The sequence below is a fragment of the Lissotriton helveticus genome, chromosome 1_1 (assembly GCF_964261635.1).
Source record: "Lissotriton helveticus chromosome 1_1, aLisHel1.1, whole genome shotgun sequence".
Taxonomy (NCBI): Eukaryota; Metazoa; Chordata; class Amphibia; order Caudata; family Salamandridae; genus Lissotriton; species Lissotriton helveticus.
In genome coordinates, this window is record NC_136057.1 from 79,676,512 (window position 1) to 79,964,869 (window position 288,358).

Consider the following 288,358-nt stretch of genomic DNA (forward strand, 5'->3'; position numbering starts at 1 on the left):
GAACTTTTCTCCATTTATAAAGAGCTTACGGCCCCCATCAGACTTGAGGCCCAAGACCCCTTCTCCAATGAGCTATGTGATGACATAGCAGATTACTTTGTAAACAAAGGGGATATAATACATACCACTTTTACAGGCGGCATGGACCTGTCGGTTAAACACACGGAAGGGGGAAATGACTCTGCCATCAAACCTCATCTGACCTGCTTTCAAGTACCTGATAGGCAAGATGTGCTTAATATTGCGAACAGCATCCAGTCTGGCTCCCCCTATGATGTGATTCCTCCTAATCGATGTAAGGGAGTCCTAGAATGCATGATCGACCAGATTGGACACATGATCACCCTATCCTTCCAAGAGTGTCATGTGCTTGACGCATGGAAAACAGCCCAAGTCATCCCTCTGAAAAAAAAATCCAACGTTCACATCTCCCAGCTACAGAATCTCTGCCCCATTTCCCTTCTTCCTTTCTGTGGGAAGGTTGTGGAGAAGGTGGTTAACAGCCAACTCATGAAATACCTTGAGGAGGAATCCCTCCTCCATCCCACAAGTCAGGTTTTAGAGCAGGCCACTTGACAGAGTCGGCTGTTCTCTTCTCCACAGAATGTCTCAGACAGTTAGTGGATGAGGGGCAGACAGCAGCGTTGGTTTTATTAGATCTTAGTGCAGCTTTTGACACCGTGCTGCACACAACGCTGCTGTCTCGCCTCTCAGACATGGGAGTGGAGGGATCTGCTTATGAATGGATCAGATCTTTTCTGGAAAACAGGAGTTTTCAGATACATTGCCCTCCTTACAAATCTTTCCCCCGGAAGCTAAGACATGGGGTTCCACAGGGCTCCAGTTTGAGCCCTACGTTGTTCAATCTTTACATGGAACCCCTGGCTCACATCGTGGAAGCCTTCAGAGTGGATATCGTCACGTATGCTGACGATACCCAACTGATGATTAAACTCACGCACAATCAGATGGAAGACGCCACCAACTTTTCCAACTGCATGCTATCTGTGGTAAGGTGGATGAACAGCAACTGCCTGCGCCTGAACGGCGACAAAACAGAACTGCTGGTTGTTGGTAAATCCCCCTTGGCCTGGTCGCATGCCTGGTGGCCCACTGAATTGGGCGTGATTCCCTCCCCGACGGAATCCGTTAGAAATCTTGGAATCATGCTCGACGCGGAGCTTTCTTTTAAACAACAGGTCAGTAAAATCACAAGAAGATGTTTTGGTATACTCAAAACTCTTCGCAAAGTTCTTGACCTTCTCCCCATCAGCGCCAGGAAGACACTTATCCACGCTTTAGTCACACCACACCTGGACTATGGCAATGCCCTGCTCTTAGGCTTAAGTAAAAAAGGTATACACCAACTGCAGTGCGTTCAAAATGCTGCCGCTCGCCTGGTGCTCAACCTACCGCGTAGAGCATCAGGAAAGACGGCACTATTTAAACTTCACTGGCTCCCTATTGAGGAACGCATTAAGTTTAAGGCGCTATGCTTTGCACACCGCATTGCACAGGGACAAGGCCCAGGTTACTTGCGAAAACTTCTTACCATCCTTCGCCCTATCCGGAATTTAAGATCTGCCGGAGCGATGCTGTTCCAACTTCCCCGCATTCACAAGGCTAGGATGGGAGGTCGTTCCTTCAGGTTTTTGGCAAGTAAATACTGGAACGAACTTCCACTTGACCTGCGCATGGAACCCTCTGAAGCTAGATTCAGATTGAGACTTAAAACCCATCTCTTTCCACGTAAATAGCTTTCTTGTTCCTTTGACCTAGGCCACTCGCTTCTGGACTTCTGTCTCTCTTGGAGCAGCAGGAATTTTAGCGCGGGGACACACTGTCTTGAGTGTAACCAGGCACTCTAAAAATGGTTTTATTATTATTATTATTCCTGGCCCACTTACGTAAATATATACTCCGAGACCCAATCACCCACGACCCTTGAGGCTGTGGAGGCCTATCTGGCAGGGGTGGAATTGCCTTGTATAGATGCGGACAGTCAGCAGGCCCTGGGGGCCCCTTTAGTGGGGAGTAAATAAGGGCGGCAATCGCCCACCTAAAGAAGGCGAAGTCCCCGGGAATGGATGTTATAGCAGTGAGTGCTGATCCTCAAACTACGAGAGATCAAGGTGGTGGCCGAGGAATGCGGTATGCTCCCAGACACCATGCGGGAAGCACTGATCGTGATGAACCCCAAACCAGGGAAGGACCCCCTCCTCCCCAGCTCATATAGGTCCATTTCTATGCTGAATGTTGATCTTAAAATTATCAGCCAGGTGTTGGCGTCTAGGCTCCTCCCTTATCTTCGGCGGCTGGTCCATGACGACCAGTCTGGGTTTATACCGGGCAGAAATACGTTGCGGAATATCTGCTGCCTGGCGCACATTATGCAATCTTTGGAAGGACGTGCCCAACAGAGCAACTTGGTGTTCCTCGATATCGAACAGGCGTTCGATTCGATCAGATTGGATTACCTATGGCAGGTACTGCATAAAATGGGCCTAGGGAAGGGGTTTGTAAACTGGATTAAATTACTATATGCTCGTCCGATGGTGAGGATCCGTACGGGATGTTACGTATCAGACACATTTCCTATAGCAAGGGGGACGCGGCAGGGTTGCCCGCTATCCCACTTGCTATTTGCCCTGGCAATGGAGCCGTTGGCGTGTCATCCGCGCAAGATACTTGTAGGACAGGGAATACGTGTGGGGGGTCCGGAGCATGTGGTGTCAATATACGCCGATGACGCGTTAATATACCTGAATCGACCGACGCTGTCATTGCCGACATTGATAACAGCGCTGGCCCAATTCTCTGATGCTTCCGGGCTTTACATTAACAGAACAAAGTCACAGCTCTAGGCGATTGGAACGGAGAGCGACTGGGGGGGACCAACGCCCGGTGCTGGAGCTTTCATGGGCAGAGGACACGGTCCGATACCTAGGGATATGGGTCGGTAGGACCGAGGCAGTGTTTTCTCAGCACAAAATGGTGAGGATAATCCGGGGGCTGCAGGGTAGTATTACCTTTAGGAACACACTTAACCTCTCCATGATGGGAAAGATTGCACTGATAAAGAAGGTAGTCCTGCCTGATGTCTCTATACCATGCAAGACTCCTTCTTTGAAATTCCGCACTGGGTATTCAGGGAACTCGATGCACTGCTGGTCCAACTATTATGGAACGGAGTGCGATGCAAGGTTAGTTTAGAAGTCATGAAACGTAGTTGGGGTAAAGGGGGTTTGGAGATCCCAGACTTGGAACTTTATTATTTTACATCACAATTGCAACATGCCATAGCCTGGTTGGACGCGGATCCCTCTTGGAAGAGGTCCCTGCTGGCAGGTACGTATAGGGACTGACAGCTCGGGGCGTTGTTATCGTGGGCCGGGGGGCTCACGTTGCATGGCCCTCCTTTGGTACGGCTTGTGGCTGCAATTTGGAATCGAGTGGTCCGTAGAATAATTCAGGAAAGACCTTTCACCCCGGAGGCGGACTTCTGGCTGATGCCGCCCTTTGCTCAGATTGACCAGGTGATGTCAATATAGGCCTGGAAGGGGGACTGCCTGATGTTGTCTGACCTCTACCCGGACAGTAAATGTATCACTTATCAGGAGGCAGTGATCACCTTTGAGTTGGGGGCAGAGCAGTTTTTGCAATATGCAAAAATAGCGGCAACGGCACGGCAATTATGGCCCACATTTCTGGAAGCCCCACGGCACACCCAAACCCCTGGTCACTAGGATTTCTATGGCGGGAGGGCTAAAGTGTATTACTCACCTCTATAGGGCATTGAGGGACGATAAAGAGAACGGCCCCCTAAAAATAGAAGAAAAAAGGCAGCAGGTGTGTCCCCAAGAGGTCACAACACGAGATTGGGTAAAGATACACGGGAGTGTGTGGAAGGTGTTGGTGAGCAATCGCTTTAAGCAAATCCAGTACAGCATAATACATATGACGTACCTCTCACCCAGGAGACTGCATGCCATTGATGGCTCCAAAGACCCTCACTGTCCCAGATGTCGCTATGATCCGGCAGATTTTCTGCATATGGTATGGACTTGCCCAACGATCCAGACGTATTGGGGGCATTTCTCGGGGATCTGACCCGGATAACGGGATGGGCTATAGCATTGGATCCACTCGCTTGTCTACTGGGCTTGATTCCTAGGTACCCGAAACGTAAGATAAGCAGACGGTTCCTGGTCCAGGGTCTTGTTATAGCCAAGAGGCGTATTGCAATCCACTGGTTAACTCAGCAAGGACTGCTACTGGCAAAATGGAGGACGTATCTATGGGAATGGGCCCTAGCAGAGAAGGGGCACATACGGAGCACCAGGAGGGATGCCAAACTGCCCGAGGTGTTAATGGCATGGGGATCGATGATGCAGGAGACAGCAGGACATGACTCCCAAGTCACCTTAGACAGCCCAGTTGAGATGTCCCCTGTAAAGGGGGGCCTGGACAGGGGATGGAGACACAGGGTTGCCCCACATGATTACTTCGGTACATGGACCTTGAGTTATATAGACCCGGCAGAGGGGGGAGGGCACTGAGTGGGGGTGTTGGGATGAGGGGAGGGGATGGGATGGGAGGCCGGGGAAGTTTAATACAGTTGGGTTTGATTATGCATATAAAAAGACAAACCAAAGATAATGTTGAAGATAGTGGACTCTCCACGGTTGCGAACTCCGACATTATCGTTGACATGTATTCTTACTGTGATGTTCCTCACCTCGGCTGAGGTGGACAAAATGTATACATGTTGTTTTGGATGTGAGCTGCCGATTTGGAGAAAACCTAAGGCTTTTTTTTTTTTAAAAGCCTTGGGGCTTATTCATGCAATGCTCTAACAGAAAGGCTTTCCCAGATGCCAAATGCAAATGTATATAGAGATATATATTTATATGCAAGCAATAATAAAACACTTGGCAAATGCAAAAGTTAATTGCATGATTAATACTAATAAATAAACAAGCAGCAAATAATATGAAATAAGACTCAAGCATATATACTGGACGTTCTGCAAGAGATAGGAAAGATATATATACACTAGATACATCAAATAATTACTTTGAATATGCACTCTGACACATTTACACATCACAAAGAAAACACCTCAAATGATCAAATCACTGGCCACACATCACAATGGCAATAATCAAAACTCAACACCTCAAATGACCACAGCCACTGGAACCATGCATCACATTTGCACTAGTCAGAAACAAGTCACCTCACCTGATCGTTCACTCAACATCCTTGCCAATTCTAGCTGGGGGGCCCGTTCAAAGCTGGGCTTGGACTCTCGACCAGGACTCAGTTTCCGTTTGTCTTACAGCAGTACGTCTACTCTGTAAGTGAGCTCCTAACTCAGCCGTCAACAAACATCAGCTTTATAGTCTCAAAACACACACTAGAAGGTTCAAGAGTCTTCCTCTCTGCACAAGGAAACTTACTGGAACTGGCCAGCTTCCAGGCAAGCATTCCACGGCAGAAAGGAATTCCCACGTCCCCTCTACATTCTCGCATGTTCCAGCCTTTATCTTGAAGAAGCTCACAAAAGCCTTCCAGGGTACATTAAACAATCTTTCACAAAACAATCCTTGAACGTTATTAATCCAATCAACTTGCAAGCGTGTCTGTGCGCGCAGATAAAGCTGAATCAAGGCAGAGTCAGAATTCAGGATGACATGAGGGCATGTCAAAGCCAATAGTAAGTGCTTAATAATTCTTCCCAGAATACAACACAGTGCACAATTGTGCACCGCTGCTTATAGCATCACATACTTCATCTCTCAATATACAACACAATGCACATTTGTGCACCACTGCTTATAGCTTCACATACTTCATCTCTCAATGTACAACACAGTGCACATTTGTGTACCACTGCTCATAACACTGAACTTTGAGACCAAAAAGTACATACCACACCTCTATCTCTCTCTCATGCTTTCAAATGCACATTCCACACATTCTGTGCTTGGCAAGGCTGACCTACTCCATGACTGCTCCCACTGAAAGCCTGCAAGATTACAAGAAAGAAACCTTTACGAGAAAAAAAGGCATATGCAGCAGGTCGTACATTCAGGCTAGGATAAAATAACACACCAATATCAATTTTAATAAGGGTAGTCAAAGGTCATCACGTGTTGTCAGACCACAAAAGTGCTTCTAGCACTACAACATGGTGCAATAAACTAGCAAGAAGAGAAAGGATCTTTTCGAACTATCTCCTTATATTGAGCCAACTTCCTACATACATGAATGTATAGTAAGTCATAATCACATCGAATTTCCAGATATTAACAAGTGAAGGAGGACTGTTATTGCATCATGAGATGATAATGTATAAAGAGGAGCATTTTCATCTCTTTTCTATCACAATTTGCAGCACTGGCAATTTCACATATGTCTATATTATTATTCCTATTACAGCACCTTCAGCTTTCAGAAGTCCCACACAGGATCAACATGCTGACAAATCGAGAACTAAGGGATGTTGGCATGATCAAGGAAAACTAACAACATATTCTGCATCAAACATCAGATGTTCAATCGATGGAGAGCAAAGCGCAATATAAAGTGATATACTTAGTAATAAGTAACCTGCAAAATTGCTGCAAATTAACTCAATTTAAAAAACGAATAATTACATAACCACCATTGTGTGACTTGGATGCCAATTATTTCTCAATATAGCCCTTGTTTGTGATTCTGTTGCAGTTCTTACATCATCATCCCCATTAAAGAAGATCAAAGCCTGGGTTTTCTGGTCACAGTGGCTCCTTTACATACGGGGGCACATGCCCAATCAAAAAGCACAACGGTAACCATTTCAGCTGGGAAGTTTGCTTCCTGGAATCAGCCTGCTTTGTTCCCATACTGCGGTCAACAAAGGTAAATGTGTCTTGCACTAAAGTGTTCTTGGCTTTCCTATAGTAAAGTGTCTTGAGCAGGGGAAACATCCTTTACAACAAAACTTTTACAACGCAGTGCTTTTACAACGCAGGTTTTACAATGAAAACCTTTACAACGCATTGCGCTGGGGGGCGCTCTAGGATAGGGAATAGATTTAATTTACTATCCAACACCTTCCCTAGTGTCCATGGGGACTAGAGTTGGAATAGTAAATTAAACTATTCACTATCCAGCACCCCAAAGCGCTATGTGGTGTAAAGGTTTGCGTTGTAAAAACTGTGTTGTAACAGCATGCGTGGTAAAAGCATGCGTTGTAACGTCATACATCCCTTGAGCAGTAAGACCATGCTCAAAGGTAAAGCAAAACAGTAGAAGTCACACATTTCAATACAGTGTCTTATATATAGACATGGGGCTTCTCCGTCAAATAAACACATTGGACGAGTGCTCTGGTGTTTGCGCAAGATCCTCCCTTTCACTCTAATAACATCCTAAGTAACCACATCCACTTTAGCTTTACTACAAAAAGTAAACACTTGTCGAGACACCTCGAGGGCTATTCCCAAAGGTATCTTTCACCTGCGAGTACTCTACACATGCAAGGATGTGCTCTGAGACTTACTGTGCTACTTTTAGCTATCCAACATTAAGAGCGTAAACACACTAAAACATGTAGACCTGTACATCTCTACGCCATTAAACTGAGGTGGGGCAACATTTACAAATATAACGTACTACAGCTAAAGTTGAGCAATAGAAAGTGCAGCCCCACACATATCCAGTCAACGGTAATGCAAAACCCTCCCTTAGAAAATACTGGAGACAGAGACTTAAAAAAAGATCCAAATAGTAAATTAATATAAATTAAAATTATTTATTTAGCCTGCATATAAATTCAATTTAGTTTTACAAAATAACAAAAATGATTTCTTCATGATAAAAATGTTAAACTTTTGATTTAAATATAATATAACAATTAAGAAAATAATTAGAAATAATTATATACATAACTCCTTGTAAGGCAATGTCCTCTCTAAACAGATATGTGTAAAGCAATTTAGATATTCTGATTACATAACAAAAAAAACACAATTTCATTTTCCATGTTATTTTTTACAACAAATCTTTAAAGACATTTTTATTTAACACATTTAAAATTAATCAAATATTTAATTAAAATACAAATTACAAATATTGTAGCATTTTTCATTTTGTTCCACATTTGTAGTACATACAATTAATTTACATTGATATTAAACATAAAAATATTTCATTTCTTTCAAGTTTAATAAACTTTTTTAATTTGTCCTATGTTTTTACAGAGAGTTCCACCCAAGTTGAATATATTAAAATGTGTATCTTTTCTTCAGCTTGAATTAAAAGTTTCAGACCTAAAGTAACATTTGCATATGTAATAAGAACCATTAAATGAGTTGTAGAGAGATAATGATAATACATTTAATTATACTTTACGAGGAGCAGAAGGGAATGGGAACATAGCGACAGGTTGACGCTGGTCGCAGGGAGCTCCAGGGATTCATCCTGCTGGTCTCACACATTGCACTATCTACTACTGTTGGAGACCTACCTACATTATCCTCCTCTAGACCCTTCTCCAGATCCTCACGGCTTCCTGACTCGTCAACTCTTAGAGGTTTTTGTTAACTTAATTTTTCTGATTAATTCATCCGCATCCTCTCCCCTCCTTAAGATTGTGCATCTCATTATTCCATATAACCTTCAACTTGGCGAGGAATTTAAACTTAACAGAGGCTCCCAGAGCTCTTAGCTCCTCCATTTTCACGCCCACATTAAGCCTTACTCGATTTTCAGATCCCCTGCTTTGCTTTTCAGTTTTAAAAGTTTAGCACTTTAGCTAGGACCCTCAATCAGTCGCAGCTGGACCATATATATTCTGCTATGTTGACATCCTTGAGTGCTGAGAATCTTTTTATATAATTTGGAGAGCCTAAATTTTTCAAGTAAGTAAGGTAGTAAAGCCCCTTTGTCAGCACTCAAGGGTAGGGTACACTGAATGAAGGCTCCTGGAATCCACTGCTGTACAGACTTAGCTCCCATTTGGGACTCTCCTGGGACTCCTACGTGGTTGAGGGATGAACTCAGTCTCCAACTACAAAGGGTAAACCCTAGAACCTGGGGGGATCTGAGGTTGAGACACACCTTTTTTTCAGGGTAGGACCTCCATTTGTTAACGGCAAGGGAAATCTCAAAGTTGAAATATCTGCAGCTTTGTTCATGGTGGTCAGCTCAGAGACTAACAAAAACAGAGCCCTGGGAACACAAAACGCTCTTAAATGCGAATAAATGGATTAAAAAGGAAGTATCTTTGTGGTACTGGGACTTGATAGCTGCAGAGGACAAGAAGAATATAGACCCACACCGGATATGGGAGAAAGACCTGAGGCAGCTGGCTGTGGAAGACCTCTGGAAGTATCTAGAAATATTCTTGATAAAACAGTAAAGTCTACACCGCTGAAGCAAAACCATCTCTTCACTCTCCACAGAGCCCATTGGATGCTCCAGAGACTGGCTAAGTACTCCCAAGTAGCCCCAGGTTGGAAGAGATGCAATATGACGGAAGCAGACAACAAGCATAAGTTCATGGATTGTCCTATGCTGAAACGTTACTGGAATGACTAGGTGACTATGTAGAGGAACTCACGGGCTGTGAAGTAAAGATAAGACACTCTCTGATATCCCTTGGTGTAGACTTGGCATTGATTTACCTCAATGAGCACCAAATCATTTCTCTGGTTCTGCCGTCTGAACTAGACTGGATTAAGTCAGTAAGGTGTAAGAGTCAACTAGACCTAGCATATAACAATAAAGAAGCTTCAAAGCATAGGTCTCCTTTTGTAACCTAGCAAGCAAATCCTATTAGTTCAATGATTACACCATAACTTTGCTGAGTTGATGCTGGACTGTTCCGTGTATAATACTATTCAGCAAGACATGCAGTCACATCTACAGTAAGGAGTTTCTCAGGCCATCGACTAGGTTAACTAGTGACTGACGGTGGAATGAGTACAAAAAAGATAATTTATACTTTTCTAAAACTGAAAGTTCTATGAGTGAATAATTTAAACAAAATCTCAAAATAATAAAATGCTTTCTTTATAGCTATTTTTTGCCATTCAATTCCATTTATTTAGATTTTTATCTACTTTACAATATTTAATGTAATTTTAGTTCCTATGGGATTTTATTTGACGTCCCTACCTCCATTATTATTTAGGGAGGGTGTTGCAGTTTCAACAGAAACACGTGTCGGCTGCCGGTCCAACACATGTGGAAGGATTACTGTATCAAGCTTTCCATCATTAAAACATATGTCATCTGTTTCCAAACATATGATCTAAATGCGTTTGATTTATATATTTACTCTATTGAACAACAAGCAATGACATTTTGAATTTCTCTATGAAACTCACTGTTTGTAGATACATCAAATAAAAAATCTTTTTGTATGAATCAAATTAAACTGACTTGAGTGCCGAGGTTTATCTATAGTCTTTGACATTGCCACTGGGCTCTTTGAGAACAGTGGATAACACCTTAGGGAGTGGGGTGAAAATCTATAAACTTGAGGGGCACCAATACTGTGACTTAATATCTAATGCACTTAGAGAGTGATGTGCTACCAGCAGGACCACCACTACCATTTGTAAATATTGTGTGTTTTCTTATGTTGAGTGAGATTACTTTTCTGACTGAAGCTTCTCTGGCATTCAGTGCACTGATAAGGTCTTTCACCAGTGTGTGTTCTCTCATGTTGAGCAAGACTTGATTCCCGGTTGAAGCTTTTCTGGCATTCAGAGCACTGATAAGGTTTTTCCCCAGTGTGGATTCTCTGGTGTTGAATGAGACTGACCTTACAAACAAAGCTTTTATGGCACTCTGAGCACGGATAAGGTTTGTCCTCTGTGTGTGTTTTCTTATGTTCAGTGAGATTTCTTTTCTGACTGAACATTTTCTGGCATTCGGTGCACTGATAAGGTCTTTCACCAGTGTGAGCTCTCTCATGTTTAATGAGACTGGCCTTACAACTAAACCGTTTTGGGCACTTTGAGCACTGATAAGGTTTGTACCCAGTGTGTGTTATCTCATGCTGCGTGAGATAACTTTTCCAAATGAAGCTTTTCATGCATTCAGAGCACTGATAAGGTTTTTGCTCAGTGTGGATTCTCTCATGTTTAATGAGACTGGCCTTATAACTGAAACTTTTTGGGCACTTTGAGCACTGATAAGGTTTGTACCCAGTGTGTGTTTTCTTATGTTCAGTGAGATTACCTTTCTGACTGTAGCTTTTATGGCATTCGGTGCACTTATAAGGTCTTTCACCAGTGTGTGTTCTCTCATGTTGAGCAAGACTTGATTCCCGGTTGAAGCTTATGTGGCATTCAGAGCACTGATAAGGTTTTTGCCCAGTGTGGATTCTCTCATGTCGATTGAGATTTTCTTTGCAACGGAAACGTTTTTGGCACTCTGAGCACTGATGAGTTTTGTAGCCAGTGTGTGTTATCGTATGTCGAGTGAGATGACTTCTCGAACTGAAGCTTTTCAGGCATTCAGAGCACTGATAAGGTTTTAGCCCAGTGTGTGTTCTTTCATGTTGAATGAGGCAGTCTTTCCGACTAAAGCTTTTCTGGCACTCTGAGCACTGATATGGATTTAGCCCAGTGTGGATTTTCTCATGAGAAATTAGACTGACCTTATGACTGAAGCTTATTTGGCACTCTGAGCACTGATAAGGTTTGTACCCACTGTGAATCCATTCATGTCGTGTGAGACTACTTTTCTTACTGAAGCTTTTCTGGCAGTCAGTGCACTGATATGGTTTTACCCCAGTGTGGATTGTCACATGTTGAATAAGAGAGGATTTTGTAGTAAAGCATTTCTGGCATTCAGGACACTGATATGGTTTTACCCCAGTGTGGATTGTCACATGTTGAATGAGAGAGGATTTTTGAGTAAAGCATTTCTGGCATTCAGGACACTGATAAGGTTTTTTTCCAGTGTCAGTTCTCTCGTGTTTAGTGGGGTGGGATTGATAACTAAAGCTGTTCTCAAATCCATTACTCCTATTCGAGTTATGGGAATTTTCATGTTGGGTTTGCTCCTGGACACCGGCCATGTTAAGACTGTATCTGATTCCAGAGTTTGTACTCGTTTATGCTACACTCAGCATTAACTTCTAAAATACACTGCAGATGCTCTTCTTAACATTTGTATTTAACTAATTATATCTTTTATCTGGAGACTATTTTCCTACTTTTAAAGGCAGCCTGTCTAACCTGTTTTATAAACTTTCACTGAGGAGCCCCTTGAATTTAGTGAGATGGGTTCATTTTCTCCAAGTTATGCCCGAGTGAGTTCTATCAAGTTGAATTAACTCATTTTGTGACTCCGGTTTATCAGATTCGATTTAGAAGTTTTAAAATAACTGATAAAGTCTTTGGGGTTTAGTTGTTGCCGTTAAAGTATATTTGTTCATACAAGTAATGACAGGTGATTAGGGCATGCCAGGGTGGTTTTATGAATTAGCAATACATAGCACTGGCCTCTTTTAAATTTTGTGCAGGTACATTCTTTGCCACTCTAGTGGCTAGGGCAGGTACATGATCAACTTTTGTAGTCCGAGCCACTTTGAAAATACTCTGATCATCCCAAGAGACAGAGTTGATGGGGGATAATGTTTCAATATTGGAGATGATAATCCAGCGTCTTTGCTGTAATGAGAAAGAGCATTTATAATTTGTTTTTTTCTTAACAATGTCTTCTCTCTAACAATCACTTGAGACGTAGACAAAGGCTCGTTCTTTTAAACTGCAGTTATTTGTCTTTCTGACAATTCTGTCACATCACATGCACAAATACTGTTTTTAGGAGGGGTTTGGGTCTCCAGGGCATTTCTCATAAACCATGAGACAGAATTTACAAGACTGATTATTCTCAAATGCACAGTGTGGGTATCCAATGCAGCAAATGTTTTTTGTCCAACCAATCTTGAAATGTTTCTTTTAAGTGAAAATATTTTTACAATTAGTAGATGCAGACTTTCAATTTACTCTTGAGTTCCATTCATACTTCAGCAGAGTCCTCAATCTCAGTAAATGACTCTTCGTAAACATTTACCGTAATTTTTCTTTAAATATTTGACAAATTTCACATTCAGCAGTTTCTTCCGCTCCAAATTCATCAACATTCCTGGCACATATAATATGTTTCTCCTCTAGAGCTCGAGGATGTTTTAACTTTCCTTGAAATAATCCTTTTTATTGTGTTTCACTAAATTAAAACCTTCTTTTTTCTGTTCATGCTTCAGTCACCTGGAGAAATAGAATTTGATATTGTAAATCAACATAAAGAACAAATATTTATGACTTTGTACTTTGCAGAAAGAAAGCATATATAGAAGCAAGATAGGCAATCAGTTTGAGTTGCAATTCTAAAAGTGGTGAAACAGCTCGGGGACACTGTGTAGAAAGGGAGCTTGGAACCACTGGAACTCAAGGTTGTGAAAGCAAAACAAGTGAATCTTTAGGAAAGAATCACAAGTTAGACATATATTCTAACACTTATTGTCACACGCAACCAATATATTTGTAATACTTTTAATGAATTATCAGATGCTATTTATTCCACTGCACACTGGGAGTGGGTGGAGGGCTGGCTCTAGCAATTGTGCTATCTGCCCTTTGACCTTTGCAGACAGTGAGGAATCTTGCTGTATTAAACCGGCAGGCAATTAAAAAAAAGGAAACCCGGACGGCAACCTCTAATTCAGAGGTCTTCAAACTGTGGGGCCCGCCCCCCTGGGGGGGCGTGAATGGGTTCCCAGGGGGGGCGCGAATGCCTCTGTAATTGCATGTAAATGAAGATGGCCTGGAAGTGCGGCGATGTTTATTTGCTGCATTTCCAGGCTGTCTTCATTTACTTCGAGCCCTTGTGAGAACAGTGATCAGCATGCCATGGGGCGGAGGTCAGGAAGTGTGCTGGAAGGGTCAAAAAGGTTGCTAAAATCAAAAGACATTTATGTATTTTTAACAACTGGCTGTTTTTATTATGATGCATAAACATCAATAATGTTCAAAGCACCTGATGCCACTTTCCTTGCCCCAGCAATTTTCAAAGTATCAATAAACATGCCAGGATAACTCCAGTGATTAATGTTCTTTCTGGGGAGAGACCGTAACTTTGTCTGGAAGTGAAAGTTTCTTTTGACTCATCGTAGCGCAGAAGGTTAATATGCCTGCTGCACAGAACATGTCTGATTCAGATCACAAAGTACATACACTATAAATAGGTCAATGGGTTATTTTTTTTCTCAGAGAGATGTTTTTGTTACTTGCAGTTTAAAAGTTAAAATACTAATATATAGCTGAGTGCTATTAACTGTCACCAAAGAGCTGCATGCAAACTTTTTTTTTTTTAATTATATTTATTATCAACACATAATGAAGAGTCAAACATAAACAGTACAAATATACCAACACTATCTATACATAGAGCTATACAGAAAGGCATAAAAAAAACTAAAAAATAAATAAATTAAAGAGTATACAGGAGAATTCATACAATAGGAAGAAAAAAAAGATAGTGTCCCTGCAAAGAAAAATTTTATATAAAGTTGCTCCACGTTTTCTCAAATTTAAGAGGAGATCTGGTACCCCTTATTCGAGCTAACCCAGCTTCCATATTGTGGATTTCATTAACCAAAAACCACCATTACATAATCTGTGGCGGCTGTGGCGATATCCAAGCCCGAGCTACTATGAGTTTAGCACAGGATAGCAAAATAGTAACTAAAACTTTCTGGGGTAAGGTAGTACTGTGTATATCTTAAAGTATGGCAGAGGCTGACAGTACCGGTGGTCTTGCCAATTTAAATTTCAAAACTTTATCCAAATTGAACCAAAAGTCTTTCAGTTGAGGGAAAGAAAATAGCATATGTTCTATATTTGCGCCCACCATATCGCATTTAGGGCATTTGGTACGATCTGTATATAGTGGATTTGAAGACCATTTAAGAATCACTTCCGGGGTATGATATAGTAAACAAGAAGTTTTGAACTGTTGCAAACGAAGGCTAGCTGAGTGGACCAGCCTGTTTATATTAGAGAGGGAGTGTGAAATCTGATCCGGATAGATCGTAGTACCAAGTTTAGAACTCCATTTCTCCGCTAGTTTGGAGCAATCTTGTTTTACATAAGAATTTAGACAATTATAGCCAGTGCATATTACTGATTTAATTTTAGATGAGTAAAGACAATCCCAAATATCAGATTCTGAGACAGTTAAGATTTTCATCCGACGTATCAGAAAGTCGTGAATCTGAATATATTTAAACCTTGTAGACTCTGTCAGATGGTACAGATGTTTTAATGTCTCAAAATCTAAAAAGCCATTAGTACCATACATATCCCCTATGGTTGATATACCATGTGTTGCCCAAACACTAGCCCTGCTGTCATTAAATATCCCCGGAAATCCTGGGTTGTCCTATAGCCTCAATTTTGAGTGATAGAAGGAAGTTTTACAGAAGGACATCATACCAAACCAGATCATAGCAATGTCTCGGGCTGTCTTAAATTTCACTCTTTTGTAAAAATGTGGGTCGTTCAGTCGGAGCAGAAACATTCTTGCATCTGATTTCAACATTATCGTATGATTTTTTTTTTTATTAAGCTTGGGATTAAGTAAGGAATGAAGACGTCCTATTAAAGTTGCCCAAAAATAAAGTTTAAAGTCTGGGAAGCATAGGCCTCCCATATCAGTAGATCCTTTTAGTGAAGATAAGCTTTTTCGAGCTTTTCTGTAACCCCAGATAAAGCTGCTAAATATTCCGTCTAGCTGTTTAAAAAAAATATTGTTCAGTGCCAAAGGAATAGAACGGAAGAGATAAAGAAATTTCGGCAGGATTTTCATCTTAATTAAGTTAATTCTACTTATAATGTTTAGTGGTAGTTTATGCCATTTTTTAAAAAGCTGCTTAGTTGATTTAACCAGCACATCATAGTTAATGGGAATTATATCACTAATCTTGGATGATATTTTAACCCCCAAATAATTAGCTGCCCTACAGACCCCCTTAGTTCCCCCCGATAACTTATAATTAACCACTATCTGAGTTTTATTCGCATTTAGTTTGTAGCCAGAGACATTGCCAAATTTTTCCGCTTCAACCATTATACCCTCTAGTGCTGTTGTAACATTTGAAGAGTATACCGCGATGTCGTCCGCGTAAGCGGTAATTTTCAAACAGTGGGGTCCGGAACTAAATGGGATTATCTTGGGCTGAGCCAGGAGCGCAGATAGAAATGGCTCCATAGAGATTGAGAAAAGCAGAGGAGATAACGGGCACCCCTGGCGGGTGCCTCGTGCGATGGAAAAAGCAGAGGATAACAGACCTGAGTAACTGATTTTTGCCATGGGTTTGTCATATAAGGCCCGGATCCAGCTGACTATGTTGCCCCTGAGACCAATGAAAGATAGCACAGTCCAAAGATAATCCCACCCCACTCGGTCAAAAGCCTTTTCGGCATCTAATAAGATCATGCCGAGTGGGGAGTCCTCAGTTTCGGCAATGTCAAAGGCTGTGATAGCTGTATTGATATGAGTTGTTGTATCTCTTCCCAATACGAAACCGTGCTGTTGTTCACTAACAATCCCAGGGATAATTAGGGCCAGTCTATTTGCCAGCACTTTGGCGAAAACCTTAGCATCAGAATTAATCAAAGATATTAGCCTGTACGACCCACATTCCTCTGGCGGCGTATCTTTTTTTTTAAAGAAAATAATTTTCGTTATGTTCCAAGAGCTCGGGGCTTTACCAGTTAACCCAATATGCTGTGTTACAAGGAGAAAAAGAGAGCTGCATGCAAACTGCAAGGAATATATTACAGCTAGATATTTTTTTGACCAGTTTTTCCTTATCCTAGTATTGCAAAAAGGTTCTCATTTGGGTAGAAATCAAGTCTTCCTATTAAAGAAAACCACTCACAATGGTACATTTTAAATTCTGAATTTGTGCTTTTCCAGACCAAGGACTCTTAAACTATACTGCCTACCAGTATGCATGACATGTGACTCCTACACCTTGTAGGCCTCTGTCTTATGTAACATTTCCCATACACGGATTAACACTTGTATGATTGTCTCCGTGCAACGTATGTGTGATGTAACATGTTCTGACACCTTAAACTGGTATGAGTGGCGCTATAAAACTAAATTACTCTAAAAGACAGTGGTAATGGAGACTTGGGGGGCATTGTCAAATGGTGGTAGTGAGGGAATCCGTGGCGAGGTGGTCATTGTGGGGTGAGGGGGGCGTCACCAAACATTGTCGCACAGGGTGCCACCAGGACTAAAGCCGGCCCGGAGGCCTTTATTACAGAAATTTCCTTAGTCCCGAATCTTGTGGTAGCAGTTTTTTTTCTGCTTGAATCATGATTATAAGAAATGTGGGAATTACAGAACAACAGTGTTGGTAAATTCAATTGTTATTTCCTATGAGGTTTAAATGCCCACCACACAAGGAGGGACTTGCAGGGCACTGGGTGGATTGGTAGGTACTGCCCTCTTCATCCCGGAAGATTTGGGAGTGGTAACTGCTTCACAGCACTCAATTCACAGCCAAGCAGTTACTCTAGGGAAGCACTGAGCCTACTAGCCAACTCTGGTACAGGGACAATAGGCTTCAGCAGCAGGTTGAGCACTGGGAAAGAGCTGCAGTCAGAGAAAGAGGTATTAGTTATAGAGGTCAAGCTCATCAAAAGGCACCGAGGACGAGTTTAGAGGTAACAGGGAAAAGAGCAACGGAAAGTAAGAGGAGAATGGTGGTATGAAAGGAGGGCAGGCTTGGTTCAGGGGCAGATAGGCTGATTTGGTGCAAAGAAATATTGGAGTCAGGAGAAAAGGCAAAAGGGTTCGTCACTAACGGAAGTTGTCAAGATGAAGTTAAAGAAGAAATTGTTAAAGGAGGTGGGAATTGTTTAGCGGCCAAGGGAATAGTTAATGTTTGTTTGAGTGCTGTGAGGACATATTAATCTGAGCGGCAATAAGCGGATGGTTTTTTTTTGCACCTGAGCTGAAACGGCCTTATGACAACAGCAACAAGGTGTACGTGGTGATCCAATCCCAAAGTATGTTTGGGAGATTAAATGGCTGCTGAATCCACGCTCAACATATTTAAAAAACATGGCAGAAGACCACAAAAGAAGTGAATTGTGCAGCAAAATAAACCGCAACATACATAGAACTAGGTTCACTTAAAAACACAAGTGTGCAACAAAATGTATTTGTCTTCCTGTACTGCACAATAAAGCAGAACTTTCGAAAAGACATAAATCTGTCCTCCAGAATAGAATGTTTGTAAGTACTAGTTTACAGCACTGAAGAATTGGATATGCAGTACCATGCAGCAGATGATGGATAACGTAGCAAATGTGGTAATATAAGTGGCCTTTTTTTTCTTTAAAAAAGGCCATTCATTAGTGAAGCAGGTACTGCTGACGGGTGTGTAAGTGGCCACTGCTGATTATCAATAATTAAGCAGATGTAGAAGGACTGGGGCCTATGGGTTTGAGGGGCCCACTGCATCACAGTTATCACTGTCTACTTTTAAAAAAGAGGCATGGGAGCTTATTTTCCTTTTTAGCATTAGGACCGAGGGCACCTTTGCAGAAAAAAGGGAGACCTGGTGTGGGAGCTTTATGTTTTTTCTGAAAAGGAACGGAGAACCTCATTCAAAATCGGAGAGATGGGCAGGCATGGTGGGAAAGAGGTGAAAGATGTAGAGGAGATAGCCTTCTACTCAGGACTACTGTTATCAATAATACAGCAGGTGTAGTTGCATTGGGGTCCAAGAGTGTGAGGGGCTACAACACCCCAATAATGGGGAGCAGTATTTTTGGGACCACATGTTTTTGTTTGATGCATTTGCTGTTTTATATGTATCGTACTTAGTGTGGTTAATGAGCTATAGAAAAAGTATTCCTGAAATCATCTCATAAGCCTCTCCCTTGCACACAGCCATGTCCCTCCCGCTCCACCAATCATTGCCTTAAAGTTTTGTAGGGGGGCCCGACCTCAAAACATTTTGCTTAGGGGGGGCTCGGAGCAGAAAAGTTTGAAGACCTCTGCTCTAATTGGTGTCACACCAGAAAAGTGGTATAAGCGAAATGAGATCAGGGCGGATTAGGCAGGTGCCCCCGCTACAAAAATCACACAAACTAAAAAGTCACAAAAGAAGTCAACTACAACAAGGGGGACATCAACAAGATCCCAAGGGATAGGAAACCATCCCAGCCCAATACTTCCTCCACTGGAAACCAATTTTGGAAAAGCGAAAAGGTCGGAACAAGAAATAAATACATTTTTCTTTCTGAAAGACCTGGCAGCAGCAATCTTTTCAGAAACAGGAAGCATAAAGGGTTTGCTCACACCTCTTGCCCCACAAAAACCAATGGCTTCCGAAACGCGAGAGGCACAACAACCAGCACCTTATGCAATGGCACCATTTACAGAGCCAGACACAGGGAAAGTGTAGGAAAAATTGAACAAATAATAACAGATTCAATAGATGAGGAAAATCAGCTAAAAACCCACTAAACAAAAAGAAGGAAAAAAATCATTGTAAAATGTAATGTAATGTGTGTATACTTGTAAAGCGCACTATCACCTGAAAGGTATCTTGGCGCTGTATACCGCTGTGGAACCCTTCCTGGCTTTCCCTGTGAGATGCCCCCTTACTGGGCACCTCCAAGGTGAGGCCAGGCATCCAAGCGCTTTCGGGGCCATTGTACAGGCAATTATACACTCAGTGAATAATCACAAGAGCGATTTGGAAGACATTAAGCAAACATGTATAGAACGGACTACTGAACCTAAAAAAAGAAACCATCAACATGATGAAATAGCAATAGCATCCAAGTTCAAAACACTGGATCACTTTCACTCAACTCCTAACAGAGATAAACAGGTTGAGGAGAATCGATGCTACGATTCCCCTTCAACACCCTGTGACATAAAGGCTTCAAAGAAGGACGGTCTGCAAACTTCATGGTTGCACTACACATTAATAATGGACAATGCTGAACTTGTAAAAGCCCTGGAGACACAAAAAAAATCAGTCAAACTTGGCAATTACTCCTGTAACCTCACAAATAGAAACTACAAATCAATTATACAAAACAAAACAAGTTCCTGCAACAAGATCAATTGGCACTGAAACAAAGCAGGACCTTTCCTCAATTATAGAAACATCAAGCCACTCTTCTTCTCAAATCCTAACAGACCTAAAGAATTATGCAATACATGGTTCAGTACCCAACTCAAGGCAGGATCAATTTGATATACAAACATGAAAAAAGTTTAAGTATTTCGTCATATCAGCAGAATAATTCCAAAACAGGAGGATACGAAACCTGTAAACCGAAAAAATATATCAACCAGACGGAGACAGGCAACCTATCCTCTTTACACTCCTCATTATTAAGCATTCTGCAAACGTCGATATCAGCACTAATTATGCAATCTGATAAATTAGATCTTCAGATCGACCCTATGAACATTATGGAAACACACGTCTCTAGTATTAACACCAAAATAGATATACTTACCAAACAGCTGAAGAAGGTCCAATCACCTAAGAGCACAGATCCACAATGTATCTGCAAATGCGACCACATAATAGATAAATTAAGTACTCTGCCAGCTATACTAATTGATATATTGAAAGAAATAAAGCACAAGGCCGATCATAAACTAATTTTAAGGCAAATTCCAGAGGAACACACAAAGAGCAATTGCAGTTATTAGACAACTCACCAAAAAAGGAAACCTATGAACAACAGGGAGGACATCCAAATGTGTCAGGTTGTGTAAATACAAAAGAAACCCAAAACGATATATCGCTGATCCAGTTACCAACTAGTGGCCTACAATCTCTTACTACAATAGCAAAAAACACATTCACCCAAGTATTAACAAAAAGGCAAAAAAAACGTGCTAGAAAGGGAAGACATAACATGAATGGTCCCACGCAAAACGATGCAGAGGCCAAAACATTCTATTCACTGTTTAGTGCTACGCAAAAAAAAAAGAAATCTCTTCCAGAAACAAAGATCGTAGAAGAAAAATGTACGCTACTGGTTCAATCAGCGGATAGAATTTCGCCCCCTCGTTCTAATAAGTTAAAAAATAAAGCTAATGAAAATAGCGCAAACAAGTGGAAGGCAAGTCAGAAGGACAAAGACAAGCATACCCAAACCAGCCTTACCTCTAAAGGAAATAGATGCTAATAGAATTTTTTTTAAAAAGGGCGGCTTTCCAGACACCTTGAAAATGGAGACATTGACTTCAGATTCTGAACATGACATTCCATCAACTTAGTCACCCTGAGGTACCATTGTGTAATTGCTCTGAACAGAACCTCTTGGAAAGGCCCCACCTTACCAATACCGGAGAGGTCGTTTGCACTTCACACGGGAACCCTATCATGGATGTGCCGAGTTGAGTCCGCGCTGTTGGTACACAGACAGAAAAACTTGCGGGGCCTATCATAGCCAGCCTGATTTTCAACAACTGTCTCGGTGGCACACAAAATAGCAGGATAACTATACTGAAGCTAATGAAAGTCAACAGTATTACGGTTCCAACGGGGACACTTTGAAATAATTATTGAGAATACATGAGACATACCTAGTATTTATTCGCATGACACGTCCTTTTGAATTACTTTCTTAGGCGGCTTTTTTGCTCTAATATTTGAAACAAGAAATAGATGGACTTTTCTTATTGACCAGCAACTTCCCTGGTCGACGCCGTCCACAGTGGAAGACTTCGGGAATCAAACTATTGTGCAGCTTCTCACGCCCTTAAAATCGGGAAAAAGCCTTGAGGAAGTCACTTGGTGTGACGAAACACGTGTCGGCTGTCGTGTATTTGGATCAAGATTATGAGGACATAACCATCAATCGGATTCTCTTGAATGTTATATATTTTTGAGGGGAAATGGTCTCTTCTTGGTCCTTTTTGTAAACCATGATGTCTTAAATGATTGTTTGGATTAAATAATCACTGTTTTTTTAACTCAAATCTGCTTGTTGCCAGTGATATTATAAGTATGAACAATGTAGTGTGTTATGACTAACTACGAACAGGAGATGTCACTTTTGAGTGCCGAGATATTTGTATAATTATATTGCACTTCACTTGTGTTTGCATAAACTTGCTGCACCATACCAGCATCATCAACAATCAAGTTTCCTTGGTCTCCATCTCCTTGAAAAAAAAGAAGAGCCCAAAGGTCAAAATTGGGAAAAACATAAATAGGAGACTGAGTATATCCAGTGTCGGGTCTGCCAATAAGAAGGAACAAATTAAGGGATTGTCTGCTAACAGCCCCATGCGGAGATGGGTTCAATCAAAAGGAGGGATAAAAACTGTTATGTCAAGGTTATCTGATGTAGGGTTGACGGACAAGGCTACAAATGTCACCAGTGTACGTGGTGAAAGCTGCTCAGAAACTGACCTTGATTCAGAATCCTGCATAACGCCTAAGAGAAATGGTGACTCAGGCCAAAATGGACCACTTACGGTATCTGGTTCACGTGGTTCATTTCAATTATCTCACTCGTTGAGCCCGGGCGAGGATTCGCAAAGAAGGCGCTCCAAGGAAAACGATGTTCCAATACTCTTCTTGATATTACAAGCCTTAAAAGATCAGAGGGAGGAGACGAGAGAGCTCTTTGCTCAGATTAGGGCAGACAATCTTAGTATTCAACTATCCTTGAAGGAAGTAACAGGGAAAGTTGGGGAAATGACCGGCGAGATAACAGAGATACAGCAGAGAGTGGTCACTACTGAGGAGGTTACTGCTAAAGTAGTAAATTTAACACAGTAGCATGACGACCAGTTAGCAAGCCTCGAACTTAAACTTGAAGAGTTGGCAAATAGGCAAAGGAGGCAACATTTTAAATTATTTGGGATCCCTGAAGGGCAAGAGGGTTCAGACACCAGATCAGTCATTGTCCAAGTGATGAAGAAGGCTTTCCCGGATCTGGTGGACTGGGACTGGGACTGCCAGATCCAGAGGGCTCACAGACTCCCTCTAGTTCAGCGTCGAAAGAATGACCGCTATTCAAGGCCGTTTTTAATATATTTTGGGAACTATTTGCTGAGACAAGCAGTTTCTTTAAAAGCGAGCGAGAGGGTATTACTCGATTTTTTTCTGCTCTGACTTTTGAAAGGCAACTATGGACAGGCGATGGCGGTTGAGACAGTTAATTGAACCCCTAAAAGCTACAGGGGCACATGCTTTTTTTTACAGGAGCCAGCTCGCCTGAAGATCATCAGGAGTGGCCAAATGTTATCTTTTACGTCTGAACTTGAGGCAAAGGAGGTGTTATTAAAATGACAGAAAGAGGGGACTGCTAAAGATTGAGAAGGAATTAGTAGCTGTAATGTTAAGGCCTAAAACTAGTTAAAGAGGATAAGCTGGCTCCTCTTTGTTCGTGGCTAGCTATCCTAATCATCCTCGTTGCATTAAACTGGTTTTCTTATTCCCCTTTTTTTTTCCTCTTTCTTTTTTTCTTTTTTACTGTTGCTTAGATTGCAGAAGACTCAGCCACCTCGTATGTTTTTTTTCTCTCCGGCTAATTGAATTAGGGGATTGTGACTACTTGGCGGCCATCATGGCTGCAGGTTTCCAGAGCACTGGCAGCAACAGGAAGGGGTTGATTCCTCCATTAGTTTGCGGGGGCGGGACGTGGAGGGTTGTGTGTTAAAGGGGAAAATGTCAACACAATTGTAGGGATAAAGGTGGAAAAAAGCAAGTGCATATCTAAGATGGAAAGTAAGCAACAAAGTAATCAAAAAAATATTCAAAAGCTAATGGAGGTAAATAATAGAAAAAGCAGGGAGGAATTAATGCTAGGATGGCAGTGATAAAGTACTTAGCATGGAATGTGGTAGGTCTCAACAGCAAGATTAAGAGACAGTTAGTAGCAGAAGAACTTAAAATGTATAACCCCCAGATTGTTATGCTGTGAGAAACACACCTTTCTTACAAAGGTAGAGGTTTTCTGAGACATTTAGGTTATGAAGTGATAGTTATGTCTATTCGGGAGGTAGCTATTTTGAAGAGTAACCGATTTGGAGAAGAAATTTGTAGGACATAGTCCGAAAAGTATGTGTTTTGTTCACTCTACAACCCAAACATAGACGATCCTACTATAATAGAGGCAGTGACTTTGGAGTTATTAAAATGGCAAGGGGAGCGGTTGGTGATGGGGGATATTAATTGTATAATGGATTATGGAGTAGACACTACAAGGAGAGGGGCATTTCAAAGGATGAGGAAAACACGGGCAGCTATATGGGAGCTGGGGCGTTTGCTGGCAATCAAGGATGTTTGGAGGACCCTCTATCCCAATATAGCAGGTTATACGTACTACTCTGCCCCTCATAAGCTATATTCAAAAATTAATATGGCTTGGGCATCAGATAATATCTTATGGTTGAGCAATATGGAAATATGTCTGAGGGTCAAGTCAGACCATAACCCTGTTCTTTTCACACTTAAAATCTCCCCCGAGCATAAAAGCTCTCGATCTTTCTCCATTCCCAGATATTTGCGGACAGATGAAGGGTTTACGACGCAGATTAAGAAAAAACTTAAGGAGTTCTTTGAAATTAACATAGGGTCAGCCTCTCCCATAGTAGTATGGGACAGATTTAAGGCAACAACTAGAGGATTTGTCCAGCAATTTATTTTGAGACAAAACAAAGAGCAGAAAACGAAATTGGAAGCAACTAAATAGGACATACGGAAGATAGAAAATGATCATACATAGGCAGTTACCAGAGGCCATCAAAACCAAGACGAGCTGGGGTGCAAACTAGTGGATCTTAGATCAGCACTGAAAAAGACATTCAGGGAGAGGGGTATAGTGAAACTGAATAAGTATCGTCTTTCGCAGTATGAGTCTGGGGAAAAGATAGGTAAGATTTTAGCTTTAGCTTTTAGAGTAGCTGATGACAGGGCCAAGACAACTATAAAGAAGATTAAGGGGATCGATAATAAATGATATGAACACCCAAATCAAATATTGGAACAATGTGTGGCTTATTAACAAGAGCTATATACTCCGGATAATTAGCCAAAGGAAGAGGAAATATATAATTATATACAAGATAATCCCGTGTTAAGTATGGAGGCGGAAATAACCAATTCTCTAGCTAGGGACATAATGGAAGAGATAAGGTTAGCAATTACTTCCCTACCATCAGGCAAAGCAGCAGGAGACGATACCATTCCTTTGGAATTTTATAAGCAATTTATGGAGAAACTATTGATACCACTTAGTCCGGTTATAGGATTTATTGGTGAAGAACGCAGGGCTCCTGACTCATGTAAAGTAACGCAAATAATTTTTTTCTCTAGAAAGAATAAAACGGCAGATGAGTACGGGTTGTATCAGCCGACTTCACTCATTAACGCCGACGCAAAGATTTTTGCAAAAATACTAGCGAATCGATTATCTCTAGTGTTACCTAGAATGGGGTTGCTTTACCAGCATTGCTTTATTCAAGGGAGAGACACGACTGCACATGTGAATATGGCTGTCTCTGCTTTCGATGCAGCAAAAATACAGTCAACCTCACTCGGTATGATATTGTTAGATGCTGAGAAAGCATTTGACCGAGTGGGGTGGGACTTCTTGTGGGCCATACTTGACGCTTTCGGCATTAAGGGGCAATATCTCCCTTGGATAAAAGCTCTATATGATAAACCCAGGGCTAAATTAATGTATCCAGGTTAACAATCAATTGCTTTTTCGATTCTCCGGGGCACCTGGCAAGGGTGCCCCCTATCACCACTTTTATTTGCTCTTTATATAGAGCCTTTTGTTTCAATCCTCCAAAATCAGCAGCTAATCTGTCCCTTCTCGCTTGGGGATAACTCCCTTAAAGTCATCGAATATGCCAATGACATAGCAGTGTTCTCAATGGACCTGCAGGGGGCTATCCAAGTGATTACAGATGAAGCGCAAAAGTTCGGTTTGATATCTGGGTACAAACTGAATATCAACAAGACTCAGATCCTACTGAACTATAAATTAGCGCTTCCGATACAGGGGGTGTGTTCAACTGCTATATATTTGGGAGTTAAGATGGCGGCACAGATTGAAGGAATAATTCCTTTAAATTACGAGACTCTGCTGAAGGAGACGGCTAAATCATTAAGAATTGGCATATGCTGCCTATTGGTATTATAACAACATAAATATGAAGATTCTGCCCAAATTTCTGTACCTGTTTAGATCTGTTCCGTTGTGATTGTCTAGGTCTTTCTTTAAGCGATTAGACGGGATTCTCAGCAGTTTTATTTGGGGCTATAAAAAAGCGAGAAAAGCTCTGGATCTGTTAAAAACTCCCCTTTAGCCATGGGGTCTAAATTTCCCGGATTTTAGAATTTATTTTTGGGCTGCTTTTTTTGGTCGCCTCCGTAGCTTTATTCATTCTGAGAAGAGAACCTACTATCACAAATGTATGTTATCAGCAGAGAGCAATTTATTTTTGTTTAGAATTAGTGACCCAAACTATTATAAAAGTTTTCAATTTAAGACTATTCGCGAGGGCATAACAATATGGTGTGCAATCGCTGTTAAGTATGGCTTGACATTTGTGAATAGAAAATTACCCCTTTGGGGTAATCCAGGGTTGGCAAGCACCCGGCAAGTAATCGCTGGATCAATTATGGGGTAACATGCCTAGGAGACTGTTATAAGTGACGCATGCCTTTCATTACTCTGGTGGTGTCTTCCCTGTTGCTCAGCTAGTATGTGTGCTAGAATGCCTGATGACCTCATGGAATGTTTCGGTACATGGCTTGAGGGTAGAGTGGCAGTTGAGGGCAGGCAGGCTGAGCGACAGGGAGGTCGCCCCTGGTGGGGTTTACATTACCATCTACTCATCTTCTTATCCTGAACGTAACCTGGAACTTAAAGCTGAATAATAAAGCTATCCTGTTTTGTATACCTGACTACTGGACTTTCTGTGTACAACATGTTGGCGATGTTTTAAAGAACCTACAACGTGCACTAAAGATTCTATGCCTAAAGGTACCAAGCAACTTTCTGAGAAAAAAGCATTTGAAATATTGGAAACAAAGAACCTACTGAGAGAAAAGTATTTGAAATATTGGAAACAAAGAAACTACAGCAAAGAGGAGAATCTGCTTATAAGAGCCTACTGAAACAAAGGACATTACTTAAAAGTACATGGAAACGCCTTGCCTAACCCCACCAGTGTCCTTTGCCATTTGGACAGCCTGCTGCCCAAGGCGTTTGACCCCTACTCTCAGTATCCGTGTAACTACTGTGACGATTGCGCTTCTGGATTGAATTGGCAGCAGCTAATTATTCTGACAAAACCAACAGACACCCAGTGAGACATTTCTAAGTGCTGATTCTTGTAATGCATGTGAACTTATGCCAGAGGGCTTGAGCACCCTTTGACACCCCCAGAGGAGTTTACATGGACGAGTGTCTTGTTTGAGGAAAGGGACGCCTCTTTCATCAGTTATCAGCAGTTAAACACACAACTTTTATTTTGCCTCTGGGGAGATTGGTGCCTGCTGCGCTGTTTGGCACCACGGGGGAGAGCAGCGCACAGTGCAGGCCATTAACTCTGTGTTTGTTTGTTTTAGCAGCAAGCAGCAGAAGCAAAACACGTAATTAAATGACTGCCATGTATTGAGGTAACCCGGTTTTCATAGCACTTTGAGGAAGAAACTTGCGGTTTTGCTTTGATACTAAGCGTTGGTCAGTTTCCTTTTTGATTTCATGGAGCAACTGTCATGTGGCTGCATTCTTTACGCAACATTCAAATGTGCTCAGCTTGCACTATCATGAGCTACTCACCTTTTCACGTGCTTCAGCCAGACAGTCTTCTGTGACGTTTCACTTCATTCCAGTTTTCATTGCTGCTGTTACGCGTCTTCCAGCAGCAACATGCGGAAAGCCACCCGGTACAGGGTGTGCTGTGTGCCGCCATCTTGCCTCACTTCTACTCTGCAATTGTCGCTGTGGTGTACAACTTTTGCCAATAAAGTTTTCTAAGCATTGAAGTCCTGAGGTGGCCTGCAGTTCGTCTCGACGTTCCAAGCTGTCTTCATCCCATGCAGACTTTGGGACAGTGGCGCTGTTGCGGGTCAGAATGGTGAGGGAGCATACTATTTTTGTCGGCCTGTATGGTGCGTCTCTCGTGGGCCCCCGGTCATGAAGTCTTCGGCAGTGAACTTGGTGTACCGGCGCATTGAGTGGCAGAAACTTGCAACTCATTAAAAAGGACTCAGAGTGGTGAGGACCTCGGGTGAGAGATCGCTCACCGGAGCGACACATTTGCTATTTGCTCAATCTGACAATTGCGACAAAATTGTTTTGTGAGGATGGTGGTGAGGGTTGAGATTTGTTTTTAAGGAGGGGTGTATTTTTTTATGTTGAGATTTTGCCCTAGTTATGTTTCTTAGTGATGTATTTTGTTGGCATCTTTTACGTGTAGTTTCTGGGAATTAAGTGCCCCAGTTATAGCTTCATAGAGAGGTTCCCTGTTGCGGGGAGGTTGTGGTGTGGTGTAACTAAGTCCCCCAGTTTTTTTCTTAGGGTGGTGAGTACTCTTTGCTGTGAGGTGTGCCAGTCTTGCGTAGAATTGTGTGGTGGTTGTGGGAGCTAAGTGCTAAATATTATAAAAATTTTTGCTAGCGTGGTTTACCCTTTTGCGATATGGTTGTGGGAGCTCAGTGGCCCAGTCTTGTTCTACAGGGCGTTATGTACTCTGTTACATGTTGGTTGTGGAGCGATAAGTGCTCCAATTTTGTTACACAGGGTGGTGTGTACCCTGTTACATGTAGGTTGTGGGGCAGTTTGTGTCCCAGTACTGGTTCACAGGGTTGTATGTACCCTGTTACATGTTGGTTATGGAGCAATAAGTGCTCCAATTTTGTTCCACAGGGTGGTGTGTACCCTGTTACATATAGGTTGTGGGGCAGTCTTTGTCCCAATACTGGGCCACAGGGTAGTGTGTACCCTGTCACATATAGGTTGTGGGGCAGTCTTTGTCCCAATACTGGGCCACATGGTAGTGTGTACCCTGTCACATATAGGTTGTGGGGCAGTCTTTGTCCCAATACTGGTCAACATGGTGGTGGGTACCCGGTTACATGTTGGTCGTGGGTGCGTGCCTGTTCTGTTTCTCCGCTTTTGTGTTGTGTATCTTCCGAAGGGAGCGGGATGGGGCTAATCTTAATGTTTTTATTCTTGAAGATGTAATGCAATATTTTTGAAGATGTAATGCAGTGTTTTTGAAGATGTAATGCAGTGTTTTTGAAGATGTAATGCAGTTTTTGAAGATGTAATGCAGTGTTTTTGAAGATGTAATGCAGTGTTTTTCTTGATGTTCACATCTCTTTCTTTCACTGCTGTATTATTGTTTCCCTAAGGAAGGGGGATGTGTTATAAGTGACTTATGCCTTTCATTACTCCAGTGGTGTCTTCCCTGTTGCTCAGCTAGTATGCGTGCTAGAATGCCTGATGACCTCATGGAATTTTTGGGTGCATGGCTTGAGTGTAGAGTGGCAGTTGAGGGCAGGCAGGCTGAGCGACAGGGAGGTCGCTCCTGGTGGGGTTTACATTTCCATCTACTCATCTTCTTATCATGAACGTAACCTGGAACTTAAGCCTGAATAATAAAGCTATCCTGTTTTGTATACCTGGCTTGTGGAAAAGTAAATTTTGCCATGTTCTGTGTCCCTACGTGTCCCCCATCTTATGTTATGTGTGCATGATTAATATGCATATGTATTCCCCATGTTTGATTAAAGACGCACTTACAGTTGTGTCCATCTCTAGTATGCCAGTTTCCAGTTCTCGTGAAAGCTACGAGTATTAGGCCTATGTAAAGTTACGTTGCCACGTTTCTCAGTATGCACGTTATTTCATTGAAAAGTCCCCGTTTCTAGGCCTCAAAAGGGCCCGGACACCAGATTCAGCTCCTGTCTCCTGAGCCCTCGCTGAGGAGCGATACAGCCCCCACCTGTATTCCTGACCCTTCACTTACTTCCTGCCTCACAGTGCCCGGCTCGGCCTGGCTCTGCCTGCTAGTCTGCCAAGAGTATGTTATGATTCTAGTTATCAGTCCAGCCCTCCTTCCCTGCATTCCTAAGCTACTGAATCGCATCAATAGTTTCAGTCATCGTCTAGCCTTTACGTCTCCATGTAGGAGAAATACTGTATTAATGGTCATTTAATATTCCTCAACACACACTACATGTAGAATAATGCATGCACCAGTCTTAGAGTCTGTTAGCCTTTACCCTGATAACTTTTAGTTTATATCAACATGTTCTCTAAACATCAGATACTAGATAGTGTTTAGGTACATGTCGCCCTGACTCTCCAGACTTCAGTCTCTGCTCCTAGCGCAGAAGTCATAGCCCCCAGCTTCTCCTAGTAACACGTCATTGTCAGTTTGCGCGCACCACTAGGTTAGAGGTCCCGGCTCCTCAGGTAGCCCCCTCCATGTTTCCGCCCCATTTATGACATATTCTGTTACGTTTACATCACATGTCTATGTATACGCCTCCTGTTACACCCACTTTCACCCTTATCTTTCGCGACTGCTATTGACCACACCCACTGCTCCGCCTACTGTATTCATTGTAATGCAATTGTTTTAGTATATATGCTTGTGCATTGTTATTAAAAGTTATCCTTTCCCTTGATCCTGCCCCCGGCAGCGCTGCCATCCTATTCCTGTGCAGGTTGTCCTGTTCCTGTCCTTATGCTGTATTAAACCTGCAAACTCCTACTACCTCGAATCTTGACTCTTATTTATTGAGCTATCTGTTATTGCTATGTCCAGTCAAACCTAGATCCGGTATTATTTATTTATATACCACATAATGGCGCCCGAACAGGGACTTGCCCTTTCCCCACGCGCCGGTGAAGCCACGCCGGCCCCCTGACCCTCTGCAGCCGTGACGGAACCATACCGTGCACGTGCAGATATTTCTGCTTCAAGTATCCCTCAGGCCCACGGAGGAGACGGAGGTTGCGGTCCAGCATCCAGACGAGGCGGTGGAGGAACGCGGCGAGTCCCGACCAGAGCCCAAGCCGAGAGTCCAAGGTCCGAGGTATCCGGAGGCCCACCCGTAACAGAAGTCCGAAGTCTGTGTCCGTCCGGCGTCGAAGCAGTCCAGTCCAGTCCGAGGCCTTCCGTTCTTGCTGCCCGGTGAGTACCGTTGCTGGGGTAGTATCTAGACAGGGTCAATCTAATTGACTCTGGTCCGTGGGTTTGGTGGTACACAGACCCAACACGAAGTGTCCACTCCGGTGGATGCGGGTCCTGACGTGTCTCTTTATGAGACCGGTAAGTTTCGTACTGTTTCAGCAGTGCATCTAGTCTCTGTTCTAGTCAGTTCTGCCCTCGAGAAATTCTGTATTCTGTTTTCAGTATTCCAGGTAGTATTTTGTCAGAACTGTTATTTTAAATGTCATTCATGTATTTCAATGTCGTGGTATGAAAGTGGTGTAATTATCGTGTTCATTGTGTATTGTATTGTGACTAGACTACAGTTCAGTCATGCCTTTGTTTTCAAAACTACGTCAGTTAAAAACTAGAAAAGGTCTGTTAGAAGAAGCAGTTCCTGTCCCGCCTAGGGACAGTCCAGGTCATTTTATGTATCAAAAGCATGGCATAAGTGCCATATTATATCTAGATTTATGGGTAGAGTACACCAAACAGTTAGAAGAAAAGTATAAATGGCCCGTATCAGGTACGTGGGATGCCGAGTGCATCATGCGAGTAGAAGAAGTATTATGGAAAAAGAAAGCCAGACAGTCACAGAAAGATGCCATCGAGTTATGGCGCAAAGAATCTCATAAAAGAACCGAAAAAGAAATCAGAAAGTCAGAATTAAGTAGAGAATCCTTAGAAAGAGCCCAAGAAAGGGAATTAATCGAAATAGGTGAACGAGTTAAAGCCGAACAGTCAGACAGACAGAGGAATGCCCTCATTAAGGGTATGTACCCTCTTCTTGCCGAGGGCTTGCCAAAAGCAACCCCGGAAGCATCCAGTAATTTTCCGCCACCATTAGTTCCGATCAAGTTACGTCACAAACCGACCGCAGCTGATATTTTTATTTCGTCCTATTTGGACGACACAGTCCCGGAATATGCAAATCCTGTTCCGCCAGTTCCTGTAAATAATGTAAATCCTGCTCCTCCAGTCACCGGAGTACCTGTTACGGGACCCCCGGTCCAGTCCACATTACAATTTCCCGCCGCGCCAGCACGAAGAGTATCAGTCGACGATTCCAGTTTAGGGGCCGCAGGAGGAGGTCCTCCTGGTACCCCGCCACCACACCAACGTGTAACGTTAGTCGAGTTACATGAACGTGCGTTACAGCGTACGCCCAAATATAAGTCCGTTGCAGACATCCGACGAGCTCTTACTGAATGCCGCTATGATCCAGTCACAGGCGATGATAGTACGGTCATATACTCCATACGTGTAAGACGGGTGACCGGGTATTTGGACACCCTACCAGATATGAAAGAAGATCTAGACAGAATATATCGTTTCATCCGTACAGGGGATGATCCAGAAAGTATTGGTGAAGCCATGTCTCAAAGGAAAGCTGAGATCCAGCTTATGCTATTAAAGTTTCTGATTAATTGTTTAATAAGGGAACAAGATTATCCGACCAAAGATCCGGCCGAAATGAGAATCCTGACAAGGTGGAGTGATAATATAGCCGAGGGTAAGCACAGAACCGTCAGTAGTATAGAGAGTATGTACAAGAAAATTCGTAAAGAAATAATAAGGTTACACGAACAACGTAAAACAGCACAAGTAAGCGAGAAAGAGAATGACTCTCCTACAGAAGAGGTAGAGGACGAGAATACCGCCAGAATAGCGTATGTAGGAAAATCTAGATTTCCAGACCGCCATTTACGCCTAGAACACAAGAAAATCTTTCATCATCCAGCACCAGAACAAGGTTCTCTAGAACAAGTATTTCAAGCTACCGATCACATTCTGAAATCACGAATCGGTTATAGTGAATTAAGTACTATGCATGAACAAGAACTAGCCCGATCAGCAGTCCGATGGACTACTGATTCTACCACTTTTCCAGACGAAATAGTGGCACAAATGTTTCTGAAATTGCCCCCAGCCGAGCAACGACTGGTGGGTATGTATATGATTCAGCACCTCATCACATTATATGAGGGTCAACATTCTGATCCAGGTCCGTTACATGATGTCCTGAACGAGTTACTCCAGTATAGATGGAAAGGTTTAGGTACCGATTTAGTTAGTGTCATTCTAGAACAGCGCCACAAATATAGTATGTTTTTGAATCCGCATTTTGTTCATGTCTCACCTCCAGAAAGTAAACCCTCTTACATAGACAGACAGAATCCGTTACGAGAAGTGCACCCAGTCAGGACAGCAGATGGTGAAATGCAACGAGTATTTGTTTACACCCCAGTTACAAAGATGGAACTCTTAGAGATGAAGAAATTAATTCCTTGTCATGACAAAGATCCAGCAGGGTTCCACCGAGAATTAAAGGACATGCTCCGTATGGGAGAATACACGTATCCAGATATTATTAAAATATTAAAAGTCCTGTTGCCTGCGGGCATATATGAGAAACTCAAGGAAAAAGAATGGGAGGTGGGAGAGAAAAAGATCGATTGGGCAGTTCTAGAAGCTGAAGATAAGATACGAGTACCAGGTACCGGTCTTGGAGAGAAATGTAAAGAATTACCAGAACTGTTAATACAAGTTTTGCCCAGATTATTAGCCACTAAAAAGGAAGACTGGGATGCAATCTCAGCCTGTAAACAGAAACAAGATGAAGACACTAGTGATTTTTATTCTAGATTTGAAAAATGTTTCATAATAAACAGTGGATTGAAGACGAGTAGCGAGTCATACCCTCATCTTTTTGTTACTAAACTAGTCGAGAATTCAAGTCCACAAATTAAGAATCGAGTTTTGAAAGTCGAAAGTACATGGCAAGCTAGTACCCCGTCCCAGATGTTACAGATGCTCCAGTATCATCAGAATAGAATCAGAGAAGAGCAAGAACACGAGAGAAGACGTATGAAAGACACGAAAATGAAAGTACTAGTTGCACAATCTGTTCCACAAGACAGTCAGAAGAGGGGTCCGAATCAAGCCAGTCATCCTGCAGCTCCCGTTAAAGGGACATGCAATTATTGTAAACAGCCAGGTCATTTCATAAACGAGTGTGCAGTTCTGAAACACAATATAGCCACTGGTAAAACTAAAGAAAGACCACGTCCGCCTAGACAAGAACAAGTTTCACAGACTTCTCAGCCACAGAATGCACAACAGACAGTTCCAGCACCGCAGCCTATTGCTGCAACACAGCATGTTACACAGCAAATGTATCAGTATGCCCAGTCTGAGTATCCAGAGTATCAACAGTATTCATGAAATAGCCTAGAGAGGGAGGTAGGCTTGCCTCTCATCGAGATTCCTGTAGATCAAGAGGGTCCCTATGTTCATAGTCAAGTACTAGGGAAAGACAGAAAGTTTCTGATTGATACAGGGGCAAGTAGGACCACTATAAGTCACGCCGAAGTTCCAGGGGCTCCGCTCTCAGGCTCTAGAAATGTTTCCCTTGGATTTTCAGGAAAGCCTATTGTAAACGAGATATCAAAGCCAGTTACTCTAGAAGTAGGTCCATTGTCCCGAACTACTGATCTATTACTTACGAAATCATGTCCAGAAAATCTGTTAGGCATTAAGACACTGAAAGAATTAGGTGCAGTTATATGTTGTTCCCCCGAGGGAATACGTTTGTTTTTACGTGACTTCAAGGGTCACTATGTTTTACGAGATTTTGATCCAAGATTGTCTAATGTTCCGCAGCATCTATGGGCGCAAGGTCCAACTGATGTTGGTTTTATGCAAATCACACCCCATCGTGTGACTCTCAAGCAAGGTATAGTCCTGCCACGAATCAGACAGTACAGATTGCCACCTGAGGCTGTAGCAGCCTTATCCAAAATTATTGACGAGCTCATTGCTCAAGGAGTGGTTGTAGAAACTGACTCCAATGTATGTAATTCTCCGATCATTCCAGTCATGAAACGTACTGATCCAAATGCACCCCCAGTTTATCGATTAGTGATTGACCTTCGAGAACTCAATAAATGTATCATTCCCCAGTACCCAGTTGTTCCAGATATTTCTTCCCTATTGACAGCCATTGATTCTGAAGCCTCATTTTTCACAGTCATAGACCTCAAGAACGCATTTTTTAGTGTCCCAATTCATCCAGATAGCCAGTTTCTTTTCGGATTTTGTTTAAATGGAAGGAGCTATAAATTCACACGAGCTCCTCAAGGTTTCACAGAAAGTCCTAGTATTTATAGTCAAGCACTTAAGAGACAACTAGACAACATTCACATGCCAGCTGACACTGCCCTGCTCCAGTATGTCGATGATCTACTGATCACAGCCCGTTCTGAACGTGCTTGCGAGCGAGCATCACTTACAGTCTTGTATTTCCTAGCCGAGATGGGGCACAAGGTGTCCCCTTCAAAGCTTCAATTCTGTGTCCAGCAAGTGATCTACTTAGGCCACTTACTGTCCAAGTGGGGTAGGCAGTTGACACCAGATCGTATCCAGTTAATAGTGAGTCTTCCTCAGCCCAAGACCCAGAAGGAGGTACGTGCTTTTATCGGCCTTACTTCTTATTGCAGACAATGGATTCCTCAGTATGCATTTCTAGCCAAACCACTGATACAGTTAACGACACAGGAGGCAGCCGTATCGACTGTCCTCCCTTGGACATCTGAACATACACTTAGTTTCAATGAGTTAAAGAAAGCTTTATGTCAAGCTCCTGTTCTAGCTACACCGAACTACAGTAAGCCTTTTACACTTTTCGTCACAGAACGTGAAGGTACAGCATTATCTGTTCTCACACAAGATCAAGCAGGACAATACAAGCCCTGTGCTTATTTTTCGAGCACATTAGATCCAATAGCCCAGGCTCTGCCTGCGTGCCTCAAGTCAGTTGCAGCCACAGCACTAGCTATCAGACAAAGTGATTCCATAGTATTAGGACATTCCTTGACAGTACAAGTTCCACACTCTGTGGAAGTTCTTTTAAACCGAACACAGACTCAGCACTTGACCATTGCACGTTTAACAGGTTATGAACTGACACTGTTCCAGCCACACATAGAAATCAGACGCTGCAACGTTCTAAATCCTGCTACACTGTTACCGTCAGCTAATTCGAATCCTGCCACACACGACTGTGTGGAAGCAGTTAACACTATGACTAAGCCAAGACAAGATCTAACAGATATTCCATTACCAGATCCCGACCTGACACTTTATGTGGATGGTTCATGTATGAGAACAAGTACAGGAGAACTAGTAGCCGCGTATGCAGTGACTACTGACACTGAAGTTATAGAAACACACCGTATTGACACCCTGTCTGCTCAAGCAGCAGAGCTAGTCGCTCTGACACAAGCCTGCATACACGCCAAGAACCTGAAAGTTAATGTTTACACAGATTCACGCTACGCATTCGGAGTTGTACACAACTTTGGAGTGCTCTGGCAGGAGAGAGGTTTCATGACCTCTCATGGAACCAAGATTCAGCATGGTCTCCTTATTCAAGCTCTGTTAGATGCAATACATTTACCAACATCTATCGCTATCATGAAATGCAAAGCACACACGAAAGTTACAGACATTATTTCCCAAGGTAATGATCTAGCAGATCGCACAGCCAAGCTTACAGCACAGACTCCAGACATGTCAGTTAATCCGACACAGACACATACTCCAGATCCGACTACCTGTATGACAGTTAAGGACCCTACTCAAGATGTCATAGATATCCAGTTACATGCTACTCCCGGTGAAATCAAGAAATGGTCCGAACAAGGAGGGGTCCAGACAGATCAGGGATGGGTGACGAAGGGAAAAGCCACATGGTTTCTCCCCGACTCAATGGTTCAAGTCATTATCAATACCGCACATAGTCCAGCACACTTAGGAGAAAAAGCCATGTTAGACAGTATCCAGAACATTTGGTTTAACAAGCATTTACGAGGTGCAGCCAAGCAGAAAGTCCGTACCTGTATGATATGTTGCCAGTTTAATCCAGGTAAAAGTGTCCCGGTGGAACAAGGTGGATTCCAACCCCCTGACCACCCTTTTGAGGTCCTCCAGATGGATTATATTCAGATGGAGCGATGTCGAGGTTTCAAGTATGTCCTTGTAGTTGTATGCGCTTTGTCCAGGTGGACAGAAGCATATCCAGTCCCAGATTACACAGCCGCGACCACTGCCAAGCAGTTGGTTCGTGAATTCTTCCCCCGTTATGGACTCCCTAGAGTCGTATATTCTGATAACGGCCAGCCATTCTCATCTGAATTGATGAAACACGTTTCCCTGTTGTTAGGATACCAGTGGAAATTCCATTGTGTACGCCATCCTGAAGCAGCCGGTCTAGTAGAGAGACATAACCAGACCCTGAAAATCCGTATTGCTAAAGTCTGTCAAGAAAAAGGTGTAGACTGGTTAGTAGCCCTGCCAGTCGCTCTATTCTATATGCGCATGGTCGCACATTCCAGATCAGGTCTGTCCCCGTACGAGGTCGTTTTTGGCCGCCCCCCTAATATGTGGGGTACACCTAGACCTCGAAGTATTACAGATGTTTCAAGTAATATGCTGACAGATTACCTAGCTTCCTTGATGTCTGCCCTACACTCTTGTCGTTCACAGGTTGCCGCCGCATTTCCAGACAATACCGAGGTGGCACAGCATGAAATCGTTCCCGGAAATCTGGTTCTTGTAAGGAACTTTGATCGTTCAAGTCCGCTGGAGCCCCGCTGGAAGGAGCCCAAGCAAGTCCTCCTGGCCACCCGTACTGCCGTCAAGCTGGAAGGCAGGAAGGGCTGGGTGCATTTGTCGCATGTAAAGAAGTTTTATGGACTAAAGACTGTTTCCAAGAACATTTCCGAGGATTTTAAACACTGCCAAAGTACTATTCTCAAGGACTGTCCCGCAAATGACATTGATACGAAACCCTCCCTGTTAGAGAAAACTCCGCAGCAGGAGTATAAGTTAAAATTAAGGTCTAGTAAAATAAGTCAGCCAGTTTGATTGTCTAAGTCCTCCCCTAGGTGAAACGGTTAGACCGGTTTCTGACATGTATAAAATAGACCCCCATAGAGAGAGAGTTAGTGAGAACTCTAAAAGTTGCATTATTATTTTATGTTTTCTGCTATATCTCAGCCTTATGTTTACCTGCACGAGTTATGCATTGTATTTATATTTTCCAGTTTCTCATGTAAATGAGTCTTCTAATGCTACAGTAGAGCATACGTTTAGTGATCTGCCTCCTCATGAACTATCTTATCGTCTTGCTATGCGAAATAATTCCTTTATCCGCATGTTACATTATTCACACCAGACCAGCAATGCCACTAATTGTTGGGTGTGTGGTCGACTCCCCCCTTTCCAGACACCGAAGGGAGTTCTACCACTCTTTCCTTATCCATTTTCACATAACGGTTCGTGTGGAGCATGGTCCACGTTAACGTCATCCTTGACAGATATGTCCTTTCTAAACAGTACATGTTTTCCAGACAAGCAAGGTCTTCCCCACAGAACAGGGTTAGATCTAGAAAATGAAGTTTATAATTTGGGTAATTATTCTTCGAATTTCATGGTCCTGAATGTTCAGTCTGATACTACTCCAGACTTACCTGCTATGTCAGTACTACCAGTCAAAGGTGAATTATGTGTCAGAAAAAATGGTTCCGTACATGTAGGACATAGTGATTGTGCTACTATTGTCAAGTATAGTGACAGTGGGAAATCTATTTTCAAAGCTTCACGTCATTCCTATTTTGTTTGTGGTCAGACCGCATATGTTCGTCTGCCCCTCGATTGGGAGGGAACCTGTTACATTGCCTTCCTACTGCCACCAGTTTTTCTAGCCCCACCTGACTATCATAGGAACTCCCACCTAGTACATACTAGACACAAGAGAGACCTCCCGATTGTCGATTATACTGAAACTGCTCTAGAACAATACATAGACATTAATAAAGGTGTCTTCCCCTACTTAGGTACTGTCGTGAATAGTAAACTGATACGTAGATTAACCAGAACACTTGAAGCAGTAGTGATTGAGACTACCTCCGCTCTAGGTAACTTAACCGAAGAGCAATCTTTTATGAGAATTGTCGTGCTCCAGAATCGTCTCGTTCTTGACGTCATACTGGCCGATAGAGGCGGGGCATGTAGAGTCATCGGATCTAGTTGCTGCATTTTCATTCCTAATAACGCGCCGTCTGTTTATTCAGCTATAACCAGACTCCATAAAATTGCCCATCTGTTACATCAAAATCCAGGCACCTGGACATGGTCCGGTTGGTTCTGGGATATAATTTCCGCCTGGGGATGGAAAGTGTTGTCCTTTCTAGGTATTGCAGTAGCGATCATATTCAGTTGCTGCCTCTGTATACAATGTGGCCCTGCGATTTGCGGCATTTGTGCTACCTCTTGTATTCCTAGTCCCAAGTCCCGTTCTAAATCCAGTTCCAAGAAAATTCGAGACGAGCAAATGATACTGTATGAAATAATAGATGGCATCATGAATATTGATGTTTCCTGATGGAAACGTAGTGACAAGGAGGGAATGTGGAAAAGTAAATTTTGCCATGTTCTGTGTCCCTACGTGTCCCCCATCTTATGTTATGTGTGCATGATTAATATGCATATGTATTCCCCATGTTTGATTAAAGACGCACTTACAGTTGTGTCCATCTCTAGTATGCCAGTTTCCAGTTCTCGTGAAAGCTACGAGTATTAGGCCTATGTAAAGTTACGTTGCCACGTTTCTCAGTATGCACGTTATTTCATTGAAAAGTCCCCGTTTCTAGGCCTCAAAAGGGCCCGGACACCAGATTCAGCTCCTGTCTCCTGAGCCCTCGCTGAGGAGCGATACAGCCCCCACCTGTATTCCTGACCCTTCACTTACTTCCTGCCTCACAGTGCCCGGCTCGGCCTGGCTCTGCCTGCTAGTCTGCCAAGAGTATGTTATGATTCTAGTTATCAGTCCAGCCCTCCTTCCCTGCATTCCTAAGCTACTGAATCGCATCAATAGTTTCAGTCATCGTCTAGCCTTTACGTCTCCATGTAGGAGAAATACTGTATTAATGGTCATTTAATATTCCTCAACACACACTACATGTAGAATAATGCATGCACCAGTCTTAGAGTCTGTTAGCCTTTACCCTGATAACTTTTAGTTTATATCAACATGTTCTCTAAACATCAGATACTAGATAGTGTTTAGGTACATGTCGCCCTGACTCTCCAGACTTCAGTCTCTGCTCCTAGCGCAGAAGTCATAGCCCCCAGCTTCTCCTAGTAACACGTCATTGTCAGTTTGCGCGCACCACTAGGTTAGAGGTCCCGGCTCCTCAGGTAGCCCCCTCCATGTTTCCGCCCCATTTATGACATATTCTGTTACGTTTACATCACATGTCTATGTATACGCCTCCTGTTACACCCACTTTCACCCTTATCTTTCGCGACTGCTATTGACCACACCCACTGCTCCGCCTACTGTATTCATTGTAATGCAATTGTTTTAGTATATATGCTTGTGCATTGTTATTAAAAGTTATCCTTTCCCTTGATCCTGCCCCCGGCAGCGCTGCCATCCTATTCCTGTGCAGGTTGTCCTGTTCCTGTCCTTATGCTGTATTAAACCTGCAAACTCCTACTACCTCGAATCTTGACTCTTATTTATTGAGCTATCTGTTATTGCTATGTCCAGTCAAACCTAGATCCGGTATTATTTATTTATATACCACAGGCTACTGGACTTTCTGTGTACAACAGGGACCTATACGACTATGGTGGTTTTATGAATTTCGGTAAAATGCAGATTGTCTATTAACTATAAGCAGTTTAAATATATACAGATTCTTGACTATTTTGTTAATCATCTGAAACTGGTGAATCTATCCCATTCAGATATATGGGACTGTTTATATGGTTCTAATGATAAATCTATGATTAGCAGAGCATATGAAAGCTTATGTGGTCACAGATTGGAGGATAGCCCAAGAATAGCTGCCCGTTGGACTAGAATTACGGGGACACCAGTCTCAGCTAAAAATATAACATTCACTCAGTAAAATTGTTAGGGTAGTACATTTTTCCAGTTTGCTAATTCAACAGTTCCGTACAATCTGCTTATTATATTACACTTGGGTCGAATTCCAAAATGGTCATTAAATAATCAGGCAAATGATAGGACAAAATGTCCAAGGTGCGAGTAATATGCGGCAGACATACAACATATGTTCGTTACATGCCCTGAACTTTTGTATTTTTTTTATTTTTTTTCCTCTTTTTCTTTAATGTGATGTGATGTAAAAGGCTTGATTATTATGATCACGTCTGGGATTAAGATTTAGCTTGTATAAATTGGCTATATACTTTGCATTTCTGTTGCCAATAAAAAAAGAATAATTTAAAAAAAAAGGAAAGGCCCAGACTTACCAATAACAGCCCACTAGTGGTTCCACCAAATTAATCACCGTAATAAAAATAACAAGCACAAACGTATAATAACTTCTATAGAGGAAAATGGAGGATTGTGCCCTCACGGTCTGTCAAAATTGGTCCAAAAAGAAATTTCAAGCGTTCAATGGTTTTGCGTGCGTGGTTTTTATTTATTGTTGCATGCGAAAAAAGAACAGCCGACACATGTTCCGCCCTGGTGGCCTAATGGCTGTGGGCTTTTTCAAGGCTGATAGGGTGTTGCTGTAGGAAAATCAAAAGCCATGGAGGAGAAAGTGATGTCAAAACGTGGGACAGAGGGACAAAGACCAAAGATAAGACAGGGAGGGTAGAGAGTGAATGTGAGAAGATGGTGGGGAAGCCGGACAGGGCAGAATGGGGAGACTCAGATAGGGAAAGAAGGAGAGATGAAACATAGAAAAACCACAGTAGAGGAGAGAAGGAGAAATAAGGAGGAAAAGGGACGGAGCGAGGGAAAAGAAAAGAAAGGAGAAATATAAATGGGAGAGAAGGTGACATATTTAAATAAAGTGCAATGATGTAAAACATTTAAACATACTTTTTCAAAATATTGTAGACACGGAAAGTAAAAAAATCAGAATAAAACAATGCAAGGTTAATTAACTGTGCATAGAGGATGATTCAATCAACAGGCGATTCATGATCGGTATAATATTATGCAATTACAAATGTAGCAAAAGCTGTAGAAACTGGTATTAACACATATCCTATTCAAATCAAATCATCTATATTCAACCGGTGAGCCCACCTGTGTTCTCACATAATTCTTGAGAATGTATAAAACGGAAAAAGAGAGTGTTGTATGCAAAAGCAGTAGTGTCACAAATTCAAATAGAGTAATCATGCTTAATGGTTCCATACGTGAAGGTGGTGTATGTATGGGCATGATTTCAGCTATTCAGAGTCAGAGTAAAAACAGCAGGATGGAGGAATTCCTAAAGTAATCAATCCACTAAGTATACTGAAAAATAAGTGGAGCTGTACCATTTTAAAGATTGAGAAACACGCTTACCAAAGTTCAGGTATGTATTCAGGTGAGGTTTGTGATTCTGAGGTAGAGACAAAATATGGAATATATATTAATACATATTCAGCCTGATTCATGTACATGCCGTTTTGCGTGTCCCTAATAGCGAATCATAGCGATTCGCTATTGAGGACACGCAAAACGGCATTCATGTAGGAATTGCTACTTAAATAGCGATTCCTACATGTTCTTCATTTGCGAGTAGCAATTTGCTACTCGCAAATACTCCCCATTCATTCCTATGGGCCAAGAGGCCCATAGGAATGAATGGGGATTTGCGAGTAGCAATTTGCTACTCGCAACTAAGATAGCGATTTTAAGGGTGCCAGGGGTGTCCAAAGGACGCCCTGTAGCACCCCTAAAATGCACTTTTGGACAGGTGTTGCGCACACACATGTCCAAAGGACATGTGTGTGTGCTACATGCAACTTTGAAAAATGCTTTTAAAAGCATTTTTCTGAGTTTTTGCTATTTACCGACAGGTCCGACCTGTCGGTAAATAGCGGCCCCAAAAGTCCAAAATCGCTATTTTGTTTTGTGTCATGAATAGCATTTGAGGAATCTCTATTAGAGATTCCTTAAATGCAATTCCACGCAAATATGCGAATTCTTACATAGCGATTTTTGCATTTGGTATCATGAATACCAAATGCAAAAATCGCACTCGCAAAGGGCCAGATTCTGAGAATCTGGCCCTTTGCGAGTGCAATTCACCTACATGAATCAGGCTGATTGTGTGTGAGGGAGGCACGCTTATAGAGAATTGGGCTAGGAGGCCCTGAGGAAAGCAGCGGTCATTACAGCTGGAAGGGCGTAGGATGCTGGCAGCCCATTCTCCTATGTGTTAGAGAGGTGTGCTAGAAACGCATTTAGCCAGAAGTCAAGGACGTGCTGGAGAGAGGCCCGGTTGGAAGGATTTGCAGTCAGAAGCAGAGGCTGGAATGTACCCTTCAAATCCTCGACCCGCGCTGTGAAAGCTTTGAGGGGGGGGGGCAAAAGACCGTGATCAGTGGATGCTGAGTGAAGTGAAAACACTGCTAATTAAGAAACAAGGAGCTGCGCTGGAAACGGGAGCGCGGACTAAAAATAATTGCAGGTCTGTGTTATAATGCTTAAAGCCTTTTGACCTGTGCTACTGTCAGCGTTCATGTCTTACCTCTAAAAGGCCGGTATTCCGTTTCTGTGGTCCTGGAGCAATAGGAGTTCCGTTCCCCGCCGTCAATTATACTGTGACTCGTGTCCTGACGTCAGAGTCAATTCAGTCATTCTGACGCGTGGCATGTAACAGGGGCCACTGAAGAGTTACTATGCTCAGCAATGAAGTTAAAAGGCCATAGTTAAAGAACTATAGTAAAGGAGAGTCTGGTTAACGATAGGATTATAAACAATGCTGGTTATGGATGCTGGGATTAAATGGAACTTGAAGGCCATAAATATTATAATCAGGAGAGTATTCAAAGGGACTAGCTAGGAAAAGTCAAGGCAGATTGAAATAGATCTCCACTAGTTAAAAATCCTGCTAATCTGAGAAGGGAAACAAGGTTATATTGGAAGAAATAAGAGTCCTTGATGTTGAAAGTGAAACTCGTAGGCAGGTTCAGGTTCCGCACTTCTTCTTTATTTCATAAGTACAGGATAACAGCGACACCGAACACAACAGCAACCTCCACCCTTCTCCTCCAGCCCGCTTCTCCTCTCGCTACATTCCCTACTTCCCACATTCCATACATTCCACGCACGCACACACATACACGCGCTAACACACACACGAGACAAGACACGCGCACAACATTACACATACAACCAATACCACACACCCTCCTCCTCAACAACCAAAGACACCACCACAGAAACTACCCTAATTTGAAATCAGAAAACCGGGCAGGCAACTTCCTCGTTCTATTACCACGGCGTAAGTTGCCACCCTCAACACCAACATCAGAACGAGACGAAACATCATTAACAATGTCTCTAATGCCACTTCCTGTATCACGTCTAGCATTACAACCAATCATGGTACCAGTTGACGTCACAGCCTTCTTTAGTCCAAAATCATCACCTAACATATATCCACTGCACGTCCCCTCATCAACTCCACCAGAATAAGAGCCAGAATATGAACCTACCGCACCACCCCTCTCATTACAAAAACTCAATTGTCGAAAATTCCACCTCTTACCATCTTCTAATTCCACCGCACCACTAAACACCTTCATTACTCTCAAAGGTTTGGACCATACACTTTCACCCTTCAACACAATCCTAGGATTCTTCACCCGAACCATTTGACCAATCCTCACCGAAGGCCAATTACATTTACCTCCATGATACCTCTGGCTACGATCCTGATAATTCTTGACTTCAGATCTAACTTCTTTATCAATGTCCTTGTTACTGCACCGTATTCTCTCATTTCTTTTTCTCAACCACCAAGGAACCAACCCAGTAAATGGTTTCCTACCTCTCAAAACCTCAAAAGGCGTCTTTCCTGTGGCAGAATGCGGAGTCACACGATATGCAGTTAATCTTTCTAGTAGAGCTTTCCTCCAGGGTAAGCCTGCGCTCAATGCCAATTCAATCACTTCCTTAACCACCCTGTTGAAGCGCTCAACTTGACCGTTACTTTCGGGATGATATAGTGATGACTTGATATGCTTAATACCCATTATTACCAAGAACTCTTCCATCTTCTGCGATACAAATTGAGGACCATTATCCGAAACCAAAATTTCTGGAACGCCTTCTCTTGAAAACACATCTTCTAAAAACTCAATGACCACCTCCGTAGTCATTCCACTTACCATTCTCACCTCAGGCCATTTCGAATAATAATCGACCAACACAATAGCGTAACAGTCCTTTGCAGATATAGCTGAAAATGGACCCATGAAATCAATCGCCACCTTTTGCCATGGATACTCGGGTAATTCCACCATAGTTAAAGGTACATTCAATGGTTTTGCTACCTTATCACTAGCTCCACAAACCTTGCAATCCCTTACTAATCTATCCACCATAGGATCAACCCCTGGCCACCAAAACCACTCCTTAACCCTCCTCTTAGTGCTGGACATACCGCCGTGCCCCATGTGACTCTTTACAACAATACTTTCTCTTAACCCAACTGGAGGCACAATTCTGTCACCTCTTAGAACAATATCATTAACAATACACAACTCCTCTCTAATCTTTGAAAATGCAGCACTCTCACCACGTAAGCTGGATTCTCTTGGCCACCCATCAACTATGAACCGTTTAATCTCCTTCAAAACCACGTCCTTGTCCATCTCGCACATCCAAGATGCCTCAGAAACAATATTATCAGCAACCATTTCATTTATCAAAAATACATCCTTGATGGTGAAGGCTATTTCACCATCACTATTTGTTTCACTTCCCGTTGAATCCATATTTGGTAATCTTGAAAGACCATCAGCAACTACGTTGTCTTTACCAGGAATGTACTCAATATCAAAACTAAACATCTGTAGTTTTGAAGCCAAACGAGCTAACCTAGGAGTCAAATTCTTTCCACCTTCAGGTCTCAAGATGTTAACCAATGGTTTGTGATCGGTAAGAATCCTGAATTTCTTTCCCCAAACATACATCCTAAATCTCTCAGCAGCCCATGAAGCCGCCAATAATTCCTTCTCTATTACGGAATAATTGCGTTCTGATTTCGTTAACGTGCGAGAAGCATATGCTACTACCCATTTTTCTGACTTAACACATTGAGAAAAAACAGCGCCAATGCCATGACCAGATGCATCCACAGATAATATACATTTAGCATTTGGCAAAAATGGTTTTAAACATGGTGTAGTAACTATCCCTTTCTTCAATTTTTCAAAACACATTTTTTGATGCTCGCCCCATGTAAACACTGCACTCCTCTTTAGCAAGAGTCTCAATGGTTCAACTTTCGAAGCATCATTTTCAATAAAGCGTGAATAGAATTCTGTTAACCCCAAGAACGACATCAATTGCTCCTTATTTGCAGGTTCAGGAACAGCTAAGATAGCATCAACATGACTAATTTTAGGTCGAATACCATCTTTGGATATAATGTGTCCTAAATACTCCACTTCAGATTTCCCAAACACACATTTCTCATTTTTGATGGTCAGTCCACTGTTCCTCAGAGCATCTAGAACAGCGTATAAACTTTCATCATGACATTCTTTGTCACCTCCATATATTAAAATATCGTCCTGAAATACCTTAGCATTTTTAATACCTTGTAAGATCTTGCACATCTCTCTTTGAAATACTGCAGACGCGCTTGCAAGACCAAATGGCATGCGTTTATATCTAAACATCCCTTCAGTGGTAATGAAAGCAGTACAATGTGTTGAATCATCATCAAGAACAATTTGATGATAAGCACTTGTTAAGTCTATCTTGGAAAACCAAGAAGACCCACCAACAGAAGATGTAAGTTCTTGCCAATTTGGAAGGGGAAATGTGTCAACCCAAATAGCTTCATTTAAACACCTTAAGTCAACACATAAACGCAAATCGCCATTGGATTTAAGAGAAATTACGACTGGCGAAACCCAATCTGAGCTCTCAACCGGTTCAATAATTTCATCCTTGCACAGTTTTTTAAGTATTTCACCCAATTTTTCTCTATAACTGATATGTACATTTCTCAGTTTCTGCATCACAGGACATGTGCCCTCCCTTAAAACAATTTTATGTTTAAATCCAATCATCTTGCCGATACTGTTGGAAAAACATCAGGAAATTTTTCCTTTAAAAATGAATAATCATTCATTTCACGACAATCATCCTGAATAGAATAAACAGGGCACTCTAAACGAGGATCAATTTTCATGCCCAAATCAAACATGTGCGGCCACCCTAAAATGGTTGCACCTTTGCTGGATATATATATTTTGCCATGACATGAATTGTGTCCAAAACTAATTTTGGCTAATATAAATCCTTCTAAGGGTATCTTATGTCCAGTATAACCCCCAGGGTGTACATCCTGAACCAATAACGATCTGTTCGGCCAAAGTGACTTAAATTGATCCATGCCCATAATGGTGTACCACGCACAAGAGTCTACCATTATCTTAACTTCTAAACCATCAATGTTAACAATAGTAGATGGTAGCTCCTTGACTCTACCCTTCACCTTTACTAATTCATCGTGTACACTGCAAATTTCACCTACAACATGAAAGGCATCATCATCTTGGATGTAATTTATATCATCTTGATCATCTTCTTCAATGCAATTAACTTTAGCCTTGAAATTGTGGCACACTCTAGTAAAATGACCTTTCTTTTTACAATTCGTGCAAATTTTGTCAAGTGCAGGACACCACTTGTAGTTTGCTAAATGGTTGGACGATCCACACCTATAACACAAAAACTTCTTTTGCTCATTGCTTTTCTCATAACTTTTCTCATTGCTTTTCTTATTAGTATAGTTCATAAATGACTTATTCTCATTTTTGGATTTAGATTTATCACCCTTATTTATCTCATTAACTGAACCAGATGCAGGATCACTTTTCTCATTTCTAACTTCACGAATGCACTGGTCCGAAATCTCCACACCCCTAGCTACCTCAATAGCGTTTTTTAATGAAGTACTACTTGATGACCATAACTTTTCTTGAATCTTTTTTGACTTTGTTTTCATAAGAATTTGGTCACGTAAAACTTGGTCATAAGTCATACTCTCAAATTCACACGTAACAGCCAAACCCCTTAGCGCTGAAACATACTGATCAATTGACTCATCCGCTTTCTGAGCCCTCGAATAAAATTTAAACCTCTCCATTACCACATTAATCTTCCTCCCAAACCTTTCCTGCATCTGTTTAACAGCACATTGATAAACACCCATGTCCCCAGCATTATCAATTTTAGGCAAATTTTTGAACTCCCTTAACCCCACTGCGCCAAGTCTGTGTTTAAGTAGAGATACCATCCTTTCCTGAGAAGATTCTTCTTCAGCTAAAACCTCAACATATGCTTCAAACATATCGAGCCATAAATCCCATGCTATGGGAGGTTCTCCAGATTCCGCCAAGAAGAATGGTGGCGGAAGAATTGAAGACATTTGGGTCAGTAAAGAAAACTAATAAGCAAAAAAAATGGAAACAACAATCCAAACAGGAACGATGCTTGCGCAAAAAGTTCACCAATGTTCACTCAGTATTGTGGATGTTATTGGATTAATTTGGGCAAAAAGTTCACCAAAGTTCACTGTCAATGTTTAGTTGGCTGGTTATTAAAATTAGAATATAGAAGTAGCCACGAACATCGAGTCACAACAGAGTGCTTACTTAAAGTTCCTTATTGAATAAGCACACGAAGAACACCAACAGTGTCGGATCCAGCACCAGGTGTTATATTGACACGTTGCTAGGATACCATCGTCAAATTAAAATGGCTGCCACGTCGTGTCGTCGGACGTGATGACGATGTAGCTACATGGGTACACAGCTACGGAAGCTCAAGGGAACATAAGCTCAACGTCATACAACAAGCCGCATCTATGGAACGCTCACGGATGATTACTCGCGCATCCACTCGTGCGAGTTGCTTGAAAAATGCTCACCAACGGCATCCTGTAAAAGGTGGGCGCTGCTGGAAAATCATAAATAAATTACCGAACAAGGTTTCCGTTGGTTGGATGCTAGGAAGGGTGGTCCGGTAATCCTCATCAATACGTAGGTTTTCCGTTCACATTTACTCCTTTTCTTCTTTTTTTTTTCAAGTATATTTCCGGAATCGTGCTCAGTGCCGCTGGAAAGTTTCAAATCCCGCTCGTCGCCATATGTTGAAAGTGAAACTCGTAGGCAGGTTCAGGTTCCACACTTCTTCTTTATTTCATAAGTACAGGATAACAGCGACACCGAACACAACAGCAACCTCCACCCTTCTCCTCCAGCCCGCTTCTCCTCTCGCTACATTCCCTACTTCCCACATTCCATACATTCCACGCACGCACACATACACGCGCTAACACACACACGAGACAAGACACGCGCACAACATTACACATACAACCAATACCACACTTGACAATTGGGTTGCAGCGTTAGGTGCAAAGGGAAACTGTATGTCATTTGCCACGGAATCTGTGAGGTAAGTAGCGGCAAAAGAGAGTAATGGGACCCATGGTAGTCCCCAAAGTTACCACATGTAAGTCCATATCTAAATCCATAAATAGGAATTGTCGTGCAACTGGGATATGGATGAGGTATATATACACTAAATTAGCACCCCGCTAATCTGAAAGGGGTAACAAGGTTATATATAGAGAATTAAGAATACTCATCATGTATGTTGCAGCGTTCGGTCCAAGGGAATAATAGAGCCCACAGTAGACCCCATTGAGAGTCACCACACGTGAGTCAATAAATTGGAAATGTCATGCAAATGTGATATAGAGTATACAGAAGCTAAAGAGAGTTAAGGACATAATGAGTGTGGATCTAGGCTTAATGGCTGGAGCCCTGTCAGTATGGTGTATGTTCCTTATGAGGGCAACCGATTTAAATGGGGCCACCTTCTTAGTACAGCCAAAAGTGCATTTCTGCATCTTTGTTGAGTCCAAGAGTGGTGGCGTTTAGACGCATGATAAATTCACTCTCTCTGCGTCTCATGGTCAGCTCCCGATTTCCACCTTTGGAAGCTTGTTTGACAATTTCCAGTCCAAAGAATTTTAAGGTCTTTCTGTGCGGATGAAATTCTTGGAAGTGTTCCGTTAGCGGTGGTCGCACCTCTTCTTTGTTTTTTTTGTTTTTTTGTTTTTTTAAACTTTTTATTAAAGATAAAGTGACAAAATACAGAAACAAAAACAAAAACACAAACAAGGCATTACTTTACAATATAGTGTCGCATCGTGCGGGGGGGCGGGAGGTGCACTACAAAACGAATTTAGAAACACATCATATGAGTGGGGGGGGGCAGAGGGACAAGAAGCAATCAAGATGTTTAATTCGTCGTGGAGGAGACATTGGGCTGGGGAGACAGTAGTTCCGTATCCAAATCCGGGAGGGGAGGAATACATATCTCACCACGATAGACATTCCATTGAGACCATATCTTCCCTCATTTGCGGGGCGTACCTCGAGAAACATATACTGTTTTTTCCCTGAACATGCACCAATCCAAATTCTGTTTCCATAGCAGAACTGTCGGCGGTCTCTGGGCACCCCATAGTTGTGCAATGTCTCTTTTGGCAATCATATTTCCTAAGGTCACCCATCGAAGCTGCGCCACACTATAATCATTCGGCTCCCAAACGTTCAGCAAACATCTCCTCGCCTCAGGCATCGACCGCATACCCGTGACCTCATTCATAACTTCATGCACACGTGACCAATATCGCATCACTACAGGACACTCCCAAATGATATGGAGAAACGTTCCCACGAAACCACAGCCACGCCTGCACAGTCCATCCACAGAAAATCCCATGCGTACAAGACGGGGGCCGGTCACATATATCCTATGGAGAATTTTAAGCTGGACAAACCGGAGGCGCGCCGGGATCGCCACTTCCTTAGGGGAAGAGATCGCAGCCTGCCAATCCTCATCATCAAGTTCCAGCCCATCACTAGTCCATGCCTCACGAAGGTGATACAATAGGTCAGTCCTAGAGTTGATCAACTTTTTATATATGAGCGAGATCGTGCTGTCAGGGACGTACCCATCTAATATCCTATCCTCAAGCGGGGATGCCTCCGGTATATCCGTGCCCAAGGGGAAGACAGACAGTACCGCGTGTCGAATTTGCGCATACCGGAAGAATTCTCTATCATTCAACTAATATTCAGTTTTCAGCTCATCAAACATCTTGATCCTGCCCTTGATCCACACGTCATTCACCTTGCTGATACCGATGACGTCCCACTTATCAAAACCCTTCGACCGTCAAAGGGAGCCAAGTTTGTCCGATGCGTACAACGGGGTCGCACGAGTCAACCTGTCCACCCAGCCCAAAGCCACCGTAGCACGATGCCAAACCTGGACTGCCGTCCTGGTTGGGCCCGTGAGAGTCTTACCAGGAGATTTTGCATATAGAGCTCTATCGTAGCTCCCACCGGGCAGCAGCCACCTATCCATCTCAAAGGCCGGATTCGGCGAAGGCCCATAGGTGCAATGATTAATGGCCCCTAACTGGGACGCCCAGTAGTAGCGGCGGATATCAGGGAGCGCAACGCCACCGTCGTACCACGGGAGCGTCATCTTAGCGATAGCAATACGAGAGCGGCCCCCCCACAACAGTTGTCTCTGCAAACTTTCAATCTCTCGGAAATAACTAGCAGGTACAGCGTCAAGTGTGTTTTGCAACGCATAAAGGAACCGGGGTAGCGACATCATCTTAAACAATGCCGCCCTTCCCAGGGGAGAGACAGGGAGCCTACCCCAAGCAAGGACATCAGCTCGGAGGCGCCGGAGAGGGGGCAACATACGTTCATAACGAAGCCCCGGGTCCAGGGTAACAAAGATTCCCAGGTATTTAAATCCCTCCTGCACTACCGCAATAGGACAGCCACGGGGCAAAAGAGGAGCGTCTCCCGAAAGAACATAAACACAAGACTTCGACCAATTAATGACAAGGCCAGAATTCTTGCGGAAGGAGGTCAACACGTCAAAAAGGACGATTAGCGATTTTCGCGGCGACGTAAGATATAGCAGGATATCATCCGCATATAAGGATACGCGGTCCTCAAACTCCGGAGTCCAGCTAATGCCCTTCAAAGACGGTTCCCACCTTAGCCAAGCCGCAAGCGGCTCCAAGGCGAGAGCAAACAAAAGAGGAGACAAAGGACAGCCCTGGCGCGTACCCCTTCCCAGCGCAAAGGAAGCAGAGACCCGACCATTCACGACCACTTGAGCCAAGGGGTCGGTGTAAAGCAGCTTCACCCAGTTAATGAAAACCGGACCAAAACCAAATTTAGCAAGGACCGCCCACAGGTATGGCCACTCTAACGTATCAAATGCCATAGTGGCGTCCAAGGACGCCAAGACGGCCGGTTCCCGCAGCGTTTCCGCCCGCGCGAGGACGCCATGTAATCGCCGGAGGTTAAGCGCAGTATTGCGGTGTGGTATAAAGCCGGATTAGTCCAGATGAACCAGGTCGCCTATAACAGTGACCAAGCGATTGGCAAGCAATTTGGCCAGGATCTTCGGTTCAGCGTTAATCAGCGATATCGGCCTAAAGGAGGCGCAGCGGTCGCGAGGCTTGCCTTCCTTAGGAATCACTACTAGGGAGGCTAGTCTCTGGTCAGGAGGGAGGGTACCCATCTCTAGCGATTCCAGGAACATCGATCGTAAATACGGGGCTATCGTGTCCGGACGGAGTTTGTAGAGCTCAATAGGAAGCCCATTGGGACCCGCGGCCTTCCCGGAGCGAACCGAGCGAATAGCGATCGAAACCTCCTCCACCGTGGGCAGCGCATCGAGGAGGTCCCTCTCAGGAGCAGACAAACAGGGCAGCGCAATGTCACGCAAAAGCAAGTGGGAGTCCTGCTCAGATCTATCAGACACAGGGGAATACACTCCCCGGAAATAATCAGCGAAACATTCAACTATTGCAACAGGATCAGTAAGATGCACTTCATTCACATCCACAATCACAGGGACCACCCGACTCGCACTCTCCCTCTTATCCAGCCAGGCAAGCAACTTCCCAGCTTTATCACCAACATCATACAGGCGTCCCTGCTGTTCCCTGCTCATCACTTTCGCAGCATCTGTGACCAACGCTCTATATTCAAATTGCTTTAGACCCAACAGGTGTAGCCTGTCCGGGGTGACCTCGGACTCCAGTTCCCCCTCCAGGGCAGTAATTTCACCCTCAATACGGACAATTTCTGCTCGGTTACTCCTCTTAATATTACTAATCAGAGAGAGGGCCTGGCCTCGGATAACAGTTTTATATGCTTCCCACAACGAAACCGAGGAGGAGACGGAACCCACGTTTTCAGCAAAGTAGTGGTCAAGTGTCTTGATCAATTCAACTCTAACTTTGGGATCACGGAGGTACCAGGGATTAATCGGGGCCACATGACCCTCCGTCCCCAGCTGCGCATCCACAACCAACCCCACCGGGGAGTGATCCGATATACCTCTAGCGAGATGTCTTACCTCCCGTATAGCGGAGGCCTGGGAAGAGGGCATCAGCACATAGTCCAGTCTCGAGAGACTGCCGTGTGCCCCAGAGGGAAAGGTATACTGTGATTTCCCCGGGTGAAGCAAGCGCCAACAATCGGTGAGCCCCAGAGTATCAAGGAAGTCGCCCAACCAGGACTGAGCTTTGGTAAGTTCCCGGGGAGGATAACGATCACACATCCCCGAAACTACGGAGTTAAAGTCCCCGCCCACCACAAGCAGACCCTCCGGGACTCCCAGGAGCACCCTTCCCAGATCAGCATAAGTAGTAGTCTGGAGGCCGGGTGGTATGTAGACAGAGACCAGGGTTATGACCTTCCCCTCCCAGCGCCCAACAATGGCGGCGTACCGTCCCCTATCATCAAGGATGATCTCGTCAATAGCGAGAGGGAGGGAGTTACGGACCAGTATGCCCACCCCCCTGGATCCAGAAGTGAAACCCGAGTGCGCCAGGAGACGATAACCACGCCTATTCAACGCGTGGCACGTATTGCCAAGCAAGTGCGTCTCCTGGAGCAGAGCCACATCAGGGAATAGACGTCGAAACAGCTGCAACACCACACCCCGTTTAATCCTATCCCCCAACCCGTTAACGTTCCAACACAACAGTCGAAGTCCCCTACCCCCCATCCCAATAGGTAAACCCGCCCCCACTCCACACCCAGTGCAACATCGTACTACAGAAGCTCGTCATTACTGTGCCTTGCAAAGAACCATGAAACATGAACTCCAACCCCCATCCCCCCAAAAAACCCCATACATCACACCCCCCTCCCCGCACCCCTGCGTGAGACTAAAAAGCCACCCCAACTTGCAGTGTGCCTGTCGCCCTAGTACCCAACTAATCTACGAAAAGAACCCTGGAGGAGGAAGAGGCACCCACCCCCCACCCACCCCCAAAAGTGACCAGGTGTCAGCAGCAATAATATCATGGCATCAAACCACAGTTAAAAGTCAATTCGATGGACAAGGGGCCGGCCACGATCCCTATTCCTGTTCCGCCGGGCCGCCCTCCGCACCTCCGGAAGGTCCAACGTTCTCAGATCGTCCCTGCCCCATAGGCAGCGAGTCCAGCCAGTCACCTACGGCCCCAGGATGATCGAAGAAAAATGTCCGTCCGTTGTAGACCACACGCAGTCTGGCCGTAAAGAGCATAGCGTACTTCATTTCTCTGTCTCTCAGCCTCTTTACCCCTTGGAAACCAAGTCGCTGTTTCTGGACCTGCTGGGTGAAGTCCGGGTAAAAACTGACTGTAGTATTCTCGAAGGCAGTCGGGCCAGACTGGCGTGACGCCTGTAGAATCGCATCCCTGTCCCGAAAGTTGAAAATCCTAGCGATGATGGGACGCGGAGTGGCACCCGGTTTCGGCGTGCCTCCAGGGATCCTGTGCGCACGTTCCACAGCAAAGAACTTGCTAAGGCCCTTGGGTGCGAGATGATTCAATACAAGATCCTCCACCAGTAGGTCCACCCAGGAGGCCCCGGATGTTTCCGGGACACCAATCAGGCGGATGTTATTCCGCCGGGCACGGCTCTCGAAATCCTCCAGGCGTCTCGAGAAATAATCCTGGGCGGTTCGTAGGTTACCGACCTCGGCCTGCAAGTCGGAGACATCGGTCGTGAGGCTAGATGTCTTAAGATCAAGGGACTTAACCCTCTCGTTGGTCTTCGCAAGATCTGCCCTGATCAGATTAACATCTATAGCGACCGTGTCTAGCTTGTGAGACAGGGCCTCATATTGTTGCCTCAACGTGGTCTTCATTGCAGAAATGGCGCCCATGACGTCCCGCAGCGACAGGTCCTCACCAGTCGAGGAGTCATCTGTAGCAGTAGTCGGGGATTTAGTCGGTCCTCCCGGAGAGCCCTTAGCGAGGGTATATCTATCCATGACGTTTGTTTGCACGGAACTCCCTCGGACACCCGGCTTGGTCTTGCGTTTTTCACCCTCAGGCTTGGTGGCCATTTTAGATCTGGAGCCCCGGAGGGAAGCCTGGTACCGGGTAAAAATGGCTACAACCAAGTCTCCAGCATCAATGAGAAGGGTGAGATAAGCACCTCTCGCCAGGCAGTGAACCGAAGTAGGCCAAAGTCACAGTTCCGAGAAGTAGTAGAGTGGAAGGCGATCGGGACAGGCCACTCAGGCTAAATCAAGGAGGTCCTCGGGCAAGAAACGAAACCGAAAGTAGACGACCGAGCCGAGGTGACTCGGGCGGTCCGTTGTTGTTCAATTACTGTCCGGCTGGCAAAGAAACAGAGCCCGGGGCAATGCCATGGAGCAGGCCTGAAAAAGTCAGAGATCTGTATCTTCGGCTCCCAAAGTCCAATCAAATTCTGTAAACGGATAATTGATCAGCAGGGCTGGGCCAGTAACAACCCGTCGTCCAAATCAGGATAGAAGTCAGGATAGACGGTGGTGGTGGCGAGGGTCCGGGGAGCCCTGTGCTCACGCGACCATCTTGGTTACGCGCCCACCTCTTCTTTGTTGATATTCTGGTAGTGTTCCATGATTCTTATTTTGAGTGACCCGATGGTGCTCCCGATATAGATTTTGTTACAGGGGCAAATAATGATGTAGATTACATACGTTGACGTACAGGTAATCCAATCCATGATCCGGATGGTAGTGTGTGAGTCATGTTGGTATTCCTTTTGTTCATTCGCTCCTAGTTTGCACACATTGCAATCATGGCAGATGTAGAATCCACAGGGCTTGGTAAGAAAGTTAGTCTTTGTTTTGGTCCTTTTGTCCTTGAATTCTGATTCACACAGAATTTGTTTGAGATTCTTAGCTCTACTGGAGCCCATTTGGGCATATACCTCCATTTGGTCGGTTAGTGATGAGTTGCTAGTTAGGAGGTACCAGTGTCTCTTCAAAGTTTTTCTGATGTGATGATGTCCGTTGTGATAATCTGTGAGGAACCGGATCTTATTGGGTATCTCGTTTTCTGTGACCTCTCTAGGTTTGAGTAAATCTTCTCTTGACAGTTTTTCGCAATCCTTAGATGTCTTCTCCAGGAGTTTTTCCGGGCATCCCAGATTGAGACATCTCTTGGTTAAGAGTTTTAACTTTCTTTATAGACCTCTAGTTTGATGCAATTTCTTCTCATGCGTTGATATTCCCCTTTAGGAATATTGCCAATGGTTTTATGTGGGTGCCAGCTATCTGCCAGAATGGATTTTGCTGATGTAGGTTTGCGAAAGGTCCTGGTTTGCAATTTGTTGTCTTCCACATATATGGTTAGGTCTAAGAAATCTATTAGGCTAGCTGAGATGTTATTGGTTGTTTGAATATTCCATCTGTTTGTGTTGATCTTGTGTAGTAACTCTTTCAGTATGGATTTTGTTCCCTGCCGATGCATAAAATATCGTCAATGTATCTACCCCAGTAGGTTATGTGGGTGGTATACTCTGTGAACTTATCGTCCCATAGCCAGTATTTTTCAACAAGCCCTATGAGAATGCAGGCATATGGAGGAGCGAATTTAGCTCCCATTGCACTGCCTTGGGTCTGTAGTTAGTGTTTGGAATTAAATGTGAACACATTGTTTGTGAGACAAAAGTGAAGCATCTCAAGGATCATCTCATTAGACTCTAAGAAATGAACTGATTTAGTAGCCAATGATTTATGAACTGCTTCTAGTCCATCATCGTGATGAATTGAGGTGTGCAGGCTAACCACATCAATTGTGGCTAGTAGACAGTCATTGTTCCATGGGATGTTGTTTAATTTGAGGAGAATATCCTTAGTGTCCCGAATAAATGATGGTAGGTCCTTCATGAGTGGTTGTAGCTGATAGTCGATGTATTCACCCAGTTTAGAGCATATAGAATTGATATAATAACTTCTAGGGTGGACAAAACAATTGTGATCACATGTCCCCCATTAGCAAGTAACACAGAGTATGAGCCTCATTGTACAAGAAGCAGTACACTGCTCCCCAATGATGATAAAATTAAGAAAGAATTCTTCTAATTGTACAGGCCAAATAAAATATAAAACTCCAATGCAGGATCATATAAATTAAGTATTGTCTGAAGAGATTTTACCAACAGAAACAAAGGATTCCAGCGACTGATGGCAAATCACATAATCCCCCTATACATGTCAAGAGGCAAGCAAGATATCTTAAATAGGGGAAACATTTTGAAGCTGCTAGGGGAGGTGCGAACATTACGTTTTATCGAAACAACAGACTTAATATCGGTGAAGTTTCTGCCAAACACACATAATCACTGACAGAGATAACTGCAACATCAGGGAAGTCAGAAAAAATAGCAAATCAAATTCTTGATGCCAAAGAGCAATTTGAATCATGGGGCAGAACATTAATTAAAATGTACACCACTGCGTTACCCCTCTCCATTGGCACATTGGGATAATAAGAATAGCACCCATTCTTTTGTATATTGGATTTTGCATAATGCTCGAGGACCCATGGGTACAGAAACAGTAACTCCAATTGAAAGAAGGCATAACTATAGGCATTGGTCACCGCTAATATCAAAAAACGTAAATATGAAATGACCAGTTACGGAACCAACATGTGCCCTGCAATCTGATAACCTAAATATATTTTCCTGGAATATTGCAGGTGCAATAACCAAGCTTACCGATAGGACTCTAATGGAAATCTGGGCTCTATGTGACATCATAGCACTGCAAGAAACCTGGCTGACAGGCTCAATTCAATTGCCGGGATTTACATTACACCAGGTGAATGCCGTAAAAACGAACCGCTTCGGAAGACCAAAGGGCAGTCCATCGGTCTACATATCAAACAACATTAAGGTAGAAACAGAACAAATGTCGACAACTTCAAATAATATACAAATAATAAGACTCAATTTTGGCAGCAATCACTGGATAATCTCTTTAATTTTCTTCAACATATACGCTCATCCAAACGTCCAAGATAAATCAATAATATTCAAAAAGTTAATACATGAAATATCCAAAGTAAGATATAATTCCCCGAATTGGGAAATAGCCATAACAGGAGATTTCAATACCCATCTTATTTTTACACCAGACGAAGACGACCAGCTAACAGTAAAAAATGAAATTTGGTCGGTTAAATCATCAAACGGCCCATCCATGGAGGAAACCTAATAAAGTAGGTAAGGAATTGGTCACCACTCTAGAACATTTAGGTTTGAGAGTAATCAACGGGAGAACACTGGATGATAATCCACCAAGTTTAACACATTATCGACCAACTTTGGGGTCTGTCATTGACTATACTATTCTTTCCTTGCCACTAATCCAACAACTAAGCACGTTTAAATTTAAGTGCACAACGGATAGCGATCATTCAATTCAGCAAATCGCAATAAACATACATCTGGACAGATTCCAGTCCGTTCCAACAATCGATGAGGGAAGTACAGTAACTACCCACAAACTAGTGAATTGGTCATCTAATCGACTTCCGGAATTCGCAGGCAAAGCCAAAACAATACTGGAGGATAGTATATTATCTTCCACCGTATTAAATGCCTGGATCAAATTTGTGATTTAAGTAACGAAACCGAAATCAAATTCAACATTGAGACGGACCAAAATCTATATTCACCCATCATTACAGAAAATCAAAGAGCTAAAAAAGGGCCTGAGAAGAGAAATAAGGAAGGTAAAAAAACAAGGAAACCAACCAGATGCATGGGGCAAGTTAAAACAACTTAAGAAGGAATTTAAGAAAAACGTTTGGTAAGAAAAAAGAAAAACAACAGATTAGTTCTGGGCAAAGTTGGTTTACAATTCCAAACAATCAAATGTCAAAGCATTTTGGAAAACAATAAATGATTTAAACAAGACTCACAAAGTAATAGCATCATCGAATGTTACAGAGGAAGATTGGGTTGCGTATCTAAAAAAACTTTTTATTGACGAAGAACAGCTGAAAGTAAATAAAAACAACAAAATTAAGAAAACTACTGAACGTGGGTTAGAAATCGGGATTAAATATTGCCATATCATGAGCTCGTACCCACTTTAGATGATACATTGTGTACGCTTACTTGAGTCGAAAATGTTATTAAATCAGGAAGAAGTGACAGTGCCCCAGGACCAAATGGCATCCCACAGGCCATATTTAAATTGGACCCAAAATATTGGGCCAATCCAATAATGCCACTATTTAAAGAGGTGGAAAATACAGGTATGATTCCAGATGGTTGGAGGGGATCTATAATAAACCCCATCTTTAAGGGTGCAGATAAAACAAAACCATCTAATTACAGATTAATAGCCCTTATTGACTCTGAAGCAAACTATTATGCATCAATAATATTGGAAGATCTAATAGAGTGGTCAAATGCTAAGAATCTGATTCCACCCCATCAAACAGGCTTCCGGAAAGGGTATGGTACCTCAATTAATATGTTAACAGTAGCAATAATTGCGGAAAAAAGCAAACGCCTAAAGAAAAAATTACAAATCTGCTTTATAGATCTGAAAGATGCTTTTGATCGGGTGGATCGACCCCTCCTATGGGCTAAATTAAGACGTTGGGTATACAAGAATTTTTTTTAAGAGCAATTGAATCATTATATACTGAAACAAGGATTCAAATCAAGGTAGGGGACAGGACCAAACTATCAAGGAAAATACCAAACGCAAGGGGTCTTAAGGAAGGGTGTGTGCTAGCTCCACATCTGTTTAACCTATTTATGGCAGATTTGACTACCCACCTGGATCTAGTTAACTCACATGCTCCAAGGTTACGTCCACTGACGATATCCCATCTAGCATACACTGATGACATTGTGCTGCTGAGTCATCGAGAAATCGGACTTCAAGGATTGATCAAAGAAACAGCGGCGTATACAAAACTTAACAAATTAGAAATAAACATTGCTAAAACAAAATCCATGCTTATTGGGAACAATCTCTGTGTCTCTTTAAAGATCAAGCTGGATAATGTAACCATAGAAGAAGTCAGTACCTATAAGTAATTGGGTTTTAATTTTGATAAAAAATTTTAACTTTCCTGCCCATCAGCAGTATGTGGTTAGGAAGAACAATGCTTTAATACACGCATACAGCTTGCTCCCAAAAAAACTAGAGGTCCCTCCTACCAACCACTTCTCTCTGTAATTAAAGCAAAATTGCTTCCCTCTCTAACCTATGCAAGTATGGTGATGCATGGTAGGGATTCCAAAATGTTAGACAGATTACAAATCAAAACATACAAACAGGTATTTCATTTGCCCTGTAATGCCTCCCCAGCCCAGATTCGTTTGGAATTTGGACTAAAACAGCCAAACATAGCAAGAAGGTACCAGTTCATTAAAACCATGCACAAAATACAAAATAATCAATCTAGCCCTCTAGTCAGTGCGTTATGGGAAGCCGTGTCCAACGATGACAATTCAAGTTACAATAAATATCTGTTCTCATCTTTACAACTAACCAATGCGGGTGATTTGTGGGACTTGAACTTGTCGCATCCTACGTTTTGTCAGGCCATGAATAAAGCGGCAAAAATTAATCCGTTAGTTGATGATAAAAGTATATTTTCACGGCGAGCCCATTGCTACCGGCAACTTACCTTCAGCTAATCTATCTGGTGCATCTTAAGAAAAATCTATTGGCCATGCGCCTAGGTGATCTACCGTCTCTGTCAGACAAACCACTTTGGCGAGGACTTTGTGCATTTGGTCTGTAAATGTCCCAAACTGAACAATGCATGTCGAGTACTTTTAAAGCGCTTATTTAACGAGCGAGGGATTCGTACGTGTAGAACAGCCATTATGAGAAGTCTGGACTCCACAGATCCCCAGCTAAATTGTAAACTGAAGTTTTTACAACCTCATGATAAAGCAGTAAAACAGGATTGTAAGTAGTATTCAACAACACAAGGATCCTGTCCAGATGCAAGATTATAAGACATCGATATGATGATAAAACAATAGCAGGATGACGATATCTAGAACTACCGAATTTCTGTCTCTTCTTACCGATGCATACTCTACACTAATAATCTGGTGAAGTGTCCCAACAATTATGAATTTAATGCATTTTAATAACGTTCTATTTTAACAAATCCATGATATTATTTTGTGTTGCACCAATATTTATCAATGTTTTAATGAAAATGGATTATAATTTTTTTATATGCATCTAACTTGTATTGTGACAGTTTTTATTAACTAATAACAATAAACTGAAATTGAAACACTGCACACTGGAAGTGTTCATTTATTATTTTTTTCCAGTGATCTATGAAAGGGCAATTTAATTGAACAAGGGAATTGGCCTGTTGTAATCACTGCTTCAAATGCCACCATAGACTGAGGCTGTGTCTAGTTAGCTCAGTGGAATTCACCATTTCAAATTGTGGGGATGATAAGGACTTACTTTGTGGCCTGAAACTCATCACACTCCTCCGACAGGGCCCAGGCACTGCAACACCTGACAAAGGAAAAACATCACAACCTTAAAGGAAACCAAAAAGGGCAAGAAAAGAAAAAACACAAAACAAACAGAGGAACAAGAGAAAATATAGACTATCTTCCACTCTCACCACAAGTACCCAGCATGACCCCTAAAGTGGCAAAGAAGACAGAAAAGGTCATGATGGGAGGACGTAAAGAGGTGGAAGTCAGATACAGAGAGAAGAGAGGCAGAAAGAACAGACATAGGGAGGATAGTATCACGTGGTGTAGAGGAGGAGAGAAATGCACCAATTATAAAGGAACAGGAGGCAAGTGCTCACAGTCCAGTGCATCCTGACCTGATAAGGAACCTGACCTGCACTAGGCACCCAACATGTTCCATCAGGTTGTCATCGGAAGTCTGATAGCAACAAGAATAGTGTAAGGAGGGAGTCAAATACTGAAGTTGGAGAGACATAAACCGAGATAGAGAGAGTGAAAAGAGAAAGAAGAAACAGGCAACAAGGCATCAATGTGAGTATATATAGTCTTTATTGCTTGATTAATTACAATCATTTCAATCACAACATGTTAATTCACCAAAATAAAACACAGCATCTTAATTCACCAAAATTAAACACATTTACATTTAAAACAAGAGATCTTCTTTTCACATAATACAAAAACAATGCCATAAATACATTTTAAAGTGACGGAGTGCTTTGCATACTATTTCCATGAATATCACAAAGGAATATTATCAACCAATAAGCATTCATTTGCCATCTTTTCAAAAGTGCTAATGTGCAGAAAGTACATCAGTTGGCTGCGATGGTAAACGGGCTGTTATTACATTTCAAATTAATACCATTGTAGCAAAAATATTTAATTAATGAAATTTAAAAAACGTTAAAATTAATTGCTACAAGGACATAGAATTAGAGGGAATCTGCCCTATATTAAACCTTTTTCAACCTTTTTACCAGTTGACATAGTAGTGGAACCGATTCACCGGATAATGACATGATTAATGCCGGACGTGCAGATCTCACACCACTCATCAGAAAATAAGGTCTAAGATTAATCAACTATGTACAAGAGTTTCCTGAGGCCATCCACAGAATCTACAATTAGAATCCGGCCACTGTTTGATCCAAGAACGGGTGCCCTCCTTTGTTGGATTTATACTCATACGTAGCCTTAGAAAATTTTTTTTAAACAAGGCATCAATGTGTTGCCGCTTTTTATTTATAAATTATCTAAAGGGATAATGTGGAGGGTCGGTGTCTTGAAAGCCCCAAAGGACGGCGACTCAAGAGCTGGAATTTGGACTCAAACCTTCGCAGGAAAAAGCTTAGAACATTGGAATGTAGAGATCTCCTTTGAACACAAGGGGCAGCAGCAGCCTCTAAAGCCTGATATAGGCCCGCTGCTCTCAACATTACAATGTCTTAATACACAGCCTCTCTCTTTCCCATGTCTCTCCAAAATATATGGATTTGGCAGAGAAAAGCAAAAGATAGTGCCTGTGCAGTCGGCCCAGGCAGGTCCAGACGGATACAGACATTCACACAGTTTAGTCACTAACCCATGTATTCAGTAAGATACGTTTAATCACTCACTTATAGAGTCAGTCACGCACCTACTAAATCATCCATTCAGACACTCATACACCCATTCATTCTTCAATACGCCTTTCCCTACATATATATATATTAAACATATTTAAACTTTACGGAAACACACAGTCACTGGATGATGTCATCAGTGATGTCACTGACCATGTCATGATTGATATAATATGTGACGTCCTCAGCAGTGCATTGCGGGGGCGCGAGTTATAGCTAGCTGAAAAACCTATAACGAGGGAATTTCACTGGTTTTGTACGAGTGAAATGTCCAACTAACTATAACGCCCCTGAAACCTTTAAGGTTTTTTAAATTCTAATTTCTAACTATAACGTGCCTGAACCCTATGGTTTTTTCAGTGAATTTCAAAGTTTTTTTTAAATGCTAATTTCTAACTATAACATGCCTGAAACCTATGGTTTTTTTTTAGTAAATATATATATATATATATGAAAAGTCAATCCCTCCACTCTTCAGAAGACTTTACCCCTCCGTGGCGAAGAAGACTAGAGACAACAGCGAAGTTTGGCAGGTAACTATTTGTTTATTAAAAGGACATTGGCACTACCGGTTTCAGCTCATGCCTTCTTCAGATGCCTAGTCCGTTAGCAGCGTTAACCCACCCAGGGATTCCTTTTAAGCTCCTCCTCCAAGTGGTGGCGGGCTCACCTGCTCCGAATTGATTCAGCATAACGTTAGCTTTGGGGACTACCAGTCCCAGAATACACCCTGCTTCACAGTCCAGATGCAGTGGTGGGGCTTCACTAAAAATTAAACTTGTAGCTGCCAAACTTCTAACTCTCTGCCAGATTTCTTAATAATGTGTCAAGCGCTTGCATGTCTAGAAAGGCATAAAGGCACAGAAACAAAAGACTGGAGTGTAGTGTGTTTACTGGCCATCACACTGCTGCGCTGTTAGTTATTCGGTTGTAACATGAACAAAGCAAAGGAATGAAGCAAACCATAATCCCCTTAACTCGACGTATGGCCACCAGAGTTCTACGGCCATGCACGCGCAGGTGCGTCTAAGGTAAATACGTGTGGATCTGTATTTACACTCACATCTTTCTGTGTGCATGTTTGTTTCTGTACAGGTGTGGGTGCTGAGTGTGTTAGTGTATGCGCATGCCCTCTGTATGTTTATACGCATGCACAAGCAGACACCCATAATTGAATACCATAAGAGTGTAAAGTGCTTTGAAGTCTGTCCAGCCTTTTGTACAACTATTGACACCTCTTCGCAGCACAGGAAACGCTGGTTTGTTTGTGCTGGAGCAGGTAACTGCCTCAACCTCCCCCCTCTGCCCCTTAAAAAAATGCTCCTCCACGGCTTAAAGCGATGCAAATAGAAGTTACTCCGGAGGATGTGACAAGAACATGTAAACACAATTAACGAGACAGCCACTAACAGTAGCCTTTGATTCCATGTGTACATGTCTGGCAAGGTGCCGGCCCCGCCACCCCAGGCTAACAGTCATGGTGTAATCCCTGGCAAGTGTCAGAACAATGCCACTGGATGCGCTTAAACACTGTCTTCTGGGGGCTTTGAGGGGAAAAAGTCACACAGAGCACTAGTGGGATCAGAGGAGTAACATTCAACAAAGAGCAAAGAAACTGTTGGATTGCATGTTTAAATCGCATTCTTGAACCACGCATCAACGGACCTCGTCACACTTGTGAGCACCCTCCTCGTGCCTGAAGTTCACAGGAATGTAAAACAGTCACAGTCTAGCTGCCAGAGGCATAATCAAGATATCCTTTCAAAGTGCCAAGAGGCGCCAATTCAAAGATCTGCAGCTAATCGAATGAGAGAAGTGATGTACCACAAACAGAGCAGCAGTGAACAGCAATTTGAGGAATAGTGAACAATTAGAGAAGTCCTGTACAGCAATAAGAGGACTAGTGAAGAGCAATTAGAGGAATAGTGTACAGAAATTAGAGGAATAGTGAACAATTAAAGGAGTCCTGTACAGCAATAAGAGGACTAGTGAAGAGCAATTAGAGGAATAGTGTACAGAAATTAGAGGAATAGTGAACAATTAAAGAAGTCCTGTACAGCAATAAGAGGACTAGTGAAGAGCAATTAGAGGAATAGTGTACAGAAATTAGAGGAATAGTGAACAACAATTAGAGAAGTCCTGTACAGCAATAAGACGACTAGTGAAGAGCAATTAGAGGAATAGTGAACAATTAAAGAAGTCCTGTACAGCAATTAGAGGAATAGTGTACAGAAATTAGAGGAATAGTGAACAGTAATTAGAGGAATAATGAACAGCAATTAGAGGAATAGTGAACAACAATTAAGGAAGTCCTGTACAGCAATATGAGGACTAGTGGCGAGCAATTAGAGGAATAGTGAACAGCAATTAGAGGAATAGTGAACAGCAATTAGAGGAATAGGGAACAGCAATTAGAGGAAAAGTGTACAGAAATTAGAGGAATAGTGAACAGCAATTAGAGGAATAGTGAACAACAATTAGAGAAGTCCTGTACAGCAATAAGAGAACTAGTGAAGAGCAATTAGAGGAATAGTGAACAGCAATTAGAGAGGTCCTGTACAGCAATAAGAGAACTAGTGAAGAGCAATTAGAGGAATAGTGTACAGAAATTAGAGGAATAGTGAACAGCAATTAGAGGAACAGTGGACAACAATTAGATGAATAGTGAACAGCAATTAGAGGAATAGTGAACAGCAATTAGAGGAATAGTGAACAACAATTAGAGGAATAGTGAACAACAATTAGAGGAATAGTGAACAACAATTAGAGGAATAGTGAACAACAATTAGAGGAATAGTGAACAGCAATTAGAGGAATAGTGTACAGAAATTAGAGGAATAGTGAACAGCAATTAGAGGAATAGTGAACAACAATTAGAGAAGTCCTGTACAGCAATAAGAGAACTAGTGAACAGCAATTAGAGGAATAGTGAACAGCAATTAGAGGAATAGTGTACAGAAATTAGAGGAATAGTGAACAGCATTTAGAGAAATAGTGAACAGCAATTAGAGGAATAGTGAACAGCAATTAGAGGAATAATGTACAGTATTTAGAGGAATGGTGAACAAATAAAGAAGTCCTGTACAGCAATAAGAGGACTATTGAAGAGCAATTTGAGGAATAGTGTACAGTAATTAGAGGAATAGTGAACAGCAATTAGAGGAATAGGTGAACAGAATTAGAGGAATAGTGAACAGCAATTAGAGGAATAGTGAACAGCAATTAGAGGAATAATGTACAGTATTTAGAGGAATAGTAAATTAAAGAAGTCCTGTACAGCAATAAGAGGACTAGTTAAGAGCAATTTGAGGAAAAGTGTACAGTAATTAGAGGAATAGTGAACAACAATTAGAGGAAAAATGTACAGTATTTAGAGGAATGGTGAACAAATAAAGAAGTCCTGTACAGCAATAAGAGGACTATTGAAGAGCAATTTGAGGAATAGTGTACAGTAATTAGAGGAATAGTGAACAGCAATTAGAGGAATAGGTGAACAGAATTAGAGGAATAGTGAACAGCAATTAGAGGAATAGTGAACAGCAATTAGAGGAATAATGTACAGTATTTAGAGGAATAGTAAATTAAAGAAGACCTGTACAGCAATAAGAGGACTAGTTAAGAGCAATTTGAGGAAAAGTGTACAGTAATTAGAGGAATAGTGAACAACAATTAGAGGAAAAATGTACAGCCAAGGCAAGTGTCTGTACACTGGATAGGAGCTGTGCACTTTCTGCTAACAGGAAGGCTCACTTGCTGCCAGGCCTCCCCTGGGCTTCAGGGCTGACCAGTGGGGCACTTGGCCTCTATTATTTCGTCAGGCCATCCTTGTGCTGCAAGCTGTAATGTGGTTCCCAGAACTCCCTGTGAACTGACAGGCCTTCTTGCCCTGTTTTCAAAGGTCTGTCCCTATATCACCAGGCCTGCCCGTGTGTTCTGGGCCTACTGCTTTTCTAGCAGTTTCTGTGTTCTCAGATCACATGATATGGTAATAGGTCATTAAGGCACCTAGGACCTGCCACAGTGCTCTCTGAGGTGTGGATTAACTCCCCTCCTAGTCCAGTAGGCGCAGATCTAGTACATGCTTCTTTCCTGCTAGGCCAGCCTCTACACGACCAGGCTTACCCTTTAAGCTACCTGTGCGCTGCCATTTTTGCTTCTCTGCTCCCACGTCTCCCCATTTACTCTCATACTGCCCTAAATGCCCCCACACCCGCCCCTGCTTCCAGGCCGCTGTACGCCATGCTCCGGAGATCAGTTGTCTTCAGCAGAATATTTTGTAGGTTTTATGTAGCGCTATAACCCTAGGTGTGGCATCCAGGCGCAGTCCACCTGGTCGAATATCATGGCTCATCCGATGCATCTGCATATATAGGTTCACAAAAACACTACACAACCAGATGACCCCTTTGCTTCCCAAAATAACCGCGAGGGCCCCCTCAGAAACTGCCCTGTGGGTGCCATTAGAAAAAAAGTATTCATCTAGTTTCTAGCGCCGCTGAATGTGTGGTCCACGCCACAAGTCCTTTCTTTCTGTCTGGAGCGTTCATTATTCATTATTAGTCATTGTTATTGACGCCTGCTGATGTTTTAACAACGCTGTGTTTTTTTAACAACAGTGAAGTGATCCACTGTTAAGGGATGTGCCTAAAATAACTCGTCCTTCATAAATACACCGCAGAGATGTAGAGTGGGGATCGGTGTACGGTGTGTGTCTGCCAGGCAAAGAGCAGCCGGGTGTGAAGTGTCTGCAGAGATTACAGCACAACTAGGGCATACCATCCAGTCACAAACACGTGCAGCAGCCATAAGCACGCATGCACAGAAGCAAATACATGTACCACGATACAAACACATACATGGTACGTACGCAAGCACAGACATGTGCGACACACAGAAGCAAAGATGCAAAAACTGAGACACACTCACAAACAGATCGCAAACATTTAAAATCATACACACGTGTACACACACACACCTCACATGCACACATTCCAAAATACGAATATAGATAGACTCACAAATGCACACGCACTAGCAAATAAACTCGGACACACAAACGGGCAAACACCTGTACAATGAAGAATGCATGCAGAATTTACACACACTCACATGCAAAAAGGAGCACAAAACCCGGTCCAGGTGTGCTCCTACCCACCTCCCTCCCCCCACCCCATCCCCCAGGTGTAAGCCACAGTCAGTGAGCAGAGGACCCTCTATGCACTATCTCAGGAGTTTCATAAAACACTTGAACAGATGTTGTCTCAAGACTGGATACAAACAAGTCTGCTTTTAACTACACGCCCATCTTATCACAGTTCTCAAACTTTCTTCGGTGCATTGCTCCCCTCCCCAGTCCATGCACTCGGTACTGCTATGAACTCTCCCAAAAATGTACCCGGGCAGCCAGTGTTCTGACCGCAGACGTGCCCTCACCCTGCACGAACAATACCCTGCTAGTGTCTGTGCTGCACCAATGCCCTAGCCCTGTACTGACCTCTATGCTCCTAGTGCCTGGCCTTCAGCAACGCACACACCCATTACTACCCCCTACGTGGGCAGTGTGTGAGCTGCAGCAGTGCCTGCGCCCAAGGTTTACCCTATGAATCCAGCACCCGACTGCAGCCGCCAGTGGCCTTACTCAGTACTGACCCTTGGATGTCAGTGTCCTGGCTGCGGTAGGGGCGGCACTGGAAGCGGTCCCTAAGCTATCAGTGCCTGGTAAGAAGAAGCACCCTCACCCAGATGGCAAATACAATATTGCATGCCCCCGGGACTTGGCCCACCCGGGGGCTAAATAATAACAAAGCGTGGGAGCCGGCGCTTCGTTTTTTTTTGGGGGGGGGGGCCAAAATTTGCGCTGGGTGCGCGAATCTCACCGATAAAAAATACTTTTTTTTTGGCCTCGGGGGTCCTTGTGGGACCCCCTGAGCAGGGCTAGGGGGTCAGGGTGTATCTACCCTGCCCCCTCTTCTTGTATTTTGCGTTTGTTTTTCTGTTTTCTTGGCTGCCAACACTTCCTGTATTGGAGTGTTGACAGACAATTAGAATAAAGCTTGTGGTCGGGAGGGTGCGTGGATCCAACACACTTCTATATATCGAAACTTTTATTTTTTGATTTTCTCAGCAACTACTGAAAGGATTTACACCATTTAAGAATAAGTGTTCTTTCTAAAAAAAGGGCTACCTATTTGCCAAATTTCGTGTAATTTCGTTAAGCAGTTCGGGCTGTAGCCGTGTCTAAACTTGCCTATGGAAAAAACACGTTTTGGGACCCCCATTTTTTCTCGGCCCCGCTTAGCAAATCTCACTGAAACTGTTTCGTTAAGCAGTTCGGGCTGTAGCCGTGTCTAAACTTTCCTATGGAAAAAACACGTTTTGGGACCCCCATTTTTTCTCGGCCCCGCTTAGCAAATCTCACTGAAACTTTCAGGATAGGAGCTGACCGTAGCCACAAGTTTTGAAACTTTGAAGAAGATTTGTCATTCGGCGCCAAAGTTATTGGGAAAACGAAAAATGCTTTTCCTATGGAAACTAGGTTCTAGCTGTAACTACTTCTGAAGTTGATCGGGAGCTGCATCGGCCCGGAGGGCGGGGAGTGCCGTAGTGAGCCTTTCCGAAAGCGCAATTGAATTAACTCAAGCATTGCTTATTGAATTAACTCAACGGTCTGCCTGGATCGTGGAAAGCTGCTCCACTTCATTGTAAATCACACCCACTCAGGGTGTCACAATTCAAATAAATGGCGTTTGAATTACGGAGGTGAAACTGGTATGCTGTTTGTGTGGCTGTCCATGAGGAAGGGGCGTTCTGTGGCGCTTCAATTTACCCAATTGCCTTGGAAGAAGTGAGGTTCCGTGACGATTTTACTCGTGTTTGTAACATTGTCGTAAATACATAATTTTGGTATCAGTGAACCGCAAATGATCCATTTAGTATATCCTGGTGTTTTCGCTATGCTACGAGCAAGAGCACTCCTGTTACCAACACATTTGTGATTTACCTATGGCATCCATCTTAGATCACGGAAGCCATTTTGTATTCCTTGCCCTCACATAGTCAATGGACACGCAATGACCTCTTTTTAATTAAGGACACGTAGGCCTTGGCCGGCGATTCACCTTGCAAGTGACACGTGCACCTTAGGCCAGCAACGCTGTGGCAGCATGACTCGGCAAGAACTGCCTCCCCAGCCTGAGGCCAGTCCTGCTATACTGGTTCTTGTGTTCGTTGGCCTGATCATGATTAGGCGGCCGAAGCTGGTAACCGTGCCCATTTACGACCCACAAACATTTCTTATCCTGTCTTTCTATCTTCTACACCTGGCTCTGCTCCTTTCCTTCTGGGCTTTTATTAGGGGGAGGTAACGAAATTTACGATGAGGCGGTCCGGGTCTTGAATGAAGAATTGACATGGGAGTATGATGGACTAGTGGGAACCCCTCGTTCGTAATGTTTTGACATCAGATACTGTTGACGATTCCTGTGCAACGCCAAATATTTATTGTTTAAGACACGAATGTTTAGAACTGTGGTAACATGTAAAGAATTTGCCTGAAGCCCAATATTTAGTATATAAGGAGCAATCCTCTTTGTACAAATCGAACAGGCTCCTAGATACTGCCCATGTGTAGTTTCTGTGACTTCTGTGTCCCTGCAGTAATAAACCTTTGGCCTTTGACGCCACCATCGAGAAGCCTGTGTTTCTGTTTGTTTGGGTACCAAGACAGGTTGAACTCCGGGGTCTTCGGGTGTTGTCCCTGACACCTCTGGACGGAACCAAAAAGTCCAGAACTCCAATTGGCGCCCAACTCGGGGCGACGTCATTCGGTACCGGTCCAGAAGCCTGAAGAATTCGAGGAGCTTCGTGTGAAGATTTCAGAGGGAGGCGCCCCACTTCATCGATCCCGGCATATCGCAAAAGTGGCCCCGACGTCCTCTTCCACGAGGGTTCCCCGTTCAGACGGCTGCAGTGCTCCGTTGCCTTGACCGTCGCCCTGTCTTGGACCCGAGGTACAGTCCTCCGTACGGCGAAACGTGACGGGTTTCTCCTTGGTGACGTCTTCAGTGCCTCAGTTAAGTATTCAGTGGTTGCTAGTTAAATATTTTGTGAGGATTGCTCCCGTTTGGATAATCCTTTTAGTTCTCAGTTCAGTTCAGTTCTGTAAGATTATCACTGGTTATTCTAGTTACGATAATCATTCTGTTCAGTTCAGGTATCGATACAATTGTCAGTTCTGGTAGGCCTAAGTTCTCGGTTCAAGTGCGCACCGTTTTGTGTTTTGTTTGTCTTGTGTTCCGGATTATAAAATGGTAAGTCAGAAAAATTGTATGTTGTCTTGTTTTAGTTGCAACAGTGATTCCCGGTTGGAGGACTCGTGTTTGGTTCCTCCGATTGGAACTCCCCTTTATGATCTATATTGCAAATTTGGTGTGGGCCCTATCTCTTATAATGAGGTATGGATCCGCTACACAGAGAAAGACGGTGTCCTTAGTTGGCCACTACATGGTAGTTTCGAACCTGAAGTTCTCGATAATCTAGAAAGAAGGTTGTTTAAGAAGAAAGCCCGGCCGGCAATGTTTGATTCTTTCCGTTATTGGCGAAAAGAATCTAAACAGAGAGAAATTAAAAAGCTGAAGAAAGAACAGAAAAAGCAAGAGTTGACTTTAGAACAGTCTGCTAGGCAGCTGCAACTCAACGAGTCTGAGAAAGCGATGGAGGTGGCCGATAGAGAGCGTAATTTAGCGATAGACAAGTGCTATCCTGCTTTGCCATCGAGTACGGCTAAGATAGTAGAGGACCCTGAAAAGGATCCCCTGTTGTCTTACTTGTTACGATCACCCCCACCGTATGCACAGGGTGCTACGGCTCCACCTATACCGAATGTTCAATTACCGGTTGCTGGACAACCTGGTGTCCCTGTTCTCGCTCCCCTGAATCAAGTTCCTATACCTCCTGTGGTCAATATTAATGTTCCTTCGACAACCCCTCTTCTAGGGTTGCCGACTTCTTTACCTATGCCTGTGTCGCTCACACCTGCTACTTCACAAGCTAATTCTCAAGCTACTCCTACTGTTCCTGATCTATCTGTTCCAACTGCTACTCTATTCACTGCCTCTGCTAATATTATGACTCCGCTTTCTGTTCGTCGAAGAATCACTGATTCTGTCTCTAATATTCTATCTCCCTTCTATAAAACTCTGATTAAGACTCCTACCTCTGACTCTGTGCAGAGACGTAGTCAGCTTCCCAGTACTAAGGAAAGAGGAATACTAGATTCCACTGCTCTTAGATGGGTTTCGAAAGTTGGAAGATATAATGTACAAAATGTATTAGATACATTTATGCAATGGAACGAACCGACACAACGATATGTGTTCGATGAAATGTGTTTCCTTCTACGTGAGGAATTGGAAGAGGATGACCCTGAATCAAATTTAGGAGAATTAATTAATGTTCAGAAAGAGTTTGCTACGGGTATGATAGTTGGTCAAAATATAAAAGAAGCAATGGAACTAATTTTAAGTTATAGATCCGACTCATCCCTTCTTTCACCGAGAGAGTTAGAGAAACGTAGTACGAAACGAAATCGTCAATATCCAATGAGAGAGGTTCCACCAATTTGGCGCGAAGCTGTGCAAGCTAATGCACCGCTTGGTATTGCGGCCGCTCCGGCCCAATTCCAGAGAGTCTGGATACATATTCCATGGAAACGAGCTGAAGTGTTAGCAGTAAAACAGGCCTTGCCAGATCCGCGTAAAAATCCTGCAGGGTACTACAAAGAGTTGGCTCAAACAGTTGACGCTTGTGTATTGAATCTTGCTGACATAGATCTGCTATTTGGTAACGTAGTACCGCAACCAATTTGGGCTAAAATTCGTAAAGAGAATCATCCAGTTGCCCTAGGTGGTGACTGGGCAGCTATAACTGCAGCGGATGGTCAACAAATAGGTGGTTCCAAACCTGAACCTTTAATTGCTAATTTGCCTGGTAGAATAATCGATTTAATGAAAACCTTGATGCCAGCATTGCGCGTTAACTGGGACAAATTGTCCGCGTGCAAACAAAAGAAAGACGAAAGTGTCTCCGACTTTTTCACAAGATTCGAGGAGACTTTCGTGGATCATAGTGGTCAGGATATGAGCACAGAAGGGGGCCAGAGATTATTTGTCGATAAATTTGTGCACAATCTGTTGCCAGAACTTAGTAGTAAATTAAAGAATTCTGAAAGTGCGTGGGCTGTCTCTACGACTGCGCAAATACTTGCGACTGCTCAGTACTACGAAAATAGGGATAAAGAAGAGAAGGAAAAATCAGATAAAAAGACGAAAGATTTAAAAACTAAAGTACTTTTACAGCAAGCTTATCCGCCTCGCACGAATCAAACTAATATGCAGCAAGGGTCATATCAAAGAACGGATTATAATTTTCAAAGACCACAATATCAATGGAATCAATGTGCTTATTGCAAAAAGGAAGGTCATTACAAAAGTGATTGTCCAGTTCGGGCGCAAAATAATGATGCGGCCGCTCAGAGAGGTCGTGGTAGTTCTATGCAAAACTCTAGAGGTCGAGGACGAGGTGCTATGCCTCCACAGACAAGTGATCGCCCCTCTAATTATTTTGACCAGCGTAATGGACAATCTGCCCAACAGAATAGGTCTCCACAGTATCATGTTGAAGACTATTATGAAGCTAGTGAGGAAGGTCAGCAAAGTGAATACTAGGACAGCCATGGACAAAGAGAGGGAGTAGTATCAGTACCAGTAGATCAGAGTGGGCCTTATGTCGCGGTAGCAACATCAGGTATAGTCGAACCGTTTCTGTTGGATACTGGTGCAGCAAAAAGTTCTATCATACATGCAAAACTCCCTGGCGCACCTTTGTCTGGCTCAACAAACGTTTCAGTAGGTTTTTCGGGCGCCCCTGTTCACAACCCTGTTTCTGGTCCTTTGTCTATTTCTGTTGGACCCCGTCAATTGAAAGCACCCCTGATTTTGACGACAGGTTGTAACGAAAATCTGCTTGGTTTAGACTTGTTAAAACGCCTGTACGCGACATTGTACTGTTCTCCAGCAGGTGTACAGCTTACGTTGGGTAAAAGAATAATCTCCCCGATGTACTTGTCGATGGATGCGCTCCCACCAGAGCTGCGTTCACTCCCTGATACTCTTTGGGCGACTGGTCCTAATGATGTAGGTCTCTTGGAAATTCCACCCTATATAGTAACTTTGAAAGCAAATGTCAAACTTCCACGAATTCCACAATACAGAATCTCTAGTGAAGGTGAGCGTGCGCTCCTACTGATAGTACAAGACCTGATCAAGAAAGATGTTGTAGAAGAGACTAGAAGTAATGTCTGTAATAGTCCTGTACTGCCTATTTTGAAACGAACTGACCCTACAAAGCCTCCAGTATATAGGTTCGTAATTGATCTTAGAGAGGTTAATAAAATTGTGATCCCACAGTTTCCTGTGGTTCCAGACATTACTGCATTGTTAACGTTGATTCCTGCTACAGCAGCATGGTTTTCGGTTGTCGACTTGAAAAATGCCTTTTTCAGCATTCCGATAGCCGAGGAAAGCAGAGATATCTTCGGTTTCTCTCTAGGAGGACGAAGTTTTAGATTTAAACGCGCTCCACAAGGTTATTGTGAAAGCCCATCCATTTACAGTCAAGCATTAAAAAGCCAGTTGGATTCCTTCGTACTTCCTAGTGGTTCTGCTTTAGTACAGTATGTCGATGATCTTCTAGTGGCTGCCGATGACAAGGAAACTTGCAAAACAGCTACGATTTCTTTATTGCATCACTTGTCAGATTTGAATCATAAGGTGTCACCTTCAAAAATGCAATACTGCTGCCAAGAAGTGACCTACCTAGGTCATCTCTTGTCAAAGGAGGGAAGGAAGTTGACCCCAGAAAGAATAAAAGCAATTACACAGATGAACGTTCCTAGCACGCAGAGAGAAGTACGTGCCTTTTTGGGTATTACCTCATATTGTAGGCAATGGATCCCAAATTTTTCTCTTCTAGCAAAACCATTAGTAGCCTTGACTAAGAAAGGTGTTCCGAGTCCGGTACCATGGTCTGTTGAATGTCAGCAGAGTTTCTCTGAGTTACGAAATGCACTGTGTTCAGCACCTGTATTGGGTACACCCGACTACAGTAAGCCGTTCACGCTCTATGTCCACGAGAGAGAAGGTTGTGCATTGAGTGTTTTGACGCAGAAATTTGGTGATAAACAACGCCCTTGTGCGTATTTTTCATCAACATTAGATCCAGTAGCTAGAGCATTGCCTAGTTGCTTGAGAGCTACAGCCGCAGCTGCAGCTTCCATTCGACAATCTGCTGGTTTAGTAATGAACAACATGCTAGCAGTCATGGTTCCTCATGCTGTGGACACACTCATGAACCGAACCAAGACGCAACACCTTACCAGTGCTAGATTATCAGGTTATGAACTAACACTGTTAGCTAGTCATATTCAGATCAAAAGATGCAATGTATTGAATCCAGCAACATTGTTGCCGACTAGTCAAGAGTCGAGTGATTCCGAACCACACGACTGTTGTTTCAGAACTGAGGAAGAAACAAAAGGACGAATCGACTTAAAAGACACTCCGTTGTCAGATCCAGATGGCACGTTGTATGTTGACGGGTCTTGCTTCAAATTGGAGAATGGTGATGTGACTGCTGCTTATGCAGTAACGACTTTGAGTACGATTGTGGAGACTGCAAGAGTGAGTCAGAATTCTGCCCAGGCTGCAGAATTGATCGCGCTAACAAGAGCGTGCGTTTTAGCTAAGGGAAAGAGAGTGAACGTGTTCACAGATAGTCAGTACGCGTTCGGCGTGGCCCATAGTTTTGGCCGTTTGTGGAAAGAAAGAGGTTTCATTACGTCCCATGGGACTAAGATTCAACATGGTCAGCTAGTTAATGACTTATTGGAATCTCTAACCTTACCTACTGAAGTTGCGATTGTGAAATGCAGTGCTCATAAAGCAATCACGGATGATGTTGGTCGTGGGAATGCTTTTGCTGATGAGACTGCAAAACAGACAGCTAGAAATATGATGAGTAGAATGTATGTTGCAACGTCTGCAAGATGGATTTCTGAGTCTGGAATGTGTGAAGACACAGTGGAAAGCGTGAAAGAAATTCAGAAAGAGGCGACTGAGGAGGAAAAATGTGCATGGAGAGAGAGCACGGGTAAATTGGACTCGAGTGGGTGTTGGATTGACTTGTCGGAACAACAGCGTTGGATGTTGCCTGATGCGTATGTGCTTGCAGTAGTGACGATGGCACATGGAACAGCGCACATCAGTTCAAAAGGGATCAGGAAGATGTTGGCTCCGGTCTGGAAGAATGACGGGATTAGTAGGTGTGCAGAGAGAGTGGTGAGGAATTGTATGGTATGCTTGATGCATAATCCTGGCAAGGGAATCCCCACACCTGCAGGTCACTTCGCTCCTCCTTGCTGCCCCTTTGAAGTGATCCAGCTAGACTTCATCCACATGGATCGTTGTAATAACCTGAAATACGTCCTAGTGGTAGTTTGTGCTTTCTCCAGATGGATCGAAGCATACCCACTGAAGGACAATACTGCCTTATCCACTGCCAAAATTCTCCTTAAAGAATACTTCCCCAGATACGGAATGCCACGGATTGTATGGTCAGATAACGGAAGTGAGTTCGTAGGGAAAGTTATGCAGAGTGTGTGTGCCGGCCTAGGGATTAGACAGAAATTTCATAGTGCGAATCATCCCCAGTCCGCGGGTTTAGTCGAGGGTTACAATGGCACCCTTAAACTGAAACTCGCTAAGATACAAGCATCCACGGGTTTGTCCTGGCCAGACGCATTGCCTTTGGCTTTGCTATCAACAAGAGCAACTGTACATTCTAGAGTAGGGCTTAGTCCCTACGAAATAGTTTTCGGTCGTCCTGCAAATGTTTGGGGGGTACCTAGACCGAAAGAATTTAAGCAGCTGGAATACCCAATGTTAATTGATTACCTTTTCGACTTGACTGCTAAATTGAGTCTTATTCACCAACAGGTTATCGACGCATTGCCAAAGCCACCGGAGAGTCCAGGCCATCAGCTGAAACCGGGTGATCAGGTGGTCATCCGAAATTTTGCAAGAACAAAAAACCTTCAGCCCAGATTTATTGGCCCTTTCCAGGTCCTGCTAGCAACGAGAACTGCTATTCGTGTGGCCGGAAGAAGGAATTGGATCCATACGACTCATGCTAAACGTGTGCCTCTGCCACTTCCTTACGACAACTGGGTAAAGAAAGGAATCAGTGCCTCTGAAACGGAACAAGTCCCCAGGTTCATACCTTTCAGCGATGCAGAACTAATCACGGATTCACCAAATTCTGACTCTCCTCCTGAAACGGCTCTTTTGAACCCTGAACATTTGTCATCTGCACCAAAAGAACATTTGTCATCTGCGAACGTGAACATTGCCACGTCAGCCGAAAATACATTGTTTCCAGATCAGACAGCTCCTGCAAGACTGAGATACAACTTACGTTCTCGCAATATGGACAAATAAAGCAGGAAACTGCCTATTTTCAGATTTGAATTTGCTATACATTGCCTCCAGCCAGGAAGTTTGCTAATACTTTGTAGCGTTTCTTTTTGTTTTAAAATTGCCTTGCCGTCTGGGTAGCCGTAGGGTCGTGGCTGTGTGCCTAGTTGAATCTGCAGGGGTCTGACACAAGGTCGATCTTTCTGTTAGTTCTGGGAACTCCCAGGGCTGATAGAGGCATTTTCATCTACGTACACATCATCAGTGGTCGCGAACGGTCGTAGAAGATGGAGCTTCCTGAGCTACAACGAGAAAATGTAATTTATGTTCGCAGAAATAGACTGTACAGAATACTACACAGCAAATGCTTTCTAATGCAATGTGCAGTTACATTTTTAATTGTTTTGATGACGCTGGTGGGTGGAATCGTCTTTGGCGTACATTTGATTTTTGTGCCAATAGCTACAGTACCCCCCCTTGATCCTACTACTTCTACGGTTTCTTCTATGCATTCTTTTCACTCATTTCCTGAACACGAACAAGCTCGACGCTCAGAATTTATTAATAATACATTTGTACAGCTCTTGCATCAACACCAACTGATAGTTAACACTACAAACTGCTGGGTGTGTGGCTTGATACCTCACACTATGGATAAAGGCATTCCCTATCTAGTCTTGCCTTTTAGCTATAATGGATCATTTCAGGCCTTTCAGACCATTTTCTCATATGCCCTTGAGACCTATCCTTCGCGTCCACCACGGTCCACTAAATACAACTCAGCCAACAAAGCTTTAGTCCAGGGAATTATTGATATGATTAAAGACGTCAATAATACTCCATCTTATCCTAGAGATGAATTACTGGTGTATCTGAGTTGGAACTCTACAGAGTATCGCCTTAGTTTGGGAGAAAGCAAGCGTAAAAGCTCCACTTCAGTTTGGGTCGTGCCCCACCGAGGTCAGGTCTGTTTGCAAGGAAATGGGAAAAATCCGAGAGCTCAGCTAGGGAAGAGTGAGTGCGTTGAGACTTACGTATTTCCGTCTAACTCCTCCCCTGCCTTTCTGACTGCTAGGGGTACCTACTTCATTTGTCAGGACAGAGCATATACATGGCTGCCTGCTGACTTTTCAGGTTCATGTTATATTGCTCGATTGTTACCCCCGACATACACTGCTTCTTCAGATTATCATAAACCCAGATTAGCAAGAGGTGTCTTCAGCAAGGAAGATACCGCTGGTCAAGAAGCTGGAGACTTCTTCAAAGGTTTCCTTCCGTTTTGGGGGCCTATGGCCAATAGTAGAAATCTACGCCAACTAACACGGGTAGTTGAATCTACTATTACGGAAACTGCAGGTGCCCTTAGTAACTTAACAGCTGAGCTTCAGGCGGATCGTCTCATGACGTTGCAGAACCGTATGGTTCTAGACGTAATACTTGCAGATCGAGGTGGGGTATGCAGAATGATCCAATCGAGCTGCTGTGTCTTTATTCCAAATAATGCTCCAACAGTCTATGAAGCGATCTCTAAGCTACATAAGATTTCCGACTCTATACACGTAGATCAGGGAAACTGGTCCTTCATGGAGTGGTTTTGGACTCTGGTATCAGCGTGGGGATGGAAGGTTCTGATGGTTATTGGTGTCATCTTAGTATTTCTGTTCTCGTGCTGTCTTATTATCCAGTGTGGTCCCGCTCTGTGTAGTCTCTGCGCTGCAACCTGTTTCAGGAAACCACCTGCATTAGGAGAAAAGGCACGAGGCAGGATGATGATACAACGACATGTCGCTGACCTAATGAGCATAGAAATGGACTCTGACTCTGATATAGACTGAGTAATTGCCTATGTAAGGGCAAAAGGAGGGTCTGAGGTTCCGTGACGATTTTACTCGTGTTTGTAACATTGTCGTAAATACATAATTTTGGTATCAGTGAACCGCAAATGATCCATTTAGTATATCCTGGTGTTTTCGCTATGCTACGAGCAAGAGCACTCCTGTTACCAACACATTTGTGATTTACCTATGGCATCCATCTTAGATCACGGAAGCCATTTTGTATTCCTTGCCCTCACATAGTCAATGGACACGCAATGACCTCTTTTTAATTAAGGACACGTAGGCCTTGGCCGGCGATTCACCTTGCAAGTGACACGTGCACCTTAGGCCAGCAACGCTGTGGCAGCATGACTCGGCAAGAACTGCCTCCCCAGCCTGAGGCCAGTCCTGCTATACTGGTTCTTGTGTTCGTTGGCCTGATCATGATTAGGCGGCCGAAGCTGGTAACCGTGCCCATTTACGACCCACAAACATTTCTTATCCTGTCTTTCTATCTTCTACACCTGGCTCTGCTCCTTTCCTTCTGGGCTTTTATTAGGGGGAGGTAACGAAATTTACGATGAGGCGGTCCGGGTCTTGAATGAAGAATTGACATGGGAGTATGATGGACTAGTGGGAACCCCTCGTTCGTAATGTTTTGACATCAGATACTGTTGACGATTCCTGTGCAACGCCAAATATTTATTGTTTAAGACACGAATGTTTAGAACTGTGGTAACATGTAAAGAATTTGCCTGAAGCCCAATATTTAGTATATAAGGAGCAATCCTCTTTGTACAAATCGAACAGGCTCCTAGATACTGCCCATGTGTAGTTTCTGTGACTTCTGTGTCCCTGCAGTAATAAACCTTTGGCCTTTGACGCCACCATCGAGAAGCCCGTGTTTCTGTTTGTTTGGGTACCAAGACAGGTTGAACTCCGGGGTCTTCGGGTGTTGTCCCTGACACCTCTGGACGGAACCAAAAAGTCCAGAACTCCAGAAGGAGAATGTTTCTCCGAAACGCATCGGCAGTAATAGAGGAGAGTGCAAATTGGACTAAGATGCCCGCTTGAAGTGGAGTAATAAATGGAAAGTAACCAACCTGATTTAGGAGTGCGGACTCATTTTGGGGACAAAACTTTGTGATATATATATATATATATATATATATATATTCACTGAAAACAAAACATAGGTTTCAGGGACGTTATAGTTAGTTGGACATCTCACTCATACAAAATGATAGAAATTCCACTGTTATAGTTAGTTGAGCTAACTATAACTCGCGCCCCTGCAATGCACTGCTGATGACATCACATATTACATCATTCATGACATGGTCAGTGATATCACTGATGACATCTCAAATGACATAATGGATGACATCACTGATGACATCATCCACGTGAAAATCTGATGCACCTCATAAGACCCTAATATAACACTTGATACACCCACTCTAAAATACAGACTATACATTTCGAAACCATGAACACATCAATTCCAATTATTACATATCCACTCACTAATTCCTAGGTCTACACACACATCCATTCATTCACCCATAGTCACTCATACATAGTCAGCCATCAATACAGCATTATCATATCCAGTCACATATCTATACAGACACACACACACAACGCCTCTCATTCATAGAGTTATTCACACACATAGTCAGTAATGGAAATATTCAATCGTACTTTCATTTACTCACCTGTACAATTATACACATACCACCTCACTTATTTAAACATATACTAACACATACTTACACTCCAATACAATAACTAATACAAGCACACACCGATCCATACAGGCACTCTCACAATCACTCACTCTCACATATAGTCATTTATACAGTCCAACACTCACATATACTGTCTTTCACATATGCAGTTACTCACACATGTACCACTGAGGCATCCATTCACTCACCAACACACCCATACACACACTCACCCAGCCATACAGCTCTTCACAGATACAGACTTGAACACATATACCCAGTGAATTATCCACTCACATCTATGCACAGTCACACCTCCCACACACCCACACAGACACTCAGGCACCCAGACAGATACTCAGACAACCAATCAATAGCCCATATAGCTCCTCATTTAGCTGCTAACCAACCCATGCAACCACTTACACACCAACTGACAACCGAAACTGTGTGAATGTCTGTATCAGTCACTAATACCTGCATTAAGTAAGATACAATCACTCACTTATACAGTCAGTCACACACCTACTTAATTATCCATCCTGACTCTTATACACCCATTCATTCTTCAATACACCTTGGCAAATATATATAAAACATTTATATTTTATAGAAACACATGGTCACTGGATGATGTCGTCATTTGAGATGTCATCAGTGATATCATCAGTGATGTCAATGACCAGGTCATGAATGATGTAATATGTGACGTCATCAGCAGTGCATTGCGGGGGCGCGAGTTATAGTTAGCTCGTGAACTGCGCATGCACAGTTCACAGAAGACGTAATTCCTACACGGACACGAGGAGGACGACGCGGGAAGAAGAAAGACACCACGGCTTCTGTTTTCTTTTGTGCTTTTTAAAAGGAAGGCTGTGTGCCCCCCTTCTTTTAGTATTTTTTGGGCCCTGGGGGCCCCATCCCCCCACATCTATGCACAGTCACACCTCCCACACACCCACACAGACACTCAGGCACCCATACAGATGCTCAGACAACCAATCAATAGCCCATCCCCCAGGGCTTGAGCCATTTAGAAAATAAAAAATAAACTGGAAGGGGCCATGCGGCCACCCTCCCAAGGCAGTGGTGTAAATGTAAATGTAAATGTATTTGAGCTTGTAAAGCGCACTGCTACCCGTCCGTAGGTTTCCTGGCGCTGTATAACTCTGGGGAACCCGTCCTGGCTTTCCCTGTGGGATGGTCCCTGCTGGGAGTCCCCAAGGTGGAGCCAGGCATCCCTGGAATTGATGGGGCCGTTATGGAGATTAGGCAAGCTAATGCCCAGAGTTGCCGAGTGGAACCCCTGATTAGAGTAAGCACCGAAGCGAGAATTATCGAGTCCGCTGACCCAAGTCCACGACCCTGCCGCGTCGGGAATTGAACCCTGGTCCCGGGCCGACTTCTGCTCCCGGGTCTGCCGCCTCTAACCAGTGGTGCCCCTGAGTGATGTGGTGGTGTCCCCGAGTGATGTGGTGGTGTCCCCGAGTGATGTAGTGGTGTCCCCGAGTGATGTAGTGGTGTCCCCGAGTGATGTAGTGGTGTCCCCGAGTGGTGCCCCTGAGTGATGTGGCGATGTCCCTGAGTGATGTGGTGGTGTTCCTGAGTGATGTGGTGGTGTTCCCGAGTGATGTGGTGGTGTTCCCGAGTGATGTGGTGGTGTTCCCGAGTGATGTGGTGGTGTTCCAGAGTGATGTGGTGGTGTTCCAGAGTGATGTGGTGGTGTTCCCGAGTGATGTGGTGGTGTTCCCGAGTGATGTGGTAGTGTTCCCGAGTGATGTGGTGGTGTCCCTGAGTGATGTGGTGGTGTCCCTGAGTGATGAGGTGGTGCCCCTGAGTGGTGCCCCTGAGTGATGTGGTGGTGCCCCTGAGTGGTGCCCCTGAGTGATGTGGTGGTGTCCCTGAGTGATGTCCCTGAGTGATGAGGTGGTGCCCCTGAGTGGTGCCCCTGAGTGATGTGGTGGTGCCCCTGAGTGATGTGGTGGTGTCCCTGAGTGATGTGGTGGTGTCCCTGAGTGATGTGGTGGTGTTCCTGAGTTATGTGGTGGTGTCCCTGAGTGATGCGGTGGTGTCCCCGAGTGGTGCCCCTGAGTTATGTGGTGATGTCCCTGAGTGATGTGGTGGTGTTCCCGAGTGATGTGGTGGTGTTCCCGAGTGATGTGGTGGTGTTCCCGAGTGATGTGGTGGTGTTCCCGAGTGATGTGGTAGTGTTCCCGAGTGATGTGGTAGTGTTCCCGAGTGATGTGGTGGTGTCCCTGAGTGATGTGGTGGTGTCCCTGAGTGATGAGGTGGTGCCCCTGAGTGGTGCCCCTGAGTGATGTGGTGGTGCCCCTGAGTGATGTGGTGGTGCCCCTGAGTGATGTGGTGGTGTCCCTGAGTGATGTGGTGGTGTCCCTGAGTGATGTGGTGGTGTTCCTGAGTTATGTGGTGGTGTCCCTGAGTTATGTGGTGGTGTCCCTGAGTTATGTGGTGGTGTCCCTGAGTGATGCGGTGGTGTCCCCGAGTGATGTGGTGGTGTCCCTCAGTGATGTGGTGGTGTCCCTCAGTGATGTGGTGGTGTCCCTGAGTGATGTGGTGGTATCCCTGAGTGATGTGGTGGTGTCCCCGAGTGATGTCGTGTTGCCCCTGAGTGGTGCCCCCGAGTGATGTGGTGGTGTCCCCGAGTGATGTGGTGGTGTTCCCGAGTGATGTGGTGGTGTCCCCGAGTGATGTGGTGGTGTTCCCGAGTGATGTGGTGGTGTCCCCGAGAGATTGTGGTGGTGTCCCTGAGTGATGTGGTGGTGTCCCCGAGTGATGTGGTGGTGTTCCTGAGTTATGTGGTGGTGTCCCTGAGTTATGTGGTGGTGTCCCTGAGTTATGTGGTGGTGTCCCTGAGTGATGCGGTGGTGTCCCCGAGTGGTGCCTCTGAGTGATGTGGTGATGTCCCCGAGTGATGTGGTGGTGTCCCTCAGTGATGTGGTGGTGTCCCTCAGTGATGTGGTGGTGTCCCTGAGTGATGTGGTGGTGTCCCTGAGTGATGTGGTGGTGTCCTCGAGTGATGTCGTGTTGCCCATGAGTGGTGCCCCCGAGTGATGTGGTGGTGTCCCCGAGTGATGTGGTGGTGGTGGTGTTCCTGAGTGATGTGGTGGTGTCCCCGAGTGATGTGGTGGTGTCCCCGAGTGATGTGGTGGTGTCCCCGAGTGATGTGGTGGTGTCCCTGAGTGATGAGGTGGTGCCCCTGAGTGGTGCCCCTGAGTAATGTGGTGGTGCCCCTGAGTGATGTGGTGGTGTCCCTGAGTGATGTGGTGGTGTCCCTGAGTGATGCGGTGGTGTCCCCGAGTGGTGCCCCTGAGTGATGTGGTGATGTCCCTGAGTGATGTGGTGGTGTTCCCGAGTGATGTGGTGGTGTTCCCGAGTGATGTGGTAGTGTTCCCGAGTGATGTGGTGGTGTCCCTGAGTGATGTGGTGGTGTCCCTGAGTGATGCCCCTGAGTGATGTGGTGGTGCCCCTGAGTGATGTGGTGGTGTCCCTGAGTGATGTGGTGGTGTCCCTGAGTGATGTGGTGGTGTCCCTGAGTGATGTGGTGGTGTTCCTGAGTTATGTGGTGGTGTTCCTGAGTGATGTGGTAGTGTTCCCGAGTGATGTGGTAGTGTTCCTGAGTGATGTGGTGGTGTCCCTGAGTTATGAGGTGGTGCCCCTGAGTGGTGCCCCTGAGTGATGTGGTGGTGTCCCTGAGTGATGCGGTGGTGGTGGTGTTCCCGAGTGATGTGGTGGTGTTCCTGAGTTATGTGGTGGTGCCCCTGAGTTATGTGGTGGTGTCCCTGAGTGATGTGGTGGTGTTCCCGAGTGATGTGGTGGTGTTCCTGAGTTATGTGGTGGTGTCCCTGAGTTATGTGGTGGTGTTCCTGAGTTATGTGGTGGTGTCCCTGAGTTATGTGGTGGTGTCCCTGAGTGATGCGGTGGTGTCCCCGAGTGCAGGATGGTGAGGTGAGGGCAGGAGGAGAGGGAGGTAAGGGCAACGGCTGGTCGAGGGATATAGTAGACCAGGGAGTGTGGGAGAGGGGAAAGAGGGACAAGCATTTGCAATGCAATAGGTCTCGCATTTACGAGTGTTTGAGCTATTGGAAATGCAATAGCTTAAACTCTTGCAACTGCGAGACCTATTGCATTGCAAATTACTAGTTCCCATGCGGCGCTTTCACATTAATGGAGGCCGTGCCCCTTCTTTTGCGCAAGAAGTATCTAAAGAAATGGGCGTGGCCGACATTAAAGTGAAACCATGGCATGTGGCGCTTTGACCAAAAAAAGCATCCGTTTGGCAAGTTGACAAACGGATTTTTTTTTGTAAAAACACCCCATGCTGCGGTTTGACTTTAATAGCGCTGTGCCCCTTTCTTTAGATGCCGCTTGTCTAAAGAAAGGGGCGTGACCTCCATGAATGTGAAAGCGCCGCATGGGTGCTAGTAAACAAAAAATAAGTATGCGCGGCCGCTATACTTAAAGCTATAATAAATAAATAAACGCGGCTCGTATAGTTAAAGCGGACCCCCATTAGTAAATAAAATAAAAGTGGGCGGTGTGCTGCGACGTAGTGGGTGGCATAGGGGCAAATCATTAAACAAAATAGTGCTCACAGCCAAGATAAAGCAGACCGCGTAAAAAGACAAGTAAAAGGTCCAGTCGTTATGGGAGGTAACAAATGCAGACAAGGTGGTACAAAGAAGGGACTAACAAGCCTAATAACAAATCGGAAGCCATTGTTTACAATTACAAATATGGCCGAAGAGTGGGCGGGGCTTCAAAGCCATACTCCAATACTGCATGCCTCGCACAGCGCATGCGCCGCCGAGGCTCAACCTAAAAATGAGCGCGGTGAGGCAGTATGGAGCCGAGGTTCTAGTTGCTTTTGTTTATGCAGTTAAGAAGTCTGGATAGGATTCACTATAAGCTGAACTTGCCTGGTGGATTGACTGCTGTGCGGCTGTAATGTGTATGGATGTTTAGGTTGCTAGGGTAACATGGAGTTAATGTTGAGGTATTGGGAATTCAGGAACAAGCATTTGCAATGCAATAGGTCTCGCATTAGGAAAGTGTGAGCTATTGGTATTGTAAATGACATTTTTTTGTGTTGGCTTTGAAAATATATAATTTAATAGCATTGTTATTCGCAAAGCCAATAGCTTACACTTTCCTAATGAGAGTCCTATTGGCTATGGCAATGCTTGTTAGTAGCAAGCAAGGACAGTGCTGTTGTGGTGCTGAGTGATGCTGTTGTGGTGCGGAGTGTTGATGTGGTTGGGCTGAGTGATGATGTGGTGGTGTCCCAGAGGGATGTGGTGGTGTCCCAGAGTGATGTGGTGGTGTCCCAGAGGGATGTGGTGGTGTCCCAGAGGGATGTGGTGGTGTCCCAGAGGGATGTGGTGGTGTCCCAGAGGGATGTGGTGGTGTCCCAGAGGGATGTGGTGGTGTCCCAGAGGGATGTGGTGGTGTCCCAGAGTGATGTGGTGGTGTCCCAGAGGGATGTGGTGGTGTCCCAGAGGGATGTGGTGGTGTCCCAGAGTGATGTGGTGGTGTCCCAGAGTGATGTGGTGGTGTCCCAGAGGGATGTGGTGGTGTCCCAGAGGGATGTGGTGGTGTCCCAGAGGGATGTGGTGGTGTCCCAGAGTGATGTGGTGGTGTCCCAGAGTGATGTGGTGGTGTCCCAGAGTGATGTGGTGGTGTCCCAGAGTGATGTGGTGGTGTCCCAGAGTGATGTGGTGGTATCCCCGAGTGATGTGGTGGTGTCCCTGAGTGATGTGGTGGTGTCCCCGAATGATGTGGTGGTGTCCCCGAGTGATGTGGTGGTGTTTCTGAGTGATGTGGTGGTGTTTCTGAGTGATGTGGTGGTGTTCCTGAGTGATGTGGTGGTGTCCCTGATTGATGTGGTGGTGTCCCTGAGTGATGTGGTGGTGCCCCTGAGTGATGTGGTGGTGTTGAGTGGCGTTCAGCAGTGTGAGGCATGCAGCAGCGTGAGGCGTGCAGCAGCGTGTGGTGTGCAGCAGCGTGTGGCGTGCAGCAGCGTGTGGCGTGCAGCAGCGTGTGGCGTGCAGCAGCGTGTGGCGTGCAGCAGCGTGTGGTGTGCAGCAGTGTGTGGCGTGAAGCAGTGTGTGGAGTAAAGCAGTGTGTGGCATGAAGCAGTGTGTGGCGTGAAGCAGTGTGAGTCGTGCAGCAGTGTGAGTCGGCAGCAGTGTGCAGCATGCAGCAGTGTGCAGCATGCAGCAGTGTGAGTAATGCAGCAGTGTGCAGCAGTGTGTGGCGTGCAGCAGTGTGTGGCATGCAGCAGTGGGAGGCGTGCAGCAGTGTGAGGCGTGCAGCAGTGAGGTGTGCAGCAGTGTGAGGCGTGCAGCAGTGTGTGGCGTGCAGCAGTGTGAGACATGTAGCAGTGTGTCGTGCAGCATGCAGCAGTGTGCGTAATGCAGCAGTGTGAGGCGTAATGCAGTGTTAGGCATGCAGCAGTGTGAGGCGTGCAGCAGTGTGAGGCGTGCAGCAGTGTGAGGTGTGCAGCAGTGTGAGTAATGCAGCAGTGTGCAGCAGTGTGCGACGTGCAGCAGTGTGAGGCGTGCAGCAGTGTGCAGCATGCAGCAGTGTGTAGCATGCAGCAGTGTGAGTAATGTTGCAGCATGCAGCAGTGTGAGGCATGCAGCAGTGTGAGTAATGCAGAAGTGTGAGGCGTGCAGCAGTGTGAGGTGTGCAGCAGTGTGAGGCGTGCAGCAGTGTGAGGCGTGCTTCAGTGTGAGGCGTGCAGCAGTGTGAGGCATGTGGCAGTGTGCAGCATGCAGCAGTGTGAGTAATGCAGCAGTGTGCAGCAGTGTGAGGCGTGCAGCAGTGTGAGTAATGCAGCAGTGCGCAACGTGTAGCAGTGTGCAGCATGCAGCAGTGTGAGGCGTGCAGCAGTGTGAGTAATGCAGCAGTGTGCAGCAGTGTGAGGCGTGCAGCAGTGTGAGGTGTGCAGCAGTGTGAGGCATGCAGCAGTGTGAGGTGTGCAGCAGTGTGAGGCGTGCAGCAGTGTGAGGCGTCCAGCAGTGTTAGTAATGCAGCAGTGTTAGTAGTGCAGCAGTGTGCAGCGTGCAGCAGTGTGAGGCGTGCAGCAGTGTTAGTATTGCAGCAGTGCACAGTGGTGTGAGGTGTGCAGCAGTGTGAGGCGCGCAGCAGTGTGCAGCATGCAGCAGTGTGAGTAATGCAGCAGTGTGCAGCAGTGTGAGGCGTACAGCAGTGTGAGGCATGTAGCAGTGTGAGGCGTGTAGCAGTGTGAGGCGTGCAGCAGTGTGAGGCGTGCAGCAGTGTGTGGCGTGCAGCAGTGTGTGGCGTGCAGCAGTGTGTGGCATGCAGCAGTGTGAGTCGTTGTTGCGTGGCTAAACACTTATAAGTTCCCAATAGAGACCTATTGGCTATGCCAATGCTTGGTGTTGTTGTGTGTGTGTGGGGGGTTGTGTGGGAGGTTGTGTGTGGTTGTGTGTCGTTGTGTGTGTGTGGGGTTGTATGTGTGTGTGGGGTGTGTGTGGGGTGTGTGGGGCTGTGTGTGGTGTATGTGTGGTGTATGTGTTGGCTTTAAAAATATATAATTTAATAGCATTTTTATTCACAAAGCCAATAGCATACACTTTCCTAATGCGAGTCCTTTTGGCTATGGCAATGCTGTGGGCAGCAAGCAAGGACAGTGCTGTTGTGGTGCTGAGTGATGCTGGTGTGGTGCTGAGTGATGATGTGGTTGCACTGAGTGATCATGTGGTGGTGTCCCAGAGTGATGTGGTGGTGTCCCAGAGTGATGTAGTGTTGTTTCTGAGTGATGTGGTGGTGTTCCTGAGTGATGTGGTGGTGTTCCTGGGTGATGTGGTGGTGTCCCTGGGTGATGTGGTGGTGCCCCTGAGTGATGTGGTGGTGCCCCTGAGTGATGTGGTGGTGTCCCTGAGTGATGTGGTGGTGTCCCTGAGTGATATGGTGGTGTCCTAGAGTGATATGGTGGCGTCCTAGAGTGATATGGTGGTGTCCTAGAGTGATATGGTGGTGTCCCTGAGTGATGTGGTGGTGTCCCTGAGTGATGTGGTGGTGTCCCTGAGTGGTGTCCCTGAGTGATGTGGTGGTGTCCCTGAGTGACGTGGTGGTGTCCCTGAGTGATGTGGTGCTGTTGCGTGGCGTTCAGCAGTGTGAAGCGTGCTGCAGCGTGAGGCGTGCAGCAGTGTGAGGCGTGCAGCAGTGTGAGGCATGCAGCAGAGTGTAGCGTGCAGCAGTGTGAGGCGTGCAGCAGTGTGTGGCTTGCAGCAGTGTGTGGCGTGCAGCAGTGTGCGGCGTGCAGCAGTGTGAGTAATGCAGCAGTGTGAGGCGTGCAGCAGTGTGAGGCGTGCAGCAGTGTGAGGCGTGCAGCAGTGTGAGGCGTGCAGCAGTGTGAGGCGTGCAGCAGTGTGAGGCGTGCAGCAGTGTGAGGCGAGCAGCAGTGTGCGGCGTGCAGCAGTGTGAGTAATGCAGCAGTGTGAGGCGTGCAGCAGTGTGAGGCGTGCAGCAGTGTGAGGCGTGCAGCAGTGTGAGGCGTGCAGCAGTGTGAGGCGTGCAGCAGTGTGAGGCGTGCAGCAGTGTGAGGCATGCAGCAGTGTGAGGCGTGCAGCAGTGTGTGGCGTGCAGTAGTGTGAGGCATGCGGCAGTGTGCAGCATGCAGCAGTGTGCAGCAGTGTGAGTAATGCAGCAGTGTGAGGCGTGCAGCAATGTGAGTCGTGCAGCAGTGTGAGTCGGCAGCAATGTGCTGCAGTGTGAGGCGTGCAGCAGTGTGAGGCGTGCAGCAGTGTGCAGCATGCATCAGTGTGAGTAATGCAGCAGTGTTCAACATGCAGCAGTGTGCAGCATGCAGCAGTGAGAGGCGTGCAGCAGTGTGAGTAATGCAGCAGTGTGAGGCGTGCAGCAGTGTAAGTCGTGCAGCAGTGTGAGGCGTGCAGTAGTGTGAGGCATGCAGCAGTGTGAGGCGTGCATCAGTGTGAGGTGTGCAGCAGTGTGAGGCGTGCAGCAGTGTGAGTAATGCAGCAGTGTGCTGCAGTGTGAGGCGTGCAGCAGTGTGAGGCGTGCAGCAGTGTGAGGAGTGCAGCAGTGTGAGGCGTGCAGCAGTGTGAGGCGTGCAGCAGTGTGAGGCGTGCAGCAGTGTGAGGCGTGCAGCAGTGTGTACCATGCAGCAGTGTGCAGCATGCAGCAGTGTGCAGCATGCAGCAGTGAGAGGCGTGCAGCAGTGAGAGGCGTGCAGCAGTGAGAGGCGTGCAGCAGTGAGAGGCGTGCAGCAGTGTGCAGCAGTGTGAGGCGTACAGCAGTGTGAGGCGTGCAGCAGTGTGAGGTGTGCAGCAGTGTGAGGCGTGCAGCAGTGAGGCGTGCAGCAGTGTGAGGTGTGCAGCAGTGTGAGGCATGCAGCAGTGTGAGGCGTGCAGCAGTGTGAGGCGTGCAGCAGTGTGAGTAATGCAGCAGTGTGCTGCAGTGTGAGGCGTGCAGCAGTGTGAGGCGTGCAGCAGTGTGTACCATGCATCAGTGTGAGTAATGCAGCAGTGTGCAGCATGCAGCAGTGTGCAGCATGCAGCAGTGAGAGGCGTGCAGCAGTGTGAGTAATGCAGCAGTGTGCAGCAGTGTGAGGCGTGCATCAGTGTAAGGCGTGCAGCAGTGTGAGGCGTGCAGTAGTGTGAGGTGTGCAGCAGTGTGAGGCGTGCAGCAGTGTTAGTAATGCAGCAGCGTGCAGCAGTGTGAGGCGTGCAGCAGTGTGAGGAGTGCAGCAGTGTGAGGAGTGCAGCAGTGTGAGGAGTGCAGCAGTTTGAGGAGTGCAGCAGTGTGAGGAGTGCAGCAGTTTGAGGAGTGCAGCAGTGTGAGCCGTGCAGCAGTGTGAGGAGTGCAGCAGTGTGAGGCGTGCAGCAGTGTGAGGCGTGCAGCAGTGTGAGGCGTGAAGCAGTGTGAGGCGTGCAGCAGTGTGCAGCTGTGTGAGGCATGCAGCAGTGTGAGTAATGCAGCAGTGTGCAGCTGTGTGAGGCATGCAGCAGTGTGAGTAATGCAGCAGTGTGAGGCGTGCAGCAGTGTCAGGCGTGCAGCAGTGTATGGCGTGCAGCAGTGTATGGCGTGCAGCATTGTGAGGCGTGCAGCAGTGTGCAGCATGCAGCAGTGTGAGTAATGCAGCAGTGTGCAGCAGTGTGAGGCGTGCAGCAGTGCCAGGCGTGCAGCAGTGTGAGGCGTGCATCAGTGTATGGCGTGCAGCAGTGTGAGGCGTGCAGCAGTGTGAGGCGTGCAGCAGTGTGAGGCATGCAGCAGTGTGATGCGTGTAGCAGTGTGAGTCATGCGTGGCTAAACACTAATAATGTCCCAACGGCGAGACCTATTGGGTATGCCAATGCTTGGTGTGGTTGTGGGTGTGGTTGTGTGTGTGGGAGCGGGGGTTGTGAGTGGTAGTGTGTGTGTGGGGGGGTTGTGTGTGTGTGGGGAAGTGTGTGGGGCTGTGTGGGGGGATGTGTGTGGTGTATGTGTGGTGTATGTGTGGTGTGTGTGGGGTTGTGTGTGTGTGGGGAAGTTATTGATTGTTGGTTGTTGAAAGCTTTATTCGATATGCAGAGATATCTTACAAGCATACATACATTATAAAAACAACATTACAAAAAGTGCAAGTATGTCATAGATTTTAAGAAGATAAAATTTATAGGGATCCCCTAGAATAAATTAGCTAAAAAGGAATTAAACCGATATAGACAATCTCTTGCAACGGATCAACCAGCAACGTTTTAAAAATTTAGAGACAGCACAGACTATAAGAGGGGAGGTATCAGTCAGTAAAATTCGGAGAGCCACCGAATGCATGCGTGTTCCCAAACGTTTGAAGAGGGGTTTCAACCAGTATCTTCTTGGATAAATATAATCTGGACACTCAAAAAGTACATGAGCCACCGTCTCAGGCCTGGCTGGGCAGCATGCACAGAAGGGGGATAAATGAGCATGGGACTTCCACTTTGATACAGTTGCTCCTAGCGGGAGAGTGCCAACTCTGAACCTAAAGTAAAGGGCCCTATCCACTGGCATAGTGATAAAGTCCATATAGGGTTCATATAATGCCACATCCTTTATTCTGAGGAACGCTGCGGTCGAATTGCAGTGATTAGGGTTCCCACTTTGTTGGCAAAAGACCCAGTCCCAATATAGTTTTTTGAGGACTGCCTTTGGGGGAGCAGATTTTGTAGACCAACAGTGTCCCAGGCCCAATTCCCCCAAAAGTTTTTTTGTGTCCCTCAGCCACTTGATCTTGTTCCAGCCCCCCATTGTAGGAAGGTGGCTACCTGACTATGGTTACCCCAGATTTTTTGCCTGTGTTTAGCTGGTTTTTTGACTTAGTTGACCTGGTTCCCTGCTAATCAGGGCCCCAGGCCATCTGCTCTCTCTGTAAAATGGATTCCATGTACCCTAGGTACATACCACAATTGGAAATGGACTCCTTGTCAGCCCCTGTCTAATGCACTATAGGTGCCCAGGGCATAGGGGCCACCAAGGCCTACCAGGGCCTGCAGCATATCTTTTGCCACCCCTGGCTGGTTCTTAAATTGACACAACTGGCTGATCACTCAGCTGGGGTAAGGTGGTGTAATCACCCCTTACTTAGATATAGTATACCTATATCTAAACCTATATCTGGACACATATTAACCTGTGAGCCACTCCTATGGAAGGCCTCATCAATCCTGGAGGCAGAGTGCGTGGTTTAATGTGAGATGGAGCTCTAGCATGAGCTGAGCCTGTCTGCAGCTGTCGGGAACAACTCCCTAAGCTGTTTTCAGGATAATGCCATACCATATACTCTAAAGTGCCTTATAATCCTCGCGGTTATATAGCAACTTTGGTTTGGCTTTATCAAAACATGTCGTGTAAGGTGTCATACGATTTGGAATACTATCCCCTCGCCAGTTCTGGCGACGGGGATAGCATTCCACCCCTCTAGAGGGGTAAGACATGTTACTTTACTTAAATGCGGTTAATTTCTAAAAGGACCTTAGATCCACAAAATGGATGCCTCTGCCACAGACAAGAGTCTGACCCCCTGAAGCTGACCGAAACTCAGCCAAATGGGGCCTGGACAAAGGGTTTCCTGTCGCAGGGGGGTGTTACCACCCTCCAGACAGGAGATAGTGGATTGTAGCAGGGAGGTTTGAAAGAAACCAGACACTGCTTGGGGCGCACAAGGCTGCCCCTTGCATAATCCGGCCAAACCGGTTCTGGGGCACTCCAGCCCTCGTGCCAGGGTGGCCTGAATCAAAGGAAGGGGGTGTATCCACCCACTTCCTGGGTCCCACCCATAGGAGGGGACCTAGCAGGTAATCCAGCCCCCAAAATTAGTATAAGACTGGGAGCAGTGCCAATGCGCTTCAGATTATCCTGATGAAACATAAGAAACGAAACTCTGGACCCTTCGACATCCTACTCAACGTGGAAGCCCGAAGAATCTCCCTTGTGGTCAAGGAGTGACCACCCTGTGCAAACAGGCACCATCCATCCATCGATGTCTGCTTTGTCGCAGTTCCCGCCGGAACTCGAGCGACAGAGATCAACGAGATCAAGCTTGCCTGCCTTCCTACAGCCCGATCCACAGTCCCTGCAGAGCTGAGACCCGTGGAGGCGACCGGAAGCGTGGGGCACGCCGTCTTGAAAAGACCACGAGACGCTGACCGTGCAGCCCACGAGTGACCCTCGAAGCTGTACACCGGGGTTTGAGAATCCCCAACCCTGAGCCACTCTTGCATCGAAGCTCACCCCTCTACACTCATCGAGTGCTGCGTGGGGCCCTTCTGCTACTTTTGGCTCAACGCGTTGGCCCGGTCACTTGCCAGCCGGCTAGTGGCCCCTGTGCCGACGAACTTTGAAATTCGACCTGTGAATCTGGTTGCCCCAGATCTGCACCAGCTCCCCTGAAAAGGAGCCCCCACTCTGACCCTCCTGGTTCGAGTGAGAAGCAATCTCCCGGTTCCGCGTGGATTGCTTTTGCCAAGTGTTGTTTGCTCCAATCTTGAAGCCGACAGCGCCGACGGCGAGAGCCTGCGTGGGACAGATCGTGACCCACTCCTGGACGTCGTAGATGCCCCAGAGCCCACGTGACAGCGGAGAGAAGCTCCTCGACGACCACCTGATTGCGCCCGACATTGCCTGGTTCCGTCCTGGTTCCACCCTGGTCACTGCTGAGTGACCCAGACTCTGTCCCCTCTGCTTTCAGGTACTTTTCGACTTGAGTCCACCCTTGGACTCCACCGGACACTTCTCTTTCACCCCGCCTGCAGCCCTTTCAGCTTCAAGCACCAAGAGCCTGCGTGACGAAACCCGACTCAACTTCGACCCTGTGCACCCGCTTCCTGTGGGTGAGGTAACTTTGCTCCGCCGGTGTTCCCACACTGGTACACATCTCTAGGGTCTGTGTCTTAAGTTTTGTTCCTCTAGGTTCAGCAGAAGTGTCCTTAAACTTTAACATTACAACTTTTACGCACCATTGGTTAACATTGGTGCATGCGTGCGCTTTCCGGAGAAGTGGAGAAGTGTGGCTCAATGGTTAGAGCAGGCAGACCTTGATGCAGGGCTCTGGCCAGGGACCAGGGTTCGATTCCCGCCTCGGCGGGTCTCCGGCTCATTAATTCCCCTGACTGGATATTCTCGCCTCAGTGCCTGTTCTGATCATGGGTCCCACGCTGCAACTCTGGGCAATAGCTTGCTTAGTCTCCACAACGGCCCCAAAAGCGCTGGGATGCCTGGCTGCACCTGGGGGGGTGCCCAGGAGTGGACATTTCCCAGGAAAGCCAGGAAGGGTTCCTAAGCGGTATACGGACAGCGCCGGGACACCTCCGGTGGAGGTAGCTGTGCGCTTTACAAATTCCGACATTTACATTTATTTACATTTTCCGCACTGCTCCCGAATCCCGTGGGCCTCTCCCGACTTCAGCATTGCTTGTCCCGACTGCTCCCAGCGATTCCCTAGGCCCTAGGCCTAACCACTGTTCGATTGGTATCTCTTATACCACTTGTTTAGTAGATGGTTTGAGTGGCCCCCGCCCTCATCCATAATTGTGCAACTTTGTATGTTTAAACTGTGCTTTTGATTTAACGCTTGTGCCCCTTTATTCATAAAGAATACTGGGGATTGTTTTTAGTAATAAATACATATATTTTTATAATATATACTTGTGTGGTGTCCTTTCATTTGATATTACAGGATTGTATGTGGTAAAACAGCTCGCTTAACACAACCTCTTAAGTTAAGCCTTTAGGCTGCTTAGTCCATGCTACCCCTAGGATAGCTTGTCTAATAAGGTTGACTTACAACCAGACACCATAAGGGATTGTTTGGTCTGATAACCGGTGGTTCCAGAATTGGAAACATCACCTATCAGGCCAACTTCTCACATTGGTGAGCAGCGGTGCAGATTTGAGCTTGCTGTTGTTTTACCATTGCAATCTTTTATCAAATTGAAAGATCACATCAAGTACCTCTATGTACATATAAATCAAAAGCTTAGCATATTTAAGTTCTACTGAACTTAGTAGTTGTAGATTAAAGGGATTAGCACACCCTGACTACAACTCACTAGCAAGGTAAAGTAGGGAAACACTTAGTGTAGGTAGGTGCATCACTTACACCACACTAGAGTCATGTCTGACACAGGAATAGCCTCAGGGTCTGCTCCTGTGACAGTTGACCTTACCAAGGCAACTTCCAGCTATGACAAATTAACCCGAAAGGACTTGATTGCCTTGTGCATCTCAAGAGGGTTAAAAAGGGGCAGAAGTCCCACCTGTCCTATCCTGATAGCCATTCTAGAACAGGATGACTTAGAGAAGGCGAATGAAGTTCCCTTAGAGTCAGGAGATGGAGTGAACCCCCCTGTAACTGATACCCCACCAGAGGAAGAAGGAGAGGAGGGGGAGGAGGACTCAGATGTAGAGGACCCAGAAGATCAGGATCAGAGGGGTAGCCAGGTCCTAGTTGCCAGGCTTAACCAGGCCAACTTAGACCTACGGGGAAATGGAGAGGGCCAGCACCTCCCCAGATCCTACCATGTCATTCTCCCAGGCAACAGAAGAGTGAGATCTCCCTCAGGGGACTCTCATATTTCTAGTGCCTGAAGAGAATCTCAGAGAGGTATGACTGCCTCTCAGAAGATAGAGCATAGGGCCAGAATGAGGGCTGTCAAACTCCAAATAGAGAGGGAGGAGGTAGCCTTGGCTCAAGCTAGACTTGCCTTGGCAAGAGAGCAGAAATTGTGTGGCTTAGATGCCACTAGTGGCAGCAATATTCCTAAAGAGAAACCCAGGTCCTATGATAGTAGAAACCTGACAAAGATTGTGCCCCCCTACAAGGAAGGGGATGACATCCACAAGTGGATAACTGCTCTTGAGAGAGCCTGCATGGTACAGCAGGTTCCTGAGGAACAGTGGGCAGCAATCTTATGGTACTCCTTTTCAGAGAAAGGGAGAGATAAGCTCCTCACTGTTAGACATGAGGATGCAAACAATTACAAAGTCCTGAAGAGTGTTCTGATAGATGGGTTTGGCTTAACCACTGAACAGTACAGGTTGAAGTTCAGAGACACCCAGAAGACACAGACTCAGGACTGGACTGATTTTGTTGATTGTGCAACTAAGGCTCTGGAGGGTTGGCTACATGGCAGCAAAGTACATGACTTTACAGGATTGTATAATTTGATTATGAGGGAGCAGATCCTAAGTAATTGTCAGAACCAGCTCTTACACCAGCACCTGGTGGACTCTGATCTGACCTCTCCCCAAGAATTGGGAAAGAAGGCAGACAAGTGGGTCAGAACCAGGATTAGGCCTAAGAATCAGGACAGTAACCAGAAGAAGGAGTCTACCAAGCCTCAAGATAAGGGTGGGGATAAAAATAAAGAAAATACTTCCCCAGGGCCCCAAAACTCCAAGAATGGGGGTGGGTCCCAAGACACTTCTTCAACAGAGAAAAAGCCCTATTGCCATGTCTGTAAGCAGGTTGGGCATTACAAAACAGACAACTGTTGTCCCAAGAATGGCAATAAAGAAAACATACCTCCAAAGCCAGCTCCAACACCTCCTGTTACTGTCAGCAGTAATCCCCCAGGAAGTGGGAGCACACCCAGGAATCTGGGTGGGTTTACTTTTGGAGCCCAGGAGGACCCTGGCCTATCCAGGTCCCCATCCCCAAATGATCTTGTTTATGAGACTGGCAGGGGGTTTGCCAACTTCTCTGATTGCCCAAATACTTTGAGCAAATATAGACAAGAACCCATCATCAATGGTTTGAAAGTTGAAGATTTTAGAGACACAGGGGCTAGCATCACCATGGTGGCTGACTGTATAGTCCCCTCTAAGCAACTTTTACCAGGTGCCACGTACCAGGTAACAAACATTGATGGCGTCAAAACCAATCATCCCATGGCAGTAGTAAGTCTCAGCTGGGGAGGTGTCATTGGCCCAAAGAGAGTGGCAGTGTCATCAAACTTGCCTGTAGACTGCCTACTTGGTAATGATTTGGAAATCTCAGCCTGGGCTAAGGTTGAACAGGAAACCCATTCTAGAATGGTAAATTCCAATGGAAAGGTTAGTGGGGCTGTAATGGCTACAGCCCCAATCCAAGATGTCCTTCCTGAAAAGGTCGGTAGGGCTGAGGTACTCTCTGCCCCATCTTTAGCAAAAGCTCTTCCTGAACAGAATAGCAAAGCTGTTATGATAACAGCAGAAACCCAAACTGAGTCTCCTCCTGAAAAGGTTGGTGGGGCTGTGATGGCCACAGCCCAAACTCAAACTGATATGTGTGTTGTGAAGCCTGAAATGATGGATAACTCCACACAAACTGAGAGCATGGAGGAAGGAGAGAAATCTCCCCCTCACCAGACTTTAGGAAAGGATCAGCCTCCTCAGGGAACTGATCTTACCCTTGATGAAGGAACTGCCCCAGAGGTTGTTGGGCCTGGCCTGACAGAGCCTCTGATGGCGGTGGACCCTTCTCAGGTGGGACCCAGTCTGGAGCAGGTAACCTGCCCCTCTCTCCCTTGCCTTAGCCAGCCCAGGGCTGCAGAGGACAAGAAGGACAGTGAGACCCAGAGGGCCCCCTGTCAAATAAAGCACCCCCATCAACAGATTAGGGGCACCAAAACTAGTAGCCCTAGTAAGGTGAAAACTTTAAAAACTCCTGAGGGAGCCCCCTTAAAAGTAGTTAGGGACCTCCCACAGATGGATTCTGTTGGGCTCTGCCAAACCTGGGACCCAAAGGGCCCAAACATGAACTGTCCCTCCAGCAAGCCAAACAGAGGGACCCAGCCTCCAGCTTTAGGTAGCCAGAGGCTGACCCTGAGAGCACAGTGCAACTCAGTTAAAGAAAGAAAGGCACACATGGTGGAAGATAATTGGAGGAAGCTGAGCCCTAACTTAGTGGGGCCTCACTTCACTACTCCATATCCAAACCAGCCTTTAACTTTGCATAAACACACCCAAGGTAGTAATTCCCTATGGTGGAGACCCTCTCATACCCCAAGGGTGAGGGACTGCTTAGTGGACCATGAGACAGGGGGTACCCATGCTAGTGCAGGTACTTCCTTATATGGCCACTCGGGCAATATAGGCTTACCTGGCCAAGGATAGCCTCATCTCCTTTCGTTTGGGGGGGGGTTATGTAGGAAGGTGGCTACCTGACTATGGTTACCCCAGATTTTTTGCCTGTGTTTAGCTGGTTTTTTGACTTAGTTGACCTGGTTCCCTGCTAATCAGGGCCCCAGGCCATCTGCTCTCTCTGTAAAATGGATTCCATGTACCCTAGGTACATACCACAATTGGAAATGGACTCCTTGTCAGCCCCTGTCTAATGCACTATAGGTGCCCAGGGCATAGGGGCCACCAAGGCCTACCAGGGGCTGCAGCATATCTTTTGCCACCCCTGGCTGGTTCTTAAATTGACACAACTGGCTGATCACTCAGCTGGGGTAAGGTGGTGTAATCACCCCTTACTTAGATATAGTATACCTATATCTAAACCTATATCTGGACACATATTAACCTGTGAGCCACTTCTATGTAAGGCCTCATCAATCCTGGAGGCAGAGTGCGTGGTTTAATGTGAGATGGAGCTCTAGCATGAGCTGAGCCTGTCTGCAGCTGTCGGGAACAACTCCCTAAGCTGTTTTCAGGATAATGCCATACCATATACTCTTAAGTGCTTTATAATCCTCGCGGTTATATAGCAACTTTGGTTTGGCTTTATCAAAACATGTCGTGTAAGGTGTCATACGATTTGGAATACTATCCCCTCGCCAGTTCTGGCGACGGGGATAGCATTCCACCCCTCTAGAGGGGTAAGACATGTTACTTTACTTAAATGCGGTTAATTTCTAAAGGACCTTAGATCCACAAAATGGATGCCTCTGCCACAGACAAGAGTCTGACCCCCTGAAGCTGACCGAAACTCAGCCAAATGGGGCCTGGACAAAGGGTTTCCTGTCGCAGGGGGGTGTTACCACCCTCCAGACAGGAGATAGTGGATTGTAGCAGGGAGGTTTGAAAGAAACCAGACACTGCTTGGGGCGCACAAGGCTGCCCCTTGCATAATCCGGCCAAACCTGTTCTGGGGCACTCCAGCCCTCGTGCCAGGGCGGCCTGGATCAAAGGAAGGGGGTGTATCCACCCACTTCCTGGGTCCCACCCATAGGAGGGGACCTAGCAGGTAATCCAGCCCCCAAAATTAGTATAAGACTGGGAGCAGTGCCAATGCGCTTCAGATTATCCTGATGAAACATAAGAAACGAAACTCTGGACCCTTCGACATCCTACTCAACGTGGAAGCCCGAAGACTCTCCCTTGTGGTCAAGGAGTGACCACCCTGTGCAAACAGGCACCATCCATCCATCGATGTCTGCTTTGTCGCAGTTCCCGCCGGAACTCGAGCGACAGAGATCGACGAGATCAAGCTTGCCTGCCTTCCTACAGCCCGATCCACAGTCCCTGCAGAGCTGAGACCCGTGGAGGCGACCGGAAGCGTGGGGCACGCCATCTTGAAAAGACCACGAGACGCTGACCGTGCAGCCCACGAGTGACCCTCGAAGCTGTACACCGGGGTTTGAGAATCCCCAACCCTGAGCCACTCTTGCACCGAAGCTCACCCCTCTACACTCATCGAGTGCTGCGTGGGGCCCTTCTGCTACTTTTGGCTCAACGCGTTGGCCCGGTCACTTGCCAGCCGGCTAGTGGCCCCTGTGCCAACGAACTTTGAAATTCGACCTGTGAATCTGGTTGCCCCAGATCTGCACCAGCTCCCCTGAAAAGGAGCCCCCACTCTGACCCTCCTGGTTCGAGTGAGAAGCAATCTCCCGGTTCCGCGTGGATTGATTTTGCCAAGTGTTGTTTGCTCCAATCTTGAAGCCGACAGCGCCGACGGCGAGAGCCTGCGTGGGACAGATCGTGACCCGCTCCTGGACGTCGTAGATGCCCCAGAGCCCACGTGACAGCGGAGAGAAGCTCCTCGACGACCACCTGATTGCGCCCGACATTGCCTGGTTCCGTCCTGGTTCCACCCTGGTCACTGCTGAGTGACCCAGACTCTGTCCCCTCGGCTTTCAGGTACTTTTCGACTTGAGTCCACCCTTGGACTCCACCGGACACTTCTCTTTCACCCCGCCTGCAGCCCTTTCAGCTTCAAGCACCAAGAGCCTGCGTGACGAAACCCGACTCAACTTCGACCCTGTGCACCCGCTTCCTGTGGGTGAGGTAACTTTGCTCCGCCGGTGTTCCCACACTGGTACACATCTCTAGGGTCTGTGTCTTAAGTTTTGTTCCTCTAGGTTCAGCGGAAGTGTCCTTAAACTTTAACTTTACAACTTTTACGCACCATTGGTTAACATTGGTGCATGCGTGCGCTTTCCGCACTGCTCCCGAATCCTGTGGGCCTCTCCCGACTTCAGCATTTCTTGTCCCGACTGCTCCCAGCGATTCCCTAGGCCCTAGGCCTAACCACTGTTCGATTGGTATCTCTTATACCACTTGTTTAGTATATGGTTTGAGTGGCCCCCGCCCTCATCCATAATTGTGCAACTTTGTATGTTTAAACTGTGCTTTTGATTTAACGCTTGTGCCCCTTTATTCATAAAGAATTCCTGGGATTGTTTTTAGTAATAAATGCATATATTTTTATAATATATACTTGTGTGGTGTCCTTTCATTTGATATTACAGGATTGTATGTGGTAAAACAGCTCGCTTAACACGACCTCTTAAGTTAAGCCTTTAGGCTGCTTAGTCCATGCTACCCCTAGGATAGCTTGTCTAATAAGGTTGACTTACAACCAGACACCATAAGGGATTGTTTGGTCTGATAACCGGTGGTTCCAGAATTGGAAACATCACCTATCAGGCCAACTTCTCACACCCATGTTCATTACTTCTGTTAGGCCCTTGGCATAAGATTTTAGTTCCGGGACCCTCCATATGCGGGACCATAAGAGCAATGGGCGAAGACGGGCCTGGTCTTTGATGCTTCTGCAACCCAAATCCAAAAGCACCGGAACTGTCGGGGTGCCCGATGGGAGAGCTAGGAGGTCCTTTAAGAGCTTATTTTCGGCCTTGGATAGGGAATCCAAATTACAACTGCCCCATAGCTCCGCGCCATACAAGGCAGAAGTGACCCCCCTTGCCTTGTAGATCTCAACTGCGGGCGCCACTGAGGATCTGGAAGATGTATGATATTCCTTTAGTAAGGCACCCCCTACCCTTTTGTGGCAAAGAACCATCTTGTCAATGTGGGAAGACCAGTTCATCTTGTCATTCAGGCGTAAACCCAGATAATCAAATTCAGATACTTTCTCCAGAGGGACCGAGTTCAAGGTGGGAGGACGACCCAGTTTCCTTGGTGGGCGTAGTATCAAATATTTCGTTTTTTCTACGTTTATCACCAACCCTCTAGTTACACAAAAGTCCTGAAAACGGGTCAACAACTTCTGGAGCCCCTGTGGGGTCTTTAAAATAAGGAGAGTGTCGTCCGCGAACAACAATGTTGGAATCCGCTCGCCCCCCAGGCAGGGTGCGTCCGCAGGTTCCTGAAGCAGGTGCTCCACCACACCATTTACATATAGGGAAAAAAGTGTGGGAGCTAACACGCAGCCCTGTCTGACACCCCTACAAACTGGAATTCTGTCTGTTGTCTCGCCATTTCTCCCCCAGCGAACCTGGGCAAAGTGATTCGTGTGGAGTTTGGTGAGGAGGAAAAGGATGTACGGGGGCAAGCCCAGACCATGGAGAACCCTCCAAAGTTCCTCCCTGGGAACTAGGTCAAAGGCAGTCTTCAAGTCGATGAAAGCCAGGTAAAGACTGCCCTTGCCCAGTTCCACGACCTTCCAGTGCAGAAGCGTTAACCGAAAGACCTGCTCAATTGTACCTGTTCCTGAGCGAAAGCCTGCCTGGAAGTCCGATAGGACTTGGTTCTCGTCCACCCAATGTTGGATTCTCCCCAGGATCACTTTTCCAGCTACTTTTTGTGTAGAGTCAATCAGGCTTATTGGCCTATAGTTTCCTGGAATGTCTCTACTACCCTTTTTGTAGATGGGGACTACCACTGCCCCTCTCCACGACTCTGGAATCGGGCCGCCCTCCAAGATGGCATTCAAGAGGGCCGAGATCATAAGGCCCCAGTCAAATGGGTAGGCCCGCAGTAGATCTCCTGGGAGCCCATCCGGGCCAGCAGCTTTCAATGGGACCACGGTCTTGATGGCATTCTCAACCTCCCGTGGTGTAAATAGGGTAAGGGTGCTAGATTCCATCAGAAAGGGGAATACAGCTGGCTCGTTTAGGGGCCCTTCTATTGCTGAGTATAAGGCCCCGAAATGATAGAACCAGCTCTGGGGTGGAATAGTACAGGTCCTCAGAGTGTCATCGGGTCTTCTACGGGAGCCTATCAATTTCCAAAACTCCCTGGCATCTTTACCTTTGCTAGCAGCCAACAGGTCCGCCCAGAATTTCTCCTCCCATTCCTTCTTTGCTATCTGGATAGCCTTGGAGTGGACCTTCCTAGCCTCCCTTGTCCTGACTTGAGATTTTGCTTTTACTGCCTCAACCTAGTTTTTTTTTTCGCCTCCCTACAGTTGTGAGTATACCATCCATCTTTTATTAACCCTTTCTTTCACCCCAGTATGTCTCTGGCGCACAGTGAACAGGTTTGTCAAGGCCCCAGTTAGGTCGCAAAATACTTCGCATACCTCCACCAGGCCTCCTTCAACTATGCCTAGGTTATGTTGGGCTAGGGCCAAGAGTTGGGACACAGCCTCAAGTTTTCCGGCAGACAAGAGAAGTTTTGACCACTTCAGGCGCCTACCTCAAAGAGATACCTCCGACTCGCCAAGGTCAACTGTGGGGCTAAGTATAGAACCCCCACTGCTAACAGACCACCAGGGGGCTAGAGTGAGGGACAACAAATTGTGGTCGCTTTCGACTGTGGGCACTATTACCATATCCCTCACTGAGATCCATAAACACACATCAAGCAAGATGTAATCAATTCTTGATGTGTGGTTGGGCCTATTGTATGTGTGAGCACCCCCCTTGTCCGAGCTAGTCCTTCCATTTAAAGCCCTCAGGCCATATTCTATACTAAGGGCATTTAGCTGTAATGCCACCTCAGACCACTTTTTAATTGGGGGAAGTTCTAGGACTGGTATCCCCCTCCTACCATCCTCCTCATCCTGGTCCTGAGTAACGTCCGAGCCCAAAGGCTCGAACATGCAGTTAACATCACCTGTGTGTGGGGCTGTGTGGGGGGATGTGTGTGGTGTATGTGTGGGGATGTGTGTGGAGCTGTGTGGTGTGTGTGTGGTGTGTGTGGGGATGTGTGTGGGGCTGTGTGTGGGGCTGTGTGTGGGGCTGTGTGGGGGGATGTGTGTGGTGTATGTGTGGTGTACGTGTGGTGTGTGTGTGGTGTGTGTGTGGTGTGTGTGGGGATGTGTGTGGGGATGTGTGTGGTGTATGTGTGGTGTGTGTGTGTGTGGTGTGTGTGGGGATGTGTGTGGGGCTGTGTGGTGTGTGTCTCCCACACCAGAGCACTGCTGACCCCCGGCGGCCGGGTAGGTATGTGCACTCTCAGGACGACCCATTTACTTCTGTCGAGGGACCTTAGGACCCACTTCTCACTGCAAAGCGTAAACATTATTTCCCTTTGACAGATTCGTCAAGGGTGCAGCTAACACGATTTTGCGCCACATAATAGTGAACGACCTGTGATTTAACAAATGTTACTGGCAATCACTGCCCACGAGCCTGACGCTCTGAAAGAGGTGCCTTCTGAATAAACTCTGAGGTGAGTGCAAGGGCAGGAGGCTCTAGAAGCGATGGCCTCTCTGCACTGCTACTCTTGTCTCACATGGGGGTGGGGGCTCTCCAAACCAGTCTTACAAATTCAGCTACATTATTTGCAGCATAATCAATCGGGGTCACATCCCAGAAACTTTGGACTGGTACAAAAAAAAGTGCCAGTCCACTGGCGTGTGAAATACAGAAAATTCACACGAATACAGTATAAGGAGCAAACTGGGTTCACACTATCTCTGATGTTGCCATTTTAAGAAGTAGACAAAAAAAGACATTTTCACAAGTGGAGCACAAGCTGTTTGTTCCATTCCGTAGCACACAAGCAGCATAATATTAAAACAATTATTAGACACGGGGCGTGGCTTGGATGGCAAGGGGGAAGCAGACCTAAGTCCGGAGCTCCCGACCCCCCGAGTCAAAGAACGGCGAGCAAGAAGGACAAACGCGGAGGAGCGCTACAACAACCGAGAAAGGAGGTGTATGAACGTAAGGGGCACCACGAGAGCTGAGCCAAGTCGGGGTGCTGCCACCAGAAGCAGGAAAAAAAGCGAAAAAAAGAAGCCAGCCAAGAGGAGAAGGAGAAGGCGCAAGATGGCGGGCGTCTCGGAGAGGAAGTGAACGGACCGCCGAGACACCAAGTAAGAAGCACCCGACCACAGGCGAAGACCCCCCCGAGGCCCATAGAAGGGAGAAGGACCCGCTGACACCGTATGCAAGGCGGCGAGCAGAAATATCCCCCCCACCCCCATCTGCCCACAGACGAGGAATCGAGGCGGCCATCTTGGTGTGGGTAGAAGCGAGGGGCTACCACACCGCGAGGAAGGCTCGTCCCCCAAGCGGAGCGCACCAAGGCGCGAGGGAAGACCGCAAGTAAGAGCGCGATCGGCAGAGACGAGCGCGAACAGGGGGCAGGGGGCGGAAGAAGGGCGGAAGAAGCCAAAGGGAAAGCGGCAGCCGAGAGGCGCGGAGCCAGCCACCGAACCGCCCGGGAGAATCGCCCGGGGCCGAACCAGCCAGTTGAAGGCAAGCGCCGGCGGCAAAGGGAGATATAAATAAACAAGAGAGCCCGAAGAGGGAACGCTCAGTGCAACCACGAGGAAGTGGTACAGAAGGGGGGTGGCCATCTTGAGAGAGGTGCTGAAGCGAGCAGCGGCCATTTTGGTGAAGGTGAAGCGAGGGGCACACACAGAAAGCGCCACACGAGATCCCGGGGCAGCAGGGGGGGACATCAACCCGGCGCGGAGCCACCCCCAGAGAGCGATCAACGGCAGAGGCAGTAGGCAGACAGCAGACGCGGAGCAACAGGCACGCGCGCGCAGAAGCAAGGTGCGGAAGGGGGAAGCCAAGGGAATTGCGGCAACACCAAGCCACAGCCAAGCCTATCCCAAATGAACCCGCAACAGAAGCAGTAGAGGGTGCAGAGATACGAGATGTAAAGCCTGAGAGAGCGCAAAAAGGCAGGACAAGGGGTAGAACCGCAAGAGGCTGGAGGAGTACAGGACAAAAACCAGAGTGGTCAAGTGGCCACCCAGGTTCAGAGACAACCCCCTAACAGCAATAAGTACCCTGAGGAGCAAGGAAGGAAAGGGGGAAAACAAAGCCGCCACAAGACAACAGCTAACAGAAGGGAAACTTAAGACTCATCAGGCCAGAGGAGGCATCGTCGCCATGGCAGGGAGAGACGGGAAACAAGGCACAAATGACCTGAAAAAGAGCAAGAATGAAACCCCCGCCTCTCCGAGCAAGGAGCGCAGCGGCCAGGGTGACGGGACCATCACACTAGACACTCTCCTGAAGAAAATAACGGAAGGAAACGAGCTGGCAAAAGCCACGAAAAAAACGGTGGATAGCATCCAGATGGAATTAATAGCAATTAGAGCAAAGCAAAGCCAACGGGAGAATAGACGAGGCAGAGACGAGAATAAGCCAGCTGGAGGATAATGCCAACATAACACACAAGGACCTGGGTTTGGTTATAAAGAGAACCACTGCACTACAAAAGGCCATGGCGGAGCAGGAGGACAGGAGCCGCAAAGGGAACATAAGACTCTTGGGGGTACCCGAGGAGGAGGAAGAGACACCGGGGGCATGCGCCCTAATGCTGGAAACTCTAATACCTAAGCTCACCGGACTCAGTTTCGAAAAACCGCTCGAGATCACCAAAGCCTATCGCATACCGGCCAGAAAACAGGCGAACAGCAACGCCCCCAGGCCCATCATATGCAAACCGTTAAGAGACAACCACACCGAAGCGATCTTCTCCGTAGCCAGGAAGGGCCGCCCGATGCTGGTAAACGGAAGCAAAGTAACAATCACCCAAGACTTCTCCAAACTAACAGTGGAAGTGAGGAAAGGCTTCCTAGCCCAGAGGGAACACCTGCGAAAAAAGAACATCGCCTTCACGTTTGCGGGCCCGTCCAAAATGAGAGTTACAGACAGGCACGGAAGCAGAATCTTCGACGACCCCAACGACCTACACAGATACCTACAAGGCCCGGCACCAGAAGAAATGGAGCTACCAAGCCCGGGGGCGAAGCGAAGAGCATCCTCGGATGAAACAAACAAAGGAGAGGAATAGGAAAGGGAATCGTTGTGTAACATCCACGCGCAACTTTGGACTTAACGAACAAATCTACCTCAGATAGGGAATCGCGGTGTAACGTGCACGCGCAACTTTGAACTTAAACGAACAAACCTACCTCAGATAGGGAATCGATGTGTAACGTGCACGCGCAACTTTGAACTTAAACGAACAAACCTACCTCAGATAGGGAATCGATGTGTAACGTGCACGCGCAACTTTGAACTTAAACGAGCAAATCTACCTCAGACAACCACACACAAAAGCAACAGCAGCTACCCAAGTAGTGCCACCACTCCCACGGAAAGAAGGGGGGACAACAACAACAGCCGTATCCTTTCAAGCTAACGCCTGATCACAGGGTCTCCCCCATCTCCACGAAGAGACTCTTAGAGCTGGGGGCCAACATAACAGCAGAGACTATGCTAGGACTTGGGGGGGGAGGGAGTGTGAGGATCCTTGCTGTCGCACACCCGAGTTACTACTGACGGGGGGAGGGGGGCGGGCAGGGGGGGGAGTGGGGCAGGTGGACAGGACAGTACATGATACAGCCATCATCGGTGCAATGAAAAAAATCCCTTTATTTTCTCTTTTTTCTACATACATCCTTTATTATTTCCCTCTCACTATTCCCATCCAAACCCCGGGGGGGGGCGCAAAAATCACCAGGGAGAACGAGCATATAGGCCAGCGCCAGACCGTGCGAAGATAACAAGCATCAGCGACAACACCAGACCACCATGACAGACCCAACAAAAGCGGGCCTGTCCACTGACCTGAAGATAGTCTCCATGAACGTTAAAGGACTGAACCACCCGGTCAAACGCAGGAAAATATTAGAACACCTGGCCAAACTAAAGGGAGACGTATACACGCTGCAAGAGACCAAACTCTCAGAAGAAGAGGCAAAACAACTCAAGGCTAGATGGATAGGGGAAATACTCTGCTCACCGGCAAAAGGGAAGAAAAGAGGAGTAATAACGATCCTGAGCAAGAGGGCCAACCTAATAGTACAAGCAACGGACACAGGCGAGGATGGCCGCATGCTAATAATGAGCGTCCAAAGAGGGAGCGACAGAATACACGTTGTCAACATATACGGCCCCAACTCTGAAAATAAACAATTCTGGCAGGAAGTGGACAGCAAACTATCCGGCCTGCCCCAAGAGGACCTCCTGATCATAGCCGGCGACATGAACAAGACAATGGACCAGGCAACGGACAGGCACCCAAACAGACTAAGCCACTACTCCAACAACAACACCCTGAAGGAACTGTGCATCAAACAGCATCTAGCAGACCCATGGAGGCTACAACACCCAACGGCGCGTGAGTACACATTCTACTCACACCCACACAACTCCTACAGCAGGATTGACTACATACTGATGTCCAACACCCACACGCACCTCATAGAGGAAACGGAGATAGCTCCAATAACTATCTCGGACCACGCTCACATAACACTCACCCTAAGTGGCAAACACAACGAAAGCCCAACGAGAAGGTGGAGGCTCAACGACGACATCCTCCAGAACAGAGAGAACGTGACAGAAATTGAAGCCACAATTAAAGAGTACCTCACGCACAATGACAATGGCGAAGTAGGGAAGGACATCATATGGGACGCCCTCAAAGCAACACTAAGGGGGAAACTAATAAACATCAAATCAAGGATGAACAGAAGTAGAAACAAGAAAATTTCGGAGATAGAGGAGGAGATAGCAGCACTGGAGAGAGGTCACTGCGCAAACATAACAGACAAGAACACGCTCACCCTGCTCACAAAAAAGAAATACGAACTGAACAGGATTTTGAGCGAGAGAGCAGGGTCCTGGTTAACAAAGTTCAAATCAGTCAACTTATGCGCAGCAAACAAAGCAGGGAAACAGCTGGCATCCTACCTGAAGGCAAAACAGAGGCAGCACACGATAGCAGCAATAACAGATAAAATGAACAAGTCCCACACAACAAACAAGGGAATACTAGAAGTCTTCAGACAATTCTACCAAGAGCTGTATACCGAGGATAAGAACCTGAGCAAGGATGCAGGACTAACTCTGCTCAATGACACCAATCTGCCAAAACTCAAGGAGGAGGAGAGGGAGTCGCTCGAAGCCGACATAACGGAAAAAGAGATCGAAACAGCCATAAGCCAGCTAAAACAGAACAAAGCGCCAGGACCAGATGGATACTCCACAGCGTTCTACAAAACCTTCGGCACACACATTAAAACGCTAATGGCACAAACGTACTCGACATGCATCCAGAACGGGAAGATGACGGAGTCCATGAGCGAGGCCAATATCACCATAATCCCTAAAGAGGGGAAAGACCCACAATATCCCCAGAACTACAGACCAATCTCGCTAATAAATGTCGACTGCAAAGTCTACGCAAAGGTCCTGGCCAATAGACTGAACAGGGTTCTGCCAGACATCATCCATACCTCACAGGTGGGATACATCAAAAACAGGGTATCGCAGGACAACACAAGGCTACTGTGCCATCTGATCAACCACACAGCAAGGAGCAATGAACAAGCAGTCATGATAGCGCTGGACGCGGAAAAAGCCTTTGACAGAGTCTCGTGGCCCTTCCTGAGGAACTGTATGGGGAGATTCGGACTGGGGGAAAAATACACGGCAATGGTTATGGCCCTCTACAATAAACCAAAGGCAAAAATAGTAGTAAACGGGAGCGCATCTGAAACGCTCACGCTGGGAAGAGGCACCAGACAAGGATGCCCCCTATCCCCCGGCCTCTTCCTGCTGGCCCTAGAACCCCTCCTAGCCAGAATAAGAGACAACGCAGATATAACAGGCGTCAAGATCAAAGAGAACACAGTCAAACTAGCGGCGTATGCAGATGACATCCTAATCACAACAACCAACCCCTCCCCGTCAATAAAGGCACTCATGGACACAATAGGAGAGTATGCGGGAGCCTCAGGCTACAAACTCAACAAGGAGAAATCGGAGTGCAAGCCAATAAACGTCCACACCACAAGAGAGGTCATAGGCGACTCCGGACTGGCGTGGCAGACGAAACCACTAAAATACCTAGGACTGCACTTTGGAAGGGACCTCGCATCAACGCTCCAACACAACGAGGACCTCACACTGAAAAAAATAAAAGAAAGGCTGGAGCTATGGTCACCAAAATACATAAGCTGGTGGGGAAGAATAGAAACCATCAAGATGATGATAACCCCAGCGATAAACTACACGCTAACAATGCTACCACTCCCAATGACAGAAGCCTTCCACAAAAAATTAGACCAGCTCATAAACGTCTTCCTATGGAAAAACAAAAAACCAAGGATAAGCCTAAAAAAACTAAGACTGACAAGGGACCTCGGAGGCCTCAATCTGGCAAACTTCAAAATATACCAAACTGCATGCCTGGCGAGACAGGGTATTGCCTGGATAGACGATACACAAACATACAAACCAGTATGGCTAGAGGTTGAACAAGACATCCTGGGAGGGCTCAAGCCAATAGCCCTTCTAACAGCGAACAGACACCCACAAAAGACTAACGCCATACTGAAACAGACGAAGGAAGCGCTGATGAAAGTAGACAGACGCATGGCGCAGAAGCTGAGGGGCACAGCATGGGAGTCTATCTGGTTCAACACAAAGGTAACCTATCAAGGAGCGACAATGCACAACGACATATGGATCGAGAAAGGTATCAGCCTTCCCAAGCAGATGGAAACCAAGCAAGGACCGCTGACGTTCCAGAACCTACAGCAGCTACACGACCTCCAGAACCAAGAGCTCTACAACTTCCTCAAGATCAAGACAGCCATAACGAAAGCGAACTTACACAGAGGGGAGCCAAGCATCATCAAGTACCTGAAAACCCTCAACTCAGCAGGTCACCAAACTGCAAAGATCTACAAGCTCCTGAGCCCCTCCAAACTGGCGCAGAACAGGAAAGCCACCAACGCATGGGAAACGAGCCTGGGCAGGCAACTGAATGAAACAGAACGGGCAAAAATGTGGAGCTCAGCGACAACAAACAAAATCACCCCACAACTAGCGCAAACAAAGTATTGGCTACTCCACAGGGCCTACTGGACACCATCCAAGCTCCACAAAGTCGGCATCGCAGAATCAGGCAACTGCTGGAACTGCCAGAAGGAAGAAGGTACCCTCGAACACCTCATCTTCACCTGTGTGAAAGTCAAGAGGTTCTGGACACAGATCAACACCTTCATAAATGATATGCTCAAAACCGACCTAACAATCAGCTTCGTAAGCCTGGCGACAGAACACCTGACCGCGAACCTAAAAAGTAGAGAAGAGAGAGAACTACTAGACCTACTCCTCACAGCAGCCCTTAAAATAATCCTGACCAACTGGAAGGACACAGCCAAAGCAAACTTTAAAACATGGATTAATTGGGTCACCTTCCTGAGAGGGGCAGACAACATCACAGGCAACTTCTCGAAAGAACACAACGCCAAGCTACACATGTGGGGCCCACTCGACGACCACCTGAGGAAACCCCAGTAAAGGACCCCACCCGCGCCCCCCCCCCCTCTCTCTCTCTCTCTCCCTCTTTCTCTTCCTTTTTCTCCCTCCTCGTAATTTGAGGGAAAACAAACGAAAAGAGCGCGCATCAACAAATGGACTGTAGATATAAAAAAAACGCTAATGTACACTCCACCTACATATATATTTTTGTATGTTCCTGTTTATATGTGCTGATGCCAATAAAAGCTTTTTAAATAAAAAAAAAAAAACAATTATTAGACACGTTTTGTTACGACCTATAGAAATGATCCTCAAAAGTTGTGTGCAGAGCTCATTTGTGTAAGGACCCCTCCAAGTACGCAATCTTACTTATTCCGGGGGCACACTGAGCACACTGCCTGCAAGGGAGTACGGTTTGGGAGCAATCTTACCCTGAATGCAAATGTGTTTCTAAATCACTCTTCGCCGAGGTATTTTACTGAGGGTGTTAAACAGAAGGGGAAATAAAAGATTCATTCGGGCGCGCAGAACATTCACACAACTGCTGCGTCCTTCACATGGGACAGAACGGGGATGAGCAAGTCAGCCTGGTCGGTGCAGGGCCGTTTCTACCATTAGGCAGGTCTAGGCGGCCGCCTAGGGCGGCAAAAGGGGGAGGGCGCCAAAAAACATGTGTGTCTGTGTCTGAAGGTCGGGGTCCCTTGGACGGCCCGGCGCACTTTGAGTCCTGCTCTAAGACGCCGAATGCACAGCACTGTGCCCCCGTCTTGAACACAGAGGAGGGTGCCTTCAGTCCCTGAGGAGCAGCAGAGGAGCTAGACGAGCGGGTGGGGGGCATCATCGAGCAGGGTCCATGGCTCTGCTCGGGAGGAAGGACGTTAGTTAGAAGGTGCCGAGACCTGCCCGTCTGTGACCCTGGCCTTTAGCAGGGCCTCCCTCCCAGTGCCCGCCTCTAAGCACTTGGACAGCCTCAGGTTGCCAGCTGTGGGCAATGCACAAATATTTCTATTAACGTCAATGCTGAACTGCAGTTGAAGACGTTACTCGGAACTTTGAAGTGCCTAATGCAATTTTTGTCATGTTGGTATCGTTTTAAACATTAAATACTTACATAGAACACTTTTCCATTTTCCGACCTGTTAATGGAGTTTTGCACTGCCTGTGTTTATAGCACACACTATGTGGAGTTAAGCCAGTCCTTTCATGCCAATCGTTAGCAGGGCCGATAGCAGTAATTTCAGAGAGGGAGTGAGAGTGTTACTAGAAGCTCGATTCTTCCTTCAATAACACCTGCCGCTCCGCACCGGCAAGCAGGGTGCAGACATGAGGCAGGCAGGCCCAGGAAGCCCTGGCCAGGTCCACAGAGCCTTTCATCAGCTCTGCATTTCATCCGTTCCACAGAACTGGATGGGGTCAATCGCCCATCAAGAAAGGATCTTTGCCTTTGATTGCAGCCAACCGGCACTCAGGAAAGGCATCCTCACAGGCCTCTGCCCGCAGAGGCTTGAGTATATTGGCTTAGCAAGAAGGGATGTCTGTCCAAGCCAGAACTAGACATCCTCCTAAGGCCACCACCAGCTCGACGCTGTCATCCCTGCTGGCCCCTTCTAGTAAGTAGTAACGGTGCAACGCTGCAGAAGACGGATGTGCCCGGTCCTCAGAAAGCACTAGAGACGGGCTTCATTTCTTAGCGCTGCCTAGGGCTTCTGTGGTACACAATATGAAGTTTATTTCAACCAAATTTTTTAATTTAATGGCGTTGTCTTGAGAATGTGCTTCTGATCAGTGGTTTTATTTTTGGATCAAAGTCTCCCCCTTTTTAGACCTGCTCCTGGTGCCAAGGTGAGAGGATGTGGGTAAGGGCCAGAGTTGCCAACATAGGAGCTGGGGAACCAGGTTTGTGCCTCTGCGTTGGCTGAACATCCTGTGATTCTGGGTAAATCACTTAACCTTCCCGTGCCTACCAAAGATGAATGTGTCCTTGTGTAACATAAGTGGCGCTCATGTAAGGCGCTCTGATACCTTTGGGTCGAGTTTGCCTAAATAAAACTGCAAAAAGTAAACGTGCATTGGGTACAAATCTGGCCTCGCTTTAGGCCCTTCCATGTGACTCTGAAGGTGTTCAGAAAATTACAGTAGGGCTCACTCCCACCCTGGCACAGGCAGCTCAAAGCTGTAATCCTCACAGGCGCTATTTTGGAGTGGGGGTCAGCTGAAGTGGACAGATCTACAAAATGCACCTGCCCGATCCAGAAGAAGCAGGCACGCCTATTCTGATGGAGCTCCACAGCTAGGACTTCTGGATGAAACAATTTGGAGTTAATGTCAGTTACATAAAGTTATATTTGATAGTCCTTCATTTGTGTTTAACAAGTGTTTCTGAGCCTTTGGTACAGATTTAGGTCAACTTCATCCCCTTCTCTCACTGCCCCCTCCAATCCATGTGGTGTTTCTTAGCCCTGGGCTCCACTTGGTAAACACGTGTCTTGGGTTCAAATTGCAGCTGTTTTGTACACGAATCCCTGACCCCATCAGAGCGCAAGAACAGCGGTATTAGGATGTGCCTAGGGAGGCAAATCCTGTGAATTTCCCAGACTTGTCGCAATACAGTTCTGTGCTTTTGCTATAACTTTAAAAGCAAAAGAAATCTGGACATGAGAGGGGGCGGCATTTTTCAGTTCTCGCCTAGGGTGACCAAACACCTAGAAACGGCCCTGGGTCGGTGCATTCTAGGCTAGTAACACCACTCGAAAACACGCCTAGAAGATAAGCTTCACGGCGCGAGGTTAGCAAGTGGCTCCAGACCCCGCACAATGGGAGCGGTCGAAGTGCCCATCGCTGTGAGTGCTCTGCACTTCTTCAGCAGCGCTTTAAAGCTTTCCTCGCTCCACGCCTGCCTCTTGCCTCCCACAACGCTGCCATCTGCCGCTTACCTCTTCACACGTGTCCAGCAGGCGTCCACTTCCATGCCATGAAATCCCTACAAAAAAGTCCGAAAAGTGAAGTGAAATAAAAGCAGCGCGTGCCCCGTGCACTACCGGCGCCTGGGCCTCCTCGGACTGGTTCAGCAGACACCTGGGTGCAGCCGCGGCCCCCCTGCTCGGCCCTCCCCCTGCTGACACCAGCTGCCCCTCCCCGCCCTCCTCGGGAGATAAGGATCCTGGCACAGCAGGGCTGCCCCTGCCCCTGCCAGGGGTCACGGATCACAGTGTGAGCTCGCGAGTGCCCCGGCGCAGTCTCTGCTCCACCCTGCTGAGACATCTCGACAAATGAGGACGAACCGGTTACACGGGAAGTGTAACCGTCCACCGTCCGTGCGCTCACCTTCAGCACACTGCACGGGCCGGCACCGCCAGGGCGAGCCGGGCCCCTGTGCAGCGCCCATCAATATTGTACACGTCACAGAGGAGCTAGCCTTCAATGTGGGCATTCACACGAGCGCTGACAGGCGTCAGTCACTTGACAAGGTCACTTTAGAAAGTCCCCCGTACAGGGGCAGGCAGCGCCGGCAGTCAAACGCGCCCACTAGTAGGCGCTAGCATGGGGACATGTTAGGACGGAAATGCGTGCCAGTGGGCAGCAGGGTTGGCATACAACAGGCGATTTGAATGGGATGGTAGAGGGCCTGCTTTGGACGGGATAGGGAACCAGGCATAGTCTGGCATTGACAGGAGTCTGCCTGTGACAGGCACGCGTTGAAATGGCGCAGAGTGAGAAGACGGCATGACAGCAGGCACACAACGTGTGGGCTGTAAGGGTGGCAGAGGAGACAATACACACATGGGATGGGTTTATTTATATTTAGAAAAAAGTCTTAAAAACAATAAAAACATACATAGATAACATTTTACAGCCCCCGCCCCCACTCTATCGACCCTCTTCCTAACCCCAGCGGGGGCAGTCCACCAGTACGGTGTGAACTGGGTCTTAAGGGGGGGGGGGGCACCAGAGGAGTATGTTTTCAACTAGTGGAGAAATGCCCCAGGTCCGTTTTACAAAGAAGCCACAGGGCAGCTCACGTTTTGAATTGGTGGGGCAGACCAACAGGCGTGGACTGAATTGTAGGAAAGGTGACAGGGCGCGTCTACGCTTTAAAAGGGCAGTGGGAAGACCTGGCTGGGCACCATGTGTAATATGAAATGGAGGGGCGGGAAACGGAATATGTTCTGAACTGGAGGAGGCGCGACAGCATTCGTGTTTTCACTCAGGGGGCGTGGCCAACAAGACACCAAGCATGTCCGAAATTCAAAACGGAGACCCACGTGGCTACAGAATACAGACCGCGGGTCAGAACATTTGCACGACAGGGGCAAAACGTCTTCTGGGGAAAACTGAGTCCATGGACTCTGTGCCCGTGAGTTTTGTTCACAGAAAAGAAGAGGGCGGCTGGAGAAGAGCAGGCTTCCTTGCTCGCAGGCACTCCCGTTTCCGAAGCCTATGCAGGTTAAAGCAGCCTCATTCACAACCATAATTCCAGTCGTGCACTCAATTTGTTTATGCTGCTTCTTAATTCTAAATTTAACATGCTCCCCAGCCACGTAAACACATCTTCAAAACAGAAAGACAGTCATCTTTTTGTAAACTGTTACTGAGAGTTAGTTCCCCGTAAATCACTTTTAAGTGAAATGTCACAAATCGCATTTACAAAACTCACGTCTTTCATTGCATGAATACATCTACCGCACTTTGGCAGTCCTCCGTCAGCCTTCTTTCTCTCCGAGCACATTACTCAGCGTTTCTGAGTTCTGCCGAGACATTTCTTTCCTGATATGAATGTATTGTCGATGTGAAATTCCCGTATCCGAAGCGTCAGTGCCGTACAGAAGAGCCAGTTCCTTTGGGCAGGACTTCCGTCTTCGGAAGTCCCGCGCACGTGCCCACGGAGTGCCTGAGAGCGGGGCACCCATGCCCGAGGGAGAGCCCCGCGGAGGCTGCAGAAGTCCAGAATGGCGGTAAGTGGGGCTTAGTTGTAGGGGGGTGCGCTTGTGTGTGTGTATGTGTGCGGCGCCAGGGTCTCTGGATGTGTGCGTGCGTGTGTGTGCGGCGGGAGGGGGGTCTCTGTGTGTGTGTAGGTGCGCTAGTGTGTGTGTGTGCGGCGGCGGCGGGGGACGGGCGGTGGCTCTGTATGTGTGTGTACATGTCTGGTTGAACAGCCTGCCGGAATCGGAGCGCGTGTTGACGCGCGCGACCTGATCCGATTCCGGCAGGCTGCGTGCGTGTGCGTGCCAGTCTGTTGTCCTAAACCTCGTTAGTCCTTGAAAGCCAGAATGATTCCAATAGTCTCGCTTTGCGACTGCAGGCCTTTGGCCTGCAATCGCAGGCGCGAGACCCAAAAATGGGTGAAAGTTATGCTGAGGTAAACTTCACAAAGAAAGTTAACAGATGCCGGTGCTCTCCAATAAAGAGTACTTTTATAATATAAACATAAAGAAGCGAGCAATCAACTACTAACAAACACCCCTGATGTCTTAGAGGTGTTAGTTATATAATATGCAAAAAATACATGTATGCCCCTTTTGGGATAATAGTGTTGCTAAGTGAAGGAACTCGTCATCCAACCTTTCAAGGAAAACCTAAACTCCAGGGCTGACATAAGCTCTGTAACCGCAATATTCCAAAGAATGAATGAATAAAAGTAATTTGTAAAGTGCGCGGCTACTCCTGGAAGCTTCCTAGCGCTGAGAATCATCCGAGCAGGCACACGAGAATACTTCATTTTCCTTAGCAAGAAAAATGGTTGAAAGACTTTTCAGGGTGGAGAAAGGCAATCGTATAATAATGATACCACGGAATGTAAACAATCAGTGACAGTCATTAAGTACCGTCCGACAAGGGCAATGCCGATTTTCTGAAGAGGACAGCACTACTCTGCTTTTGCAACCACCGCAGGAGTGCAGGCTTTTGGAGCTATGTTCCTTCCCACCATGCAGCGCGTGCAGCCTCCCCGGGACCCCGGTGTCCTCTCCCTGCGGTGAAGGGAGCAGCAGTCTCGGCTTCGTTGGTGCTCTGACTCGCGCTAGATGCCGTAAGCCCCAAGCGTTGCCCGTGCACGGCCAGCCACGAGCGTTGACTGCCCTCCCTCTAATGCGCTGCCCCTGCCCTGAGCCACCCCGGTGTTTCCCCTCCTTCTGGCTTCTTCTTACCTGTTCCCTACCAGGGCAGACTATTATTTTGCCCATCGAACAGCAATTGGCAGGAGTGTGCCTGGTCTGTACTGCGCATGCGCAATGATGGGTTAACTTAGTTTGGCAGGGGATTAGTGGTGCATTTTCTTTGCTCGGGCCATGCCTATCTCCCGGGTACAATAGGCTGCCAATGACAGCGCTCGAGACAGAGGGATATGGGTTTTTTGCAAGTGACAGGTGAACATCAAAGGAACATCCGGTTTCTCGGTCTTCTGGTGGGATGCGCAAGGTAAGATCGGCACTTTCTGTGTGCTTGTGTGTGTGTGTATCTGCGTGTGTGTCTGTCTACGTGCGCGCTCCATTGTGACGGGGGATCAGCCTGCCGGAATCGGAGCACGTGTTTATGCGCGCGACCTGATCCGATTCCGGCAGGCTGCGCGTGACAGTCTCTTGTCTCCACTTGAACTCCTTGAAAGCTAAACTGATTACAATAGGGCTTCACAGCGACAATCGCTTCGCGATTGCGTCGCAGTGCGAGCCCTAAGAAAGGAGGGGGGAAGAAAGGGAAAGAAGAAGCATCAAAGAGAGGGCGTAAGAAAGGCGAAACGAAATTAGGAAAGAGACTGGAACGAAAAAGGCAAAGTGAACCTGTAGAAACAATGACATTAGAAAAGAAGAGGCAATGAAAGAAACGAAGGTGAGAAAGAACGATAAAGATAATAAAGAGGAAACCCATCACAAAAACAAAAGCAACTGAATTACAGGCTGAATGAAAAACGTTAACCAAGAAAAAGAAAGAAGGAAATACATGTTTAAATAAGGAAGGGTTAAACGATCAAGGAATAACGAAATGGTGAAGTGTAACATGTAAGAAATATATAATGTAAGGCAAGGAGGAAGGGAGCAAGGCAGCGGAAAGGAAGTAAATGCAAGATATGGAAGAAAGGTAATAAGGCGGGGGAGCGCATTCCTTTGTGTGAGTTCGAAGTACGTGCACTTTAAGTTAAGCAAATTCCGTAGCCGAGGCAGGAAAGCGACAAATGGTGGTGTGACGTGGCTGGTGTGGCGGGGGAGCGGAAGGGATTGCTTTGAAAGCAGGGCAGCAAGCGAGTGGGAGGAAACAAGCGCATTCCAATGAAGTCTGGTGCGAGGAGTGGGGGGCGGGGGAGGGGGAGCAGGGATATGAGGTGTGAGTGAGGCCAAGCGCGCGCCTGGCGATGCTTCATGCTCCAGTAGACAACATGCATTGTGAGAAATCCGCTTGTTCAAGAGTTTGTTTAAACCCAATAGTTCAGAGCTATAAATAGCTCGACCTAAAAAGGTTAAAAGACAATGAGGGTGTGAAGGATGGACGAGGTGAACATACAAAGGAAAGCAGAAGTCAAGGATGGCGGAAAAGAATCTTGCAAGATAAACCAGCACGTGATGATAAAAGCTCCTGCGAATCTGCGTTATGGTTGGCACTTAGGGCATGTGCCTTGGCTGTGCCCTTAACGCCCAAGCATTCTGGATGCGTAACAAGATGACAGATTGTGCCACTACGGGTGATCCCTACATAACTACTATTCGGGGATGGCTTTAAATGTCGCAGAACTTCAAAGGATAACAGGAGAGGTCTTGGCTCATCTTTCACTGGACACAAGGCTATTTTGATGCAGTATAAGTGAGGCCAGCAACAATGGAAGCACAACACCATGGCGGAGACACATACAAGTACAACCATGTCAACTTTGACATGATGCTGCTGCTGTGTGCCACCTAGGGAAGGAGGCTCGAATCAGGCACATTTTGCCCAATAAATATACAGCATTTCCTAAACAGGAATAGGAAAAGGATGAGGGCCTTGTTTCACTCCAAATGCAATGCAAGCCCTCCCATCAGGGTTTGTAACACAACCTATGTACTATGCAACATGGTCCATGCTGTTAATTATGTGGACTTTATATACGCAAAACTCTGCAATGTTACCAAAATGTATAACAGCACACTGAAAGAAGTGCATGCTGCTACGGCCTCCACGTTTCGCAGGAACGAGGTCGCAAGGTCGCAAACAGTGAAGCAAATGTGTAAGTCATGTGAAACCAAACACAAATCATCTAAATATCGCCTGCACATCCCGTCGCACAGAAAACATAATGGCAATACTGGTAATGCTATGCTATGCTATGCTATGGTGACTTGTATAGCGCACGGCTGCCTCAGCAAAGGGGCGTCCCGGCGCTGCGGAAGGACAGTGTACAGTGAGGTGGAGACGCTAAGGACGAAACTATTGTTGGAAGAGGTATGTTTTGATAGCCTTTCTGAAGACTAGGAGATCTTGTATCCCACGGATAGCTTCAGGGAGACTATTCCATAGCTTGGCCGCTAGAAAACTGAAAGAGCGGCCGCCCACTCTAGCCAGTCTGGTGCGAGGGATAATCGCAAGATGCTGCCCCTCTGACCGGAGCGATCTCCTAGGGATGTACTCTGACAGGAGTGGGCGAAGCATTGGGGGGGAGGAGGTTTTAAGGATTTTGAAAGCGAGGCACAGTGCTTTGAACTGGACCCTTTTGCCCACCGGGAGCCAGTGCAGTTTCTTCAAGGTTCCCGATACTGAGGAATGGCGCGGGAGACCAACCAGAGCCCTGGCGGCCGCATTCTGAACTCTTTGCAATCTAGTAATTTCAGCTACATTAGCCCCCAATAGAAGGGAGCTCGCATAGTCCAGTCTGGAAAGAATGGTCGCCTGGACGATAAGTTGGCGAGTGCGGCAGTCGAAGAACTTCAGAATGGGCCTGATGTTACGCAGGACGCCAAAGCATGTGGCGGCAACTTTTTTGGTGTGGTGCGTGAACTTTAAAGCAGAGTCCACCCAAACTCCCAGGTTTTTGACACATTCCTTAGGCATAGGGGGTGGGCCTAGCACATCCGGCCACCAGTTGTCACCCCAGGACGAAGTGTTTTTGCCCAGGAGGAGAATCTCCGTTTTCCCGGCATTTAATTGAAGAAAATTCGCCGCCATCCAGTTGGTGATGTCCGTGAGTGTCTGTTTGAAGTGTTGAGCCTCCAGACCACTGTTGTCATTAAGTGCCACCACCAACTGGGTATCGTCAGCGTAGGATACCAGGGCAAGTCCATTTCTTCTAGCTACCTCTGCCAGGGGGCGGACATATACATTGAACAGGGTAGGGCTCAGGGAAGAGCCTTGCGGCACTCCCTGTCCAATGTTATGTTCCTCAGAGATGTAAGGAGGGGTAGAGACTCTAAAAGACCTGTTGAGAAGGAAGTCTCTAAACCATCCCAGCGCTGACCCAGTAATCCCAATTTCCTCCAGTCTCGTCAAGAGGACCTCATGTGACACCGTGTCGAAGGCAGCACTAAGGTCCAACAGGACCAGTGCTGCCGTGCCTCCGGTGTCTAGGATGGTACGGAGGTCCTCTGAAACACTGAGCAAGGCGGTCTCGGTGCTATGACCGGCTCTAAACCCGTGTTGAGAGTCATCCAAGATGTTATTGGTAAGGAGGAAATCTGTCAGAATATTATTGACGTGTGCCTCGATAATTTTGGCAGGCCAGGGGAGCAGGGAGATAGGTCTAAAGTTCTCAGGAAGCGAGGGGTCTAGCGTGGGTTTTTTTAGAATGGGAGAAACCCAGGCCTGCTTCCACTTGGAGGGAACTTTAGCAATCAGAAGGGACCGGTTGATGATTTCTCGGATGTGCTCAGTGACAGATTCATGGGCTTCACAGAAGGTATCCGGTTTAAGGGGATCTGCAGGAGAGCCTGATTTAATCTTTTTGCAGATTTTTTGGAAACTCTCTCGCTCAAGCGTGGGAAAAGAGGAGAGAGAGGGCCTAGTAGGATCAAAGATGGCCAATGGCTGTGGGCTTTTGGGAAAGGTGTCGTAGATTTTCAAGATCTTATTGGTGAAGAAGTTGGCCATGTTATTACAGAGGTCGGGGGAAGTGATAGTGGTGTTGACAGTTTTCTTTGCAGTAAGATCTTTCAAGATTTTAAATACAGCTTTCGAGGTGTTAGAGCTGTTATTGATTTCCTTGGCAAAATATGCCGCCCTTATTCTGCAGATCTTACGATGGTAGATTTTTTGGAGCATGACATAGTCTAGTTTTAGATTGGCATCATAGTTTTTCCTCCATGCCCTCTCTGCCTTTTTGCATTCCTTTTTCAGGCTTGCTAATTCGGAGTTATACCAAGGGCTAGCTGTATGGGTGCGAGCTTTGGAGCTTCTGGCCGGGATCAAGGTATCAAGTGCCTGAGTGATCCACAGGCAGAACTGGTCATAGCTTGCATCTAAATCTTCGGTAAGGGGTGGAGGATTTAGCACCAGAAGATTGTGTAGGTCTTCAAGATGAAGCTTTCTCCATGGCCGTTTCTGGACTGAAGGAGTAGGTACCGCGACAGATCTCAAGTTGCACGGGATAGACAGAGTTACTAAATGATGATCGGTCCAGGTCATGGGGATTGGCATGCCTGCGGAGCAGCTCGTGATATTGGAAAAAATGGGGTCAAGAAGGTGACCCGCTGTGTGAGTGGGGCCCTTCACAACTTGAGTGAGTTGGAAAGCCGCAAGATCAGCAAGAAAGGTGGATATTTTGGGTTCAGAGTCCTTATCAAGATGGAAATTAAGGTCACCCATTATTGTAAAGTTGGCAGATTTGAGGATGTTGGTGTCTAAAAACTGTAAGAGTGAGCTAATGAAAGGGGCATCTGCACCAGGGGGTCTATAAATTAAGAGCCCCGTCGCGCAGAACTGAGGGTTAGCTTTGATCGAGAAACGCGCACTTTCACAGCCCTTAATATCAGTTTTGCTGAATAGACAATCGAGATGGGATTTGATTATTAGAGCCAAGCCCCCCCCTCTCGTGCCTCTATTCACAGTGTGAATGGTATAACCTGTGGGAGTCGCCAGGTTGCAGACCGAGTCCATTTCATCGAGAAGCCACGTCTCCGTCATGAACAGGGCATCGAGAGAGTGGTCAGTTAGGAGGTCAGAAATTTCCGAGTGGTGTTTATGCACAGATCTCACATTAAGATGACCTATCCTGAGAGTGTGGGTCTTTGCGGGATTAGGTGAGGTTTTTATGGAAGAGCAAAGTTGAGAGGGGTGTAGTACGGGATGACGTATGAGGGCAGGGTTGCGTCTGGCACAAGTGCAGGTGGAGTGCTGTAGATCAAGCAGTTCCGCTTTAGAATAACACATCTTACCGAGTAAAGATAGAACGATGGAGTAAACAGATCAGAGGGACTGGCGCCTGGCGCTGCCTTAGCGCGAACGCTGCGCGCCCGAGCGACTGCGAGGGCTAAGTAGCCTTCAGGAAGTAGAGCACTAGAGCGCTAACCGCTCTTCCAGCAGGGTGACCGGAAGTGCCCCCACGAAGAGATGCAGGGAGGCGACTTCAGCCACAATCAGTAAGGCGTGTGGTGCAGGGGGAAGGTGAATAATGGCTGCCATGGCAGCTCACCTCACGTGATAGTGGGGATCAGTTGGCCGCATTCATGTCAATCAGGTAGCCATGGTGATGAAACAGGCAGGGAGGAAGCTGACATGTCTATTGACTGCAGGTAAGACTAATTGGCATGCCTGAGGAACACCTGGCCATGTTTTACTGCCAACTACCACTTCAAAACGGCCTTCATAACCAATCAGGAGCAACGAGTTTCAGGAAAGTTGTATACGACCCCCAAGTACCAGTTTGTGTGACGTTTGCGATGTTTAAGGGACTGTGTTTTAATTTAGTACGTGCAGGTCTTTGGTGATCTTGTGACGTTTGGAACTTGTAACCTGATTCAGGTTTTGCACGGGTCTCCACAACTACAAATGCACGAACCCACCAATATTTTTTACTAGGATTCAGTCCATGACGTAACATTGAATACAGCGTACTGCATAAGACACTTTATCCATTTGATCTATCTGCATAGAGAGACCTCCTATATATGCACATATCTGTGCAGCAGGTGCCTCCTTTCACTGAGCTAAGTTGCTGATAAACGTGGCCAGCACTGCAAAGGTTATGTAAAAGTAAAATATCTCAAATGTGTCGCAGTAAGGCTTTCGACGCACACATGTGGGAAGTTAAATCAAAGTCCATAGTAACAAAAAACTACAATGACACACAGAGGGCCAAGTATCAATGCCGAAATGTTAAATTAATCTTTTTACCATTTACATACTATATCTAGTATTAAGTAAGTTAGATTACCTCTGCTCCATGTAGCATCAAAAGCCTTTGCCTACATTTGCCTGCAAGCTGTTTAAGATGATACAATCTTAATTTGATCCGAGAGGAATAAGCAAGTTTTAGATCAACGTATGCAACTTTAATGATATAAATTTGTATTGAATTACACACAAGCTGATCTATTACCCACTCTTCTCCAGGAGGGCCAAAGGCAGGGGCTTTCTTATTACTTATATCTCAATCTTTAAGAATTCGGATCCTCCTATTAGACTAATGAACTTCCTGGGCCAGAATAAGAGCTGCCGAGTAAGACGCAAGGTCTAGCTGAGGGCATCACACCTGCCATGTGGCTACTAGAAGCTGCACCACTGACCAGGTGCAAGAGTCCAGCCTTGTCAGAGTCAGAAGATGGACCTAGGATCATTAACACAGTGGACCAATCATAACCCAGGGACGGCCAACTTAAGCATAAAAGTGAATTTGGTCTATTTTTGTGTACAAAGCCCATTTTAACATGCCTAAAGGCTCAAATGTGACACAACAAACAGTGAGAATACTTTCTGGCCTTGGGCCATCTTTACAATTTTGCCACTGCACCATAATTAAAAAATAATACAGCACTCAATTCAAGATATGATTCCATACACACATGAGTAAGATGTGTAAGGAGGGTGGGTTTAAGAGGGGCCTGCAAATAATTCACTCAGAAAACTCCAGGGCTCAGTCAGCCGTCCCGTCAGACATTGTGAGTGCAGGACTGCAATACAAACTAACACCTCAATAACATCAACGGAATGCTAGCGGGCCTCACGAAAACTGCTACTGCTCTTCTCAAAGCCAATTTAAAAGCAGCAGGAAGATGTCTTTCTGGTGCAGAGAAGCTAGACATCTCAGCGCCATTCTCAACAACCTTCAGTGTGGTCGTAGCTAGCAACACTCGCGGGGGGTAGGGGGTCGAACGGGGTTACGCACTGGGGTTCCCGCGGGGTGGAAGTTCGAATAAAAATAAATAAAACCTACCTGACCAGTCCTGCGCCGCCTCTGCTCCTAGGCCGAGGAACAGGCATGCTCCCTCCCCTCCTGTAGCCAATCACAATGCTGCCATGGCAGCTTTGCGATTGGTAGGGAGTCCCGGACAGTGCCCAGCCATGCACCAGTAGGGACTCCATTTTCTCTATGTAGTCTGCACGGAGCCTACATAGAGAAAATGTCGAGTGCGCATGACTGCGCTGGTCGGCCCCAGGGCCGACCAAACAGTCAGGGCATTCAGAGTGGTGCAAGCCACTCCTCCCCGACTCACCCACCTGCCCGGCCCCAACCAGGCATAACCAACCAGGCATATACACCCCCAACCAGGCATATTCACCCCCAACCCGGCATATCCATGCCTTCTGCTTTCTCGCAGCGCGAGAAGCAGAAAATAAAATGGTACTCAAAATACAATTTTATTTTCTGCTTCTTGCACTGTGAGAAAGCATTGGGTTGGCGCTCCAACACCCTAATGGATCAGCCGCCACTGCAAGAAACCCAGAGGCACCTAAGCACACCCCTGGTCTATGTGCTGTGTGCAATGTGCAATTCAAGCTATGCAAAAGCAGTCACTTCCCTCCCCTCAGGTGCCAAGAGCTGAGAGAAAGCCCCGGGGAGGTGGTAGTCTCCGGGGCAGCGGGGGCCCCCGTATACCAATAATAAATTGCCCCCGGGACCTGGCCCACCCGGGAGCTTAAGGAAAACAAAGCGCTGAAGCCTTCGCTTCTGTTTTTTTTATTATTTCAACTGGATTTGCGCAAACAGCACAAATTTGGGTGAAAATTTTTAAACAATACTTTTTTGGGGCCTGGGGTCCCAGTGGAACCCCTGAGCAGGCCTAGGGGGTCATGGTGTTTCTATCCTTCCCCCTTTTCTTGTTTTTTATCCTTTTTTTAAATGTTTTCTTATGACTCGGTTCAACCGAGTCACAAGATGGCTGCCAACACTTTCTAGTTTGAAGTGTTGGCAGCCAATCCCAATTAAGTTTGTGCTCGGGAGGATTCCCAAATCCTCCTCGGTGCTCAGATATCGATATTTGATTTTTTTAAATTTCTCAGGAACTACTGAACGGATTTACACCATTTAAAAAAAAGGTTGCTTTTTGAACCAAGAACAAAATTTTTGCCAAATTTGCTGTTATTCCGTTCAGCAGTTCGGGCTGTAGCAAGTTCCAAAATTCATATGGTAATTAACATGGTGAAAACGTGTTTTGGGACCCCCCTTTTTTGCTCAGCCCCGCTTGACGAATCACGCAGAAACTTTCAAGAGAGGAACTGACCAGACCACCCCATAAGTTTTGAATTTTTCGCGAAGATTCGTCATTCGGTGTCAAAGATATTGGCAATAGAAAAAACGCTTTTTGAATAGAAACAAGGTCCTAACTATAACTACCTACTGGTGACCGCCAGTAGAAGATATATATATATATATATATATATTCACTGAAAAAAACATAGGTTTTAGGCCTTATATAGTTAGGAATTAACATATAAAAAACCATTGAAATTCACTGAAAAAACCATAGGTTTTAGGCCTTATATAGTTAGGAATTAGCATTTAAAAAAACCATTGAAATTGCTCCTATATAGTTAGTTGAACTAACTATATATGGCGCACCCGTAATCCACTGCTGATGATGTCACATATTACATCATTCATGACATGGTCAGTGACATCACTGATGACATCACTGATGACATCTCAAATGACATCACTGATGAGGTCCCACAAGGCCCCCCCAAGGCCCCCCCCCCCCCAAAAAAATCGCGGGGTGCTCGCAAGGTGCTCGCACGGTGCGCGCACGGTGCGCGCTTATAGATATATAATTGACTTTAACTTTAACTTTCTCAGGAACTACTGGAGGGATTTACACTATTTAACCAAAAGCGTGATCTGCATACCAGACTCTACCATTTTGCCAAGTTTGGTGTAATTCCGTTCAGCGGTTCGGGCTGTAGCCGTGTCTAAAGGTCCTATGGAAATTAACATGGGGAAAACACGTTTTGGGACGCCCCTTTTTTCTCGGCCCCCGCTTGACGAATCTACCCGAAACTTTCAGGGAAGAAGCGGAGCGGAACGGGCCATCTTCTTTGAGAAATTCGCGAACATTCAACAACCGGCGCCAAAGTTATTCCCAATAGAATGTTGCGGATTTCCTATGGAAACTAGGTCCTAACTATATATACCTACTGGCGACCGCCAGTAGGTAATATATATATATATATATATATATATATATATATATATATATATATATATATTGGCAGCGTGACCAAGGGCTTTTTGGCCCGAAACGCGTCGCTGGTTCTGTTGTTTTAAAATAAATTACCATCTTGCTGACTCTGCTGGTCCGGTCCTCATTCTTTGCTGGCGTGGGGGCGGTGTCTGCGAGCGCAGAGCGAGCTGAGGAGGAGCTTTGTCTTCATATATATATATATATATGTATATATATATATATATATAAGTCAAAGGTTGTTGCCTGTTGTGGAATAAGCCGCTAGACAGGTGTAAGTTCGCCAAATATTTTATTGCAGGGAACAGCGGGGGCATTGCCTTTTCAGCACGGCAAAATGGTCCGGTCTTAGCCGACGCGTTTCGTGATCATTCACTTCTTCAAAGGCTCCGGCACAGCGTTTAACACAGGTAATTGACAGTCCTTCATTATATCCCTTCCCGCCCATGTGGGCGTGGCAGCAAAGCATCTTGGAAGTTGAAGTGTTTGTCGTATTTTGCCCATGTGGGCCCTCTGTTAGCTGCTGCTTTAAACAAAATTAAACACCTCAGTGGGTTGTGGTGAAAGGCATTGAGTCCCCACATGCACATCTCATTCCTGCAATAACAGCTCCTGTCTCCCTGGCGGTGGCGTCATTTTGGCGTCATCATGGAAATGCCGGCGGCATCAGGGCTCCTTCCGCGACCCAGGCAGGGCCGCAAAATACAAGTCAAAGGTTGTTGCCTGTTGTGGAATAAGCCGCTAGACAGGTGTAAGTTCGCCAAATATTTTATTGCAGGGAACAGCGGGGGCATTGCCTTTTCAGCACGGCAAAATGGTCCGGTCTTAGCCGACGCGTTTCGTGATCATTCACTTCTTCAAAGGCTCCGGCACAGCGTTTAACACAGGTAATTGACAGTCCTTCATTATATCCCTTCCCGCCCATGTGGGCGTGGCAGCAAAGCATCTTGGAAGTTGAAGTGTTTGTCGTATTTTGCCCATGTGGGCCCTCTGTTAGCTGCTGCTTTAAACAAAATTAAACACCTCAGTGGGTTGTGGTGAAAGGCATTGAGTCCCCACATGCACATCTCATTCCTGCAATAACAGCTCCTGTCTCCCTGGCGGTGGCGTCATTTTGGCGTCATCATGGAAATGCCGACCGGCATCAGGGCTCCTTCCGCGACCCAGGCAGGGCCGCAAAATACAAGTCAAAGGTTGTTGCCTGTTGTGGAATAAGCCGCTAGACAGGTGTAAGTTCGCCAAATATTTTATTGCAGGGAACAGCGGGGGCATTGCCTTTTCAGCACGGCAAAATGGTCCGGTCTTAGCCGACGCGTTTCGTGATCATTCACTTCTTCAAAGGCTCCGGCACAGCGTTTAACACAGGTAATTGACAGTCCTTCATTATATCCCTTCCCGCCCATGTGGGCGTGGCAGCAAAGCATCTTGGAAGTTGAAGTGTTTGTCGTATTTTGCCCATGTGGGCCCTCTGTTAGCTGCTGCTTTAAACAAAATTAAACACCTCAGTGGGTTGTGGTGAAAGGCATTGAGTCCCCACATGCACATCTCATTCCTGCAATAACAGCTCCTGTCTCCCTGGCGGTGGCGTCATTTTGGCGTCATCATGGAAATGCCGACCGGCATCAGGGCTCCTTCCGCGACCCAGGCAGGGCCGCAAAATACAAGTCAAAGGTTGTTGCCTGTTGTGGAATAAGCCGCTAGACAGGTGTAAGTTCGCCAAATATTTTATTGCAGGGAACAGCGGGGGCATTGCCTTTTCAGCACGGCAAAATGGTCCGGTCTTAGCCGACGTGTTTCGTGATCATTCACTTCTTCAAAGGCTCCGGCACAGCGTTTAACACAGGTAATTGACAGTCCTTCATTATATCCCTTCCCGCCCATGTGGGCGTGGCAGCAAAGCATCTTGGAAGTTGAAGTGTTTCATGGGCAAAATACGACAAACACTTCAACTTCCAAGATGCTTTGCTGCCACGCCCACATGGGCGGGAAGGGATATAATGAAGGACTGTCAATTACCTGTGTTAAACGCTGTGCCGGAGCCTTTGAAGAAGTGAATGATCACGAAACGCGTCGGCTAAGACCGGACCATTTTGCCGTGCTGAAAAGGCAATGCCCCCGCTGTTCCCTGCAATAAAATATTTGGCGAACTTACACCTGTCTAGCGGCTTATTCCACAACAGGCAACAACCTTTGACTTGTAATTTGCGGCCCTGCCTGGGTCGCGGAAGGAGCCCTGATGCCGGTCGGCATTTCCATGATGACGCCAAAATTACGCCACCGCCAGGGAGACAGGAGCTGTTATTGCAGGAATGAGATGTGCATGTGGGGACTCAATGCCTTTCACCACAACCCACTGAGGTGTTTAATTTTGTTTAAAGCAGCAGCTAACAGAGGGCCCACATGGGCAAAATACGACAAACACTTCAACTTCCAAGATGCTTTGCTGCCACGCCCACATGGGCGGGAAGGGATATAATGAAGGACTGTCAATTACCTGTGTTAAACGCTGTGCCGGAGCCTTTGAAGAAGTGAATGATCACGAAACGCGTCGGCTAAGACCGGACCATTTTGCCGTGCTGAAAAGGCAATGCCCCCGCTCTTCCCTGCAATAAAATATTTGGCGAACTTACACCTGTCTAGCGGCTTATTCCACAACAGGCAACAACCTTTGACTTGTAATTTGCGGCCCTGCCTGGGTCGCGGAAGGAGCCCTGATGCCGGTCGGCATTTCCATGATGACGCCAAAATGACGCCACCGCCAGGGAGACAGGAGCTGTTATTGCAGGAATGAGATGTGCATGTGGGGACTCAATGCCTTTCACCACAACCCACTGAGGTGTTTAATTTTGTTTAAAGCAGCAGCTAACAGAGGGCCCACATGGGCAAAATACGACAAACACTTCAACTTCCAAGATGCTTTGCTGCCACGCCCACATGGGCGGGAAGGGATATAATGAAGGACTGTCAATTACCTGTGTTAAACGCTGTGCCGGAGCCTTTGAAGAAGTGAATGATCACGAAACGCGTCGGCTAAGACCGGACCATTTTGCCGTGCTGAAAAGGCAATGCCCCCGCTGTTCCCTGCAATAAAATATTTGGCGAACTTACACCTGTCTAGCGGCTTATTCCACAACAGGCAACAACCTTTGACTTGTAATTTGCGGCCCTGCCTGGGTCGCGGAAGGAGCCCTGATGCCGGTCGGCATTTCCATGATGACGCCAAAATGACGCCACCGCCAGGGAGACAGGAGCTGTTATTGCAGGAATGAGATGTGCATGTGGGGACTCAATGCCTTTCACCACAACCCACTGAGGTGTTTAATTTTGTTTAAAGCAGCAGCTAACAGAGGGCCCACATGGGCAAAATACGACAAACACTTCAACTTCCAAGATGCTTTGCTGCCACGCCCACATGGGCGGGAAGGGATATAATGAAGGACTGTCAATTACCTGTGTTAAACGCTGTGCCGGAGCCTTTGAAGAAGTGAATGATCACGAAACGCGTCGGCTAAGACCGGACCATTTTGCCGTGCTGAAAAGGCAATGCCCCCGCTGTTCCCTGCAATAAAATATTTGGCGAACTTACACCTGTCTAGCGGCTTATTCCACAACAGGCAACAACCTTTGACTTATATATATATATATATCCGAACAAGAATGCCGTAACCGCTGTACTCCAAAGCAAAGCTCGGGGGAGTACCGGCAAAATGGAGACGCCTCTCCATATTTAAGGATTCCAGCAATCCCCTTCCAAAGAAAGGGTGTCGACACATGTGTTCGCATCTGTTCTTGGGAAAGGGATTGTTTGAACATGAGAATGTATATATATATATATATATATATATATATATATATATATATATATATATATATATATATATATATATATATATATATATATATATTCTTGTAGATTCTGCAACCAGCGTGCTTACACCACAGAATGACGGACCACCATATATATATATATATATTGCTTGATAGCGCTGTTAGATGTTGTCAAGGCTCCCCGTCCTACTTCCCATGCGGCACACTGTGTGCTTGTAATCTATCGCAGTCAGATTGGAGGACGCAGATTGAGCTATGCTTTGTCGCCATTTGAACGCGCCCCCTGCAGTGATCTGAGAGATCACTGCGGGTGCGCGTTAAAGACTCAGAAGTTGCCGGTCTAGTCGTCACAGCCTTTGAAGGCTGATCAGCAGTGAGGTGCTTTGGCAGCGTTCAAAGCCATGCACTTCACCAATGGTTTGAGTGAAGGAGAGCTCAGGAATTTTCTTAGTTAGTCAGTGTTTAGTATAGCCCAGTTCATTTTTAGGATAGCTAGCGTCTTGTGTGCGACGATATTAATATATTTATTAAATAGTAGAGTGTAAATATTGGAGATTATTAATTTGATGTTATTTAATTGCAGTTCGCATAGAAGTGTTACTCCAGAAGAAGCAACAGTGGGTGCCAAGCGGTGCAGAAGTGAACCCAGAAGCAAGGCAGTCTCTTCTCTGTCCCCTTCCCCTTTCCCCTGTGGGGTTCATGCGAGAGCTTGTAACTAGAGGAATCGTGTGGAGGTCTGCAGGGGGAATTTGGAACTCGCATCATTCTGCTCCTGTGAGTGTACTGAGGACAGTGAGTATACAAGTAGGGCCTTGACAGAGTGATGTGCCCAAGAAGTGAACTCACCCAAGCAGAATGGCGGAACGTTATGATTAAAGGAGTCTGGGAAAATTCTAGAAGTAATACAGCAGGAGTTAATGGCGGTTAGAGAGGAGAATATTTATTTATTTATTTATTTTTTAGCACTTCTAAGGCGCGCAGCTACCCACAAAGGGTTTCCCGGCGCCAAGATAGCAGAGTCCAAAACACAACAGGAGAGGAGACAGTCAGCAGCCAACTATTTGTCAAATAGCCAAGTTTTAACACTTTTTCTAAATCTCAGATGCTTTTCTTCTTTGCGTATGTGGGGGGGAGTGTGTTCCAGAGGGTGGGCCCGAGGTAGGAAAAGGATCTCCCACCCATTCTGGCCAGTTTGTACCTGGGAACAGCAAAGTTCGCTGCTGTACAAGAGCGAAGGTTGCGGTTGGGGAAGTAGGGCTTGGCAAGATCTTGTAAGTACCTGGGGGCAGTGCCAGCTTTGATTTTAAACAGATAGTTCAGGGCTTTGAATCGAATCCGATTTTCCACCCTTAGCCAGTGCAGATCCCTAAGATGTTTTGTGATCCTAGCAGATCTAGGGATTCTGCATAGCAGTCTAGCAGCAGAGTTTTGCACAAGCTGCAGGCGTCTTATCACTGCTTTGTTGGAGCCCAGGTAGAGGATGTTCCCGTAGTCAAGCCGAGATGTAACTAAGGCATTGACTACGGTCTTCTGGGTAATATGGCCCTAAAGACTGAAATTGAAGCCTCTAAGAGGAAAACCTTAGAATTGGCGGTCAAGTTGAAGAGTGAGGGTCCTGGGGATAAATTTCACCATTCCACTTCTAGTTCAGCTACGACAAGTACCAGTGCAAACCTGAATCCAGGTAGTACCACACAAGTAGTGCATTCCTTTGCCCCAGTTATTCCCCTAGCTCCACCAGAACGTTTTAGAGGAGACCCCAAAAGGCTCAGATCTTCCTCCCTCAGTGTTCATTACATTTCATGTGCCATCCAACCGTCTTTCCAGATGCACAGTCTTGTATTGCTTTTATCCTCCCCCATTTCAGTGGAGATGCAGCTTCATGGTCAATGCCACTGGTCACGCAAAATGAGCCAATACTATATGATTATGAAGAGTTCAAAAATGTTGGCGAATCTTTGATCGAAGAAAGATGGCTCAGGCAACAGATAACAAATTGCTAGAATTAAGACAAGGAAATTGTGAACTGCTGACTTATTTATCGCAATTCAATAAATTAGTGGTAGAGACTGAGTGGCCCAAATGAAAGAGAGCAGCTTTATTCTATAAAGGTTTGAAGGATGGGCTGAAGGACGCCTTGGCACAAATTCTCAATCTTCCCAATGAGGTGTCTGCTTTGATAGACCTTGTACTGCAAATCGATTACCACCTCTGAGAGAAAAGAAGATCATTTTGCACAAGTATTCCTAGATTCGATCGAGGACAAACAGACTTAATGAAAACGTTGGAGAAATAATTGGGAGTCGAACCAATGAAAATTGGTAAAATTAGGAGCCCACTTTCCAAGGAAGAGTAGGAAAAAAAAAGACAAAATAATCTCTGTCTCTATTGTGGTATAAGTAGGCACCTTGTTAAAAGTTGCCCAAAAATGCCAAAACTCTACAAGAAGGAAAACTCGCAGCACCACCATTAGGAGGAGTTGGACTGGTGGATGTAAAAGAGAAAACCGCTCCAAAAGGTCATCAAGTTGCAAAGACGTTACAGTCTTTGGCTCCTCATCTGGTCTTAACTACGACCTTGAAGTTTAGAGAAAAGACCCTTTTAGGAGTCACTGTGATGTTGGGTTCTGGGGCCACAGGGAATTTTTGCGACATAACATTTGCCTCCATGGTGGGCTTAGAATCAATTTGGAAGTTTAGAAGTGCAGCAGTAAGGGCAGTTGATGGAACAAATGTATCGTCAGGACCAATCGTTATCGACGCCCTCCAATTCCAACTCATTTTGGGACTACCATGGTTAACAGAACATAACCCGACAATAAATTGGAGTGAGAGAACTGCGGTTTAAGACTCCTAATATTGCACTGAACATTGCAGTCATGAAAAGGTGGAAAACAAGAAAGAGTCCAGCCTCCCAGTTGTGCGAGAACAAGCTAATGGTGTGTACGGTTCAAACTGCAAAACTCCCGAAAGAATATCAAGAATTCGCCGATGTGTTCAATGAAACAGAGGCAAAAAAACTACTGCCATACCGGTTTTATGACTGTAAAATTGATCTGGAACCAGGAGTTAATCTATTGTGCATCAGAATTTACGCTCTCACTGAAAAGGAAAATCAGTATTTGAAGCACTATTTGCAAAACAAATTTGGAAATGGTTTCATCCAACCCTCACAGTCTCCAGTCTCTTCACCACTCTTTCATTCCCGAGAAGGATGTCAAATTAAGGACTTGTATTGACTATCGCGCACTGAATAAAATAACTACTAAGAATCGTTATCCCTTACCTTTGATTTCAGTTTTACTGGATCAACTAAAAGGTGCAAATATTTTTAGGAAATTGATTTGTGGGGTGTGTACCACCTTATCAGCGTGCGTGAAGGAGAAGAGTGGAAAACGTCCTTCAGACCCAAATATGGATTATTTGAATATCAGGTAGTGCTATTAGGTCTCTGCAACACCCCGCGGCATTCCAATACTTTATCAACAACGTGTTAAAGGAATTTATTGATCAATGTGCAATTGTAAAAAATTGACGATATTTTGATTTATTCATCTACCGAAGAGGAGCATCAGTTACAGGTCAAAAGAATTTTACAGCGTCTAAGAGAAAACTGTTTGTACGCAAAGTTAGATAAATGGGCCTTTGGAGTAAGATCAGTGGATTTCTTAGGATTCATCGTCGCTCCAGAGGGTCTGACTATGGACAAGAAAAAGGATTGAAGTGGTACTTGAATGGTCTCCTCAAGCAACTGTGAAGGAAGTACTAATCTTTACTGGCTTTGCCAATTTCTACAGGAGGTTCATTAAGGATTTTTCTCAGAAGGTCATACCAATCACCAGACTTTAAAAAAAGAGAACTCCTTTCCAATGTTCTACTGGGGCAGAAGAAGCCTTTCAGTCTTTAAAGGAAAGCTTCACCTCAGCACCAGTGTTGTTACATGCTGATCCAAGTCAACAATTTTACGTAGAAACTGATGCTTCAGAGGAGTCTTGTCACAGCGTCATAAAGATACCAGACAGTTGCATCCAATCGCATATCATTCTAGGAAACTACTTCCGGCAGCAATCAACTACACTATTACGGAAAAATAATTATTGGCCATCAAGGATGCCTTTCAGGAGTGGAGACACAATCTTTTAGGGGCAAATCATGTAGTGACAGTATTTACGGACCACAGGAATTTGTAATTTTTGAAATCAGCCAGAACCCTGGCTCCTCGACAACTACCATGGTCCCTATACTTCGCTGACTACGACTTTGTCATCACCAATCGACCAGGCAAGAATAATGGAAAGGCGGATGCCTTATCCAGAATTGATACTGAAGTGAAAAAAACATGTTTGCAGGAGCTGCGAATCATTCCTGAAACCAAAATAATTGGGGCTACTGTGAAGGAATTAATAGAAGAAAAGATCAGAAAAGAAATGACGCTTGAGGAAATACGAAATTGGTTTGAAGAAGGTCCTGGGAGAGAGATTCCCCAGCGATTGCCTTACCATGCAGACACATTGTATTGGGCAACTTGTGAACTCCAACAGCAAGCATTGTTTGACTGCCATGACAGTCCCTTGGCCGGTCATTCTGAAATTCCTCATACGGAAGAATTACTTAAGAGACAATTTTGGTGGCCCAGCATGACAAAAGATGTTCAACAATATGTAGTAGGATGCAAGACTTGTGCACGAGGAAAGTCGGATCGGCAAGCCCCTCACGGGCTGTAACAACCCTTACCCACTCCTCCTCACCCATGGCACACTGTCACCATGGTTCCGATAGTGGATTTGCCCTCCAGTCAGGGATACAGTTCAATATTAATAATGGTGGAAGCTTTCTCTATTATGGCTCACTTTGTCGCCTTAAAGGGAAACCCAAATGCCAAACAGTTAGCCATGCAGTTCAATCAGCATTTGATTAAGATTAATGGAATCCCTAAGATTCTGATTACTGATCAAGGATCTCAATTCTTGTCCCATTATTGGAAGGCCTTTACTAGAAAGCAGGGCATAGAAATTAGGTATTCCACAAGTTTTCACCCACAAACTGATGGTCAGACAGAGAGAACCAATCAGGAATTTGAAAAATACTTACGGTTGTTTCTGTTAGATCAGGAAGGTGATTGGTCAGATTTCGTTTGGGCAGCTGAATTCGCACACAACAATGCTAAAAATGCTTCCACAGGGTTTTCCCCTTTCTTTTTAAATTATGGGCGGCACCTAAACTTTTCTGTAGCATTTCAAGAGGTGATGGTGCCTGCCGTACAAGATCTAGTTCAACATCTAACAAAAGTTCAAGAATCAGCAACTAGAAATTTGGCTCTAGTGAAAGAACGTTACAGATTAAGTGCGACTAAGAAGAGGAGACCAGGGGCAAATTTGCAGGAGAGAGATATGGTGAGGTTGAACACTAAGAATCTGAGGCTCAGAGGAAATAGAAAATGTCAGACCTGTTTTGTAGGTCCACACTCAGTGGATCAGTAAATAAATCCCGTGACTAACAGGCTAAAACTCCCTTCGCAGGTTAAAATACAACCCGTCTTTAATGTGTCTCTTTTAAAAAAGGTGTCACCATATTTTATGGAAACACAACCTCCAAAACCATTGTTGATTGAAGGCAAGGAAGAATATGAGGTTAAAAAGGATTCTAGATTCAAAAATGGTTAGAGAAAATACATTATTTGATCAATTGGAAAAGCTATGGACTAGAGGAAAGATCTTGGGAGGAGAGATCTGACGTTCATGCTCCTAGATTAATACGAGCCTTTCATCATCAGTATCCTCACAAACCCAAGCCATGAGGTGTGGCCTTGCAGAGGGGTACTGTAAAGGCTCCGCGTCAGACTGCCTGTGCGGCAGACTGTGTAGCCGTAATCTATTGCAGTCGGATCGGGGGACACAGATGGAGCTATGCTTTGTCTGATTTGAACGCGCCCCCTGCAGTGATCAGAGAGAGATCACTGCAGGAACGCGTTAAAGACTCAGAAGTTGCCGGTCACAGCCTTTAAAGGCGCGAGGACAGCCGCTCAGCAGTGAAGTGCATTGGCAGCGTTCGAAGCTGCGCACTTCAACAACGGTTTGAGAGAGAAGGAGAGCTCAGGAATTTTCTTAGGTAGTCAGGGTTTAGTGTAGCTCAAGTTCATTTGTAGAATCAGTTTTAGGTAGCTAGCGTCTCATGTGTGACGATGAGCTAGATAGGATATTAAAATATTAATTAAATAGGAGTACAATGTAAATATTGGAGAAACTTGTTCATAGCAAATCAGTTACACTCACCTGTTCACCTCACGGAGGTCTGCATCAAGGAGTAGAATCCAGCCTTTATAACTGCAAGTACCTGAAAGAAAAAAGATACAGTTTTAGTTATAAGAAATATTTGGAGACTGTCTGATAATTTCAATTTGGAGCATGGTCCCGGATACCGCTGTAGTTATAAGTTAAAGGTACAAAAAGACTCATAGAAGAGAGGCTAAGCCCTAACAAAGGTGGTATAAGTGAATGTATTCAATAAGAGAGTAAAATAGTGTAAAAGAATAAGTTAGAGAAGCTTATTAATTTGATGTTATTTAATTGCAGTTTGCATAGAAGTGTTACTCCAGACTAACAACAGTGGGTGCCTGGCGGTGCAGAAGTGAACCCAGAAGAAAGGCAGTCTCTTCTCTGTCCCCTTTCCCTTCGGGGTTCATGCGAGAGCTTGTAACTAGAAGACTTGTCTGGAGGTCTGCAGGGGGAAAAGAGAACTCACATCATTCTGCTACTGTGAGTGAACTGAGGACAGTGAGTGTACAAGTAGGGCCTTGACAGAAGTGGACGTCAAATACTTCTCAACCCTGTTGTCACAAGGCCTGTCTGAGTGGGCATTAGAAGCTGGAAGACTGCCCTTGAATCAGACGGGCTTCACAGAGAACCAAGGGATCATTTCCAATCTGATGGCTGTGTGTCTGATAGCGAAGAGTGTAAGACGCCGCTCAGCACATGTGCTCTGTGGATTTCAAGGCGGCATTTGACCTCGTACCACGTGACAAATGTAGGGAAAGTCATGGAGCATCCTGCAAAAGCTTTTGAGGGCAAAACGGTTGACCCAAAGGTATCTGGTATCAGAGCGCTTTACATAGCACCAGTTGCGTTACATGAGGACACATTCATTTTTTTGTTAGGCACGGGAAGATTACGTGATTTGCCCTGCATCACAGGATGTTTCGCATCACTGCCGAGACTCGAACACGGTTCCCCAGATTCAAGGTCGACCGCCCTAGCCATTGGGCCAACTCCTCTCCCCTCGTGTGGGCAGTCCATGTTGGTGCCGTCATGTGTCTCCGACAGGTACATACCTAGTCTTGACTTGGAATTCCCGCTGCAGTGGAGGAACAGAGCTGTGAACTTTATGGGTATGAGAGATGTGCCATAATGGGCAGAGCTGCCAACTTTGGAACTGGGGAATCAGGCTTAAGTCCCAGCCTTGGCTCAACATCATGTGATTCTAGGCAAATCTCTGTGCCTAAAAAATGTGACATGTTATCTGGCGCTCATGTAGAGTTATATAAATCTGCAAAAAAATAAAGGTTTGCAGAAATATAGGAAGATGGTGAAGGATAATTATGAGTCTGTGAGTCCCCTCAAGCACAGGACATACAACACTTCTCAATATGCTGCCTCAGCTTCTGTTCTGTGTATGTTTATTGACATTCCAATACTGCTGACACACATGTGCTTTGGGCAGCCAATACAGTTAATGTAAACAATGGAGAGTAAGTTGGGGACACCTTCAGGATGCCTTACCACAGGGTTTGGATGGGCAGGCGGCACTGCCACTGTCGGCTGTGTGTGCTCATTTTTGGTGATTTTCTGCTGTCCCGCTGCCACTTGTGGAGTTGGACAGACAGCAGTAAATATTAGACTGAATACAGTCTTCTCACCCTCGTCCCAGACTCTCACATGCACAAAGTGGGCCTGTTATTGCTTGTTGAGGAGGGAGAGTGCACGGATCTGTACTCCCAAGAGCTGTGCTTGTGTAACAAGGCCTACGTACTCCAATGGCAGAACCCAATTCGCAACAGCAGCTGATGAAACCAGACCATATGCATTCACTAGAGCTCAGTGGTTTCCATGCGTCTGTCTGGGGTGAAAGGGGTCCAGGACCGGTGTCAAGGCTCCCCGGCTGGGGGCTCCCCGGGAGCGCGGGTGCACATCACAGGAGGAGCTCGGGTTGCGCGTGCTGCCGACAGCACACGTGCTACAGGAGACACTGCATGCACAGTAGCAATGCATGGGAGACTTTGTACTCAATGATGGGAAGTGAATTACTTGCACTCCTAGTCAGGGAGGCAAGGGAAGGGCCCAGCGCTAATAAAAAGAAGGGCGTGTGGCAGCCATGCTGAAACTAGCTCAGCACTTGCGGGGACAATTGCTGCTGCTGTGCAACCACATGAAAGCTTGTTGTGTTTGCAGGCGATCCATAGACATTGAAGAGGGACAAGAGAAACAAGCTGGGTAGGCCATGTTGGCCGAGAACAACATTGGCGGCCGTCTTAAAAGAGAAACATTAGTAAGGAAATTACTATACTAGAAACAAGGTTTACAAATCTTTGCTGTTTATTTTAGCTGCTTAACCGCTGCGGCTATTCCGCCGCAGTTTGGCGGTTTAGTGTAGTGGGCGGGGCCGAGACGGCCAACGGACGTGCCCAGCACTACGGAGGTGTTGGGCGCGACCGCCGTTGGCCATCAGAAGCAGCGACAGGTTTACAAAGCGTGAGACTTTGTTGCCTCGATCTACAAACTGTGTATTCAGAAAAATATTAACCTCCTAAATGAGTAGCCTGCTACCATAAACAGCTAAGAATGGAATATACTGGTGAGAACAACAAAGCAGCATGAAAGCAGAGGGTATAAACAAGCGGGCCGTGTAGGAAATAAGAAAGGACCATGGCATGGGAATCCGCCACCAGGCTGAACAAGGGAGAAATGGAGTGGCTGTAATGAATCATGCTCAATAAACAATGGGGTGACCCTGTGTCACTTAGAACCTGGGTATAGTCTTGCAAAAAATACAATGGTTCTGTCGGGTGTCACCAAAATATTTCTTATAAATACAATTCAAATTAGGAACAAGTTATTTTATGCACAGGTTAAATGTGAAACATTTTCTGGAACACACAATAAAAGCACAGAATCAGGGTTTCAAGGTATTGGGATATTTTATATAAATTGCATCATTTATATATACCCACATATAATAAATTTCATATACATGGCTGCCAACAAGGTGAAAGTCAAGGTAAGTTGTGATCAAGTGACATACTGTGCTCAGTGACATGTCTGGATGCGTGATATGTACAAGGTGATTAAGATATCTACAAGTAGTGGAAGAGGCCAGGGTACAAAAATACTAAACAAGCATTGGCATAGCCAATAGGTCTCGCCTTTGGGGCCGTATAAGTGTTTAGCTATGCAATAGTAGATGTAGTTGCACCAAGGATATTGTGCTGAATAACAAAACACTTATAAGGCCCCCAAGGCGAGACCTATTGGCTATGCTAATGCTTGTTCTCCGACTACTCTCTCACTCTAGAACATTCCGATAAAAAAGCACAAGCAATAACTCAAAATGACAAGGACTCATTGGAAGAAATGCCAATCCAATGCATCATTAAAGCCGAGGCTTGACGAATGTTACATCAAAAAGGATTTCAAGAATGTGATCCCTCTGGATTTCACCACCCCTAAATGTAGAATTGAGTAGCTGAAAAGAACTCACTATCACCAAAGATGTGGCTTAGCTATGTACCCACCTAAGAAAAAGCTTTAAGAGTTTGTATTATACACATCCTCATTGGTGTTGTAAACCTAAGTAGCTGAATAACGGAGGATCCCAATCAAAAGCATTTTTGGTGGACGATTTGATGGACTGCTATAAAAAGCTGTATCAGATGTTCTAAATACAAAAAGGGGAATGAGCACACAACACATGAAGGACTGTCAGATTGTCCTAGTACCAGTAAGGCTTTGTATTGCTATCTTTCTGGATTTCATGCAGATATTTGTTTTGTCAAAGGGTACACCACTATCTTAGTGATTGTAGAATACTTAATAAATTATTGTGTTGTCAGGGTAATCTCAACTGACCTACTGCTAGCCAAACTCTTTTTAGCAATGTGTCTCTTTCTAGACTTTCAGGAGGATGTACCGGGTTTTCATTAAAAAATGTTGAAGGATCTAATGCATTTGAGTGTTTTCCAATAGATTGGTATAACAGCTGTAATGGGAGTGTTGTCAAACAGAATCTATTTCTAGAGTAAATGATACATCGTGATAAGGACATTCCTTTGGTGGGTTAAGGGATTAGGTACAGCCCCTTGTCAGAAGGGAATAGGATTCAGGAGGGGATCCCAACAACCCCTTCTGGAGCCATGGGGACTGTATGCATTCAGAGTAACAACACGTCTAGAGTGCATGTCTGACTGAGAAGGGGGACCCAGAGGGAGAGAATGAACTGTACTAATCAACATGAAGAAGGAAAGAATTGTTTGCAGGTCACGAGGAGATTCAACATCTGATTGGCTGGGGTGTGCGATATGAAGATTGAATGCGAGTTATCATATGATTGGGTCAATGTTTGGTTGCGGTGTGCTACTAGTGTGTTGAGGCCTGAGGTTCAAGGAAGCCTATAGGTGACTTGTCAGTGACTAGCGATGCAAGAACAAAGTGCGAGTCAGTCTGTTCTCGGAAGTCTGTGATGAGATGCAAAAGAGGGCTGCACTCTTTACAGAAGAATGTAGGGTGGCAGCTCAAAGCTTATAACAGTTGAGTAATCATGTCTTATTACAGATGAACAGTATTGTCACTATTAAACTATATAAAGAAAACAATATGCAGAGATTGCAAGCTTACACGGATTGCATGTCATAATATGGATTACTAGTTATTTAGCCTACGAAACAAACAAAATAATATCTTCTCTGGGTGCCAATAACAACAGTCCTCATTTTATCACCTTTAACCGAATTAGAGCAAGAGAAGAGTGAACCAGTCAAGACTCAAACTTGTGACCTTCAGACATACCTGTGCATTGGCTGCCCTAGTCGACTCAGGTACTTTACTTACTACACACTGTTATGTCCTTGCATCAAAGTTTGGTGAAACACAACACATAAGTGATACACTCAATCGCTTTAGAACATAGCTAAAGCAACATGCATCTCAGCAATCCAGAAAAGTCCATATTCTAACTGTATGTGTGATCTTAGACACCGAGTGATCAGTATGTGGGTTCTGATGTTTTGTCTTAACTTCTTTACAGTGTGGGACTTTCCCCAAAATAGGAATGAGTAGATTTTGGTTCCTTAGTTTGTGTATGCAAAGGGCACCTGGGACCTGCAAAACATGCTATAAGCAATGTCAGTCTCTTCAGGAAAGCAGAAAAGACACTTATCAGTGCCAGTCTCCTTGATCTTAACGATGTCGCCACTGTGTTGTAATTACAGCAGCTTAGTCTAGTGAGGCCACCCAAAGTATACCCTGGGGGGTTTCAAAGTATTGGCCACCCTAGGCTTGGTATGTTTTTTGCACCACAACACACCACGTAGGTGGCCTTAACAAATACATTGCAAGTCTTCCTGAGATTACACGACTGTGTAAAGAATTCGTCAGCCTTGTTCCTTAATATGGTCACCACTTTTTGGAACCAGCCTTATCCTTAGAAATATATAGTAGGGTATGCCTTCTGCCATATATAATGGTTTCTCCAGGAATGAGCACAAAAGAAGCACTAAAGAACTTAGATGACGATTACTCTGACCTAAACAAAAGTGTTATCACACCTGGAGCACAATATATGTCAATCTGAACAGAGGTGCCCAAACCATAAGTGTATAGGTTAAAAGTTGACAGGTGCCATGTCAAGTTTCGTCACTGCTGTGCCACAAGTATGGTCTAAATACAGGTTAAATTAACAAAATGGTGTTTCCAAAGCAGTGTTAATCCACCTTGATATGGAAACTCCACACTCACTGCCCCCTCCTTTGAGGTGAAATAATTTCGACTTTCCTCTGTGGTTACCACCTTGTCAATATTGTAATGACAAGCTGCCATTTTTACCTAAAATCTGGTACGCGGGGGAAATCAGTAAAGGCATGTTTTGCCCCTTTGAAACATACACTTGAAACCGCAAATACGGATAGAAAAACTAGAATGTTGGAACAGTCTGTACTACAGCAAAAAGAGCAGCACTTACTGAACATTAATAGTGGATGAATGACACATGTTGTTCGGTAAAGCTCAAAGAAAATATCACAATATGTTACAGAGGCAGGAAAGACTGCCTTGTATGTTTAGTTACCAGGTAACCCCATGTCAGCGAGCACACAATGCCCCACTCCTGCGCATTGAAGAAAAAAAAAATGTTTTCGGGTGTGATTGCTCAACTGAATCAACACAAATGAAAAATGTGTTTAACTTTTTTAATTTTATACGTTTTTCTATAGCGCGGACTTTACCCGAAGGTGTCAGAGGCTTCACAATAGGAACAGAACTGATACAGGAGGAGAAAATTACAAGTGAACAAATTACAAAAGCAACCGTTACATTACATGAGGCAAAAGTGACAATCGTGAGCAAGCAAAATACAAGAGGTTACAGAAGCGTACAAAGTACAAGTAGAGGTATAGTACTGCAATAAATGGAGGACACTCAAACACAAGAACAAAGGTTGCGTAGGAAATTGTGGCACTTGTGCAAGTATCGAAAGCAAACAAAATGTAAGAGGTAGCAGACAGTGTGTTACAAGAGAAAAGTGACATGTGCATGTTACAAAAGAGAACCAAGCACAGGTAAAAGGGTAATATTGCAATAAACGACAGACAAGCCCCCCCTGCCTCAAGCACTGCGTCCTCACACAGCAGATACCGAGCGGTCACTGCCCTCCTTGAAGGCTGCCCTTCAATACTTTGAACCCCTGGCATATATTTCGCAGTAGAGAGGCCTACTCCACGTGCCAGTGCTCCCTATCTCTGATGGCGGTGAAAGCGTGCACTGATGACTGGTGGTGTTTGTGCCTGGTGAAAGCGTGCACTGACGACTGATAGTGTTTTTGCCTGGTGAAAGTGTGCACTGACGGTGTGGTTGAGTGTGTGTGCAGTTGTGTGTGCAGTTGTGTCTGCAATTGTGTCTGCAGTTGTGTGTGTGTGTAGTTGTGTGTGTGGTGTGTGTGGTTGTATGTGTGGTTGTGTGTGTGTGTGTCCTCCCATTTGCTGCTTTAACAAAACTGTCTTCCTATTGGCTGCTCCGGTTACTAAACTGAGTGAGGAGAAATTCGAAGAGGTCGGGCTGGTCCCTCTTAAAAACAAGAGACAATGGGATGACCTTTCACACAGTAGCAGCAGGTGACTGCCATTGGCTGAAAGGGGAGCCAATAGCCTATGGCAATGCTTCAGCACAGAACACAATACCGTGGACCAGGTATTGTTAACATGCGGGAATCCAGGGTCCATTTACGATAAATTAAAGTAATGGTTGAGAAGGAGAATACAAAAGAAAATCCTCCAACCATCATTCACGCAGGCCTCATTCTTCATGAGTTAAAATTGTATTTATTTAGTGTCTTTTTTATAAAGCGCGGACATTACCCGAAGGTGTCAGAGCGCTGTAAATCGGACGTCAACGAGGCAAAAATGCACCCCTCCCCCCATGAATTTATGTTCAAAATACTTTCTCAAAGTCTCCCTCTGGCCTGCTTTCACATAGTGCATGTGCGTTTTAGTGGTGTAAGAGACAGACCCTTCACTGTCGAGTCATCGCACTGCACCAAGCATCCCCCCCATCCCTGGGTGTGGTACTAGCCACTTGGGGAGGATTAACGATCCCATCCATGGCAGTGAAGTCTACAGCTGTGTGTGGGGGTGTAATACTGTATTACACCCCCACACACAGCTGTAGACTTCACTGACATGCTAATACACGGGGTGTTTAATGGTGCCCAGTCCTGATGATTGTCACTGTAGTGAAAGGTCAGCCCAGATTACTCACAGGAAGTGCGGTAATTAGCACCGGGCATCAAAGTGAAGGGAGTGGGAGCTCTGCCCCTGCCTGTCGGTGCATTGGGGGAAGGGGGGACGGCGGTTCCTGCGTGAAAAGCGCTGTGACCCGATGGGTTAGCCATGAACATGCGAATGCAGTGCAAGAGTCAAAGTGTCGGCCCCGGTGCCACTGCGCCTTCTCCACTCTTGACAGCACCTTCTCCAGGCTCACACCTCCCTCGGTTTTTCAGGGCTGGGCGCATGCGCAGGGTCTTACCTTACTCAAGTGTTTCAGGACGAGGTGGGCGCACTATCAGGATTCCCTAAAGATGTCCAGGGCGCGCGCACACGAAGATCAGTCACTGGGGTGGGGTGGGGTGAACAGACAGGAAGCGCCGAGAGGGCCCATCCTCACCCTTCCAGGCACTCTGCTCTTGGCAACTCCCAACAAGCCAACACACATGTCATTCAAAAGAAAGAACAAGCGAGTTTGAAACAGCAAAATACAAATTGGGCGGCACACTATGCTAAGCACAGATTTTTGGCTTAGGTGTTTTTTATGCCATGTCCTTTACATTGGCGACACCCGTTTGAGAGACCCCCTTGTTTTTTCATCCCACTTAAAGCCCTGCTAGGGATACACTTGGAACCCAGCCTGCTTCAGTTTCTAGCGTGTGCTCTGTGGTGGTCTTAAACACTTTCATGTCTCACATCTTTATTCGCGCAGTTATTAAAAACCATTGCAATTATAGAACAAGTGTGTTCGTATTACCATGGTGACCAACTCCTGAGTCATGCTGCGAGCTATGCACGGGCACTAGTGATGACTTTTAAGAACTAGTCCCATCTCCCCACCACCCGCCCGAAGGTGCCGTACCTCGGATGTAGGCGCACTTGCTCTCGTCCAGCTGGCTGCATGATGACCCGCCCTTGTGCCTCCGGGACGGGGTGCTCGCGGGTGCCCGGGTCAGAGCGGTCAGTGGCCGGCGTTGGCTGTTCAGGGAGGGACTCCGCGCGGATGCTGCTCCCAGCTCCTCTGTGCGAGCTCCCGTGCCCCTTTTCAGTAAAAATTAAAAGTTCCTGCCAGAGGCAGTGATGTCGGGATGTGTAGCCGTGAGCGTGCACATCCCGAAACCGGAAGTTTGGGTGCGTCACGCCTGTCGTGGGGCGGGACTTCCGTCTTCCATGGGAAGCCCACGCCCACGGAGTGGCTGGCCCAGAGAAGCAGTACTGACGCGGGGCTCCCATGCCTGAGGGAGAGCCCCGCGGTGGCGGCAGAAGTCAGGAGTGGCGGCTGAGGCCACCGATGGCGAGTGGGGTGGGGGGAATGCGCGTGTGCGTGTGTGTGTATGTGTGCGTGTGTGCGTGTATGTGTGCAGGTGTATGTGTCTGTGTGTGCGTGTTTGTGTGTGTGTTCAAGGAAGGGGGGCTGGCTGTGTGTGTGTGTGTGTGCGCGTCGTTAGTGCATGCTAGCCAAGCGAAAGCAGGGGCTGTGTGTGTATATGGAAGTACGTTTACGCAAGCGCGACTCTTTAGAAGCGCATCCACAGACATCAATCGGCGTGTGCCCCAGTCTGTACCACTTGGCAGGCAAGACGACCACAATAGATCTCGCTGGCGACAGCGCTTCCTCGCTGCATCACCAGCGAGACCTAAAAAACGATATATAGAAGGTCACAAGATCCTTTCTGGATTGGATTTACATTTCCTGTTTTACATGAAGCATGTGAAAAGAGACCCCAGTCCAGACACCGACCTGCAGGCAGCTGATCGCGTTGCCACTAAAAAACTAATTTATGGATTTGGACTCGCCTGACTCTGAGTCTCACAGTGTCACTGTCACTTACTTGACTGAGACGCTTGCACTGGCAGTTTAGTTTGTGGGTCAGCCGCCCGCCTTTCTCCTCAGAATCTCGGCCGCTGTAACAACAGTCTCTCCCTCTGCAAACGTGCATGGTGTGTCACCCCCGGCATCAGACGCACTGAAGCTCAGCATCAGGTGCCTCTGCTGCACAGTGGCATCCACAGCGCTGCGGTCCCGTGGTGTTAGGTCGGGCGGTAGTAGGATCATGGGTTCCAATTTACCACCATGCGGCGGTGCGAGCAGTACTGCTGTGATTTCCATTGCACAATCTTACTGCAGCGCGAGCAGCTTGCAGGGCGTAACGTCGGGGGCGCCTATGACGTCACTCAAAACTATGCTGCGCCGAGGGGGAATCGTAAAGTCTCAATGAAACTTTGTAGCACTTGCAACATCTACCTCAGCCAATCCCCAAGCGGTGCGTGAACAGCTCGCTCACCACAGCGCGATGCCAGCCACTCACTCCAGCTTAGTTTAGTCATAATAGAAGCCCACCGGCTTGACAGCAGAGGCGCGAGCTCTGCCTAATATGCATGACAATGCATTTCAGTGCGGTGATGCGGATCACCACACTGAAAGGCATTTGTCTAATGCGTGATGCACGATACTTGGCAGGGCTGCTAGTTGAAATTGGCTGCAACTGCCGGCAAATATTTTCTTTCCGAGCTGGGAAGTGGGGCGACAAATGTCGTAAGTTTCCTATTTCCAGTGGTGCGTACCTCAGCTGCTCCAAGTCTCGTACTGGCAGTCCTGCTGTTTATTTCAGTGCAAAATGAGGACTAAAAGTACCCGATTGCAATTAAACAGACATTGTGCAATGTCGATAGTTCATGCTTTGTGCAGGCCTTTTATTTCCGTGAATCTGCAAAAAGTTTTTTTTTTAAATGCTTGCGGCTGATGCCGTTTAGCAGAGGAGTGGTGGGGAATAGGGAGATAAAGTGAATGCAACTTGGCAGCACCACTGAGAGCAAGTAGGGTATAACAGCAATGGATGCACGTGGAGGTGATGCAAAGGGAAAACATAGAACATGGAGGGGCAGGGGAATTAAAGTTGAGGATGTGGCTATGGGAATGGGAAACAAGAAAAAAAGCAGGAGGGGGGTGGGATTCACTCGCGGGAGCAATAATTGCAACCAGATGGTCCACGCACGCCACACGAGTGGATCTCCTGACGTGCATTGAAGGCAATGGAACGCGTGCACGTTCTTGGCTGAAAAGACAGAGCGCTCGGAAAAGGTCATTTTCCTTTTCAGCGCAGGCACTGCGAAGGCTCTACCTAAAAATCACCCTGCTACTCTATTTCATTTCAGTATCTCAGCAAGCAGAGCCTTTAGCTGGACCAGGTGTATATCGTCGATGTTTCAACCCTATATGCGGCATATTGTGTAGTCAAGGCGGGTCTTCATCAGGACTGTGGTGGGGGGAGGGATGGCAGCCTGCAAAGTCAGATAGAACTTGCATTAGGGACATTTAATTAGGGAAGTCACGGTGTGTTCCACCGGCCAAAAACCATTATCATTATAAGGATAAGGTGGTAACCACTCACCTAACGATAACCGCAATGAATTGTGGGCTCCACGGAAAACAAGCCCAAACCCCCTTAAAAGGAAGCCCAAAATCAAACTAACATCTAACCAAAACAATCCCAACTGACAATCGACATGAAAGATTGCAAAAAAAGTAATAAAAAATACAAGCAACGGAGCGGGCAAAGGCGCAGCAGGCAGCACGAATACAACTGTGACATTAAGAAGAGATGAGAGGGAGGAATTATATATTACAGTGTAAGCAGCAATGACTCTGAAGCTGAACACAGGTAAACAATAACAGAGAAGGAAACCAAGAAGAAATAGTCCCCTAAGGAACAGATACAGAGCAACAGAATAATGATACAGTACTTAGTCCCTTCTGCTGGGAAGGACGGAAGAGAAAAAGGAGGGTGAAAGGGGCAGGGATGACCACTGACAAGCAAGGACTTTTGAAGGACACTGAAACAAGCAAATCAAAAGCAGGGTGATGGCTTTAAGCCAACATGAGAAATTACAACAGTTCTTAAAAATGCTCGACCTAAAAAACGAAAGTAATGTCTTTAAACTGGTAAATTGATAAGCAGGGACATGGCTGCTCAAAGGGCACCTATCAGAAGAAAACAGTCTCATACAAATATATGGGTGTTATGCTGGACTCAAGGGCCTCCTACGCGGCAAAAAAAGGAAGTATTAGAGGGAAAGCAACTGCGCTCAAATTTGCCTTTTAACATTATTGAATAGTGTCTGAGGTCATAACCTTAAATCGTTCATCACAGTGATAAAGTCAAAATTGCTCCCGACTTTATCGTATGACGGCGCAATAATGCTTGGTGAAGATGTACAGCTCTTGTGTAAGCGCATAATATGGACCTATAATGAGTCCTTCAGTTGCATAGGTCGGCCTCACCTTCGCCTGAGCACGTCAGACTTGAGTTTCACTGGTAAAGCAATCTTTAGCTAGACAAGGGGCCTTCTGAGAATGCAGCCACAAAGAGGAGCGCTCCTAATGACTCGATGGCAACTTAGGTTTAATTAAATTAACTTACAAAGAGTGAAAGGATGCTTCAATAAGTATTTACAGGACAGTACTTAGAACCTTGGCGATATGTGGCTCCTGGAAACAAGGAGCACGTTTTTAAGAAAGCAGGGCCATATTATCAAGGAACAGCGTTAACATTATCGCCGCTTTTGTGGCAGGAAACTGATGATGAAGGACATCAAACCTGGCCTTCTATGGGAATTCACAAGGACATATTATCAAGCCCCTTATCGATGCTTTAGCGGCAGCTTCCTGCCGCTAAAGCGGCGATAATGTTATCGCCATTCCTTGACCAAATGTATCCGGCTGAAAAGTCGGTTGGAGGATAAAATGGCGTTAGCCAAGCTCCCACATGGGTGGCTAGTGTTAAAGTAAAAAGTGCGATGCCAGACAGCAACAGCCCTATTCGAAGCAGCATATTCTGTGACCATCAAGAGGAAACTTATGTTAATGAGATTTGGGTTGCTCCCTAGCCTGGGCTTTAAGCCTAAGTGGCCGGAGGAGGGACACTTGCCACTGGACAAAGAAAACATTCGTGCCCATCCTCTGCCCGCGCCTACTGGGCCTCGGGGGGACCTGCCACCTCATGAATTCTTAGCCTTAGCAATAAGAACTTGCCGCTCAGCGGCCGTGGGGTCTTTAAACCCCCGAAACATCCAATTGAACATTCGGCTGATGCAGTTTCTTGACAATTTTAAAGGCTTGATTAGGGTAAAGGACCTCTCCTGGCAGGGTCTGAGTCCGCCTTCATTCAGAATGAGTGCCAACAGTCTGGCGCGTGTGGGCACAGTGGGCTCCCAGAGACAGGCTGCCAGGGGCACATGAGGCCTGAGAGGAATTCTGCACCCTCTATCCCGGGTGAGGTGGACCCAAGATCCTACATGCTCTTCGCTCCTGGGTTCAGGAGGGGAACTTGTTGCACTTTGCACCCAGTCACTTTGCTTCAGTCACTTTGCTTCAGTCACTTGGCGCCCAGTCACTTTGCACCCAGTCACTTTGCGCCCAGTCACTTTGCGCCCAGTCACTTTGCGCCCAGTCACTTTGCGCCCAGTCACTTTGTGCCCAGTCACTTTGCACCCAGTCACTTTGCACCTAGTCACTTTGAACCTAGTCACTTGGCACCCTGGCACTTGGCGCTCAGTCACTTTGCACCCGGTCACTTTGCACCTAGTCACTTGGCACCTTATTAACTTTTTACTTTAATAAACACTTGTCTATGTTATGACGGGGAGAGGGGCTCTTTGGGTGTTTTAACCCCTTCCAGGCTGATGACGAGCTCAGCTCGTCATGAGCGTAACCTGCCGTGCGCTCAAAATTACCGCATACAGCGGGAAAAGCCGCCGCAGCGATGCGGTTAACATGATGAGGCTTAAGCCCTCTCTACAATATCTGCTGCTCTGGTCGAGCGGGTGCGCCCAAGCCTGTGTTTTGATTATGTTTTTGCTTTTGTAAATGATTATTTACCCACCTGAGTTAAATGCTGTTATGGGTCCCTGAACGTTTCATGGGCAGATCTAAGAATCCCAAGGGGGGAGCTGGGTGCATCAGAGCTTTGCGATGCACTTTATGTACATTATAATACCCATGTGGCCATGTCCAGGTTTATTCCATCTGCTGCTGTGAGGGATCCATAGGATGCCTTGAATATGTTGTGATAAAGGGCTGTGTCTGCCATACTCTGCATATAGGCGCTGTGTTTATCATCTGCTGCTGTGAGGGATCCATAGGAGGCCTTGAATATGTCGTGATAAAGCGCTGTGTCTGCGATACTCTGAATATAGGTGCTGCGAGGGATCCATAGGAGGCCTTGAATATGTTGTGATAAAGCGCTGTGTCTGCGATACTCTGAATATAGGCGCTGTGTTTATCATCTGCTGCTGTGAGGGATCCATAGGAGGCCCTGAATATGTCGTGATAAAGCGATGTGTCTGCGATACTCTGAATAGAGGCGCTGTGTTTATCATCTGCTGCTGTGAGGGATCCATAGGAGGCCCTGAATATGTAGTGATAAAGCGCTGGGTCTGCGATACTCTGAATATAGGCGCTGTGTTTATCATCTGCTGCTGTGAGGGATCCATAGGATGCCTTGAATATGTCGTGATAAAGCGTTGTGTCTTCGATACTCTGAATAGAGGCGCTGTGTTTATCATCTGCTGCTGTGAGGGATCCATAGGAGGCCCTGAATATGTCGTGATAAAGCGATGTGTCTGCGATACTCTGAATAGAGGCGCTGTGTTTATCATCTGCTGCTGTGAGGGATCCATAGGAGGCCCTGAATATGTCGTGATAAAGTGCTGTGTCTGCGATACTCTGAATAGAGGCGCTGTGTTTATCATCTGCTGCTGTGAGGGATCCATAGGAGGCCCTGAATATGTAGTGATAAAGCGCTGGGTCTGCGATACTCTGAATATAGGCGCTGTGTTTATCATCTGCTGCTGTGAGGGATCCATAGGATGCCTTGAATATGTCGTGATAAAGCGCTGTGTCTGCGATACTCTGAATAGAGGCGCTGTGTTTATCATCTACTGCTAGAGTTAGATGGATTGTCTTTAGTTTTAGGCCTGGGCTCGGGTCAGGTTTTTAGACTTCTTTAGTGATGGGTGAGTGAATGCTTTGATGGTTTCGGTTTCTATAAACCAATAAACTAACACAAGTCAATCTTTACTTTTGTAATGTGTTCACTTGTAATTGTTCCTCATGTGAAGCCTCTGACACCTTCGGGTAAAGTCCGCGCGAGATAAAAACGCATCAAATGAAATAAAATAAAAATAATAAATAAGTGATATGAAGACGGGGAGGGGGGGCTTTAAAAGTGACGTCAGCCCCAGGGTGGGGGGGCTTTAAAAGTGACGTCAGACCCGGGGTAAGGGGGGCTTTAAATGTGACGTCAGGCCCGGGGATGGTGGGCTTTAAAAGTGACGTCAGACCCGGGTGGGGGGCTTTAAAAGTGACGTCACCCCCGGGGTGTGGCGCTTTAAAAGTGACGTCAGTCCCGGGGTGGGGGGCTTTAAAAGTGACGTCAGCCCCGGGGTGGGGGGCTTTAAAAGTGACGTCAGCCCTGGGGTGGGGGGCTTTAAAAGTGAAGTAAGTTCCGGGGTGGGGGGCTTTAAACATGACGTCAGCCCCGGGGTGGGGGGCTTTAAAAGTGAAGTAAGTTCCGGGGTGGGGGGCTTTAAAAGTGACGTCAGCCCCGGGGTGGGGGGCTTTAAAAGTGAAGTAAGTTCCGGGGTGGGGGCTTTAAAAGTGACGTCAGCCCCGGGGTGGGGGGCTTTAAAAGTGAAGTAAGTTCCGGGGTGGGGGGCTTTAAAAGTGACATCAGCCCCGGGGTGGGGGGCTTTAAAAGTGACGTCAGCCCCGGGGTGGGGGGCTTTAAAAGTGACTTCAGCCCCAGGGTGGGGGGCTTTAAAAGTGACGTTAGCCCCGGGGTGGGAGCTTTAAAAGTGAAGTAAGTTCCGGGGTGGGGAGCTTTAAAAGTGACATCAGCCCCGGGGTGGGGGCTTTAAAAGTGACGTCAGCCCCTGGGTGGGGGGCTTTAGAAGTGACGTCAGCCCCGGGGTGGGGGGGCTTTAAAAGTGAAGTACGTTACGGGGTGGGGGGCTTTAAAAGTGACGTCAGCCCCGGGGTGGGGGGCTTTAAAAGTGAAGTAAGTTCCGGGGGGGGGGGGGGCTGCACCGACCTGGAGTGCGGAGGATTCACTGGACGCCGCGCGCTTCTGCCGCAGAATAGACCCGCGGGACCTCTCTGGGTATTTATAGCGCCTCCGGCGAGGGCTCGGGGGTCAGGGCACTTTATAAGGCAGCAGAGCCGGCGTGCTATCGAGCTCTGTACTCCCCCTTCCCCGTTTTGCGCATGCGCACATTACGGCACATGATGTCCCACCACGCCCACCATCTTTCCGTGTACCCCCTAATGTTTTGCATTTGCGCATGCTCTATTCAAACATGCCCTGGCCTCGTGCGCTGCAGAGCCCGCCTCGTGCCCGATGGAAAGTTCAAGGTGCCCATATTCTTCCAAACAACATCTTTGCTTCCAAACCCAAGGATCGGCAGAGGAGATGCTCTCACTGGAGTGAACCGGTGAACATCAAATGGAGAGAAACCACTCCTGCATTCGCCATCATCTTTTTCAGGTGTGAACTTCTACCAGAGCCATTCTCGCAGGAAGCCTGTTCATACTGCTTCTTCCTGGACATCTCTATTTGAGCCCCCTCTTCGTCTGGGTCCTGCAAGTGCATTGCTACATCTGCCTTCCTCTTTCTGGATCGATAGCATTCTCTCCTTTGTTCTTGCTGTTTGAACAATGGCACCTATGCAAACCTTTCAAAAGGCATGTGCGCTAGCGGATCCTAAGAAGCACTTGCTGGGCTACAAGTAGGCCTTTCTCTAGGTCGCATTTCATGCTCTGAATAACAGCACTGAACGTGTTTCGACTGGAAAGTTCCAGTGCATCATGACAAGGCTGTCAAATACAATAATTACCGTTGGCTTGGGAGTGACCCACAATAATTCGGACATGCCTTATACGAGTTGTTAAAATGAACTTCTCAGCAGGGCTGCTGTGTTTGAATAGGACAGTGCCTACAAGTCTCAGCAGGGCTGATCTATTTGAATAAGACAGGGCCTGCACTTCTCAGCAGGGCTACTGTACTTTGAATAGGACAGTGCCTTCCGTTTTCAACAAGACCTTGAATGGTCCAGTACCTGCACTTCTAGGCAGGGCTGCTGTACTTTGACTAGGACAGTGCCTGCACTTCTCAGCAGGGCTGCCTGCACTTGTACACACATAAGGCAGAACCTGCACTGTTGGACAGTGTTGCTAAACTACAAGCACAGCTTTCACGGGAGCTGCTACTGTACTGTAAAGTCAGATAGCATACCTGAACTTAAAATAATAATGGTGTATTTAACAGTAAAACTAGATTTTGGGATTATGCTTGCCACTTGCTCTGCTCATGCTGCAAACCATGTTCACTCACTTTATGTAACATAATCGGAGGAAACCTGTATGGTTGCCTTCACTGAAGAGTAAAATATAATAGTGCGAAGCCCAATTCTCTGCAGTGTCAGGATCTGCAGAAAACATAGCTGGTACCAGCAACTGTAGTATTGTGTTCCAACTCCTGCTCTGAGTAGGGAATGAGATTAGCTTCATCACTGCATGAACACAGAATCTCCGCCCGAGTGTGAGACCCTAACCTCTACAAGGGACCCTGCTCTGGCAGTGTGGGTCTACCCTTTCACATTTAATAATTCAGAAGAAGACTTTCAAATATTCCACTGCCTAGGACAATCACCGCCCTCTGCAGATATTGATACAGCAAGGGTTCTAAGGATTACAGCCGTTTCTATATATTATTGGAACTTTTGCCAGGCATGACATCTGGTCAAAACCTTTTGGTAAAAAAAGCAGCATTAAATGTTACTTACGTTTTTATTTGACTGAAGTGGTGCTTCAGGAGAACAAGGCTAGTTCGCCCTCTATTCACTACCAATAATGAACCATGTTGTAGGACAAAGACTATCTACATGAAATGGTCGAAGTGCATTGCCAAGGTCTTAGTGGCCTTCTTGAAGTGCTAATCAATACAGAAATAAATAATTGGTTGGACCAATAGTGATACTATATGGATCAGTATAGAAAGAAGTACATAGAATTGTGTAGTTCGAAATAACAGACAGATGCATCCCAAGTCCTAAGCGTCCTAAATGACCGAGCACACGGCAGTCAAACATCGCAGAGATGAAAGAACCCTGAACAAAAGGTCACAGCCGATGTTTACAGCAGCCTATGTAACCTATACCATACAAACTCAAGACTTGTGTAACATTCTTAACCCCCACCTGTCGTCTCCTTCTCAGGATGGTGGTTCCAAGGAGCGCCCTTATTAGTGTCATCGATATCAGACAAGATGGCTGCAGGGTTAGTAGTGACATAGCTAGAAATGTAACATCCTTTACATTGTATATCCTCATCCCCCCTCCTCTGCCCCTCGTCCTCCTCCTCCTCTGCCCTCGCCCCCCCTCCTCCCTCCTCCCTCCTCCTCTCCCCCCTCCTCTAAGTCTCACCCTCTCTTCTCCTATCTTCTCTTCTCTTCTCTTCTCCTTCACTCTGTTGGAAACTCATGATCAGTTTCACTTCCGGGGCAGCAGCAACGGAGCCGATGGAGCTCTCCTCAGGCCTGAAAGGGGAACAGTGTCCGGGTCACGGGGGGCAGCGTCAGCACCAGCAGCAGAGGCGGAATGAAGCCTCCTCCCATGATACCATAAGCCCCGCCCCCTCTCTCTCTCACTTATCTCTGCTTTCGGGTCAGCGGCGGCAGAGTCTCCTCTAGTATCGGTTGGTGATTGGCTCCTCAGGCCTGCAGGTAGAACAGTGTCTGGGTCAGCTGGGGCAGAGTCAGCACTAGCAGCGGGGCCCAGAGCACCTGAGGGTCTGTCTGTCTGTCTGTCCATCCAGTGGAAGGAGGAGCCCTGAGGGTCTGTCTGTCTGTCCAGAGGAAGGAGGAGCCCTGAGGGTCTGTCTGTCTGTCCAGTGGAAGGAGGAACCCTGAGGGTCTGTCTGTCCGTCCAGTGGGAGGAGGAGCCCTGAGGGTCTGTCTGTCTGTCCAGAGGAAGGAGGAGCCCTGAGGGTCTGTCTGCCCGTCCAGTGGAAGGAGGAGCCCTGAGGATCTGTCTGTCTGTCCAGGGTAAGGAGGAGCCCTGAGGGTCTGTCTGTCTGTCCAGAGGAAGGAGGAGCCCTGAGGGTCTGTCTGTCTGTCCAGGGGAAGGAGGAGCCCTTAGGGTCTGTCTGTCTGTCTGTCTGTCCAGGGAGGAGGAGCCCTGAGGGTCTGTCTGTCTGTCTGTCTGTCCAGGGAGGAGGAGCCCTGAGGGTCTGTCTGTCTGTCCACAGGAAGGAGGAGCCCTGAGTGTCTGTCTGTCCGTCCAGTGGAAGGAGGAGCCCTGAGGATCTGTCTGTCTGTCCAGGGTTAGGAGGAGCCCTGAGAGTCTGTCTGTCCAGAGGAAGGAGGAGGCCTGAGGGTCTATCTGTCTGTCCAGGGGAAGGAGGAGCCCTGAAGGTCTGTCTGTCTGTCCAGGAAGGAGGAACCCTGAGGGTCTGTCTGTCTGTCTGTACAGTGGAGAGGAGTAGCCCTGAGGGTCTGTCTGTCTGTCCAGTGGAGAGGAGGAGCCCTGAGGGTCTGTCTGTCTGTCCAGTGGAGAGGAGGAGCTTGGCTGCAGTGACCATCAGTTTCAATCATAGACACATCAGGGGTAAGTGAGACCTCTCACAACCAAGAGGTGTGAATACAGCCTGGGGGTGTTCTGACCTCACACCTTCATCGGGGGGGGGGGAGTGCAGGGGGCAGGTGTACAGGCCTCGCACCATCACCAGGGGGTGCAGGGAGCAGGTGTACTGGCCTCACACCATCATCAGGGGGGAGAGGGGCCAGCTGTACTGACCTCACACCATCATCAGGGGGGTGAGGGGACAGGTGTACTGACCTCACACCATCATCAGGGGTGAGGGGGGGCATGTGTACTGACCTCACACCATCATCAGGGGGTGCAGGGGGCAGGTGTACTGACCTCACACCATCATCAGGGGTGCAGGGGGTAGGCGTACTGACCTCTCACCATCATCAGGGGGATAGGGGGCAGGTGTACTGACCTCACACCATCATCAGGGAGTGCAGGGGGCAGGTGTACTGACCTCACACCATCATCAGGGGGTGCAGGGGGCAGGTGTACTCACCTCACACCATCATCAGGGGGTGCAGGGGGCAGGTGTACTCACCTCACACCATCATCAAGGAGGAGGGGGCAGGTGTTCTGACCTCACACCATCATCAGGGGGGAGAGGGCAGGTGTTCTGACCTCACACCTTCATCAGGGGGTGCAGCCTGCATGTGTACTGTCCTCACACCATCATCAGGGGGTGCAGGGGGCAGGTGTACTGACCTCACACCATCATCAGGGGGGAGAGGGGGCAGGTGTACTGACCTCACACCATCATCAGGGGGTGCAGGGGGCAGGTGTTCTGACTTCACACCATCCTCAGGGGGGTGCAGCCTGCAGGTGTACTGACCTCACACCTTCATCAGGGGGCAGGTGTGCAGACCTCACACCATCATCAGGTGGTGAGGGGGCAGATGTACCGACCTCACACCATCAGCAGGGGGTGCAGGCCGCAGGTGTACCAACCTCACACCATCATCAGGGGGAATAGGGGGCAGATGTACTGACCTCACACCATCATCAGGGGGTGTAGGGGGCAAGTGAACTGACCACACCATCAACAGGGGGTGCAGGGGGCAGGTGTACTGACCTCACACCATCATCAGGGGGTGCAGGGGACAGGTGTACTGACCTCACACCATCATCAGGGGGTGCAGGGGACAGGTGTACTGACCTCATACCATCATCAGGGTGTGCAGGGGCACTGACCTCACACCATCATAAGGGGGTACAGGGGCAGGTGTACTGACCTCCCACCATCACCAGGGGGTGCAGGGGCAGGTGTACTAACCTCTCTCCATCATCAGGGGGTGCAGCCTGCAGGTGTACTGACCTCACACCATCATCAGGGGTTGCAGGGGGCAGGTGTACTGACCTCACACCATCATCACAGGGTGCGGGGGGCAGGTGTACTGACCTCAGATCATCATCAGGGGTTGCAGGGGGTAGGTGTACTGACCTCATACCATCATCAGGGGGTGCAGGGGCACTGACCTCACACCATCATCAGGGGGTACAGGGGGCAGGTGTACTGACCTCATACCATCATCAGGGGGTGTAGGGGGCAGGTGTAATGACCTCACACCATCAACAGGGGGTGCAGGGGGCAGGTGTACTGACCTCACACCATCATCAGGGGGTGCAGGGGCAGGTGTACTGACCTCACACCATCATCAGGGGGTGCAGGGGCGCTGACCTCACACCATCATTAGGGGGTACAGGGTCACTGACCTCACACCATCATCAGGGGGTACAGGGGGCAGGTGTACTTACCTCACACCATCATCAGGGGGCAGGTGTACTGACCTCACACCATCATCAGGGGGGGCAGGTGTACTGACCTCACACCATCATCAGTGTTTGCAGCGGCACTGACCTCACACAATCATCAGGGGCTACAGGGGCACTGACCTCACACCATCATCAGGGGCTACAGGGGCACTGACCTCACACCATCATCAGGGGGTACAGGGGCACTGACCTCACACCATCATCAGGGGCTACAGGGGCACTGACCTCACACCATCATCAGGGGGTACAGGGGCACTGACCTCACACCATCATCAGGGGGTACAGGGGGCAAGTGTACTGACCTCTCACCATCATAAGGGGGTGCAGGGGGCAGGTGTGCTGACCTCACACCATCATCAGGGGGTACAGGGGGCAGGTGTACTGACCTCATACCACCATCAGGGGGTGTAGAGGGCAGGTGTACTGACCTCACACCATCAACAGGGGGTGCAGGGGGAAGGTGTACTGACCGCACACCATCATCAGGGGGTGCAGGGGGCAGGTGTACTGACCTCACACCATCATCAGGCGGTGCAGGGGGCAGGTGTACTGACCTCACACCATCATCAGGGGGTGCAGGGGGCAGGTGTACTCACCTCACACCATCATCAGGGGGTGCAGGGGGCAGGTGTACTCACCTCACACCATCATCAAGGAGGAGGGGGCAGGTGTTCTGACCTCACACCATCATCAGGGGGGAGAGGGCAGGTGTTCTGACCTCACACCTTCATCAGGGGGTGCAGCCTGCATGTGTACTGTCCTCACACCATCATCAGGGGGTGCAGGGGGCAGGTGTACTGACCTCACACCATCATCAGGGGGGAGAGGGGGCAGGTGTACTGACCTCACACCATCATCAGGGGGTGCAGGGGGCAGGTGTTCTGACTTCACACCATCCTCAGGGGGGTGCAGCCTGCAGGTGTACTGACCTCACACCTTCATCAGGGGGCAGGTGTGCAGACCTCACACCATCATCAGGTGGTGAGGGGGCAGATGTACCGACCTCACACCATCAGCAGGGGGTGCAGGCCGCAGGTGTACCAACCTCACACCATCATCAGGGGGAATAGGGGGCAGATGTACTGACCTCACACCATCATCAGGGGGTGTAGGGGGCAAGTGAACTGACCACACCATCAACAGGGGGTGCAGGGGGCAGGTGTACTGACCTCACACCATCATCAGGGGGTGCAGGGGACAGGTGTACTGACCTCATACCATCATCAGGGGGTGCAGGGGACAGGTGTACTGACCTCACACCATCATCAGGGGGTGCAGGGGACAGGTGTACTGACCTCATACCATCATCAGGGTGTGCAGGGGCACTGACCTCACACCATCATAAGGGGGTACAGGGGCAGGTGTACTGACCTCCCACCATCACCAGGGGGTGCAGGGGCAGGTGTACTAACCTCTCTCCATCATCAGGGGGTGCAGCCTGCAGGTGTACTGACCTCACACCATCATCAGGGGTTGCAGGGGGCAGGTGTACTGACCTCACACCATCATCACAGGGTGCGGGGGGCAGGTGTACTGACCTCAGATCATCATCAGGGGTTGCAGGGGGTAGGTGTACTGACCTCATACCATCATCAGGGGGTGCAGGGGCACTGACCTCACACCATCATCAGGGGGTACAGGGGGCAGGTGTACTGACCTCATACCATCATCAGGGGGTGTAGGGGGCAGGTGTAATGACCTCACACCATCAACAGGGGGTGCAGGGGGCAGGTGTACTGACCTCACACCATCATCAGGGGGTGCAGGGGCAGGTGTACTGACCTCACACCATCATCAGGGGGTGCAGGGGCGCTGACCTCACACCATCATTAGGGGGTACAGGGTCACTGACCTCACACCATCATCAGGGGGTACAGGGGGCAGGTGTACTTACCTCACACCATCATCAGGGGGCAGGTGTACTGACCTCACACCATCATCAGGGGGGGCAGGTGTACTGACCTCACACCATCATCAGTGTTTGCAGCGGCACTGACCTCACACAATCATCAGGGGCTACAGGGGCACTGACCTCACACCATCATCAGGGGCTACAGGGGCACTGACCTCACACCATCATCAGGGGGTACAGGGGCACTGACCTCACACCATCATCAGGGGCTACAGGGGCACTGACCTCTCACCATCATAAGGGGGTGCAGGGGGCAGGTGTGCTGACCTCACACCATCATCAGGGGCTACAGGGGCACTGACCTCACACCATCATCAGGGGGTACAGGGGACAGGTGTACTGACCTCATACCACCATCAGGGGGTGTAGAGGGCAGGTGTACTGACCTCACACCATCAACAGGGGGTGCAGGGGGAAGGTGTACTGACCGCACACCATCATCAGGGGGTGCAGGGGGCAGGTGTACTGACCTCACACCATCATCAGGCGGTGCAGGGGGCAGGTGTACTGACCTCACACCATCATCAGCGGATGCAGCCTGCAGGTGCACTGACCTCACACCACCATCATGGGGTGCAGGGGGCAGGTGTACTGACCTCATACCACCATCAGGGGGTGTAGAGGGCAGGTGTACTGACCTCACACCATCAACAGGGGGTGCAGGGGGAAGGTGTACTGACCGCACACCATCATCAGGGGGTGCAGGGGGCAGGTGTACTGACCTCACACCATCATCAGGCGGTGCAAGGGTCAGGTGTACTGACCTCACACCATCATCAGGGGGTGCAGGGGCACTGACCTCACACCATCATCAGGGGGTGTAGGGGGCAGGTGTACTGACCTCACACCATCAACAGGGGGTGCAGGGGGCAGGTGTACTGACCTCACCCATCATCAGGGGTTACAGGGGGCAGGTGTACTGGCCTCCCACCATCATTAGGGGGTGCAGGGGGCAGGTGTACTGACCTCACACCATCATCAGGGGGTGCAGGGGGCAGGTGTACTGACCTCACACCATCATCAGGGGGTGCAAGGGTCAGGTGTACTGACCTCACACCATTATCAGGGGGTACAGGGGGCAGGTGTACTGAGTTGTAAGTGCATGCTTTGTAAATGTGTGCGTTGTAACGTCATACATTTGTCCAGAATGGGTCCGTTTGGAGTTGTTACTCATTTTCATGAATACCTGCTCAGACCTTGTTTTTTTAATGTTTGTATTCAGTGGGAGGTTGTCTCTGCAATGGATTAAGAGGTATGCTAGGAGGAAACAAAACCATATTTTTACAGAACTTCGTTTCTTCTCTCAGAATACATGCTTTATTAAGCACCTTTATCCACAGTTCTGTACATTGAACCCTTTGATATCCGGACTTTGTTCCCTAAAGTAAGGTGGTTGTTTTATTCATAACTAGCATATGAAGCTGACTTCTAGCTCGTTGATATACTAATGATTTGTGGGGCCCGGGCAACACATATTTGGGGCTCCCTATTTGGAATACATTTGAATTTATTACCACTTTTAGGGTCATTGAAGTCCGTGTGATGCCCCAAAAGTATTTAATAATGGTAAAACTTCAGAACCCGGGCCGTCAAAAGCATCTAAAAGCCCAAGCTGGCTATAGTCCACCAGACAAGTACTATCAAAAGAAGCTTGAACACACATTGATGAAGGTATTTCCTTTTGCGTTTGAGTCTATATTTTTTCTTGCAAAAAGGTTTTATGTGGCTGTCCAGCCAGCTTGTTACTCCCATTGCAGGAAATCCTGTTATGAGTTATGTGTTCTAGGTTTAGTGGACTAGTGCATACAATTACAATAAAAAGACATACATATAGCACTTGAAAGGGTAGCTTTAGTTGCTGAATATTTGTAATTGCAAATAAATCCCTTTTCACAATAGGCATTCCTGCTCCAGCAGCGAAATTCAAAGCACCGATCTCAGGATTTTCGCCATCGCATTTGTCAAATTCAAATAACTTTCTCTTTATTTCACTTCCCCTGCCTTGTCCATCTCAACTTCTATATATGTGTAAACCTACAGCTAAATGTTCGTGCAGAAACCCGAGCCGCTTTCAGTGGCGGGCCGTGGCAGGGTCGCGAACCCCAAATCTCAACAGCAATCATTTTGCCGGTTTCCCACAAACGATGCCAGGGCCACAAGTATTGCTTTTCAGCGTGTTTTTATTTTAAGCCAAGTCACTCAGCACGTTTTGGAGGCAACCTCCTTGTTCACGAGTAAGAGTGCAATGCAAATCACAGTGTTTATACAATATCATGTGACACACCTCTGCGTAATAGACAGTGACAACAGATTCAAGGTGTTTGAAAGTCCTCGGAGCTGGAAAAACAGACTTGTTTAGTCAATGTTGGGAGATACATCGTGAGACATTGCATTAAAATCATCATGCAGTATGTAAATTAAACATTAGGTCATTGCTGTGGACCAAAACATAAAGCATTAATTCCGCATGGTCATGTGAGGCACCTTGTCATTTCCAACCAAATAAGTGGTGGCGAAAGTTCACTGTGATTATAAGATTAACCACGTCATCTGTAATTCTACGCGCTTGGTGTAAAACACATTCAATCTTTAGTGCTGATGACCAAGCACATAGAATTACAGATGACCTGGTTTATCTTATAATCACACAGAACTCAACTCTGAGGTGAGGCTGGGTAGACCACGCATACACAGTTGAATGTGAGGGTTGAGGCTGGGCAGACCAAGCGTGCACAAGAGAATGTGAGGGTTGAGTCTGAGCACACCAAGCGTGCACAAGAGAATGTGAGGGTTGAGTCTGACCACACCAAGCATGCACAAGAGATGTGAGGGTTGAGGCTGGCAGACCAAGCATGCACAAGAGAATGTGAGGGTTGAGACTGGGAAGACCAAACATGCACAAGAGAATGTGAGGGTTGACACTAGGCATACCACGCATGCACAAGAGAATGTGAGGGTTTACACTGGGCATACCATGCAAACACAAGAGAATATGAGGGGTGAGGCTGGCAGACCAGGCATGCACAAGAGAATGTGAGGGTTGAAACTGGGCAGACCAAGCATGCACAAGAGAATGTGAGGGTTAAGGCAGGGCAGACCACGCATGCACAAGAGAATGTGAGGGTTGACACTGGGCATACCATGCAAACACAAGAGAATATGAGGGTTGAGGCTGGCAGACCAGGCATGCACAAGAGAATGTGAGGGTTGACACTGGGCACACCAAGCGTGCACAAGAGAATTTGAGGGTTGAGGCTGAGCAAACCAAGCAATACAAAAGGGGATGATGGACAGAGCATCTGAGCAAATCAAACAATCACCCCCAGTCAACTGATCTGGGTTTACTCCATCACCATTCTTTAGCTCACTCTGCCACCCCAGTTCAGACATGGCCAAATGCTGGCCTGGCTGATGAGGATTATGAATCCGAAACCGGTCCCAGGATGCTTGTTTCCGGTCCAGGAAAGACATGGCTTGGCAGTTCAGGCTGGACTGTTCCCATGAGGCACAGGGTCAGACTGATTAGCATATAGCCATGTCTGAACTGGGGTGGCAGAGTGAGCTAAAGAATGGTGATGGATTAAACCCAGCTCAGTTGACTGGGGGTGAGTGTTTAATTTGCTCAAACGCTCCGTCCATCATCCCCTTTTGTAGCGCTTTGTTCGCCATAAGTTGGCAGGGTATGCTCAGATGTGAGTCCCTTGCTCACTTTGCCACTGGATTCAAGATAGCCTGGCTGATGAGGATTATGAATCCGAAACCGGTCCCAGGATGCTTGTTTCCGGTCCAGGAAAGACATGGCTTGGCAGTTCGGGCTGGACTGTTCCCATGAGGCACAGGGTCAGACTGATTTGCATATGGCCATGTCTCAACTGGGGTGGCAGAGTGAGCTAAAGAATGGTGATCGATTAAACCCAGATCAGTTGACTGGGGTGAGTGTTTGAATTTCTCAGACGCTCCGTCCATCATCCCCTTTTGTATCGCTTTGTTCGCCATAAGTTGGCAGGGTATGCTCAGACGTGAGTCCCTTGCTCACTTTACCACTGGATTCAAGATAGCCTGGCTGATGAGGATTATGAATCCGAAACCGGTCCCAGGATGCTTGTTTCCGGTCCAGGAAAGACATGGCTTGGCAGTTCGGGCTGGACTGTTCCCATGAGGCATAGGGTCAGACTGATTTGCATATGGGCATGTCTGAACTGGGGTGGCAGAGTGAGCTAAATAATGATGATGGATTATACCCAGATCAGTTGACTGGGGTGAGTGTTTGATTTGCTCAGACGCTCTGTCCATCATCCCCTTTTGTATCGCTTTGTTCGCCATAAGTTGGCAGGGTTTGCTCAGACGTGAGTCCCTTGCTCACTTTACCACTGGATTCAAGATAGCCTGGCTGATGAGGATTATGAATCCGAAACCGGTACCAGGATACTTGTTTCCGGTCCAGGAAAGACATGGCTTGGCAGTTCAGGCTGGACTGTTCCCATGAGGCACAGGGTCAGACTGATTTGCATATGGCCATGTCTGAACTGGGGTGGCAGAGTGAGCTAAAGAATGGTGATGGATTAAACCCAGATCAGTTGACTGGGGGTGAGTGTTTAATTTGCTCAAACGCTCCGTCCATCATCCCCTTTTGTAGCGCTTTGTTCGCCATAAGTTGGCAGGGTATGCTCAGATGTGAGTCCCTTGCTCACTTTGCCACTGGATTCAAGATAGCCTGGCTGATGAGGATTATGAATCCGAAACCGGTCCCAGGATGCTTGTTTCCGGTCCAGGAAAGACATGGCTTGGCAGTTCGGGCTGGACTGTTCCCATGAGGCACAGGGTCAGACTGATTTGCATATGGCCATGTCTCAACTGGGGTGGCAGAGTGAGCTAAAGAATGGTGATCGATTAAACCCAGATCAGTTGACTGGGGTGAGTGTTTGAATTTCTCAGACGCTCCGTCCATCATCCCCTTTTGTATCGCTTTGTTCGCCATAAGTTGGCAGGGTATGCTCAGACGTGAGTCCCTTGCTCACTTTACCACTGGATTCAAGATAGCCTGGCTGATGAGGATTATGAATCCGAAACCGGTCCCAGGATGCTTGTTTCCGGTCCAGGAAAGACATGGCTTGGCAGTTCAGGCTGGACTGTTCCCATGAGGCACAGGGTCAGACTGATTTTCATATCGCCATGTCTGAACTGGGGTGGCAGAGTGAGCTAAAGAATGGTGATGGATTAAACCCAGATCAGTTGACTGGGGGTGAGTGTTTAATTTGCTCAAACGCTGCGTCCATCATCCCCTTTTGTATCGCTTTGTTCGCCATAAATTGGCAGGGTATGCTCAGACGTGAGTCCCTTGCTCACTTTGCCACTGGATTCAAGATAGCCTGGCTGATGAGGATTATGAATCCGAAACCGGTCCCAGGATGCTTGTTTCCGGTCCAAGAAAGACATGGCTTGGCAGTTCGGGCTGGACTGTTCCCATGAGGCACAGGGTCAGACTGATTTGCATATGGACATGTCTGAACTGGGGTGGCAGAGTGAGCTAAAGAATGGTGATGGATTAAACCCAGATCAGTTGACTGGGGTGAGTGTTTGATTTGCTCAAACGCTCCGTCCATCATCCCCTTTTGTATGGGCAAACCAAGCATGCACAGGAGAATGTGAGGGTTAAATCCAGGCACACCACGCTTGCACAAGAGAATGTGAGGGTTGAGGCTGGGCAGACCACGCATGCACACTACGGAGCAGATTTAATATTTTTTAGTGCACTGCAGTTCAGCAGTTAGGTGCAGCGCTGTGATGTGCGAGGGGGAAAGAGCCGCGCTGAGACAGATTTATGAAATACATCACGCTGCTGCTCACTACCCCTGCACTAGTACAGAGTCTACCTAGTGCTACTCAAAACCTTTACACCATAGGGCAGAGGAGTGTGTGCTGTCTAGCATAGGATTAGTACTGGAAACACACCATTCCAGTATAAAATCCTATACATAGTGTAATCCTTAAACACTCCAGAGTTTGTGTTTGTGCTGGAAAGTGCTGCACAGGTTGTGCTTGTGATGTAAAGTGCAGCACAGGTTGTGTTTGTGTTGTAAAGTGCAGGGCAGGTTGTGTTTGTGCTGTAAAGTGCAGGGCAGGTTGGGTTTGTGCTGTAAAGTGCAGGGCAGGTTGTGTTTCTGCTGTAAAGTGCAGGGCAGGTTGTGTTTGTGCTGTAAAGTGCAGAGCAGGTTGTGTTTGTGCTATAAAGTGCAGGGCAGGTTGTGTTTGTGCTGTAAAGTGCAGAGCAGGTTGTGTTTGTGCTATAAAGTGCAGGGCAGGTTGTGTTTGTGCTGTGAAGTGCAGGGCCGGTTGTGTTTGTGCTGTGAAGTGCAGGGCAGGTTGTGTTTGTGCTGTGGAGTGCAGCGCACATGCAATGTGTGGAGTGTTTGAAGAAGTGACAACGTTTCTCTGTGTTATCACCTGATTCAAGGTTTTTTTTAACATAAAATTCACAGACCCTCAGTACTCTCACAATGCGATATTGAAGCCTTGTACATTTTTCCATATTTCCGCGTGTCGCTAATATATGAAGTATCGCGTGTCCATGGTGGTGATAGAAAGGAAAGTTTATTTCTTGCAGAATACTCTGCCCACAGATCTGCTTCCTCCTCGGATTCTGACACCTTCCAACTCCCTCAGAAGCATTCCACATTGGGTGTTGCCTCAGAGACTCTGGGATGTCACAGCTCTGTTGAAGAGACTGCAAGAACTTTGTGTGAAGAGTGAGCTGTGATTATTTGAGGTGTTACATGTGATTGTGCAGATGTGTGCCCGCCCTGTGTGTAGGTCTCTGGGAGTAGGTGATGCCCGTGAATGGCTTGGACGAAGCCTAATCTTTCAATACAAAATGTATGAAAGTGATTTGTGTTTGAGAGACAGTGTGTATGTGCTTGTATGTGATTGGCCGTCTTGGGTGGATACATTATATATGAGCGCGTAAGCGACTGATCCGTTTGATTACTTATTTCCAGTGTGTAGGCCTTTGTGCCTGGGGATGAATTGTGTTTCACGTGTGTTTCACATTTGTGTGTGTGCACTGGAGAGCACAATGCCTGTGTAATTATGCAGCATTGAAGATGTGGTTAAGAGATACCTGGTTTGTTACATTAAGCCATTTATAAATGATGTGTGAGGCTGTACAAGTGAGAGTTGGACTTTGTGTCACATCTGTGAGTACACAATTGAATGGACTTTTTAAAGAGCAATTTTTTGTGTGTGCGTGTTTGTTGCAAATATTTGGCCTGTGTGTTGCATGCATTTTGCCAAAGAAAAGCCTGTCTGCTCCCAGGCACACCTGGCCGCCACCGCTGGGACCAGAAGTCCGGTTGTATACTCAATATTTCTCATATTCTGCATAAGATCTAAAGTCTTTCAGGTACACAGATTTTAGTATCTCCTCCATGTTTGTCTCGTTTTTAGAGGCAAATGGCGTATATGCCAGCACACATATAGAGTAATCTGGTACTCAACAGACCTCAGTTTGGACCAACAAACAATAAGACTCTTCAACATCCTCAGATTGAGGAGTCGTTAAAAGCGGCTTTACTAAACCCACCCTCCCTAGGCAAAGATAAGGTGGAAATACTAAAATTATTAGAATCTCCTGTTCTTAACTGAATCCTGGTTGTCAGAGGAATCTACTCCAGATCTCCAGAAGCCATACCCAGAGCTAACCAAAAGAGGACGAGCTAAGAGAAAGGAGGTGAGATAGCAGCAATTATTCACCAGTGGATTCACACATCTCTTTTACAAATTACTCAAACTGAAGTGGTAGATCTGCTTTCCTTTCTCAAGTTTCGAGTTGATGACGACAACTCGGTCCCTAAAGATAATGAATTTGCTGATTTAATGATGTTGAATTTACACCAACACATTACATGCTCAGATCACATAAAATGAAATCCCTTAGATCTGATCTGGGCGTATAATTCGAATTGACCGAATGTAATCATCCTTCCTTGCATATGGTCCAATCAGATGGCGATACATTAATACAGAGCCAGTTTTATCAACACTTTCAAACCCCTCCCCCCTCTTCCCATCAATTGAAGACATTCTCTCCAAAGAAAAATAATCCACTCTGTGGCTTAAACATCCTAGTGACCCACACCCCTCAAATCCAGCAGCATGTTATAAACCGCATCAGACCGGTGCCCTGGTACAAGCCAGAGCTAAAAAAGGCAATCAGCATTGCTTCGACACTGGCGGGAAAGGGATGATGAAGAGAGCAAAATCACATTTTAAAGTGAGCTTGAGAAATATAAAGGCAAACCCGTTCCATGCAAAGTCCTCTTAATAGGCAAAAAAAATCTTACAAGCAAATGAAAATTGTTTTGAGATATCCTGAATGATTAGTCGCCCCCAGATGAAATGAGAACTTCCCTGACTCCTATCGAGGCATTCTGTGACAATCTAAATACTTAACAAAAACATTCTTTAAAGATAGTATAAACAAATACAGCAGCAGTAATTCTGAAGTTGAGTCTGAAAAGAACTCTACTCTCCTTATCCTTGTTTGAAGAAATAAACAGGCTTCATGAATTTATGATCAAGGTCAAATTCGGGTCACCAACTGACCCTTGCCCTCCAGCAGTCATAGAATCTCTGACCTCATCAATCAATCAATCAGCATTTATAAAGCGTACCCCAAGGATATCTGGGCGCTGAGGGTGCTGCGTCTCCTTTGAAAAGCGAGTTCTTGAGAAGACCCCTGCAGAGCATTTTCATCAATTCAGCAGCTCAAGCTGTCGCTCCAAGCGCGTTTCATAATGTTGTAGCGCTCACGTTACTAAAAAACCAGGGAGAAGTCCCGGATATAACCAAGAATTATAGGGCAATACCTCAGCACCCTTAACCTGCAAAAACTATTGGTCAGAGACCTGTCTTCAAGCGGTACCAGGCTTTATAACTACACCAGCTCTCAGACAATTCTTATCAATGGAATGTCAGCCTCACAACTCCAGTCTCAAAATATGATGCAATTTGATGATTACTTGATGAGGTTCAATCAGCTAAACTGAATATTGACCAAACTGAGAATGTAATTTGAAAGAATAAGACCAACGTTTGGAGCCAACTTTACTCTCCAACAAAAATGCCTCTGAGTGATAATCGATAGCAATCTTAGCAAGACCCAGCTGCTGGAGCAGTAGGATCTAAATGCAGATTTATGCTGAAACTGCTTCAGAAACTAACCCTACTCCTTCCACTTTAGACAAGAAAAGCAATAGTGGTGGCCGCAGTCCTATCTAGATCGCATTATGCCAACAGAGTATATGTAAGAATACCTAATATCAGGCGAAGAAAAGTGACCTGACCTATATATTTTACAACTAGGCCTCAGAGAGGTCCAACAAACTTAGGGCCAGATGTAGGAGACCAAATACCGGTCGGTAACGGACGATTTCGGCCGTTACCGACCGGTATTTGGGTTTTGGGTATTTGGGCCTTTGATTTACAGAATCGGTAAATTTACTAATTCGGTACATTTACAGAATCGGTAAAATACCGAATCGGTAAATTTACCGATTCTGTAAATCAATATGTAGGTGGCACAGTAAACAGTGCCACAGGCCCCTAAGAATTCGTTATTTACCATGTAATACTATTGCATGGTAAATAGCGAATTCCTGTGTACATGCACATTTGTGCATGTACACCTGTGCCCTCAGGGCATGTATGTGTGCCACATGGCACACAAGCCAGAAACAGGGGTGCAAAAGTGTGTCAAAGTGACACCCTGTCCCCCTTGGCAATTCGGTATTTTTACCGATTCAGTAATTACCGAATCGGTATTTGCCATTGATTCCTATGGACTTCAAGGTCCATAGGAATCAATGGCAAATACCGATTCGGTAATTGTTACCGAATAATTACCTACATCAGATTTACTGATTCATGAATACCGAATCGGTAAAATTCGGTATTTATGAATCGGTAAATCTGATTTATCTACATCTAGCCCTTAATATTACACTCTGAACCACATAGGAACATCTCAGACACAAATATTCACAAAAAATGTGAATTTTGTTTTTTTTATTAAATAATTCATTTTTTGCCTTCTTTTTTTCTCATTTATATATGTAACATAGTACACAGAAGTTCATAATAGAAAAATCAAAACTATAATGGATAAAAGTTCATCAAGGACTGAATCAACTCCTAGTAATGGCCCACACAACACATACATACCAACATACATATCACTCAATTCATAAATCATACAATACTCCGCAAAGATATCGAAAATAAGTGATGAATTAGGGACAGTTGGAGTAATATCCCAGGTGCTTCAGATGGTTCTCAAAAGGAACAAACGCCAACGCGCGTTTCGGTGTAAAGCCCCAGCCGGGGCTACACCTTCATCAGGGCAGGAGTGGAGAATACCCTATATCACCATTCATAGACTACAAGTATTTCACAGCGACGCAGCTTGTGTACTACATCATCTTCAGAGGGGGGCACACGCCACACCTATATTGAAATAACAAATCCACTCCAAGACCCTCTGCCTCAGCCCTAAAGGGGTGAGAAGTCTAGCCCCTCACTTCATTGCAAACCAGGTGGAAATGCATTCACCCGTACAAAAGCAGAGATCTCCTCGCTTCAATTTATTTGCTATTGCAAAATTATAGAAGACCAGATCAGGTGGACGCAGCTTTGGTACAACTTCCTTTCATCCAGAAATCTGACAGCCCACAAGCCTATTCAGACTAGATTCTTCCCCGTTATGGTTCGTTTTCTCCTCTTTTATGTATTTCTGATTCATTTCCAAGAAACCCCAGGTTGAACATGCTCTCTATATGTGCAATGACATAACAAGCGTTTTGTAGATCCTATAGAGGTTTGGTATGATGGCGCGTGCTTCAGTCACAGACCTGAATACTGCAAAAGAGAGGTGTACAGTGCAAGTGAGGATGATAGCGCAGTCTTGTCTGCCAGGGTATTATAAACCTTTCATTGCTGCAAGGCTGTTACAGTATTCTCTTTTTGTGGTTGCACAGTGTACAATTTGAGCAGAGCAAGGAACAGACGAAATGTTGGAAACACATTTCAAATCCGTGCCTTTCATAATATATGAACTATGTTGCGGGTATTGTGAAATTTTAATGATTCAATTTTTTTCAGGTTTTAGAAATTCGCAATATTCTCTGATCAGGAGTATTTTGACCTAACTGTCCTGTAATAATGTGTTGTCTTTTCTCTTTTCCTCTCCTCTGCAGACACTTGAGACTTGAACATCAATTTACCAGAATGGGCAGAAGACGGGCTCCAGAAAAGAAAGTGACAGCGATGTCTTCACGTGAATCCGTAAGAGCCACAGTCCCATCTTTACCTCTTCATGACGTCTCAACTTCAAGATCCCGAAATGATGCTCAGAGGGACCAGGACCTGGAACCGCTTTCGGAGAAGCTGCCCCACATTGTCCTTCTATCCATGCTGGAGGAGTTGGAAGCCAAACTGGATAACTTGATGAATACTGTGCAGGATGTACCTTCTAGAGTCGCTGGGCTGATTAAGAAAATCTGGATAGAAAAGGATCAAGGTTCCCTAGATAATGGTGCAGTGTCTTTGGAGGTGGTCTGTCCGGCGAGTATTCGAGATTGTGCTGTTAGCCGGTCTCCTGCAACACCTCAACTGGACAGGCCAGGGGAACCGAGCTTGTGTCTTCAGACAGTGTGTTATGATGGGCATGCACCAAAGCAGGACTGTACGCTCTCCTCGCCAACTGATGTTCAAGGGCGTCCAGAGGAGCCAAACCTTTGTCTACAGCCAATGTTTCCTGATCGACGTCACCCACAGCAGTACCAGTGCATGCAACCTGGGTTTCCAGATAGAAATGGAGTACAGCAGGATTGTCCTCTATCCCGGTGCCCTCAGACAGATCCTCCAGGCAGATTACTGGAGGCAAAGCTGTGTCTGCACTCAGAATTTGTTGATGGGCAGACACCACAGCAAGACCCGAGCGTACAGTCGGCGTTCCCAGAAGAGTGGGAGCTAGACGAGCCCCTGAAGCAAGAACCATCCCCATTGTCTACTAATAGCTGGGACCAGCAACAGAACCTCTGCCCACACCCGCTATTTCCTGAAGGACATGAACCACAGGAAAACCACTGTATACAATCTGCGCTACCAGATGGGAACGGACCGGATGATCCCTTGGAGGAAGAACTGATGTGTTTTCATTTCCAAGATCCCCAGGAGAACCGCAGCCTACAACCCATGTCACCTGACGGGACGTCTTCAGATGAACACATAGAGTCTGGGCTATTGCCCTTTGATGAGTTGGGGTTACAACAAACCCAGTGCCTACAGCAACACCTATGCTTGAAGCAGGAATTCCCTAATGCACCATTATTGCTGTTCGAAGCTACCCCAGGTATGTGTTTCACTACAAATGGACTCTCGGAGTTCATACTAACACATGTAACCGCTTCAAAATGCGTATGGGAAGATTTTAGAATGTCTCTGAGGGGAGGATTATGGTTTGGATGGAACCCACTGAGCGATACTGACCCCCAGAGTACGAGTACACAGGGTGCAGATGTTTTCCTGCAATATCCTCCTCTGGTTCCACACAGGACTGCATCCTTCCTGTGCAGAAACAGTCCTGGTTATGGGACTCTGCATGAGACAAATAGGCCAGTAGCTCTTCTCGTTCCTCGTTTGTCCCCATTCCAGGCTGAGGAAATGGAAATCGCGCAATTCATGGGAGGAATTACTGGCCAGAATCAAACTTAATAGTCGGATGCAAGTGATGTGGTGTTCATTGAGATTAGCAGACATGCGTAGTCTAGAGAGGGAACTGTGTTTCTAGTTGCACTGTTACATTGGGTAAGACGCAGTCGTCTTCAGTTCCTTATATAAAAATCCTAGTCTGTATTCGGCCTCAACAGCAGGGCTGACCAGGGATGTTGTTGACACTGCAGGGTTCTCCAGGAGTGCACACCACCTCATGATAGACAGATACACAAAGGTTTTGGAACTCTGAGGTGACTTGCAATAATCTTATTATATGCACCAGGTGGTACTTTATCCAGTATAATACATGGTCACACCATCACCGTTCCCACAAATCTTAGTGCGTAGCTCCTACATATGCAGCAGCTAACATGTTTGCAAACATGAAGAATGAACTTAAAACCTCTTGTACAAAAGTAAACATCAAAGCTGTTAGATATTTCTTACACAAAGATGCTAGAAATTGTTCAATAAAAGCCCATTGAAAAAAAAAAAAAGCTGCAGTAGCTCGGAACGTGTAGAAACATGCAGAAAGATTCCACCCTTTCTTTATCTAAGGAAACTAATAAACATATTCCCTCTGCTTCTCATATTAAGCTAGTAACATAAAGCAGAAGTAATAAAAGCAAAGTTCTGTTTGTTGCTTTAAACAGCTGCTTCAATTATGCTTCGTGACTTGACCTTCTTTTCACATCAGCTGCTGGCGCTGGCAGCAGGCATTGTGCCCACAGAACTCGACTGTAATAACTTATAAAAGCTGAGTTCTGACGTCTTTTCTTCATAATCACTGACTTGGTGCATCACAAATTCCTGATTATAAATAAATTAGAGACTGCCATTTATACAGGGATTACAGAATCCCATGTAATATAATTATATATATACACATATAATAACTTTGGCACAGTTCAATGAATCCGCACAAACTATTTGGGATTGGCATGGCTAGTTTCATGCAGTGTTTTTTTGTCCTCAAATTAAGCCACTAGTCATTTAAGATAGAGCTAGCTGGACCTTTAGCCCATGAATGGTCCGTGCATCTGGACTCGCGGACCCCAAAGTAAAAATATATTTGATACGGTTGGAATAAGGAGCTTTTCCTCCTGTCGTCCATTTCGGATACGTAAACCCAAAGTTGGGTCTGCGGACCTGAAGCTCCCTGATTGGCTGGCTACATCTTGAACCATTACATGATGAAGAGACTTGTTCCCCGTATCCTGTAAGAATACTAAAGAAGCCATAAAGAGCTGTGGTGCCATCCTGTCTCTCGCTGGCACGGGGGCTGCCTAATGTTAAAATGTAGAAAGAAATTGCTGATTTTGAACAGAGGTTGGATTGCACATCATGACCCTTGAGGTCCGCAAACCTTAGGCAGGTGTCTGAGCAAGCACAGTAATTTGCCTTGTACCCTGGTGGATATTTGTGATGTTCGGAGACCTGCTGCTCGGTCTGAAACCCTATCGATGTCCAATAAGGATACACAAGTTTGCAAGGGTCCGAGAACCCCAAGAAAGTGTCCAGGAACCCTTAAAAATAAAAAAATAAAGAAACATAAGCCAGGCCCTTTAGGGAATCCCCTGCTGTGGTCAGGCACCGTTGAACATCTGGCCCTGCTTGGAGTTGGCTGCAGGGAACTGTTGCGTGTGTATATGATAAAGGAAAAAAAACCCACTGAAAACAAGCATTGGCAAAACAAATAGGTGTCTCCTATCCGAAAGCTATTGGCTTTGGCAACGAGTTTTAGCCATTATGTACCCCAGTGTGACTGCTGAGGTCGGGTGGGATAGATAGAAGGGAGATACATTGGGGTAGAGTGCAATGGGGTAGATTGGAGACAAATGGGGTAGATTGAATTGAGGTAGATTTGGTTGAAGTGGAGTAGATTGAGGTGGAGTGGAGTGGATTGGAGTGGGATAGATTCGGAAAGAGTGGGGTGGAATGAGGTAGATTGGAGTAGAGTGGGGAAGAGTGGAGTGGAGTAGATTAGCGTGCAGTATATTGGGGTAGTTTGGATTGCGGTACATTGGACTGGAGTAGAATAGAGTGGAGTTATATAGAGTGGTGTAGGGTAGATTGGGTTGGGGTCGGGTGGATTAGATTCAACTGGAATGAGGTAGGTTTGGGTAGAGTGGGGTGGAGTGGAATTGGATAGATTGGAGTGGAGTGTTGTGGGGTAGATTAGGGTGGAGTGGCATGGGGTCGATTGGGTGGATTGTAGTGGGGTGGATTGGATGGAGTGGGGTAGATTGGATGGAGTGGGGTAGATTGGATGAAGTGGGGAGGGATAGATTAGGTGGAGTGGGGTAGATTACAGTGGAGTGCAGTAGATTATGGTCAATTGTAGTGGGGTAGATTGTGGTAGTTCGGAGTGGGTAGATTGTGGTAGTTTGGAGTGGGGTAGATTGGATGAAGTGGGAGGTTTAGATTAGGTGGAGTGGGGTATATTGCAGTGGAGTGCAGTAGATTATCGTACATTGTAGTGGGGTAGATTGTGGTAGTTTGGAGTGGGTAGATTGTGGTAGTTTGGAGTGGGGTAGATTGGATGAAGTGGAGAGGGATAGATTGGGTGGAGTGGGGTAGATTGGATGAAGTGGGGAGGTTTAGATTAGGTGGAGTGGGGTAGATTACAGTGGAGTGCAGTAGAGTATGGTAGATTGTAGTGGGTTAGATTGTGGTAGTTTGGAGTGGGGTAGATTTGATGAAGTGGAGAGGTATAGTTTGGGTGGAGTGGGGTAGATTGGATGGAGTGGTGGGAGTGGTGAGGGATAGATTGGGTAGAGTGGGGTAGATTACAGTGGAGTGTAGTAGATTATGGTAGATTGGAGGTGGGTAGATTGTGGTAGTTTGGAGTGGGTAGATTGTGGTATGAGTGTAGATGAGTTGGATAGATTGCAGTGGGGTAAATTGAAATAGAGTTGGGTAAATTGGACTGAAGTAGAGCGAGGTAGATTGGGGTGAAGTCAGTTAGATTGGATTAGATTAGAGTTGGGGTAAATTGAAGTGGAGTGGGGTAGACGGGTATATTGGAGCAGAGTGGGGTAAATCTGAGTGGAGTGCGGTAGATTGGGGTGGAGTGGGGTAGATTGGAGTGTGGTGGGGTTGATTTGCTTAGATTGAGTGTCGTAGGGTAGATTGGAGTGGGGTAGTTTGTAGTGGGATAGGGTAGATTGAAGTGGAGTGAGGTAGACTGGGTTATATTGGAGCAGAGTGGGGTAAATCTGAGTGGAGTGCGGTAGATTGGAGTGGAGTGGGGTAGTTTGGAGCGGGATTGGGTAGATTGAGTTAGAGTGGGGTAGATTGCGGTGGGTAAATGGGGAATGGATAGATTGGAATGGGGTGAATTGTAGTGGGATGGATTGGGATACTTTGGAGTGGAGTGGGATAGATTGGAGTGGGGTGGATTGAGTAAGTGGTGTGGAGTGGATTGGAATGGGGTAAGTGGTGTGGAGTAGAGGGGTGTGGAGTGTTGTTTCTTGGGGTGAGTGGCATAGATTGGAGTGGAGTGGTGTGGAGTTGAGTGGCGTAGTGTGGAGTATACTTGGTGTGGTAGCACACTGCCATTACAGACAACACATTTTCAATTGAAATGATCATTACATTTACACCAAAATATGGTTTTACTGCACATAAATGATAATGTTTGCAAATGTCATCCCTTAGTGTATTAATGTGTTTCAATCATATTCAAATATTTTTCTCCACACTTCAGTAAAACAAAACAAATGGGCTTCATTTGTACTAATTCTGATATATTCTGAAACATCAGCACAGTTCTTTTTAGGTCGAAGCACGACCTGCATTCAATGCGTAAGCATTGATTGCAGTGTGCTTCGACAACTATTGCTACCCGTTTTTGGGAATGTGGACACGAGAGGGTGCACGAGCGCAGATTTGCTCAGTTTTGACCTTGTGAGCGCGCACGGCGCCGTGCCCCTCTCGTGCCTCATTCCCTTGCGCAAACACTCTACACTCACGCATGCGCACATACACACACTGCATACACACACGCACCCTCCCTTAAACAGACACACGCACGCACAGACACACTCAAACAGACACACACGCGTACACCCCACCCCCACTCACCCCTCCTCTCCCTCAACACACTCACCTGTTCTGGCGGTGCTCGGCGGCGGTTCTGGCTCTCGGGCGGCGGTAGCGCTTTGCGGGGCTCTCTCACCACATGAGAGCCCCGCCTTCCCCATGCGCCCGGCCGCTCTTCACCCGGTCCCCCATCTCGGGACCGGGACTGAATCCGGAGACTTCGTGGCTCTCTCTCGCTCTCTCCGCGATGGGGCGGGACTTCCGGTTGGGGCCGCGATGGGATTCGCCGGCTGCCCAACCGCTTCCGGGTCGTCGCAGGCAGCGCGGCGGCCCGGCGGGGACTTGTTCACATATTTTTCTTTTTTGTGTCTTCTCCTCGTCGTTGGCCATACAGATGGACGCAAAGCTCAGAGAAAAGGTAAGAAGGTGCCATGATGTGAAACTTACGACTTTTTGCTTCAAGCTCGTGCTATTCAGACCAAGAGACAGAGAGTCACGTGCAGAGCTGAATGTGTCCATGTTTGCCTATCCTGGCAGTTCGTGTCTGATTTGAACAGCTGCGCGGTACTGCTCTGGGTAACTAGAAGTGGTTTGATATTTCCAGACGTGACATACCAGGCCCGGAAACACCAGACCCTCTTTTTACCAGATGCAGATCGCATGGTGAGGGGCTGCAGGCAGACACCAACCACTCCCTACAGGGCAACAGTGGAGTCACACAGCACTTCCCCAAGGGACAGGACACAGCCCTCTACCCCTCTAGCCTCACTGACCCAACACAAACTGACCCTCGTACGGCCTTTTACTCCATGCTTAGATCAGATGGTAAATGGCCATAGAACACTTCCAAGAGCCAGGTGAAACTTACCTAAAAGGATCTGGTAATCATGAGACAAGCAGGTTATTTTCCATTCCAGGCAGTTGAACTTATGAACTGCATTAACACATGGGGAGATATGGAAAAGAATACCTAGCTCCCCAAGAAGTGAACGGGGAACTGCAATGAGGGGCTATATACATGTGCTTGCTATATAATGTTTTTTAGGGTCAGATAAAGTATTATATGTAATATACAAGTGAAAAAGCCATAACATAATATCAATAAGACAGGTTAGGGGTGTGTAAAGTTTTCTTTTCACTAACAATGTTTTGCAAAGTTTTCAAATCCTCGCCATCTGAGATTGTACAGTTTCCCGCTTTATGTCTTTGCTACCGTTTTTTTCTTACATTGTGATGTAATTTTCAATGCTTATCAAGCTGACTTTCACTCTAGTCGAAATCAGCGAAATTGGAAAATGTATGTAGAATATGTTTCATTTTGCTAAGTTTTGTGTTATGTGTAATATCAAAGTGCTACGAGAGAACACTAATTTAAGAGTAGTAGGGATGTATATTGCATAAATTGTTACCATAGTAATGATGTTCACCCTTTATTGTGAAAGTAGAACATTTCACAACCACTGCAAAGTTGAAAAGTTTTCTCTCAAATTTTGCAAAATTTGCAAAAACAAACTTTAATGCTTTAGTCTTCGGTAGTAGAAAATTAACAATGTCTGTCAAGCGTCTGCCACTCGTATCTGCCTTAAAACATTCAAAATGATTGGATGAACCATTGTGAGAGAGAAAGCTGTGCCTTGCCTGGTTCTGCTTATCGGATTGTGTGGTGGTTCTGGTTTGCTGTCTGCCTATTCTGTCCAAACCATGGCGTCTATTACAGATTTAGCCATCACTCCTTGAAGATTAGCCTCAGGATGAAATGGACGAGGTTTAAACCACTTCGCTGCCAGTTATCTGCACGAGAAGGAGGTTCACGAGTTCGAATACATTATATTAACCCCCCAAAGTTTGAAATATAAGGTCTCAGTAAATCTTGGGAAATACAGGGAGGGCAGCTAAAATGGTCAGCGGTTCCAAAATCTACTTTTGCACTATCTAAAAAGGACAAAAATGTGATATGAACTCTTGTCATTCATCATAATATATCAGTTGTAGCCTAGATCAACTCACGTTTCATAATCAGTCAATTCACGCCAACAGCAACAAGCATTTTTTATAGATATTTCCATCTTTATTTGTCTGTCTACTAATTGCGAATGCAACAAACTGATACAAGGAATGTTTGAATTAATCAAAACCACTGGCGATCACTCAGTGCCACATTCCAGTCCCTCACTTTGCTTCTATTGCGCCTCTATAGACAGAGACCAGCCAATGCAAACCTGCCTTTCTGCGAATGCAATACGAACAGTGCAGCCCGAGCTGCAAGGGCTGGTCTCCTCCAGATGAGAAAACAAGCAAATTCAGACTGGTTTCAGCCTACATGGACCTCCATCAGTGAAGTACAGCTTGAACCCTGTATCACAGGCATACCCATTGATTACCAGTGGCTGAAATTGGTCTGTGGTTGCTTGATCAATTATATCTGTAGTTGTGGTAGGGTTGTTTGGTTGTAGTGAAGAGGTGGCTCAGTTTTTGGTATCTGTTGGGGCAACATTTGGGGCAGTTGGTATAAAGCAGTTGATAACACTCTCACTACGCTCACAGGTAATTGGGCTCACTGGCACCTGCTTTGGACTGCTCCGGATGTTACGCAAGTTCCTTCCCCTGTTATCGGAGGAACACAGGAAGATCACAGTTCAGGCGTTTATAGGTTCGAGAATTGACTATTCCAACGTCCTATATCTCGGCCTGCCAGAATACCTGCTCCAACGGTTACAGGTTGTCCAGAACTCGACAGCACGCGCCATTTATGGACTTTCCCGCCGTGCTAGAGCCTCGGGTCTCCTGGAGGCTCTGCACTGGCTTCCTGTCCGGAAGCGGATAATTTTTAAGACCCTTACTCTGGCATACAAAGCCATGCATTCCTCCAGAGCAAAATACCTTCAGAAAAGGCTATCATTCTATTACCCTGCCAGGCCGCTCAGGTCAGGAGCCTTGTTTCTTGCTACGGTTCCCCGTGTCAAGAGAGCCCGCATCGGAGGCCGTTCTTTTAAACTATTAGCGCCCCAGCTGTGGAATAAACTGCCTGTGTCCCTGCGCAGTTCCCCTAACCTGTTAACATTTAGGAAGGGGCTCAAAACTTGGCTTTTTTCCTCTTAGTTCCTGGCCCTATTAGGTTTCTTTCTCTCTGTTTTTATTTTCTCTTCGTGTTGTGTTATGAGATTGTGTGCAATTCAAAGCGTCGGGACACTCTTCTGAGTAGCCGTACGCTATATAAAACCCCGGGATAACATAACATAACAGAGGACCTCGTTCTAAAGAATGTAAAGAAGAAAACCCTCATACAGATGTATGCAGATGAATTGAAACTAGGTCTATTACTTGGGGGAAAATTGGCATTGTGAGAACCTCTATGGAAATTAGAGATGAATCCATTGTGGTTTAGAGCTTGGGTCAACTTTGACTAAAATGGGTTTAGGAAATTTAGAAGTAAGAGTTCATGTGAGCTGGTAAAAAACAATCTTCGTATCAGCGTGTTAACACTTTTTAGGTCGAGGTTACTCGAACCTAATGTTGTCGATCCAAAAAATTCCTTTCCTAACAGGCGGATTTTGGACAGTGCACGAGAGAGTCACGTGACTCATCGTGGACAAGCATGCCCAGCCTTCCCACTGCCAGCAGCATTTCTCCACGGCCGCCAGGCCACATCAAAGGCTTCCCCAGCACTGCCCCGCCCATCAATCACCCTCCCACGCCAGCAGCTCTTCCTGCTCCGACCCCTGCTCTCCGCCCCAGCAGATATGCCCATGGCTCGATTAAATCAGATCGTTTTATCCTAAAGTCCCCAGTGGAGGCTGAGCAAATACTCCATGCTGTAGCACATCTTGCCTGGCTATTACAGGACCCCAGTGCCTCAGCCGTTCACCATGCAAATAAAAAAAAAGAAAATGGATGCACTTTTTTAAAATTAGGTGTTTGAGAATCTTTTATTTTTCACCATCAATGTTTTGTGAATTTGTTTTGCCCTTTGCTAACATTTCGGCCTTTCCCGTTGAATTTGCCAATGTATTTTTTATTCCGCTTTGCAAAGTGCCTTTTCGCCAAACAGCAAGATCATTTTCACTCTAATCGAATGCAGCCAACCTTGAAAATGTATGCAGAACATTTTTCGGCAAGCTTATCTTTTGCAATAGCCAATATTTGCATTTTTTTTTCTCTTCATCTTTACCTATTGCTAAGTTTTTATATACACAATAGTACGGTACAAGAAAACACCATTAATACCCCAACCTGGCTTTTCGGCTAACTGGAGCTGCTGCGCCCCCTTCCTCTCTCTCCCCCTCCCCTCCCGAGCGGGTGCATAGCGCGCTTTAAAAGCCCCTTGGTTGATTGACTGGTTGAAAGACTTCGTAAGTGGCAAATTTTTCCAGCCAAACTTTGCGAAGGTTAGACAAAAGTTACACAAGTTTGCACCTCATTTTGAAGTTATAATAAACTTTCTTCACAAAATAATTCACTAATTAAAGCAAGTTATGCATGAAATTTACAATGGCGCAAGCTATTATGAATGAAAACACCAGAAGATAAAATGTAGAGGCAAGGTATATATGTAAGTAATAACACCACGAAACATAAAATCATATTCTAATGAGAAAAGCAACATTTGCTTAACTCAATTAACAAAGTTGAATAATGAGTACATGAAATACTGCTTTCTGATAACGGTACATTTAGGCACGGGATTGAGAAAGAGCCAATATGCTAATTGTATTAAACTTTGCAATTTAGCACACGCCTATCAAGTAGCTGAGGCTCCTCTCCGGCTGCGTTAAAGTGGAACATCCCGCCTCGATGGAAGCTTGTCTGCCAACCTATGTTGAAAGGGTCGGGGACAGCTTGCAGCTTCAGTAAACTATACTTTTGACAAAAAGGCCCACGTACTGGAGGCCCTAAGGCCTGCCACTCTCAGCTCGCACGCTGCTCAGAACAGGAAGTGCTTAATCAGAACAATAATATCCTGAAGGGCTGACCCACGGCAGTGTCATTTAAAAGCTTTTCTGTCTCACTTTGCAAAAAAAGTAGTGGGGGTGTTGGGTGAAATAAATTCCGGCAGGAAATTCCACCAGAACTCGTTGGCTTATGTCCTAATAACACAAGTATGTGCCAAAGCTTTTAAAAGGCTGAAGCTAACTCCGCCCGGTCTGACGATGATTAAAACCTCCAGGCTGGATGGGACAATGAGCAAATCCAAATGTTTGTATTTGAAATATTGCGGCAGCTGTCTGTTGTATTCCAAGTCACCCGCATTTCCGGCGTCTTTTTTTTGTGCCTTGTTTTTTAGTTATGAGCAGAAAAGTACCAGCAATTGCTCCGTTTTTCACCGTACTTGCACCACTGCCGAATACACAATGACTTCCCAGACTTGCACGCAGAAGACAGCATTATACTGGCCTGGGTTCTCATCAAGTATTTTACCAGAAAAGTCCCAGCAATGGCTCCGTTTTTCACCCTACTCGTCTCCTCTGTGCACAACCACACCCTCACTCACTCTCACACATCCCACTCTCACACACCCTCACACCCCCTCAACCTCACACCCCCTCAACCTCACACACCCTCACTCACCCTCTCACCCTCACACACCCTCTCACCCTCACACACCCTCTCACCCTCACACACCCTCTCACCCTCACACACCCCCTCACCCTCACACCCCCTCACCCCCTCTCCCCCTCCCCCTCACACCCCCTCACACCCCCTTACCCTCACACAGCCTTACCCTCACACCCCCTCACCCTCACTTACCCTCACACACCATCACACACCATCACACACCCTCACACACCCTCACACACCCTCACACCCTCTCACCCTCACACCCTCACACCCCCTCACCTACCCTATCACCCTCACACACCCTCACATCCTCACTCACCCTCACACCTCACCCCCTCACCCTCACACACCATCACTCACCATCACACCCTCACACCCACATCCTCACATACCCTCAATCACCCTCACTCCCTTACCCCTCTCACAACCCTCACCCTCAGTCACCCTCACACACCCTCACCCACACATCCCCACACCCTCACTCACCGTCACACCCTCATCCTTACACGCCCTCACTCACCCTCACACCCTCACCCTCACAATACTCAAACTCTACCCTACAACTCCACCCTACAACTACAACATCCAAATGCACCCTCCAACTACAACATCCAAATCCACCCTACAAATCCAACCTCCAACTACAACTCCAGCCTCCAAATCCACCCGCCAAATTCACACGCAAGACAACTACAGAACCCAAGTCCACCCTCAAAATCAAACTCCACCCTACAACTCCAACATACAACGCCACCCTCCAACGCCACCCTCCAATGCCACCCTCCAATGCCACCCTCCAACGCCACATTCCAACGCCAACCTCCAAATCCACCCCTCAATGCCACTTCACCCCAAAACACAACAGCACCACTCAACGCCACATCACCACTCAATGCCACAGCACCACTCAACGCCACAGCACCACTCAACGCCACAGCTCCACTCAACACCACAGCTCCACTCAACACCACAGCTCCACTCAACGCCACAGCTCCACTCAATGCCACAGCTCCACTCAACGCCACAGCTCCACTCAACGCCACTCAACGCAACAGCACCACGGAAGGCCACAGCATCACTCAGCACCACTGAAGGCCACAGCATCACTCAGCACCACTGAAGGCCACAGCATCACTCAGCACCACTGAAGGCCACAGCATCACTCAGCACCACTGAAGGCCACAGCATCACTCAGCACCACTAAAGGCCACAGCATCACTCAGCACCACTGAACGCCACAGCTCCACTCAATGCCACAGCTCCACTCAACACCACAGCTCCACTCAACGCCACAGCTCCACTCAACGCCACCGCATCACTCAACGCCACTCAACGCCACAGCAACACTCAATGCCACAGCACCACTCAACGCAACAGCATCACTTAATGCCACAGCATCGCTCAGCACCACTGAAGGCCACAGCATCACTCAGCGCCACATTCCAACGCCAACCTCCAAATCCACCCCTCAATGCCACGTCACCAATCAATGCCACAGCACCCCACAACACAACAGCACCACTCAACGCCACATCACCACTCAATGCCACAGCACCACTCAACGCCACAGCACCACTCAACGCCACAGCACCACTCAACGCCACAGCTCCACTCAACACCACAGCTCCACTCAACACCACAGCTCCACTCAACGCCACAGCTCCACTCAATGCCACAGCTCCACTCAACGCCACAGCTCTACTCAACGCCACTCAACGCAACAGCACCACTGAAGGCCACAGCATCACTCAGCACCACTGAAGGCCACAGCATCACTCAGCACCACTGAAGGCCACAGCATCACTCAGCACCACTGAAGGCCACAGCATCACTCAGCACCACTGAAGGCCACAGCATCACTCAGCGCCACTGAAGGCCACAGCATCACTGAACGCCACAGCATCACTCTTTGCAACCAATCAACAACAACTGGTTCTAATATGTTCTCTCAATGTTTTAAGCTTTATTAGAAATGTTACAAAATAATGTTAATGTTTCACTTCTGTTCTTGGATTTTCATCACAGTAAAATACACTGAACATAATCTTCCCATAAGTTATTTACAAAACTTTAAGCTATTGCCATTATACATTACAATAACTTTTATTTAAGTATTAATTATTAAAACAAATAAAACCCATTGTTATTTGTAATATTAATACTTCAAAGTCATGTAAATACAACACATATTGCATTAGAATGCTATAGGTGTCACGTTTGCAAAAGTTAAAAATATTGGCATTGTAAATGACAAAGCTAGTAATTTCCCTACTTTCAATACCAACACATAAATAAAATATTTGGCATTTGCAATACCAACACCTCAAACTTTCCTAATGCGAGACCTATTGCATTGCAAATGCTTGTTTTTAGGTCTTGCCGCAACAGCGCTTAACTTTGTGGGCTAACTGACCACCCATTGCTTTTTATTTGTTTCTTCGAATCTCCTTTAAACAGCCTTGCTTCCAAATGGCTAATCTTTCCTACTTGTCCCTCCTTTTCGTACGTAAATTGTTCCCTCCCATGGAGCACGGTCCCGTTACTTGTATCCTTGCAATGATCACATATTATCAACTGCTTTAGGCACTTTTTCTTTTTTCTTTGTCTAAGAGCATTTCATATGAGCACTTTTTTCACTCGCTCCAAGCTTTTTTGTAAAAGGCTGTAATTCTTGTTCTTATCTTGTCACATTTGTTGTTCATTCATAGACCGAGTTCAAATGTCAGTTGATGTTTCCCCTAAACAGCCTGTTCTTTCTCTGACTTCATTGTAAGAGAGCCAGTTCCCCACCGTCTCACTCATCGCTGCTTGCCTCTCCTTGCTTGTTATTTATAAAAGCAAATGACTTAATTTTCTTGCCTTCATCACCTCCCCTTCGCATAATGGTAGCAGCCGTTTCAACTAAAGTGCTCATGTCTACTGCTGCCGACCAGAAACTTCACTGTCGACTGTAGAAATTGGCACCTAAGGTACTGGAAGGACGGCTTGGGGTGGAGGGGACATTGGCATGTACAGATGGCCGTGCCATTGAAGCATCTTCTGGCAGCTCTCACCAGCAGCATCATGACGCGACCCTGCCACATCTGTACGACGTTTCCGGGCCAAAAGCAGTTTAGGATGATAGCTATATATTCTATAACCAGTCTGTTTGCTACGTACAATCCACTGTACTAAATAATATGAGGCATTCTTGGTACATGTGTTTCTAAAATGTCACATGTTGTAATATCTAGGACACATACTATTGTAATGCAAGTTGATCCCTAGTAATCTTTAGGACATGTATTATTTGTAAAGTAGAAATGCTTTCCACCTAAAATTGAATATATATACTTGGTAGTTTGTTTAAAGGACTAATCAAACCAAATGTCAGAAGTACAATGCTATAGAATTGTGAAGCACTCTGATACCCATTTGGGTCATGTTTGCGCTATATAAAACACTGAATTAATAAATGAATAACACTTGAGAGTGGGGAGACCCTCCGCGTACACACCTGGTGCCTGCTGTGAAGGTGTGTGAGGGCTGAAAAATTACCTTCACGCCCTGCAAGACCAGCACCCTCGATGCTGCCTGCGTGGTGGCCATATTGAAGCAGAAAACCATCAGGACATTTCAGGCATTTACACCCAATACCGTGAAAGACGGCAAGCCCGTAGGCGGATTTGGAAATTATTGGGTGCTTCGCTAGTGGTATCTTGAGGAAAATAGTCAAATAAAGTATGGCGGCGTGGCCAAACTACTTTTCAAAAATAACATCCTCACACTGGCTGGGATTCCCTGCAACAGAGAGCAACCATATCTAGTTTCTTATCAGACTAATAGTTCCCTTTCCCGGCGTTCAGAAAAAAAATGTAATATCAGCATTTTTAGGTGCAGCACCTAAGGAGCTTATTGATGGCACAGTAATAACTCTCTGTTCCCGGCATTCTATTTTCATTAATCATATCCACCACATTTGATTGAAATTCAAAGGGTAGGCCTCAGTAACTACGTGTCAATCTTTGTAACCCGGCAAAATGCAGTAGGATATTTCTTTTTTGAATGATGGTGTGGGACACTGCTAAAAGTCATTTGCAAAGTCAGTAGGTTTGCAAGGCAAGACCAATTGGCTTTGCCAGTGCTTATTTTTTTGCTATGTGCTAGATAAAAAATCTTACACCTTCTCCTCTTGTATGGATACTCAGCAGAATTGTCACATACATTCTCTCATTTTGAAGTTATAGGAAGAAAAGTAAACACCAAGCTTTCTCAAAGAGAGAGCTTGACATTTGACCTCTGTCTTTGAATGCACAGCAAATGTGACCAGATAAAAACAAGATTTAAAGGCCTTTTTACAGAAAGCTTGTTTGTGGAAGAATACAGTAAACAAGGTTAGGGCAGCAGGAGAGACGGATGTGAGTTACAAACCTCAAATCCAATGGTAAGGAATGGGTGGAATGTATTCCCACTGATGCTTCCTGAATATCCCCACGATGTCTTTAGCGCTGTCTGGTAGTCTTGGATCAAAAGCACAAAGGTCACGTTGAAGTTATAATTGGGATTGCTTTTAACATCTTAATTTATTTTGAAAAATTATCTGCAAATCACTTAAACCATGGTGTCTCTGTCTCTCTCTCTCTCCCTCTCTTTCTCTGTTTCTCTTTCTTTCTATCCTTCTCTCTTTCTCTCTATCTTTGTCTCTCTCTCTCTCTCTCTCTCTCTCCTTCTCCATCTCTGTCACTCTTTCTCTGTTTCTCTTTCTCTTTCTTTCTATCTTTCTTCCTTTCTATTTCTCTTTCTCTCTCACTCTCTCTCTCTTCTGCTCTTCCTTCTTTCCCTCCCATGTAGTTTGTGGTTATAAGAGTTTCTTTTGAAAAGCAATTATTTCTTTGCTAATAATTTTGGAATCTTTTGACGAATTTGCACAAACATTTCAAAAACAGGTTTTTCTGGTTCCTCTTTATTATACCAAATGTGTTTATTTTTGTGGTTTTATACAGTACAATCTTTGCTGAAGGGCATTGAAGCACTTTTCTAAAGAAGAAAGACCAAAATGCAGATTAGATGTGCCATAAAATAACAGATAAGCAATAGACTGTCCCCCTCCATCCGGAGCGTTAATTCATATAACTTATGGGGTGCACTAACCCTGGTGTCGGCAGTTTCAACTTGAATGAATTCATTCAAGTCCACTGTCTCCAGATGATCCTTCAGGATCTTGGAGCTATGGTTACTTCTGCTGCGCTGTCTAGCATTATATGGGCCCATTCCCCGTTCTTGAGTTGTGTCCTCAAGATCCTCGTCATGTCTGATCTTTACATTTGCTACCTTCTTTTTGGTGAATTGAGTTTTCTTATTTTTTGGAACGTGCTGTTCGTCTTTGGACTTCACGCGTTCTTCTTTCTGTTCCGAGAGGAACGTGTATCAGTATCTTGATATCTATCAGGTTTTCTCAAATTATCCCTATTTCTGAGGTTATACCTCTTTTCAGAGGGCTCCCGTTGGGGAGACCTACCTCCCCATTGGGGTGATCTTCCTCTGTACTGAGAACGCTTCTCTTTAGGAAGTGTTTGTTAACTATTCTCCCACTTCTTTTTAGGAGTAGTGAGATTGTTTTTAATAAAAACTTTTTCAGGATTTTCTGTTAGTTGGGGTTTTAATGGTTTCCCACCCAAACTATCTCTACCTAGTTCTTCATATGATTTTTCAATAATTCTTGCAAGTTCATATGGTTGCTCTACTATATCTGTTTCTTTTAGCTTTTGGTGGATTACCACTGATGCTGCTTCACCTCTAATGTAGCCTAGACCTGTTTGAAATCTTTTAGCAGTTTCATACCAAGATTTAAAGCAGGTTCTGGTCCGTATTAATTTTGAATCTGTCTTAGGACGTCTGGTATTACCGCCATAGACGGAACACCATGTGTTGTTGTGTAGATTGAAGCAAAGACTGTACCCCAAGTGTCACAGTCCTCCACATGTGGTGCTATCCCATTGGTAAGCAGATTGTTAGAATTCTGTGTTTCTCATGAGGTGTACTGTCAGGGAATAAGGCCTCAATTTGAGTAATTTTCTGAGCTAACCAGAACGGAATTTGTTCCCTCTTTGCCGGCAATTTAACAATGACTGATTGTATAGTCTGTGGTGTAATTTTGTTTGTGTTCCCCTAGTGAGGGGTGTGCTGTGGAATGCTTACAGCAGGCTGGACTGTTAAAGTCCTCATGACATATTGAACCAATTGTCTATGTATTTTGATTAACTCTTTCAGCTGAGCTAACAGTTCTGGACCTGTCATTTTTTCAATGTCAGGATGTGGTGTATAGCTGGCTAGTACCGGCCATGTTGCTCCTGGTCTACCTAGTGGACCGAGCCTGCTAATGTGATTTTGATGTTGTAGGGTGCCTTTAAACCAGAGCTGATGCTCTTGGTAAGTTAATGGAATTTCAACGTCCTCGTAAGTAACGTATTCCACTGGAGGTTCCTCTACTTTGTAGTAGTGGAACTCATGTGTTTCTGTATTTGCTGCAGGAAACTGAATCCATGATTAGAATACCTCTGTCTGCCGATATTGATGTGCCTCTATGACAAATATTACTTTACCACCTCTCGATGATACTCCATTATTTATTAGTTTGTAAGTTATGGTTTTTCTTACATTTACTGGGATCAATATAGCATCCGGGTTATTTTGTTGGAGACTTGTGTTGTCTAAAATTGCTTGAGCTGCTGCTGCTCTATCCAAATCCTCGTCACTATCCGAAGGAAACAACGATTAGGTGCACAATATTTTGGAACACTGTATCCTTCAGCGTTGAACAAACCAAAAACGAATACATAGGGCTCGATTCACAGAATTAACTTAAGACTCAATCCTAAACGTACTACTCTTTTGGTATTCACAGAATGCACTTACTACTTTTGGCATTCACAGAATGAACTTACTACTTTTGGTATTTACAGAAGTTAGGATTTTGTCTCAAGTCTGTCTTAAGTCTGTCTTAAGTCTGTCTTAAGTTTGTCTTAAGTTTGTCTTAAGACAAACTTAAGACAAATCGTAACTTCTGTGAATACCAAAAGTAGTAAGTTCATTCTGTGAATGCCAAAAGTAGTAAGTGTATTCTGTGAATGCCAAAAGTAGTAAGTGCATTCTGTGAATACCAAAATAGTAGTAAGTTTAGGATTGAGTCTTAAGTTCATTCTGTGAATCAACCCCATAGGATTTTCGTCCTACTCAGTTTTGGCAGATATTATATTCTTTCACCCACTCCAGACGTCTATTGGAGTATTTTACGGGGAAAAGGGGTCTGTGTGAAAAGCACGACTGAGTTACTCTAGTATCTAGCGTTAAATTATCGCCTTACCAAACGTTGTGCGCCATGTAGTGTAGTTCCTATATTCCCAATAGGCTCTGCGCATTGGAATAACATATACTATAGTTTAGACGTCGGACTGAGGTCGACTAGGTCTCTATCGAATATATTAGACTTAATTGTGAGTGCCAGCTAGCTCAGAGGTCACTGGAAACTTTCTCGAATAAACAAGGAGGGATTCGTTTCTGACAACCGCATAAACATGACAACTTTGTTTCCCAAGAATAAGAAATCAGTCTCTAGAGTCGCGGAAACAATAGATAGTTAATTCACTCAGTCAATCATGCATGCTTCGTTTCACCAGAGGTGCAGAGAAAATAGAGAGACGGGCGTTTGTTGAGTGGAGAAGTGTGGCTCAATGGTTAGAGCGGCAGACCCTGATGCAGAGGTCTGGCCCGGGACCAGGGTTCAATTCCCCGTCTCGGCGGGTCTTGGGCTCAAAATTCTACGGACCTGATAATTCTCGCCTCGGTGCCTATTCCAATCATGGAGTCCCACTCTGCAACTCTGGGCAATAGCTTGCTTAATCTCCACAACGGCCCCCACAACGCTAAGGATTCCTGGCCTCCACCTTGAGGGTGCCCAGGAGTGGACACCTCACAGGGAAAGCCAGGATGGGTTCCACATCGGTATTCGTACAAGCGCCTTGAGACCCTTGCGGGTGAGTAGTGCGCTATACAAGTATCAATTTACAATTTACATTTTTCAATAAAAGTATTTATTGAACAGTCTTCTTTCTCAAGCACAAGAAATGAACTGCTACAATCATAATACTGTTTATAAAGTACACTGCATATAATACATATAATAAGTAGTGCTGTTAAAGCATGTTATGGTTTCTAAGCCATATAAAATAACATACAATACATAAATTAATAAATAATGACTAAAAGTACTCAACTGGTGCTTCTAAAATACGCCTACCCCGGTGTACCTAACCTAGGTCTAGTACAAGGGAAGAAGTAAGTGAGATGTAGCTTAGTTTCAGTATTCTTTTTGCCAAGAATCTATTCCAAGAATTCTCTAAGGGTCTAATCAGCTCCGTATCTTGGTTTAGAATGAAGGAGGTCTTGTCTCTCTCTCTCTCAGGACTCGATTTCCCAGTAACCCGCAAGGTTAGCCTGGAAACACTGGAGCTGGATTTCTCGGCCAGAGAAAAGACAGCTTCTCTCAGTGCATCTGCTGGAGGGTCGGCTTCCTTCGGCACTTGCTGCGGCGTGATGCGTCGGGCAAGTAGATAGTCGAACTGCTCCAAACCACCGTGTGTTTGTCTGGGTAAGTGTGGGCATATTTATACCTTGAAGGTGCCGAGTTTGACGTACGGTTGGACATAATAACGTCATCAAAGACTCAGTTCTATGAAAACTCAATAATTTCTTAGATAAATTAGTATTCAAGCAACGGGAAGTCCCTAGCTGCTGAAGGCGGGTTTTTCCAAGAAATCGTTGTGGATTCTCAGAACTAGTGGAAGTAGCCAGGCCTTATTTGGGCTGCATAGGCTAAGTCTAAATATGGTTATGATTTCTATGCCTATATAAGGATAGGGTAATTTATACCTAAATATGGGCATGAATCGGGAAAATTACACTAGGGTCCTAGAGTCATATACAACACAAGGATAGAGCCCTTGGTATGAGTTTGTTTATTGCAGTGTTGGGTGAGATCGTTCGCTTCCAGGAGGGTGGATAGGGCTTGTACTGTTGGATCATCGGCATTGTTCAAGTGCAGATTCAGGTCTCCTAGTAGAACGTCTGCGCTGCCTTTAAGGTAGTTTTGCATTAATCAGTATGTTTAGTCCTCAAAGATTTGTCATTTTTCATCAGGAGGGTGATAGATTACATGAATTTTGATAGAGTTGGGGCTTTTAGACAAGAGTTGAACTCCTACATATTCAAAGGTAGGGTATTTCATGTTGAGGAATGGAGTTAAGCACAGATAGTTTTTAGGTCGAGCTATTTATAGCTCTGAACTATCGAGTTTAACAAACTCTCTTGAACAAGCGGATTTCTCACAATGCATGTTGTCTACTGGAGCGTGAAGCTTCGCCAGGCGCGTGCTTGGCCTCACTCACACCCCATAGGCCTGCTCCCGCCCCCCACGCCTCGCACCAGACTTCATTGGAATGCGCTCCCAAGCTGCTCCCCCGCCGCTCGCCATATGCTCGTCTCCTCCCACTCGCTCGCTGCCCTGCTCCTGCAGACTCTTTTACTTCTCTCCACCACCACAAATCCCCAGCATGCCACCTGCAGCCTCTTCCACCTCTCCCCAGCGCCACAAATCTCACCCACCACCCGCTGCCTATTCCACCTCTCCCACCACCACAAGCTCCGGCACGCCATCTGCAGGCTCTTTCACATCTCTCTACTCACACATATCCCCCTGCAAGCAGGCAGGCCACAAACAGAGCAGGATTTGCTGGTTAGACTTCAATTAAAGCACAGCTGGAGGGCGCTGTGGTCGCTCTGCGCCCGTGTTGTTAATGTAAAATGACAACCATATGTAGTCTTTCGGTAAACAAGTGACAGCGTTTAGTTTTGCTGGTCATTCATCTGTAATCCAGCAGCCGTGACTTCTTGTACAAAAAATTATTATTATTATTATAAAATAAAGCCCCACAACACACTCCCCGCAGCATACGCTTCTCTGTTTAACCTCCGACCTAACTCCTGGAGGTCTCCCCGCTCAACATGGCACAAATGTACACCATGCACTTTGTAATGGCTAACCTCGTGGGCACCCGCCTGCCTCAACAGGTCCCGCTGGGGCTTAGTCGCCTCTTTGATTATTGGTAGTCTTCCTAACCCTTGGGGAAAAATAATAATTGTGTACTTTTGCAGAGTTCTGTTGCCTTAGGAGCCCTGGCTCTCTTTTTATTATTTTTTGTATTTATTTATTTATTTATTCATTTATTTTTTAAAACCCTGGCTCTCAATGAGGTGGTGTTCATTAGTACTTGGAAGCAGGCTTTCATGAGAAGCGTCGTGGAGGTGTTTAACGTGAACTCCCCCGCCTCTCCTCCATGCTGCTTTCCTACAAACTGTTGTGGGGAGGAGGGGACAGCCTGCTGCAGTGAACAGATGCCCTCTTGCCACAGGACAGTCCAACTGTTCGTCCCACCTCTCTCTCCCTGCTGCAGAGCCTTTCATGTGGATGCCGCGCTTTCACTTTCAAATCTCTGCTGCACACGCTTCCCCGATGTTGCGCTTAAATTGTTATTTCCAAAATGTAGCAGGCTACTCTTGTTTATTTTTACTTTGCGCAGTTTTATATACCACGAATTATAACGCTTTACATGAGCACCCGTTACGTTGCACATTCAATTTTGGTACCCCAGATCTGCTGTACTTCCCCCACAATACCCAACTAATAGCACCTATTTTACCCCCCAGTCCCTAATTATGGAGTCTGCACTGAATCCTGCATATATGCCCTATTTAGCTCCGCACCTGCAATGCAGGGGTGGAATACGATACCATTAACCCACAAAATAGAAGCAAAGGGTAGCATGTCACATCTGATGCCATTTACTCCTCTAGAGCTTTATAATAGATTTGAGGCCTTTAGTGGCCTTGAGGAATGCGACTGATGTTTAAGGTGTGTAGAGGGCGTTGGGGAGGGTGAAATTGTTCCCCGTATTACAAGGTTACAGGAAGAGAAGGGTATCTGCTGCTATGAAACAGAAACACATATTGCTGTAACATATGCTGATATGAATGGTAGTTCACCCGCTGTCTTATCCACAATGCCTTTTAGGATCAACGAGGTGTCTCCACCATTTTTACCTGCTATAATGTCTAATAATGGTGTCTCTGTAAGTGATGTTGTTAAGGGTGTATGTACGATAGGTTGCCATGATGATCCTCCTAGTACATCATTTGTATCCTTGGACCTTCCAGACATAGTTACCAACTTTCCTGTCTTGTATGGGGTTCATGCTCCAACTCGAGAGCTATTAGAACCGGCTGTAGCAAGTATTGTGGATACGGGGATCACACACATTGAGATACCAACCCCATCTCCCGCACCATTTATCAGTGAAAGTCTCATATGTCCAGCATTAGCCGATTGTGTGAACTTAATCTCGTGGAATATAGCTGGCTTTGCCGACAAGTTATGCGACCCAGCCTGGTTATCATTTATTAAAATTTTTTCCATTGTGTGCCTTCAAGAGACGTGGTTGGAGGACAGAAACGTCCATATAGAAGGGTTTTTAAGCTTTATCACTCCAGCGGTTGCCTCGATTAGGGGCAGAGCAAAGGGGGGCTTGGCCACCTTTATAAACCTGGGCTTGCTCTGTAAAATCAGCATATGTCATAATGATAACTTAAACATTCAGATGCTTGATTTAAAAAATGGCAAGAACGCTTTGACTCTAGTCAACTTCTATAATGCTAATAGTAATGGTGATTGTAACATTATATCCCTAACCGAACTATTGAGAAAAAACGTACACACTTCATCCCGGAACCTGTTGATAGTAGGTGACTTTAACGTTCACCCATGTGGTAATCCAGGCTCCACCCCAATGGGCTCCTTGGGATGTAACAGTGTTGAAGGTTTTCACTTTTCTCATACTAGGGGTGGTAAGAACCTAAATGACTTAGTGAATGATAATAATTTAACAGTAGCTATGTCCATGGTTCCTGATACTAAAATCTTTGATATTCCAACCTTCAAAGGACATGGTCAGGGATCTTTTATAGATCATATATTTCTATCTTCAGATCTTGTACAACGGGTTCTGAAATTTACCATTCTCCTCAGTGTATATAGTGATCACAACCCCCTAGCTATTAGCCTGGGTGGGTTTTTGTTCACCAAACGACCATCTCGCATTGACCGAGGCACGCTGAGTTGCATAAACGGCAGACGCCGTATTAAATGGACAATGATAAACCAAGACAGTTTATATTCTAAAATAAATAGTGCATGTGAGGAGGAGCTGTTAGCATGCTCATCTTTCGATTCATCCTCCATGAATATCTTGATCGGGTTTGCGGGACTGGCTTTTAAAATTGGTGCTATGCTAACAGCACCAATAAAGGGGCAAAGTAGAAAGCAGGTCAAATGGTTTGACCACAACTGCTCAAAGGCAAGCAGAGACCTGAAGAACGCCTTAAAAATTAAACCTAGACACCCTGACTTGATAAAAAGTCTTTGTGTGTCTTATAGGAAAGCATTAGCCGTAAGAAAAAAGGAAATTAAGGCTAATACGATAGAATCCCTCCTTGATCCTACAGTGTTGGGGAATAGCAGCAAGTTCTGGCAAATTATCAACAAACCATTGTTTGATAACCCAAATGACACAGTCCTAGGTACAAGCATCTCAGAAGGGGAGTGGGTGTCTCACTTCAGCACAATTTTTAAGAGTAATGAGCATAGGGTAGAAAATGCCTTTTTAACACCATCTGTAAACCCATTACGTTTCACAGTAAATGAGGTTGTAAGGGGGATTCAGGGTCTAACTAGCAACAAGGCCCCGGGCCCGGATGGTTTACCACCGGACCTGTTTAAGTCTACTATCCCCTTTTGGGCTCCCGTCCTCACGGCAGTAATAAATGCAGCTGCTATAACGGGGTGCCCAAAAACGTGGGGCCTATCGACCATAGTCCCCGTTTTTAAAAAGGGCGATCGCAGCAGTCCATTATGTTACAGGCCGATATCTTTAATAAATTCAGTAGTTAAAGTGGTAGGGGGGGTAATCCTTAATAGGCTATCTACATGGGCTAAAGACAATAATATCCTGTCACCTATACAATATGGGTTCAGACCTGGCCATTCGACCATCACACAATGTCTGAACCTATATCTGATTCTAAGTAAATATACCCTGGCCAGACAAGGAACTGTCTACATGGCATTTATGGACCTGTCGTCCGCCTTTGATTGTGTGGACAGAAGCTTATTATGGGCCACCTTGTTGAGAATGGGTGTAGAGAGGAATCTCGTCAACTTCCTAGCCGACTTGCACTCGGATACTAAAGCTAACGTCCGTTACACCCAAGACCTTAAAGTAACGGACGAATTTAGAATAAATCGGGTAGTTCGACAAAGCTGCATTTTGGCCCCATTCCTCTTTAACCTGTATATAAACGAACTGGAGGAATTTCTTTTAAATATAGAAGCAGACTACCCCCTTGTTGAACACAAGGGGGTGCCTGTGCTACTCTATGCAGACGATGCAGTTCTTATATCTAGGACAGCAATCGGTCTCCAAAAATTATTAAATTCCTTCTTTAAGTTTATGGAGTTACGTGGCCTTAGCATAAATAATTCTAAGTCCTACGTCATGAAAACAGGAAAGGGTTCCCGGAAAACTGACTCCTTTAGTATAAATGGGGAGAAAATCCCTTTAACTAACTCTTTCTCATACCTTGGGGTCCTTTTAGACCATAAATTAACGTGGGGCCCCGCAGTGTCCAAAAAGAAGGGCGAAGTAACAAGGGTAAATGCGGCCATTCTTGGCTTTGGGAAAAAAATTGGCAACTGCCCCACGGCCGCACTGCTCAAACTTTATCAGGCAAAAAGTGTTGCTGTTGCCTGTTATGGTAGCGAGCTCTGGGGCTATTGTAGGATAAAAGACCTAGAGGTCGCAGAAAATAACGTCCTGAAAAAGATATTGAGGCTGCCAAGGGGTACTGGGACTTATTCTGTACACGAGGAGTTGGGGGTTCCATATCTAAGTGACAGAATAGCAGTAAACCCGGTTTTGTGTTGGCTGAATTGTTGGCTTAACACCGACATTCCACTCACACATGCCTTATTGAAAGAGGCCTTATCGTTAGACGGTAGGTTTAAAATTCCGTGGGTAAAATATATAAGGGATTGTTTGTCGGCAATTGGCCGTTCTGATCTGTTTTATGCCCCCAATCTGATTACAAAACCTGATGTCGTTTTGGTAAAAAACGCCATATTATTGGTAAGATGTAATGACAGAGAAGAGGTTGAGATACAGAAGGGTAGTGTCAGGAAACACTTATTACTTAAAACCTGTCCACAAACGGAGCCTTATTTGACATGGCCTATGACTAGTTATGAACGGTTTCTGTTAATAAGGTTCCGTTTTGATCTATATCATCTTCTACTGGCGGTACCAAGTGGGGCACAACGGGGTGAAGTGTTGCCAGCTTGTGGCTGCGACGGTAAGTCTCCTCAAGACTTGGCACACTTTCTTTTTATTTGCCCTTATTATTCTATCCCACGGAAATTATACCTTAAACCGTGTCTTAAAAAACTGAATTTTTTTCAAATCAAGCCCGCACTTTACTACCTACAACTACTGAATTGTGACTGTACCTTATTTGTCTGTAACTTTTTTTAAAAAGCCATTTGTTTTAGGAAAAGTAAGGACGGATAATTATGCTGTGAATATTTTAGGTGTTTTTTAACCAATATAGTAATTTATGTTTTTTAATCTCATATTGCTCACGCTCATAGTGCCCGCTGTACCTTCTCTTTCTTGTACTGTATTCTGTGTCCTTTATTTGCCACATGAAATGTATTGTCTGGAATTGTTTTTAAAATGCGTACTTATGAACTGTACTTTTATGATTGTAAGTTCTACAATCGAATAAAGATTTTGAATTTGAATTTGGTAGGCAGCACGCGTAGATTAAGTGAATTGCCCAGAATCACACTATGTTGTTTCAACGCCCATGCTCGAGCCTGGTTTCCCAAAGTCGGCAGCTCTGGCCATTACGCTGTCATTAAAACCTTTCTTGAATCAGACTGTCTCATACCAGTTAAGGACGACATGGCATTGTTCCGATGATTGTATGAGAACGCAAACTGCACAATTTTTCTCGAATAATGTATAAACTCACATATTTTTCTATTTGTGATTTTGTCATCATGTCTATTTGTCGCACACCGTCTACTGGTAAAACTGCATGTCACAGAAGTAAACGTAATGTTGGCTACAAACGCAGGACAAGTTGAGGATGCCACACATGACCTGAATCATCTTAGCAGCTGTGCATCTCAGAACACCTTTAAAATACAGTCACAAATTGCATGAACACTTTAAAACCTAAAGAAAGTTAAACTTAAATCGTACAGTAGATGCTACTGCAGGTTCACTATAACAAACATATTCTCCACCCCCTTGCGGGACTTGAATGTGAGACTCGCAACAAGCAACAACACGCCATTTTTCATTGATAGTAATGTGGTGTCTAAGATGAATTGTAGTTCCACATCACTTAAGCAGGGCCTACTACTGTGAAGCTGTTCCTAATCTCCTGAGGATCACGTTGCTACACACCATGTCTTTAATGTAAGGTTGTATGGCTGTGGGAGAAAGGAGTCACTAGTGCTGTGGACTGAGCTCTCACTTCATCACCCCTCTAACATATTCATTTCAGAGAGTGATTAAGAGTGAAAATGCGCGCACTTATTGTTGGTTCTCTACAGTGCCATCTCGCGCACTCCCTGGCTGTAACATCAACTGGACCTGACTCATCCTCCTTTATTTAACTTGCGTACCTTGATAACGTCTCATTCACTCCTCTTCAACACCTTTAAGCATATCAATGGAGACTGGCTTGTCGTCGGGCCCTTGTGCACCTCAAAAGCCTTTCACTGATTCGATTTATTGACTCATACGTTTCACTTGAAGCATTCAACATCACTACACCACACTTTTCAGCACACTACCTCACTAAATTTTAGATTCCCTTTCCCTTCAGCCTGCCCTTTCTGCAACCACCCAAGCGTGGGTTTCCTCTCTAACCGGTGCTTTTCATTCCCCTCTTCCTCCACCCCACAGGGTCTGCTCCTGGCCTTCTTTGTTGTCAGCTTGCCCTTATCTTAAAAACTTGTGCCCTCCGCTTCCTCTCTCCCCTCTACACCATGGACCCCTTTATGTACCCCCTTCTTTCCTTAGCATGCACTCCCTGTCTCCACGCCATGAGACACCCTATGTTCCTCTTTCCCCTCAGCCTGTCCCTGTCTTTCAAAACAGTTCCTCTCTGGTCCTCCTCTCCCCTCTGCCTCTCCTCTCTCCCGCCAACCCGTGTATTACAACTCCTTTCACTATTTGTGTGTACTACACAAAGCTGTTGGGGCTCGCTCAACCCAGGGGTGTAATGTAGGCCCCTGCGGGGGGGCTTAATTTAAGCAGGTGTCTCCCGGGACACACAAGGGCAAATTCTAATTAAACCTGATAGTTTGTGGGAATTATATACAATTGCAATATTAAAAGAACACGGAGCATCCTGGCTGTAATTTCTGACAAGGCACAACTTTGTTTGAAGTGCCGCAGAACCGGTTTCTAAACCCAAACAATCCTTGACAACAACTGACGGAGCAACCGGCAGCTCTATTGTGTAAACACAACTATTGTTGCGTGGAGGGGCCAGTCCCCTCTGAATATTGGGCACCACCACGGCGTCCACGATGTCCACCACCACCACCACCATGTCCACCACCACATCCACCACCACCACCACACCCACCACCACCTCCACCACCACCACCATGTCCACCACCACCATGTCCACCACCACCACGTCCACCACCTCCCTGTCCACCACCACCACGTCCACCACCTCCATGTCCACCACCACCACGTCCACCACCACCACGTCCACCACCACCACGTCCATCACCACCATGTCCATCACCACCATGTCCACCACATCCACCACCACCACGTCCACCACCACATCCACCACCATATTCACCACCACCACATTTACCACCACCACATCCACCACCACTACGTCCACCACCACTACATCCACCACCACCACGTCCACCACCACCACGTCCACAACCACCACGTCCACAACCACCACGTCCACCACCACCACCACCACATCCACCACCACCACATCCACCACCACCACATCCACCACCACCACACCCACCACCACCACCACGTCCACCACCACCACATCCACCACCACCACATCCACCACCACTACCTTGTCCACCACCACCATGTGCACCACCACCATATCCACCACCACGTCCACCACCACCATGTCCACCACCACAGCCACCACCACGTCCACCACGAGGCCACCTCTCTCTATCTATCGCCCTCACTCTATCTATCACCCTCACTCTATCTATCTATCGCCCTCACTCTATCGATCGCCCTCACTCTATCTATCCATCGCCCTCACTCTATCTGTTGCCCTCACTTTATCTATCTCCATCACTCTATCTATCGATCGCCCTCACTCTATCTATCGCCCTCACTCTATCTATCCATCGCCCTCACTCTATCTGTTGCCCTCACTTTATCTATCTCCATCACTCTATCTATCGATCGCCCTCACTCTATCTATCGCCCTCACTCTATCTATCGCCCTCACTCTATCTATCTATCCATCTATCGCCCTCACTCTATCTATCTATCACCTCACTCCATCTATCGCCATCACTCTATATATCTATCGATTGCCCTCACTCTATCTATCTATCTATCAACCTATCTATCTATCTATCTATCTATCGATCTATCGATCTATCGATCTATCTATATATCTACATATCTATCGCTCTCCCTCTATCTATAGCCCTCCCTCTATCTATCTATCGCCCTTACTCTATCTATCTTTCGCCCTCACTCTATCTATCGCACTCACTCTATCACATCACCACAGCATTTCTCAGCACCACCACAGCATCACTCAGGGGCACCACAACATTACTATGCGCCACCAGAGCATCACTGAACTCCACAGCATCACTCGTCGCCACCCCACATCACTCAGCGCCACCACAGCATCAATCTGTGCAACCATTCAACAACAACTGGTTCAAATATGTTCTCTCAATGTTTCAAGCATTATTACAAATGTCACAAAAAGATGTTAATATTTCACTTCTGTTCTTAGATTTACGTCACAATAAAATACACTGAACATAATCTTCACAAAAGTTATTTACAAAAGTTTAAGCTATTGCCATTATAAATTACAATAGCTTTTATTTAAGTATTAATTATTAAAAAAATAAAAGCCATTGTTATTTGTAATATCAATACATCTAAGTCACGTAAATACAACACATATTGCATTACAAATGCTATAGGTGTCACATTTGCGAAAGTTAAAACTATTGGCATTGTAAATGACAAAGCTATTAATTTAGCTTTTTTCAAAACCAACACATAAATAAAAATTTGTCTTTTACAATACCAATAGCTCAAACTTTCCTAATGCGAGACCTATTGCATTGCAAATGCTTGTTGTGTATAATGGTTAATCCACCGGCAATACGATCTTAGCGGTCGTACTGATGATTGAGAAGCCCTGTGGGTTGAGGAAATTGATAAAAGAGGATGAGTGGTCATTCAGCCGGGTTTCAGTTGGAAAGCGGAAGTCAATTTTGTGTCCTAGGATGGTTTCGGCTATTTGAGTGGCATGCTTAACTGCTGACTGACAGTTTAGTAGCATGCAGCAACGCGTAGGTAGTGATCTTGGACCAGGCTGACCGGGTTGGATGGTTGTTATTTGGGTAGGCTGCCTGGGAGGGCGAATGGTGTTCAGGGTTCTACTCGTGCCAAGGATGACCTGGATCTGGCGGCGACAAGGCTTGCACGGGGCATTGTCATACGTGTTGCTCAGCATTTCAGCTTCCCGTTGTGTTATTTCAGTCGTGGTGCATCTATGTTTGAGTTGGTGATGGATATAGGGGATAGTTTGTCTAGGGGTAAAGGATAGGGGATCAGAGTGTATGTTTGTGGCAGGATCAGTGTTCGCTATAGATGCGTGAAGCTGGGGAAGGAAGTAGGTAATCTTTGCGTTCTTACGAGATTTCATCCAGAACAGTGTTGATTGTGAGTTCAAGCTGGGCTGTTGTTGGGATCAGTTGAGTGGCGTTTGGGTCAGTGGTAGGAAGTGGAGTGCGATGGAGCTCGGCTGAGTTCGGGGCGGAGGCTAATGCAGGAGCGGCCCGTGCAGGTAAGAGCGGTGGGCCGGGTGGGGGGATTCAATAGACGATAACGAGGGAGGAAATGATTTATTTGATTTTCTCTTGTCGTTGTCTGTCACATTCCCCCGGCCCTTCACCGCTCTTACCTGCACAGGCCGCTCCTGGGCTAATGTAGTATCCAGCCTGCTGTGGTTGGAGGACTGAGAGGATTCCGGTGGGATAGATAAGTCAAGCTGGGCAGTGAAGGTGTGCCATGCAGAGGGAGCAAGTAGTTTTGGTATCGAAACAGAAGCTTCAGTGCGTCTGGGGATCAGAGAGGCTGTAGGGGAGGTAGAGGTGGGGGCAGTGCAAGGGGGTTTGGGAGTAGAAGGTTCAGCTAGTAGATGAGGGCGTGTATGGGAGAGGGTGGAGTGGTGGTGGTGGGAGCGAATGGCATGGCGCCGCAGAGAGCCGGAAAGTGGAAAATAGATAATTTTGTTCAGTGGCTTGGATTAGGATGTTCCCATTTCTGTATATAGTTATGGAGCGATCTCTGCTAAAGTTCTGGGATAGGGATATCGTTTATTTAGATCCATAAGGGACATTGGTAGCATTAGTTACATGAAGGTGTTGAATGACGTTTTCTCTCCTTGTGGCGGGTTTCGTAGTGTAGAAGATGAAGTCCATTTTAAGACTTTCGTGTGTTGGATTGTTGAAGATGTCTGTTATTAGTGTCTCTGGGTGTTATTTAAGCATTTTGTGTTTATACTTTTTAGCAGCATGTTTGTAGAGGTTTTGCAGAAATGAGTTGGGAGCGTATCTTTCCACTCTCCCGAAGTGATACTCAGAAGTTGTTTCTGGGGATAACCAAAGTTAGACTTCAGGTGAAGCATTCAGAGGTGTGCATAGTGGTCAAGAGGCAACCTCCGACAGCTGAGATGGCTGCCTGATTGTAACATTGGCCCTTCAGTGGACGGTTGGTGGGCACTTCTTTGGAAGATTGAGATGCGAGTGTCAGAGGCATGTGAAAAAGGTCACCAAGGCGATCTGGCAGGATCCCTTTGAGGAAAAGGGGGCATTGAATGCCGAAAAGCGCCAGAGGGCCTGTTGATGTCACTGGGTTCTTAGTGGCCATGGTATCTAGGAGCTGGTGGTTGTGATGGAGTTTATTGGTCAGTCTGCAGAAACGTCCTTTATGTTCGAGGGCATATATGCAAGTTATACACCCACATCATAGGTAGTATATCAATATCAGCATAGACTATTAGAAATCACAAAGGATGGGTTACTGCTATAGGCACATGGTAGGATAGGAAGCAGCATCAACTTGAGATGACAGTATATGCACGAGATAATATTGGAATAAGATGGGTAAAACAATCCCCATGTAGGCTTAGAATAACAGTGTAGATATAAAACACAGTATACTCGCAAGAGAACATCTTGCACTTTAGCCTTGTGAAACTTCGTTGAGAGTTCATTTTAATGGTGAGATATGTTAGGAGGGGTCACTAAGTGTCAATGATGTAAATTGTCTCTGACACTATAATTTTGTGGGGCTTTGTTGAGAGTTGTTTTTACTGACATGAAGTATTAGAAGGGACAGAAGGTGGCACTGGGACCTCATTCATTCTTTTGCGGTCTGGAGTCCAATATTTATACCTGGTGCCCATTAGTAGGAGTTTCTAGAGGCTTCCACCGCCATGACATGTCAGGCATCCCCTTCCTCCTTGCCCTGGATCCAGTTTGTCTGGAGTCACAAAAGACCAGTGATAACTCCTTTGTGAGAGTGCTCATGCAGAGCCTTTGTGATGTGCAACTGTGATAAGTGACAGCTGCTCCCCCTCGTTAAGGCAAAGAGGCCTATCCTGCCAACACCTCGCTTCCAAATGAGCAGAGAATACTAAAGCACTCAGCGAAGTCCAATGGCCATGCCTTGTGGCCCGTAAAAAAGTACTGCAAGATTAGAGATGTTTGTTGTCATTTATTGTTTCCACAATTATTCACCTTTCTTGCGTTGGAGACGTAAAATCCATTGCAGACAGGCAGCCGTCACGTGTTTCGTCATAGAGACTTTTTCAAGGCTGCAATAGGATATGGAAAGTATCTTACACAATTGTAACAATGACATAGGGATAAGAAATGCAGCTGTTAAGTCGCCACCAGCAGATAGAACAAGAAGAACACCATTGTGATCCTGAAGGATACCCTGTGAAGAGCCAAGTGCATCAGGAGAAATCCTAAAACAGATTGTGTCTGATAATCTGGCCATGCTAAGTTATTGCAACTTGCTGTAAAATCATACTACTCCCCGGATAAAGTCATTGTTAGCCAAAACAACAGTAATCAAATCTATTAGCATTCCAGAATGCTCAAGTAGAATGGCGTCTCCGATTTCCAAAAAACTGCTGTATGGCGGCAATCTCCCCAGATTTGGGGATACTAGCATGTTGCTGTCAGTCTACTCACATTTTATTCTTATTGCTTCATCAACCCTACCCCCCTTCTGCTGCATACACCAGAAGCAACACTAGAAACAACCCCCTCTCCTTCCGCCACTTCAGCCGTGCCGTTTAAGGTTTATTTTGTATCTTTAAAGTTGAGTGCGGCGCTGGCTCTTCCCTAGACTCCACCCACTTTTCATCTGTGTTGGACTTGGCCCTTTTGGCAGGTATGCACCTGGGACCTGAATAGGGCTGTGCCTTCCCTCCACAATGCTAGCTCTGCCTCCTGTGGTGCGTCTGATCACTGAACCCCCACCTAACAATAGGGAAGAGGAGCTCCAAAACCAATTGCATCTGGTTTCCCAAGCCCAATCCTGTAAAACAAAGGAAATTGTCCTATAAATGTAGGGGCTGTGACCCCATGAAGTGTTACGCTTGTTCTGGGAGGACACTCTACCTGGAAGAACTGCCGCTGCTTGCTTGCCTGCCTCTCTGCACTTTGCTGGGGTCTCTTCAGCACCAAGGACTCTTATTTCTGCCTTTTTGAGTACTTTTGTAGCCTAGCGCCTCGTGATCGCTGTATTTGGGTTGCCTAAGGGAAGAGGAGCAGGCCCTGCTGCAGTGCGAGGCTGCGAGGGAATCCCGGCGTGTGGGATTCCCCCCTGAGCTCCTTATTGAAGCAGGAGCCCACCTTGCATTTGTGTGTGCTGCCAGCAGGTGCCCACCCCGCAATCATCTTTATTGAAAGAGTGGGTGCCCACCTCACACTGCCGCTGTTTCCGCGGATTAGTACTTTTTTTAAAAACGTAGCGGGAGCCCACGCCGCCGGTTCTGGCCCCCCGCATGAGGCTGCCGCCAAGAACACAGAGGATCTACAAGAGGGGCGCCGCGCTGCCCGTGGCGACCCGGAAGCCAGGCAGAGCGGCCTGGTTGTGGGTGAGGCACTGCGCAAGAAACCGGAAGCAGGCGGGAGCCTACCCCGTGCTCCTGTGGAAAAAGGAAAAAGGAAGCAGACGGGAGCCTACCCCGCGCTCCTTGGACCAAAAGAAGCGAGAGAACGCCCGACTAGGTGAGGAGGGGGACAGGGGTGGTTGAGAGACGAGGCACGTTGTCAATGCCTGCCCCCACCCACCGGGACCCAGAGAATTCTGCCAGTGCACCCCAGTGAGTGAGGGGGGGCTGAATGCACCGCCGTGTTGGTGCCGCTTGAGGCACATTGCCGGTGCTTGTGGCATTTTCTCCGCTGCACCGCAGAAGCAGGCAGCTGCAACGTTTTGGGCCCTTCTCCAGTCTAATCTCCAACGCGATTCCCGTGCTCTTCCCCGTGTTGGCAAGATTTTGTTACAGTTGTCCCGCGTGACAGTGGGCAACTGCAACATTTGGGGCAAGGTTTATTTTCAGAGTCCGAGGGCAGGACTACCATGTGCACAGTGCCCGTCCTCATTGCTTGTGGGGCATTGTTTTGGGCGCCAGAGGCACAGTGACTGCCAGGACTGCCGGTGCATTCCCACAGTTCCCCTGCGAAGCGCAGGCAGCTGTAATGTTTGGGCCTATTTATTTTGTTAGAGTCTCAGTGGGGGACAGAGGGTGCCAGTGCCAATCTTTTTGTATTTCACAGCTGCCCAGCAAGTAGAGGGCAGCTGCCACGTTTAGGCCAGCATTCCTTTGGGGGCATCTCTGAATGAGGTAGGAGTGGGATGCACTGCTCTGCCCAGCGCAATTGCACACTGCGAATTCCGCTGCATTGGCAGCAGCCCTGACATTTGGAACATAGGGCCAGTTGGCCAGGGGGACTAATAGGTTTGTAGGCGCCAGGCCCTAAGGTGATTTATGAGTATGAGGTCTATCCTAATGTGTTTATGCCTAATGAGATAGTGCAATGTGTGTATGCCCGAAGTGATGCAGACATAATGTGTTTATTACAGGTGATAATGCTGAGGTCATTATGGTACCAGTAGTTACTGGTTGTTTCATTACTTGTGTTTTACCTACCTGTTCTGATGGTTATGACCAGGGCCCGATTGGCCTGGTCCTGTATATAATCCCCTGTGAATATTGCCTAGTGCCAGTTGGCACAGTGTATATTATGTGAATATGTTTCAAATGTGTTTATGACAATGCAAAGGCTATTTTTTTATATAACCTTGTTTGGAGTTCCTTTTGTGGTGTGCCTAGGGTGTTGCTGCTTTACACATTGCCTCCGGGATAAGCCGGACAGCTCGTGCCAAGCTACCAAGGGGGTGAGCAGGGGTTATCTTTGGCGTGTAACTCCCTTGCCCTGACTAGAGTGGTGGTCTCTGCCTGGCTTTGGTGCAAGCCTTAGCCAACCAGAGATCCAATTTCTAACATTGGTAGTCAGCGGTGATCATACGACTTGCGTTTGGCAAGAACCACAGCGACGACTGGTTGCTCTGCAACCCTGCATTTAGATAATCACTTGTTTGGGGATTATTGTTTCCGAGTTTTATTTTATTGTTTTCTCCTAAAAGTGTCATTTTTGAATTACGTACTCCTGTTGCAGCTATTGCACCTAGGTCTCCTGTGTTGCTCGTGTCTCTGAGCGTCCTGCCAAAATGGAGTCTCCCTTTAATTTCTATGGTCTGTTTAGATACAGTATGTGGGAGTTGGTGGGGTTCTGTGAGGAGAGAGACATAGCAGTGAGTGGGTCAGACACCACGTCAAAACTTCGGAAAAACCTGATCCAATGGAAAAAGGACGAATGGGAACGTGAGCACAATGAGGAGATGAGGGCCCTGGCCGACCGCCAAGAGGGTGGTGGGTCTGAGGGGGCCATGTGGAGTCTGAAGGGGAGGAAGAATATGACAGGACAGGGACACTAGTAGATAGTGAGGACCCCATAGATAGGGAGTCTCTAGCTGGGTCCAGTGTCTGGGGCAGTGCCCCATCTCTTTCCCTATCCCCAGAGGAGTGGGTAGGTATGAGGGAAGAAAGGGAGCATCAGCTGGCTTTGGAGAAGCTCAGGTTAGAGCATGCCAAGGAGATAGCGCAGCTGAGGGTGGAGGAGGAAAAGCTAGAGAACGAAAGGGTCCTAGCGCAGGAGAAGATGGGGGCGGCTGAGAGGGCCTTCGCCAGGGAGAAATTAGCTCTGGAGGGTAGATTATCCCTTGAGTGCAGTTGTGGTTTTCTGTATTCACCAGTGAGGGTGGGGTCCAGTGGTGGCAGAAATATGGAGTCCAGTGCAGGAAGTCCCATTCCCAGTTCCCAAAGTATAGTACCTTGTTCCCAAGAAGAGGAGTACAGGTTGATGTTCAGGGGCAGTAAGAAACTGTCTCACCAGGATGAATGTTATGATGCACTGGTTGATTGGGTGACAGTTAACCCAGAACATGATTTTTAGGGACTGATCAATATGGTTATTAAAGAGCACATGCTCAGTCGTTGTTTGCCGGGGTTGTGCCAACACCTGTTGGAGTGTGAGTCCTTTAATCCTTGGGAACTTGCACAGGAGGCACACTTCTGGGTAAGTGCCCGAAGTTCTGCCAAAGCATTGGAGAGTGATTCCAAAAGTAGCGGCTTGGGTATCTTCCCGTCCTGTGTGGGGGAAGAGGTTCAGTGTAGCCCAGCTAGGTCCCAGTGTAGTGGGAGGGGTGTAGGGGCTCACGTCCTGTCTCAGTGGAGTAGGAGTAAGTGTGGGACTGTGTGTCCCGAGGTGCCCGAAACCCAGTCTCAGGGCCTGGAGGGTTCCCTAAGGGAACACCAGGGTGAGGGCCTAGGCTGTACTAGGAAGCCATTTGATGGGGATCTCCTAGTGTTAGGAGACCCTGGAGCATCTGTAAACGGAGCTCCAGTGGTTCTGGTGTCTAGTAGTACCGCTCCAGTTGGGAGGGTGCAGAAGTCCGGATTGAGGGGTGAGAGGGTGATGTGTTCCCCAGTGGAAAAACCAGTGGGTCAGGGGCAAGCCAGAAGGACTGAGTCACCATTGAATGGCAATGGTGACACCACTTCTGTCCTGGGGGATATTCGCGTGCTGTCAGATGAACAGGGGTCGGGAGATCTGCGCCAGGCAGACTTTCACACGACACATGAGTCATGTGTTACACTCATGGCGTTGAGGCTGTGTGCGCCCCCAAAAGTCCTGGCGTACCAGGCAAGTATTCAACCGCAGGGGTTGGTCCCTGGGTTGGGAGGACAGGTTCAGGATCTGCCTGACCTGGAGAGAGGGACATCTGTAACCAGTGTCTTGACCAGTTTGGTTTTCAGGGGTACCGCTCCAGTTGGGAGGGTGCAGAACTCTGGAAGATGGTGCAAAGGGAGGGAGCCCTCACCTCTGACCCCGGTGCAACCTGAGGGTTTAGACCCTGGGTTGGGAGACCAGTTGCTGGAGAGAGGTCCTGAACTGGTGGGAGAGTTGTGTTCTGGGGGGCCTTTTAAAGGAGGAGAGTGCTGAACCCTAGGAAGAGAGGTAGGGGGAGGAGAGCCTCACCCGTGACTTGTTGTCAGCCTGAGGGTGCGGACCCTTGGCTGGAGGATCAGTGACTGTCTAGAACTGCCCTTATGAGGGGAAGAGTGGAGAATGGGTACTATATGCCATGGGTAACTACCCCCACTCTGTGGATGGGCAAGGACCAGTGGCATCTGGGTGGCCTAGGGCCTGGTCCTGGCCGTGGACAGCTACGAAGTACCAGTGGGGTAGCCTAGTTGGTCCTGAAAGCTTTTACAAAAGGTACCACATGGGTTCACAGTGGAGTAGAACAGGAGGGTGTCCTAAGGCCAACAGAAACAAATTCAACAATAATAGGAAGGGTGAAGGCACCAGTTTGGGGGTGACCCTGTAGAGAGGGCAATGTCTACCAAATTCAATAGCTGTTTTCTTCAGTGCAACTAACAAGCTGATTCTTGCAGTAGTAGCATCGATCCTTCATGAGTGACTTCCAAGGTATATCATCTGTAAGGACGTAAGCGCTGGAGAGATGAGTTAAAGGCCGGTGTAGAATGTTGAGTTCTGACGTACACGCAGTGTAATCAAGATGTGTTCAACTACTCTCCGTGTGTGGCTTGGTTATTGGCGAGTACCTGGGCTGGCAGGAAGCTATAACTGGTGACAAGATAGAGGATACGAAGCCTGTACACTAAAAGCGCTCTTCCAGAGAGTTTGCCGTGGTCAAGCACACTGCTCGTGCGTGCCACATGTGCCTCAGTTGAAGTGCAGAATCGATGCTGGCACTGGTGGAGTCTCAGTGCAATGCCAGCCTGCATAAAATGCTTGAAGATAAAGACAGCGACACTGAAAGTCTACATGTCGCTGGACAGGAACTGAACGAAACAGCTTCTAATAGAATATATGACGCCTTTACGCAAATGAATACGATTACGCTATGTGGAGTAAGAAAACTAAAGGTGGACAAGGAAAGCACACAGAAATAGTTCAGTTCACATTACACTGAAATTCACATGCTATGAAACAGAGATTAACCAGGTGTTTGTGAAGAAACATTTAAGCACAAAATCGACCAGTGTTATCTGCTTTCATGTACTTGTAGTGTACAAATATTTATCTCCTTCTCTAAACCATCATCAAATCATTGTCTCACAACATGCTGGAGAGCAGTCTCAGAAAGAGGGTCGGGGTTGGGTTTGTCGAGTTTCCCCAGACGAAGCGGCCCACCACCAAAGCTGCTGCATAAGGGGCCCATAACAACTCCTTAGACAGCCGTAACATACAGAGCTCCGATGGAGAGCCAGGACGAGATCCAAGCTCCAAAAGCCATTAAGGCTGACCCCGAAGCCAGCACATCACGAGGCGCTAGAGAAGCTCTGTCTGATCAAGTTCCACAGGAAGTGCCTGAGAGACCACTACTGTCCTCTAATGTATACACGGCTGCTGCATTCTTAATTCCGCCAACTGTGTTTGATATTGCAAAAAAACTGAATATTGGCGATAGATGGATGGATAGAGACTTTTGAAGAGTTCCTAGATGCAATAGATGAAAAAGAGTATAAAGTATCTTGAGAAACATATCCGGTGAAGGAGTGAAAGAAACCATGAAAAAGAATTTACAAGAAGGTGAAAAGACATATGATCAAATCGAAAAGGCCTTTAATGTCAAGTTTAAGCCAGTGCCAAATGTGAATTATAAAAGATATATATTCATCCAGAGACCAGGTTAGACCATTGATGAGTTTGTTGAAAGACTGTATGTTTGGTAAAGCACTGTAAATTCAATTAATTTATGATTAGGAGGCTACCCTTCTCAGAGTGATCAATGGATGTCTGTCGTAAGCATTTCAACGACGAATGCTGATGGAAACTGAGCTTGTATCAAGTCCTCAAGGCCGCTTGCGCTGACTAGCGTACTTATCGCCAAGTGACTGACATGGAGGCAGTAGGTTCCCAAAGTGCATCGGACATGAGCACGAAAAGTAAGCCAAGGTACAATGCAGAGGGACACAAGGTCCTGTCTCCACAGAAAAACAAAACGTGTTACAGATACGGACTGTCATTTCCACTCGAAGGTAAATGTCCCGCCATTGGACAGATATGCATAGACTGTGGTAAAGCGAATCATTTCGTGACGACTTGCAACGCGAAGATAAAAGTAAGTGTGTTGCAGCGTGAAGACAAAATGGCCGACCAAACGCTACATCAGTGACATTCAATGTACTCCCACAAGGCTAAGCGGTCACACCAATTGAGGCAAATCGACGCAAAATGAAGTTGATAATTGTGTATAAATCATCGAGAAAGAATTCCTCTGTGTGTGTTTACAATGAAAGGGACCATGACAATTGTGCAATATTAATGTTTACTGCAAAAAGGCATGCACATATGGGGCTAGTCGAATGTGAGAAAAAATCCAAAGTGAAGACAATTCAACATGAAGACAGCTGTGCGTCGATAAATATTATGCCTCTGGAGATGTATCACGAATTATCTCCGGTACCACAACTTTACGAATTCAAAGACTAAAGTATACTCGTTGACTGCCTCAACGCTCTTCAATAGTCAAATAAAAATTTGTAGCCACGATGAAACTTAAGAAAACTGTGGTGAATGCCACTATTCATGTACTTCAAGGAACAGCTTGAAGTGCTTGCTGAGTTTCCATAGTGCTGCTGATATGGGACTGATATCAGTGAACTACACTATGAATGCTCATCATGAAATTGTAAGTCAATTTCCTTCATTATTTCATGGGTCGGGAAAACTCAAACATTCTATTTTGCGCAGACCGAGGAAGGAGGGGGGCGTGGGGCTTTCCGACATTCAATTGTATTACAAAGCAGCGCAACTCCGATTATTGGTAGAATGGACACAACAGGAGTCAGAAAAACACTGGTTACATATGGATCGGAGCGTTGCAGGGAGGACAATCTGGGATTTGGTATGGAGGCCCAAGAGCGACAGGCCTAAAAAAAATTATATCCGCACCCCCACCCGCACTACTTTGAAGGTTTGGGACTCGGTTTCCAAGGATGACAGGTGGACTACCTTTCCCTCCCCTTTTACGCCAATACACTTCAATCCTGCTTCCCCCCAGCCCTAGAAGAGGGTCCCTTTGAGGCTTGGAAGGAGGGAGGCTGCCTTGCATTAACACATCTCTTCCATAACTTCGATCTGCTCACCTTTGACAATTGTAGGAGGGACTATGGGGTTGGGGACAATGAACGGTATGATCACGCACAACTACTTCACTGGGCACTATCTCCTCAGGTGAGAGACGCAGCTACACGGCCCCTCACGAAATTTGAGGCCTTTCTCACCAAGACCTCCTCCATGAAGGGTGTCATATACGGGTTCTTACTTTCCACTGTGATTCCTCCTAGACCCCGATACATGTCCATGTGAGAGGGAGTCCTTCGACAAGAAATCACCGACGAGGAGTGGACCCATTTATGGTCAGATATCGCAAAGTTTAATCACTCCTTGGAACTTAGGGAGGCGCACATGAAAACCATGATGGATTGCTACCTATACCCAGCCAAGCTGAGACAGATATTCCCTGGTACCTCTGACAGATGCTGGAGGGGATGTGGGCTACTAGGGGACTTTCAGCATATCTGGTGGGACTGCCCCAGCATCCGTCCATTCTGGGAGGAAATTCTTGCCCATATTAAAGAGATGTTGGGTTACCCCATACCTACATCGATGGCTACTACCCTACTACCCTACTAGGTCTCCGTGATCCAAGTCTCGAACATCAGACTAAGGCAGATAAAAAGATTGTGTGGCTCTGCATTGGGGCGGCCAAGCTCACCCTGGCTGCGGCGTGGGAAAGGAAGGAGGCGCCGGCCACCTCCCTCTGGCATTCGCGCCTATGGAAGCTACTGAGTCTAGAGCGGAATGGCTGACATCTTTAGGGGTGATTTTAAGAACTTTGAATTCCGCTGGGGCCCATTGGTCGCTTTTCTTTCCAAGGTCTTCCGTCTGCAGTGTGTCCTGCTAGTGTTAGAGCCCTCCACCTCTTCCAGCTATGAATCCCTGACAATATGTGTACTTGACCTCCGTCTTTTTTAAGTTGCTACCACCACTGGGGAGGGGGGAGGGTTTTGGGTGGGGAGGGGGTTCCGTATTTTGTTGTTTGTGTGTTTGTTCCTTCTTATCATTTCTTTTACGACAATTCCCACAAGGGAAACTACTTGGTCAAGCACTCCGATTGACATTCCGCAATGCGGTGGCTATTCATTTTAGCCTTGGTACTGTAGGCCACTATACGAGCGACCAGGAGTGCGATTGCCTTGAGCCTTCGCAACTTCTCCTCTTCATTTGGCAGGTTGCATGGTATACCCCGTTTCTGTCAGAAGCTGTATCCTTCAGAGAGCTAGCTTCTCCACCATGTTGCATTTGGGCTTTGGTTTAATTGCTACCCCCTGCGTGTGAAGATGAGTGGGATTGTAGCATGTTTCTGTTTTAAATAATAATAAACATAACTTTGACCAAAAAAAACATAGACGAGTTGCGTTTCACTTACAAGAAGCTGTTGAAAAGAAACTTCATTTTTTTACCTATACATGACATCATTGAAAGCTCCATTGGTCCGACACCATGGCTTTCTCCCAATGTAACAGTGCCTAAAAGAGACAGGGAAGGAGCTGTATGCATAAGTGTTGACATGCGTCAGGCCAACAAGACAACTGAGCGAGAGAAACCTCACAGTCCGCACATTGTTGATATAATAACTCAATTGAATGGCGCAGAGTTCTTCTCTCGACTCAACCTAAATAAAGGATCTTACCAAATGGCACTTGAAGAAAAATCCAGGTACATTGCAACCCTTTTTACGCATATTGGTTTGTTTTGCTACATGCGATTGAGTTTTGGTATATCCTCTGCTGCAGAACTTTTCCAAGTCGTCATTTGACTTATCATTTAGCCTGTAGTAAATGCATTTAACTGTAGTGATATATTGGTATTGTGGGGCTGCACAGAAAGAGCATTACAAAACTCTCATGCAAGTATGTCGTTTGCTGAATGATGCAGCCTTAACTCTGAATGCTGACAAATGTGAATTCCACAAGAAAAACTTGAAATTCTTCAGCCATGTCTTTTGTGATGGGGGTATGACACTTGATCCAGCTAGCGTGCAAGCATTGTCTACTGCAAATCCCCCACAAGGCATTTCTATGATACAGTCATTTCTTGGAACGGTCAATTACTGTTCTAGATACATACAAGACTTTGCTATGGTTATTGCACCAGCAGGGCCGGCTCTAGGCTCATGGTGGCCCTGTGCAGGGAGTGTAGGTGGGGGCCCCGGAAGAGGGGGTCCGGACGGGGCGGAGCTCAGGAAGGTGTTTTAATAATGCGTTCCAAATTGAAGGGTCGGGCCCGGGGAACCTGTACCAAGTCACACAAACAGAACTGTCACACTTTGCCTTTTATATCCTTTGGCTACTTCTAATTTGAACATCTGTCTCACATACAAACATCTTTCACATTAGCAGCGCCCTAGATGTTACCTTTGTATTCAGTACTAAGTATTCCAGTTATAGGCAGGGCCACTGGAATTATGCTGCAAGAAAAGTAAAATAATGCGGCATAATAGTACTTCATTATTTCGTTATTGCTATACTTGGTAATAGTGTTTGGAAAATTGGTTGCACCTCATTCGTACCAGTTTAACACCCAAAAATAGCAATAAGCAACAGAGGTGACCAGTCAACCTTTTCAAACGACCTTTCACTGCACGGCAACACATGTTGCTGAACTTTTTGTAAATGTTGAACTGCTTGAGCTACAAACAACATTTTTGTTAAAATATGCGGATCATGCGACAGGTGATGAATTGTTTGGCAAATGTGGCAAATCTATTATAATGCTAAAATTGCTGCGGCTGCACAATTGCATATTTCCAGTGACCCTGGTTATAGGTTTTCTCCCTCTTTACAATCATAAGCCTCATTCCTGATGGAATACAAAATTCAGCCAACTCCCACCTAGAACTTCCGGCAGTCAGGGCTGACTGCTGTTAAAACCTAACCGAGAGCGGCTTGTCCTCATAGGTAGTTCTGTTCTTGAGGCTTCAGAGTGAATCGCATGCCTGTCATAAAGGCAGGAAGTTGCGGCCTTTGTGGAATAACACATGCATAATGATTAAGCGCTTCACATGGAGCCCCCCCACCGCCCCCCCTACCCCCCGACTCTGGTGTAGTTGTCTCAGATATTGTTCAGTGTGTGTGTTTGTATGAAGGTCGGCCAGTGTGGGACTTGGAGTCAAAAGCAGCCCTGGAAAATGTTGTTTACACCACTAGTGTAGCGAATGATTCCAGCCGGGAATGCGGAGCTATACATGTTGCCGTAAGAAAATTGCGGGGTTTTCCTCAAGGCGGTTTCTGTGCCACATACTTGGCGATCCCCTGTCCATGCGCCTCTAAAACCAACCCATTGGTTCCTACCTTCGTGGGGGTTTTGCATGTTAACTAATAGTAGTATAGCGCTGTGGTTGGTTGCTGTAACCTCAATTAGAGTGTCATATCTATTGCGACGTTTTTTGTGTTGAGGTTGTAACTCTGGTCCCTGGCACAGGAATCCAGCAGCCCCTTATTGGACGAATACTTTCTCCAAGCCACCTGCCCCCACAGTGGTAGAGCCTTGAAGCGTGTGTGATAATCAGCAAACCTTACAAAGTCTTGTGTTCATTTCACTCACTTGCAGTTGTCCTAGTGGACTCCCTGGGAAGAGTCGAGATAGTGCCGTAGTTCGACAGGTGTGGTGTTCTCTGATGATCGTCCCCTCCGTCGGTCACGGTTGCGTTGGTATAATTAATTGTTCTCTGACGATGACGACGCACAGTCACAGTGGCACCACCGCTCACTCACGCACTCTCCCTGGCGGGAGCGTGACCACCGTGACGCATCAGAGTTGCGCACTGCGCACAGTGCGCGGGGGCTTACTGTCCCAGGGCCGTCACGTCATTGGTAGTAGGGCTAAGATTGACGGCCCTGGGACCCAAACTGCTGGCTGGCTGGGCAAGAGTGAAAGTAACTAATTAAAACAACAACGCTGCAGTGCCATTGCTTGGTGGTATAACGGGGTCGGGCCGCCGGCTTCGGGAATTCAACCTGGCTGATTTATTAGTGTGTGTGACGGTGCAGATTGCGGACCGGGGTCAGAGCCGGAGGCCGCCAAATCCTGCCAGGGGGCCGCCAGTGCCAGTGATCCTTCCGATCCTCGTCGTGGCGGCCCCTGGGGTTTGGCGGCCCTGTGCAGGTGCACACTTTGCACATGCCCCTGCTGCGAGCACACGCTGACACTCAAAATGAACCTATTAGTCTTTTTACACAATTTGACCCAAGGAGTGTCCAAATTAACGTTTTAAATATTTTTTTTTGTTTAAGAAATGTAAAGCATGAATTTCTGCTATGTATTAGAAGAAAAAAGCTCCAAGCAGGCTTGCTTCGTCACTTCATCAAAAGTGTAGCTGTAGGTGTTGGAAAGTTGTATCATTTGAAAAGTCAATTGAATTAATGAGAATTTGTTCGTCGACACAAGTGGATATGATGAAGCAATGAAAATAGAAACACTTTTTGATGAAGTGACGAAGCAAGCCTGCTTGGAGCTTTTTTCTTCTAATACATAGCAGAAATTCATGCTTTAAAATATTTAAAACGTTAATTTGGACACTCCTTGGGTCAAATTGTGTATCTATCCTTTTAGTGTTTTTTTGCGGTGGGCCACTCCAAGTAGTAGCGTTAAGAAACTAGTAAGAAATTGTGTTGGAAATATAAATAATGTGTTAAAAATATCTCACTGTGCACATGTCAATACCCTCATCGCGTAGCTGAGTTTCACTATTAGTCTTTTTGCTTTCTTCTTGGGTGCATGCATGTACAGTAAAACGCTTTAATCTTTTGCGTCTGTTAAACCGCTTAGTTCGCATTTTACAAGTCTGATTTAAACGGTTTGTCACCAACTCAAGATGTGTATCCGCTTTAAGCTTGTGGTGCTCACCAAGATAATAATCTTTAGGAATCGAATGTACCCTTGAGCTCTGTGAAACCTTTGGAATTCCCCCAAGCCTGCTGCACATGCCCAGTGATAGGTTTGTAGGTATTCACTGTCATTCGCAATATCGTTTCACGCCCAATGTGCACGCTTGTGTTATATGGAATAAAATGCTTGCGTGTGAAACATCATCAGAAAATCCACATGTTTTCCTTTGGCATGCAAGAAGTAATTCTCTACATGGAAGCATAGGGCCTGATTTAGAGTTGGGCAAATGTGGGACTACTGCCAAATAGCGGGGGCGTCCTATGTGTGAAATTTAGAGTGCATCTGTAAAATAGGGTGGCCAGGACAATTCTGTTCCGAGAAACTCTAAATTAGGCCCGTAGTTTGCAAAAGAGAAAAAAATAAGTGTACAATGTGCATATATCCATTTCCACCACACAATCATGCAGATTGTTTGCGCTTAAGACCGTCCACATAGTAAATGAGTTGGACTTAAGTACGTTTGTGTGTGTGTACTCCTGCGGATTTTTGAGAGTCCCATGAAAAGTGTAAATTAGATCAAAGTGTAGGCGTACATCTATGATGCGCAGAAATGCATAGTTTTGATACTTTCCCAAGAATTAGAGGGTTTCCAGAGACACTGGTACATCTAATTTTTTTTTAACAATATATAGGTGCGGATAGAATGTTCATCTCTCAATAGACCAGCAGGTGCCAAATGAATCAAAAATTATCTTTCTGGAGGAAAAAAATATACAGTATTTGTTTTATAGATACACTTTATGCAAGAGAAATGTGTAAAACACTGTTGCACACCATTAGTGGAATATTCCTCTCCGGATAATCGTTGAGAGACAAGTGTTGTAATGATTCTTGACAGATATGTGTGGCCTTTGACCTCAAACTTTGACTTGTCCTGGAATGCCTGAAGGAGGTGTGTAACAGGATGAGGAAACTGCTCACTTTTAATAAACTGAAAGAGATAGTCACTCTCACGTGCTCCCCACCGCCAGATAAGCATGGTGCCAAGCGTCCATTCTTGAATACTGAGACAGCTGGGTATAGGATAAAGAGATCCTTGTTAACAGCACTCGTTTTATTTATGTTTTGTTATTTAAAACATAAATAGTAGGCATTGTCATTTTCAATGCCAAGAGCTCAATCTTGCGTAAATGCGAGACTTAACTGCTGGCTGGCTGGGCAAGAGTGAAAGTAACTAATTAAAACAACAACGCTGCAGTGCCATTGCTTGGTGGTATAACTGGGTCGGGCCGCCGGCTTCGGGTATTCAACCTGGCTGATTTAGTGTGTGTGACGGTGCAGATTGCGGACCGGGGACGGAGCCGGAGGCCGCCAAATCCTGCCAGGGGGCCGCCAGTGCCAGTGATCCTTCCCATCCGATCCCCGTCGTGGCGGCCCCTGAGGTTGGTGGCCCTGTGCAGGTGCACACTTTGCACATGCCTAGGGCCGGCCCTGGCACCAGAACTAACCAAAAAGTATGTATCTTTTCATTGGTCACGTGAGTGTGAGAAGAGCGTCCAAAAAATCAAACAAGCCATTGAGAGCGCCATTGAAATGCCGGACTTTGATCTCAAACTCCATACAGAGGTTGTAGGTGATGCTAGCCCTGTCGGGTTAGGCGCAATCCTTGCACAGCACAAGGGACCGCAAAATACCTGGAGACATATCGTGGTACATGCCAATAAGAGCCAGTCACAAACTGAACGTGCATACTCGCACACTGAGAAAGAAAGTGTGACACTGGTTTGGGCTTGTGAATAATTTCCATGTGTTTGTGTATGGAAAGCTGATCACCAAGCATTGTTCATGGTATTTGGGAATCCCACAGCAAAAATGCCTCCTTGAATTGAGCATTGGGGTTTGAGGTCACAAGAATTCAACTAAACAATTCTTCATCATCCAGGGAAAGATCAGAAACTGGCTGATTATGCCCTGGTACCCCATGTAAGACAGTGGAGGATTACATCCAATTTATTGTGAAATCGAGGACACCAACTGCCATGTCTTTCGAGCAAATTGCCACTGCCACAAGCCACGGTAGTGGCATGTCAAGATTAAAAGTTGTGGAACCAGTATTCTAGACCTCTCACTAATGACAGCGAGTATATGAAGTTCAGAAATGTAGGAGATGAACTTTCAGTAACGCAGGAAGGCCTCATTCTGCAAGGTACACAGATTGTTATTCACCAAAGTCTCTGACAACAAGTAGTTGAATTTGCCCAAGAAGGAGATCGAGGAATAGTTGCCACTAAGAGAGCTCTCCGTGATCGAGTCTGGTTTCCGTATCTTGACAAAAGGGTAAAAAAAGAATTGAAGACTTGTCACATATGCAACTGTCTTTAATCTCAAGTTAGTCAGCAACCTTTGATTATGTCAGTATTGCCCCATCATGCTTGGGAGAGAATTGCTATTGATTTTTTATGGCCCTCCAGAGACTGGACATCATCTTCTAGTTATTGTTGATCAATACTCACATTTGTCATTGGTAGAAGACCTTTCATCCACTACATATGAGCAGGGTTATTCAAAACCTAGATGGCATCTTTGTGTCATGACTTGTACCTGCAATCTTAAAATCTGACAACGACCCACCTTTTAATAGTCGAGAATTCAAAAACGTTCTAAATCACCGCAATATAAAGCATCAAAAAAAGCACTCCCCTTTGACACCAGGCCAATGGTCTGGTAGAACGCTTCATGAGTGCTCTAAAGAAAGCTGTTCAGCATTCTACATTGGGGAAGCTCGACCTCGAAGGTGTTTTGAACACTATTCTTTGAGGTTACTGTTTGACCCCCTCACTCAACCACAGAGGAAACCCCTGTAACTATCATGTTTGGAAGAGTCATGACAACCAAGCTTTCCCAATGGAAGGGGCTGGGTGTGACAGGGGATACATATGCATTCATCTTCATGCTGATAGTCTTCTTGGGCTGGGAGAGAGGTGATTCACACTTACATTTGAATAGGTTGTGTCCTGCCCGCCCTCAAAGGGCTGATTTACCCCCTACTGATCGTCTGGAGCCAGGAATGGGCTGCAAGGGACTGTTGCACACTTCTGAGGGTTCATTTAAAGTCACCCGTTCATGAAAGACATTTTTGAGTATATGTACTGGAGCTCTGATCCCATGTTTTTAGACGCTGCTTTGGACTTGTAGCCAGACATTGTTGGCTCTACAAACTTCTCATTGCCATAAGGACTGCTGTGCTGCCAAGAGCAACAACCATTTCAACTAACTGCCTTGTTGTGTTGACCTGCTGCAGCTGGGCTGCAGGACGGACTACCAATTTGCAACCTAACTGTATGTGCTGTCTGCTGCCTGCCACCTCCTTTTGTGCCCTGAAGTGCTCTCCAAGGGCTTGTTTGCTTTCCCCCTGTTCTCTCGAAATCTCAGGGCCATCAAATACCTTGTTGCCTCTTTTCTCCAATACTTCTGCTGGGTGAGCCCATTTTACAAGGGTTAGCATGTCGCCAGTACTCCCTTCTGCACCAAGGTAAAACTTTGTGCATTACAGGACAGTGCACCATGGGCCTACAGTGCAGCGCTCTGACCAGGGGAGTGCCTTTGTGCATTCTAGGGAAGTGTTCCATGTTTTACAAACCAGCATGTGGTGAGCGTTTTTTCTCTAGCGTGAACAGCGTTGCTTCGCCTGGAGGCATTACCAGAGAAACAAACACGTCCTTGTGCCAGCGTGCTCACTGCAGTTGAATTGTATTGTGACCCTCACCCCTGCAGTCTGGCTAGATATTGCCACCATCTGATGCCACCAAGAATAAACTAGTGTGGCCCCTCTGGTCGTGAGACTCAAGGAACAGCCCCCTGATGACTTGTACTGCTCTAAGATGGTACAGTCCAGCGTTTAAGGCTGCAGAGCTACAGGAGCTGCATAAAGCCTTCAAGGCAGGCCTTTCGACAACACGTTGTTCTGTAACATGCGGCGGGCCAGCATTCTAAGGCTCATTCCAGCCAGCCTCGCCCTCTGGTTTTAACGCGTATACTGCACGAATCTCTCCACGTTGGGTCCCACTCCTGAGACATGACAACATTGTTAGCAAGTTACAGATGCCCTGAGGACAGTGACCCTGCACCCACAAAGGTACTGTGAGGCGGGTTGGGTCTAGAAGAGGGTTAAAGCCACCCTGCTCCCCTTCACGGGTGGCTTGGTTTCCCTTGGACAAAGAGACGCGATTCAAGTGGCCTCGGCGGGCTCCAAATTCGCAAGAGCGTGAGGGGGATTACTTGTTCAGCATTGTCTCTGCTCTGGAGATGACCGCAAGAATGGCGCAGGGCCGTCGATAGAGGAGTACTGCTGGAAGACTCAAGCTCAATTACTGTTTAGCATTTAGTAGGTGCTCCTGCGCCGTACGTTTGGTTTCTAAATGCAATCACGTCAACCACGTTCACTACAGTTACCGTATGAAATGTAATAGGAGCTCAGGTGCGCTGTGACCTATGTTTTCATAGTAATTTGTGTTTTTCTCTGTCAAACCTGCATTATTTGCGCGAACGGTGTGATTTAAGTCATTTTGGTCTTGTTTGATGTACAATATAGAATTTATTTTTACATAATCCTGCATGGATTCCCTTTTGTGGTTTACTCACTATGTTGCTGCACGAGTGTGTTGCACAAATGCTCTGCACATTGCCTCTTTAAACTAGCCTGACTACGCTGCGCCAAGCTACCAGAGGGTGAGCGCAGGTTATCTCAGGTGTGTATCGGGCTTACCCTAACTAGAGTGGTGGATTCTGCCTGGCTTAGGTGCCTACCCTAGCCGACCAGAAACCCCTTGTCCAACAGTGGTTCTTGTGAATCACTTGATTTCCCAGCATGCTCCTGCTGCAGAACCTGGTCAATGCACTTTATGTAGGAGGACTAGCCTCCATTTGTGTCTCAAAGGGAAGTGTGACTCTTTTTCTTAGAACATACACTTTTTTCTGAATTGTAACTGTTCACTTCTCCATATTATATTATTGCAGCTTTTTCAAGAAATATTTTCTTCATGTAATTTTCAATGTTTTTTCTATTTTGCAGAACAACAATCACAGCTAGAAAGTATGAATGGGAAAGAAAGCCATAAAGGTTCCGGAGGCAAGATGAATATAACTCAAAATATCTACTTAAGGAAACGGCGCAGAATGCACATGAGGGAGAGACGCTTTGCTTGTAATGTGTGTGACAAAGGATTTATCAATGAGACACTTCTTGTGAGGCACAAAAAAGGACACACCAGCCTCAGGCCATATCTCTGCGAAACGTGTAAAAAGTGTTTCACTCAAAAGGAAACTTTTTTACAACATCAAAGAACACACACAGGAGAGAGACCTCATCAAAGCGTACACACAGGAGAGAGGCCTTATCACTGTACTGTATGTGCCAAGAGCTTCACTCAAAAGAAAATTCTTCTTCGGCATCAACGCATACACACAGGAGAAAAGCCTTATCACTGCACCATGTGTGAGAAGAGCTTCAATCAAAAGGCACATCTACTACAGCACCGAAGGAAACACACAGGGGAGAAACCTTATCACTGCACTGTGTGTTCCAAGCGCTTTGCTGTTAAGAGATCCCTTGTACGGCATCAAAGCGTACACACAGGAGAGTGGCCTCATCACTGCACAGTGTGTTCCAAAACCTTTTCTCAGAAGGGGAACCTTGTACTGCATCAAAGAACACACACAGGAGAGAAGCCTTATCACTGCACAGTGTGTTCCAAAACCTTTTCTCAGAAGGCACACCTTGTACTGCATCAAAGAACTCACACAGGAGAGCAGCCTTATCACTGCACTGTGTGTTCCAAGCGCTTTGCTGATAAGGGATCCCTTGTACGGCATCAAAGCATACACACAGGAGAGAAGCGTTATCACTGCACTGAGTGTTCAAAGTGCTTTTCTCATAAGTCGACCCTTGTACAGCATCAAAGCGTACACACAGGAGAGTGGCCTCATCACTGCACAGTGTGTTCCAAAACCTTTTCTCAGAAGGGGAACCTTGTACGGCATCAAATTGTACACACAGGAGAGAAGCCTTATCACTGCACAGTGTGTTCCAAAACCTTTTCTCAGAAGGCACACCTTGTACTGCATCAAAGAACTCACACAGGAGAGCACCAAATAATACACACTAAACTGAACCCTATCACTGCACAGTTTATGCCAGGACTTCACTCAAAATGAACGTTTCTACAACACCAATTAATACAAACAAGATCCATTTTCACTGTAACAATCTTATGTCCTGCTTACCCCAAAGTAAGTTTTACTGCAATGTTGTAACTTAGCGAGGGCTTATAGTCATAAATTCCTAATGGCCAGTGTTCCCTGTAGGGAGTGTGCATTTAGTGTAATAACCCTGAGCGCACAAACTCCGTTGCGAAGCGCATACACTTCACACATCACTGAGGCACCATTTGCAGCTCTTGCTTTTAAAAAGCGAGCAGCGTGGAAAAAAAGATCTCTTGCGTGAAGGAGCACAGAGAGCAGATCTTGGGCCTAGCAGCATACCACCGTGGAAGAGGGGAGAACGTTGCAGCGTGCCTCTTAAACTGCAGTGTATCGGATTGCCGAGGGTCACAAGTTGTGCAGCATGTTTCCTCTTCGCATGCCGTTTGCTGAATTAGTGTCTGAGAGAGGCTGCAGGGCTTTACAGGCAGCTGTGGCTGTCCGGGCATGATCCGCGCCTTGCAGATTAATTAATTTTAAAATTCCATGCACTAATTAGCATTGTTCGGTATTTAAGGGCACGATATACGGCATGCTCTATGTTTAAGTCCCAGCTAAAAGTGTTCAAAAGGCAAGCATAATGGTATGCCTGTGCTACATATCTTTAGAGAAGTCATTTCTGACCCTGCCGCAAGCATGCCAAGTCATATGTGCCCCCAGTGAGGCAGCATCATTAAGATGAGTAATTTTCCCGGCCTAGACCTGGGCTCTGTAATTGCAGCTCTGGTCACCTGTGAAGCGTGATTGCGAGCAGCCATACAAGAATGTAAGGAGATATGATCGGTAACCAATCACATCCTCGTGTTATTTCTTTATAAATGTTCTGAGTCTTTCTCACTGCTAGTTGATTCTATTGTACCAACCGAATATAGGATTCCTTTACCACCTCGCTCACGCCATTACATGAGGGCACATCCGCAATGCTATCACACCGCCTAGAAAACACACACTAAACTACTACTTACACGTCACAACAACTTTTAGCTCACAGCTAGGGCTCTCAGCACAGACCCCTATTCACAGATGCCAAAGTCCCTACTCGCCTCTCAGAACGGACTTGCGTCCATCTTCAGCCCAGGTGCTGCTCGCTCTTTGTGGTGTGTGATTACCGTTGGAGCTGCAGAAAGAAACGTGGGGTCTTTTACCTTCCCATCATACCTTTTACCACATATGTTTGAGTTAGTAGTTGAACTTTGTTTATTGCAGATGTATGTAGACCTCTTTTCCTAAATAAACCCTGCTGTATCTTGCATTGCAATGGGTTCGAGTCAGCATTCTGTGCATTTAAGATCCCCTCCTATAGGGCTCACATTTATTTTTTTGTCACTCTGTAAGCTCTACAGCGCTCAGGCTTCGGTAGTGAAGAGTGCTGCCGCAACCAACTGCAAAGCAGCTAACCCACTGAGCAGCCCCTTATCTATGAGTGCCGCCAGGTATAACTTGATTTACCTCTTGTAAGGAGTAAGTACTGTGTCCAGACTGATTTTTTAATTTCTTTTTTTCATCCCAGCCCTTTTTTGCTTACCTCATTCGAAGAATGCAAAATAAAACAAGACTTAGGGCAGGATGTACTAGCATCAGGAATACCGATTTCCTATTTGCCATTCTCTATGAGTCGCAATTTTTGAAATCGGAATTCCTAATGTATGAAACTCTTTTGAGTTTCATTAGCGATTGCTAGCAAGTGACAAATAGACCTACCTCATGCATATTAGTGAGGTAGGTCGCAATTTGAGACCCATTAGGAATCACAACCATCACAGAGATGGCAGCCTGCTGAGGTCAGCAGACCACAATGTCTATGATTGGTTTTTAATAAAGCAGTCTGTTTATGTTTTTTTAATGCAGCCCGTTTTCCTTAAAGGATAATGGGATGCATTTAAAAAGAAAACAAATAAGCTTTTTCGTGAATTTTTTTAAGAGTAGACTGTGGGGTCCGAGGGACAGCCGCCTGCCCTTAAAAATATTTGTTTTCCATTCTTCAAAGGACCCGTACCTATTTGCAAATGGGTTATCACCTCCTGCAGGGAGTCAGTGAAACTTGACCTTAATTCGGTCGCAAAACTTTCATACAGCCCATTCAGATTCAGTAATTGGAAGAAATGCCGTAAACACGCCCCTTTTAAATACCAAATCGCAAACACCAATTGCAAGTAGGTAGCGTTTTACTGAATCACAATTTGTATTTGGTACATTTGTGAAAGCATTTTTGCGGTTGGACGTTTCCGACTGCAAAAATGCTTTGTACAAGGGGCCCCTAATGATTTACTCCCCCAGCAGGAGAACTAGCCAATAGGGCACTAAACTAATGGTGCAGCGCCAGCTTTGCACGTGTGCAGCAACAGCGGTGGCATGAGCACCGGCACTTAGGTTTTTAAAAAAAACAAATTAATCACTGCAAGCATTCATTTATTTGTGCTCCTCATAATTGAAGATATCTCTTTCAGTCTTAGGCTTGGAAATAATATTTTGTTTGAAGTCCATGTTCGTGTTTTCGGACGGCAGATGCTCCTGCTGTTCTTGGTCCATTCATCACACACTCATGCTGGTGCTTGCTGACTCTTTATGCTTCTGTGCACTTTACCATTGGTGCAGCAGGTGCAGTGGCATGGGGCCTAGGGCTATGAGGGGCCCGTTGACCCTGTAAATTACTGTATATTAGCAGCCCAACAACAGCCAAATTGGTGATTTCCTTTGCTTGCACCTGAGCTCATGGCATCCTGGTCTTTCCACAAACATGAATAAACCCGAGCTGGGCGTCACTGCTAGCGCTGATGGAGGGCTGTATGTTTTGGAAGGAGAGTCGATCTCTCAGGACCATGCTCAGATAAAATGATCATTATTACGAGTGACTGCGGTGCCGACGCCTGAGCGGCAGGAACCCTTCATCTACCTCTGCTTGGTTCATGCGGGGCTTCCTTCTGCCGAAAATAAGGTTCCCATATGTTTCATTTAACAACACAGTTTGCTTCCTAAATGCAGCGGCAAAGTTAGATTTTAGTGGGATGAACAGCGCATAGGATTATACCTGCAAGCGTTTTGGAAATACAAACAGACACCAACACGCATCAATCCTTTTAAGAATATCCACACCTTATATCCATTATACTCCACTCCACGGGTTGTATAGCATTCCGCATCATAGGGAGGGGACGCCTTCATAAAAGAAGGGTCGAGGACGTGTTGCATCTTAAAAGGCTTCAAGTCTGTGCTCTGCATGCTGCAGATGTCCGCAGTGGATGCCTTAACCATCTGCGCTACCTTACATGCTTACTAAGACACAGGAACAATGCTGTATGTGTGTCTATTGTAACTGAGGCTCAACAAACGTTTTGGTTTAGAGGATCGCCTAAACCTTTTTGTTTAGTAAAACAAGCACTTTCTTTCTGTTGCACTTTTCATTTCATGTTCACTGTGCTGCGGCTCACCATTACCAGTCCACCGAAAACAAAATGCAATTGAGAATTGGTTGCAGGTTGCAGGCTCCACTCATCCTCCACCGTTCCACAAGCAGGTAGTTTGGATCTTCCATTTATTTAAGGCAATTTCTGAAATATCAGAAATAGCTGTATAGTCCAGAAAAATGTTTCACACTCTCAGGGGATTCCTTTCTTTTCTTGTCCAACTCCTCTCTGCTGTTTTTTTTTTAATTCTTTTTTTTATTAACATTTTAAAGATCACACATGCACATTTGACCACCTTGTAGTCCCACTGCACAACATAGTTCTTGTATGATACAGAAAGTAGTACAAAGCATTCAGTGGAAAGTGGCGCTCTTCAGTATACCTTTCTGCTGCTGACAGTCATTCGATGGACCTCTCCCCACACATCTGCCCCAGAGGACCTGTCGTCCGTACATTCTTCAACTGCATATATTCGTTCGTCCTTTGCAGGGGTCTGATGTTACCGCAGCCCCATTCCATAGCCCACCATGCTGCACCCTGCAATCCTCTATTAGTATCCTGTGTCCAGCATCGCCCCTCTGCGTGCCCTTCCTCCTCGGCATTTTCGCCCTTGTCCACTAAGTATGCCTTATAGAGGGCCCAGTAGTCCCTAGGGCGGTTCTGCACAGACTGAAGCTCATTAGAAGTGTCCAACTACTCATTACAGTGTACCATCTCCGAGTGCCGATCCCCCAATTTTGGAGCTGGGACCCTTGCCCAGCGCATCGCTACTCTGCGCTTAGCTAATAGTAGTCCAATAGCTACTAGCTTCCTGACCGATTTTTCTAGGTCCTTATCATATCCCAATAAAGCTAGCATTGGTTCCATCTGTATAGTGAGGCTGTTCTAGCCGTCCATGCCTGGAAAACTCCCTCCCAAAATTGAAGTATCGCCGGAGAGTACCAAGCAGCATGTATAAACCCTTCTTCCTGCTCACTGCATCGCAGGCAGTTTGCAGATTCCCGTAGGCCATATCGGTACAATCTTTCCAGCGTATAATACACACGGTTTATGTACTTAAAGTTTATCAACTGGTGTCTCCATTTACAGATCCCTCCTTCATTCTAGCGCAGCAGGACTGCCATACCTTATCTTCTATGGGCCGACCCAAGTCTCTCGGCTAGTCCGATCTTGCTTCAATCACACTGGGTCTGCGCCTGCCTGTGCGTAAGCTTAGAGCACTCTTACTAACTTGTCTGGGGCTGCTTCTGTTTCAGGGCAGAACGTGCCGGCATATCTGGTGGCTCTTGCAAGTCTTGTCCTAATAGTTCTCTCAATTCATGGCAGTGATATCGAGTCAGAGCTGATGGCGGGTGATTTGCTCAGGGATATTCCTCCAATTCCCAACCATTACTTTGTCAAAAAGATCTGCCATCTTTGTTACCCCTTGCGTTTACAGGGCAGGTCTCATATTTGTTACCAGTACTAACGAGAGCCAGGTGCACCGCTCTAGTTTAACATGTGAGAATACAAGCGTGTGCCCCTTGTTTATCTCACAAGCTCCACCGTGCATGTGATGTAGTGTTCAGTAGATCAAAGACTCCAATTTGGCGGGTTGGAGCCACAAAGGTTACTGTGGGAGTGTGGGGGGGTGTGCGTCGTCTCTCTCCAAGCACTGATTAGGCAGATCGTGTGGGCCATGAATCCAGTAGTAGGTGAAGGAGCTTTGCACCACTTTATAGTACAATTCTAGGTCTGGCGCATTAAGACCCCCCATGTCATAAGGTAGAGTGAGGACCTCCCACCGAACCTTTGGCTGCTTTCCCGCCCATGCTAATTTTGTCAGAAAACTGCATAATGTGGCAAAAATTGCTTTAGGCAGGAGAATAGGTATGTTCAGAAACAGAAACCTAGGGAGGACTACCATTTCCATAAGAGCTATGCGCCCAATGAGAGAGAGTGGTCATTGGACCCAGCGGTTCACATCTTCTTCTAACATTTGTATTGCCTTACCGTAGTTCTCAAGTATGACTATTGCTGGATCTGTATGAATCTGTATTCCCAAATATCATACTGCTTCTGTCGTCTATCGCAAGGGGAATTCCAATACTGGTGGCGTTGTGGATGGGGTAAATGGAAAAATGATAGACTTATGCCAGTTAACCTTTAGCCCTGAAAGACCCCCAAATCGTACCACTTCTCTTAACATAGGCGTAAGATTCTTCCCTGGTTCCCGAACATACAGCAACATGTTGTCAGCGTATGCTGATATGACTAGTCTGTAGCTCAGGGATCGCGGCCCTCTGTGACCATGATATTCTCGGAGTGCGTACGTCAGGAGCTCCACTATGAAAGCGTATAGCAGGGGCGATAGGGGGCGGCCCTAACGATTGGCTCTTGTAATCGAACTTTGGGACGTGGTTATTGCACCAATACGAATACGTGCCACCAGATTGTTGTGCAGAGTCCTAACCAATTGTTGAAATACTCCTCCCACTCCAATTCGTCTCAAGTTTGTTCTCATGAAACGGTGTGTCTCCTGTATGACATGTATAACATTGAAATCCAATAAAAAGATTTGCTCTCATGAATACCCACTCGACTGAGTCAAACGCCTTTTCAGCGTCCAAAAAGACTGCGGCCGCTTCTGTTTTGGGATCCAGGAGCTGTAGTGCATCCAGCAGCGTCCTAAGATTAGTATACAGACTCCGACTCGGGACAAATCCTGACTGCTCTGGCCCCACCACCCCTGGTAAAATATCAATGCCAGCCTATTGGCAAGTACTGTAGCGTATATTTTCACGTCACCATTTAATAATGATAAAGGCCCACAGGAGAAGCACACATTTACCAGGTTTAGGTATTCCAAATATGAGGGCCTCACGCATCAAAGGTGGCATTATTCCGGTCAGTACCATTTATTCATAGAGTGTGACTAAGTGTGGTATCAGTATATCTTGATATGCTTTATAAAAAGCCACAGTTATGCCATCCATCCCCGACACTTTCCCTGATTGCATACCCTCCAGTGCTGCACGGATCTCCTCCGGGTCCAGATGCTCTCACATCATTTTAATGTGCTCCAAATAGTCATTTATGGCTGCTTCATCCGGGGTTATTCAAGACCTATATAACTCAGCATAGTATTTGCGAAATCTCTCGGCTATATGGTGCTGCTCATGTAGGGGTTTGTCACCTTCATCTAACTCTTACAACAGAGTCTCTACCTCTCTCCTAGGGTGCACCAATGCTCCTAGCACGGTCCCTGGGTGTTCCCCTTCTCCGTATGCTCTGGCTACCGCATACTGTCCCATATGCTGAAACTTCAGGGCTGCTATTTCATTGTACTCTTCTAGACTGACCTGGATGTACCTTAACATTTGTTTATCTCTGTTAGACCTGTCTGCATCTGGGGAGACTCTAACCAACATTATTTATTTTTGTCCCACTTAGCCTCCCAGAGTTTCTGTTTTTATTTTTTATATATGTCCACCAGGATTTTTCAGTGCTGTCAGGGGGCTAGGTGTTCCTTGGTTATGACGCCATTTTTCCCTCATAACCTGTGAGGCCTAGTTATGCCCCTTGAAAATCTAGGGACACCCAGAAACCTAAAATGGTGTCCACCAACTGCCATAACGGACACTACTGGAGAACAGGCCTATAGGCTAACATGAGGAACTTTCTAGAAGCATCCAGTGAATTCTGCAGGTCTCAGGCCACCCTATAAAAGGCCAGTGACCAGCAGCCATTTTGGAGGAGGAGTAGTAGTAGTCTCAGGAGTGACCAGTGAGGAGAGAGGCGACTTGTGGAGGAGGATTGCGCACCAGAGGTGACCAGATCGACCTGTGGGCCGGCTGTCGCGTGTTGGGAAGTGCCACCTTTCAGGCTGACCGAACCCCCCTGTCACACCAGCCATAAAGTGTGACCAGAGACTTTGTATTTAGTTTGAAGAACCGGGTCGTGTTGGGAGAAGACCCTCGTTATTGCAGCCAAGCGAAATCAGCTGTGGTGCATACCTGCTCAAAGCGCCGTCAGCCAAGCCTGTCCCACATGCGTTTGCAGGGACCATCTATCTGTGAGAAGATTGAAAGAAACGTCACTGGAAGTGAGGCGGAGCCCAGCTGATCGCCTGCGAGGCGTGTGTGGAGAGCACAGCTGATCGCCTGTGAAGCGGAGAAGGACTCCGTCGCGTCAGAAGAGGTGCGCCGAGCCGGAACCGGTAAGAAGCACCCAGCGCGTCGGAGGAGGCGGGCGCAAGGCGGAGTCAGGAAGGGCCGGCCACGTCACCAGAGGGGCGCCGCGGCAGAGTCCCAGTCAGCGGGAACATCGAAGGAGGCAGAAGCGCCGCATCGGACGCCTCGGTGGAGCGCCTCGGACTGGGGTAGGCTTCCCTGTCTCCTCACGCCCACGTCGACTGCTGGAAGACACCACCGACACCGCGTGAAGCAGGCAACGCCAGCTAGCTCGCCTTCAACCCAAAAGTAAGCCGGGAAGTGAGGGAGCGGGAGGCGGCTGTGCCGGCACTCGGTAACCCCGGTGACTGGAAAACAAACGTGGTTACGAAGCGCTGAGGCCTTCCAAATAGACCTTGGGGGAACTTGACTCCTGCCCGCTGATTTCAGACACGAACCGCTAGGTTCAAGTACTTGTGCCAGTGGTTGAGGGACTGGGCCAGAGAAATACATTAAAGTTTGGAACTCCCTGTCAGGATCTCTACAAGCCATTAAACCCTTGGAGTTAGATTCACTATCAGAGCGGTGTAGCCACTAAGTAAACAATAGAGGAAGCCTTATTAACACCTCTTGTCTCTTGTTTAGCTTTTTAGTTGGCTGTGACCTCTGAGAACAGCGCTGTTGGGGGTAAGAGACTGACGGGCTGGAACAGATCTCTGAGAACAGAAGGGTAATGAAATGTACATGCCAGGTCTGTAATGTAAATGTGTAACCTGTATAGTGAATATTCCTTGCGGTGATATCTGCTAGAAGAAGTAATTTTGTGGGAGTGATAATCATTTATTACAAGGGAACTGTACCTATGAATTAGTCTTCCTAGAGTGTGAAATATACTAAGTTTGGTGTAACATATGTGCGTTGTTGCTAAGCTAATTGTCAACCTATTTTGCATAAGAAACAGAGTCATATTATTTTTATAAAAGGTACTGGTATTTTTACCAAAATTGGTGTTGTGTCTTTTATTTTAGTGGTCAATCACTGAGTTACTGTGAGTGGGCCTTGTAAGCACTTAACCAACGCCTTGAGTTTAGCTGTGTCCACTACTGTGCCAGGCTACCCTATGTAGTCTAGGATCCCCTAGGTCTAACATAATTGGTGTTTCAGCGGTGGGATTGCGGATTTGTGCTTACACTCACTTAGTAGTAACGCAGTGCTTACCACGAGACTACACCTGGAGTTTTCTCCCTGCGGCCTTCCTAATCTGAATTTTGTTTTTTTCTAAATTTACTCCTGGTGGTGGGTGGAGGTGACCCTCAGAGTTTCCTATCCTTGTAACTTACTTCGGGGTGGCTGTCCACACTCTTCACTGTCAAGATGGAATTCGAAATGTCAGAGCTGGAGACCTATACTGTGGCACAGCTCAAGGATTTCTGTCAGGAAAGGGGAGTGTTCGTTAGGCGAGGGGCCAAAAGAGAAGAGCTCCGTACTAGTCTGCGAGCCTGGGTGGAAGCGCACACGGAGGGAACGGTAGAGGAGGAGGAATCGGACAGAGGTACTGTCATTGATAGGACTGCGGAATGTCCCCCGGGGGTGGGTGAGATGTCAATCAGCCCCAAGGCAACCTCAAGGGAGGGCAGCAGTGTATCATCAAGAGGGTTGTCAGAAACCGAGTTAGCTGACAGGAGAGAGGAAAGACTGTTAAGATGGGAAATAGCAAAGATGGAGTTGGAAGAAAGGAGGGAGGGGAGGAGGTTGGAACACGAGTTCAAGCTACGAGAGCTCGAATTCCAGGCCCCTAACATCACTCCAAATGGTGGCAGCGAAACCAAGGTGAACACCAGAGAACCCAGACCCTATTTACCCAAAGATGTCATGGCAACCTATGTACCAGGTGATGATATTGCAAAATGGCTAGCCGCCTATGAGGTCTCATTGAGGGCCCATGGGATCTTGGAGGCCCACTGGGGGGGTGGGTTATACAAATACATGCCACCTGCTGGCAGGGATACCTTATTGGCCCTGGAGCAGAGTGAGCAAACCTACTACCCTGCCATGAAGGTGGCGCTGATAAGGAAGTTTGGGCTAACCCCTGAGAAGTATAGGCAGAAGTTCCGGGGAAGCCACAAACTGGGCACGCAGAACTGGGTGGACTTTTTGGACTATGCCCGAAAGGCCTTAGAGGGTTGGGTGAAAGGCAGCGAGGTAGGGGACTATGAAGGTTTACATGACCTCATACTCAAGGAACACCTACTCGAGAAATGTCTTCCCGAGCTACGACAGCATCTGGTGGACAGCAAGCTGACCAGCCCCAGGAAGCTTGCTGAGGAGGCGGACATCTGGGTTAGTACCCGGGTGTCATCTAGGGGGACTGGAGGGGATTCCCAGAAGTCTGGACAGGGCGCCCCCCAGAAGAAAGAGGGCGGGGATAATAGGAGGGAGTTCTCAAAAGGTCCACAAAATACTTCACAAGGATGGGGCAGAGGATTCATCCCTAAGAGTAACCCCCCTCGCAACCCTAATCCTGGCCCAAGCCAGCAGCCAAGGGTTGTTCATTGTTTTGAGTGTGGTGGTGTGGGACACTATAAAGGAGATGTGAGATGCCCAAAAAGACCACCCCCTCCCACTGGAGGAAAAACCCCGGGAATAACTAGTGTAGTGCTCGGGGAGGAGATGCCTTTGGGTAATGGAGGGGAGCGGGCGGGTGTCACTTTAGTGTCCCTGGGAGATAAGGAGATGGTTCCAAAGACCCAACTGCCCTCTAATACTATTAAGTATGAGCAGTGGGTCACCATCAACGGCCGTAGAGGGGAGGCTCTGAGAGACACAGGAGCCAGTATGACTATGGTAAGGAGTCAGCTGGTGTCTCCCGAGCAGGTCATCCCAGATGTACTCCATCCCGCCGTGATGGCTGACGGCAGATTGGGCCACTACCCTGTGGCCGAGGTTCCCTTTGAATGGGGAGGGGTTGCAGGTCCACTTCGAGTTGCCGTAAGCCCTGCCGTGCCTGTTGACTGCCTGTTAGGGAATGATATGGAGCACAATGCTTGGAGGAGGGTGGAGTACCAGACTCACTCTGAGATGCTGGGACCCCCTGACTGGACTTGTGTCAGCACAAGGTCCGCGACTGCCCGAAGGGGGAGTTCACTTACGCTGGAGCCTGGAACAATGGCCCAGCCGGCTGCCAGAGAGGAGAAGGACAGGAGGCCGGAGGACCCTGCCTCGACATCTTCACCTCGTGAGACAGACGGGCCACCTGCGGAGGTGGATCTGGAGTCCACAGGGGAGAATGTTGCTTCCCTGGAGAACCTACCCATCCCTACTGAATGGCATGTGGAGGGAGGTCCTTTCCGGGAAGAGTTCTGCAAAGCTCAGAAGGAGTGTCCTACTCTCGAGGGGCTGCGGCAACAGGCCAAAGCCCAGGCAGCAGGGAACATTGTAGGGAGCTACCAGATTTACTGGGAGGATGGACTCCTCTACAGTGAGCCCAAGGCACCTGGACATGGTTCATCCAGGGCCTTGGTGGTCCCTCAATGCTTTAGAGCCTTTCTTTTGGAACTGGCTCATGAGATACCATTGGCAGGACACCTAGGACAGGACAAGACCTTTGCCCGGCTTGTCCCCCACTTCTACTGGCCTCGAATGAAAGTGGCGTCTGATACATATTGTCGGACGTGTGTGTCTTGCCAAGCCAGTGGGAAAACAGGGGTGAAGCTAAAAGCTCCCCTGGAACCACTACCTGTCGTTAGCACCCCCTTTGAGAGGGTGGGCATCGACATTGTAGGGCCATTGGATCCACCAACTTCAGCTGGTCACCGGTTCATCCTGGTTTTGGTGGATCATGCCACCCGGTACCCAGAGGCAATACCTCTGAGGACCATCACTGCGCCTGCAGTGGCAAGGGCCCTGATGGGGATCTTCACCCGAGTGGGTTTCCCCAAGGAGGTTGTGTCCGACAGGGGGACTAACTTCCTTTCAGCATACATGCGGGCTATGTGGAAGGAGTGCGGCGTTACCTATCGGTTTACCACTCCTTACCACCCACAAACCAATGGTCTTGTGGAAAGGTTTAACAAAACCTTGAAAGGTATGATAAGGAGTCTACCTGAGAGCCTGCGGAGGAAATGGGACGTCCTCCTACCCTGTCTCTTGTTTTCCTACAGGGAAGTGCCACAGAAGGGAGTGGGCTTCAGCCCCTTCGAACTTTTGTACGGGCACCCTGTACGGGGACCTCTCAGCCTGGTGAAAGCTGGATGGGAACAGACTCCCAGGAAGCTTCCCCAGGACGTGGTGAGCTACATGCTGGCCTTCCGGAGCCAAATGGCTAAGTTGTGGAAGCAAGCTTCAGACAACTTGGAGGCCAGCCAAGCAGTTATGAAGGAGTGGTATGACCACAACGCTCACCCGGTGGAACTGGAGCCTGGACAAAAAGTGTGGGTGATGGAACCTGGAGAGCTAAATGCCCTCCAGGACCGTTGGACAGGCCCCTTTGAGGTACTGGAGAAAAAGGGTAAATCCACCTACCTGGTGGATCTTAAGACCCCGAGGCAGCCCCACAGGGTGCTGCATGCCAATCGCCTCAAGCCACATCATGAGAGGCCCGAGGTTGTCTTAATGATGGTGACCGATGGAGCAGAGGAAGAGGAAAGCGAACCTCTCCCTGATCTTCTCTCGTCCCAAGAAAAGGATGGGTCGGTGGAGGGAGTGATTCTCTCGCCATCCCTGACTCCTGAACAGCAGAGTGATTGCCGCCAGATCCTGGAGCAATTTTCTTCTCTGTTCTCCCTTGTCCCGGGTAGGACCCACCTGTGTACCCATGACGTGGACACAGGAGACAGCCCACCTGTGAAGTCTAAGATCTACCGGCTGTCAGACAAGGTGAAGGCCAGCATCAAAAGTGAAGTCACCAAGATGCTGGAGCTAGGAGTGATTGAACCTTCTAGTAGCCCTTGGTCTAGCCCGGTGGTTTTTGTACCAAAAGCTGCCCCACCAGGCACCACACCCGAATTGAGATTCTGTGTGGACTACCGAGGCTTAAATTCAGTAACCAAGACTGATGCACATCCCATCCCATGGGCGGATGAGCTTATCGACCGGCTGGGAGCTGCCCAATACTTAAGTACCTTTGACCTAACTTCAGGGTACTGGCAGATTTCCCTTACCGAGGGGGCGAAGGAAAGGTCAGCCTTCTCTACACCTCAGGGACACTACCAATTTCGTGTGATGCCCTTTGGGCTCAAGAACGCCCCTGCCACTTTTCAGCGGCTGGTGAACAGGGTCCTTTCTGGTATGGAAGCTTTTTCTGCTGCTTACCTGGACGACATTGCTGTCTTCAGTAGCAGCTGGGAGGACCATTTGCAGCACTTGCAAGCTGTTCTTCATGCCCTGCAACAGGCTGGCTTGACAATCAAGGCCAGCAAGTGTCAGATTGGGCAGGGGTCGGTGGTGTACCTAGGCCACTTGGTGGGCAGAGGGTCGGTGCAGCCCCTCCAGGCAAAGATTGAGGCTATCTTAGCCTGGGAGCCCCCCAAGACTCAAACTGAGGTCCGAGCCTTCCTGGGCCTCACTGGATACTACCGTCGCTTCGTGAAGGGGTATGGCACCATCGTGGCACCCCTCACTGAACTTACTTCCAAGAAACAACCCCGACGGGTAGTCTGGACGGAGGCTTGCCAGCGAGCCTTCATGACCTTGAAGCAAGCATTGTGTTCCGCTCCCATTCTCAAGGCCCCTGATTTTGCTAGAGAATTCATTGTCCAAACAGATGCGTCAGAACATGGCATTGGGGCAGTGTTATCGCAGCTAAATGATGAGGGCTTGGATCAACCCGTGGTCTTCCTGTCTAGGAGACTACTCCCCCGGGAGAGGAGGTGGAGTACAATTGAGCGAGAAGTCTTTGCGGTGGTTTGGGCACTGAAGAAGCTGCGGCCATACTTGTTTGGCTCGCACTTCCTGGTTCAGACTGACCACCGCCCCCTTCGTTGGCTAATGCAAATGAAGGGGGAGAATCCCAAGTTGTTAAGATGGTCCATCTCCCTACAGGGAATGGACTTTAGGGTGGAACACCGGCCTGGATCGGACCATGCCAATGCAGACGGTCTATCCAGGTATTTCCGCCTTAGTGATGAGAACTCCCAAGGGATTGGGTAGCTCTCCCCACTTTCAGCTGGGGGGGACGCGTGTTAGACCTGTCTGCATCTGGGGAGACTCTAACCAACATTATTTATTTTTGTCCCCCTTAGCCTCCCAGAGTTTCTGTTTTTATTTTTTATATATGTCCACCAGGATTTTTCAGTGCTGTCAGGGGGCTAGGTGTTCCTTGGTTATGACGCCATTTTTCCCTCATAACCTGTGAGGCCTAGTTATGCCCCTTGAAAATCTAGGGACACCCAGAAACCTAAAATGGTGTCCACCAACTGCCATAACGGACACTACTGGAGAACAGGCCTATAGGCTAACATGAGGAACTTTCTAGAAGCATCCAGTGAATTCTGCAGGTCTCAGGCCACCCTATAAAAGGCCAGTGACCAGCAGCCATTTTGGAGGAGGAGTAGTAGTAGTCTCAGGAGTGACCAGTGAGGAGAGAGGCGACTTGTGGAGGAGGATTGCGCACCAGAGGTGACCAGATCGACCTGTGGGCCGGCTGTCGCGTGTTGGGAAGTGCCCCCTTTCAGGCTGACCGAACCCCCCTGTCACACCAGCCATAAAGTGTGACCAGAGACTTTGTATTTAGTTTGAAGAACCGGGTCGTGTTGGGAGAAGACCCTCGTTATTGCAGCCAAGCGAAATCAGCTGTGGTGCATACCTGCTCAAAGCGCCGTCAGCCAAGCCTGTCCCACATGCGTTTGCAGGGACCATCTATCTGTGAGAAGATTGAAAGAAACGTCACTGGAAGTGAGGTGGAGCCCAGCTGATCGCCTGCGAGGCGTGTGTGGAGAGCACAGCTCATCGCCTGTGAAGCGGAGAAGGACGCCGTCGCGTCAGAAGAGGTGCGCCGAGCCGGAACCGGTAAGAAGCACCCAGCGCGTCGGAGGAGGCGGGCGCAAGGCGGAGTCAGGAAGGGCCGGCCGCGTCACCAGAGGGGCGCCGCGGCGGAGTCCCAGTCAGCGGGAACATCGAAGGAGGCAGAAGCGCCGCATCGGACGCCTCGGTGGAGCGCCTCGGACTGGGGTAGGCTTCCCTGTCTCCTCACGCCCACGTCAACTGCTGGAAGACACCACCGACACCGCGTGAAGCAGGCAACGCCAGCTAGCTCGCCTTCAACCCAAAAGTAAGCCGGGAAGTGAGGGAGCGGGAGGCGGCTGTGCCGGCACTCGGTAACCCCGGTGACTGGAAAACAAACGTGGTTACGAAGCGCTGAGGCCTTCCAAATAGACCTTGGGGGAACTTGACTCCTGCCCGCTGATTTCAGACACGAACCGCTAGGTTCAAGTACTTGTGCCAGTGGTTGAGGGACTGGGCCAGAGAAATACATTAAAGTTTGGAACTCCCTGTCAGGATCTCTACAAGCCATTAAACCCCTGGAGTTAGATTCACTATCAGAGCGGTGTAGCCACTAAGTAAACAATAGAGGAAGCCTTATTAACACCTCTTGTCTCCTGTTTAGCTTTTTAGTTGGCTGTGACCTCTGAGAACAGCGCTGTTGGGGGTAAGAGACTGACGGGCTGGAACAGATCTCTGAGAACAGAAGGGTAATGAAATGTACATGCCAGGTCTGTAATGTAAATGTGTAACCTGTATAGTGAATATTCCTTGCGGTGATATCTGCTAGAAGAAGTAATTTTGTGGGAGTGATAATCATTTATTACAAGGGAACTGTACCTATGAATTAGTCTGCCTAGAGTGTGAAATATACTAAGGTTGGTGTAACATATGTGCGTTGTTGCTAAGCTAATTGTCAACCTATTTTGCATAAGAAACAGAGTCATATTATTTTTATAAAAGGTACTGGTATTTTTCCAAAATTGGTGTTGTGTCTTTTATTTTAGTGGTCAATCACTGAGTTACTGTGAGTGGGCCTTGTAAGCACTTAACCAACGCCTTGAGTTTAGCTGTGTCCACTACTGTGCCAGGCTACCCTATGTAGTCTAGGATCCCCTAGGTCTAACAATCTCCCAACCATTGATGTTTCGTTTCTAGCTCTGATATTTCTTTTTCTAGGAGTGTTCACCTACTCCGGAGGGATTTCAGTACCCCCGAGTGCTTGGATATAACCATTACCCCGATATAGACTTTAAATGTTTCCCAGACCGTAGCAAATATATCCACTGAGCCTACATTGCCTGAGAATAACTCTCACTTATTAGCTGGCTCAATTCCACTTTAAAGGCGGAGTCTAGGAGAGAGTACGGTGGGAATCGCCAAGAAAAGGCAGAGGTCTGGCATTGTCAGAGCTCCATGGTCAATATCACTGGCGAGTGATCCGAATATGTACGGGGGGAGGTTCACGTTGGGTAACCCTAGGCACTAGGCTCTTAAAGATTAACCAATAATCTATCCCAGTGGGTATGCCATGTACGGTGGAATAGTGCATATACCCGCCCCCGTATTTGAGCAATGTCTCCATATATCCACCATTCCCAAACAGTCCATTATATCTGTGAAGGCTTTTGCAGCCGCTGCCGGTCTGCGGGCCGGGTCCATTGATCTATCCTTAGCAGAGTCCAGGAAGCAATTAAAGTCGCTCCTCCAAATCTGAGGCAAGCCATCGTCCTGGTGCAGGTAGGTAGGTCATCATAGTTAGGACCGTAGAGTCCAACCAACAGGACTACTACATCTTCCTTATAACAACGGTCCACCACAAATCTACCGATTGGGTCAATGTGTACATTTTTTATCCTCACACCTGCCTATTTGTCATCCCAGATAAGGATCCCTCTAGGATGTGAGGTAAATACTGATGCAACAAATTGATATGTTGTCGTTTCGCCCCCTTTCTCATTGGCTCAAAGTCTGGTTGAGCAAGGGTATCACCCTAAATAGAGAGATCCTAAGGGATTGTATGGCTCTGGACCATTTCCACTACATTCCTTGGTTAAAATACATCCAGGATGGATATAGGACTCTTGGTAGGGTGGATCTCTATAGTAATCCGAATTCAAAGAAAGAAAAGATCTTCTTTGGGCCAAGGAGACTTTTTTTAGACAGCGGCTGGTGAACAGGGAAGAGCGTGAGTTAATGAAGTCCAGTGTACATAAATATATTATTCTTAAGACGTACCCACAATAGAACCGTACCTCCTAGGGCTTCCCAAAATGCATGACCGTTTTTTATTAACCGCGGCGGTAATTCAGCCGTGGTGCGGCGGTGTAGCACAGTGGGCGGTGCAACGTCGGCCAACGGACATGCGCAGCACTACGAAGATAGTGCGCTCGACGGCCGTTGGCCGATGCCAGCAGCAAAGGGGTTAACAAGATTACGTTTTGATTTATTTCACCTTCTCCTCGCCCACCCGCGGGGCAGTAGAAAAGGCAAGACTCTGTTGCCATGTGGTTGCGATGGCAAATCCCCTCAGGATATGACTCATTTTTTAAAGTTTTGTAGTTATTATGAGGTGCAGAGGGAGATGTTTGTAATCCCCATTTTAAAACTAGCAAACTTTACCCAAGTGTTGCCCTGCGTTTACCTTTTTAGCCATGCTTTCGGGGTCCACTTTATGGCACGTTCTTAGCTTTTTAAAGGTTACAGTTAGGCTTAGATCTAGCTGCGACTAAATTTCAAGTATGATGTAGTCCTGAAAGTGGGAGCATTCTTGATTTTATATATGATGGAGATACATTTTTATGTCCTTTTTAGGTTTCGACCTGGCGAAAAGCTGCGCAAGCAGCGATTCGCGCAGGCGAAAACTTTTGTATGGAGCTTTCTCCCGCCTCTGTCTTTCATTGGCTAGCTCCATAAATGGAGGCTAGCTATTGGAAGATAGATCTGTCCGTCATAGCCGGAGCAGATTCGTGGGCGTTACCGAGATTTTTACTCATCCCGCCCATTTTCGTGCGTCATGCGGCGGTGGGCGTTTACTTTTTTTTTTTTGGTGGCCTGCGCTTTTGGTTTCCATTTCCCCCGACTGCCGCCGGAAGAAGTCCTCGGGTGAGTGCTTGCTGTCCTGCACACCCACCCCCCGCCGCACCCACGCTCCCCGGGCTTGCTCCGTGCCCCCCGGCAAGGGGCAGAATAATTTTTTTTCTCTCCTCTGCAGGGTATACGATGGACGGCGGAGCTACAGGCTGCAGATGAGGCGATCAGCGGGTGTGTCCTGGAAGGAATGGAGCCCGCCATCAGGCGCAGCAGAAGTGTTTGCAAGGAGCTCGGTTAGGAACTTGAACGCCAGGCCCTCGAAGGTGGACTCCTCCAGGAGGGGGGCTGATGGCACGGTGAGCGCCTGCCGTGTTTTCCCCTGTAAGGGGTGCTGGGCATATATTGCGGTCTTGTCGGCGGGGCGGCTAAGTCAGAGTTCCAGGGGATGCTTTAATAAGTGCCAGACTAATGCACATAACCAATGGGGTCAGTGTTTTTATTCTAAACTACCTTTGGGGTGTCTAAAATAAGCACCTTTTCAAACACCACTACTCGTTGCTTTAACCCATTCCTATGAACTAGTCAGCACATTACACCACATGGTGTTTAACCCACTCCTACGGACAGGTCAGCGCGTTACACCACGTGGTGTTTAACCCACTCCTATGGAGACTGGTCAGCGTTTTACACTACATGGTGTTTGGGGTGCAGCAGCCTCGTGCAAGAGGAAAAGTCGTTCTTTTAAGTTGACCAATCGGCAGGGAAATGCAGACCGGAAGTCGTCAGTGGTGCCAGGGAACAGTATTTAATTTAAAATATATCTGCTTGGATTCCGGTACATTTGAACCTGTTTTGCGTAGAAAAGAATGTGTGAATGTCATTGAAACTGCATGGATGGAATGGTTTGTGACTGATTTGATTAAAGGAACTGATAGTGTTTTGGTGTGAAATACAGAGTGAGAGTGCAGCCGTCTCCACATGATGGGGCATGTTTTACGTTCGTATATTAGCTTGTTTGCCGCAAAGCTCCTTTGAACATATGGTACTCCGTGGTATTAGATCACAGCACGTGCTTCAGCCTGCGAAAGAGGGCGCTCGGCACCTCTGGTTTCCTATTTCTGTCGAAATTAAAGGTGTGTAGGCGGGAAGGATTCTACTCGGGGCTGAAATATAGATAATGGCGCTGCATGAAGCACTGCATGCGGTCCTAACGCACATTAGGACAGATGTCGGCAAACCTTCTCTGCAAGTGTGTCCAAACATTTAGTGTAAACAGTTTCTCAGAATAGGGTTACACTGTCAAAAATCTGCTGATACTGCAGGCACCTCCCGGTCACTCTGAGAGGGGCCCCGGGACCCTCGCAGGCCCTCTGAGGCAGGCGGTGTGTCCCCAGTATCAATAGACTGCTGGTGTGTGTGTGTCCCTTATGGTGTCATCTCAGCTGAGACTGCAGACACCTCCCGCGCATTCTGAGAGGGGCCCCGGGGCCCTCTGCAGCAGGCTGTGTGTCCGCAGTCTCAATAGACTGCTGGTGTGTGTCTCTCTTATTCTTCTCTTTGCTTCTCTCTTCCTCCATCATTCGACCCCCTCCACATTTCTCTCACCAGTGTTTTTTTCGCCGGTTCTTTCCTTCCCTCGTCCATTCCATTGCCCTCCCGATGTTGCTGTCTCACTTTGCCCCTTTCTCTCTCTCCCTGCTTTGCCCTCTTCTCTTTTCTGTGCCTCGCCCTCGTTTCTCTGCTCCCCGTCTCCCTGCCTGTCGCCCTCCGTAACGTGCCTCTCCCTCCTCATGCCTCACTCTTACCCTCTTCACTGCCCTCTCCCCCTCTACTCTCTGTGCCCCCCCCCCGCAGACACCCCTTGTTTTCCGCTCTCACTGCCTGTTTACTGCCTCTCGCTTTCTCGGTCTTCCCCTGCCCTGTTCTCTGCCTCTCCCTGACTCTTTTCTCTGCCTCTCCAAACTGTCCCCTGTGCACCCTCTGCCTATTTCTCTCTTTCCACTCCACCTCACGTCCATCTCTTTCTTTAAATCCAGTTTTGTCTGAGTTTCCTCCAGTCTCCCCTTTGAATTTAATGACCCATAAATGCCTACTTTCTCTGCCTTTCCCGTTCTCTCCCCTCCTTGCTGTCCTTTCTTCCTCTGCCCCCTCGTCTGTTTCTTCCTCCCCGGCCTTCTTCACTGTTTCTCTCCCTCTCCGTGCCTCTCTGTGCCTCTCCCTCTCTCCGTGCCTCTCTGCACCTCTCCCTCGCTGTGCCTTCCCTCTCTTTGCCTCTCTCTGTCCAGGCCTTCTCCCTTGCCCCATTCCCGGAGTGCTACGGACTGCAGAGTGACTGCAGAGATTAAGCTAATGGCAATGTAAATGACAATGCCATTTATTTATCTGTTTTCAAAACCAACACATAAATACAAATTTTGTCATTTACAATGCCAATAGCTCTAACTTTTCCAAAGGCGAAACCATTGCATTGTAAATGCTTTTTTTTCATGTACTTTATAATGAATTAAAACTATTTATTCAATGATATTCATGGACGGGATCCGTCCGCTACAATCTAACTTGGACGTTTATGTTTTTTATACAAAAGCTGAGTAAAGTACTTTGATTGATTGATTGACCTGGCAATCTACGTTGCGTCAATTCATCACGATTGGGGGCCTGGTGCGTCTCCTGTAATATTGCTCCATCTACACTGTAGCGTTTGAGATATTCTATCGCCTTCCGTATTCTCTTACGGTCATTCAACCCTCTAACATTCCATGTAAGGAGTCTAATCTGCGGCTTTGTGTGTGGATCAAGTGCAGTTACGAGTAGCCAAATTGTCAACATACACACTTCTACCTAACAAAACAAATTAGACAATACCAATCCCGTTATGGATCTCATCCACCCTATACATTCACAAACTTTGCATTCAGTCTGAATGCGCCATTGGCAGGCACTGTGAGAAACCTGTAGAGCCTTCAGTCTCCGGACTCAATCGTGCCCATCATAAACACCCAACCACAGTCTGAGCTCACCCAGACCTGAGGGGGACGACCTCACAATTTGTAATACATTAGAGTCATATGTTGTATGACAATAAAGACACAGAAACACATCATCTGAAAAAACGATTTTCTCTTAGGAAATGCAAGATGGATGAAAGCATGTGAAATGTGAACGGGGACTGCTCTGCTGACCTAGGGGACGTTAAGGTTTTTACAACATCTTTGAGAAATGAAGTTAAGAGCATAAACATGAAGTTTTAAAGCCCAAGTGGGTCAAAGGTGTAAAGAGACTGCAGAGGCTCATGGGGTTGTCCAGGCCAGCAGTGGTATGAGAGCGGCCAGCGCTAATAATGAAGGGGAATGGAGTGGGATCGTATAAGAGGTGTGACAATATCAGGAGAGTTTAGGGAGTGTTAGTGAAATTAAATTTAATTTAATTGGTATAAACCTCTTCCGAGATCCAGAATATGTTAAAATAGTTTATACATATTTCCAATTCCATAGTACCACGATATATCACGAAATACATTATATACAAAAGAGATTATTCTTCTTAATTTAAACATCTCTAAAATAGCGGGAGAAACACTTTCAACTAATTAAACTTTGTGACATACAAATTCATCTGGTGGGGGTCTTATAAGCTCAGGCCGATCCATTGTTCTAAAAATATTATAATTTGTGCAAATCGGTTTTAAGAATTGATTGCGGGCATCGGCCAAGCTGCTATTTGGACAGACAAATAGGACATGTACCAAATCTTGGATTTCTCCTCTACACAAATCACATTGGCTGGTTTTTATCAAAATTACTGCCCCATTTTTTGTTATATCTTTTAGTGGTAATGTCCTCAGTCTTAGCATCAGGATGCAACGCCTAACCTTATGGTCCAGTGTAAAACTCAAATATTTTGGGATCTCTTTATACTCCACCCTGGCTAGTGATCGCTTATAATGCGATAACTGTTGACAATAAAGTTTATCCATTTCATATCTCAAGCTCCAAGTAGATTTTTTCTGAAAAAACTTTAGAAAAAGATTCTTTGAGCACTGGGAGTGCTCCAAATCAATCTCTAAATGTCCTTTAAATATATTTATTCCTGGCCCAGCCTTAAAGTTTCTTGACATATAATTGCTCTCAACGTATCTTCAGGTGCATGCAATATGTTATAAGCCCACCTGACAAGGTTTGCCAAGGCTCTTGTATATGCACTCACTACCCCTAATTCCAGTCGGAGTACGTGAACAGGAGTGGCTTGACTTGTAGTAGTAAGCATACGTAAGAGTTTTCCATCCTTGAGATTTAAAAAAAAAACAAAAGATTTTATAGAAATATATTCTAAACCATATATTAAAATAGGGATAATCTTTGTTCGATAAATTTCCAAGAGGGCTGAAAAATGTTGCCTCCCAGTAGATGAATACAACTTTTTTATAGCACTTGCATGGTTACTATTTTGAATTCAGTTCATTGACAATGTAAGGCAGTTCCATTAGACTGGGAGAAAACTCTCCCTAAATAAATGTAAGTAGATTAAACTGTACTATTTTTTTTGAAGATATTTATTCTTGATCAAAATTTCTCGGAGTGTGTGGCTCGGATCGTCAAGATGGCGGTCGCATTCTGAGAGTGCTCCGGACCCCTATGTCATCCGCTCCGAGGATCCGCCACCATCGGCTGCTGTCCTCCCCTTCCAGCGGAGATACCCATCTAACCGCAGCCAGGAGTGGATGTTGGCATGGAGCAGACCCAAGAAACGCGAGGTGCAGCAGTCGGATCTGCCCCGGGCCTCCCGACTGCACCCTTGACAAAATGGCAGCTGGCACTCACCACACCAAATCATAAAGGCCAGAGATCACCCTTCCGCCTCACAGCGATGTAGATGTGGCCCAACACATTCCTGAGGCCCCCGCATCAAACATAAGCAGCAATCGGAGGCCCCGGGAGTACCTGGGACAAAACTACACAGCGATTAAGTCCTCCGACCCGCGAGGTGGGCCCAGAAGCGCACTCTGCCCCGCGGAGATGCCCGTGTCCTGGTCCTGGCCTGGTGCGACGCAGGAGCCCCTCACCCGGAGCCACCTCTCTTACGGACTTGTGAGTGATGGTGCCCTACACACATTCCGGAGCAGGGGCCCTCCTGGCCGGAGCCTGTCACGACTGGAGCGATCACATCTGAGGATCCGTATAGACCACCTGCCTCCAAGCCCTTGGTGCCCGATCATGCGCCGGAGAAGACCCTGAGGGAGATTGGGACTGAAGACTTACCCACCCGCACCTAATGAAGGCCAAGGATCGGCTGCGGTGGTAGCGCAGTGGGGCCTCAGACCGTCGAATCTCCTTGGGACTCCTCGGCTGCTGCCGGCTCCTGCTCTGGGAAGCTCGGATCCTGTTGGGAGCCCCTCTTCCTTGACTGGGGGGCCTCCCGGGAGGGGGCACACGCCCTGGGCCTGAAGGGCTTCGACACCGCCAGAGGAGTCAGCCTCGTCATCCTATTGTGCAGCGACGCAGGATGACACCTGACTGCCTCCAGGTAAGGGAGATCGACTGCTAGCTCATTCAGCTGTGGTCCTCTGTCCCCCCTCCCTTCCCTATTGAGCAACAGGGCCAGAGCCCCCCCCCCCCCACCTCCCAAGATTCCTCATTCTGGTGTCCTCACCTGGCTAATGCTCACTATCTCCTCCATTAATCCAACCGGAAAACCCCAACCCAACTCTGGATGCCCGAGGGGAACAGAGTACATCCCTTCTGCGCCCTACAGGCTGTGGACCTTAACCCTTACTCCCGCATCCTACAGGCAGCAGTCACCAAGCAGAGCAGACTGGGGGGCGAACCCCTGACTTGGCCCTGGGAGCACATGGTTTCCAGCAACAGCATCCTGTGCCGGGTGTGCAGCTGTCACCAGACTGATCTGGACTGCTCTGACTGCCGGCGGTGGGGGAGGCATGGGGGGCTGAGTGGGGAAGGCCCGACATTGAGTGAAATTGGTCCAATTCCCCCCCCACCACCACCCAGGCGATGCCCATCGGGCCCGGCCACTGGAGGCTCAGCCCGGAAGAGAAATGCACACTACGACGACGGCGGCAGCCCCTAGCACGAGCTCTTCCAGGACCTTGTCTTTCCCCAGCCAACCCAATCAGCCCTGCACTTCAAGTATCAGAGAATCTAGTGAAACTTCGGGCTGAAGTGGCCATATCCCAAGGACTTGCCTACCCCCATCCTTATTGTGGCTCTGAGGCATCGACGGTGGGAACCCGCTCTGCCTGACGTTGGGACCTACCTCAGCACCGCCAATCGGCCCCACCTGGGCGATATCGGGATCCCCCCTCCGCCCGAAAGACCAGCAAGGACTCACATGAACCCACAAGATGTCTGGACAAAACCAACCACGGGAATCACTGTAAAGACCGCCCGACTCTAAGCAGCCTCAACAATATCCATTGCCTGCCCTTCTTTTCCGTGAACCATGGGGAAAGACTGCGGTCCAAAACCTTCTGCAACGCAGACCAAAATCGACCAATACACTGGCAACGATGCTAGTCCCCTGTCCGGGACCGCCGAGAGGCCCGCTCCGGTAGGATACGACCTTAATACGATCCTGCAAGCCATTAGCGCCTCCCAGGCCTCGGTTGGCAATAATATCGGGGAGGTCCAGGTGGATAAAGTCCTGCTCCGACAGCACGACTGGGTCACCGCAATGAGACAGCCCGCATTACTGAAACTGAATCCCGCATCTCCTCGGTTGAAGACTACGCCCAGAGACTGAAAGAACAGATGACCCAACTACAAACCGAAGCCAAGGAACTACATAAACGGGCTGAGAACAGATCTGGATGCAACAATCTGCGCCTGGTGGGATTTCCAGAGGGCTAAGAACAAGGCCCTGTGGAGTCCTTTGTTCAGCAATGGATCACCTCATGGATGCCCAAAGACGCTTTATCATCTTAGTTTGCAGTACAACGGGCCCACAGCTCCCTGGCATCAAACCCCTCCAGGTGCCCTGCACTGGCCCATCATTGCGAGGATCCTCAATTTCAGAGCCAGTGACTCAATCTTACGACAGGCCCGCATTCAGAAAACCCTATCCTACCAAAACCATACTATTATGATATTCCCAGACTACATAAGGGAGGTCCAGACCCAAAGACGTTTGTACATGGAAGTCAAGCAAAAGTTGTGCACTCTTAACCTACAATATAAATGGCTCATCCCGGCTTGGCTACGCATTGTCTTTCAGGATAATACATATTTCTTTGACACCCTGGAATTGGCTTGGACCTGGCTGACCGAAGAAAGCCCTCTCAGACTCAGAGCCGTGAACCTGCCCTCAAATGCCCGAGTCACCTCCACTACCACCCCTACTCGGAGAGGGAGGCGTATGTTATGTTACGTTAAATGGCTTCTTGCAGGTCTACCCAGTATCTGTCCATTCTTCTTCTATTTTCTTTCATGCAGAGCCTTTTTAGGTCTCGCTAGACGAAGCAAAAGCGAAGCTTTTGCTGTCTATGCGAGACAACTTATGTAGTTACTTTTGGGGGAATGTGGACAGCAGACTGTCACAAGCTTTTTCTGGCCGAGATTTGACCTCGTGGGCGCGCACGCCCAGCACGGCGCCGTGCACGTCCCCTGGCACAGATTCCCTGAACACACACATGCACACTCAGGCAGGAAGGCACACACACGCGCACCCCCCTACTTCCCCGCACTCACCGGCACCCCCCGCCACACACACACAGGAGCGCACCTACACACACACATACAGACACACATACAGAGCCTCCCCCACCCCCCCGTCGCCGCCGCATACATCGAAGCGCTCATACACCCCCGCCCCCCCCCCCGCCGCCGCCGCCGCATACATAGAAGAGCCCCCCCCCCGCCGCATACATAGAAGAGCCCCCCCCCCCCCCCGGCCGCATACATGTTTCGCTGTCGGAGCTAGTTTTGCTGGGAGGAGGGGGAAGGAGCCAGGTGCTGGTCCCGCGTTGGCACACTTGTTTTCATTCGCGGCCGATGAGAGGCGGGCCGCTTTGAACTACAAAATGACGTGACCAACGTAACGTTTGTAGTTCAACGCGGCCCATTCCTCAGTCGCGCCACAAAAAACAAGCATTTACAATGCAACGGTTTCGCCTTTGTAAAAGTTAGAGCTATTGGCATTGTAAATGACAAATTTTTCATTTATGTGTTGTTTTTGAAAACCGATAAATAAATGGCATTGTCATTTACAATGCCAATAGCTTAATGTCTCGCAAGACCCTAGACGTACAGTGCACAATATTATCTCTGCATCGCTGATCAGCCAAAGGTTCGCGTAATATCACTAACTGCAGTCAGAAGTTCACATTTGTTAAATTTCACTTCATGTCATTTAATTTCATTTTTCCACCCTGCCTTTGAATAAAACATTAGTTTGAGTCTATCAAGTAACTGATTATCGTTTATTTTTCATTACGCTTCACAAACTCATGCACAATCCCTGGAGAACGGGTTGTAGCAGCAAAAAGACGATGGGACCCGATTTTCTAGCAAGAGGCTCAGTGGGTTGAGAGCGCGCGCTATGGAGGTCAGTGTGCAATATCGGAGCACAGAATCGTGGCCCAGTAGGGCCAACGCCGCTATTCATCCTTCTAAGGGTTGAAGAAAGGAATACCACAGCCGATATAAAATATCTATAATTTAGTATCATCCTGGCATTTCTGCTAGAAGCAAAACCTTCATACATAGAGGAAGTTTGGTTTATTGAAAAAGTAAAATCCTTTCCACTGAACACTCATACTCCAAACTTGCATACATCTACTTTCCTGGTTAATTCCTCCCTTGATGCTTCCAGAAGGTGTACTGTTTTTGCCAGGGATGTTTTGTTGCTCAACGTACCAGAAAAAGAAATGATTGGCCCGTGACTAGTCTGGTTGCAGCACCCAGGGATGAACGGATATCACTGGGAAACGAGCCAGCAGGCTCCAATTCACAGGCTGGATGTTTCGCAATTCACCACATGTGAAGCACATCACTTTCCAATTAACTTAATTAATATAAACAAATACGGACCCGAATTGCAGCTCTGAGAGGAAGCGCGGCGCGCGGGCAGCTAAATGAGTACACTGCTTTGCTGTTCTGCTATTTAAATTTTCAGATTACAGACTACACATCCGGCTCTGAAGTGGACAAATAGGACTCCCGTCTCTCTACAGTAGCTGCGCTGCTGCAATGCTCCACTGTTAACTAAATAGTACATTGAGGTTGTTTTGACGAGCGCTTGTTTATAGATCTGAGAAAAAACGGTAAATACTAATTTTAGTACACATTTTTTAAACCAAGTTTCGTTATTACACAAACATGCCAATCGCAGAAATGTATATTCTTCATGGCGGAACTTGCGGGTTACAACCACATTTTCAAGATGGTAATTTTTTTTGCGCTGTGCATTGGACTTCCCTGGGTTCCCTTTCCATGTTATCACAGCCAGCATCTTTCATTTTGGCAGTGGTGCCAGTATGTCTTCAAGATACCGAGTTTATTATAAGACCAGATTGATGGCTTCACCAGCTATGGTCACCTTCGGTCAGTCAGTTTTTATATGATCTGATTCTGTAGCGATCAACCTATATGAGCATCCCGAGACATTTTGACTGACCTTATGATGGCCACCACCAAATAGAAACCACATAAGCCCCGCAGGCAAGGTTACTTATAAAACACGTTTGTATAAAGCACATGACGGAGAGTATCAGACCCATTCCCTCCTATTTCCAAACGTCATCGCTGACAAGTACATTTTTTTAAATAACGAAAATAAACATCACCATCTAGCCTCTATGAATGCTTTCTGGGACAAGAACGCAAGCGTGATATGCGCCTACAAATATGACAACACGTAAAAAGGTAAGGGAGGTAGGGCTTGTCTCAGTTGTGTACTACGCCTTCTCGGAGAGACCAACGCGAGGCGCAGGTACCCTTCTCACACGTTTCCCTTTTAAAGTTCACCTTTCTCTCGGGTGGACGTGCAGCGTGCGGCCGCGCGCACAGCTTCGGAGTGCAGGGTGCATTTGTGTCCCAGAGGCCTGCACTGATTGTGCTCCCCAGATGTGCACAGATGTAAACCATTTAATTTGGCAGGAAAAGGCTCCTACTTGAGCAAGGCTTGCACGTCTTGCATTGCAACGGACTTCGTTGATAAAGCACCTAGGAGCTAGTGCCTGGCGCCCCAGATGTGCACAGTTGTAACACTGGAGAATAGCTTGCATGTCTTGCATTGCAACGGGCTTCGGTGACAATGCGCCTAGAAGCTAGTGCCTGGCGCCCCAGATGTGCACAGTTGTAACACTGGAGAATAGCTTGCACGTCTTGCATTGCAACGTACTTCGGTGATAAAGCACCTAAGAGCTAGTGCCTGGCGCCCCAGATGTGCACAGTTGTAACACTGGAGAATAGCTTGCATGTCTTGCATTGCAACGGGCTTCGGTGATAAAGCACCTAGGAGCTAGTGCCTGGCGCCCCAGATGTGCACAGTTGTAACACTGGAGAATAGCTTGCACGTCTTGCATTGCAACGTACTTCGGTGATAAAGCACCTAGGAGCTAGTGCCTGGCGCCCCAGATGTGCACAGTTGTAACACTGGAGAATAGCTTGCACGTCTTGCATTGCAACGGGCTTCGGTGATAAAGCACCTAGGAGCTAGTGCCTGGCGCCCCAGATGTGCACAGTTGTAACACTGGAGAATAGCTTGCACGTCTTGCATTGCAACGTACTTCGGTGATAAAGCACCTAGGAGCTAGTGCCTGGCGCCCCAGATGTGCACAGTTGTAACACTGGAGAATAGCTTTCACGTCTTGCATTGCAACGTACTTCGGTGATAAAGCACCTAGGAGCTAGTGCCTGGCGCCCCAGATGTGCACAGTTGTAACACTGGAGAATAGCTTGCACGTCTTGCATTGCAACGTACTTCGGTGATAAAGCACCTAGGAGCTAGTGCCTGGCGCCCCAGATGTGCACAGTTGTAACACTGGAGAATAGCTTGCACGTCTTGCATTGCAACGTACTTCGGTGATAAAGCACCTAGGAGCTAGTGCCTGGCGCCCCAGATGTGCACAGTTGTAACACTGGAGAATAGCTTGCACGTCTTGCATTGCAACGTACTTCGGTGATAAAGCACCTAGGAGCTAGTGCCTGGCGCCCCAGATGTGCACAGTTGTAACACTGGAGAATAGCTTGCACGTCTTGCATTGCAACGTACTTCGGTGATAAAGAACCTAGGAGCTAGTGCCTGGCGCCCCAGATGTGCACAGTTGTAACACTGGAGAATAGCTTGCAGGTCTTGCATTGCAACGTACTTCGGTGATAAAGCACCTAGGAGCTAGTGCCTGGCGCCCCAGATGTGCACAGTTGTAACACTGGAGAATAGCTTGCATGTCTTGCATTGCAACGGGCTTCGGTGATAAAGCGCCTGGCTTGTACATGCGCTTTCAGCAACTGCATTAACACATTTTAAAGTAATACATGCCTTGGCATTGGGCAGCTGTGCACAGCTGGTCAATTTTCTCGTATCTTTATTTTGTAAAGGGGGTGCGTGCTTTGCAATTCGGATGTCTTGCAATGCGGGATTGCACAGCGTCACAGCTCTGAAATGGCTAATTTTCACAATTTCATGAAGAAGTTGCCTTGTGGTGTACACACGTGTGCCCCGTTGGCACCGAGGCTCTGATGCTTTCGGGCATGCGTTAACACTTCCCTCAAGTGATACAGGGTGGGGGGGGGAGTCACTTTCAGACTAAAGATACGAGCAGCAGAGCAGCTCTGGCCGTGAAGAGTTAAGTTATCTTACCTACCCCTCTCCAGTGCGCGCTGCAGAAAATCGAGTCATAGACGTCAATATGGTATTTGAAGAAACATTGTGAACTGAAAGATCTCTGTTGAAATCTGTAAACTACCTGCAGTGACAGGCTCAAACCGCACCACAACTCAGCATTTCATCCTGCCGACGTCTATCCATTGAGGTTTGGGCAATAGTAACTAGTCAGGGAGGACTGACTGTGTACCGATCTAGACGGACTGTGCCAATAGGGAAGAGACATGGATCTTTCTGCCAAGCAGTGAGACTCGTGAGAGTTCAGGAAGACAGAGCTCTGGACTAACGGCCTACCCGAGAGGCTCAGGTGAAATCAGGGCTAACGAGTCTGCGCCGATATCCCAGGAGCCCCCACCTCCTGTGAGGTCACGGAGACTTTATAACACGTAGTTCACGATCAGACCCCTGCTGCTTTTATGCCTCTGTGCATCCGCCCCCATGTGGGGTGGTTTAGTTCCTCGTGACGGAATGCCATCTTCACAATTGCCATGCTCTTATGCTAGAGAGGAGACACGCCGTCCCTGAAGCCTCAAGGGAGGTATCACTTATCACATCCTAGAACACAATACACTCAGGTGAGACAGTGTCGGGCAGGCCTGTGTGGGAATCCGGCCGGAGGGCTGATCTGACATGACAGTGTGTGGGCCACTTTTTGGGCTTGTTTTATGGTCTGTGATTCAATTTTAATGTGGGTTTCCCTATTACCACCAACCTTTCCTGCAGCAAGCACAGACACATGCAGTCTTCCACACCTTGCAAAACACCTGGGCAGCGTGTATTTACAAGTTCCAAACTGCCCTGAATTTTCAAATGTGAGCCAATTTTGTAAACTACGTGCTAATAGAGGCCACTTTTATTCTGGGACCCGGTCCAATTTTTCTGCCTCTGTCCTACCGTGGTGTCAAGCTGCTCCTGTATGCAAACATATCGATTCTCCGTGGGAGGCGCAGTTCTCGACTTAAAAGTACGTCTGTGTACAAACTGCAGATCAAAGGCTAGGACCCCCAAGGCGATGCTCCGCCCCTTCTTAGGTAGATACAATGTGCTCAATCGAGATCAGTGACACATACACTTGTTAGTGCTGCGTTTAGAACCCGTACATTAAGCGCTATATGCATGATGGCACACTGCACCGCTTCCGTCATACTCGATAATAAATGTGCTCATTATCGTCATCGAGAGCAGCCCCCCTACCCGTTAATGTACACTCCATTTGCGTGGTCCGGACCGAGCAACCCATTTCGGGGACACCCCTGCCCAACCTTACTGTGGAATCTTCAGTCTAGGCTTGCGGAGGAATGCTTGACACCCCCCACATGACACACACTAAGTACCTGCCACCCCCTGCATTCAAACCCAAACAAGAACTCCACCTTAAGAGGGTAACGGCGTCGGGTGGTGGTGGTGGGTCCCACCGCATCCATAGCGATGTTAAACGAGTCCTGCTTGAGTTGAAGACGGACATTTGAGGCAGTCGGTGTGTATCTGGCAAAGCGAATTCCGGAGATTTGAACCGGGGAGCTGCTATTTGTGATATTTTGCTGTTAGACGCGATCCAGAATGTAAGAAGCATTTTCCAGATAAGGGACACATCTCCTCGTTGCAGACGGTGCACGTTAGATGCCTAGCCTGGCGCTATTTACATGTCAGATAACTCTGGGCTTTACGTCACATCGTGAGGCAGTCTGGTACTTGCAGTTTTCAGCACATACAATGACGCAGTCGAATTACATTTCAAAGACCAGTTCCACCCAAGGTGTCGTGATTTTCCGACGCCAGCGTGCAGACAGGCTCGCCTTTTCCCGAGGCATCTTGTCCCCTCCTCTGGCACGGCCGCGGCTTTTACAAGTGCCTCTAAAACAGTCAGGGCAAGGGCTCCCTCTAGTGGCTGCCCAACTCAGCTGGGATTGTTTCTCGTGCACAAAGTCGAGGCTCAAACGAATACTGCTGCTGCATACACAAACAAGTAGGGATTAAAGTCATATTTCAAGCACGGAACACCCCGCCCTTCCAGCTAACATCTGCTGGTTATTAACACAACTAAAGCCTCCCTTAAAAGAGCATATCCCAGTTAGACTCACGGACAGCGGGAGGGGGGGCGAGGGGGGGCCGGGAACGGCGCACCGTCAACGGGAGGAGGGGGGGCGGGGACGGAACGGAAACCGAGGTTGGATTTGAAAACAGTTCACGAACACAATCAGACAATGCCAGGAGAAGGGGATAGAGGATAGAGGGATGTTCGTCAGCCACGAACAAATGATCACAACGCGCCGTCCCCCCCAAAAAAAACAAGTCAGGTCCCGGGCCGTGCTGTGATTGGCTGACGTCACGGGGGTTTCCCGGCCGGCAGCCAATCACAGCGCGGCCCGGGAATGACGTCACGGGGGTGTCCCGGGCCGGCAGCCAATCGCAGCGCGGCCCGGGACAAAGGGGCGGGGCTTAAAAAAAGCACCAGAAACGCCCCCGAATCGCGTTTTCAAGAGAAAGCGCGATTGACAGCCTCTGCCTCCCAATGGCTAGCCTCCATTTATGGAGCTAGCCAATGAGAGGCAGAGGCGGTCCGAACCTCACTACTAAAAACAAAAGATTTCGACTGGGAGGGGCTTTGCCCCTCGCCAAAGTCGAAACCTAAAAACAGGGGTTACAACAACCTAATGCTTGTCCCCTGCCTCACTCTCACGCCTTCCTGATCTCGTCTCACCCTTCCTCCTCTCCATGCCTGGCTGCACCTGGTTCATCTCGCTCCGCTGGAAGGAGGGCGGGATGGCAGAGGAGTCCAGTAAGAGCCACTGAAGGCCTGGAAGCTAAGGTAGGTTCAGTCGCCCCGCCGATGCTACACCAAAGTCTGAGTCCAGGACAAGCAGGGATGAGCTGGGCGTGCCAGGCGAGATATGCAATGTACCTCGATGTATCACGGTGTGCCACGAGGCCTAGGCATGCCGCCCTCACACCCAGTCACAACAGCAATACAGTAGTCTCCCTTGCAGCAATACTCCTCAGCTCGGTGGAGCCCAAACAAGGCTCTGAGCTCCATGCTCCTTATGCCTCGTTGAACGCACTGTTCTCTCCCACAGTGAAGCGTTATTAACACCTCTGCAAGCAGTCCTCACCGCAAGTTGGGCAAACCTGTGTAAGGACCCCTTTCTCACACAAGCCTATAAATATCGGAAAATAGATTCATATATTTGAAAAACAGCAACCGTCAAAGTCTAAGAAAAGCCGTGCCAAAATATTTTCCCCTTTATTTTTTTATTTTAACAAGATTTCAGCTATAAAAACACTTGCTATATGTCATTAATTTACAAGCGCTAATGATAGTGAGCTAATCAAATTCCCTTTCTACCTCGGGATGCAAAAATTACCTGTTCAGTGTCAGCTTCGTCTGTAAAGACCGTAGGCACGAAACCCATTATTAAGTAGTAGAGCCTTGCCGTGAGTTACTTCCCTTATCTCAATGAATGTCTAAATGAACAAGTACGGACAATGGCAATAGGTCTCCGTCTTTTTTTGTGCCATTAATCAAATGTTTTATGCATGCGTGCAAATTGCAGAGACACTATTACATAGTAGTGTAGTGCAAACCCTTTGGGATGCTAGTGTGGGGCTATTGATTGGTTTAACAGTACTGCGAGAAATGGAAGCATGGTGGTGGAAGGAGATAATGGATTTACGTGTTGGTGGTTGTATTGTGAGGGTGATAATGTTTCATTGAGGGAAACTTACCTATTTCCAAAACTAAAAACATACATAGAAATATTGCCATTTACAGTACCAATAGCTCAAACTTTCCTACTGCAAGACCTATTGCATTGCAAATGCTTGTTTGTCTTTCCTTCAGGGTGGAAATTTTGGCCTTCCTAGCTGGAGAGAAATTTGTAAGTTGCAGCCTGGTTAGCTTATTTACTTTCCTAAAAAGGAGGTTAATTATTGAGCCTTTCTTTTTTAAGGGACTATTTTTAATAGGAAGAGATTAAAGCTGAGATGGTAAAACACCCAACTATATGGGATAGACAACCCAATGTAAGGCAAATCGCCCATCGCACCAGGCACAAAAACATAATATATAATTGATAATTGCACAAAGGCTCAAAGGTATGAATACATAACTTATAACTCATAGCTCAAGAACAGGAATTAAACGGTGTAAATAACAAGTAATGGGATACACTCACTCGTGATAATTACAGGAATGTCCTCACCCATGTAAACAACAAGAATAATACAGACACTCATCCGTGTAAATTGCAAGTAATGGGATACACTCACCCGTGATAATTACAGGAATGTCCTCACCCATGTAAACAACAAGAAGAATACAGAATAGACTCATCTGTGTAAATTACAGGAATACCCTCACCCATGAAAACAACACAAACGGAACGGGATACACTCATCTGTGTAAATTACAGGGTTACCCTAACCCGTGTAAATATCAAGAATGAAACGGGATGCACTTATCACAACTTATAATAGCATAATGGCACAAAGGCTCAAAAGTGTGAATACATAACTCATCACCAAAGGCATAAGGCTAAGTAAACTCGCTTAAAGGGTGGTGCAATGTTAGGCACAGCAAAAATATGTAGGGTAGGAACAGTGAAAAGGTGTGCTCACACCTACACTGAAGGGAAGAACACGTGTATGGAGATCTGCTCCTATACACTCCTACCCTAAAAGATAAAACTAAGTACCCCTAAAATGTCTAGATCGGCCAAATCTAAAACATACCATATAAGCTAAACACCCACTCACAGCATGAGAAAAATATAGAGTAGTGTAAAACTCAGTGTATATAACACATGACTTGCAATAAATACCGTAGTACACTTCCTATAGCCAACATGTCATAGCATTGTTTAAATTACTGTATAAAACATATAAAGTATATTAAATGATAAAACTTAAACATTTACATATCACAATTGTAAGAAAACATTCTTTTTTTTCCGTGAGCGAACTCTCCCACTTGACTGATAAGCTTCCCATTCAGTTGTTTAAAATAAGCAAAAGTGTTGCATAAGCTGAACTGAAATAATTTCCGGCAGTCATACTTCGAAATTTCACTCTGAAATCATACCAATGTAATGTCCAAAGTCGGGATGATGAGTAAATTGCAGTGTTTCTCAAAACAAAGAACTTTCTCTGAAAAGCCACGAAGGTTGACAGGAAACCGGCATGATGCATTGATGTTGCGTAGGAGCACCATTGAAGGTAAACAACAAGAATAATACCGACACTCATCCATGTAAATTGCAAGTAATGGGATACACTCACCCGTGATAATTACAGGAATGTCCTCACCCATGTAAACAACAAGAATAATACAGAATAGACTCATCTGTGTAAATTACAGGAATACCCTCACCCGTGAAAACAACACAAACGGAACGGATACACTCATCTGTGTAAATTACAGGGTTACCCTAACCTGTGTAAATATCAAGAATGAAACAGGATATACTTATCACAACTTATAATAGCATAATGGCACAAGGCTCAAAAGTGTGAATACATAACTCATCACCAAAGGCATAAGGCTAAATAAACTCGCGTAAAGGGTAGTGCAATGTTAGGCACAGCAAAAATATGTAGGGTAGGAACAGGGAAAAAGGGGGGCTCATGATAGAGATCGCAGGTCATCCGACCAATAATTTCACCACTTAGGTTTCGGGCCCATATACTTCAATTCACCATATACATTAATCAGATGACCTTACAATCTACTACCAATAACCATGAGTCCTTTCGATTGTTCTCAGTGTACCTGACTTACCATCCACCATTACGGGTACCTATGACCACAATGGATCAGGGAGCTAGCTGTGAAGGAAAGGCAAGAAACATTCAAATACCAACCCAACTTCATAAACCTTTGATACTTTTCGTAAAATGACCACGGACAACTGGGCAGTTTTAAGATTTTTATCTAGAATTCATCTTCTAAGAGCATTAGGCTTACAGTTAAAAGACAGTCGATAATCAGTATAACAACAAGCATTGGCATTGCCAATAGGTCTCGCTTGTGGGTCTTTCGTTCTCTGCCAGACAACGCACACCGGACCCCCAGCACTAATCAAGTTATTTCCGTATTCAAGAATCTGAACTATTCATTTCAATATTATGTGCTTTCTCGGTTTTTCCCCCTCGCAATCACCAAGATAATTAGACATTTTGCGCTTTATAATGAAATGATTGCAGCCTCAATCTGTGAGAAATGGGGAATTGACTGTTCAGTGGATGGAAATGTGTGTGTGCGGGAGGGGGGGTAGAGAGAGGAGGTGAAAGAGACACAGGAAGGGAAAGGTGGAGAGAAAGAAGCAGAGGGGGAGATAGGGGGGTAAGAGGAAAGAAAGAAAGAAAGAAAGAAGGAAAGAAAGAAAGAAAGAAAGAAGGAAAGAAAGAAAGAAAGAAAGAAAGAGGAAGGAAGGAAAGAAGGATGGAAAGAAATAAAAAAGAAAGGAAGAAAGAAAACGAGAGAAAGGAAGAAAGAAAGAATGAAAGAAAAAGAAAAAGAGAAAGGAAGAAAGAAAGAAGAGAAAGAAAGAAATAAAGGGGGAAAGAAAGAAAGAAGACAGAAAGAAAAAAGGAAGGCAGGAAGGAAGAAAGAAAACGAGAGAAAGGAAGAAAGAGAGAATGAAAGAAAAAGAAAAAGAGAAAGGAAGAAAGAAAGTAAGAAGAGAGAAAGGAAGAAAGAAATGAAGGAAGAAACGAACACAGGAAGGAAGAATGAAAGAAAGAAGGGAAGAATGAAAGAAAGAACGAAAGAAAGCAAGGAAGGAAGAAAGAACGAAAGAAAGAAAGGAAGGAAGAAAGAAAGGGGAGGGAGGGGAAAAAAGCGAGCGAGAGGAAGGAGAGATAGGTGGAGTAAGAGAAACATAAAGGGGCGTGGGGAGGGGTGCTTTGGCTTTCTCCATTGCTCTGGGAAGTGCATGTAAATCTGTATGACAGAGAAAGAGGCAGAAAGGATTAAACATAAAGGTGGGAGATACAGGACAGGAGAGAACAAGAACGAAAGACAGGCCAAAGCAGGGTGAAGGATTCGAGCATGAAAAACAAGGCAGCGCTGGGAGGGGGGCTGGGCACAAAAGAAGGAGAAATGTGAGTCACGGCGGCCGTGAAGTGTGAAGCAGATCCCTTTGAAGCTCTCGGAGGCAGGAGCAAATGGTAAGGGGAGCTAAAAACAAGAGCGGCCGGGAAGCGGCCAGGAAACTAAGTACGGCCGGCCACATAATTAGGGGAGGAGAAGTGTGGCAGGCAGATGTGCGGCCTGGTGAGGGGGCGGGAATGCGAGCCTGGTGGGGGCAGGCGGATTACGGAGATGCTCGTGCTTGTGTGGTCACGTGACCCGCTTTGTGGCCACGTGACCTCACATGCACTGTGAAGAAATGCCAGTGGTTTCACTAGCCGATCGAGCACTTGAATTCGATCCTATCCATTCCTGCGGAATGGGACAGGCTCGACCTAAAAATCATATAACCATACAAGAATAAGTTAAGAGCAAACATTTAGTGTTTCTAAGAATAATAGTAAACCGGGAACACACTAAGTAAGGAAAAAGAATTTCAAGGAATGGACATTTATAAATGGGCAAGTTTATGCATGTTTGAGATTACACTATTGGGAAATGTACTTCAAAAAATGAGAGATTAAAAAAGAGTGAAAGTGGAACACGCTATAAATCTAGAAAATTACTTCAGTCAGTTTTATAAGAGAAAATTATAGACCACATCAGGAAATTGCAAACTGCAATGGAGAAAATGATTTCTAAAAGGTAGGGTAACATAGGAACACGCTATGAAATTCAATGCAAATGACTTTATGAGATGCAATGGTTGCGGAAAGCATGGAAAATTATCATATGCAAAGGTATGTCTTTATTGAAGCAAAGACAGAAAAATAGAAAGGTGCAGTTTAGAGTTTCAGCCAGATATTTACCTAGACTGGTGTGAAAACCAACCCTGGCCACGGGTCAGTTAAGGACAGGAAATACCCCAAGGAAGGACAGTCATCAACTGGACAGCAGATGCAGAATGGACACCCCCAGGACAGGACAGGAAACCCAGATTAGGATCAGGATAGGACCACCAGGACACGACCAGCACCCGCAGTTTGGAAGCAACGCCTGCGCTCCACCCTCTCCGCAGCTACCAGTCAGAACCCCGATTGGGTTAGCGAACTCCCCAGCAAAGTGCTCCGCCAGCACTTAAGGTTTAATAAAACCTTAGTCTATGGTCAAATTCGGACAGAGTGCTCCGCAGCGCTCTGTAAATTCAGTCACCTATTGAGTGCGTTGGGTCAGTGACAGGTCAGCTAATTCAGACAAGTCGGACAAATTCCCTAGGTGAACCTAGGCTAGTTATACTGTTTTTGTACCACCCCCAAATGTTGCAAAGTGTCAGAATCCCCAATTTCGATTGGTCCTCAAGTAGGGTAGGTTAACACACCAATCAGAACAGACTTCTGTAAGCCTAAATTATCATGTTAAGGAACCGCCGAGTGAATTTTGGGTTCCCATGACCTATTCTACAGAGTACAATAGCAGAATATACATTTGTTGCAATTGTAGTACAAATTCTGTTTCTCTGGCTGGGTGAAGGTGCATCTTCCCAGGCACGTCTTGGCAGCGACTTTCTCTTGGCGCTGTGTCAATGCCACCTCGCCACTTTTGGTCCTGCTCAGTACTGCACTCCAAAATGGACTCCCAATCACCCCATCACCCCTCCATGCCGAGGATACATGAAAAGTAAGCGAAAACAAATTAAAACATAGAAATAAATGAATGTATTACATATCATGATTTTGTACTTCAGGTTTATCATCATAAAAATATACTATGCGATTAAGGGTAAGTGCAACAGACAATATCACAAGAGCAGCGGTGCAAGCTTCACCACGTTATCACATAAGCGGCCATCTTATGGCTATTACGCATGCGCACCCTTTCCCTCCAGAACTGCAACTACGTCACGTCACGTGATTGTATCTAACGCATGCGCAGAAGCGAAATTCAAGCAGCGGCCATTTTTTATATACCAGGGTTATTTGTATTAGTAGAATACATAGGCAAGCTTCACTAATACACACGCATATCCAAAATAAAGGAGATTAGTAAAACGTACAATTTGATTATAGGATTAGAACAGATTCGAGGTTCTTGACTCGAGCAAGTCGCGATGCAAAATCTTGCTCTATCACTCACACCTACACTGAAGGAAAGAACACGTGTATGGAGACCTGCTCCTATACACTCCTACCCTAAATGATAAAACTAAGTACTCCTAAAATGTCTAGATCGGCCAAATCTAAAACATACCATATAAGCTAAACACCCACTCACAGCATGACAAAAATATAGAGTAGTGTAAAACTCAGTGTATATAACACATGACTTGCAATAAATACCGTAGTACACTTCCTAATACTTGCCTATAGCCAACATGTCATAGCATTGTTTAAATTACTGTATAAACCTTATAAAGTATATTAAATGATAAAACTTAAACATTTACATATCACATTTGTAAGAAAACATTCCTTTTTTTCCATGAGCGAACTCTCCCACTTGACGGATAAGCTTCCCATTCAGTTATTTAAAATAAGCAAAAGTGTTGCATAAGCTGAACTGAAATAATTTCCGGCAGTCATACTTCGAAATTTCACTCTGAAATCATACCAATGTAATGTCCAAAGTCGGGATGATGAGTAAATTGCAGTGTTTCTCAAAACAAAGAACTTTCTCTGAAAAGCCACGAAGGTTGACAGGAAACCGGCATGATGCATTGATGTTGCATAGGAGCACCATTGAAGATAAACTTTATTGTACCAATGTCACACCCTCGGAAGAACAACAGAGGACAGCATCGCTGAAGTGCAGAACTGCAATGGAAACACAAGATGGCGGCACGTCAGAATAATCTGGGCCGGATGGCTGACAGAGCGTACGTGCTCCTCAATTATGCCAGGCAGGCCATCACTATGACGCATCCTCCGACCTCATACATCACCGAATACTGGATGCTCAGGTAAAATGTGTATGCACTTGTATTCAATCTGTGCTTGAGACGCTCATTCAAATCAGTGTGCTCATGACATGCCACATAGAGTAACAGCATCAAAAACGTTCATAAAATAAAAGACAAAGACTCACCAAATAGAAACGATGAAAACTCTGCGCAAATGAACAAAAATAGTCTAAATAGCCTCCGGTGATAACTTTAAATAGGTTTAAATTATCCACATTAAAAATGCGCAGATGGCATTAAGAGAGTCTTAAACTGACCGAGTTTATGCCTTCATAAATCAAATATACGAGCGTCACAAATGTTTCCTCACAAGAGCTTCAAAGGGTGACAAAACAGATGAGGTACTCGGGAAGCCTCAGTAGATGGTGCTAGTCACTCACATTGTGAAACAGTGTAAATCACAATTCAAACATAGATAAACAAACTCTTCTATTGCTTGTTAGAAGACAGGAAGTTTCATTGAGAAGATTGGCACTTGCTTCTCATGTTGTAATCCACTGTTTATTATTATTATTATTTGGAATTATTATTTGGAATCTTATATAGCGCGTGGTTACCCTCGGGCATCCCAGCGCTCGTTCATAGCTCAGAGGGATGGAGCTGAGAGAAAGACATCATTAGGCGGGGAATTGGTGAGTTTTTAGCAGCTTTCGGAACCGAATGATACCGGTCTCTGTCCGCAGATTCAAGGGCAAAGCGTTCTATAACTTGGCCACATTCACCGAGAATCTTCTCCCGCCCGTCCGGGCTCTTTTAACTCTGGCCACTTTTACCAGGGATTTATGGTCCGAGCGAAGTGCTCTAGTAGCCTTGTAGGGGAGAACCATATTGTGCAGGATGGGAGGGCCTTCCCCTCTTAGAATTTTATGAGCCGTGCAGAGCGATTTGAATTTTATCCTCTCCCGTACTGGGAGCCAATGCAGCGCTCTTAATGCTGGTTTTGCAGATTGTCTCCTAGGAATATTCAACAACAGTCTTGCTGCCGCGTTCTGCACTTGTTGAAGTTTAGTGAGCGTGGCCTCCGGGGCACCCAAAAAGAGCGCATTGCTGTAGTCCAGCCTCGAGACTATCAGCCCCTGAATAAGGAGTTTCCTGGAGGTCGAAGGGAGAAGGGGTAAGATCTTGCGGGCCGATCGAAGCAAGGAAAAGCAGACTCCGGCAGTTTTCTTTGCATGGGTTTTAAATGACAAATTTTGTTCCAGCCACACACCCAAACTTTTAATCTCTTTTTTGGGAGTTGGAGGATCGCCAAGGCAAGTCGGCCAGCTACCAGGCGGTAACAAAGGCCCCGCCTGTCCCAGCAACATCAGCTCTGTTTTAGCGCCATTCAATTTTAATGCTGAGTTGCCCATCCAAGTATACACCTTGGACAGGCAGGAGTGCAAAGGGTCAGGGTGGTCCCCCAATTGGGAGAGAGCCACCACCAACTGGGTATCATCAGCATAGCTGATTATTTTGATGCCCAGTGGTGCCACCGCATCCTCTAACGGAGCCATATAGACATTAAACAATGTGGGGCTCAGGGAGGAGCCCTGAGGCACACCACATTGAAGGGGAATGGGGACAGATTGAGCACTACCTTCCCAGACTTGAAAAGTTCGTTGGTGAAGGAACGACGCGAGCCACTTCAAGGCCGTTCCAGTCAGACCCACGTCAGACAGTCGTTGGAGCAGTACCTGATGGTTTACGGTATCAAAAGCCGCACTGAGGTCCAGGAGGATCACTGCCACTGATCCTCCTGAATCCAGAATGCTCCTGGCTTCCTCCACGACTGCCAGAAGGGCGGTGTCTGTGCCTTGGCCTGGCCTGAATCCCGTTTGGGAATTCCGCAACAGGCCATTAGACTCCAAGAAGAGTGACAGTTGCCTGTTCACCAGTTTCTCCGCTATCTTAGCGAACCCAGGCAGCAAAGAGATCGGTCTGAAATTAGCCAGGTCTGATGGATCTAGACCAGGCTTTTTCAAAAGGGCTTTTACGACCGCTTTTTTCCAACTAGGTGGAACCGACCCCTGTGCCAAGGATGCATTGATAAGATCTGTTACTGGTTCCACGATGGTAGTTGGTATCTGCTTAAGATATCTCATCGGGACCGGGTCCCTTGGTGAACCACTCTTCATGGCCCCTAGAACCCTGAGGACTTCGTCAGAGGTCACTGGACCAAAGACATCGAGCTTAATCTGAACTTCAGCTTGCTGTATGCCTATATCTAATTCCTGAGATGGTGGTAAGGAATTAACGATGTTTTCTACTTTCATATGAAAGTAGTTGGCCAGTTCCATACATTTCTTTTGAGGGCTCTCGTGGGTCAGTGGTGGGTCCGGAGTTTTCAGAAGATCTCTGAAGACCTTGAACGATTCTCTAGAGGAGTTAGCCGAGTTGCCAATTCTCTCCTCAAAGAACTTGGCTTTGGCATCCCGGAGAGCGGTTTTATATCCTCTTATTGCCTTACGATATTCAGTCCGGGTTGCCTCTCCCCAATCCTTTCTCCAAATCCTCTCTAGCCTTTTGCAGCCTTTCCTGAGAGTTCTCAACGTCTGGGAATACCAAGGGGCTGAACCCACTCTTTTTTCCCTCTTTGGCATTTTCTTGATGGGAAGAATAGCATCTAAAGATCTGTTTAGCCAATTTTCCAAGTTTATATCAGCCGTTAAAGGGTCCTGCACCGGACAAGGGCGAGTCCCATCTAGATTGGCAATCCAGCGCTCAACTGGGAGCCTGGACCAAGCCCTGTCAGCCAAATAGATCCTAGGAATAGTTGCGTTCGTTAGATCAAATTGCCACTTAAAAGGAACCAAAAAATGGTCTGACCACGGTAAGGCTAAAGGAGTTGAGGCTTCAATCTTGTCCATATTTGAAAAGACTGGATCCAATAGGTGGCCCTTACAATGCGTGGCCCCTGAATTAATTAGACTCATGTCAAAGGCTTTCAGATCACCTAGCAGGTCGGTAGCAAGTGTGTCCGCAGGGTCCTCAAAGTGGAGATTGAAATCTCCAAGTGCCACGAAATTGGCGGATGACGATGCCAGAAGCGTGATAGTTTCAATCAACGAACTGGCAAAGTTGCCAACACACCCCGGGGGCGGTATACTAGAAGGCCAGAGATGGAAGTTGTAGGTGATACCCGTAATGAGAATTGACAGCTCTCACAGTCACGCACTCCTCCGTCCTGCGCTCTGCAGGCCAACGTGTCCCTATATATGATAGCAAGACCACCTCCTCGCCCAATAGGTCTGTCTAGATGGTAGATTAGATAGCCAGGGGGGAGGGCTTGCACCATATCCAGGCCCGAATACAACGTGATCCAGGTTTCTGATAAAAATAGGATATCTAACTCATAATCTATGACTAGAGAATTAATTTCAACAGAGTGGCTAGGGAGAGACCTACAGTTCAGTAATGCCATTAATAAAGACTTCTTTCCTATAACTCTCTGGGCCTTCCTACATCGATTACATGTTACAAAAGGTAAATCACTGTTATGGATAGCATTACAAGGCAGATCAGCCGCAGGGCGTAATGATATCAGATCATTTCTTGTGTAGGTAATACTGACCTTAGGAGAAAAAACCAACGTGTCTGGCCCTAAGCCCGACTGGGCCCGGACGGGCACAGACGGGCTGAACTCTGGCGTAACTCCGGCGGCAAAACGGCGGTCCCGCTGCGCGTACCCGCTGCGCGTTAGCATGGCTGCCTTAAGTAGGATGTCTAGCGTCCTTGTGACGACTAGACCGTGTGAGAAATCGCGTCCCACTTCCCCCCAAGATGGCCGCCAAAATCGAATTCAGAAAGTCAGTCAAAGGGACAAGGACCCGCAAAGAGCGGTGGGTTTACCGATTAGAGTGCTAGTAAGTGGGAATTAAAAACAGGGGAAATGTAGAACACAAGCACAATTAAATATAAAAAACGGGCGTTTTTAAAATTTATCGCGATTTTACTGCAAGTAAATAGCACTAAAAGCTCTGCACGCTTAAACAAGCTGCCAAGCGTCCTTCTTACTGCCAATGCCCCTTCGAAATGAACAAGGCAAGACACCTAGTTTGTCTGCCTTAAGTAGGATGTCTAGCGTCCTTGTGACGACTAGACCGTGTGAGAAATCGCGTCCCACTCCCCCCCAAGATGGCCGCCAAAATCGAATTCAGAAAGTCAGTCAAAGGGACAAGGACCCGCAAAGAGCGGTGGGTTTACCGATTAGAGTGCTAGTAAGTGGGAATTAAAAACAGGGGAAATGTAGAACACAAGCACAATTAAATATAAAAAACCGGCGTTTTTAAAATTTATCGCGATTTTACTGCAAGTAAATAGCACTAAAAGCGCTGCACGCTTAAACAAGCTGCCAAGCGTCCTTCTTACTGCCAATGCCCCTTCGAAATGAACAAGGCAAGACACCTAGTTTGTCTGCCTTAAGTAGGATGTCTAGCGTCCTTGTGACGACTAAACCGTGTGAGAAATCGCGTCCCACTTCCCCCCAAGATGGCCGCCAAAATCGAATTCAGAAAGTCAGTCAAAGGGACAAGGACCCGCAAAGAGCGGTGGGTTTACCGATTAGAGTGCTAGTAAGTGGGAATTAAAAACAGGGGAAATGTAGAACACAAGCACAATTAAATATAAAAAAAACGGGCGTTTTTAAAATTTATCGCGATTTTACTGCAAGTAAATAGCACTAAAAGCGCTGCACGCTTAAACAAGCTGCCAAGCGTCCTTCTTACTGCCAATGCCCCTTCGAAATGAACAAGGCAAGACACCTAGTTTGTCTGCCTTAAGTAGGATGTCTAGCGTCCTTGTGACGACTAGACCGTGTGAGAAATCGCGTCCCACTCCCCCCCAAGATGGCCGCCAAAATCGAATTCAGAAAGTCAGTCAAAGGGACAAGGACCCGCAAAGAGCGGTGGGTTTACCGATTAGAGTGCTAGTAAGTGGGAATTAAAAACAGGGGAAATGTAGAACACAAGCACAATTAAATATAAAAAACCGGCGTTTTTAAAATTTATCGCGATTTTACTGCAAGTAAATAGCACTAAAAGCGCTGCACGCTTAAACAAGCTGCCAAGCGTCCTTCTTACTGCCAATGCCCCTTCGAAATGAACAAGGCAAGACACCTAGTTTGTCTGCCTTAAGTAGGATGTCTAGCGTCCTTGTGACGACTAAACCGTGTGAGAAATCGCGTCCCACTTCCCCCCAAGATGGCCGCCAAAATCGAATTCAGAAAGTCAGTCAAAGGGACAAGGACCCGCAAAGAGCGGTGGGTTTACCGATTAGAGTGCTAGTAAGTGGGAATTAAAAACAGGGGAAATGTAGAACACAAGCACAATTAAATATAAAAAAAAGGGCGTTTTTAAAATTTATCGCGATTTTACTGCAAGTAAATAGCACTAAAAGCGCTGCACGCTTAAACAAGCTGCCAAGCGTCCTTCTTACTGCCAATGCCCCTTCGAAATGAACAAACATGTTCATGTTTAAACATGGATAAATGATTTCTTCTTAATTCACTGAATATACACAAATGATCTTCTCATCACAAACGATCTTCTCTTACGCTTGATGGAAAGCAGGAAGCTTCAAACAGATGACAGGTTGTCTTCAAGCGACACAACCTCTTCTTCACTTTTCTTTTTACTTGAAATAAATAAAATTAAGGAGTGTGAAGCGCCCGGGGCAGACTGTCCTGATGGTGGAGGACACTGGTGGGACTAAACAGGCGTTCATCTCACTGTTACTTGTTTCTTTTCTTAATTCAGTTTCAAGTATAAAGAGTCTCTTAATAAATTCAAATATTTTACCTCAGTAAGCCAGCAGACAGGGTCTTTTCCTCAGAACATCGCCAAAATGTTGTAGATGAATTGTAATGATAATCACAGGTAGCCAGGAGGTATATCCATGTAAGAGGTTTATTGGTAATTTGTTACAGGTTCCATAGACGTCTTAGTAGGTCTTAAGAAGATCATATGGAAGGTCCCACCAGGAGCTGCATGGTTGATCAAGCATTCCAACATTCCACGCAGACATCACATTCATTCTGGCTGAGCAGCTAAGGGGAAGATGAATCAAGGTACAACAGTAACCACGACCATACATTGTCATTTTGACTGGTACTTCTGTGGTTTTCATCATCTTGGTTCCATATCCGTCTACCTCCATCCTCAATGTTTATTATTAGTTTATCCGGCAGTCCCAGGTTACACTGAACAGCAAATGCATTCCTAAAACCACCACTTCCATTTCATACAGCCAAGAAACAAAATATTGGCGCATTGTGGACTGCCTGCATTGAACGTTTGATGATTTCATTAATGCACTGGAAGAAGTAGATAACAAAAAGATAATTCAATACCTCAAGAACCTTGCAGGTGAAGGAGTGAAGCAACTGATAAAGAAAATATTACAAGCGAACAAGGCTTCTTGCCATCAAATCAAAGAGGGGCTCAATATAAAATTCAATCCAATGCCACATTTTTTATTATGTTTTTAGAGAAAACAAGGGGGACCCATTAGGTAGCTAAGGACCAAGGGTATAAGTCATTTGAGAAAACAGAGGTCCTGAGCAATTTGAAGAATCTAATTGGTTATAATATAGAACACAATAGGAGCTATATAGTACTCCTGTCCAGCCAGACCAGGGATTTATTTGAATGACAACCTAAAGTTGGATACAAAAGACAGCAGTCAAAATTTAGCAGGGCACAATCCTGTACCGTACTGAAAGAAACAAGAAGGGTGATAGAAAGAAAATATAGAAAAAGTAGCAAAAAGGTTTTACAGGCAAAGTGAAGCGAGCAACCTGGACACTTTCTAAATCAGTGTAGGAAGTGTTCTCCAGAGTAAAACATACATCAAATTACACAGTGGTTACATGTATGTCCACTTAAGAAAGTCGACGTTTCGATCCATAGCTCTATATCAAGGGATCATCATCAGGACTAGAAACAATTATTTTGCCTGGTATAAACAATGCGCCTCGTTTAACGAGGGACCGTGGTGCTGAGCAAAAGGGCTATCTCTAGCACTTGTATTGACTGCTGAACAATATAGGCAGACACCGGGATTTCGACCGAACGGACGACTGGAGCACCGCGGCGGACCAGTGCCCATTAGATCCTGACATTGTTCAGCTAAAGCCCATTGCTACCGAGCAGGACAGGAGCCATCCTCCAGCTCACGCGGCAGCCCTTCAAAATACGCTATCACGCTGTCTTACCGCCAACTAAAGGCCCATTGCTACCGAGCACGCCAGGAGCCACTTCCCAGCTCACGCGGCAGTCCTCCGCATTACGCTATCAGGCTGCTGACCACCAAATCCCGGTGTCTGCCTATATTGTTAAGCAGTAAATACAAGTGCAGTGTATGTAACCTTGATTTAGAGGTGTTTGTGGAAAATGATAATCTCCACACCAGACTCTATAGAAAGCCCACGGCTGGGAATGCTGTGTTACACGTGGCTCGCCACCATCCTAGGAGTCTGATCAAAAACGTACCATATGGTGAATACTTGCGCCTCAAAAGGAACTGTTCAGTTGAAACAGATTTCCGCAATGCCCAGAAAGATGCTAGTAATAGGTTCCTGGCTAGGGGCTATTCAAAAGACACATTACAACAAGCAAGTGTGAAGGCAGAAACCATCAATAGGAGGGATCTCCTGTTAGTGAAGGAGGCGCAGATCGAGAAAGACCAGGCGAGAATGATTACCACATTCAACGCCAAGTCAGGAGATCTTGTTCATGCATTTAAGAAAAACTGGCACATTTTACAAACAGACAACATCTTGAAAAAACATCTATCTAATAGGCCAATTAATAACATATAGAAGATGCCAGTCCCTATCAGATCATTTAATCCACAGCCACTATTCCCCTAAAACTGAATCCCCGGAGGTCAACAGGCTGAAAGGATTTTTCCCGTGTTTGCGCTGTAAAGCCTGCAAATATAGCAAGAAAGTAAAACAATATCCAGGGAGATCTGGAGAGGACAAACCAAATAGGGAGATTATGAAACATCTAAACTGCAACTCAGAATATACAGTATATTGTTTAGAGTGCCCGTGTAAGAAACGCTACATAGGGAGCACCATTAAACCCACAAAGCTGAGAATCCTGGAGCACATGAGGGCTATTGCGAACAATGATAAGACGTATCCAGTAGCCCATCATTTTGCTGAATTTCATCAAAGCAACAGGGATTTACTCAGTTATCACTGTATAGACCAAGTGAAACAGTCAGAAAGTGGTGGAGACAGGGAGAAAGCACTCCGCATTACTGAGTCTAGGTATATCTTGGACCTCAAGACAATGACACCATGGGGTCTTAACAATGATGCAGAAATATGGGTACACCTGTGAAACACCATGAGCTGCAGCCTTGAACTATAAATAATAGGACTGTCCTGTTTGCTATACTTGCAAAACTCCCATATGGAACCTAGTGAATAAGAACAATTCTAATCAAGTATGTTTAGGACTCTAGCCCATACAGGGCGGCATAACGTAAATTTAAACAAACTGTGTAGTAGTCTTAAACGGCTAAGATGATCTGGCCTTAGGGGATACACCCCATTATAACAAACTGAGGAAACCCAACACATTTATTCTCGAATAAATGAGACTGAAATAATAGAATATGCTTGATAATGGAAATGATATGAATTGGTGGTGCATGTGAATAATGAAATGTTTGTTGCTGTCAACGATTTTAATTTTGCACTTGAGCAATTTATATTCGCCATTTTAACCAATATGTGATCATTGTAATACTACACTACAAGATGGCCGCCACTTTAAGTGTAATTTACCATCATCTATGTTGATGACATCGAATGGCATGGTGGGGATAAAATGGTGATTGATTGTTTGCACAAACTGACACTGACGAAGCTGTTTAGCGAAACGCGTCTGTTGGGGGTGAAGGGGGTTTGAGAATAAATTGATTAAGACATCTTGATACCCGAGTGCTTGCCGTTTTTCGACCGGATTGGTCGATTTGTGTTGCAATATATATATATATACATATATATATACACACATACACACACATATATATGTATATATCCATTTATCCATTTATTTATTTTTGGAGGTCAAGGGCAACAATTTTTCATGTTTATTTTGTCCTTGAGACAAGTAGGCCCAAGCCCCTACAGTACAAAACCTTTGGCTGCTACTTTACAGTACCACATTATGTATCAGGGAAAGGCATTGTCTGCAATAAAGGTAATATTTGTGTCCATGTGTTAATGCCTTTCAAACTTGTATTTTTTTTGTTCACTAATGCAAAGGCTTTATTATTAGGGTGAGTGCTCTAAGTAAATCTTTTAAGCGCAGACTGCACTTCTGATAGTGGTTAGGGTATAAAGATGTGTACACTTATTTTCAATATTTAGCAATGTGACGCTATGCATATTGCTCACAGGATGTTCACCAATTAGATGCAAATATTTGCAGGAGCTTGAAAGCAAGACTGATAATTCTTTGCTTTCAAAATAAAATGTTCACAAAACAAAAGGCAAAAACATTTCACTAAACTACTGGAATAAGGTGGGTACCATTTCTTTGCAACATAAAAATAAACAAGCATTGGTAAAGCCAGTAGGTCTGAAATTGTTGGTCAGCCCTTTGGCTTTGTCAATGCACAGCTTGTTTTGGCAATATCTTTGTGAAACCTCATTCGTGTGGGAGATGCTAGGCCCTCACCATTATAACAAACATTGGCAAAAGTAAAAGTAATTTTGGTCTAAAAAATTACACATTGGCACTGAATAAAACAACCCTGTGTCGATATGCTCCCTGTGAAAGAACAGAATGAAATCACCAACAGTGAAGCTGCCAAGAGAGAGAGGGAGAGAGACAACATTTTACTAAACATAAAGGTCATGGTTAACGCTAGTTTATATCTGCAGGTATTATTTATTCTTTTGTATCTTCCTAGCGCTGGGGCATGTGTCTATTCCTACTGATCTCTGGTTGTCTCATATTTTGAAGGCTGCACGCAGTTGTGCATATTCCACAACGTATTCCTTACCACCTCTTACACAGCTGTACTTACTATAACCCTTAATTAGGATGGCCTCTAATGTGTCATAATCCTGGATAGTAATTAATGTCCCCAAAGATGTTGCCAGTCATTAGCGTTGCTTCCGTTCAGTACTCACAGAACACAGACACATACATATTCCACCACTAAACTGCACAACATGAAACCTGAAACACTGTATTCAATCTCTGCTTCCCCCATTACCAAATTGTGTGATCCTAGGCAACGTATTTATCTTGTTCACTTCCACAGACACAAACATATTTCTAAACGTACAAATTTTACTTCTTTTTTTTCCAATCTCATGTTCGCTGCCAACCACAGGAAGGGTCTTTCCTGCCTGGCTCAATGCCCAGAATATGTGTTCAGCAAGAGTGCTACTTCCAACGGCAGCCCCAGAGAAAGCCTATTAGCTCTTTTCTTACCTCATAGCTTCTAAAAATATGTGTTGTGTTTAATTGTACGCTATGCTGACCAGAATATTTAATATCACATGTCCTTTTTTTTGTAAAGCACACATTCACTCAGAATGGTAATATGGCGCTAGACACCAGATCCTTATTGTTCCTTCAACTCAATGGTACTCCTTTCATCCACCTTGCAAAGCTCAGTAAATGTAGTTGCATATGAACCTGTGACTATCAAGTCAAACGCAGGCTCGGGTTCTCTGTATGTCATGCACTTTGTGTAAACGCCGTCCACAATTTCAAAACCTCATTTTGTAATAGCAAACATCAACTGTGTGTGCTATGGTGCTTGCATTCAGGCTATTGTGCCGGCCTTGGCTGCTGCTAAATTCAGACGGAGGTAGGAGTAAATTATTCTGTACTTAGTATCTTAGGGCTGCAGTATTTTGTGTAGTCTTACTATTGTTAATCTAGCTGACCAGGTAGGTCTTTGCATTTTGTACATTGAAATATGGATGCCAATAGATATTCATCAGGTCTATAATGAAAAGTGCTTTTATGAATTTATAATTGGTCATTTAAATAGAGAGATATTCATATGCATTTGAAAGTGAAAGTATTTTCTTTACTGCCAGGAAACTATATTACTTATATTGATGGCATGTTTTGTCTTTTAACATTGTGGGCCATAGAACTTTATTTTGTAAATATCCATTTTCAATAAGGAAGAAGGTATTTTGTATGTTACCAGCAAGGGACTTTACTCATTTTTTACAATCTTTGTTCATTGTTCTATTGTTATCAATAATCTAGATGTTGTGGGGCATGTTGAATAGAATGAGGATCCAAAAATATCAAAGGGAAAAGCTCTATTTTACCCTGTATTACATCTTCTACCATTGGGCTCTGGGCGGTCAGTGATGGCAGTCCTTGACCTCAAATTAATATGTAATTTTTTATTTTGCGTGGCTGGCCTATCATTTGCTGCTAGGCCAAGTCTAGGGTGTAATAGCAACCAGAAAACGTAAAAAAGGTTGCTGTGTGATGTGGTCAATTAATGCCTGCAAAATCCTTCCTCCCCCTCTTCCTACCATTTGACTCAATATTCAAGTGGGAGGATCCTTTATCAAGTGGTCAAGCACGCCAGAAATTTTTAGGTGAGATGCGTGAGGTGTGGCAGTCAAGGAACAGAATGAACTTCTATCAGGGTGTAATGAGTTAAAACAGGGGAGCCTATTTAAAACCGTGCTCAAAAGACGTAATTAAGAGCCTTGAAGGCAGCTACTTGGTAGCCAGACACAGAATATACTCAGTTACAGGGGGTGTGCTTGGCACGTACCCAGATGTTCCTGCTGATCACTTCTCACTGCAGTGCATAACAGAGATGTAAACCCATATATAAGATCTCGCTACACAGGAGTGAAAGCCTGTGGTGTCACTGTGAGCGAGAGAGCTGAGAAAGGCCCATAAGCCAGGCAAGAGAGGTAGAGAGACGCTACATGTAAACCGAGGGAAGGAGGGGTAGCTGCTGAAAAAGGAGAAGAGCAGAGGGCACTTTCTACAATGTAGAGAGATAAATCGAAAGGCATCGGACGCTGCCAGGCCCGAGAGAGGAAACCACAAAGTGACGTGATGAAGGAAAGTAGCTCCCCTTGTAGAAAGCACGCAGTAGAAAGACACTGTTAATCTCAAAGCGATAAGAAGCCTCCCATTCCTTGCATAATTGAATGTTGAAAAAACACAATTTACACCAAATAATTAATCAAAACTCAAAACAAAGGTGAGCTGCCGGACACAGTCCCATAAACACGCATTTGTGGCAAAAGATGTTAAAGGAAGTATAGACAGAAAGGTGGTGGAAGTTGCAGAGAGCGAGTAGGCAGTGACGTGAAACACCTCCCCTATTTGACTGCGCACTGCACTGTTTAAAAAAAGATGACTCGACAGGGAAAGAGATGACTTTTACAGATAAAAAACTTTCATAGAAGCAAAGAATACTACACCCAATCGACGCAGAATGAAGTTGTAAAGAGAAGAGAGGGATGCAGTAGGAAAGGCTGTGAAACAATGCGAGCAGAGAAAAGGGCATGAAAAGAATGCACACATTGAAAAGAGACCCTGATCAGGAAACCACAATCACAATATAAAAAAAAGGCTAATAATAAAATACACAGACGAGCCAAAATGAACGTAAATGCCCAACAGGCAAACTGTAAAATGCAACAGAAGAGAGATAAGGGAAGTTGTGCAATTGCAAACAAGACTTAAGTCTAGACAGTCAATCAATCAGTATTCCAAAACCGTTACAACCCATTAAAAAAGAAATAGACCCACAAACAACACTTGGACCATGTTCATGGACTCACACCGTGAACATCTCCGTACACAAAAACCACAAACCGGAGTGAAACGTAGTGCACAGACTCAAACTGTAACCAACAACAAACAGCAATCGAAACAGGGTCACAGACTCAAACTGTGACCAACCACAAAACTGCATTTGAACCCGAGTCACAGACTCAAACTGTGAACATCTTTGCAGACTCTAATCGAAAACAACCAAATGCAGGCACAAACGCCAGGACCTCAAACCTGGGCTCGAAGCCAAAACCAAGAATATCACCCCCGGACTCAAACCGGGAAACCTACAATATTTAAACCCACAACAATCTGTAACCACAAGACATCTTTAACGAAAAGTGACACTGTACCTATCTGAAGTAAAGGCGAGAGCAGTGACCACACACAGATACAGAGAGGGTGCTCGTGGCAAGACCGACTGCTACAGGGGACCAAGGAGCAGGCAGTTGCTATGCACAACAGGAGACACGAGCACTGGAGACACACACAAAGATGTGTTTTTTTTGTTGTTTTTTTTAAATGCGTAAGGTGATCTTTGAAGAAAGAAATTGTGGAATTTGCCAAAGCTTATTTTTGAGTAATAAATCATGCAGAATTGGGAGGCTTATTCCTCATATTATTTCCTTGGTGCTAGAGGCATTGAAGCTTTAGCTGCTATTTATTACCTACCTAGAAGCATTCCGTGTTAATTGTTAGTTGAGACCTGGTATAGGTCCCTCACCTATACCCTTTATGACACAGAGGTATATACCGTCTTGTAATTCTTGATCCTGTGCAGGGGCGCAACCAGGGTAGTGGAACTGGCCGCCACAACTGGCATAGGCAATCTTAGACTGAAGTGGGTATTTTGTTCAAAAGCTTGATACAATTATCAGTCTTTCCCAACTTTCAATTTTTAAGATAAAATATATGTGAAAGTCAGTAGGTATTTTATATACAGTAGAACTCAGTATCCTATTCATAGGGACACTAGTATGTATGTTGTTCCGTGTGAGCTAGGAGAAATGCTATTTGCTTGCACAGAGGGTGGGTGTGCCCTGCCTATGTATCTCTACCTTAGACAATGGGAAAGTTGGGGAATTGATCTAGTGTTCGTTTCTCAAACATTGCCTGAAGCGTCTGCATGGGACTTTTTGTCTTGGTGGTGACGAATGGGTGGACTTACAACACACTGCGTAGAACCTGATGAATCTGATGAGTCTTCCCCATCAGTGATGACAATGGGGTTTGAGCCGTCTGAGAGACCGGAATGGATCGAATGAGTGGAGTGGAACGTGGATAGGGTGTCAGAGCTAGACGAGTTGTCAGAGTTGGGATTGGGAGGAGTATCGACCTGAAAATATTTCCATACCATATGTTTTCCCAAATATGAGAACTATTAAGAACAATGGACCATTTGAGATTTCTGTTACTAAAGCAAAAGCAGACTTGTGTATAGGCAGTGTTGGGAGAATTCCAGTAGGAAGAAGTGAGTGTACTGTGGTTCTGACTATTGAAGGTGCCAATAACAGCAGTTTTATAACCTCACCTAATACCTATTTTGTCTGAAATTCACCCAGAGACTGACACCTGGACTTTTGCCAGCTGGTTTTGGACACTATTTGTCACTTGGGGCTGGAAGCTATGACCATCCTAGGTGTGATACTTGTAATCCTATTTACATGCTGTATATGTATACAATGTGGTCCAATCCTTTGCTCCATCTGTATCACTGCCTGTACACCAACTAAGCGAAATGTTGCAGAAATAAAAGCCCAACACATGCTGAATAAAGAGATTACTGAAATTATGATAATAAACATACAAGATGTGAATTCGGACTTTCCTAAATGAATGAATGTTTTCAGCTAATGCTAAAAGGGTTGTCTGTTGTAATTTGGCAGCGATCTGTGTTAGCATTTAGCTGAAGCCATCTTGTTTTTGGCAGCCATCTTGTCTGCCTTGTGAGCCTCAGCTAGGCCTACCAGGGCTAGGGGTTCACCCTTCTCTACACAAGTCATCAGACCAAAAGAACAGAAGTTGGCACGGAGACTGTAATTTAAAGCAAAGCTTTTTATTAACCTCATGAGGTGGAACTACATTCACACAACACCCTTCGGTAGTGTATGAAGTAGCACACTGAACAGAAGGAACATGGTCCTTTTATACCCACACAGGGGCTCAGAAGAAGGCGGTACAAGTACAGAAGAGAAGGGTTACATATATAAAAGGCCATACAGAAATGCACAGTCAACAGTAGGGAGGAGCTAGCAGTTTGCTGACTCCAAGAAGAATACCCTGCCACTTACAGACTAGAACAGGTGTATGAACAGTTACAGATTCATCTGCGCATGTGCAGATTCTAAATATAGTCTGTCTGTAAGCAGAGTACAAGAGTAAACAACAGCAAGGAAAGACAGAGTACATGGTGAGCACATGGCAGGCAAGATGGCTGTCAAAAACAAGATGGTTTCAGCTAAATGCTAACACCGATCACTGCCAAAATAAAACAGTTTGGAAGAGGCAATTTTGCTTAAGGCATTGATAACTTCTGTAAGCGTTATCAAAGGGGCCTTGGAGTAGATGTCCTTTGGTGGAAAAAAATCTTTAACTTTACTAGTGCCCTCATCCTCCAACCTAAGATACAGGGCCTCAATATGTTGTTTCCAGACATTGGCTGCAATTTTTGGTTCGATGGCCTGCTTCCCTTTACCTTCTACCTGTATTAACTATACACCTGAAAGCCTTCATGTCATGGGTGGATAGGGCCTGTTTCAAAGTATCCCACTTGTCCAGCTCCCACAGTTTTTCTGCTACGGTGATGCTAACCCTATACAGCGGCCTCTTTTCTCTGATTAGGGGTCTATCTCTGGTTTTGATTGCCTTTATCAATGCTCACTTGGCCATCTGACAACATGTCCTTAAACCAGGGGTGTTTGGTCTTTTTACATGCACTTGGGTATGACGGGGGAAAACATTTATCAGCCAGAGTGGAAATCAACACCTCATAGGTCTCTGCAACTCGAGTGAAGGAGATGAATGTACCATCACTGAAAATGGACTATTCCGCTATCACTAGATACAGAATCACTAAGTCGTACAGGGACTCCATCCTAACATGGGATTGCTGTATGGTTGACCACCGGACTCTTCTTCTGTTGTTGGTCTAGGTTAATCTGTCATCTTTCAGTATGTTTAGACCAGAGACTTCCTTGTTAAATGGCAGTGCCAAGTCCAAGATTAGAGCATTGTGGCCGCTGTTGTGTCGGGTCAGAACAGCAACGTCCACCACCTGGTGCCACATGCTGATACATATCAGGATGTAGTCTATGATAGAAGAGTGTCCTGGTCGATTAATAGTGTGCGTCCCTGGTGTGTCTGATTTAGTTTGACTGTTACAAACCCTTAGGGAGTAGTTTAGGGTGGGGGATTTAATCTGGAAATACCAGCGGTGTCCAGGCCCTGGTTGGCTGAAATGTTAGCCTCTGGATTTGACCAATGTAGGTCTTCTTCACTGTCTGTAAATTGGAGGGGTGCACAATCATTAAGGCAAGCAGGGGGTGCTGAAACACCCCAATGGATACAGGTAATGTGCTGGTGACCAGGCTTTTGGTTGCTATACAAATTGCAGTCCATGTGATAATATCAGGAAAGTCTACAGTACATAAATGTCCCACCAGTCCATGAAACAGGCCCACAAGTGGCCAACACAATGGCTCTCATACTGACCTGTGGGACCAGTCCTGGCACAGCCACAGTGTCCTATAGGCTGGACAATCCCTGGACTGGTGGTAGGAACAGAGCATGTGCTCAGGATCAGAGACGCTTTCATTACTGTTTCCGGACGTGTGCGCGAGAAACAATGCCCATATATTGTAATAAGCTGAGCCCAGAAGATGTTTCCATGACCACCCAGTCCCTTCTCTTGGCCCAGCCAAGACTGCAATACGATTAAACAAATACAGGGTGGCAGCACTCAAGCCTCCATGAAAGTAAAATGTCTCAAGAAATACTAAAAAGGTGTGATAAATGTACTTTAGTGCAAGAATGTGGTGCGATGCACTGCAATGTGTTACACTAACCCCTGATGCGTGGCACTTGGCACGGCTGATACTTGAAAATGCCTCCTCCCTGGTGGAACATCATGAAAACTCTTGCACCTAAATTCAAAACGAAAGTGAAAAACAGAATGAACAAAGAATATCTTTCACCTACTTTAAATACAGAAAGGCAGACTCTCTGATCCCTAGAAGATAAGTGGAAGAAGCCATCAGCACCCACGCCCTATAAAGTACAACAGCCCAGGAAAAAAGAAACACCAGTAACATTAAATACAGAAGCTGTTTCCCTCAAGATTAAACACATGCACCTAAGCATGAAAGAATTCAACAAATTCCTCCTTTTACTCAAGCATGTCCCTAAATTGCAGATTTGTAAAGTGTGACTTATCACCCCTAAGGGTATCCAGGTGCTGGGGCCGTCTGGTTGCCCAGAGTCACATGATGCTGAGCTGCGGCCAATGCTGGGGCTCGAGCAATGAGCCCTGTGTGCCGGAGTCAGCTGCCCTGGCCGCTGCAACACACCTGTCCCTAAAGAAGAAAACTACCAACCTGATACTGCAGGCTGACTTGGGAAACTGATTGATGTATTAAGTGTGATGAAAAGTTGGATATCTTTCTTACAACTTTGGCTTTCACTCCTTATATTTACATTTATAAATGGTACTGCCACTCTTTAGCTTCTCTTGTTCTTTTTCTTGTATAAGGAGAAATGTTTAAACATTTATTAAAAAAATATATTTTAAAACATATGCTCTTGAGTCAGTGAAGTGAAAGAGAGGCAAATTATGGAGATATAGAACCGACTTTTGGAGACCCCTCCCCACTGGACTGTCAAAGCCAGTGGTGCAGGGGACACCTAGAATCTACGGGTTCACCTTCCTTATTCATACAATACCAAAGAGACCAGGACAACTTAGCTGTGGAGGAAAGTAAGTTACTTTATTAGCTCGAGCTAAGGACAGGGTCGGAGAATGGTACAAAGACAATTCTACGGAGACCGCTGCTTCACTCTGCAGCGCACACACAATTATAGCACTAGCCACACCCTTTACATATCTAATCAGAATACAAGTTCCTTATCCGTCTCGGGTGGTGTAATCGTGGCCAGGGAGCATCTGTCAATGATTGCACAATGTACACAGCCTCTGGCTTCCGCGCCCAGATGTCGTGGTCACGGAGCAAAACCGTTGGTGGTGGGAGGCTGTCCTGCTGACAGTCCACAGGATGTGGCTAAGTCTCTGGCACAACCGTGGGAGAGGTACACAAGCAGCTTCTCGGAATCGGCTCAACCGCAAGGAGCGGGGAGGGCTAAGCAAGTTCTAACAGGGACACAGAAATCAATCCTTCACCAGGTTGCCGAGAGCATGTCAACACAAAATGGAGTCTCAGCGGCTATTTTAAGCACAGTTCAACAGAGAGTGGGGTCAAAGACATGAGGTCAGGGGTCAAAGGCATGAGGTTAGGGGTCAAAGGCATGAGTCAGGGGTCAGCACTCATAGATTTGCTCAAGGATTAATCAGTCTTTTCTTTAAACTCAGCAGGAAGGGCTGACAGTCTCCTCCCTGAGCAGACATTTACAGACCCTCTCCTCCTCATGGGGTCTGAGGTCTGTGAGGGTCTGAAAATGAGGATAAGTGCAAGGACCCTCAGTGGCCCCTCCTCCTGCAGGAGGCACAGACCCTCAGGGGCCCCTCTCCCTCCTGCAGGAGGCACAGAGCCTCAGGGGCCCCTCTCCCCTGCAGGAGGCACAGACCCTCAGGGGCCCCTCCCCCTACAGGAGGCACAGACTTTCAGGGCCCCTCCCCCTACATGAGGCACAGACCTTCAGGGGCCCCTCTCTGCTGCAGGAGGCACAGACCCTCAGGGGCCCCTCTCTGCTGCAGGATGCACAGACCCTCAGGGGTCCCTCTCCCCCCTGCAGGAGGCACAGACCCTCAGGGGCCCTCCCCCTGCAGGAGGCACAGACCCTCAGGGGCCCCTCTCTGCTGCAGGAGGCACAGACCCTCAGGGGCCCCTCTCTGCTGCAGGATGCACAGACCCTCAGGGGTCCCTCCCGCTTGCAGGAGGAACAGACCCTCAAGGGGCCCCTCACCCCTGCAGGAGGCACAGACCCTCAGGGGCCCCTCCCCCTACAGGAGGCACAGACTTTCAGGGCCCCTCCCCCTACAGGAGGCACAGACCCTCAGGGGCCCCTCTCTGCTGCAGGAGGCACAGACCCTCAGGGGCCCCTCTCCACCCTGCAGGAAGCACAGACCCTCAGGGGCCTCTCCATTCTGCAGGAGGCACAGACCCTCAGGGGCCCCTCCCCCATGCAGGAGGCACAGTCCCTCAGCGGCCCCTCTCCACCCTGCAGGAGGCACAGACCCTCAGCGGCCCCTCTCCTCCCTGCAGGAGGCACAGACCCTCAGGGGCCCCTCCCCCTGCAGGAGGCACAGACCCTCAGGGGCCCCTCACCCCTGCAGGAGACACAGACCCTCAGGGGCCCCTCCACCTGCAGGAGGCACAGACCCTCAGGGTCCCTTCTCCTCCCTGCAGGAGGCACAGACCGCAGGGGCCCCTCCACCCTGCAGTAGGCACAGACCCACCCTCAGGGGCCCCTCCCCCTGCAGGAGGCACAGACCCTCCGGGGCCCCTCTCCCCCTGCAGGAGGCACAGACTCTCAGGGGCCCCTCCCCCTGCAGGAGGCACAGACCCTTAGGGGCCCTTCTCCCCCCTGCAGGAGGCACAGACACTCAGGGGCCCCTCCCCCTGCAGGAGGCACAGACCCTCAGGGGCCCCTCCCCCTGCAGGAGGCACAGACCCTCAGAGGCTCCTCCCCCCAGTAGGAAGCACAGACCCCCAGGGGCCCCTCCCTCTGAAGGAGGCACAGACCCTCGGGGGCCCCTCTCCCCTTGCAGGAGGCAGAGAACCCCAGGGGCCCCTCCCCTGAAGGAAGCACAGACCCCCAGGGGGCCCTCCCTCTGAAGGAGGCACAGACCCACAGCCCCCCCCCCCTTGAAGGAAGCACAGACCCCCAGGGGCCCCTCCCTCTGAAGGAGGCACAGACCCACAGGGGCCCCTCCCCCTTGCAGGAGGCACAGAACCCCAGGGGCCCCTCCCCTGAAGGAGGCACAGACCCTCAGGGTCCCCTCCCCCTGCAGGAGGCACAGACCCCCAGGGGCCCCTCCCCTGAAGGAGGCACAGACCCTCAGGGGCCCCTCCCCCTGCAGGAGGCACAGACCCTTGGGCCCCTCCCCCTACAGGAGGCATAGACCCTCAGGGGCCCATAGCTGCCAGGGTTTCAGATTGCTATGTGTGACATTTTCATAATTTCAGTGTAATTATGAGTGACATTTCACCAACTATGAGTGACATTCCTTGCGGCCTGCAAAATCAAGCAATGAAGATGAGGGAAACATATAAATATCAGAAATTACATCTATTTGAGCAATGAGTTCGGCTTTAGGATCATATATTCAAACACACATAGTTAAGCTAAAAGAGTGGTGACCAAAAACTCTAGAGAGTTATAAAACAGGCAATTGACTTTCTCCATCTATGCATGAAGGGTCTGGAAAACATCCCTGTATCCATCAGGACTGCCTCAACACTACTCCAACGAGGAAAGAGTTGTACACACACCTTTTTAAAGAGCAGGACAGCACAATGCAGTAATATTACACTCACAGAACCCAGGTACCTCTCCCATCATTTGCTGACTTCTCGTGCCTTGACCATGTACATCACTCCACTTGTCTTGGTTTGTGCTATTAAAATAGCTGTACTTAGAATAATCTCCCTTCACAGACATAGATCTTCAGAGTAATCTACATGCACAGGTGCAAGAAAGCAAACGTTTTGCCTAGTCATATATGGTGACTAATAACTAGAATGTTATAAGCAGAGAAGCAATATTAAATACAATAATCAAATAAAACAATCTTTTTATAAAGTAACACTACAGATCTGGGTAATAATGTCAGAGTTATTTTAAAACTGTAATGTATGCAGATACAGCCCTGCCTGTGGGTGTTTCAATTCAGTTCTAACAGTGCGCCTACCTGGAAACCCTCACTGTTTGTGCCCTTTCTTAGCTCCAGCAGTTCCTATGGGCCCTGGCTGCCTGTGCCAATACTCGGGTGTAAATGTACCAAACTCCCCATCTGCACTGCAAACAGAACACGACTGGGATGGTGAAAAGGTTTCAGGCTTCCCCTGCAGTACTCTAGCCGCCCTCCAGCAGAGATAGTGCTTATGATACAGAAGTTGGCCTGATGCTACAGAAATGGAGGCTTGGGGCTGGGGGAGGAAGGAGGGAATACATGTTTTCTTTATGTGTATTTTTATAGGGCGCGCACATTTATGTCAATTTTTTAGTATGATTATAAACTGTGACATACAATGCTAGAATTCAAACATTAACAAAAGAAGTAGGTTATACAGTAACAATGTCCATTAGTGAATCAATCGCTTAGTGCAACAACAGTAAGGCAGTGATATTTGTGAGCAGCACGCATCCGATGAAGAGGAGCTGGTATCTTTCAATGCCAAGCAGCGAATGGAGTGAGACCGTAATACAAGCAACTGTTTGTATGAAACAACCGACTGCTTGCTACTTAAAGGTAGTCAGTGTGAGACACTTACTTGTGGCGTGGGGAACACTGCAGTGCTGTCACGACCTCCTCCTGCCCCGTGAGCAGAGGCCATGGCCTAGGCCTCGAGTCAAGGCCTGGCGCTGGCCCTGCATCTTAATATGCCCTTAGTTCTGCTGCACTCACTGCAGCGCTACAGGGCCTGTTGAGGCACCATCAGTTTGACGGACGGGTCGTGGCTGACGGGGTAGTCAGATCACGGCACTCGGCAGTAATTCAGGGCATACATCGTCGCGCGGTGAGAATAGAAACTGTGTGCGACGCCGCGCCGCACACTCGTGCAGCCTAAGGACGGTCCTGTGACTGTCCCCTGCACCACTTAAAGTTACCCTCGCCGCCTGCACCCTCTGACCGCTGGGGTGTGAAAGCTGCCGCCCGCAATAGCATACACTCAAAATATGTTTTCAAGGTATTATTATTTATTTATGCATTTTTATATAGCGCGGACTTTACCCGAAGGTGTCAGAGCGCTTCACAATAAGAACAGAACTGATACATAAAACTGAAGTAAACAGATTAAAGAAAAAAGAATGCAAGCAAAAGGAGAAGCAAGAAGGGGTGAGGGAGTCATTGGATTGCTACGGAGCTAAACAGGTACGTCTAGGAAGAGACGGAAAAGGTTGGTATATTCCGGCTTGTGTGGCCTCCATTTTTTAAAAGAAGGTGGATTTTTGGCATTAGTTAGTGCCAGGAGTCTACTGTCAATCGCCGTGATGATGAATCTTTTTCACCAAAACGACATGGGTAGCAGAAGTGACATCATACACCCTATGCGCATTGATGACATCACACGGCTGATGCTTGCCGCAAGGTGTGCGTCGGGGCTCAGGATAAGGTACAGCAGGGACGCTCACACAGCTGTGCAGCAGGTGAACAGTGAGGTGCACAGGTGATCACTGCAGGCTATATGCCCAGGGGGGCCTTTGGCATTGCATTTAAGGGAGCACTCGGCTTTGTGCATCAAGGATTACCGGGCGACATGCATACGAGAAGCGCTGGGTGTGGTGCAGAGAGGGAGCCTGTGCTGTGCATCCTTCATAAGGGGGGGGCGGCGGCCTGTGACTCGCTGAGGCACTGGTGCCGAGTAAAGCAACGCGTTGTGAATCAAGGGATCAATCAGGGCGCTGTGAAATTGGCTTTTTTTCGGGAGGGGGGGGGGGCTAAAATGCACCCCGACCTCCCCTATCTTAGGGTGAGGTGGTAAGGTTCAAGGATATAGGAAAATGATATTGGTCAATGTAGTGCAGGGGCTAAGTACACGGCACAAGGACATCATGGACTATTTACACGAATACTTTGGCAAACAAGCATTATAATATTTCAACACGGACGTCATTGAGACCACCAGCATCTACCTAGAAGTGTCCAGAGTTACGGAAAATATGGTGCCGCCGTCCTTCCCCAGCCAACCCCGGGCGCAGTGTTTGGTGTGATTTGGGTCCAGTGCCTGTACACCAACCAAGTTCAAGTTCAAGTTCATAAGCTTTTATTCGATTTGCACATACAAATCATACAAGCATATTAAAATACATAATTTTATAATAATAATACACAATATTCACACAAATAATACAAAGAAGGAGAGTAGGAAACGTATGAAAAGCTAGTGGACAACAATTAAAAATTATTATTAAAAACGACTGACTAGTACGAGAATACATAAAAAGAAAACAATCATATGAGTACAGACAGGAAATTGAAGGATTTGTCATAATGAGTCGAATTTCCTGGCAGCTGTACCTTCAGACAAAACAAAATCCGGACCACTTGGACGGGCATAAAAGGTAGTTTTGAAGTAGAAAACAGGACCATACAATACATACTGTGGACATCAGACATAAAAATTGTTCCTTATTTACAAAACTGTTATAAAACTTTTATGTACAGACAGGAGTGTATAAAGTAATTATAATAGCAGCACTATACAGTTCCTGGCAGCTGTACATCACAAGTACAGACAGGTAAGTATAAGAGAATTTACAGTACTATACTTTTCCTGGCAGCTGTACATTTCAAAATATAAGTAGCCAAAAAGAAGCAAATATCCTCATTCTCCAGTGAGGATAATAATGTCAGTGCAGTCTTTGTGGATCGGGTATTATACTTTATAAAAATGGGTTTAAGGTATTTTACCCTAAAGAAATAAAAGAATTTACAAAAAAGTAAAAAATGGCAGCTACTCTGACGTGAAGTGCTGTCACACGGGCAGGGTGTCTCAGATCTAACTTTCTGGTTTGGGAACGCAACAAGATGGTGTACGATACCCAGTCTGACACGAGTTAATACAAATTGATGAGAGGGTCGGGTTACGTTCACAAGGTAAGGTTGAAGCCCCGGAATTAGTTTCAGGTCCTTATAGAACTTAACGGTGGCTAGCTTACCATGTACTTTATCTCGCTCTGCCTTTTTAAAGTTTAAGAACGTTGACTTAATTTCTTTTTTAGGGATAGAGACTGCCTGCTCAGGGTCAAGTAACACATCAATATTGAATAGAAGGTAGTACCAGAAATGAATGTATCTCAACCATTGTATACGTGATGAGTGGTCTAAACCTATACAATCAAGGATAATTTCTTGAGTGAATCGAGTCTCTGGCTTAGCCCAAATAGAACGCCACAATAAGAGTGGCCGGACGGCTGCTAAGTCAGATATAAACTCGATCCCAACCTCGTCGTGAATCAATTGAACAGAGGCGGAAGGAGGGACACATAACAATCTCTTTAAAAACTTATTTTCATCCGTTTGAAGGGAAGGGAAGGGCCTTCATTGTGGCCCCATACTCCAGCCCCATACAGTGCAGAAGAGACACAACGAGCATTGTATATATTAATCATATCTGGGATGCTTCTCGATCCAAGTTTAGTGGCAAATCGGAATATGCTGCTGGTAATCCGCAGCATTTTCAATCTGATGGTGTCGAATTCAGAAGTCCAAGACCCACTGTTGTTATAGGTGATTCCCAAATAGCAAAACGTTTTAACATGTGTCATTTTATCTTTATCCAAGAAGAAAGTATGCTTCGTCTTTTTTGCTACCTGGCCGCATGACATAACATACGTCTTAGATTTATTCACAACAAGCCTCCTATTTTGGATAAACAGCATAAAGCTATCAATGAGGCGCTGGAGGCCGATCTGTGTGCGGGATAAAAGAACAGCGTCGTCCGCGTAAAGTAAAAGTGGGACAGGTTTTCCTCTGATCAAAGGGGCATCTGCTGGAATATCAACCAGGGTGCGGTCGACACCATTGATGAAGAGGGAAAATAAAAGGGGGGCCAAAACACATCCCTGGCGGATGCCCCGAGAGACTTTGAAAAAAGGGGTACATTCGCCTAGGGTGCCATAACGGACCTTACAGGAGAGTTTTTCATAAAGTCTGGCTAAAAAATGAACAATTTCCCTCGGTGCCCCAGACTCTAGCAAAACCTCCCAAAGAATAACATGATTAACTAAATCAAACGCGCTGCTCAAATCAGCAAAACATAAAAAAAGATTGCCATTTTTGGCCACAGTGTATTTGTTAATTAAAAGGTCCAAATTAACACATTGCTCCAGGGTGCCCATTCCTTTCCGGAAACCATATTGGACTCTAGTTAGAATGTTCGAATCAGTTGCCCAGGTTTCTAACCTTTTAAGCAAAATCCTACTCATAACCTTTACTGAGGCATCCAACAGAGAAATCGGCCGGTAATTGGAGGCCTCAGATTTGCTACCTTTCTTGTGTAGGGGAATTATAACAGATTGGCCCCAAGAAGGAGGGAAGTTAGA

General features: G+C 46.4%; 2 protein-coding genes across 10 annotated transcripts; one reads left to right on the plus strand and one right to left on the minus strand.

The window, feature by feature from the left end:
* Nucleotides 1–7,781: 7,781 nt before the first annotated feature.
* LOC144832692 (uncharacterized) lies at nucleotides 7,782–156,251 on the minus strand. Of its 6 annotated transcripts, XM_078689112.1 has the most exons (4): nucleotides 156,184–156,251; nucleotides 137,957–138,017; nucleotides 62,186–62,239; nucleotides 7,782–13,277 (listed from the first exon to the last, which is right to left on the minus strand). In XM_078689112.1, exon 4 carries the CDS (start codon nucleotides 12,080–12,082, stop codon nucleotides 10,604–10,606), a length of 1,479 nt encoding a protein of 492 aa, XP_078545238.1. In that variant the 5' UTR covers nucleotides 12,083–13,277; nucleotides 62,186–62,239; nucleotides 137,957–138,017; nucleotides 156,184–156,251; the 3' UTR covers nucleotides 7,782–10,603. The 6 variants fall into 6 exon arrangements, with proteins under 6 accessions (XP_078545238.1, XP_078545257.1, XP_078545249.1 ...); XM_078689131.1 differs by lacking the exons at nucleotides 137,957–138,017; nucleotides 156,184–156,251 and adding an exon at nucleotides 116,946–117,046; XM_078689123.1 differs by lacking the exons at nucleotides 137,957–138,017; nucleotides 156,184–156,251 and adding an exon at nucleotides 115,225–115,744.
* A 253-nt stretch (nucleotides 156,252–156,504) lies between these two features.
* LOC144767698 (uncharacterized) lies at nucleotides 156,505–224,967 on the plus strand. Of its 4 annotated transcripts, XR_013598319.1 has the most exons (5): nucleotides 156,505–156,649; nucleotides 157,309–157,365; nucleotides 172,282–173,438; nucleotides 222,523–224,119; nucleotides 224,175–224,967. XR_013598319.1 is itself a non-coding variant. In XM_078651108.1 (3 exons), exons 2-3 carry the CDS (start codon nucleotides 172,313–172,315, stop codon nucleotides 223,662–223,664), a joined length of 2,268 nt encoding a protein of 755 aa, XP_078507234.1. In that variant the 5' UTR covers nucleotides 156,968–157,081; nucleotides 172,282–172,312; the 3' UTR covers nucleotides 223,665–224,967. The 4 variants fall into 4 exon arrangements, 2 of the variants coding, with proteins under 2 accessions (XP_078507234.1, XP_078507220.1); XR_013598318.1 differs by lacking the exon at nucleotides 156,505–156,649 and having other exon boundaries at nucleotides 157,092–157,365; XM_078651108.1 differs by lacking the exons at nucleotides 156,505–156,649; nucleotides 157,309–157,365 and adding an exon at nucleotides 156,968–157,081 and having other exon boundaries at nucleotides 222,523–224,967.
* The last annotated feature ends 63,391 nt before the right edge of the window (nucleotides 224,968–288,358 follow it).

Excerpts from the sequence above, each read along its gene's own strand:
- LOC144832692 (XM_078689112.1), bottom strand. The coding sequence starts at position 12,082 with ATGGCCGGTGTCCAGGAGCAAACCCAACATGAAAATTCCCATAACTCG.
- LOC144767698 (XM_078651108.1), top strand. The coding sequence starts at position 172,313 with ATGGGCAGAAGACGGGCTCCAGAAAAGAAAGTGACAGCGATGTCTTCA. Across the intron at positions 173,439-222,522 it reads GCTGTTCGAAGCTACCCCAG|AACAACAATCACAGCTAGAA; the intron begins GTATGTGTTTCA and ends TCTATTTTGCAG.